Source organism: Macaca mulatta, chromosome 13, assembly GCF_049350105.2.
Source record: "Macaca mulatta isolate MMU2019108-1 chromosome 13, T2T-MMU8v2.0, whole genome shotgun sequence".
NCBI classification, from domain to species: Eukaryota; Metazoa; Chordata; class Mammalia; order Primates; family Cercopithecidae; genus Macaca; species Macaca mulatta.
The window spans coordinates 2,039,584-2,324,730 of NC_133418.1; positions in this window are offsets into that span (position 1 = coordinate 2,039,584).

Consider the following 285,147-nt stretch of genomic DNA (forward strand, 5'->3'; position numbering starts at 1 on the left):
GTCCACAAGGCTCGCGATGGGGCTCCCAGAAGCCAGGGGGGCGGGCCGGGGGTGGCGGCTGGGAGCCCGATCGCGGGGGGTGCCTGCACCCCCGGCGATGGGGCTCCGAGAAGCCAGGGGGGCGGGCCGGGGGTGGCGGCTGGGAGCCCGATCGCGGGGGGTGCCGGCACCCCCGGCGAGGGGGCTCCCAGAAGCCAGGGCGGCGGGCCGGGGGTGGCGGCTGGGAGCCCGATCGCGGGGGGTGCCGGCACCCCCGGCGAGCGGGCTCCCAGAAGCCAGGGCGGCGGGCCGGGGGTGGCGGCTGGGAGCCCGATCGCGGGGGGTGCCGGCACCCCCGGCGAGCGGGCTCCCAGAAGCCAGGGCGGCGGGCCGGGGGTGGCGGCTGGGAGCCCGATCGCGGGGTGTGCCGGCTCCCCCGGCGAGCGGGCTCCCAGAAGCCAGGGCGGCGGGCCGGGGGTGGCGGCTGGGAGCCCGATCGCGGGGGGTGCCGGCACCCCCGGCGAGCGGGCTCCCAGAAGCCAGGGCGGCGGGCCGGGGGTGGCGGCTGGGAGCCCGATCGGGGGGGTGCCGGCACCCCCGGCGAGCGGGCTCCCAGAAGCCAGGGCGGCGGGCCGGGGGTGGCGGCTGGGAGCCCGATCGCGGGGGGTGCGGGCACCCCCGGCGAGCGGGCTCCCAGAAGCCAGGGCGGCGGGCCGGGGGTGGCGGCTGGGAGCCCGATCGCGGGGGGTGCCGGCACCCCCGGCGAGCGGGCTCCCAGAAGCCAGGGCGGCGGGCCGGGGGTGGCGGCTGGGAGCCCGATCGCGGGGGGTGCCGGCACCCCCGGCGAGGGGGCTCCCAGAAGCCAGGGCGGCGGGCCGGGGGTGGCGGCTGGGAGCCCGATCGCGGGGGGTGCCGGCACCCCCGGCGAGGGGGCTCCCAGAAGCCAGGGGGGCGGGCCGGGGGTGGCGGCTGGGAGCCCGATCGGGGGGCGTGCCTGCACCCCCGGCGAGGGGGCTCCCAGAAGCCAGGGGGGCGGGCCGGGGGTGGCGGCTGGGAGCCCGATCGGGGGGCGTGCCTGACCCCCCGGCGATGGGGCTCCCAGATGCCAGGGGGGCCGGCCTGGGTTGGCGGCTGGGAGCCTGATCGCGGGGGGTGCCTGACCCCCTCGCGATGGGGCTCCCAGAAGTCGGGGGGCCGTCCGGGGGTGACTCCTGGCAACCTGATCTGGTTATTTGGAAGAGTATCACAAGTGGTTGTCCAGTGTCTGTGATACTGAGATTAATATCTGTCTCTCGGCCTTGGAATATTGAGCAGGATGAAACAGGGTGAATGTCCACCCTGTGCCACATTGCGAGTAATATCAGCCTGTCCCCTCCATGGATATTAAGAACAATATCCCAGACTGGGTGTACGCCTCCTGCTGTACAGAGTGCAATATCATCCTCTCCCTCCCAGGATAGTAATTACAATATCACTGGGCGGGAGCACACATCCTGTGAATTATTATCATCCTCTCCAACTCCGTATACTAGGAACTATATCTCAGAGAAACTGTCCCCTCAGTGCCATATTCGGACAAATAGCAAAGGCTTCTTCCGGGAATATTAGGAGCAATATTACCACGTAGCTATCCATCCATTGCTATAATTGGAGTCATGTGATACTCTACCCCCGTTCATATTAGGATCAGTGTCACGTGCTGAGTGTACACCTACTGCGATATTAAAACTAAAGTCCTGCTTTCCGACCCTGGTTATTAAGAACAGCATCACAAGGAGGTTTACACTTCCTGTGGAATGAGGAATAATAATATGATTATTAATCATCAATGATCGATTTTAATAATTATCAATGATACTAAAAATTCATAAGATACCATTATTAATTATGGATAATGATTTTCAATACATGATTATGCCTGCTTTCAATTAATTATTAATATTAATGCCATCAAATAATATTATTAGTTCCTAATACTAATCATTATTGTATTCCCAGCATCACTGGGTATTGATTTAAGTCACATTAATTGCTAATATCATAATATTATTATTAATAGTGATATTACTAATAATTATGAATACAAATGGTTAACCTTTTAAACCAGTATTCATTTTTACTCTCTTTATTGTGATCATTAATATCAATAATTATTATTAATATTAATATAATTATTAATATTAATGATTAATAGACTTGCTCCTGATGTAAACCCGGGAGAGGACGATGTTAATTTCTATATCACAACGGTGTACACCCCCCGTGACAGAGTTTCCAACTTCTGCTTGGGAGAGGAGGATATGACAATCAGTTTCACTGGAAGTAGAAACAACGGTGGGATACTGTTCTGAATATTCAGGGAGGAAGAGGCTGATGTGACTCCTAATAAAGAGGGGGTTACTCCCTCTGAGGGTGTGCACACTGGGGGTGTACAATCGTCTGAGAAGGGGTTGAAAATTTTCCGATGGGGAGACGATATTACTCAGAATATGAGAAAGAGGCTGGGGGTCCAGAAGGCTCCCAGAAGCCAGGGGGGCGGGCCGGGGGTGGCGGCTGGGAGCCCGATCGCGGGGGGTGCCTGCACCCCCGGCGAGGGGGCTCCCAGAAGCCAGGGGGGCGGGCCGGGGGTGGCGGCTGGGAGCCCGATCGCGGGGGGTGCCTGCACCCCCGGCGAGGGGGCTCCCGGAAGCCAGGGGGGCGGGCCGGGGGTGGCGGCTGGGAGCCCGATCGCGGGGGGTGCCTGCACCCCCGGCGAGGGGGCTCCCGGAAGCCAGGGGGGCGGGCCGGGGGTGGCGGCTGGGAGCCCGATCGCGGGGGGTGCCTGCACCCCCGGCGAGGGGGCTCCCGGAAGCCAGGGGGGCGGGCCGGGGGTGGCGGCTGGGAGCCCGATCGCGGGGGGTGCCTGCACCCCCGGCGAGGGGGCTCCCGGAAGCCAGGGGGGCGGGCCGGGGGTGGCGGCTGGGAGCCCGATCGCGGGGGGTGCCTGCACCCCCGGCGAGGGGGCTCCCGGAAGCCAGGGGGGCGGGCCGGGGGTGGCGGCTGGGAGCCCGATCGCGGGGGGTGCCTGCACCCCCGGCGAGGGGGCTCCCGGAAGCCAGGGGGGCGGGCCGGGGGTGGCGGCTGGGAGCCCGATCGCGGGGGGTGCCTGCACCCCCGGCGAGGGGGCTCCCGGAAGCCAGGGGGGCGGGCCGGGGGTGGCGGCTGGGAGCCCGATCGCGGGGGGTGCCTGCACCCCCGGCGAGGGGGCTCCCGGAAGCCAGGGGGGCGGGCCGGGGGTGGCGGCTGGGAGCCCGATCGCGGGGGGTGCCTGCACCCCCGGCGAGGGGGCTCCCGGAAGCCAGGGGGGCGGGCCGGGGGTGGCGGCTGGGAGCCCGATCGCGGGGGCGTGCCTGCACCCCCGGCGAGGGGGCTCCCGGAAGCCAGGGGGGCGGGCCGGGGGTGGCGGCTGGGAGCCCGATCGCGGGGGCGTGCCTGCACCCCCGGCGAGGGGGCTCCCGGAAGCCAGGGGGGCGGGCCGGGGGTGGCGGCTGGGAGCCCGATCGCGGGGGCGTGCCTGCACCCCCGGCGAGGGGGCTCCCGGAAGCCAGGGGGGCGGGCCGGGGGTGGCGGCTGGGAGCCCGATCGCGGGGGCGTGCCTGCACCCCCGGCGAGGGGGCTCCCGGAAGCCAGGGGGGCGGGCCGGGGGTGGCGGCTGGGAGCCCGATCGCGGGGGCGTGCCTGCACCCCCGGCGAGGGGGCTCCCGGAAGCCAGGGGGGCGGGCCGGGGGTGGCGGCTGGGAGCCCGATCGCGGGGGCGTGCCTGCACCCCCGGCGAGGGGGCTCCCGGAAGCCAGGGGGGCGGGCCGGGGGTGGCGGCTGGGAGCCCGATCGCGGGGGCGTGCCTGCACCCCCGGCGAGGGGGCTCCCGGAAGCCAGGGGGGCGGGCCGGGGGTGGCGGCTGGGAGCCCGATCGCGGGGGCGTGCCTGCACCCCCGGCGAGGGGGCTCCCGGAAGCCAGGGGGGCGGGCCGGGGGTGGCGGCTGGGAGCCCGATCGCGGGGGCGTGCCTGCACCCCCGGCGAGGGGGCTCCCGGAAGCCAGGGGGGCGGGCCGGGGGTGGCGGCTGGGAGCCCGATCGCGGGGGCGTGCCTGCACCCCCGGCGAGGGGGCTCCCGGAAGCCAGGGGGGCGGGCCGGGGGTGGCGGCTGGGAGCCCGATCGCGGGGGCGTGCCTGCACCCCCGGCGAGGGGGCTCCCGGAAGCCAGGGGGGCGGGCCGGGGGTGGCGGCTGGGAGCCCGATCGCGGGGGCGTGCCTGCACCCCCGGCGAGGGGGCTCCCGGAAGCCAGGGGGGCGGGCCGGGGGTGGCGGCTGGGAGCCCGATCGCGGGGGCGTGCCTGCACCCCCGGCGAGGGGGCTCCCGGAAGCCAGGGGGGCGGGCCGGGGGTGGCGGCTGGGAGCCCGATCGCGGGGGCGTGCCTGCACCCCCGGCGAGGGGGCTCCCGGAAGCCAGGGGGGCGGGCCGGGGGTGGCGGCTGGGAGCCCGATCGCGGGGGCGTGCCTGCACCCCCGGCGAGGGGGCTCCCGGAAGCCAGGGGGGCGGGCCGGGGTTGGCGGCTGGGAGCCCGATCGCGGGGGCGTGCCTGCACCCCCGGCGAGGGGGCTCCCGGAAGCCAGGGGGGCGGGCCGGGGGTGGCGGCTGGGAGCCCGATCGCGGGGGCGTGCCTGCACCCCCGGCGAGGGGGCTCCCGGAAGCCAGGGGGGCGGGCCGGGGGTGGCGGCTGGGAGCCCGATCGCGGGGGCGTGCCTGCACCCCCGGCGAGGGGGCTCCCGGAAGCCAGGGGGGCGGGCCGGGGGTGGCGGCTGGGAGCCCGATCGCGGGGGCGTGCCTGCACCCCCGGCGAGGGGGCTCCCGGAAGCCAGGGGGGCGGGCCGGGGGTGGCGGCTGGGAGCCCGATCGCGGGGGCGTGCCTGCACCCCCGGCGAGGGGGCTCCCGGAAGCCAGGGGGGCGGGCCGGGGGTGGCGGCTGGGAGCCCGATCGCGGGGGCGTGCCTGCACCCCCGGCGAGGGGGCTCCCGGAAGCCAGGGGGGCGGGCCGGGGGTGGCGGCTGGGAGCCCGATCGCGGGGGCGTGCCTGCACCCCCGGCGAGGGGGCTCCCGGAAGCCAGGGGGGCGGGCCGGGGGTGGCGGCTGGGAGCCCGATCGCGGGGGCGTGCCTGCACCCCCGGCGAGGGGGCTCCCGGAAGCCAGGGGGGCGGGCCGGGGGTGGCGGCTGGGAGCCCGATCGCGGGGGCGTGCCTGCACCCCCGGCGAGGGGGCTCCCGGAAGCCAGGGGGGCGGGCCGGGGGTGGCGGCTGGGAGCCCGATCGCGGGGGCGTGCCTGCACCCCCGGCGAGGGGGCTCCCGGAAGCCAGGGGGGCGGGCCGGGGGTGGCGGCTGGGAGCCCGATCGCGGGGGCGTGCCTGCACCCCCGGCGAGGGGGCTCCCGGAAGCCAGGGGGGCGGGCCGGGGGTGGCGGCTGGGAGCCCGATCGCGGGGGCGTGCCTGCACCCCCGGCGAGGGGGCTCCCGGAAGCCAGGGGGGCGGGCCGGGGGTGGCGGCTGGGAGCCCGATCGCGGGGGCGTGCCTGCACCCCCGGCGAGGGGGCTCCCGGAAGCCAGGGGGGCGGGCCGGGGGTGGCGGCTGGGAGCCCGATCGCGGGGGCGTGCCTGCACCCCCGGCGAGGGGGCTCCCGGAAGCCAGGGGGGCGGGCCGGGGGTGGCGGCTGGGAGCCCGATCGCGGGGGCGTGCCTGCACCCCCGGCGAGGGGGCTCCCGGAAGCCAGGGGGGCGGGCCGGGGGTGGCGGCTGGGAGCCCGATCGCGGGGGCGTGCCTGCACCCCCGGCGAGGGGGCTCCCGGAAGCCAGGGGGGCGGGCCGGGGGTGGCGGCTGGGAGCCCGATCGCGGGGGCGTGCCTGCACCCCCGGCGAGGGGGCTCCCGGAAGCCAGGGGGGCGGGCCGGGGGTGGCGGCTGGGAGCCCGATCGCGGGGGCGTGCCTGCACCCCCGGCGAGGGGGCTCCCGGAAGCCAGGGGGGCGGGCCGGGGGTGGCGGCTGGGAGCCCGATCGCGGGGGCGTGCCTGCACCCCCGGCGAGGGGGCTCCCGGAAGCCAGGGGGGCGGGCCGGGGGTGGCGGCTGGGAGCCCGATCGCGGGGGCGTGCCTGCACCCCCGGCGAGGGGGCTCCCGGAAGCCAGGGGGGCGGGCCGGGGGTGGCGGCTGGGAGCCCGATCGCGGGGGCGTGCCTGCACCCCCGGCGAGGGGGCTCCCGGAAGCCAGGGGGGCGGGCCGGGGGTGGCGGCTGGGAGCCCGATCGCGGGGGCGTGCCTGCACCCCCGGCGAGGGGGCTCCCGGAAGCCAGGGGGGCGGGCCGGGGGTGGCGGCTGGGAGCCCGATCGCGGGGGCGTGCCTGCACCCCCGGCGAGGGGGCTCCCGGAAGCCAGGGGGGCGGGCCGGGGGTGGCGGCTGGGAGCCCGATCGCGGGGGCGTGCCTGCACCCCCGGCGAGGGGGCTCCCGGAAGCCAGGGGGGCCGGCCTGGGTTGGCGGCTGGGAGCCCGATCGCGGGGGGTGCCTGACCCCCTCGCGATGGGGCTCCCAGAAGTCAGGGGGGCCGTCCGGGGGTGACTCCTGGCAACCTGATCTGGATATTTGGAAGAGTATCACAAGTGGTTGTCCAGTGTCTGTGATACTGAGATTAATATCTGTCTCTCGGCCTTGGAATATTGAGCAGGATGAAACAGGGTGAATGTCCACCCTGTGCCACATTGCGAGTAATATCAGCCTGTCCCCTCCATGGATATTAAGAACAATATCCCAGACTGGGTGTACGCCTCCTGCTGTACAGAGTGCAATATCATCCTCTCCCTCCCAGGATAGTAATTACAATATCACTGGGCGGGAGCACACAGCCTGTGAATTATTATCATCCTCTCCAACTCCGTATACTAGGAACTATATCTCAGAAAAACTGTCCCCACAGTGCCATATTCGGACAAATAGCAAAGGCTTCTTCCGGGAATATTAGGAGCAATATTACCACGTAGCTATCCATCCATTGCTATAATTGGAGTCATGTGATACTCTACCCCCGTTCATATTAGGATCAGTGTCACGTGCTGAGTGTACACCTACTGCGATATTAAAACTAAAGTCCTGCTTTCCGACCCTGGTTATTAAGAACAGCATCACAAGGAGGTTTACACTTCCTGTGGAATGAGGAATAATAATAGGATTATTAATCATCAATGATCGATTTTAATAATTATCAATGATACTAAAAATTCATAAGATACCATTATTAATTATGGATAATGATTTTCAATACATGATTATGCCTGCTTTCAATTAATTATTAATATTAATGCCATCAAATAATATTATTAGTTCCTAATACTAATCATTATTGTATTCCCAGCATCACTGGGTATTGATTTAAGTCACATTAATTGCTAATATCATAATATTATTATTAATAGTGATATTACTAATAATTATGAATACAAATGGTTAACCTTTTAAACCAGTATTCATTTTTACTCTCTTTATTGTGATCATTAATATCAATAATTATTATTAATATTAATATAATTATTAATATTAATGATTAATAGACTTGCTCCTGATGTAAACCCGGGAGAGGACGATGTTAATTTCTATATCACAACGGTGTACACCCCCCGTGACAGAGTTTCCAACTTCTGCTTGGGAGAGGAGGATATGACAATCAGTTTCACTGGAAGTAGAAACAACGGTGGGATACTGTTCTGTATATTCAGGGAGGAAGAGGCTGATGTGACTCCTAATAAAGAGGGGGTTACTCCCTCTGAGGGTGTGCACACTGGGGGTGTACAATCGTCTGAGAAGGGGTTGAAAATTTTCCGATGGGGAGACGATATTACTCAGAATATGAGAAAGAGGCTGGGGGTCCAGAAGGCTCCCAGAAGCCAGGGGGGCGGGCCGGGGGTGGCGGCTGGGAGCCCGATCGCGGGGGGTGCCTGCACCCCCGGCGAGGGGGCTCCCAGAAGCCAGGGGGGCGGGCCGGGGGTGGCGGCAGGGAGCCCGATCGCGGGGGGTGCCTGCACCCCCGGCGAGGGGGCTCCCAGAAGCCAGGGGGGCGGGCCGGGGGTGGCGGCTGGGAGCCCGATCGCGGGGGCGTGCCTGCACCCCCGGCGAGGGGGCTCCCAGAAGCCAGGGGGGCGGGCCGGGGGTGGCGGCTGGGAGCCCGATCGCGGGGGCGTGCCTGCACCCCCGGCGAGGGGGCTCCCAGAAGCCAGGGGGGCGGGCCGGGGGTGGCGGCTGGGAGCCCGATCGCGGGGGCGTGCCTGCACCCCCGGCGAGGGGGCTCCCAGAAGCCAGGGGGGCGGGCCGGGGGTGGCGGCTGGGAGCCCGATCGCGGGGGGTGCCTGCACCCCCGGCGAGGGGGCTCCCAGAAGCCAGGGGGGCGGGCCGGGGGTGGCGGCTGGGAGCCCGATCGCGGGGGGTGCCTGCACCCCCGGCGAGGGGGCTCCCAGAAGCCAGGGGGGCGGGCCGGGGGTGGCGGCTGGGAGCCCGATCGCGGGGGGTGCCTGCACCCCCGGCGAGGGGGCTCCCAGAAGCCAGGGGGGCGGGCCGGGGGTGGCGGCTGGGAGCCCGATCGCGGGGGGTGCCTGCACCCCCGGCGAGGGGGCTCCCAGAAGCCAGGGGGGCGGGCCGGGGGTGGCGGCTGGGAGCCCGATCGCGGGGGGTGCCTGCACCCCCGGCGAGGGGGCTCCCAGAAGCCAGGGGGGCGGGCCGGGGGTGGCGGCTGGGAGCCCGATCGCGGGGGGTGCCTGCACCCCCGGCGAGGGGGCTCCCAGAAGCCAGGGGGGCGGGCCGGGGGTGGCGGCTGGGAGCCCGATCGCGGGGGGTGCCTGCACCCCCGGCGAGGGGGCTCCCAGAAGCCAGGGGGGCGGGCCGGGGGTGGCGGCTGGGAGCCCGATCGCGGGGGGTGCCTGCACCCCCGGCGAGGGGGCTCCCAGAAGCCAGGGGGGCGGGCCGGGGGTGGCGGCTGGGAGCCCGATCGCGGGGGGTGCCTGCACCCCCGGCGAGGGGGCTCCCAGAAGCCAGGGGGGCGGGCCGGGGGTGGCGGCTGGGAGCCCGATCGCGGGGGGTGCCTGCACCCCCGGCGAGGGGGCTCCCAGAAGCCAGGGGGGCGGGCCGGGGGTGGCGGCTGGGAGCCCGATCGCGGGGGGTGCCTGCACCCCCGGCGAGGGGGCTCCCAGAAGCCAGGGGGGCGGGCCGGGGGTGGCGGCTGGGAGCCCGATCGCGGGGGGTGCCTGCACCCCCGGCGAGGGGGCTCCCAGAAGCCAGGGGGGCGGGCCGGGGGTGGCGGCTGGGAGCCCGATCGCGGGGGGTGCCTGCACCCCCGGCGAGGGGGCTCCCAGAAGCCAGGGGGGCGGGCCGGGGGTGGCGGCTGGGAGCCCGATCGCGGGGGGTGCCTGCACCCCCGGCGAGGGGGCTCCCAGAAGCCAGGGGGGCGGGCCGGGGGTGGCGGCTGGGAGCCCGATCGCGGGGGGTGCCTGCACCCCCGGCGAGGGGGCTCCCAGAAGCCAGGGGGGCGGGCCGGGGGTGGCGGCTGGGAGCCCGATCGCGGGGGGTGCCTGCACCCCCGGCGAGGGGGCTCCCAGAAGCCAGGGGGGCGGGCCGGGGGTGGCGGCTGGGAGCCCGATCGCGGGGGGTGCCTGCACCCCCGGCGAGGGGGCTCCCAGAAGCCAGGGGGGCGGGCCGGGGGTGGCGGCTGGGAGCCCGATCGCGGGGGGTGCCTGCACCCCCGGCGAGGGGGCTCCCAGAAGCCAGGGGGGCGGGCCGGGGGTGGCGGCTGGGAGCCCGATCGCGGGGGGTGCCTGCACCCCCGGCGAGGGGGCTCCCAGAAGCCAGGGGGGCGGGCCGGGGGTGGCGGCTGGGAGCCCGATCGCGGGGGGTGCCTGCACCCCCGGCGAGGGGGCTCCCAGAAGCCAGGGGGGCGGGCCGGGGGTGGCGGCTGGGAGCCCGATCGCGGGGGGTGCCTGCACCCCCGGCGAGGGGGCTCCCAGAAGCCAGGGGGGCGGGCCGGGGGTGGCGGCTGGGAGCCCGATCGCGGGGGGTGCCTGCACCCCCGGCGAGGGGGCTCCCAGAAGCCAGGGGGGCGGGCCGGGGGTGGCGGCTGGGAGCCCGATCGCGGGGGGTGCCTGCACCCCCGGCGAGGGGGCTCCCAGAAGCCAGGGGGGCGGGCCGGGGGTGGCGGCTGGGAGCCCGATCGCGGGGGGTGCCTGCACCCCCGGCGAGGGGGCTCCCAGAAGCCAGGGGGGCGGGCCGGGGGTGGCGGCTGGGAGCCCGATCGCGGGGGGTGCCTGCACCCCCGGCGAGGGGGCTCCCAGAAGCCAGGGGGGCGGGCCGGGGGTGGCGGCTGGGAGCCCGATCGCGGGGGGTGCCTGCACCCCCGGCGAGGGGGCTCCCAGAAGCCAGGGGGGCGGGCCGGGGGTGGCGGCTGGGAGCCCGATCGCGGGGGGTGCCTGCACCCCCGGCGAGGGGGCTCCCAGAAGCCAGGGGGGCGGGCCGGGGGTGGCGGCTGGGAGCCCGATCGCGGGGGGTGCCTGCACCCCCGGCGAGGGGGCTCCCAGAAGCCAGGGGGGCGGGCCGGGGGTGGCGGCTGGGAGCCCGATCGGGGGGCGTGCCTGACCCCCCGGCGAGGGGGCTCCCAGAAGCCAGGGGGGCGGGCCGGGGGTGGCGGCTGGGAGCCCGATCGCGGGGGGTGCCTGACCCCCCGGCGATGGGGCTCCCAGATGCCAGGGGGGCGGGCCGGGGGTGGCTGCTGGGAGCCCGATCGGGGGGCGTGCCTGACCCCCCGGCGATGGGGCTCCCAGAAGCCAGGGGGGCCGGCCTGGGTTGGCGGCTGGGAGCCCGATCGCGGGGGGTGCCTGACCCCCTCGCGATGGGGCTCCCAGAAGTCAGGGGGGCCGTCCGGGGGTGACTCCTGGCAACCTGATCTGGATATTTGGAAGAGTATCACAAGTGGTTGTCCAGTGTCTGTGATACTGAGATTAATATCTGTCTCTCGGCCTTGGAATATTGAGCAGGATGAAACAGGGTGAATGTCCACCCTGTGCCACATTGCGAGTAATATCAGCCTGTCCCCTCCATGGATATTAAGAACAATATCCCAGACTGGGTGTACGCCTCCTGCTGTACAGAGTGCAATATCATCCTCTCCCTCCCAGGATAGTAATTACAATATCACTGGGCGGGAGCACACATCCTGTGAATTATTATCATCCTCTCCAACTCCGTATACTAGGAACTATATCTCAGAGAAACTGTCCCCTCAGTGCCATATTCGGACAAATAGCAAAGGCTTCTTCCGGGAATATTAGGAGCAATATTACCACGTAGCTATCCATCCATTGCTATAATTGGAGTCATGTGATACTCTACCCCCGTTCATATTAGGATCAGTGTCACGTGCTGAGTGTACACCTGCTGCGATATTAAAACTAAAGTCCTGCTTTCCGACCCTGGTTATTAAGAACAGCATCACAAGGAGGTTTACACTTCCTGTGGAATGAGGAATAATAATATGATTATTAATCATCAATGATCGATTTTAATAATTATCAATGATACTAAAAATTCATAAGATACCATTATTAATTATGGATAATGATTTTCAATACATGATTATGCCTGCTTTCAATTAATTATTAATATTAATGCCATCAAATAATATTATTAGTTCCTAATACTAATCATTATTGTATTCCCAGCATCACTGGGTATTGATTTAAGTCACATTAATTGCTAATATCATAATATTATTATTAATAGTGATATTACTAATAATTATGAATACAAATGGTTAACCTTTTAAACCAGTATTCATTTTTACTCTCTTTATTGTGATCATTAATATCAATAATTATTATTAATATTAATATAATTATTAATATTAATGATTAATAGACTTGCTCCTGATGTAAACCCGGGAGAGGACGATGTTAATTTCTATATCACAACGGTGTACACCCCCCGTGACAGAGTTTCCAACTTCTGCTTGGGAGAGGAGGATATGACAATCAGTTTCACTGGAAGTAGAAACAACGGTGGGATACCGTTCTGAATATTCAGGGAGGAAGAGGCTGATGTGACTCCTAATAAAGAGGGGGTTACTCCCTCTGAGGGTGTGCACACTGGGGGTGTACAATCGTCTGAGAAGGGGTTGAAAATTTTCCGATGGGGAGACGATATTACTCAGAATATGAGAAAGAGGCTGGGGGTCCAGAAGGCTCCCAGAAGCCAGGGGGGCGGGCCGGGGGTGGCGGCTGGGAGCCCGATCGCGGGGGGTGCCTGCACCCCCGGCGAGGGGGCTCCCAGAAGCCAGGGGGGCGGGCCGGGGGTGGCGGCTGGGAGCCCGATCGCGGGGGGTGCCTGCACCCCCGGCGAGGGGGCTCCCAGAAGCCAGGGGGGCGGGCCGGGGGTGGCGGCTGGGAGCCCGATCGCGGGGGGTGCCTGCACCCCCGGCGAGGGGGCTCCCAGAAGCCAGGGGGGCGGGCCGGGGGTGGCGGCTGGGAGCCCGATCGCGGGGGGTGCCTGCACCCCCGGCGAGGGGGCTCCCAGAAGCCAGGGGGGCGGGCCGGGGGTGGCGGCTGGGAGCCCGATCGCGGGGGGTGCCTGCACCCCCGGCGAGGGGGCTCCCAGAAGCCAGGGGGGCGGGCCGGGGGTGGCGGCTGGGAGCCCGATCGCGGGGGGTGCCTGCACCCCCGGCGAGGGGGCTCCCAGAAGCCAGGGGGGCGGGCCGGGGGTGGCGGCTGGGAGCCCGATCGCGGGGGGTGCCTGCACCCCCGGCGAGGGGGCTCCCAGAAGCCAGGGGGGCGGGCCGGGGGTGGCGGCTGGGAGCCCGATCGCGGGGGGTGCCTGCACCCCCGGCGAGGGGGCTCCCAGAAGCCAGGGGGGCGGGCCGGGGGTGGCGGCTGGGAGCCCGATCGCGGGGGGTGCCTGCACCCCCGGCGAGGGGGCTCCCAGAAGCCAGGGGGGCGGGCCGGGGGTGGCGGCTGGGAGCCCGATCGCGGGGGGTGCCTGCACCCCCGGCGAGGGGGCTCCCAGAAGCCAGGGGGGCGGGCCGGGGGTGGCGGCTGGGAGCCCGATCGCGGGGGGTGCCTGCACCCCCGGCGAGGGGGCTCCCAGAAGCCAGGGGGGCGGGCCGGGGGTGGCGGCTGGGAGCCCGATCGCGGGGGGTGCCTGCACCCCCGGCGAGGGGGCTCCCAGAAGCCAGGGGGGCGGGCCGGGGGTGGCGGCTGGGAGCCCGATCGCGGGGGGTGCCTGCACCCCCGGCGAGGGGGCTCCCAGAAGCCAGGGGGGCGGGCCGGGGGTGGCGGCTGGGAGCCCGATCGCGGGGGGTGCCTGCACCCCCGGCGAGGGGGCTCCCAGAAGCCAGGGGGGCGGGCCGGGGGTGGCGGCTGGGAGCCCGATCGCGGGGGGTGCCTGCACCCCCGGCGAGGGGGCTCCCAGAAGCCAGGGGGGCGGGCCGGGGGTGGCGGCTGGGAGCCCGATCGCGGGGGGTGCCTGCACCCCCGGCGAGGGGGCTCCCAGAAGCCAGGGGGGCGGGCCGGGGGTGGCGGCTGGGAGCCCGATCGCGGGGGGTGCCTGCACCCCCGGCGAGGGGGCTCCCAGAAGCCAGGGGGGCGGGCCGGGGGTGGCGGCTGGGAGCCCGATCGCGGGGGGTGCCTGCACCCCCGGCGAGGGGGCTCCCAGAAGCCAGGGGGGCGGGCCGGGGGTGGCGGCTGGGAGCCCGATCGGGGGGCGTGCCTGACCCCCCGGCGAGGGGGCTCCCAGAAGCCAGGGGGGCGGGCCGGGGGTGGCGGCTGGGAGCCCGATCGCGGGGGGTGCCTGACCCCCCGGCGATGGGGCTCCCAGATGCCAGGGGGGCGGGCCGGGGGTGGCTGCTGGGAGCCCGATCGGGGGGCGTGCCTGACCCCCCGGCGATGGGGCTCCCAGAAGCCAGGGGGGCCGGCCTGGGTTGGCGGCTGGGAGCCCGATCGCGGGGGGTGCCTGACCCCCTCGCGATGGGGCTCCCAGAAGTCAGGGGGGCCGTCCGGGGGTGACTCCTGGCAACCTGATCTGGATATTTGGAAGAGTATCACAAGTGGTTGTCCAGTGTCTGTGATACTGAGATTAATATCTGTCTCTCGGCCTTGGAATATTGAGCAGGATGAAACAGGGTGAATGTCCACCCTGTGCCACATTGCGAGTAATATCAGCCTGTCCCCTCCATGGATATTAAGAACAATATCCCAGACTGGGTGTACGCCTCCTGCTGTACAGAGTGCAATATCATCCTCTCCCTCCCAGGATAGTAATTACAATATCACTGGGCGGGAGCACACATCCTGTGAATTATTATCATCCTCTCCAACTCCGTATACTAGGAACTATATCTCAGAGAAACTGTCCCCTCAGTGCCATATTCGGACAAATAGCAAAGGCTTCTTCCGGGAATATTAGGAGCAATATTACCACGTAGCTATCCATCCATTGCTATAATTGGAGTCATGTGATACTCTACCCCCGTTCATATTAGGATCAGTGTCACGTGCTGAGTGTACACCTGCTGCGATATTAAAACTAAAGTCCTGCTTTCCGACCCTGGTTATTAAGAACAGCATCACAAGGAGGTTTACACTTCCTGTGGAATGAGGAATAATAATATGATTATTAATCATCAATGATCGATTTTAATAATTATCAATGATACTAAAAATTCATAAGATACCATTATTAATTATGGATAATGATTTTCAATACATGATTATGCCTGCTTTCAATTAATTATTAATATTAATGCCATCAAATAATATTATTAGTTCCTAATACTAATCATTATTGTATTCCCAGCATCACTGGGTATTGATTTAAGTCACATTAATTGCTAATATCATAATATTATTATTAATAGTGATATTACTAATAATTATGAATACAAATGGTTAACCTTTTAAACCAGTATTCATTTTTACTCTCTTTATTGTGATCATTAATATCAATAATTATTATTAATATTAATATAATTATTAATATTAATGATTAATAGACTTGCTCCTGATGTAAACCCGGGAGAGGACGATGTTAATTTCTATATCACAACGGTGTACACCCCCCGTGACAGAGTTTCCAACTTCTGCTTGGGAGAGGAGGATATGACAATCAGTTTCACTGGAAGTAGAAACAACGGTGGGATACCGTTCTGAATATTCAGGGAGGAAGAGGCTGATGTGACTCCTAATAAAGAGGGGGTTACTCCCTCTGAGGGTGTGCACACTGGGGGTGTACAATCGTCTGAGAAGGGGTTGAAAATTTTCCGATGGGGAGACGATATTACTCAGAATATGAGAAAGAGGCTGGGGGTCCAGAAGGCTCCCAGAAGCCAGGGGGGCGGGCCGGGGGTGGCGGCTGGGAGCCCGATCGCGGGGGGTGCCTGCACCCCCGGCGAGGGGGCTCCCAGAAGCCAGGGGGGCGGGCCGGGGGTGGCGGCTGGGAGCCCGATCGCGGGGGGTGCCTGCACCCCCGGCGAGGGGGCTCCCAGAAGCCAGGGGGGCGGGCCGGGGGTGGCGGCTGGGAGCCCGATCGCGGGGGGTGCCTGCACCCCCGGCGAGGGGGCTCCCAGAAGCCAGGGGGGCGGGCCGGGGGTGGCGGCTGGGAGCCCGATCGCGGGGGGTGCCTGCACCCCCGGCGAGGGGGCTCCCAGAAGCCAGGGGGGCGGGCCGGGGGTGGCGGCTGGGAGCCCGATCGCGGGGGGTGCCTGCACCCCCGGCGAGGGGGCTCCCAGAAGCCAGGGGGGCGGGCCGGGGGTGGCGGCTGGGAGCCCGATCGCGGGGGGTGCCTACACCCCCGGCGAGGGGGCTCCCAGAAGCCAGGGGGGCGGGCCGGGGGTGGCGGCTGGGAGCCCGATCGCGGGGGGTGCCTGCACCCCCGGCGAGGGGGCTCCCAGAAGCCAGGGGGGCGGGCCGGGGGTGGCGGCTGGGAGCCCGATCGCGGGGGGTGCCTGCACCCCCGGCGAGGGGGCTCCCAGAAGCCAGGGGGGCGGGCCGGGGGTGGCGGCTGGGAGCCCGATCGCGGGGGGTGCCTGCACCCCCGGCGAGGGGGCTCCCAGAAGCCAGGGGGGCGGGCCGGGGCTGGCGGCTGGGAGCCCGATCGCGGGGGGTGCCTGCACCCCCGGCGAGGGGGCTCCCAGAAGCCAGGGGGGCGGGCCGGGGCTGGCGGCTGGGAGCCCGATCGCGGGGGGTGCCTGCACCCCCGGCGAGGGGGCTCCCAGAAGCCAGGGGGGCGGGCCGGGGGTGGCGGCTGGGAGCCCGATCGCGGGGGGTGCCTTCACCCCCGGCGAGGGGGCTCCCAGAAGCCAGGGGGGCGGGCCGGGGGTGGCGGCTGGGAGCCCGATCGCGGGGGGTGCCTGCACCCCCGGCGAGGGGGCTCCCAGAAGCCAGGGGGGCGGGCCGGGGGTGGCGGCTGGGATCCCGATCGGGGGGCGTGCCTGCACCCCCGGCGAGGGGGCTCCCAGAAGCCAGGGGGGCGGGCCGGGGGTGGCGGCTGGGAGCCCGATCGCGGGGGGTGCCTGCACCCCCGGCGAGGGGGCTCCCAGAAGCCAGGGGGGCGGGCCGGGGGTGGCGGCTGGGAGCCCGATCGCGGGGGGTGCCTGCACCCCCGGCGAGGGGGCTCCCAGAAGCCAGGGGGGCGGGCCGGGGGTGGCGGCTGGGAGCCCGATCGCGGGGGGTGCCTGCACCCCCGGCGAGGGGGCTCCCAGAAGCCAGGGGGGCGGGCCGGGGGTGGCGGCTGGGAGCCCGATCGGGGGGCGTGCCTGCACCCCCGGCGAGGGGGCTCCCAGAAGCCAGGGGGGCGGGCCGGGGGTGGCGGCTGGGAGCCCGATCGGGGGGCGTGCCTGACCCCCCGGCGAGGGGGCTCCCAGAAGCCAGGGGGGCGGGCCGGGGGTGGCGGCTGGGAGCCCGATCGCGGGGGGTGCCTGACCCCCCGGCGATGGGGCTCCCAGATGCCAGGGGGGCGGGCCGGGGGTGGCTGCTGGGAGCCCGATCGGGGGGCGTGCCTGACCCCCCGGCGATGGGGCTCCCAGAAGCCAGGGGGGCCGGCCTGGGTTGGCGGCTGGGAGCCCGATCGCGGGGGGTGCCTGACCCCCTCGCGATGGGGCTCCCAGAAGTCAGGGGGGCCGTCCGGGGGTGACTCCTGGCAACCTGATCTGGATATTTGGAAGAGTATCACAAGTGGTTGTCCAGTGTCTGTGATACTGAGATTAATATCTGTCTCTCGGCCTTGGAATATTGAGCAGGATGAAACAGGGTGAATGTCCACCCTGTGCCACATTGCGAGTAATATCAGCCTGTCCCCTCCATGGATATTAAGAACAATATCCCAGACTGGGTGTACGCCTCCTGCTGTACAGAGTGCAATATCATCCTCTCCCTCCCAGGATAGTAATTACAATATCACTGGGCGGGAGCACACATCCTGTGAATTATTATCATCCTCTCCAACTCCGTATACTAGGAACTATATCTCAGAGAAACTGTCCCCTCAGTGCCATATTCGGACAAATAGCAAAGGCTTCTTCCGGGAATATTAGGAGCAATATTACCACGTAGCTATCCATCCATTGCTATAATTGGAGTCATGTGATACTCTACCCCCGTTCATATTAGGATCAGTGTCACGTGCTGAGTGTACACCTGCTGCGATATTAAAACTAAAGTCCTGCTTTCCGACCCTGGTTATTAAGAACAGCATCACAAGGAGGTTTACACTTCCTGTGGAATGAGGAATAATAATATGATTATTAATCATCAATGATCGATTTTAATAATTATCAATGATACTAAAAATTCATAAGATACCATTATTAATTATGGATAATGATTTTCAATACATGATTATGCCTGCTTTCAATTAATTATTAATATTAATGCCATCAAATAATATTATTAGTTCCTAATACTAATCATTATTGTATTCCCAGCATCACTGCGTATTGATTTAAGTCACATTAATTGCTAATATCATAATATTATTATTAATAGTGATATTACTAATAATTATGAATACAAATGGTTAACCTTTTAAACCAGTATTCATTTTTACTCTCTTTATTGTGATCATTAATATCAATAATTATTATTAATATTAATATAATTATTAATATTAATGATTAATAGACTTGCTCCTGATGTAAACCCGGGAGAGGACGATGTTAATTTCTATATCACAACGGTGTACACCCCCCGTGACAGAGTTTCCAACTTCTGCCTGGGAGAGGAGGATATGACAATCAGTTTCACTGGAAGTAGAAACAACGGTGGGATACCGTTCTGAATATTCAGGGAGGAAGAGGCTGATGTGACTCCTAATAAAGAGGGGGTTACTCCCTCTGAGGGTGTGCACACTGGGGGTGTACAATCGTCTGAGAAGGGGTTGAAAATTTTCCGATGGGGAGACGATATTACTCAGAATATGAGAAAGAGGCTGGGGGTCCAGAAGGCTCCCAGAAGCCAGGGGGGCGGGCCGGGGGTGGCGGCTGGGAGCCCGATCGCGGGGGGTGCCTGCACCCCCGGCGAGGGGGCTCCCAGAAGCCAGGGGGGCGGGCCGGGGGTGGCGGCTGGGAGCCCGATCGCGGGGGGTGCCTGCACCCCCGGCGAGGGGGCTCCCAGAAGCCAGGGGGGCGGGCCGGGGGTGGCGGCTGGGAGCCCGATCGCGGGGGGTGCCTGCACCCCCGGCGAGGGGGCTCCCAGAAGCCAGGGGGGCGGGCCGGGGGTGGCGGCTGGGAGCCCGATCGCGGGGGGTGCCTGCACCCCCGGCGAGGGGGCTCCCAGAAGCCAGGGGGGCGGGCCGGGGGTGGCGGCTGGGAGCCCGATCGCGGGGGGTGCCTGCACCCCCGGCGAGGGGGCTCCCAGAAGCCAGGGGGGCGGGCCGGGGGTGGCGGCTGGGAGCCCGATCGGGGGGCGTGCCTGCACCCCCGGCGAGGGGGCTCCCAGAAGCCAGGGGGGCGGGCCGGGGGTGGCGGCTGGGAGCCCGATCGCGGGGGGTGCCTGCACCCCCGGCGAGGGGGCTCCCAGAAGCCAGGGGGGCGGGCCGGGGGTGGCGGCTGGGAGCCCGATCGCGGGGGGTGCCTTCACCCCCGGCGAGGGGGCTCCCAGAAGCCAGGGGGGCGGGCCGGGGGTGGCGGCTGGGAGCCCGATCGCGGGGGGTGCCTTCACCCCCGGCGAGGGGGCTCCCAGAAGCCAGGGGGGCGGGCCGGGGGTGGCGGCTGGGAGCCCGATCGCGGGGGGTGCCTGCACCCCCGGCGAGGGGGCTCCCAGAAGCCAGGGGGGCGGGCCGGGGCTGGCGGCTGGGAGCCCGATCGCGGGGGGTGCCTGCACCCCCGGCGAGGGGGCTCCCAGAAGCCAGGGGGGCGGGCCGGGGGTGGCGGCTGGGAGCCCGATCGCGGGGGGTGCCTTCACCCCCGGCGAGGGGGCTCCCAGAAGCCAGGGGGGCGGGCCGGGGGTGGCGGCTGGGAGCCCGATCGCGGGGGGTGCCTGCACCCCCGGCGAGGGGGCTCCCAGAAGCCAGGGGGGCGGGCCGGGGGTGGCGGCTGGGATCCCGATCGGGGGGCGTGCCTGCACCCCCGGCGAGGGGGCTCCCAGAAGCCAGGGGGGCGGGCCGGGGGTGGCGGCTGGGAGCCCGATCGCGGGGGGTGCCTGCACCCCCGGCGAGGGGGCTCCCAGAAGCCAGGGGGGCGGGCCGGGGGTGGCGGCTGGGAGCCCGATCGCGGGGGGTGCCTGCACCCCCGGCGAGGGGGCTCCCAGAAGCCAGGGGGGCGGGCCGGGGGTGGCGGCTGGGAGCCCGATCGCGGGGGGTGCCTGCACCCCCGGCGAGGGGGCTCCCAGAAGCCAGGGGGGCGGGCCGGGGGTGGCGGCTGGGAGCCCGATCGGGGGGCGTGCCTGCACCCCTGGCGAGGGGGCTCCCAGAAGCCAGGGGGGCGGGCCGGGGGTGGCGGCTGGGAGCCCGATCGGGGGGCGTGCCTGACCCCCCGGCGAGGGGGCTCCCAGAAGCCAGGGGGGCGGGCCGGGGGTGGCGGCTGGGAGCCCGATCGCGGGGGGTGCCTGACCCCCCGGCGATGGGGCTCCCAGATGCCAGGGGGGCGGGCCGGGGGTGGCGGCTGGGAGCCCGATCGGGGGGCGTGCCTGACCCCCCGGCGATGGGGCTCCCAGAAGCCAGGGGGGCCGGCCTGGGTTGGCGGCTGGGAGCCCGATCGCGGGGGGTGCCTGACCCCCTCGCGATGGGGCTCCCAGAAGTCAGGGGGGCCGTCCGGGGGTGACTCCTGGCAACCTGATCTGGATATTTGGAAGAGTATCACAAGTGGTTGTCCAGTGTCTGTGATACTGAGATTAATATCTGTCTCTCGGCCTTGGAATATTGAGCAGGATGAAACAGGGTGAATGTCCACCCTGTGCCACATTGCGAGTAATATCAGCCTGTCCCCTCCATGGATATTAAGAACAATATCCCAGACTGGGTGTACGCCTCCTGCTGTACAGAGTGCAATATCATCCTCTCCCTCCCAGGATAGTAATTACAATATCACTGGGCGGGAGCACACATCCTGTGAATTATTATCATCCTCTCCAACTCCGTATACTAGGAACTATATCTCAGAGAAACTGTCCCCTCAGTGCCATATTCGGACAAATAGCAAAGGCTTCTTCCGGGAATATTAGGAGCAATATTACCACGTAGCTATCCATCCATTGCTATAATTGGAGTCATGTGATACTCTACCCCCGTTCATATTAGGATCAGTGTCACGTGCTGAGTGTACACCTGCTGCGATATTAAAACTAAAGTCCTGCTTTCCGACCCTGGTTATTAAGAACAGCATCACAAGGAGGTTTACACTTCCTGTGGAATGAGGAATAATAATATGATTATTAATCATCAATGATCGATTTTAATAATTATCAATGATACTAAAAATTCATAAGATACCATTATTAATTATGGATAATGATTTTCAATACATGATTATGCCTGTTTTCAATTAATTATTAATATTAATGCCATCAAATAATATTATTAGTTCCTAATACTAATCATTATTGTATTTACAGCATCACTGGGTATTGATTTAAGTGACATTAATTGCTAATATCATAATATTATTATTAATAGTGATATTACTAATAATTATGAATACAAATGGTTAACCTTTTAAACCAGTATTCATTTTTACTCTCTTTATTGTGATCATTAATATCAATAATTATTATTAATATTAATATAATTATTAATATTAATGATTAATAGACTTGCTCCTGATGTAAACCCGGGAGAGGACGATGTTAATTTCTATATCACAACGGTGTACACCCCCCGTGACAGAGTTTCCAACTTCTGCTTGGGAGAGGAGGATATGACAATCAGTTTCACTGGAAGTAGAAACAACGGTGGGATACTGTTCTGAATATTCAGGGAGGAAGAGGCTGATGTGACTCCTAATAAAGAGGGGGTTACTCCCTCTGAGGGTGTGCACACTGGGGGTGTACAATCGTCTGAGAAGGGGTTGAAAATTTTCCGATGGGGAGACGATATTACTCAGAATATGAGAAAGAGGCTGGGGGTCCAGAAGGCTCCCAGAAGCCAGGGGGGCGGGCCGGGGGTGGCGGCTGGGAGCCCGATCGCGGGGGGTGCCTGCACCCCCGGCGAGGGGGCTCCCAGAAGCCAGGGGGGCGGGCCGGGGGTGGCGGCTGGGAGCCCGATCGGGGGGGTGCCTGCACCCCCGGCGAGGGGGCTCCCAGAAGCCAGGGGGGCGGGCCGGGGGTGGCGGCTGGGAGCCCGATCGGGGGGGTGCCTGCACCCCCGGCGAGGGGGCTCCCAGAAGCCAGGGGGGCGGGCCGGGGGTGGCGGCTGGGAGCCCGATCGCGGGGGGTGCCTGCACCCCCGGCGAGGGGGCTCCCAGAAGCCAGGGGGGCGGGCCGGGGGTGGCGGCTGGGAGCCCGATCGCGGGGGGTGCCTGCACCCCCGGCGAGGGGGCTCCCAGAAGCCAGGGGGGCGGGCCGGGGGTGGCGGCTGGGAGCCCGATCGCGGGGGGTGCCTGCACCCCCGGCGAGGGGGCTCCCAGAAGCCAGGGGGGCGGGCCGGGGGTGGCGGCTGGGAGCCCGATCGCGGGGGGTGCCTGCACCCCCGGCGAGGGGGCTCCCAGAAGCCAGGGGGGCGGGCCGGGGGTGGCGGCTGGGAGCCCGATCGCGGGGGGTGCCTGCACCCCCGGCGAGGGGGCTCCCAGAAGCCAGGGGGGCGGGCCGGGGGTGGCGGCTGGGAGCCCGATCGCGGGGGGTGCCTGCACCCCCGGCGAGGGGGCTCCCAGAAGCCAGGGGGGCGGGCCGGGGGTGGCGGCTGGGAGCCCGATCGCGGGGGGTGCCTGCACCCCCGGCGAGGGGGCTCCCAGAAGCCAGGGGGGCGGGCCGGGGGTGGCGGCTGGGAGCCCGATCGCGGGGGGTGCCTGCACCCCCGGCGAGGGGGCTCCCAGAAGCCAGGGGGGCGGGCCGGGGGTGGCGGCTGGGAGCCCGATCGCGGGGGGTGCCTGCACCCCCGGCGAGGGGGCTCCCAGAAGCCAGGGGGGCGGGCCGGGGGTGGCGGCTGGGAGCCCGATCGCGGGGGGTGCCTGCACCCCCGGCGAGGGGGCTCCCAGAAGCCAGGGGGGCGGGCCGGGGGTGGCGGCTGGGAGCCCGATCGCGGGGGGTGCCTGACCCCCCGGCGATGGGGCCCCCAGATGCCAGGGGGGCGGGCCGGGGGTGGCGGCTGGGAGCCCGATCGGGGGGCGTGCCTGACCCCCCGGCGATGGGGCTCCCAGAAGCCAGGGGGGCCGGCCTGGGTTGGCGGCTGGGAGCCCGATCGCGGGGGGTGCCTGACCCCCTCGCGATGGGGCTCCCAGAAGTCAGGGGGGCCGTCCGGGGGTGACTCCTGGCAACCTGATCTGGATATTTGGAAGAGTATCACAAGTGGTTGTCCAGTGTCTGTGATACTGAGATTAATATCTGTCTCTCGGCCTTGGAATATTGAGCAGGATGAAACAGGGTGAATGTCCACCCTGTGCCACATTGCGAGTAATATCAGCCTGTCCCCTCCATGGATATTAAGAACAATATCCCAGACTGGGTGTACGCCTCCTGCTGTACAGAGTGCAATATCATCCTCTCCCTCCCAGGATAGTAATTACAATATCACTGGGCGGGAGCACACATCCTGTGAATTATTATCATCCTCTCCAACTCCGTATACTAGGAACTATATCTCAGAGAAACTGTCCCCTCAGTGCCATATTCGGACAAATAGCAAAGGCTTCTTCCGGGAATATTAGGAGCAATATTACCACGTAGCTATCCATCCATTGCTATAATTGGAGTCATGTGATACTCTACCCCCGTTCATATTAGGATCAGTGTCACGTGCTGAGTGTACACCTACTGCGATATTAAAACTAAAGTCCTGCTTTCCGACCCTGGTTATTAAGAACAGCATCACAAGGAGGTTTACACTTCCTGTGGAATGAGGAATAATAATATGATTATTAATCATCAATGATCGATTTTAATAATTATCAATGATACTAAAAATTCATAAGATACCATTATTAATTATGGATAATGATTTTCAATACATGATTATGCCTGCTTTCAATTAATTATTAATATTAATGCCATCAAATAATATTATTAGTTCCTAATACTAATCATTATTGTATTCCCAGCATCACTGGGTATTGATTTAAGTCACATTAATTGCTAATATCATAATATTATTATTAATAGTGATATTACTAATAATTATGAATACAAATGGTTAACCTTTTAAACCAGTATTCATTTTTACTCTCTTTATTGTGATCATTAATATCAATAATTATTATTAATATTAATATAATTATTAATATTAATGATTAATAGACTTGCTCCTGATGTAAACCCGGGAGAGGACGATGTTAATTTCTATATCACAACGGTGTACACCCCCCGTGACAGAGTTTCCAACTTCTGCTTGGGAGAGGAGGATATGACAATCAGTTTCACTGGAAGTAGAAACAACGGTGGGATACTGTTCTGAATATTCAGGGAGGAAGAGGCTGATGTGACTCCTAATAAAGAGGGGGTTACTCCCTCTGAGGGTGTGCACACTGGGGGTGTACAATCGTCTGAGAAGGGGTTGAAAATTTTCCGATGGGGAGACGATATTACTCAGAATATGAGAAAGAGGCTGGGGGTCCAGAAGGCTCCCAGAAGCCAGGGGGGCGGGCCGGGGGTGGCGGCTGGGAGCCCGATCGCGGGGGGTGCCTGCACCCCCGGCGAGGGGGCTCCCAGAAGCCAGGGGGGCGGGCCGGGGGTGGCGGCTGGGAGCCCGATCGCGGGGGGTGCCTGCACCCCCGGCGAGGGGGCTCCCAGAAGCCAGGGGGGCGGGCCGGGGGTGGCGGCTGGGAGCCCGATCGCGGGGGGTGCCTGCACCCCCGGCGAGGGGGCTCCCAGAAGCCAGGGGGGCGGGCCGGGGGTGGCGGCTGGGAGCCCGATCGCGGGGGGTGCCTGCACCCCCGGCGAGGGGGCTCCCAGAAGCCAGGGGGGCGGGCCGGGGGTGGCGGCTGGGAGCCCGATCGCGGGGGGTGCCTGCACCCCCGGCGAGGGGGCTCCCAGAAGCCAGGGGGGCGGGCCGGGGGTGGCGGCTGGGAGCCCGATCGCGGGGGGTGCCTGCACCCCCGGCGAGGGGGCTCCCAGAAGCCAGGGGGGCGGGCCGGGGGTGGCGGCTGGGAGCCCGATCGCGGGGGGTGCCTGCACCCCCGGCGAGGGGGCTCCCAGAAGCCAGGGGGGCGGGCCGGGGGTGGCGGCTGGGAGCCCGATCGCGGGGGGTGCCTGCACCCCCGGCGAGGGGGCTCCCAGAAGCCAGGGGGGCGGGCCGGGGGTGGCGGCTGGGAGCCCGATCGCGGGGGGTGCCTGCACCCCCGGCGAGGGGGCTCCCAGAAGCCAGGGGGGCGGGCCGGGGGTGGCGGCTGGGAGCCCGATCGCGGGGGGTGCCTGCACCCCCGGCGAGGGGGCTCCCAGAAGCCAGGGGGGCGGGCCGGGGGTGGCGGCTGGGAGCCCGATCGCGGGGGGTGCCTGCACCCCCGGCGAGGGGGCTCCCAGAAGCCAGGGGGGCGGGCCGGGGGTGGCGGCTGGGAGCCCGATCGCGGGGGGTGCCTGACCCCCCGGCGATGGGGCCCCCAGATGCCAGGGGGGCGGGCCGGGGGTGGCGGCTGGGAGCCCGATCGGGGGGCGTGCCTGACCCCCCGGCGATGGGGCTCCCAGAAGCCAGGGGGGCCGGCCTGGGTTGGCGGCTGGGAGCCCGATCGCGGGGGGTGCCTGACCCCCTCGCGATGGGGCTCCCAGAAGTCAGGGGGGCCGTCCGGGGGTGACTCCTGGCAACCTGATCTGGATATTTGGAAGAGTATCACAAGTGGTTGTCCAGTGTCTGTGATACTGAGATTAATATCTGTCTCTCGGCCTTGGAATATTGAGCAGGATGAAACAGGGTGAATATCCACCCTGTGCCACATTGCGAGTAATATCAGCCTGTCCCCTCCATGGATATTAAGAACAATATCCCAGACTGGGTGTACGCCTCCTGCTGTACAGAGTGCAATATCATCCTCTCCCTCCCAGGATAGTAATTACAATATCACTGGGCGGGAGCACACATCCTGTGAATTATTATCATCCTCTCCAACTCCGTATACTAGGAACTATATCTCAGAGAAACTGTCCCCTCAGTGCCATATTCGGACAAATAGCAAAGGCTTCTTCCGGGAATATTAGGAGCAATATTACCACGTAGCTATCCATCCATTGCTATAATTGGAGTCATGTGATACTCTACCCCCGTTCATATTAGGATCAGTGTCACGTGCTGAGTGTACACCTACTGCGATATTAAAACTAAAGTCCTGCTTTCCGACCCTGGTTATTAAGAACAGCATCACAAGGAGGTTTACACTTCCTGTGGAATGAGGAATAATAATATGATTATTAATCATCAATGATCGATTTTAATAATTATCAATGATACTAAAAATTCATAAGATACCATTATTAATTATGGATAATGATTTTCAATACATGATTATGCCTGCTTTCAATTAATTATTAATATTAATGCCATCAAATAATATTATTAGTTCCTAATACTAATCATTATTGTATTCCCAGCATCACTGGGTATTGATTTAAGTGACATTAATTGCTAATATCATAATATTATTATTAATAGTGATATTACTAATAATTATGAATACAAATGGTTAACCTTTTAAACCAGTATTCATTTTTACTCTCTTTATTGTGATCATTAATATCAATAATTATTATTAATATTAATATAATTATTAATATTAATGATTAATAGACTTGCTCCTGATGTAAACCCGGGAGAGGACGATGTTAATTTCTATATCACAACGGTGTACACCCCCCGTGACAGAGTTTCCAACTTCTGCTTGGGAGAGGAGGATATGACAATCAGTTTCACTGGAAGTAGAAACAACGGTGGGATACTGTTCTGAATATTCAGGGAGGAAGAGGCTGATGTGACTCCTAATAAAGAGGGGGTTACTCCCTCTGAGGGTGTGCACACTGGGGGTGTACAATCGTCTGAGAAGGGGTTGAAAATTTTCCGATGGGGAGACGATATTACTCAGAATATGAGAAAGAGGCTGGGGGTCCAGAAGGCTCCCAGAAGCCAGGGGGGCGGGCCGGGGGTGGCGGCTGGGAGCCCGATCGCGGGGGGTGCCTGCACCCCCGGCGAGGGGGCTCCCAGAAGCCAGGGGGGCAGGCCGGGGGTGGCGGCTGGGAGCCCGATCGCGGGGGGTGCCTGCACCCCCGGCGAGGGGGCTCCCAGAAGCCAGGGGGGCGGGCCGGGGGTGGCGGCTGGGAGCCCGATCGCGGGGGGTGCCTGCACCCCCGGCGAGGGGGCTCCCAGAAGCCAGGGGGGCGGGCCGGGGGTGGCGGCTGGGAGCCCGATCGCGGGGGGTGCCTGCACCCCCGGCGAGGGGGCTCCCAGAAGCCAGGGGGGCGGGCCGGGGGTGGCGGCTGGGAGCCCGATCGCGGGGGGTGCCTGCACCCCCGGCGAGGGGGCTCCCAGAAGCCAGGGGGGCGGGCCGGGGGTGGCGGCTGGGAGCCCGATCGCGGGGGGTGCCTGCACCCCCGGCGAGGGGGCTCCCAGAAGCCAGGGGGGCGGGCCGGGGGTGGCGGCTGGGAGCCCGATCGCGGGGGGTGCCTGCACCCCCGGCGAGGGGGCTCCCAGAAGCCAGGGGGGCGGGCCGGGGGTGGCGGCTGGGAGCCCGATCGCGGGGGGTGCCTGCACCCCCGGCGAGGGGGCTCCCAGAAGCCAGGGGGGCGGGCCGGGGGTGGCGGCTGGGAGCCCGATCGCGGGGGGTGCCTGCACCCCCGGCGAGGGGGCTCCCAGAAGCCAGGGGGGCGGGCCGGGGGTGGCGGCTGGGAGCCCGATCGCGGGGGGTGCCTGCACCCCCGGCGAGGGGGCTCCCAGAAGCCAGGGGGGCGGGCCGGGGGTGGCGGCTGGGAGCCCGATCGCGGGGGGTGCCTGCACCCCCGGCGAGGGGGCTCCCAGAAGCCAGGGGGGCGGGCCGGGGGTGGCGGCTGGGAGCCCGATCGCGGGGGGTGCCTGCACCCCCGGCGAGGGGGCTCCCAGAAGCCAGGGGGGCGGGCCGGGGGTGGCGGCTGGGAGCCCGATCGCGGGGGGTGCCTGCACCCCCGGCGAGGGGGCTCCCAGAAGCCAGGGGGGCGGGCCGGGGGTGGCGGCTGGGAGCCCGATCGCGGGGGGTGCCTGCACCCCCGGCGAGGGGGCTCCCAGAAGCCAGGGGGGCGGGCCGGGGGTGGCGGCTGGGAGCCCGATCGCGGGGGGTGCCTGACCCCCCGGCGAGGGGGCTCCCAGATGCCAGGGGGGCGGGCCGGGGGTGGCGGCTGGGAGCCCGATCGGGGGGCGTGCCTGACCCCCCGGCGATGGGGCTCCCAGAAGCCAGGGGGGCCGGCCTGGGTTGGCGGCTGGGAGCCCGATCGCGGGGGGTGCCTGACCCCCTCGCGATGGGGCTCCCAGAAGTCAGGGGGGCCGTCCGGGGGTGACTCCTGGCAACCTGATCTGGATATTTGGAAGAGTATCACAAGTGGTTGTCCAGTGTCTGTGATACTGAGATTAATATCTGTCTCTCGGCCTTGGAATATTGAGCAGGATGAAACAGGGTGAATGTCCACCCTGTGCCACATTGCGAGTAATATCAGCCTGTCCCCTCCATGGATATTAAGAACAATATCCCAGACTGGGTGTACGCCTCCTGCTGTACAGAGTGCAATATCATCCTCTCCCTCCCAGGATAGTAATTACAATATCACTGGGCGGGAGCACACATCCTGTGAATTATTATCATCCTCTCCAACTCCGTATACTAGGAACTATATCTCAGAGAAACTGTCCCCTCAGTGCCATATTCGGACAAATAGCAAAGGCTTCTTCCGGGAATATTAGGAGCAATATTACCACGTAGCTATCCATCCATTGCTATAATTGGAGTCATGTGATACTCTACCCCCGTTCATATTAGGATCAGTGTCACGTGCTGAGTGTACACCTGCTGCGATATTAAAACTAAAGTCCTGCTTTCCGACCCTGGTTATTAAGAACAGCATCACAAGGAGGTTTACACTTCCTGTGGAATGAGGAATAATAATATGATTATTAATCATCAATGATCGATTTTAATAATTATCAATGATACTAAAAATTCATAAGATACCATTATTAATTATGGATAATGATTTTCAATACATGATTATGCCTGCTTTCAATTAATTATTAATATTAATGCCATCAAATAATATTATTAGTTCCTAATACTAATCATTATTGTATTCCCAGCATCACTGGGTATTGATTTAAGTCACATTAATTGCTAATATCATAATATTATTATTAATAGTGATATTACTAATAATTATGAATACAAATGGTTAACCTTTTAAACCAGTATTCATTTTTACTCTCTTTATTGTGATCATTAATATCAATAATTATTATTCATATTAATATAATTATTAATATTAATGATTAATAGACTTGCTCCTGATGTAAACCCGGGAGAGGACGATGTTAATTTCTATATCACAACGGTGTACACCCCCCGTGACAGAGTTTCCAACTTCTGCTTGGGAGAGGAGGATATGACAATCAGTTTCACTGGAAGTAGAAACAACGGTGGGATACTGTTCTGAATATTCAGGGAGGAAGAGGCTGATGTGACTCCTAATAAAGAGGGGGTTACTCCCTCTGAGGGTGTGCACACTGGGGGTGTACAATCGTCTGAGAAGGGGTTGAAAATTTTCCGATGGGGAGACAATATTACTCAGAATATGAGAAAGAGGCTGGGGGTCCAGAAGGCTCCCAGAAGCCAGGGGGGCGGGCCGGGGGTGGCGGCTGGGAGCCCGATCGCGGGGGGTGCCTGCACCCCCGGCGAGGGGGCTCCCAGAAGCCAGGGGGGCGGGCCGGGGGTGGCGGCTGGGAGCCCGATCGCGGGGGGTGCCTGCACCCCCGGCGAGGGGGCTCCCAGAAGCCAGGGGGGCGGGCCGGGGGTGGCGGCTGGGAGCCCGATCGCGGGGGGTGCCTGCACCCCCGGCGAGGGGGCTCCCAGAAGCCAGGGGGGCGGGCCGGGGGTGGCGGCTGGGAGCCCGATCGCGGGGGGTGCCTGCACCCCCGGCGAGGGGGCTCCCAGAAGCCAGGGGGGCGGGCCGGGGGTGGCGGCTGGGAGCCCGATCGCGGGGGGTGCCTGCACCCCCGGCGAGGGGGCTCCCAGAAGCCAGGGGGGCGGGCCGGGGGTGGCGGCTGGGAGCCCGATCGCGGGGGGTGCCTGCACCCCCGGCGAGGGGGCTCCCAGAAGCCAGGGGGGCGGGCCGGGGGTGGCGGCTGGGAGCCCGATCGCGGGGGGTGCCTGCACCCCCGGCGAGGGGGCTCCCAGAAGCCAGGGGGGCGGGCCGGGGGTGGCGGCTGGGAGCCCGATCGCGGGGGGTGCCTGCACCCCCGGCGAGGGGGCTCCCAGAAGCCAGGGGGGCGGGCCGGGGGTGGCGGCTGGGAGCCCGATCGCGGGGGGTGCCTGCACCCCCGGCGAGGGGGCTCCCAGAAGCCAGGGGGGCGGGCCGGGGGTGGCGGCTGGGAGCCCGATCGCGGGGGGTGCCTGCACCCCCGGCGAGGGGGCTCCCAGAAGCCAGGGGGGCGGGCCGGGGGTGGCGGCTGGGAGCCCGATCGCGGGGGGTGCCTGCACCCCCGGCGAGGGGGCTCCCAGAAGCCAGGGGGGCGGGCCGGCGGTGGCGGCTGGGAGCCCGATCGCGGGGGGTGCCTGCACCCCCGGCGAGGGGGCTCCCAGAAGCCAGGGGGGCGGGCCGGGGGTGGCGGCTGGGAGCCCGATCGCGGGGGGTGCCTGCACCCCCGGCGAGGGGGCTCCCAGAAGCCAGGGGGGCGGGCCGGGGGTGGCGGCTGGGAGCCCGATCGCGGGGGGTGCCTGCACCCCCGGCGAGGGGGCTCCCTGAAGCCAGGGGGGCGGGCCGGGGGTGGCGGCTGGGAGCCCGATCGCGGGGGGTGCCTGACCCCCCGGCGAGGGGGCTCCCAGAAGCCAGGGGGGCGGGCCGGGGGTGGCGGCTGGGAGCCCGATCGGGGGGCGTGCCTGACCCCCCGGCGATGGGGCTCCCAGAAGCCAGGGGGGCCGGCCTGGGTTGGCGGCTGGGAGCCCGATCGCGGGGGGTGCCTGACCCCCTCGCGATGGGGCTCCCAGAAGTCAGGGGGGCCGTCCGGGGGTGACTCCTGGCAACCTGATCTGGATATTTGGAAGAGTATCACAAGTGGTTGTCCAGTGTCTGTGATACTGAGATTAATATCTGTCTCTCGGCCTTGGAATATTGAGCAGGATGAAACAGGGTGAATGTCCACCCTGTGCCACATTGCGAGTAATATCAGCCTGTCCCCTCCATGGATATTAAGAACAATATCCCAGACTGGGTGTACGCCTCCTGCTGTACAGAGTGCAATATCATCCTCTCCCTCCCAGGATAGTAATTACAATATCACTGGGCGGGAGCACACATCCTGTGAATTATTATCATCCTCTCCAACTCCGTATACTAGGAACTATATCTCAGAGAAACTGTCCCCTCAGTGCCATATTCGGACAAATAGCAAAGGCTTCTTCCGGGAATATTAGGAGCAATATTACCACGTAGCTATCCATCCATTGCTATAATTGGAGTCATGTGATACTCTACCCCCGTTCATATTAGGATCAGTGTCACGTGCTGAGTGTACACCTACTGCGATATTAAAACTAAAGTCCTGCTTTCCGACCCTGGTTATTAAGAACAGCATCACAAGGAGGTTTACACTTCCTGTGGAATGAGGAATAATAATATGATTATTAATCATCAATGATCGATTTTAATAATTATCAATGATACTAAAAATTCATAAGATACCATTATTAATTATGGATAATGATTTTCAATACATGATTATGCCTGCTTTCAATTAATTATTAATATTAATGTCATCAAATAATATTATTAGTTCCTAATACTAATCATTATTGTATTCCCAGCATCACTGGGTATTGATTTAAGTCACATTAATTGCTAATATCATAATATTATTATTAATAGTGATATTACTAATAATTATGAATACAAATGGTTAACCTTTTAAACCAGTATTCATTTTTACTCTCTTTATTGTGATCATTAATATCAATAATTATTATTAATATTAATATAATTATTAATATTAATGATTAATAGACTTGCTCCTGATGTAAACCCGGGAGAGGACGATGTTAATTTCTATATCACAACGGTGTACACCCCCCGTGACAGAGTTTCCAACTTCTGCTTGGGAGAGGAGGATATGACAATCAGTTTCACTGGAAGTAGAAACAACGGTGGGATACTGTTCTGAATATTCAGGGAGGAAGAGGCTGATGTGACTCCTAATAAAGAGGGGGTTACTCCCTCTGAGGGTGTGCACACTGGGGGTGTACAATCGTCTGAGAAGGGGTTGAAAATTTTCCGATGGGGAGACGATATTACTCAGAATATGAGAAAGAGGCTGGGGGTCCAGAAGGCTCCCAGAAGCCAGGGGGGCGGGCCGGGGGTGGCGGCTGGGAGCCCGATCGCGGGGGGTGCCTGCACCCCCGGCGAGGGGGCTCCCAGAAGCCAGGGGGGCGGGCCGGGGGTGGCGGCTGGGAGCCCGATCGCGGGGGGTGCCTGCACCCCCGGCGAGGGGGCTCCCAGAAGCCAGGGGGGCGGGCCGGGGGTGGCGGCTGGGAGCCCGATCGCGGGGGGTGCCTGCACCCCCGGCGAGGGGGCTCCCAGAAGCCAGGGGGGCGGGCCGGGGGTGGCGGCTGGGAGCCCGATCGCGGGGGGTGCCTGCACCCCCGGCGAGGGGGCTCCCAGAAGCCAGGGGGGCGGGCCGGGGGTGGCGGCTGGGAGCCCGATCGCGGGGGGTGCCTGCACCCCCGGCGAGGGGGCTCCCAGAAGCCAGGGGGGCGGGCCGGGGGTGGCGGCTGGGAGCCCGATCGCGGGGGGTGCCTGCACCCCCGGCGAGGGGGCTCCCAGAAGCCAGGGGGGCGGGCCGGGGGTGGCGGCTGGGAGCCCGATCGCGGGGGGTGCCTGCACCCCCGGCGAGGGGGCTCCCAGAAGCCAGGGGGGCGGGCCGGGGGTGGCGGCTGGGAGCCCGATCGCGGGGGGTGCCTGCACCCCCGGCGAGGGGGCTCCCAGAAGCCAGGGGGGCGGGCCGGGGGTGGCGGCTGGGAGCCCGATCGCGGGGGGTGCCTGCACCCCCGGCGAGGGGGCTCCCAGAAGCCAGGGGGGCGGGCCGGGGGTGGCGGCTGGGAGCCCGATCGCGGGGGGTGCCTGCACCCCCGGCGAGGGGGCTCCCAGAAGCCAGGGGGGCGGGCCGGGGGTGGCGGCTGGGAGCCCGATCGCGGGGGGTGCCTGCACCCCCGGCGAGGGGGCTCCCAGAAGCCAGGGGGGCGGGCCGGGGGTGGCGGCTGGGAGCCCGATCGCGGGGGGTGCCTGCACCCCCGGCGAGGGGGCTCCCAGAAGCCAGGGGGGCGGGCCGGGGGTGGCGGCTGGGAGCCCGATCGCGGGGGGTGCCTGCACCCCTGGCGAGGGGGCTCCCAGAAGCCAGGGGGGCGGGCCGGGGGTGGCGGCTGGGAGCCCGATCGCGGGGGGTGCCTGACCCCCCGGCGAGGGGGCTCCCAGATGCCAGGGGGGCGGGCCGGGGGTGGCGGCTGGGAGCCCGATCGGGGGGCGTGCCTGACCCCCCGGCGATGGGGCTCCCAGAAGCCAGGGGGGCCGGCCTGGGTTGGCGGCTGGGAGCCCGATCGCGGGGGGTGCCTGACCCCCTCGCGATGGGGCTCCCAGAAGTCAGGGGGGCCGTCCGGGGGTGACTCCTGGCAACCTGATCTGGATATTTGGAAGAGTATCACAAGTGGTTGTCCAGTGTCTGTGATACTGAGATTAATATCTGTCTCTCGGCCTTGGAATATTGAGCAGGATGAAACAGGGTGAATGTCCACCCTGTGCCACATTGCGAGTAATATCAGCCTGTCCCCTCCATGGATATTAAGAACAATATCCCAGACTGGGTGTACGCCTCCTGCTGTACAGAGTGCAATATCATCCTCTCCCTCCCAGGATAGTAATTACAATATCACTGGGCGGGAGCACACATCCTGTGAATTATTATCATCCTCTCCAACTCCGTATACTAGGAACTATATCTCAGAGAAACTGTCCCCTCAGTGCCATATTCGGACAAATAGCAAAGGCTTCTTCCGGGAATATTAGGAGCAATATTACCACGTAGCTATCCATCCATTGCTATAATTGGAGTCATGTGATACTCTACCCCCGTTCATATTAGGATCAGTGTCACGTGCTGAGTGTACACCTACTGCGATATTAAAACTAAAGTCCTGCTTTCCGACCCTGGTTATTAAGAACAGCATCACAAGGAGGTTTACACTTCCTGTGGAATGAGGAATAATAATATGATTATTAATCATCAATGATCGATTTTAATAATTATCAATGATACTAAAAATTCATAAGATACCATTATTAATTATGGATAATGATTTTCAATACATGATTATGCCTGCTTTCAATTAATTATTAATATTAATGCCATCAAATAATATTATTAGTTCCTAATACTAATCATTATTGTATTCCCAGCATCACTGGGTATTGATTTAAGTCACATTAATTGCTAATATCATAATATTATTATTAATAGTGATATTACTAATAATTATGAATACAAATGGTTAACCTTTTAAACCAGTATTCATTTTTACTCTCTTTATTGTGATCATTAATATCAATAATTATTATTAATATTAATATAATTATTAATATTAATGATTAATAGACTTGCTCCTGATGTAAACCCGGGAGAGGACGATGTTAATTTCTATATCACAACGGTGTACACCCCCCGTGACAGAGTTTCCAACTTCTGCTTGGGAGAGGAGGATATGACAATCAGTTTCACTGGAAGTAGAAACAACGGTGGGATACTGTTCTGAATATTCAGGGAGGAAGAGGCTGATGTGACTCCTAATAAAGAGGGGGTTACTCCCTCTGAGGGTGTGCACACTGGGGGTGTACAATCGTCTGAGAAGGGGTTGAAAATTTTCCGATGGGGAGACGATATTACTCAGAATATGAGAAAGAGGCTGGGGGTCCAGAAGGCTCCCAGAAGCCAGGGGGGCGGGCCGGGGGTGGCGGCTGGGAGCCCGATCGCGGGGGGTGCCTGCACCCCCGGCGAGGGGGCTCCCAGAAGCCAGGGGGGCGGGCCGGGGGTGGCGGCTGGGAGCCCGATCGCGGGGGGTGCCTGCACCCCCGGCGAGGGGGCTCCCAGAAGCCAGGGGGGCGGGCCGGGGGTGGCGGCTGGGAGCCCGATCGCGGGGGGTGCCTGCACCCCCGGCGAGGGGGCTCCCAGAAGCCAGGGGGGCGGGCCGGGGGTGGCGGCTGGGAGCCCGATCGCGGGGGGTGCCTGCACCCCCGGCGAGGGGGCTCCCAGAAGCCAGGGGGGCGGGCCGGGGGTGGCGGCTGGGAGCCCGATCGCGGGGGGTGCCTGCACCCCCGGCGAGGGGGCTCCCAGAAGCCAGGGGGGCGGGCCGGGGGTGGCGGCTGGGAGCCCGATCGCGGGGGGTGCCTGCACCCCCGGCGAGGGGGCTCCCAGAAGCGAGGGGGGCGGGCCGGGGGTGGCGGCTGGGAGCCCGATCGCGGGGGGTGCCTGACCCCCCGGCGATGGGGCTCCCAGATGCCAGGGGGGCGGGCCGGGGGTGGCGGCTGGGAGCCCGATCGGGGGGCGTGCCTGACCCCCCGGCGATGGGGCTCCCAGAAGCCAGGGGGGCCGGCCTGGGTTGGCGGCTGGGAGCCCGATCGCGGGGGGTGCCTGACCCCCTCGCGATGGGGCTCCCAGAAGTCAGGGGGGCCGTCCGGGTGTGACTCCTGGCAACCTGATCTGGATATTTGGAAGAGTATCACAAGTGGTTGTCCAGTGTCTGTGATACTGAGATTAATATCTGTCTCTCGGCCTTGGAATATTGAGCAGGATGAAACAGGGTGAATGTCCACCCTGTGCCACATTGCGAGTAATATCAGCCTGTCCCCTCCATGGATATTAAGAACAATATCCCAGACTGGGTGTACGCCTCCTGCTGTACAGAGTGCAATATCATCCTCTCCCTCCCAGGATAGTAATTACAATATCACTGGGCGGGAGCACACATCCTGTGAATTATTATCATCCTCTCCAACTCCGTATACTAGGAACTATATCTCAGAGAAACTGTCCCCTCAGTGCCATATTCGGACAAATAGCAAAGGCTTCTTCCGGGAATATTAGGAGCAATATTACCACGTAGCTATCCATCCATTGCTATAATTGGAGTCATGTGATACTCTACCCCCGTTCATATTAGGATCAGTGTCACGTGCTGAGTGTACACCTACTGCGATATTAAAACTAAAGTCCTGCTTTCCGACCCTGGTTATTAAGAACAGCATCACAAGGAGGTTTACACTTCCTGTGGAATGAGGAATAATAATATGATTATTAATCATCAATGATCGATTTTAATAATTATCAATGATACTAAAAATTCATAAGATACCATTATTAATTATGGATAATGATTTTCAATACATGATTATGCCTGCTTTCAATTAATTATTAATATTAATGTCATGAAATAATATTATTAGTTCCTAATACTAATCATTATTGTATTCCCAGCATCACTGGGTATTGATTTAAGTCACATTAATTGCTAATATCATAATATTATTATTAATAGTGATATTACTAATAATTATGAATACAAATGGTTAACCTTTTAAACCAGTATTCATTTTTACTCTCTTTATTGTGATCATTAATATCAATAATTATTATTAATATTAATATAATTATTAATATTAATGATTAATAGACTTGCTCCTGATGTAAACCCGGGAGAGGACGATGTTAATTTCTATATCACAACGGTGTACACCCCCCGTGACAGAGTTTCCAACTTCTGCTTGGGAGAGGAGGATATGACAATCAGTTTCACTGGAAGTAGAAACAACGGTGGGATACTGTTCTGAATATTCAGGGAGGAAGAGGCTGATGTGACTCCTAATAAAGAGGGGGTTACTCCCTCTGAGGGTGTGCACACTGGGGGTGTACAATCGTCTGAGAAGGGGTTGAAAATTTTCCGATGGGGAGACGATATTACTCAGAATATGAGAAAGAGGCTGGGGGTCCAGAAGGCTCCCAGAAGCCAGGGGGGCGGGCCGGGGGTGGCGGCTGGGAGCCCGATCGCGGGGGGTGCCTGCACCCCCGGCGAGGGGGCTCCCAGAAGCCAGGGGGGCGGGCCGGGGGTGGCGGCTGGGAGCCCGATCGCGGGGGGTGCCTGCACCCCCGGCGAGGGGGCTCCCAGAAGCCAGGGGGGCGGGCCGGGGGTGGCGGCTGGGAGCCCGATCGCGGGGGGTGCCTGCACCCCCGGCGAGGGGGCTCCCAGAAGCCAGGGGGGCGGGCCGGGGGTGGCGGCTGGGAGCCCGATCGCGGGGGGTGCCTGCACCCCCGGCGAGGGGGCTCCCAGAAGCCAGGGGGGCGGGCCGGGGGTGGCGGCTGGGAGCCCGATCGCGGGGGGTGCCTGCACCCCCGGCGAGGGGGCTCCCAGAAGCCAGGGGGGCGGGCCGGGGGTGGCGGCTGGGAGCCCGATCGCGGGGGGTGCCTGCACCCCCGGCGAGGGGGCTCCCAGAAGCCAGGGGGGCGGGCCGGGGGTGGCGGCTGGGAGCCCGATCGCGGGGGGTGCCTGCACCCCCGGCGAGGGGGCTCCCAGAAGCCAGGGGGGCGGGCCGGGGGTGGCGGCTGGGAGCCCGATCGCGGGGGGTGCCTGCACCCCCGGCGAGGGGGCTCCCAGAAGCCAGGGGGGCGGGCCGGGGGTGGCGGCTGGGAGCCCGATCGCGGGGGGTGCCTGCACCCCCGGCGAGGGGGCTCCCAGAAGCCAGGGGGGCGGGCCGGGGGTGGCGGCTGGGAGCCCGATCGCGGGGGGTGCCTGCACCCCCGGCGAGGGGGCTCCCAGAAGCCAGGGGGGCGGGCCGGGGGTGGCGGCTGGGAGCCCGATCGCGGGGGGTGCCTGCACCCCCGGCGAGGGGGCTCCCAGAAGCCAGGGGGGCGGGCCGGGGGTGGCGGCTGGGAGCCCGATCGCGGGGGGTGCCTGCACCCCCGGCGAGGGGGCTCCCAGAAGCCAGGGGGGCGGGCCGGGGGTGGCGGCTGGGAGCCCGATCGCGGGGGGTGCCTGCACCCCCGGCGAGGGGGCTCCCAGAAGCCAGGGGGGCGGGCCGGGGGTGGCGGCTGGGAGCCCGATCGCGGGGGGTGCCTGCACCCCCGGCGAGGGGGCTCCCAGAAGCCAGGGGGGCGGGCCGGGGGTGGCGGCTGGGAGCCCGATCGCGGGGGGTGCCTGCACCCCCGGCGAGGGGGCTCCCAGAAGCCAGGGGGGCGGGCCGGGGGTGGCGGCTGGGAGCCCGATCGCGGGGGGTGCCTGACCCCCGGCGATGGGGCCCCCAGATGCCAGGGGGGCGGGCCGGGGGTGGCGGCTGGGAGCCCGATCGGGGGGCGTGCCTGACCCCCCGGCGATGGGGCTCCCAGAAGCCAGGGGGGCCGGCCTGGGTTGGCGGCTGGGAGCCCGATCGCGGGGGGTGCCTGACCCCCTCGCGATGGGGCTCCCAGAAGTCAGGGGGGCCGTCCGGGGGTGACTCCTGGCAACCTGATCTGGATATTTGGAAGAGTATCACAAGTGGTTGTCCAGTGTCTGTGATACTGAGATTAATATCTGTCTCTCGGCCTTGGAATATTGAGCAGGATGAAACAGGGTGAATGTCCACCCTGTGCCACATTGCGAGTAATATCAGCCTGTCCCCTCCATGGATATTAAGAACAATATCCCAGACTGGGTGTATGCCTCCTGCTGTACAGAGTGCAATATCATCCTCTCCCTCCCAGGATAGTAATTACAATATCACTGGGCGGGAGCACACATCCTGTGAATTATTATCATCCTCTCCAACTCCGTATACTAGGAACTATATCTCAGAGAAACTGTCCCCTCAGTGCCATATTCGGACAAATAGCAAAGGCTTCTTCCGGGAATATTAGGAGCAATATTACCACGTAGCTATCCATCCATTGCTATAATTGGAGTCATGTGATACTCTACCCCCGTTCATATTAGGATCAGTGTCACGTGCTGAGTGTACACCTACTGCGATATTAAAACTAAAGTCCTGCTTTCCGACCCTGGTTATTAAGAACAGCATCACAAGGAGGTTTACACTTCCTGTGGAATGAGGAATAATAATATGATTATTAATCATCAATGATCGATTTTAATAATTATCAATGATACTAAAAATTCATAAGATACCATTATTAATTATGGATAATGATTTTCAATACATGATTATGCCTGCTTTCAATTAATTATTAATATTAATGCCATCAAATAATATTATTAGTTCCTAATACTAATCATTATTGTATTCCCAGCATCACTGGGTATTGATTTAAGTCACATTAATTGCTAATATCATAATATTATTATTAATAGTGATATTACTAATAATTATGAATACAAATGGTTAACCTTTTAAACCAGTATTCATTTTTACTCTCTTTATTGTGATCATTAATATCAATAATTATTATTAATATTAATATAATTATTAATATTAATGATTAATAGACTTGCTCCTGATGTAAACCCGGGAGAGGACGATGTTAATTTCTATATCACAACGGTGTACACCCCCCGTGACAGAGTTTCCAACTTCTGCTTGGGAGAGGAGGATATGACAATCAGTTTCACTGGAAGTAGAAACAACGGTGGGATACTGTTCTGAATATTCAGGGAGGAAGAGGCTGATGTGACTCCTAATAAAGAGGGGGTTACTCCCTCTGAGGGTGTGCACACTGGGGGTGTACAATCGTCTGAGAAGGGGTTGAAAATTTTCCGATGGGGAGACGATATTACTCAGAATATGAGAAAGAGGCTGGGGGTCCAGAAGGCTCCCAGAAGCCAGGGGGGCGGGCCGGGGGTGGCGGCTGGGAGCCCGATCGCGGGGGGTGCCTGCACCCCCGGCGAGGGGGCTCCCAGAAGCCAGGGGGGCGGGCCGGGGGTGGCGGCTGGGAGCCCGATCGCGGGGGGTGCCTGCACCCCCGGCGAGGGGGCTCCCAGAAGCCAGGGGGGCGGGCCGGGGGTGGCGGCTGGGAGCCCGATCGCGGGGGGTGCCTGCACCCCCGGCGAGGGGGCTCCCAGAAGCCAGGGGGGCGGGCCGGGGGTGGCGGCTGGGAGCCCGATCGCGGGGGGTGCCTGCACCCCCGGCGAGGGGGCTCCCAGAAGCCAGGGGGGCGGGCCGGGGGTGGCGGCTGGGAGCCCGATCGCGGGGGGTGCCTGCACCCCCGGCGAGGGGGCTCCCAGAAGCCAGGGGGGCGGGCCGGGGGTGGCGGCTGGGAGCCCGATCGCGGGGGGTGCCTGCACCCCCGGCGAGGGGGCTCCCAGAAGCCAGGGGGGCGGGCCGGGGGTGGCGGCTGGGAGCCCGATCGCGGGGGGTGCCTGCACCCCCGGCGAGGGGGCTCCCAGAAGCCAGGGGGGCGGGCCGGGGGTGGCGGCTGGGAGCCCGATCGCGGGGGGTGCCTGCACCCCCGGCGAGGGGGCTCCCAGAAGCCAGGGGGGCGGGCCGGGGGTGGCGGCTGGGAGCCCGATCGCGGGGGGTGCCTGCACCCCCGGCGAGGGGGCTCCCAGAAGCCAGGGGGGCGGGCCGGGGGTGGCGGCTGGGAGCCCGATCGCGGGGGGTGCCTGCACCCCCGGCGAGGGGGCTCCCAGAAGCCAGGGGGGCGGGCCGGGGGTGGCGGCTGGGAGCCCGATCGCGGGGGGTGCCTGCACCCCCGGCGAGGGGGCTCCCAGAAGCCAGGGGGGCGGGCCGGGGGTGGCGGCTGGGAGCCCGATCGCGGGGGGTGCCTGACCCCCCGGCGATGGGGCTCCCAGATGCCAGGGGGGCGGGCCGGGGGTGGCGGCTGGGAGCCCGATCGGGGGGCGTGCCTGACCCCCCGGCGATGGGGCTCCCAGAAGCCAGGGGGGCCGGCCTGGGTTGGCGGCTGGGAGCCCGATCGCGGGGGGTGCCTGACCCCCTCGCGATGGGGCTCCCAGAAGTCAGGGGGGCCGTCCGGGGGTGACTCCTGGCAACCTGATCTGGATATTTGGAAGAGTATCACAAGTGGTTGTCCAGTGTCTGTGATACTGAGATTAATATCTGTCTCTCGGCCTTGGAATATTGAGCAGGATGAAACAGGGTGAATATCCACCCTGTGCCACATTGCGAGTAATATCAGCCTGTCCCCTCCATGGATATTAAGAACAATATCCCAGACTGGGTGTACGCCTCCTGCTGTACAGAGTGCAATATCATCCTCTCCCTCCCAGGATAGTAATTACAATATCACTGGGCGGGAGCACACATCCTGTGAATTATTATCATCCTCTCCAACTCCGTATACTAGGAACTATATCTCAGAGAAACTGTCCCCTCAGTGCCATATTCGGACAAATAGCAAAGGCTTCTTCCGGGAATATTAGGAGCAATATTACCACGTAGCTATCCATCCATTGCTATAATTGGAGTCATGTGATACTCTACCCCCGTTCATATTAGGATCAGTGTCACGTGCTGAGTGTACACCTACTGCGATATTAAAACTAAAGTCCTGCTTTCCGACCCTGGTTATTAAGAACAGCATCACAAGGAGGTTTACACTTCCTGTGGAATGAGGAATAATAATATGATTATTAATCATCAATGATCGATTTTAATAATTATCAATGATACTAAAAATTCATAAGATACCATTATTAATTATGGATAATGATTTTCAATACATGATTATGCCTGCTTTCAATTAATTATTAATATTAATGCCATCAAATAATATTATTAGTTCCTAATACTAATCATTATTGTATTCCCAGCATCACTGGGTATTGATTTAAGTCACATTAATTGCTAATATCATAATATTATTATTAATAGTGATATTACTAATAATTATGAATACAAATGGTTAACCTTTTAAACCAGTATTCATTTTTACTCTCTTTATTGTGATCATTAATATCAATAATTATTATTAATATTAATATAATTATTAATATTAATGATTAATAGACTTGCTCCTGATGTAAACCCGGGAGAGGACGATGTTAATTTCTATATCACAACGGTGTACACCCCCCGTGACAGAGTTTCCAACTTCTGCTTGGGAGAGGAGGATATGACAATCAGTTTCACTGGAAGTAGAAACAACGGTGGGATACTGTTCTGAATATTCAGGGAGGAAGAGGCTGATGTGACTCCTAATAAAGAGGGGGTTACTCCCTCTGAGGGTGTGCACACTGGGGGTGTACAATCGTCTGAGAAGGGGTTGAAAATTTTCCGATGGGGAGACGATATTACTCAGAATATGAGAAAGAGGCTGGGGGTCCAGAAGGCTCCCAGAAGCCAGGGGGGCGGGCCGGGGGTGGCGGCTGGGAGCCCGATCGCGGGGGGTGCCTGCACCCCCGGCGAGGGGGCTCCCAGAAGCCAGGGGGGCAGGCCGGGGGTGGCGGCTGGGAGCCCGATCGCGGGGGGTGCCTGCACCCCCGGCGAGGGGGCTCCCAGAAGCCAGGGGGGCGGGCCGGGGGTGGCGGCTGGGAGCCCGATCGCGGGGGGTGCCTGCACCCCCGGCGAGGGGGCTCCCAGAAGCCAGGGGGGCGGGCCGGGGGTGGCGGCTGGGAGCCCGATCGCGGGGGGTGCCTGCACCCCCGGCGAGGGGGCTCCCAGAAGCCAGGGGGGCGGGCCGGGGGTGGCGGCTGGGAGCCCGATCGCGGGGGGTGCCTGCACCCCCGGCGAGGGGGCTCCCAGAAGCCAGGGGGGCGGGCCGGGGGTGGCGGCTGGGAGCCCGATCGCGGGGGGTGCCTGCACCCCCGGCGAGGGGGCTCCCAGAAGCCAGGGGGGCGGGCCGGGGGTGGCGGCTGGGAGCCCGATCGCGGGGGGTGCCTGCACCCCCGGCGAGGGGGCTCCCAGAAGCCAGGGGGGCGGGCCGGGGGTGGCGGCTGGGAGCCCGATCGCGGGGGGTGCCTGCACCCCCGGCGAGGGGGCTCCCAGAAGCCAGGGGGGCGGGCCGGGGGTGGCGGCTGGGAGCCCGATCGCGGGGGGTGCCTGCACCCCCGGCGAGGGGGCTCCCAGAAGCCAGGGGGGCGGGCCGGGGGTGGCGGCTGGGAGCCCGATCGCGGGGGGTGCCTGCACCCCCGGCGAGGGGGCTCCCAGAAGCCAGGGGGGCGGGCCGGGGGTGGCGGCTGGGAGCCCGATCGCGGGGGGTGCCTGCACCCCCGGCGAGGGGGCTCCCAGAAGCCAGGGGGGCGGGCCGGGGGTGGCGGCTGGGAGCCCGATCGCGGGGGGTGCCTGCACCCCCGGCGAGGGGGCTCCCAGAAGCCAGGGGGGCGGGCCGGGGGTGGCGGCTGGGAGCCCGATCGCGGGGGGTGCCTGCACCCCCGGCGAGGGGGCTCCCAGAAGCCAGGGGGGCGGGCCGGGGGTGGCGGCTGGGAGCCCGATCGCGGGGGGTGCCTGCACCCCCGGCGAGGGGGCTCCCAGAAGCCAGGGGGGCGGGCCGGGGGTGGCGGCTGGGAGCCCGATCGCGGGGGGTGCCTGCACCCCCGGCGAGGGGGCTCCCAGAAGCCAGGGGGGCGGGCCGGGGGTGGCGGCTGGGAGCCCGATCGCGGGGGGTGCCTGACCCCCCGGCGAGGGCGCTCCCAGATGCCAGGGGGGCGGGCCGGGGGTGGCGGCTGGGAGCCCGATCGGGGGGCGTGCCTGACCCCCCGGCGATGGGGCTCCCAGAAGCCAGGGGGGCCGGCCTGGGTTGGCGGCTGGGAGCCCGATCGCGGGGGGTGCCTGACCCCCTCGCGATGGGGCTCCCAGAAGTCAGGGGGGCCGTCCGGGGGTGACTCCTGGCAACCTGATCTGGATATTTGGAAGAGTATCACAAGTGGTTGTCCAGTGTCTGTGATACTGAGATTAATATCTGTCTCTCGGCCTTGGAATATTGAGCAGGATGAAACAGGGTGAATGTCCACCCTGTGCCACATTGCGAGTAATATCAGCCTGTCCCCTCCATGGATATTAAGAACAATATCCCAGACTGGGTGTACGCCTCCTGCTGTACAGAGTGCAATATCATCCTCTCCCTCCCAGGATAGTAATTACAATATCACTGGGCGGGAGCACACATCCTGTGAATTATTATCATCCTCTCCAACTCCGTATACTAGGAACTATATCTCAGAGAAACTGTCCCCTCAGTGCCATATTCGGACAAATAGCAAAGGCTTCTTCCGGGAATATTAGGAGCAATATTACCACGTAGCTATCCATCCATTGCTATAATTGGAGTCATGTGATACTCTACCCCCGTTCATATTAGGATCAGTGTCACGTGCTGAGTGTACACCTACTGCGATATTAAAACTAAAGTCCTGCTTTCCGACCCTGGTTATTAAGAACAGCATCACAAGGAGGTTTACACTTCCTGTGGAATGAGGAATAATAATATGATTATTAATCATCAATGATCGATTTTAATAATTATCAATGATACTAAAAATTCATAAGATACCATTATTAATTATGGATAATGATTTTCAATACATGATTATGCCTGCTTTCAATTAATTATTAATATTAATGCCATCAAATAATATTATTAGTTCCTAATACTAATCATTATTGTATTCCCAGCATCACTGGGTATTGATTTAAGTCACATTAATTGCTAATATCATAATATTATTATTAATAGTGATATTACTAATAATTATGAATACAAATGGTTAACCTTTTAAACCAGTATTCATTTTTACTCTCTTTATTGTGATCATTAATATCAATAATTATTATTAATATTAATATAATTATTAATATTAATGATTAATAGACTTGCTCCTGATGTAAACCCGGGAGAGGACGATGTTAATTTCTATATCACAACGGTGTACACCCCCCGTGACAGAGTTTCCAACTTCTGCTTGGGAGAGGAGGATATGACAATCAGTTTCACTGGAAGTAGAAACAACGGTGGGATACTGTTCTGAATATTCAGGGAGGAAGAGGCTGATGTGACTCCTAATAAAGAGGGGGTTACTCCCTCTGAGGGTGTGCACACTGGGGGTGTACAATCGTCTGAGAAGGGGTTGAAAATTTTCCGATGGGGAGACGATATTACTCAGAATATGAGAAAGAGGCTGGGGGTCCAGAAGGCTCCCAGAAGCCAGGGGGGCGGGCCGGGGGTGGCGGCTGGGAGCCCGATCGCGGGGGGTGCCTGCACCCCCGGCGAGGGGGCTCCCAGAAGCCAGGGGGGCGGGCCGGGGGTGGCGGCTGGGAGCCCGATCGCGGGGGGTGCCTGCACCCCCGGCGAGGGGGCTCCCAGAAGCCAGGGGGGCGGGCCGGGGGTGGCGGCTGGGAGCCCGATCGCGGGGGGTGCCTGCACCCCCGGCGAGGGGGCTCCCAGAAGCCAGGGGGGCGGGCCGGGGGTGGCGGCTGGGAGCCCGATCGCGGGGGGTGCCTGCACCCCCGGCGAGGGGGCTCCCAGAAGCCAGGGGGGCGGGCCGGGGGTGGCGGCTGGGAGCCCGATCGCGGGGGGTGCCTGCACCCCCGGCGAGGGGGCTCCCAGAAGCCAGGGGGGCGGGCCGGGGGTGGCGGCTGGGAGCCCGATCGCGGGGGGTGCCTGCACCCCCGGCGAGGGGGCTCCCAGAAGCCAGGGGGGCGGGCCGGGGGTGGCGGCTGGGAGCCCGATCGCGGGGGGTGCCTGCACCCCCGGCGAGGGGGCTCCCAGAAGCCAGGGGGGCGGGCCGGGGGTGGCGGCTGGGAGCCCGATCGCGGGGGGTGCCTGCACCCCCGGCGAGGGGGCTCCCAGAAGCCAGGGGGGCGGGCCGGGGGTGGCGGCTGGGAGCCCGATCGCGGGGGGTGCCTGCACCCCCGGCGAGGGGGCTCCCAGAAGCCAGGGGGGCGGGCCGGGGGTGGCGGCTGGGAGCCCGATCGCGGGGGGTGCCTGCACCCCCGGCGAGGGGGCTCCCAGAAGCCAGGGGGGCGGGCCGGGGGTGGCGGCTGGGAGCCCGATCGCGGGGGGTGCCTGCACCCCCGGCGAGGGGGCTCCCAGAAGCCAGGGGGGCGGGCCGGCGGTGGCGGCTGGGAGCCCGATCGCGGGGGGTGCCTGCACCCCCGGCGAGGGGGCTCCCAGAAGCCAGGGGGGCGGGCCGGGGGTGGCGGCTGGGAGCCCGATCGCGGGGGGTGCCTGCACCCCCGGCGAGGGGGCTCCCAGAAGCCAGGGGGGCGGGCCGGGCGTGGCGGCTGGGAGCCCGATCGCGGGGGGTGCCTGCACCCCCGGCGAGGGGGCTCCCAGAAGCCAGGGGGGCGGGCCGGGGGTGGCGGCTGGGAGCCCGATCGCGGGGGGTGCCTGACCCCCCGGCGAGGGGGCTCCCAGAAGCCAGGGGGGCGGGCCGGGGGTGGCGGCTGGGAGCCCGATCGGGGGGCGTGCCTGACCCCCCGGCGATGGGGCTCCCAGAAGCCAGGGGGGCCGGCCTGGGTTGGCGGCTGGGAGCCCGATCGCGGGGGGTGCCTGACCCCCTCGCGATGGGGCTCCCAGAAGTCAGGGGGGCCGTCCGGGGGTGACTCCTGGCAACCTGATCTGGATATTTGGAAGAGTATCACAAGTGGTTGTCCAGTGTCTGTGATACTGAGATTAATATCTGTCTCTCGGCCTTGGAATATTGAGCAGGATGAAACAGGGTGAATGTCCACCCTGTGCCACATTGCGAGTAATATCAGCCTGTCCCCTCCATGGATATTAAGAACAATATCCCAGACTGGGTGTACGCCTCCTGCTGTACAGAGTGCAATATCATCCTCTCCCTCCCAGGATAGTAATTACAATATCACTGGGCGGGAGCACACATCCTGTGAATTATTATCATCCTCTCCAACTCCGTATACTAGGAACTATATCTCAGAGAAACTGTCCCCTCAGTGCCATATTCGGACAAATAGCAAAGGCTTCTTCCGGGAATATTAGGAGCAATATTACCACGTAGCTATCCATCCATTGCTATAATTGGAGTCATGTGATACTCTACCCCCGTTCATATTAGGATCAGTGTCACGTGCTGAGTGTACACCTACTGCGATATTAAAACTAAAGTCCTGCTTTCCGACCCTGGTTATTAAGAACAGCATCACAAGGAGGTTTACACTTCCTGTGGAATGAGGAATAATAATATGATTATTAATCATCAATGATCGATTTTAATAATTATCAATGATACTAAAAATTCATAAGATACCATTATTAATTATGGATAATGATTTTCAATACATGATTATGCCTGCTTTCAATTAATTATTAATATTAATGCCATCAAATAATATTATTAGTTCCTAATACTAATCATTATTGTATTCCCAGCATCACTGGGTATTGATTTAAGTCACATTAATTGCTAATATCATAATATTATTATTAATAGTGATATTACTAATAATTATGAATACAAATGGTTAACCTTTTAAACCAGTATTCATTTTTACTCTCTTTATTGTGATCATTAATATCAATAATTATTATTAATATTAATATAATTATTAATATTAATGATTAATAGACTTGCTCCTGATGTAAACCCGGGAGAGGACGATGTTAATTTCTATATCACAACGGTGTACACCCCCCGTGACAGAGTTTCCAACTTCTGCTTGGGAGAGGAGGATATGACAATCAGTTTCACTGGAAGTAGAAACAACGGTGGGATACTGTTCTGAATATTCAGGGAGGAAGAGGCTGATGTGACTCCTAATAAAGAGGGGGTTACTCCCTCTGAGGGTGTGCACACTGGGGGTGTACAATCGTCTGAGAAGGGGTTGAAAATTTTCCGATGGGGAGACGATATTACTCAGAATATGAGAAAGAGGCTGGGGGTCCAGAAGGCTCCCAGAAGCCAGGGGGGCGGGCCGGGGGTGGCGGCTGGGAGCCCGATCGCGGGGGGTGCCTGCACCCCCGGCGAGGGGGCTCCCAGAAGCCAGGGGGGCGGGCCGGGGGTGGCGGCTGGGAGCCCGATCGCGGGGGGTGCCTGCACCCCCGGCGAGGGGGCTCCCAGAAGCCAGGGGGGCGGGCCGGGGGTGGCGGCTGGGAGCCCGATCGCGGGGGGTGCCTGCACCCCCGGCGAGGGGGCTCCCAGAAGCCAGGGGGGCGGGCCGGGGGTGGCGGCTGGGAGCCCGATCGCGGGGGGTGCCTGCACCCCCGGCGAGGGGGCTCCCAGAAGCCAGGGGGGCGGGCCGGGGGTGGCGGCTGGGAGCCCGATCGCGGGGGGTGCCTGCACCCCCGGCGAGGGGGCTCCCAGAAGCCAGGGGGGCGGGCCGGGGGTGGCGGCTGGGAGCCCGATCGCGGGGGGTGCCTGCACCCCCGGCGAGGGGGCTCCCAGAAGCCAGGGGGGCGGGCCGGGGGTGGCGGCTGGGAGCCCGATCGCGGGGGGTGCCTGCACCCCCGGCGAGGGGGCTCCCAGAAGCCAGGGGGGCGGGCCGGGGGTGGCGGCTGGGAGCCCGATCGCGGGGGGTGCCTGCACCCCCGGCGAGGGGGCTCCCAGAAGCCAGGGGGGCGGGCCGGGGGTGGCGGCTGGGAGCCCGATCGCGGGGGGTGCCTGCACCCCCGGCGAGGGGGCTCCCAGAAGCCAGGGGGGCGGGCCGGGGGTGGCGGCTGGGAGCCCGATCGCGGGGGGTGCCTGCACCCCCGGCGAGGGGGCTCCCAGAAGCCAGGGGGGCGGGCCGGGGGTGGCGGCTGGGAGCCCGATCGCGGGGGGTGCCTGCACCCCCGGCGAGGGGGCTCCCAGAAGCCAGGGGGGCGGGCCGGGGGTGGCGGCTGGGAGCCCGATCGCGGGGGGTGCCTGCACCCCTGGCGAGGGGGCTCCCAGAAGCCAGGGGGGCGGGCCGGGGGTGGCGGCTGGGAGCCCGATCGCGGGGGGTGCCTGACCCCCCGGCGAGGGGGCTCCCAGATGCCAGGGGGGCGGGCCGGGGGTGGCGGCTGGGAGCCCGATCGGGGGGCGTACCTGACCCCCCGGCGATGGGGCTCCCAGAAGCCAGGGGGGCCGGCCTGGGTTGGCGGCTGGGAGCCCGATCGCGGGGGGTGCCTGACCCCCTCGCGATGGGGCTCCCAGAAGTCAGGGGGGCCGTCCGGGGGTGACTCCTGGCAACCTGATCTGGATATTTGGAAGAGTATCACAAGTGGTTGTCCAGTGTCTGTGATACTGAGATTAATATCTGTCTCTCGGCCTTGGAATATTGAGCAGGATGAAACAGGGTGAATGTCCACCCTGTGCCACATTGCGAGTAATATCAGCCTGTCCCCTCCATGGATATTAAGAACAATATCCCAGACTGGGTGTACGCCTCCTGCTGTACAGAGTGCAATATCATCCTCTCCCTCCCAGGATAGTAATTACAATATCACTGGGCGGGAGCACACATCCTGTGAATTATTATCATCCTCTCCAACTCCGTATACTAGGAACTATATCTCAGAGAAACTGTCCCCTCAGTGCCATATTCGGACAAATAGCAAAGGCTTCTTCCGGGAATATTAGGAGCAATATTACCACGTAGCTATCCATCCATTGCTATAATTGGAGTCATGTGATACTCTACCCCCGTTCATATTAGGATCAGTGTCACGTGCTGAGTGTACACCTACTGCGATATTAAAACTAAAGTCCTGCTTTCCGACCCTGGTTATTAAGAACAGCATCACAAGGAGGTTTACACTTCCTGTGGAATGAGGAATAATAATATGATTATTAATCATCAATGATCGATTTTAATAATTATCAATGATACTAAAAATTCATAAGATACCATTATTAATTATGGATAATGATTTTCAATACATGATTATGCCTGCTTTCAATTAATTATTAATATTAATGCCATCAAATAATATTATTAGTTCCTAATACTAATCATTATTGTATTCCCAGCATCACTGGGTATTGATTTAAGTCACATTAATTGCTAATATCATAATATTATTATTAATAGTGATATTACTAATAATTATGAATACAAATGGTTAACCTTTTAAACCAGTATTCATTTTTACTCTCTTTATTGTGATCATTAATATCAATAATTATTATTAATATTAATATAATTATTAATATTAATGATTAATAGACTTGCTCCTGATGTAAACCCGGGAGAGGACGATGTTAATTTCTATATCACAACGGTGTACACCCCCCGTGACAGAGTTTCCAACTTCTGCTTGGGAGAGGAGGATATGACAATCAGTTTCACTGGAAGTAGAAACAACGGTGGGATACTGTTCTGAATATTCAGGGAGGAAGAGGCTGATGTGACTCCTAATAAAGAGGGGGTTACTCCCTCTGAGGGTGTGCACACTGGGGGTGTACAATCGTCTGAGAAGGGGTTGAAAATTTTCCGATGGGGAGACGATATTACTCAGAATATGAGAAAGAGGCTGGGGGTCCAGAAGGCTCCCAGAAGCCAGGGGGGCGGGCCGGGGGTGGCGGCTGGGAGCCCGATCGCGGGGGGTGCCTGCACCCCCGGCGAGGGGGCTCCCAGAAGCCAGGGGGGCGGGCCGGGGGTGGCGGCTGGGAGCCCGATCGCGGGGGGTGCCTGCACCCCCGGCGAGGGGGCTCCCAGAAGCCAGGGGGGCGGGCCGGGGGTGGCGGCTGGGAGCCCGATCGCGGGGGGTGCCTGCACCCCCGGCGAGGGGGCTCCCAGAAGCCAGGGGGGCGGGCCGGGGGTGGCGGCTGGGAGCCCGATCGCGGGGGGTGCCTGCACCCCCGGCGAGGGGGCTCCCAGAAGCCAGGGGGGCGGGCCGGGGGTGGCGGCTGGGAGCCCGATCGCGGGGGGTGCCTGCACCCCCGGCGAGGGGGCTCCCAGAAGCCAGGGGGGCGGGCCGGGGGTGGCGGCTGGGAGCCCGATCGCGGGGGGTGCCTGCACCCCCGGCGAGGGGGCTCCCAGAAGCGAGGGGGGCGGGCCGGGGGTGGCGGCTGGGAGCCCGATCGCGGGGGGTGCCTGACCCCCCGGCGATGGGGCTCCCAGATGCCAGGGGGGCGGGCCGGGGGTGGCGGCTGGGAGCCCGATCGGGGGGCGTGCCTGACCCCCCGGCGATGGGGCTCCCAGAAGCCAGGGGGGCCGGCCTGGGTTGGCGGCTGGGAGCCCGATCGCGGGGGGTGCCTGACCCCCTCGCGATGGGGCTCCCAGAAGTCAGGGGGGCCGTCCGGGTGTGACTCCTGGCAACCTGATCTGGATATTTGGAAGAGTATCACAAGTGGTTGTCCAGTGTCTGTGATACTGAGATTAATATCTGTCTCTCGGCCTTGGAATATTGAGCAGGATGAAACAGGGTGAATGTCCACCCTGTGCCACATTGCGAGTAATATCAGCCTGTCCCCTCCATGGATATTAAGAACAATATCCCAGACTGGGTGTACGCCTCCTGCTGTACAGAGTGCAATATCATCCTCTCCCTCCCAGGATAGTAATTACAATATCACTGGGCGGGAGCACACATCCTGTGAATTATTATCATCCTCTCCAACTCCGTATACTAGGAACTATATCTCAGAGAAACTGTCCCCTCAGTGCCATATTCGGACAAATAGCAAAGGCTTCTTCCGGGAATATTAGGAGCAATATTACCACGTAGCTATCCATCCATTGCTATAATTGGAGTCATGTGATACTCTACCCCCGTTCATATTAGGATCAGTGTCACGTGCTGAGTGTACACCTACTGCGATATTAAAACTAAAGTCCTGCTTTCCGACCCTGGTTATTAAGAACAGCATCACAAGGAGGTTTACACTTCCTGTGGAATGAGGAATAATAATATGATTATTAATCATCAATGATCGATTTTAATAATTATCAATGATACTAAAAATTCATAAGATACCATTATTAATTATGGATAATGATTTTCAATACATGATTATGCCTGCTTTCAATTAATTATTAATATTAATGCCATCAAATAATATTATTAGTTCCTAATACTAATCATTATTGTATTCCCAGCATCACTGGGTATTGATTTAAGTCACATTAATTGCTAATATCATAATATTATTATTAATAGTGATATTACTAATAATTATGAATACAAATGGTTAACCTTTTAAACCAGTATTCATTTTTACTCTCTTTATTGTGATCATTAATATCAATAATTATTATTAATATTAATATAATTATTAATATTAATGATTAATAGACTTGCTCCTGATGTAAACCCGGGAGAGGACGATGTTAATTTCTATATCACAACGGTGTACACCCCCCGTGACAGAGTTTCCAACTTCTGCTTGGGAGAGGAGGATATGACAATCAGTTTCACTGGAAGTAGAAACAACGGTGGGATACTGTTCTGAATATTCAGGGAGGAAGAGGCTGATGTGACTCCTAATAAAGAGGGGGTTACTCCCTCTGAGGGTGTGCACACTGGGGGTGTACAATCGTCTGAGAAGGGGTTGAAAATTTTCCGATGGGGAGACGATATTACTCAGAATATGAGAAAGAGGCTGGGGGTCCAGAAGGCTCCCAGAAGCCAGGGGGGCGGGCCGGGGGTGGCGGCTGGGAGCCCGATCGCGGGGGGTGCCTGCACCCCCGGCGAGGGGGCTCCCAGAAGCCAGGGGGGCGGGCCGGGGGTGGCGGCTGGGAGCCCGATCGCGGGGGGTGCCTTCACCCCCGGCGAGGGGGCTCCCAGAAGCCAGGGGGGCGGGCCGGGGGTGGCGGCTGGGAGCCCGATCGCGGGGGGTGCCTGCACCCCCGGCGAGGGGGCTCCCAGAAGCCAGGGGGGCGGGCCGGGGGTGGCGGCTGGGATCCCGATCGGGGGGCGTGCCTGCACCCCCGGCGAGGGGGCTCCCAGAAGCCAGGGGGGCGGGCCGGGGGTGGCGGCTGCGAGCCCGATCGCGGGGGGTGCCTGCACCCCCGGCGAGGGGGCTCCCAGAAGCCAGGGGGGCGGGCCGGGGGTGGCGGCTGGGAGCCCGATCGCGGGGGGTGCCTGCACCCCCGGCGAGGGGGCTCCCAGAAGCCAGGGGGGCGGGCCGGGGGTGGCGGCTGGGAGCCCGATCGCGGGGGGTGCCTGCACCCCCGGCGAGGGGGCTCCCAGAAGCCAGGGGGGCGGGCCGGGGGTGGCGGCTGGGAGCCCGATCGCGGGGCGTGCCTGCACCCCCGGCGAGGGGGCTCCCAGAAGCCAGGGGGGCGGGCCGGGGGTGGCGGCTGGGAGCCCGATCGGGGGGCGTGCCTGACCCCCCGGCGAGGGGGCTCCCAGAAGCCAGGGGGGCGGGCCGGGGGTGGCGGCTGGGAGCCCGATCGCGGGGGGTGCCTGACCCCCCGGCGATGGGGCTCCCAGATGCCAGGGGGGCGGGCCGGGGGTGGCTGCTGGGAGCCCGATCGGGGGGCGTGCCTGACCCCCCGGCGATGGGGCTCCCAGAAGCCAGGGGGGCCGGCCTGGGTTGGCGGCTGGGAGCCCGATCGCGGGGGGTGCCTGACCCCCTCGCGATGGGGCTCCCAGAAGTCAGGGGGGCCGTCCGGGGGTGACTCCTGGCAACCTGATCTGGATATTTGGAAGAGTATCACAAGTGGTTGTCCAGTGTCTGTGATACTGAGATTAATATCTGTCTCTCGGCCTTGGAATATTGAGCAGGATGAAACAGGGTGAATGTCCACCCTGTGCCACATTGCGAGTAATATCAGCCTGTCCCCTCCATGGATATTAAGAACAATATCCCAGACTGGGTGTACGCCTCCTGCTGTACAGAGTGCAATATCATCCTCTCCCTCCCAGGATAGTAATTACAATATCACTGGGCGGGAGCACACATCCTGTGAATTATTATCATCCTCTCCAACTCCGTATACTAGGAACTATATCTCAGAGAAACTGTCCCCTCAGTGCCATATTCGGACAAATAGCAAAGGCTTCTTCCGGGAATATTAGGAGCAATATTACCACGTAGCTATCCATCCATTGCTATAATTGGAGTCATGTGATACTCTACCCCCGTTCATATTAGGATCAGTGTCACGTGCTGAGTGTACACCTGCTGCGATATTAAAACTAAAGTCCTGCTTTCCGACCCTGGTTATTAAGAACAGCATCACAAGGAGGTTTACACTTCCTGTGGAATGAGGAATAATAATATGATTATTAATCATCAATGATCGATTTTAATAATTATCAATGATACTAAAAATTCATAAGATACCATTATTAATTATGGATAATGATTTTCAATACATGATTATGCCTGCTTTCAATTAATTATTAATATTAATGCCATCAAATAATATTATTAGTTCCTAATACTAATCATTATTGTATTCCCAGCATCACTGGGTATTGATTTAAGTCACATTAATTGCTAATATCATAATATTATTATTAATAGTGATATTACTAATAATTATGAATACAAATGGTTAACCTTTTAAACCAGTATTCATTTTTACTCTCTTTATTGTGATCATTAATATCAATAATTATTATTAATATTAATATAATTATTAATATTAATGATTAATAGACTTGCTCCTGATGTAAACCCGGGAGAGGACGATGTTAATTTCTATATCACAACGGTGTACACCCCCCGTGACAGAGTTTCCAACTTCTGCTTGGGAGAGGAGGATATGACAATCAGTTTCACTGGAAGTAGAAACAACGGTGGGATACTGTTCTGAATATTCAGGGAGGAAGAGGCTGATGTGACTCCTAATAAAGAGGGGGTTACTCCCTCTGAGGGTGTGCACACTGGGGGTGTACAATCGTCTGAGAAGGGGTTGAAAATTTTCCGATGGGGAGACGATATTACTCAGAATATGAGAAAGAGGCTGGGGGTCCAGAAGGCTCCCAGAAGCCAGGGGGGCGGGCCGGGGGTGGCGGCTGGGAGCCCGATCGCGGGGGGTGCCTGCACCCCCGGCGAGGGGGCTCCCAGAAGCCAGGGGGGCGGGCCGGGGGTGGCGGCTGGGAGCCCGATCGCGGGGGGTGCCTGCACCCCCGGCGAGGGGGCTCCCAGAAGCCAGGGGGGCGGGCCGGGGGTGGCGGCTGGGAGCCCGATCGCGGGGGGTGCCTGCACCCCCGGCGAGGGGGCTCCCAGAAGCCAGGGGGGCGGGCCGGGGGTGGCGGCTGGGAGCCCGATCGGGGGGGTGCCTGCACCCCCGGCGAGGGGGCTCCCAGAAGCCAGGGGGGCGGGCCGGGGGTGGCGGCTGGGAGCCCGATCGCGGGGGGTGCCTGCACCCCCGGCGAGGGGGCTCCCAGAAGCCAGGGGGGCGGGCCGGGGGTGGCGGCTGGGAGCCCGATCGCGGGGGGTGCCTGCACCCCCGGCGAGGGGGCTCCCAGAAGCCAGGGGGGCGGGCCGGGGGTGGCGGCTGGGAGCCCGATCGCGGGGGGTGCCTGCACCCCCGGCGAGGGGGCTCCCAGAAGCCAGGGGGGCGGGCCGGGGGTGGCGGCTGGGAGCCCGATCGCGGGGGGTGCCTGCACCCCCGGCGAGGGGGCTCCCAGAAGCCAGGGGGGCGGGCCGGGGGTGGCGGCTGGGAGCCCGATCGCGGGGGGTGCCTGCACCCCCGGCGAGGGGGCTCCCAGAAGCCAGGGGGGCGGGCCGGGGGTGGCGGCTGGGAGCCCGATCGCGGGGGGTGCCTGCACCCCCGGCGAGGGGGCTCCCAGAAGCCAGGGGGGCGGGCCGGGGGTGGCGGCTGGGAGCCCGATCGCGGGGGGTGCCTGCACCCCCGGCGAGGGGGCTCCCAGAAGCCAGGGGGGCGGGCCGGGGGTGGCGGCTGGGAGCCCGATCGCGGGGGGTGCCTGCACCCCCGGCGAGGGGGCTCCCAGAAGCCAGGGGGGCGGGCCGGGGGTGGCGGCTGGGAGCCCGATCGCGGGGGGTGCCTGCACCCCCGGCGAGGGGGCTCCCAGAAGCCAGGGGGGCGGGCCGGGGGTGGCGGCTGGGAGCCCGATCGCGGGGGGTGCCTGCACCCCCGGCGAGGGGGCTCCCAGAAGCCAGGGGGGCGGGCCGGGGGTGGCGGCTGGGAGCCCGATCGCGGGGGGTGCCTGACCCCCCGGCGATGGGGCTCCCAGATGCCAGGGGGGCGGGCCGGGGGTGGCGGCTGGGAGCCCGATCGGGGGGCGTGCCTGACCCCCCGGCGATGGGGCTCCCAGAAGCCAGGGGGGCCGGCCTGGGTTGGCGGCTGGGAGCCCGATCGCGGGGGGTGCCTGACCCCCTCGCGATGGGGCTCCCAGAAGTCAGGGGGGCCGTCCGGGGGTGACTCCTGGCAACCTGATCTGGATATTTGGAAGAGTATCACAAGTGGTTGTCCAGTGTCTGTGATACTGAGATTAATATCTGTCTCTCGGCCTTGGAATATTGAGCAGGATGAAACAGGGTGAATGTCCACCCTGTGCCACATTGCGAGTAATATCAGCCTGTCCCCTCCATGGATATTAAGAACAATATCCCAGACTGGGTGTACGCCTCCTGCTGTACAGAGTGCAATATCATCCTCTCCCTCCCAGGATAGTAATTACAATATCACTGGGCGGGAGCACACATCCTGTGAATTATTATCATCCTCTCCAACTCCGTATACTAGGAACTATATCTCAGAGAAACTGTCCCCTCAGTGCCATATTCGGACAAATAGCAAAGGCTTCTTCCGGGAATATTAGGAGCAATATTACCACGTAGCTATCCATCCATTGCTATAATTGGAGTCATGTGATACTCTACCCCCGTTCATATTAGGATCAGTGTCACGTGCTGAGTGTACACCTACTGCGATATTAAAACTAAAGTCCTGCTTTCCGACCCTGGTTATTAAGAACAGCATCACAAGGAGGTTTACACTTCCTGTGGAATGAGGAATAATAATATGATTATTAATCATCAATGATCGATTTTAATAATTATCAATGATACTAAAAATTCATAAGATACCATTATTAATTATGGATAATGATTTTCAATACATGATTATGCCTGCTTTCAATTAATTATTAATATTAATGCCATCAAATAATATTATTAGTTCCTAATACTAATCATTATTGTATTCCCAGCATCACTGGGTATTGATTTAAGTGACATTAATTGCTAATATCATAATATTATTATTAATAGTGATATTACTAATAATTATGAATACAAATGGTTAACCTTTTAAACCAGTATTCATTTTTACTCTCTTTATTGTGATCATTAATATCAATAATTATTATTAATATTAATATAATTATTAATATTAATGATTAATAGACTTGCTCCTGATGTAAACCCGGGAGAGGACGATGTTAATTTCTATATCACAACGGTGTACACCCCCCGTGACAGAGTTTCCAACTTCTGCTTGGGAGAGGAGGATATGACAATCAGTTTCACTGGAAGTAGAAACAACGGTGGGATACTGTTCTGAATATTCAGGGAGGAAGAGGCTGATGTGACTCCTAATAAAGAGGGGGTTACTCCCTCTGAGGGTGTGCACACTGGGGGTGTACAATCGTCTGAGAAGGGGTTGAAAATTTTCCGATGGGGAGACGATATTACTCAGAATATGAGAAAGAGGCTGGGGGTCCAGAAGGCTCCCAGAAGCCAGGGGGGCGGGCCGGGGGTGGCGGCTGGGAGCCCGATCGCGGGGGGTGCCTGCACCCCCGGCGAGGGGGCTCCCAGAAGCCAGGGGGGCGGGCCGGGGGTGGCGGCTGGGAGCCCGATCGCGGGGGGTGCCTGCACCCCCGGCGAGGGGGCTCCCAGAAGCCAGGGGGGCGGGCCGGGGGTGGCGGCTGGGAGCCCGATCGCGGGGGGTGCCTGCACCCCCGGCGAGGGGGCTCCCAGAAGCCAGGGGGGCGGGCCGGGGGTGGCGGCTGGGAGCCCGATCGCGGGGGGTGCCTGCACCCCCGGCGAGGGGGCTCCCAGAAGCCAGGGGGGCGGGCCGGGGGTGGCGGCTGGGAGCCCGATCGCGGGGGGTGCCTGCACCCCCGGCGAGGGGGCTCCCAGAAGCCAGGGGGGCGGGCCGGGGGTGGCGGCTGGGAGCCCGATCGCGGGGGGTGCCTGCACCCCCGGCGAGGGGGCTCCCAGAAGCCAGGGGGGCGGGCCGGGGGTGGCGGCTGGGAGCCCGATCGCGGGGGGTGCCTGCACCCCCGGCGAGGGGGCTCCCAGAAGCCAGGGGGGCGGGCCGGGGGTGGCGGCTGGGAGCCCGATCGCGGGGGGTGCCTGCACCCCCGGCGAGGGGGCTCCCAGAAGCCAGGGGGGCGGGCCGGGGGTGGCGGCTGGGAGCCCGATCGCGGGGGGTGCCTGCACCCCCGGCGAGGGGGCTCCCAGAAGCCAGGGGGGCGGGCCGGGGGTGGCGGCTGGGAGCCCGATCGCGGGGGGTGCCTGCACCCCCGGCGAGGGGGCTCCCAGAAGCCAGGGGGGCGGGCCGGGGGTGGCGGCTGGGAGCCCGATCGCGGGGGGTGCCTGCACCCCCGGCGAGGGGGCTCCCAGAAGCCAGGGGGGCGGGCCGGGGGTGGCGGCTGGGAGCCCGATCGCGGGGGGTGCCTGACCCCCCGGCGATGGGGCTCCCAGATGCCAGGGGGGCGGGCCGGGGGTGGCGGCTGGGAGCCCGATCGGGGGGCGTGCCTGACCCCCCGGCGATGGGGCTCCCAGAAGCCAGGGGGGCCGGCCTGGGTTGGCGGCTGGGAGCCCGATCGCGGGGGGTGCCTGACCCTCTCGCGATGGGGCTCCCAGAAGTCAGGGGGGCCGTCCGGGGGTGACTCCTGGCAACCTGATCTGGATATTTGGAAGAGTATCACAAGTGGTTGTCCAGTGTCTGTGATACTGAGATTAATATCTGTCTCTCGGCCTTGGAATATTGAGCAGGATGAAACAGGGTGAATGTCCACCCTGTGCCACATTGCGAGTAATATCAGCCTGTCCCCTCCATGGATATTAAGAACAATATCCCAGACTGGGTGTACGCCTCCTGCTGTACAGAGTGCAATATCATCCTCTCCCTCCCAGGATAGTAATTACAATATCACTGGGCGGGAGCACACATCCTGTGAATTATTATCATCCTCTCCAACTCCGTATACTAGGAACTATATCTCAGAGAAACTGTCCCCTCAGTGCCATATTCGGACAAATAGCAAAGGCTTCTTCCGGGAATATTAGGAGCAATATTACCACGTAGCTATCCATCCATTGCTATAATTGGAGTCATGTGATACTCTACCCCCGTTCATATTAGGATCAGTGTCACGTGCTGAGTGTACACCTACTGCGATATTAAAACTAAAGTCCTGCTTTCCGACCCTGGTTATTAAGAACAGCATCACAAGGAGGTTTACACTTCCTGTGGAATGAGGAATAATAATATGATTATTAATCATCAATGATCGATTTTAATAATTATCAATGATACTAAAAATTCATAAGATACCATTATTAATTATGGATAATGATTTTCAATACATGATTATGCCTGCTTTCAATTAATTATTAATATTAATGCCATCAAATAATATTATTAGTTCCTAATACTAATCATTATTGTATTCCCAGCATCACTGGGTATTGATTTAAGTGACATTAATTGCTAATATCATAATATTATTATTAATAGTGATATTACTAATAATTATGAATACAAATGGTTAACCTTTTAAACCAGTATTCATTTTTACTCTCTTTATTGTGATCATTAATATCAATAATTATTATTAATATTAATATAATTATTAATATTAATGATTAATAGACTTGCTCCTGATGTAAACCCGGGAGAGGACGATGTTAATTTCTATATCACAACGGTGTACACCCCCCGTGACAGAGTTTCCAACTTCTGCTTGGGAGAGGAGGATATGACAATCAGTTTCACTGGAAGTAGAAACAACGGTGGGATACTGTTCTGAATATTCAGGGAGGAAGAGGCTGATGTGACTCCTAATAAAGAGGGGGTTACTCCCTCTGAGGGTGTGCACACTGGGGGTGTACAATCGTCTGAGAAGGGGTTGAAAATTTTCCGATGGGGAGACGATATTACTCAGAATATGAGAAAGAGGCTGGGGGTCCAGAAGGCTCCCAGAAGCCAGGGGGGCGGGCCGGGGGTGGCGGCTGGGAGCCCGATCGCGGGGGGTGCCTGCACCCCCGGCGAGGGGGCTCCCAGAAGCCAGGGGGGCGGGCCGGGGGTGGCGGCTGGGAGCCCGATCGCGGGGGGTGCCTGCACCCCCGGCGAGGGGGCTCCCAGAAGCCAGGGGGGCGGGCCGGGGGTGGCGGCTGGGAGCCCGATCGCGGGGGGTGCCTGCACCCCCGGCGAGGGGGCTCCCAGAAGCCAGGGGGGCGGGCCGGGGGTGGCGGCTGGGAGCCCGATCGCGGGGGGTGCCTGCACCCCCGGCGAGGGGGCTCCCAGAAGCCAGGGGGGCGGGCCGGGGGTGGCGGCTGGGAGCCCGATCGCGGGGGGTGCCTGCACCCCCGGCGAGGGGGCTCCCAGAAGCCAGGGGGGCGGGCCGGGGGTGGCGGCTGGGAGCCCGATCGCGGGGGGTGCCTGCACCCCCGGCGAGGGGGCTCCCAGAAGCCAGGGGGGCGGGCCGGGGGTGGCGGCTGGGAGCCCGATCGCGGGGGGTGCCTGCACCCCCGGCGAGGGGGCTCCCAGAAGCCAGGGGGGCGGGCCGGGGGTGGCGGCTGGGAGCCCGATCGCGGGGGGTGCCTGCACCCCCGGCGAGGGGGCTCCCAGAAGCCAGGGGGGCGGGCCGGGGGTGGCGGCTGGGAGCCCGATCGCGGGGGGTGCCTGCACCCCCGGCGAGGGGGCTCCCAGAAGCCAGGGGGGCGGGCCGGGGGTGGCGGCTGGGAGCCCGATCGCGGGGGGTGCCTGCACCCCCGGCGAGGGGGCTCCCAGAAGCCAGGGGGGCGGGCCGGGGGTGGCGGCTGGGAGCCCGATCGCGGGGGGTGCCTGCACCCCCGGCGAGGGGGCTCCCAGAAGCCAGGGGGGCGGGCCGGGGGTGGCGGCTGGGAGCCCGATCGCGGGGGGTGCCTGCACCCCCGGCGAGGGGGCTCCCAGAAGCCAGGGGGGCGGGCCGGGGGTGGCGGCTGGGAGCCCGATCGCGGGGGGTGCCTGCACCCCCGGCGAGGGGGCTCCCAGAAGCCAGGGGGGCGGGCCGGGGGTGGCGGCTGGGAGCCCGATCGCGGGGGGTGCCTGCACCCCCGGCGAGGGGGCTCCCAGAAGCCAGGGGGGCGGGCCGGGGGTGGCGGCTGGGAGCCCGATCGCGGGGGGTGCCTGACCCCCCGGCGATGGGGCTCCCAGATGCCAGGGGGGCGGGCCGGGGGTGGCGGCTGGGAGCCCGATCGGGGGGCGTGCCTGACCCCCCGGCGATGGGGCTCCCAGAAGCCAGGGGGGCCGGCCTGGGTTGGCGGCTGGGAGCCCGATCGCGGGGGGTGCCTGACCCCCTCGCGATGGGGCTCCCAGAAGTCAGGGGGGCCGTCCGGGGGTGACTCCTGGCAACCTGATCTGGATATTTGGAAGAGTATCACAAGTGGTTGTCCAGTGTCTGTGATACTGAGATTAATATCTGTCTCTCGGCCTTGGAATATTGAGCAGGATGAAACAGGGTGAATGTCCACCCTGTGCCACATTGCGAGTAATATCAGCCTGTCCCCTCCATGGATATTAAGAACAATATCCCAGACTGGGTGTACGCCTCCTGCTGTACAGAGTGCAATATCATCCTCTCCCTCCCAGGATAGTAATTACAATATCACTGGGCGGGAGCACACATCCTGTGAATTATTATCATCCTCTCCAACTCCGTATACTAGGAACTATATCTCAGAGAAACTGTCCCCTCAGTGCCATATTCGGACAAATAGCAAAGGCTTCTTCCGGGAATATTAGGAGCAATATTACCACGTAGCTATCCATCCATTGCTATAATTGGAGTCATGTGATACTCTACCCCCGTTCATATTAGGATCAGTGTCACGTGCTGAGTGTACACCTACTGCGATATTAAAACTAAAGTCCTGCTTTCCGACCCTGGTTATTAAGAACAGCATCACAAGGAGGTTTACACTTCCTGTGGAATGAGGAATAATAATATGATTATTAATCATCAATGATCGATTTTAATAATTATCAATGATACTAAAAATTCATAAGATACCATTATTAATTATGGATAATGATTTTCAATACATGATTATGCCTGCTTTCAATTAATTATTAATATTAATGCCATCAAATAATATTATTAGTTCCTAATACTAATCATTATTGTATTCCCAGCATCACTGGGTATTGATTTAAGTGACATTAATTGCTAATATCATAATATTATTATTAATAGTGATATTACTAATAATTATGAATACAAATGGTTAACCTTTTAAACCAGTATTCATTTTTACTCTCTTTATTGTGATCATTAATATCAATAATTATTATTAATATTAATATAATTATTAATATTAATGATTAATAGACTTGCTCCTGATGTAAACCCGGGAGAGGACGATGTTAATTTCTATATCACAACGGTGTACACCCCCCGTGACAGAGTTTCCAACTTCTGCTTGGGAGAGGAGGATATGACAATCAGTTTCACTGGAAGTAGAAACAACGGTGGGATACTGTTCTGAATATTCAGGGAGGAAGAGGCTGATGTGACTCCTAATAAAGAGGGGGTTACTCCCTCTGAGGGTGTGCACACTGGGGGTGTACAATCGTCTGAGAAGGGGTTGAAAATTTTCCGATGGGGAGACGATATTACTCAGAATATGAGAAAGAGGCTGGGGGTCCAGAAGGCTCCCAGAAGCCAGGGGGGCGGGCCGGGGGTGGCGGCTGGGAGCCCGATCGCGGGGGGTGCCTGCACCCCCGGCGAGGGGGCTCCCAGAAGCCAGGGGGGCGGGCCGGGGGTGGCGGCTGGGAGCCCGATCGCGGGGGGTGCCTGCACCCCCGGCGAGGGGGCTCCCAGAAGCCAGGGGGGCGGGCCGGGGGTGGCGGCTGGGAGCCCGATCGCGGGGGGTGCCTGCACCCCCGGCGAGGGGGCTCCCAGAAGCCAGGGGGGCGGGCCGGGGGTGGCGGCTGGGAGCCCGATCGCGGGGGGTGCCTGCACCCCCGGCGAGGGGGCTCCCAGAAGCCAGGGGGGCGGGCCGGGGGTGGCGGCTGGGAGCCCGATCGCGGGGGGTGCCTGCACCCCCGGCGAGGGGGCTCCCAGAAGCCAGGGGGGCGGGCCGGGGGTGGCGGCTGGGAGCCCGATCGCGGGGGGTGCCTGCACCCCCGGCGAGGGGGCTCCCAGAAGCCAGGGGGGCGGGCCGGGGGTGGCGGCTGGGAGCCCGATCGCGGGGGGTGCCTGCACCCCCGGCGAGGGGGCTCCCAGAAGCCAGGGGGGCGGGCCGGGGGTGGCGGCTGGGAGCCCGATCGCGGGGGGTGCCTGCACCCCCGGCGAGGGGGCTCCCAGAAGCCAGGGGGGCGGGCCGGGGGTGGCGGCTGGGAGCCCGATCGCGGGGGGTGCCTGCACCCCCGGCGAGGGGGCTCCCAGAAGCCAGGGGGGCGGGCCGGGGGTGGCGGCTGGGAGCCCGATCGCGGGGGGTGCCTGACCCCCCGGCGATGGGGCTCCCAGATGCCAGGGGGGCGGGCCGGGGGTGGCGGCTGGGAGCCCGATCGGGGGGCGTGCCTGACCCCCCGGCGATGGGGCTCCCAGAAGCCAGGGGGGCCGGCCTGGGTTGGCGGCTGGGAGCCCGATCGCGGGGGGTGCCTGACCCCCTCGCGATGGGGCTCCCAGAAGTCAGGGGGGCCGTCCGGGGGTGACTCCTGGCAACCTGATCTGGATATTTGGAAGAGTATCACAAGTGGTTGTCCAGTGTCTGTGATACTGAGATTAATATCTGTCTCTCGGCCTTGGAATATTGAGCAGGATGAAACAGGGTGAATGTCCACCCTGTGCCACATTGCGAGTAATATCAGCCTGTCCCCTCCATGGATATTAAGAACAATATCCCAGACTGGGTGTACGCCTCCTGCTGTACAGAGTGCAATATCATCCTCTCCCTCCCAGGATAGTAATTACAATATCACTGGGCGGGAGCACACATCCTGTGAATTATTATCATCCTCTCCAACTCCGTATACTAGGAACTATATCTCAGAGAAACTGTCCCCTCAGTGCCATATTCGGACAAATAGCAAAGGCTTCTTCCGGGAATATTAGGAGCAATATTACCACGTAGCTATCCATCCATTGCTATAATTGGAGTCATGTGATACTCTACCCCCGTTCATATTAGGATCAGTGTCACGTGCTGAGTGTACACCTACTGCGATATTAAAACTAAAGTCCTGCTTTCCGACCCTGGTTATTAAGAACAGCATCACAAGGAGGTTTACACTTCCTGTGGAATGAGGAATAATAATATGATTATTAATCATCAATGATCGATTTTAATAATTATCAATGATACTAAAAATTCATAAGATACCATTATTAATTATGGATAATGATTTTCAATACATGATTATGCCTGCTTTCAATTAATTATTAATATTAATGCCATCAAATAATATTATTAGTTCCTAATACTAATCATTATTGTATTCCCAGCATCACTGGGTATTGATTTAAGTGACATTAATTGCTAATATCATAATATTATTATTAATAGTGATATTACTAATAATTATGAATACAAATGGTTAACCTTTTAAACCAGTATTCATTTTTACTCTCTTTATTGTGATCATTAATATCAATAATTATTATTAATATTAATATAATTATTAATATTAATGATTAATAGACTTGCTCCTGATGTAAACCCGGGAGAGGACGATGTTAATTTCTATATCACAACGGTGTACACCCCCCGTGACAGAGTTTCCAACTTCTGCTTGGGAGAGGAGGATATGACAATCAGTTTCACTGGAAGTAGAAACAACGGTGGGATACTGTTCTGAATATTCAGGGAGGAAGAGGCTGATGTGACTCCTAATAAAGAGGGGGTTACTCCCTCTGAGGGTGTGCACACTGGGGGTGTACAATCGTCTGAGAAGGGGTTGAAAATTTTCCGATGGGGAGACGATATTACTCAGAATATGAGAAAGAGGCTGGGGGTCCAGAAGGCTCCCAGAAGCCAGGGGGGCGGGCCGGGGGTGGCGGCTGGGAGCCCGATCGCGGGGGGTGCCTGCACCCCCGGCGAGGGGGCTCCCAGAAGCCAGGGGGGCGGGCCGGGGGTGGCGGCTGGGAGCCCGATCGCGGGGGGTGCCTGCACCCCCGGCGAGGGGGCTCCCAGAAGCCAGGGGGGCGGGCCGGGGGTGGCGGCTGGGAGCCCGATCGCGGGGGGTGCCTGCACCCCCGGCGAGGGGGCTCCCAGAAGCCAGGGGGGCGGGCCGGGGGTGGCGGCTGGGAGCCCGATCGCGGGGGGTGCCTGCACCCCCGGCGAGGGGGCTCCCAGAAGCCAGGGGGGCGGGCCGGGGGTGGCGGCTGGGAGCCCGATCGCGGGGGGTGCCTGCACCCCCGGCGAGGGGGCTCCCAGAAGCCAGGGGGGCGGGCCGGGGGTGGCGGCTGGGAGCCCGATCGCGGGGGGTGCCTGCACCCCCGGCGAGGGGGCTCCCAGAAGCCAGGGGGGCGGGCCGGGGGTGGCGGCTGGGAGCCCGATCGCGGGGGGTGCCTGCACCCCCGGCGAGGGGGCTCCCAGAAGCCAGGGGGGCGGGCCGGGGGTGGCGGCTGGGAGCCCGATCGCGGGGGGTGCCTGCACCCCCGGCGAGGGGGCTCCCAGAAGCCAGGGGGGCGGGCCGGGGGTGGCGGCTGGGAGCCCGATCGCGGGGGGTGCCTGCACCCCCGGCGAGGGGGCTCCCAGAAGCCAGGGGGGCGGGCCGGGGGTGGCGGCTGGGAGCCCGATCGCGGGGGGTGCCTGCACCCCCGGCGAGGGGGCTCCCAGAAGCCAGGGGGGCGGGCCGGGGGTGGCGGCTGGGAGCCCGATCGCGGGGGGTGCCTGCACCCCCGGCGAGGGGGCTCCCAGAAGCCAGGGGGGCGGGCCGGGGGTGGCGGCTGGGAGCCCGATCGCGGGGGGTGCCTGCACCCCCGGCGAGGGGGCTCCCAGAAGCCAGGGGGGCGGGCCGGGGGTGGCGGCTGGGAGCCCGATCGCGGGGGGTGCCTGCACCCCCGGCGAGGGGGCTCCCAGAAGCCAGGGGGGCGGGCCGGGGGTGGCGGCTGGGAGCCCGATCGCGGGGGGTGCCTGCACCCCCGGCGAGGGGGCTCCCAGAAGCCAGGGGGGCGGGCCGGGGGTGGCGGCTGGGAGCCCGATCGCGGGGGGTGCCTGACCCCCCGGCGAGGGGGCTCCCAGATGCCAGGGGGGCGGGCCGGGGGTGGCGGCTGGGAGCCCGATCGGGGGGCGTGCCTGACCCCCCGGCGATGGGGCTCCCAGAAGCCAGGGGGGCCGGCCTGGGTTGGCGGCTGGGAGCCCGATCGCGGGGGGTGCCTGACCCCCTCGCGATGGGGCTCCCAGAAGTCAGGGGGGCCGTCCGGGGGTGACTCCTGGCAACCTGATCTGGATATTTGGAAGAGTATCACAAGTGGTTGTCCAGTGTCTGTGATACTGAGATTAATATCTGTCTCTCGGCCTTGGAATATTGAGCAGGATGAAACAGGGTGAATGTCCACCCTGTGCCACATTGCGAGTAATATCAGCCTGTCCCCTCCATGGATATTAAGAACAATATCCCAGACTGGGTGTACGCCTCCTGCTGTACAGAGTGCAATATCATCCTCTCCCTCCCAGGATAGTAATTACAATATCACTGGGCGGGAGCACACATCCTGTGAATTATTATCATCCTCTCCAACTCCGTATACTAGGAACTATATCTCAGAGAAACTGTCCCCTCAGTGCCATATTCGGACAAATAGCAAAGGCTTCTTCCGGGAATATTAGGAGCAATATTACCACGTAGCTATCCATCCATTGCTATAATTGGAGTCATGTGATACTCTACCCCCGTTCATATTAGGATCAGTGTCACGTGCTGAGTGTACACCTACTGCGATATTAAAACTAAAGTCCTGCTTTCCGACCCTGGTTATTAAGAACAGCATCACAAGGAGGTTTACACTTCCTGTGGAATGAGGAATAATAATATGATTATTAATCATCAATGATCGATTTTAATAATTATCAATGATACTAAAAATTCATAAGATACCATTATTAATTATGGATAATGATTTTCAATACATGATTATGCCTGCTTTCAATTAATTATTAATATTAATGCCATCAAATAATATTATTAGTTCCTAATACTAATCATTATTGTATTCCCAGCATCACTGGGTATTGATTTAAGTGACATTAATTGCTAATATCATAATATTATTATTAATAGTGATATTACTAATAATTATGAATACAAATGGTTAACCTTTTAAACCAGTATTCATTTTTACTCTCTTTATTGTGATCATTAATATCAATAATTATTATTAATATTAATATAATTATTAATATTAATGATTAATAGACTTGCTCCTGATGTAAACCCGGGAGAGGACGATGTTAATTTCTATATCACAACGGTGTACACCCCCCGTGACAGAGTTTCCAACTTCTGCTTGGGAGAGGAGGATATGACAATCAGTTTCACTGGAAGTAGAAACAACGGTGGGATACTGTTCTGAATATTCAGGGAGGAAGAGGCTGATGTGACTCCTAATAAAGAGGGGGTTACTCCCTCTGAGGGTGTGCACACTGGGGGTGTACAATCGTCTGAGAAGGGGTTGAAAATTTTCCGATGGGGAGACGATATTACTCAGAATATGAGAAAGAGGCTGGGGGTCCAGAAGGCTCCCAGAAGCCAGGGGGGCGGGCCGGGGGTGGCGGCTGGGAGCCCGATCGCGGGGGGTGCCTGCACCCCCGGCGAGGGGGCTCCCAGAAGCCAGGGGGGCGGGCCGGGGGTGGCGGCTGGGAGCCCGATCGCGGGGGGTGCCTGCACCCCCGGCGAGGGGGCTCCCAGAAGCCAGGGGGGCGGGCCGGGGGTGGCGGCTGGGAGCCCGATCGCGGGGGGTGCCTGCACCCCCGGCGAGGGGGCTCCCAGAAGCCAGGGGGGCGGGCCGGGGGTGGCGGCTGGGAGCCCGATCGCGGGGGGTGCCTGCACCCCCGGCGAGGGGGCTCCCAGAAGCCAGGGGGGCGGGCCGGGGGTGGCGGCTGGGAGCCCGATCGCGGGGGGTGCCTGCACCCCCGGCGAGGGGGCTCCCAGAAGCCAGGGGGGCGGGCCGGGGGTGGCGGCTGGGAGCCCGATCGCGGGGGGTGCCTGCACCCCCGGCGAGGGGGCTCCCAGAAGCCAGGGGGGCGGGCCGGGGGTGGCGGCTGGGAGCCCGATCGCGGGGGGTGCCTGCACCCCCGGCGAGGGGGCTCCCAGAAGCCAGGGGGGCGGGCCGGGGGTGGCGGCTGGGAGCCCGATCGCGGGGGGTGCCTGCACCCCCGGCGAGGGGGCTCCCAGAAGCCAGGGGGGCGGGCCGGGGGTGGCGGCTGGGAGCCCGATCGCGGGGGGTGCCTGCACCCCCGGCGAGGGGGCTCCCAGAAGCCAGGGGGGCGGGCCGGGGGTGGCGGCTGGGAGCCCGATCGCGGGGGGTGCCTGCACCCCCGGCGAGGGGGCTCCCAGAAGCCAGGGGGGCGGGCCGGGGGTGGCGGCTGGGAGCCCGATCGCGGGGGGTGCCTGCACCCCCGGCGAGGGGGCTCCCAGAAGCCAGGGGGGCGGGCCGGGGGTGGCGGCTGGGAGCCCGATCGCGGGGGGTGCCTGCACCCCCGGCGAGGGGGCTCCCAGAAGCCAGGGGGGCGGGCCGGGGGTGGCGGCTGGGAGCCCGATCGCGGGGGGTGCCTGCACCCCCGGCGAGGGGGCTCCCAGAAGCCAGGGGGGCGGGCCGGGGGTGGCGGCTGGGAGCCCGATCGCGGGGGGTGCCTGCACCCCCGGCGAGGGGGCTCCCAGAAGCCAGGGGGGCGGGCCGGGGGTGGCGGCTGGGAGCCCGATCGCGGGGGGTGCCTGCACCCCCGGCGAGGGGGCTCCCAGAAGCCAGGGGGGCGGGCCGGGGGTGGCGGCTGGGAGCCCGATCGCGGGGGGTGCCTGCACCCCCGGCGAGGGGGCTCCCAGAAGCCAGGGGGGCGGGCCGGGGGTGGCGGCTGGGAGCCCGATCGCGGGGGGTGCCTGACCCCTCGGCGATGGGGCTCCCAGATGCCAGGGGGGCGGGCCGGGGGTGGCGGCTGGGAGCCCGATCGGGGGGCGTGCCTGACCCCCCGGCGATGGGGCTCCCAGAAGCCAGGGGGGCCGGCCTGGGTTGGCGGCTGGGAGCCCGATCGCGGGGGGTGCCTGACCCCCTCGCGATGGGGCTCCCAGAAGTCAGGGGGGCCGTCCGGGGGTGACTCCTGGCAACCTGATCTGGATATTTGGAAGAGTATCACAAGTGGTTGTCCAGTGTCTGTGATACTGAGATTAATATCTGTCTCTCGGCCTTGGAATATTGAGCAGGATGAAACAGGGTGAATGTCCACCCTGTGCCACATTGCGAGTAATATCAGCCTGTCCCCTCCATGGATATTAAGAACAATATCCCAGACTGGGTGTACGCCTCCTGCTGTACAGAGTGCAATATCATCCTCTCCCTCCCAGGATAGTAATTACAATATCACTGGGCGGGAGCACACATCCTGTGAATTATTATCATCCTCTCCAACTCCGTATACTAGGAACTATATCTCAGAGAAACTGTCCCCTCAGTGCCATATTCGGACAAATAGCAAAGGCTTCTTCCGGGAATATTAGGAGCAATATTACCACGTAGCTATCCATCCATTGCTATAATTGGAGTCATGTGATACTCTACCCCCGTTCATATTAGGATCAGTGTCACGTGCTGAGTGTACACCTACTGCGATATTAAAACTAAAGTCCTGCTTTCCGACCCTGGTTATTAAGAACAGCATCACAAGGAGGTTTACACTTCCTGTGGAATGAGGAATAATAATATGATTATTAATCATCAATGATCGATTTTAATAATTATCAATGATACTAAAAATTCATAAGATACCATTATTAATTATGGATAATGATTTTCAATACATGATTATGCCTGCTTTCAATTAATTATTAATATTAATGCCATCAAATAATATTATTAGTTCCTAATACTAATCATTATTGTATTCCCAGCATCACTGGGTATTGATTTAAGTCACATTAATTGCTAATATCATAATATTATTATTAATAGTGATATTACTAATAATTATGAATACAAATGGTTAACCTTTTAAACCAGTATTCATTTTTACTCTCTTTATTGTGATCATTAATATCAATAATTATTATTAATATTAATATAATTATTAATATTAATGATTAATAGACTTGCTCCTGATGTAAACCCGGGAGAGGACGATGTTAATTTCTATATCACAACGGTGTACACCCCCCGTGACAGAGTTTCCAACTTCTGCTTGGGAGAGGAGGATATGACAATCAGTTTCACTGGAAGTAGAAACAACGGTGGGATACTGTTCTGAATATTCAGGGAGGAAGAGGCTGATGTGACTCCTAATAAAGAGGGGGTTACTCCCTCTGAGGGTGTGCACACTGGGGGTGTACAATCGTCTGAGAAGGGGTTGAAAATTTTCCGATGGGGAGACGATATTACTCAGAATATGAGAAAGAGGCTGGGGGTCCAGAAGGCTCCCAGAAGCCAGGGGGGCTGGCCGGGGGTGGCGGCTGGGAGCCCGATCGCGGGGGGTGCCTGCACCCCCGGCGAGGGGGCTCCCAGAAGCCAGGGGGGCGGGCCGGGGGTGGCGGCTGGGAGCCCGATCGCGGGGGGTGCCTGCACCCCCGGCGAGGGGGCTCCCAGAAGCCAGGGGGGCGGGCCGGGGGTGGCGGCTGGGAGCCCGATCGCGGGGGGTGCCTGCACCCCCGGCGAGGGGGCTCCCAGAAGCCAGGGGGGCGGGCCGGGGGTGGCGGCTGGGAGCCCGATCGCGGGGGGTGCCTGCACCCCCGGCGAGGGGGCTCCCAGAAGCCAGGGGGGCGGGCCGGGGGTGGCGGCTGGGAGCCCGATCGCGGGGGGTGCCTGCACCCCCGGCGAGGGGGCTCCCAGAAGCCAGGGGGGCGGGCCGGGGGTGGCGGCTGGGAGCCCGATCGCGGGGGGTGCCTGCACCCCCGGCGAGGGGGCTCCCAGAAGCCAGGGGGGCGGGCCGGGGGTGGCGGCTGGGAGCCCGATCGCGGGGGGTGCCTGCACCCCCGGCGAGGGGGCTCCCAGAAGCCAGGGGGGCGGGCCGGGGGTGGCGGCTGGGAGCCCGATCGCGGGGGGTGCCTGCACCCCCGGCGAGGGGGCTCCCAGAAGCCAGGGGGGCGGGCCGGGGGTGGCGGCTGGGAGCCCGATCGGGGGGCGTGCCTGCACCCCCGGCGAGGGGGCTCCCAGAAGCCAGGGGGGCGGGCCGGGGGTGGCGGCTGGGAGCCCGATCGCGGGGGGTGCCTGCACCCCCGGCGAGGGGGCTCCCAGATGCCAGGGGGGCGGGCCGGGGGTGGCGGCTGGGAGCCCGATCGGGGGGCGTGCCTGACCCCCCGGCGATGGGGCTCCCAGAAGCCAGGTGGGCCGTCCGGGGGTGACTCCTGGCAACCTGATCTATATATTTGTAACAGTATCACAAGTGGTTGTCCAGTGTCTGTGATACTGAGATTAATATCTGTCTCTCGGCCTTGGAATATTGAGCAGGATGAAACAGGGTGAATGTCCACCCTGTGCCACATTGCGAGTAATATCAGCCTGTCCCCTCCATGGATATTAAGAACAATATCCCAGACTGGGTGTACGCCTCCTGCTGTACAGAGTGCAATATCATCCTCTCCCTCCCAGGATAGTAATTACAATATCACTGGGCGGGAGCACACATCCTGTGAATTATTATCATCCTCTCCAACTCCGTATACTAGGAACTATATCTCAGAGAAACTGTCCCCTCAGTGCCATATTCGGACAAATAGCAAAGGCTTCTTCCGGGAATATTAGGAGCAATATTACCACGTAGCTATCCATCCATTGCTATAATTGGAGTCATGTGATACTCTACCCCCGTTCATATTAGGATCAGTGTCACGTGCTGAGTGTACACCTACTGCGATATTAAAACTAAAGTCCTGCTTTCCGACCCTGGTTATTAAGAACAGCATCACAAGGAGGTTTACACTTCCTGTGGAATGAGGAATAATAATATGATTATTAATCATCAATGATCGATTTTAATAATTATCAATGATACTAAAAATTCATAAGATACCATTATTAATTATGGATAATGATTTTCAATACATGATTATGCCTGCTTTCAATTAATTATTAATATTAATGCCATCAAATAATATTATTAGTTCCTAATACTAATCATTATTGTATTCCCAGCATCACTGGGTATTGATTTAAGTGACATTAATTGCTAATATCATAATATTATTATTAATAGTGATATTACTAATAATTATGAATACAAATGGTTAACCTTTTAAACCAGTATTCATTTTTACTCTCTTTATTGTGATCATTAATATCAATAATTATTATTAATATTAATATAATTATTAATATTAATGATTAATAGACTTGCTCCTGATGTAAACCCGGGAGAGGACGATGTTAATTTCTATATCACAACGGTGTACACCCCCCGTGACAGAGTTTCCAACTTCTGCTTGGGAGAGGAGGATATGACAATCAGTTTCACTGGAAGTAGAAACAACGGTGGGATACTGTTCTGAATATTCAGGGAGGAAGAGGCTGATGTGACTCCTAATAAAGAGGGGGTTACTCCCTCTGAGGGTGTGCACACTGGGGGTGTACAATCGTCTGAGAAGGGGTTGAAAATTTTCCGATGGGGAGACGATATTACTCAGAATATGAGAAAGAGGCTGGGGGTCCAGAAGGCTCCCAGAAGCCAGGGGGGCGGGCCGGGGGTGGCGGCTGGGAGCCCGATCGCGGGGGGTGCCTGCACCCCCGGCGAGGGGGCTCCCAGAAGCCAGGGGGGCGGGCCGGGGGTGGCGGCTGGGAGCCCGATCGCGGGGGGTGCCTGCACCCCCGGCGAGGGGGCTCCCAGAAGCCAGGGGGGCGGGCCGGGGGTGGCGGCTGGGAGCCCGATCGCGGGGGGTGCCTGCACCCCCGGCGAGGGGGCTCCCAGAAGCCAGGGGGGCGGGCCGGGGGTGGCGGCTGGGAGCCCGATCGCGGGGGGTGCCTGCACCCCCGGCGAGGGGGCTCCCAGAAGCCAGGGGGGCGGGCCGGGGGTGGCGGCTGGGAGCCCGATCGCGGGGGGTGCCTGCACCCCCGGCGAGGGGGCTCCCAGAAGCCAGGGGGGCGGGCCGGGGGTGGCGGCTGGGAGCCCGATCGCGGGGGGTGCCTGCACCCCCGGCGAGGGGGCTCCCAGAAGCCAGGGGGGCGGGCCGGGGGTGGCGGCTGGGAGCCCGATCGCGGGGGGTGCCTGCACCCCCGGCGAGGGGGCTCCCAGAAGCCAGGGGGGCGGGCCGGGGGTGGCGGCTGGGAGCCCGATCGCGGGGGGTGCCTGCACCCCCGGCGAGGGGGCTCCCAGAAGCCAGGGGGGCGGGCCGGGGGTGGCGGCTGGGAGCCCGATCGCGGGGGGTGCCTGCACCCCCGGCGAGGGGGCTCCCAGAAGCCAGGGGGGCGGGCCGGGGGTGGCGGCTGGGAGCCCGATCGCGGGGGGTGCCTGCACCCCCGGCGAGGGGGCTCCCAGAAGCCAGGGGGGCGGGCCGGGGGTGGCGGCTGGGAGCCCGATCGCGGGGGGTGCCTGCACCCCCGGCGAGGGGGCTCCCAGAAGCCAGGGGGGCGGGCCGGGGGTGGCGGCTGGGAGCCCGATCGCGGGGGGTGCCTGCACCCCCGGCGAGGGGGCTCCCAGAAGCCAGGGGGGCGGGCCGGGGGTGGCGGCAGGGAGCCCGATCGCGGGGGGTGCCTGCACCCCCGGCGAGGGGGCTCCCAGAAGCCAGGGGGGCGGGCCGGGGGTGGCGGCTGGGAGCCCGATCGCGGGGGGTGCCTGCACCCCCGGCGAGGGGGCTCCCAGAAGCCAGGGGGGCGGGCCGGGGGTGGCGGCTGGGAGCCCGATCGCGGGGGGTGCCTGCACCCCCGGCGAGGGGGCTCCCAGAAGCCAGGGGGGCGGGCCGGGGGTGGCGGCTGGGAGCCCGATCGCGGGGGGTGCCTGCACCCCCGGCGAGGGGGCTCCCAGAAGCCAGGGGGGCGGGCCGGGGGTGGCGGCTGGGAGCCCGATCGCGGGGGGTGCCTGCACCCCCGGCGAGGGGGCTCCCAGAAGCCAGGGGGGCGGGCCGGGGGTGGCGGCTGGGAGCCCGATCGCGGGGGGTGCCTGCACCCCCGGCGAGGGGGCTCCCAGAAGCCAGGGGGGCGGGCCGGGGGTGGCGGCTGGGAGCCCGATCGCGGGGGGTGCCTGCACCCCCGGCGAGGGGGCTCCCAGAAGCCAGGGGGGCGGGCCGGGGGTGGCGGCTGGGAGCCCGATCGGGGGGCCTGCCTGCACCCCCGGCGAGGGGGCTCCCAGAAGCCAGGGGGGCGGGCCGGGGTGGCGGCTGGGAGCCCGATCGGGGGGCGTGCCTGACCCCCCGGCGAGGGGGCTCCCAGAAGCCAGGGGGGCGGGCCGGGGGTGGCGGCTGGGAGCCCGATCGCGGGGGGTGCCTGACCCCCCGGCGAGGGGGCTCCCAGATGCCAGGGGGGCGGGCCGGGGGTGGCGGCTGGGAGCCCGATCGGGGGGCGTGCCTGACCCCCCGGCGATGGGGCTCCCAGAAGCCAGGGGGGCCGGCCTGGGTTGGCGGCTGGGAGCCCGATCGCGGGGGGTGCCTGACCCCCTCGCGATGGGGCTCCCAGAAGTCAGGGGGGCCGTCCGGGGGTGACTCCTGGCAACCTGATCTGGATATTTGGAAGAGTATCACAAGTGGTTGTCCAGTGTCTGTGATACTGAGATTAATATCTGTCTCTCGGCCTTGGAATATTGAGCAGGATGAAACAGGGTGAATGTCCACCCTGTGCCACATTGCGAGTAATATCAGCCTGTCCCCTCCATGGATATTAAGAACAATATCCCAGACTGGGTGTACGCCTCCTGCTGTACAGAGTGCAATATCATCCTCTCCCTCCCAGGATAGTAATTACAATATCACTGGGCGGGAGCACACATCCTGTGAATTATTATCATCCTCTCCAACTCCGTATACTAGGAACTATATCTCAGAGAAACTGTCCCCTCAGTGCCATATTCGGACAAATAGCAAAGGCTTCTTCCGGGAATATTAGGAGCAATATTACCACGTAGCTATCCATCCATTGCTATAATTGGAGTCATGTGATACTCTACCCCCGTTCATATTAGGATCAGTGTCACGTGCTGAGTGTACACCTACTGCGATATTAAAACTAAAGTCCTGCTTTCCGACCCTGGTTATTAAGAACAGCATCACAAGGAGGTTTACACTTCCTGTGGAATGAGGAATAATAATATGATTATTAATCATCAATGATCGATTTTAATAATTATCAATGATACTAAAAATTCATAAGATACCATTATTAATTATGGATAATGATTTTCAATACATGATTATGCCTGCTTTCAATTAATTATTAATATTAATGCCATCAAATAATATTATTAGTTCCTAATACTAATCATTATTGTATTCCCAGCATCACTGGGTATTGATTTAAGTGACATTAATTGCTAATATCATAATATTATTATTAATAGTGATATTACTAATAATTATGAATACAAATGGTTAACCTTTTAAACCAGTATTCATTTTTACTCTCTTTATTGTGATCATTAATATCAATAATTATTATTAATATTAATATAATTATTAATATTAATGATTAATAGACTTGCTCCTGATGTAAACCCGGGAGAGGACGATGTTAATTTCTATATCACAACGGTGTACACCCCCCGTGACAGAGTTTCCAACTTCTGCTTGGGAGAGGAGGATATGACAATCAGTTTCACTGGAAGTAGAAACAACGGTGGGATACTGTTCTGAATATTCAGGGAGGAAGAGGCTGATGTGACTCCTAATAAAGAGGGGGTTACTCCCTCTGAGGGTGTGCACACTGGGGGTGTACAATCGTCTGAGAAGGGGTTGAAAATTTTCCGATGGGGAGACGATATTACTCAGAATATGAGAAAGAGGCTGGGGGTCCAGAAGGCTCCCAGAAGCCAGGGGGGCGGGCCGGGGGTGGCGGCTGGGAGCCCGATCGCGGGGGGTGCCTGCACCCCCGGCGAGGGGGCTCCCAGAAGCCAGGGGGGCGGGCCGGGGGTGGCGGCTGGGAGCCCGATCGCGGGGGGTGCCTGCACCCCCGGCGAGGGGGCTCCCAGAAGCCAGGGGGGCGGGCCGGGGGTGGCGGCTGGGAGCCCGATCGCGGGGGGTGCCTGCACCCCCGGCGAGGGGGCTCCCAGAAGCCAGGGGGGCGGGCCGGGGGTGGCGGCTGGGAGCCCGATCGCGGGGGGTGCCTGCACCCCCGGCGAGGGGGCTCCCAGAAGCCAGGGGGGCGGGCCGGGGGTGGCGGCTGGGAGCCCGATCGCGGGGGGTGCCTGCACCCCCGGCGAGGGGGCTCCCAGAAGCCAGGGGGGCGGGCCGGGGGTGGCGGCTGGGAGCCCGATCGCGGGGGGTGCCTGCACCCCCGGCGAGGGGGCTCCCAGAAGCCAGGGGGGCGGGCCGGGGGTGGCGGCTGGGAGCCCGATCGCGGGGGGTGCCTGCACCCCCGGCGAGGGGGCTCCCAGAAGCCAGGGGGGCGGGCCGGGGGTGGCGGCTGGGAGCCCGATCGGGGGGCGTGCCTGACCCCCCGGCGATGGGGCTCCCAGAAGCCAGGGGGGCCGGCCTGGGTTGGCGGCTGGGAGCCCGATCGCGGGGGGTGCCTGACCCCCTCGCGATGGGGCTCCCAGAAGTCAGGGGGGCCGTCCGGGGGTGACTCCTGGCAACCTGATCTGGATATTTGGAAGAGTATCACAAGTGGTTGTCCAGTGTCTGTGATACTGAGATTAATATCTGTCTCTCGGCCTTGGAATATTGAGCAGGATGAAACAGGGTGAATGTCCACCCTGTGCCACATTGCGAGTAATATCAGCCTGTCCCCTCCATGGATATTAAGAACAATATCCCAGACTGGGTGTACGCCTCCTGCTGTACAGAGTGCAATATCATCCTCTCCCTCCCAGGATAGTAATTACAATATCACTGGGCGGGAGCACACATCCTGTGAATTATTATCATCCTCTCCAACTCCGTATACTAGGAACTATATCTCAGAGAAACTGTCCCCTCAGTGCCATATTCGGACAAATAGCAAAGGCTTCTTCCGGGAATATTAGGAGCAATATTACCACGTAGCTATCCATCCATTGCTATAATTGGAGTCATGTGATACTCTACCCCCGTTCATATTAGGATCAGTGTCACGTGCTGAGTGTACACCTACTGCGATATTAAAACTAAAGTCCTGCTTTCCGACCCTGGTTATTAAGAACAGCATCACAAGGAGGTTTACACTTCCTGTGGAATGAGGAATAATAATATGATTATTAATCATCAATGATCGATTTTAATAATTATCAATGATACTAAAAATTCATAAGATACCATTATTAATTATGGATAATGATTTTCAATACATGATTATGCCTGCTTTCAATTAATTATTAATATTAATGCCATCAAATAATATTATTAGTTCCTAATACTAATCATTATTGTATTCCCAGCATCACTGGGTATTGATTTAAGTCACATTAATTGCTAATATCATAATATTATTATTAATAGTGATATTACTAATAATTATGAATACAAATGGTTAACCTTTTAAACCAGTATTCATTTTTACTCTCTTTATTGTGATCATTAATATCAATAATTATTATTAATATTAATATAATTATTAATATTAATGATTAATAGACTTGCTCCTGATGTAAACCCGGGAGAGGACGATGTTAATTTCTATATCACAACGGTGTACACCCCCCGTGACAGAGTTTCCAACTTCTGCTTGGGAGAGGAGGATATGACAATCAGTTTCACTGGAAGTAGAAACAACGGTGGGATACTGTTCTGAATATTCAGGGAGGAAGAGGCTGATGTGACTCCTAATAAAGAGGGGGTTACTCCCTCTGAGGGTGTGCACACTGGGGGTGTACAATCGTCTGAGAAGGGGTTGAAAATTTTCCGATGGGGAGACGATATTACTCAGAATATGAGAAAGAGGCTGGGGGTCCAGAAGGCTCCCAGAAGCCAGGGGGGCGGGCCGGGGGTGGCGGCTGGGAGCCCGATCGCGGGGGGTGCCTGCACCCCCGGCGAGGGGGCTCCCAGAAGCCAGGGGGGCGGGCCGGGGGTGGCGGCTGGGAGCCCGATCGCGGGGGGTGCCTGCACCCCCGGCGAGGGGGCTCCCAGAAGCCAGGGGGGCGGGCCGGGGGTGGCGGCTGGGAGCCCGATCGCGGGGGGTGCCTGCACCCCCGGCGAGGGGGCTCCCAGAAGCCAGGGGGGCGGGCCGGGGGTGGCGGCTGGGAGCCCGATCGCGGGGGGTGCCTGCACCCCCGGCGAGGGGGCTCCCAGAAGCCAGGGGGGCGGGCCGGGGGTGGCGGCTGGGAGCCCGATCGCGGGGGGTGCCTGCACCCCCGGCGAGGGGGCTCCCAGAAGCCAGGGGGGCGGGCCGGGGGTGGCGGCTGGGAGCCCGATCGCGGGGGGTGCCTGCACCCCCGGCGAGGGGGCTCCCAGAAGCCAGGGGGGCGGGCCGGGGGTGGCGGCTGGGAGCCCGATCGCGGGGGGTGCCTGCACCCCCGGCGAGGGGGCTCCCAGAAGCCAGGGGGGCGGGCCGGGGGTGGCGGCTGGGAGCCCGATCGGGGGGCGTGCCTGACCCCCCGGCGATGGGGCTCCCAGAAGCCAGGGGGGCCGGCCTGGGTTGGCGGCTGGGAGCCCGATCGCGGGGGGTGCCTGACCCCCTCGCGATGGGGCTCCCAGAAGTCAGGGGGGCCGTCCGGGGGTGACTCCTGGCAACCTGATCTGGATATTTGGAAGAGTATCACAAGTGGTTGTCCAGTGTCTGTGATACTGAGATTAATATCTGTCTCTCGGCCTTGGAATATTGAGCAGGATGAAACAGGGTGAATGTCCACCCTGTGCCACATTGCGAGTAATATCAGCCTGTCCCCTCCATGGATATTAAGAACAATATCCCAGACTGGGTGTACGCCTCCTGCTGTACAGAGTGCAATATCATCCTCTCCCTCCCAGGATAGTAATTACAATATCACTGGGCGGGAGCACACATCCTGTGAATTATTATCATCCTCTCCAACTCCGTATACTAGGAACTATATCTCAGAGAAACTGTCCCCTCAGTGCCATATTCGGACAAATAGCAAAGGCTTCTTCCGGGAATATTAGGAGCAATATTACCACGTAGCTATCCATCCATTGCTATAATTGGAGTCATGTGATACTCTACCCCCGTTCATATTAGGATCAGTGTCACGTGCTGAGTGTACACCTACTGCGATATTAAAACTAAAGTCCTGCTTTCCGACCCTGGTTATTAAGAACAGCATCACAAGGAGGTTTACACTTCCTGTGGAATGAGGAATAATAATATGATTATTAATCATCAATGATCGATTTTAATAATTATCAATGATACTAAAAATTCATAAGATACCATTATTAATTATGGATAATGATTTTCAATACATGATTATGCCTGCTTTCAATTAATTATTAATATTAATGCCATCAAATAATATTATTAGTTCCTAATACTAATCATTATTGTATTCCCAGCATCACTGGGTATTGATTTAAGTCACATTAATTGCTAATATCATAATATTATTATTAATAGTGATATTACTAATAATTATGAATACAAATGGTTAACCTTTTAAACCAGTATTCATTTTTACTCTCTTTATTGTGATCATTAATATCAATAATTATTATTAATATTAATATAATTATTAATATTAATGATTAATAGACTTGCTCCTGATGTAAACCCGGGAGAGGACGATGTTAATTTCTATATCACAACGGTGTACACCCCCCGTGACAGAGTTTCCAACTTCTGCTTGGGAGAGGAGGATATGACAATCAGTTTCACTGGAAGTAGAAACAACGGTGGGATACTGTTCTGAATATTCAGGGAGGAAGAGGCTGATGTGACTCCTAATAAAGAGGGGGTTACTCCCTCTGAGGGTGTGCACACTGGGGGTGTACAATCGTCTGAGAAGGGGTTGAAAATTTTCCGATGGGGAGACGATATTACTCAGAATATGAGAAAGAGGCTGGGGGTCCAGAAGGCTCCCAGAAGCCAGGGGGGCGGGCCGGGGGTGGCGGCTGGGAGCCCGATCGCGGGGGGTGCCTGCACCCCCGGCGAGGGGGCTCCCAGAAGCCAGGGGGGCGGGCCGGGGGTGGCGGCTGGGAGCCCGATCGCGGGGGGTGCCTGCACCCCCGACGAGGGGGCTCCCAGAAGCCAGGGGGGCGGGCCGGGGGTGGCGGCTGGGAGCCCGATCGCGGGGGGTGCCTGCACCCCCGGCGAGGGGGCTCCCAGAAGCCAGGGGGGCGGGCCGGGGGTGGCGGCTGGGAGCCCGATCGCGGGGGGTGCCTGCACCCCCGGCGAGGGGGCTCCCAGAAGCCAGGGGGGCGGGCCGGGGGTGGCGGCTGGGAGCCCGATCGCGGGGGGTGCCTGCACCCCCGGCGAGGGGGCTCCCAGAAGCCAGGGGGGCGGGCCGGGGGTGGCGGCTGGGAGCCCGATCGCGGGGGGTGCCTGCACCCCCGGCGAGGGGGCTCCCAGAAGCCAGGGGGGCGGGCCGGGGGTGGCGGCTGGGAGCCCGATCGCGGGGGGTGCCTGCACCCCCGGCGAGGGGGCTCCCAGAAGCCAGGGGGGCGGGCCGGGGGTGGCGGCTGGGAGCCCGATCGCGGGGGGTGCCTGCACCCCCGGCGAGGGGGCTCCCAGAAGCCAGGGGGGCGGGCCGGGGGTGGCGGCTGGGAGCCCGATCGCGGGGGCTGCCTGCACCCCCGGCGAGGGGGCTCCCAGAAGCCAGGGGGGCGGGCCGGGGGTGGCGGCTGGGAGCCCGATCGCGGGGGGTGCCTGCACCCCCGGCGAGGGGGCTCCCAGAAGCCAGGGGGGCGGGCCGGGGGTGGCGGCTGGGAGCCCGATCGCGGGGGGTGCCTGCACCCCCGGCGAGGGGGCTCCCAGAAGCCAGGGGGGCGGGCCGGGGGTGGCGGCTGGGAGCCCGATCGCGGGGGGTGCCTGCACCCCCGGCGAGGGGGCTCCCAGAAGCCAGGGGGGCGGGCCGGGGGTGGCGGCTGGGAGCCCGATCGCGGGGGGTGCCTGCACCCCCGGCGAGGGGGCTCCCAGAAGCCAGGGGGGCGGGCCGGGGGTGGAGGCTGGGAGCCCGATCGGGGGGCGTGCCTGCACCCCCGGCGAGGGGGCTCCCAGAAGCCAGGGGGGCGGGCCGGGGGTGGCGGCTGGGAGCCCGATCGGGGGGCGTGCCTGACCCCCCGGCGAGGGGGCTCCCAGAAGCCAGGGGGGCGGGCCGGGGGTGGCGGCTGGGAGCCCGATCGCGGGGGGTGCCTGACCCCCCGGCGAGGGGGCTCCCAGATGCCAGGGGGGCGGGCCGGGGGTGGCGGCTGGGAGCCCGATCGGGGGGCGTGCCTGACCCCCCGGCGATGGGGCTCCCAGAAGCCAGGGGGGCCGGCCTGGGTTGGCGGCTGGGAGCCCGATCGCGGGGGGTGCCTGACCCCCTCGCGATGGGGCTCCCAGAAGTCAGGGGGGCCGTCCGGGGGTGACTCCTGGCAACCTGATCTGGATATTTGGAAGAGTATCACAAGTGGTTGTCCAGTGTCTGTGATACTGAGATTAATATCTGTCTCTCGGCCTTGGAATATTGAGCAGGATGAAACAGGGTGAATGTCCACCCTGTGCCACATTGCGAGTAATATCAGCCTGTCCCCTCCATGGATATTAAGAACAATATCCCAGACTGGGTGTACGCCTCCTGCTGTACAGAGTGCAATATCATCCTCTCCCTCCCAGGATAGTAATTACAATATCACTGGGCGGGAGCACACATCCTGTGAATTATTATCATCCTCTCCAACTCCGTATACTAGGAACTATATCTCAGAGAAACTGTCCCCTCAGTGCCATATTCGGACAAATAGCAAAGGCTTCTTCCGGGAATATTAGGAGCAATATTACCACGTAGCTATCCATCCATTGCTATAATTGGAGTCATGTGATACTCTACCCCCGTTCATATTAGGATCAGTGTCACGTGCTGAGTGTACACCTACTGCGATATTAAAACTAAAGTCCTGCTTTCCGACCCTGGTTATTAAGAACAGCATCACAAGGAGGTTTACACTTCCTGTGGAATGAGGAATAATAATATGATTATTAATCATCAATGATCGATTTTAATAATTATCAATGATACTAAAAATTCATAAGATACCATTATTAATTATGGATAATGATTTTCAATACATGATTATGCCTGCTTTCAATTAATTATTAATATTAATGCCATCAAATAATATTATTAGTTCCTAATACTAATCATTATTGTATTCCCAGCATCACTGGGTATTGATTTAAGTGACATTAATTGCTAATATCATAATATTATTATTAATAGTGATATTACTAATAATTATGAATACAAATGGTTAACCTTTTAAACCAGTATTCATTTTTACTCTCTTTATTGTGATCATTAATATCAATAATTATTATTAATATTAATATAATTATTAATATTAATGATTAATAGACTTGCTCCTGATGTAAACCCGGGAGAGGACGATGTTAATTTCTATATCACAACGGTGTACACCCCCCGTGACAGAGTTTCCAACTTCTGCTTGGGAGAGGAGGATATGACAATCAGTTTCACTGGAAGTAGAAACAACGGTGGGATACTGTTCTGAATATTCAGGGAGGAAGAGGCTGATGTGACTCCTAATAAAGAGGGGGTTACTCCCTCTGAGGGTGTGCACACTGGGGGTGTACAATCGTCTGAGAAGGGGTTGAAAATTTTCCGATGGGGAGACGATATTACTCAGAATATGAGAAAGAGGCTGGGGGTCCAGAAGGCTCCCAGAAGCCAGGGGGGCGGGCCGGCGGTGGCGGCTGGGAGCCCGATCGCGGGGGGTGCCTGCACCCCCGGCGAGGGGGCTCCCAGAAGCCAGGGGGGCGGGCCGGCGGTGGCGGCTGGGAGCCCGATCGCGGGGGGTGCCTGCACCCCCGGCGAGGGGGCTCCCAGAAGCCAGGGGGGCGGGCCGGCGGTGGCGGCTGGGAGCCCGATCGCGGGGGGTGCCTGCACCCCCGGCGAGGGGGCTCCCAGAAGCCAGGGGGGCGGGCCGGCGGTGGCGGCTGGGAGCCCGATCGCGGGGGGTGCCTGCACCCCCGGCGAGGGGGCTCCCAGAAGCCAGGGGGGCGGGCCGGCGGTGGCGGCTGGGAGCCCGATCGCGGGGGGTGCCTGCACCCCCGGCGAGGGGGCTCCCAGAAGCCAGGGGGGCGGGCCGGCGGTGGCGGCTGGGAGCCCGATCGCGGGGGGTGCCTGCACCCCCGGCGAGGGGGCTCCCAGAAGCCAGGGGGGCGGGCCGGCGGTGGCGGCTGGGAGCCCGATCGCGGGGGGTGCCTGCACCCCCGGCGAGGGGGCTCCCAGAAGCCAGGGGGGCGGGCCGGCGGTGGCGGCTGGGAGCCCGATCGCGGGGGGTGCCTGCACCCCCGGCGAGGGGGCTCCCAGAAGCCAGGGGGGCGGGCCGGCGGTGGCGGCTGGGAGCCCGATCGCGGGGGGTGCCTGCACCCCCGGCGAGGGGGCTCCCAGAAGCCAGGGGGGCGGGCCGGCGGTGGCGGCTGGGAGCCCGATCGCGGGGGGTGCCTGCACCCCCGGCGAGGGGGCTCCCAGAAGCCAGGGGGGCGGGCCGGCGGTGGCGGCTGGGAGCCCGATCGCGGGGGGTGCCTGCACCCCCGGCGAGGGGGCTCCCAGAAGCCAGGGGGGCGGGCCGGCGGTGGCGGCTGGGAGCCCGATCGCGGGGGGTGCCTGCACCCCCGGCGAGGGGGCTCCCAGAAGCCAGGGGGGCGGGCCGGCGGTGGCGGCTGGGAGCCCGATCGCGGGGGGTGCCTGCACCCCCGGCGAGGGGGCTCCCAGAAGCCAGGGGGGCGGGCCGGCGGTGGCGGCTGGGAGCCCGATCGCGGGGGGTGCCTGCACCCCCGGCGAGGGGGCTCCCAGAAGCCAGGGGGGCGGGCCGGCGGTGGCGGCTGGGAGCCCGATCGCGGGGGGTGCCTGCACCCCCGGCGAGGGGGCTCCCAGAAGCCAGGGGGGCGGGCCGGCGGTGGCGGCTGGGAGCCCGATCGCGGGGGGTGCCTGCACCCCCGGCGAGGGGGCTCCCAGAAGCCAGGGGGGCGGGCCGGCGGTGGCGGCTGGGAGCCCGATCGCGGGGGGTGCCTGCACCCCCGGCGAGGGGGCTCCCAGAAGCCAGGGGGGCGGGCCGGCGGTGGCGGCTGGGAGCCCGATCGCGGGGGGTGCCTGCACCCCCGGCGAGGGGGCTCCCAGAAGCCAGGGGGGCGGGCCGGCGGTGGCGGCTGGGAGCCCGATCGCGGGGGGTGCCTGCACCCCCGGCGAGGGGGCTCCCAGAAGCCAGGGGGGCGGGCCGGCGGTGGCGGCTGGGAGCCCGATCGCGGGGGCTGCCTGCACCCCCGGCGAGGGGGCTCCCAGAAGCCAGGGGGGCGGGCCGGCGGTGGCGGCTGGGAGCCCGATCGCGGGGGGTGCCTGCACCCCCGGCGAGGGGGCTCCCAGAAGCCAGGGGGGCGGGCCGGCGGTGGCGGCTGGGAGCCCGATCGCGGGGGGTGCCTGACCCCCCGGCGAGGGGGCTCCCAGATGCCAGGGGGGCGGGCCGGGGGTGGCGTCTGGGAGCCCGATCGGGGGGCGTGCCTGACCCCCCGGCGATGGGGCTCCCAGAAGCCAGGGGGGCCGGCCTGGGTTGGCGGCTGGGAGCCCGATCGCGGGGGGTGCCTGACCCCCTCGCGATGGGGCTCCCAGAAGTCAGGGGGGCCGTCCGGGGGTGACTCCTGGCAACCTGATCTGGATATTTGGAAGAGTATCACAAGTGGTTGTCCAGTGTCTGTGATACTGAGATTAATATCTGTCTCTCGGCCTTGGAATATTGAGCAGGATGAAACAGGGTGAATGTCCACCCTGTGCCACATTGCGAGTAATATCAGCCTGTCCCCTCCATGGATATTAAGAACAATATCCCAGACTGGGTGTACGCCTCCTGCTGTACAGAGTGCAATATCATCCTCTCCCTCCCAGGATAGTAATTACAATATCACTGGGCGGGAGCACACATCCTGTGAATTATTATCATCCTCTCCAACTCCGTATACTAGGAACTATATCTCAGAGAAACTGTCCCCTCAGTGCCATATTCGGACAAATAGCAAAGGCTTCTTCCGGGAATATTAGGAGCAATATTACCACGTAGCTATCCATCCATTGCTATAATTGGAGTCATGTGATACTCTACCCCCGTTCATATTAGGATCAGTGTCACGTGCTGAGTGTACACCTACTGCGATATTAAAACTAAAGTCCTGCTTTCCGACCCTGGTTATTAAGAACAGCATCACAAGGAGGTTTACACTTCCTGTGGAATGAGGAATAATAATATGATTATTAATCATCAATGATCGATTTTAATAATTATCAATGATACTAAAAATTCATAAGATACCATTATTAATTATGGATAATGATTTTCAATACATGATTATGCCTGCTTTCAATTAATTATTAATATTAATGCCATCAAATAATATTATTAGTTCCTAATACTAATCATTATTGTATTCCCAGCATCACTGGGTATTGATTTAAGTGACATTAATTGCTAATATCATAATATTATTATTAATAGTGATATTACTAATAATTATGAATACAAATGGTTAACCTTTTAAACCAGTATTCATTTTTACTCTCTTTATTGTGATCATTAATATCAATAATTATTATTAATATTAATATAATTATTAATATTAATGATTAATAGACTTGCTCCTGATGTAAACCCGGGAGAGGACGATGTTAATTTCTATATCACAACGGTGTACACCCCCCGTGACAGAGTTTCCAACTTCTGCTTGGGAGAGGAGGATATGACAATCAGTTTCACTGGAAGTAGAAACAACGGTGGGATACTGTTCTGAATATTCAGGGAGGAAGAGGCTGATGTGACTCCTAATAAAGAGGGGGTTACTCCCTCTGAGGGTGTGCACACTGGGGGTGTACAATCGTCTGAGAAGGGGTTGAAAATTTTCCGATGGGGAGACGATATTACTCAGAATATGAGAAAGAGGCTGGGGGTCCAGAAGGCTCCCAGAAGCCAGGGGGGCGGGCCGGGGGTGGCGGCTGGGAGCCCGATCGCGGGGGGTGCCTGCACCCCCGGCGAGGGGGCTCCCAGAAGCCAGGGGGGCGGGCCGGGGGTGGCGGCTGGGAGCCCGATCGCGGGGGGTGCCTGCACCCCCGGCGAGGGGGCTCCCAGAAGCCAGGGGGGCGGGCCGGGGGTGGCGGCTGGGAGCCCGATCGCGGGGGGTGCCTGCACCCCCGGCGAGGGGGCTCCCAGAAGCCAGGGGGGCGGGCCGGGGGTGGCGGCTGGGAGCCCGATCGCGGGGGGTGCCTGCACCCCCGGCGAGGGGGCTCCCAGAAGCCAGGGGGGCGGGCCGGGGGTGGCGGCTGGGAGCCCGATCGCGGGGGGTGCCTGCACCCCCGGCGAGGGGGCTCCCAGAAGCCAGGGGGGCGGGCCGGGGGTGGCGGCTGGGAGCCCGATCGCGGGGGGTGCCTGCACCCCCGGCGAGGGGGCTCCCAGAAGCCAGGGGGGCGGGCCGGGGGTGGCGGCTGGGAGCCCGATCGCGGGGGGTGCCTGCACCCCCGGCGAGGGGGCTCCCAGAAGCCAGGGGGGCGGGCCGGGGGTGGCGGCTGGGAGCCCGATCGCGGGGGGTGCCTGCACCCCCGGCGAGGGGGCTCCCAGAAGCCAGGGGGGCGGGCCGGGGGTGGCGGCTGGGAGCCCGATCGCGGGGGGTGCCTGCACCCCCGGCGAGGGGGCTCCCAGAAGCCAGGGGGGCGGGCCGGGGGTGGCGGCTGGGAGCCCGATCGCGGGGGGTGCCTGCACCCCCGGCGAGGGGGCTCCCAGAAGCCAGGGGGGCGGGCCGGGGGTGGCGGCTGGGAGCCCGATCGCGGGGGGTGCCTGCACCCCCGGCGAGGGGGCTCCCAGAAGCCAGGGGGGCGGGCCGGGGGTGGCGGCTGGGAGCCCGATCGCGGGGGGTGCCTGCACCCCCGGCGAGGGGGCTCCCAGAAGCCAGGGGGGCGGGCCGGGGGTGGCGGCTGGGAGCCCGATCGCGGGGGGTGCCTGCACCCCCGGCGAGGGGGCTCCCAGAAGCCAGGGGGGCGGGCCGGGGGTGGCGGCTGGGAGCCCGATCGCGGGGGGTGCCTGCACCCCCGGCGAGGGGGCTCCCAGAAGCCAGGGGGGCGGGCCGGGGGTGGCGGCTGGGAGCCCGATCGCGGGGGGTGCCTGCACCCCCGGCGAGGGGGCTCCCAGAAGCCAGGGGGGCGGGCCGGGGGTGGCGGCTGGGAGCCCGATCGCGGGGGGTGCCTGCACCCCCGGCGAGGGGGCTCCCAGAAGCCAGGGGGGCGGGCCGGGGGTGGCGGCTGGGAGCCCGATCGCGGGGGGTGCCTGCACCCCCGGCGAGGGGGCTCCCAGAAGCCAGGGGGGCGGGCCGGGGGTGGCGGCTGGGAGCCCGATCGCGGGGGGTGCCTGCACCCCCGGCGAGGGGGCTCCCAGAAGCCAGGGGGGCGGGCCGGGGGTGGCGGCTGGGAGCCCGATCGCGGGGGGTGCCTGCACCCCCGGCGAGGGGGCTCCCAGAAGCCAGGGGGGCGGGCCGGGGGTGGCGGCTGGGAGCCCGATCGCGGGGGGTGCCTGCACCCCCGGCGAGGGGGCTCCCAGAAGCCAGGGGGGCGGGCCGGGGGTGGCGGCTGGGAGCCCGATCGCGGGGGGTGCCTGCACCCCCGGCGAGGGGGCTCCCAGAAGCCAGGGGGGCGGGCCGGGGGTGGCGGCTGGGAGCCCGATCGCGGGGGGTGCCTGCACCCCCGGCGAGGGGGCTCCCAGAAGCCAGGGGGGCGGGCCGGGGGTGGCGGCTGGGAGCCCGATCGCGGGGGGTGCCTGCACCCCCGGCGAGGGGGCTCCCAGAAGCCAGGGGGGCGGGCCGGGGGTGGCGGCTGGGAGCCCGATCGCGGGGGGTGCCTGCACCCCCGGCGAGGGGGCTCCCAGAAGCCAGGGGGGCGGGCCGGGGGTGGCGGCTGGGAGCCCGATCGCGGGGGGTGCCTGCACCCCCGGCGAGGGGGCTCCCAGAAGCCAGGGGGGCGGGCCGGGGGTGGCGGCTGGGAGCCCGATCGCGGGGGGTGCCTGCACCCCCGGCGAGGGGGCTCCCAGAAGCCAGGGGGGCGGGCCGGGGGTGGCGGCTGGGAGCCCGATCGCGGGGGGTGCCTGCACCCCCGGCGAGGGGGCTCCCAGAAGCCAGGGGGGCGGGCCGGGGGTGGCGGCTGGGAGCCCGATCGCGGGGGGTGCCTGCACCCCCGGCGAGGGGGCTCCCAGAAGCCAGGGGGGCGGGCCGGGGGTGGCGGCTGGGAGCCCGATCGCGGGGGGTGCCTGCACCCCCGGCGAGGGGGCTCCCAGAAGCCAGGGGGGCGGGCCGGGGGTGGCGGCTGGGAGCCCGATCGCGGGGGGTGCCTGCACCCCCGGCGAGGGGGCTCCCAGAAGCCAGGGGGGCGGGCCGGGGGTGGCGGCTGGGAGCCCGATCGCGGGGGGTGCCTGCACCCCCGGCGAGGGGGCTCCCAGAAGCCAGGGGGGCGGGCCGGGGGTGGCGGCTGGGAGCCCGATCGCGGGGGGTGCCTGCACCCCCGGCGAGGGGGCTCCCAGAAGCCAGGGGGGCGGGCCGGGGGTGGCGGCTGGGAGCCCGATCGCGGGGGGTGCCTGCACCCCCGGCGAGGGGGCTCCCAGAAGCCAGGGGGGCGGGCCGGGGGTGGCGGCTGGGAGCCCGATCGCGGGGGGTGCCTGCACCCCCGGCGAGGGGGCTCCCAGAAGCCAGGGGGGCGGGCCGGGGGTGGCGGCTGGGAGCCCGATCGCGGGGGGTGCCTGCACCCCCGGCGAGGGGGCTCCCAGAAGCCAGGGGGGCGGGCCGGGGGTGGCGGCTGGGAGCCCGATCGCGGGGGGTGCCTGCACCCCCGGCGAGGGGGCTCCCAGAAGCCAGGGGGGCGGGCCGGGGGTGGCGGCTGGGAGCCCGATCGCGGGGGGTGCCTGCACCCCCGGCGAGGGGGCTCCCAGAAGCCAGGGGGGCGGGCCGGGGGTGGCGGCTGGGAGCCCGATCGCGGGGGGTGCCTGCACCCCCGGCGAGGGGGCTCCCAGAAGCCAGGGGGGCGGGCCGGGGGTGGCGGCTGGGAGCCCGATCGCGGGGGGTGCCTGCACCCCCGGCGAGGGGGCTCCCAGAAGCCAGGGGGGCGGGCCGGGGGTGGCGGCTGGGAGCCCGATCGCGGGGGGTGCCTGCACCCCCGGCGAGGGGGCTCCCAGAAGCCAGGGGGGCGGGCCGGGGGTGGCGGCTGGGAGCCCGATCGCGGGGGGTGCCTGCACCCCCGGCGAGGGGGCTCCCAGAAGCCAGGGGGGCGGGCCGGGGGTGGCGGCTGGGAGCCCGATCGCGGGGGGTGCCTGCACCCCCGGCGAGGGGGCTCCCAGAAGCCAGGGGGGCGGGCCGGGGGTGGCGGCTGGGAGCCCGATCGCGGGGGGTGCCTGCACCCCCGGCGAGGGGGCTCCCAGAAGCCAGGGGGGCGGGCCGGGGGTGGCGGCTGGGAGCCCGATCGCGGGGGGTGCCTGCACCCCCGGCGAGGGGGCTCCCAGAAGCCAGGGGGGCGGGCCGGGGGTGGCGGCTGGGAGCCCGATCGCGGGGGGTGCCTGCACCCCCGGCGAGGGGGCTCCCAGAAGCCAGGGGGGCGGGCCGGGGGTGGCGGCTGGGAGCCCGATCGCGGGGGGTGCCTGCACCCCCGGCGAGGGGGCTCCCAGAAGCCAGGGGGGCGGGCCGGGGGTGGAGGCTGGGAGCCCGATCGGGGGGCGTGCCTGCACCCCCGGCGAGGGGGCTCCCAGAAGCCAGGGGGGCGGGCCGGGGGTGGCGGCTGGGAGCCCGATCGGGGGGCGTGCCTGACCCCCCGGCGAGGGGGCTCCCAGAAGCCAGGGGGGCGGGCCGGGGGTGGCGGCTGGGAGCCCGATCGCGGGGGGTGCCTGACCCCCCGGCGAGGGGGCTCCCAGATGCCAGGGGGGCGGGCCGGGGGTGGCGGCTGGGAGCCCGATCGGGGGGCGTGCCTGACCCCCCGGCGATGGGGCTCCCAGAAGCCAGGGGGGCCGGCCTGGGTTGGCGGCTGGGAGCCCGATCGCGGGGGGTGCCTGACCCCCTCGCGATGGGGCTCCCAGAAGTCAGGGGGGCCGTCCGGGGGTGACTCCTGGCAACCTGATCTGGATATTTGGAAGAGTATCACAAGTGGTTGTCCAGTGTCTGTGATACTGAGATTAATATCTGTCTCTCGGCCTTGGAATATTGAGCAGGATGAAACAGGGTGAATGTCCACCCTGTGCCACATTGCGAGTAATATCAGCCTGTCCCCTCCATGGATATTAAGAACAATATCCCAGACTGGGTGTACGCCTCCTGCTGTACAGAGTGCAATATCATCCTCTCCCTCCCAGGATAGTAATTACAATATCACTGGGCGGGAGCACACATCCTGTGAATTATGATCATCCTCTCCAACTCCGTATACTAGGAACTATATCTCAGAGAAACTGTCCCCTCAGTGCCATATTCGGACAAATAGCAAAGGCTTCTTCCGGGAATATTAGGAGCAATATTACCACGTAGCTATCCATCCATTGCTATAATTGGAGTCATGTGATACTCTACCCCCGTTCATATTAGGATCAGTGTCACGTGCTGAGTGTACACCTACTGCGATATTAAAACTAAAGTCCTGCTTTCCGACCCTGGTTATTAAGAACAGCATCACAAGGAGGTTTACACTTCCTGTGGAATGAGGAATAATAATATGATTATTAATCATCAATGATCGATTTTAATAATTATCAATGATACTAAAAATTCATAAGATACCATTATTAATTATGGATAATGATTTTCAATACATGATTATGCCTGCTTTCAATTAATTATTAATATTAATGCCATCAAATAATATTATTAGTTCCTAATACTAATCATTATTGTATTCCCAGCATCACTGGGTATTGATTTAAGTCACATTAATTGCTAATATCATAATATTATTATTAATAGTGATATTACTAATAATTATGAATACAAATGGTTAACCTTTTAAACCAGTATTCATTTTTACTCTCTTTATTGTGATCATTAATATCAATAATTATTATTAATATTAATATAATTATTAATATTAATGATTAATAGACTTGCTCCTGATGTAAACCCGGGAGAGGACGATGTTAATTTCTATATCACAACGGTGTACACCCCCCGTGACAGAGTTTCCAACTTCTGCTTGGGAGAGGAGGATATGACAATCAGTTTCACTGGAAGTAGAAACAACGGTGGGATACTGTTCTGAATATTCAGGGAGGAAGAGGCTGATGTGACTCCTAATAAAGAGGGGGTTACTCCCTCTGAGGGTGTGCACACTGGGGGTGTACAATCGTCTGAGAAGGGGTTGAAAATTTTCCGATGGGGAGACGATATTACTCAGAATATGAGAAAGAGGCTGGGGGTCCAGAAGGCTCCCAGAAGCCAGGGGGGCGGGCCGGCGGTGGCGGCTGGGAGCCCGATCGCGGGGGGTGCCTGCACCCCCGGCGAGGGGGCTCCCAGAAGCCAGGGGGGCGGGCCGGGGGTGGCGGCTGGGAGCCCGATCGCGGGGGGTGCCTGCACCCCCGGCGAGGGGGCTCCCAGAAGCCAGGGGGGCGGGCCGGCGGTGGCGGCTGGGAGCCCGATCGCGGGGGGTGCCTGCACCCCCGGCGAGGGGGCTCCCAGAAGCCAGGGGGGCGGGCCGGCGGTGGCGGCTGGGAGCCCGATCGCGGGGGGTGCCTGCACCCCCGGCGAGGGGGCTCCCAGAAGCCAGGGGGGCGGGCCGGCGGTGGCGGCTGGGAGCCCGATCGCGGGGGGTGCCTGCACCCCCGGCGAGGGGGCTCCCAGAAGCCAGGGGGGCGGGCCGGCGGTGGCGGCTGGGAGCCCGATCGCGGGGGGTGCCTGCACCCCCGGCGAGGGGGCTCCCAGAAGCCAGGGGGGCGGGCCGGCGGTGGCGGCTGGGAGCCCGATCGCGGGGGGTGCCTGCACCCCCGGCGAGGGGGCTCCCAGAAGCCAGGGGGGCGGGCCGGCGGTGGCGGCTGGGAGCCCGATCGCGCGGGGTGCCTGCACCCCCGGCGAGGGGGCTCCCAGAAGCCAGGGGGGCGGGCCGGCGGTGGCGGCTGGGAGCCCGATCGCGGGGGGTGCCTGCACCCCCGGCGAGGGGGCTCCCAGAAGCCAGGGGGGCGGGCCGGCGGTGGCGGCTGGGAGCCCGATCGCGGGGGGTGCCTGCACCCCCGGCGAGGGGGCTCCCAGAAGCCAGGGGGGCGGGCCGGCGGTGGCGGCTGGGAGCCCGATCGCGGGGGGTGCCTGCACCCCCGGCGAGGGGGCTCCCAGAAGCCAGGGGGGCGGGCCGGCGGTGGCGGCTGGGAGCCCGATCGCGGGGGGTGCCTGCACCCCCGGCGAGGGGGCTCCCAGAAGCCAGGGGGGCGGGCCGGCGGTGGCGGCTGGGAGCCCGATCGCGGGGGGTGCCTGCACCCCCGGCGAGGGGGCTCCCAGAAGCCAGGGGGGCGGGCCGGGGGTGGCGGCTGGGAGCCCGATCGCGGGGGGTGCCTGCACCCCCGGCGAGGGGGCTCCCAGAAGCCAGGGGGGCGGGCCGGGGGTGGCGGCTGGGAGCCCGATCGCGGGGGGTGCCTGCACCCCCGGCGAGGGGGCTCCCAGAAGCCAGGGGGGCGGGCCGGGGGTGGCGGCTGGGAGCCCGATCGCGGGGGGTGCCTGCACCCCCGGCGAGGGGGCTCCCAGAAGCCAGGGGGGCGGGCCGGGGGTGGCGGCAGGGAGCCCGATCGCGGGGGGTGCCTGCACCCCCGGCGAGGGGGCTCCCAGAAGCCAGGGGGGCGGGCCGGGGGTGGCGGCTGGGAGCCCGATCGCGGGGGGTGCCTGCACCCCCGGCGAGGGGGCTCCCAGAAGCCAGGGGGGCGGGCCGGGGGTGGCGGCTGGGAGCCCGATCGCGGGGGGTGCCTGCACCCCCGGCGAGGGGGCTCCCAGAAGCCAGGGGGGCGGGCCGGGGGTGGCGGCTGGGAGCCCGATCGCGGGGGGTGCCTGCACCCCCGGCGAGGGGGCTCCCAGAAGCCAGGGGGGCGGGCCGGGGGTGGCGGCTGGGAGCCCGATCGCGGGGGGTGCCTGCACCCCCGGCGAGGGGGCTCCCAGAAGCCAGGGGGGCGGGCCGGGGGTGGCGGCTGGGAGCCCGATCGCGGGGGGTGCCTGCACCCCCGGCGAGGGGGCTCCCAGAAGCCAGGGGGGCCGGCCGGGGGTGGCGGCTGGGAGCCCGATCGCGGGGGGTGCCTGCACCCCCGGCGAGGGGGCTCCCAGAAGCCAGGGGGGCGGGCCGGGGGTGGCGGCTGGGAGCCCGATCGGGGGGCCTGCCTGCACCCCCGGCGAGGGGGCTCCCAGAAGCCAGGGGGGCGGGCCGGGGTGGCGGCTGGGAGCCCGATCGGGGGGCGTGCCTGACCCCCCGGCGAGGGGGCTCCCAGAAGCCAGGGGGGCGGGCCGGGGGTGGCGGCTGGGAGCCCGATCGCGGGGGGTGCCTGACCCCCCGGCGAGGGGGCTCCCAGATGCCAGGGGGGCGGGCCGGGGGTGGCGGCTGGGAGCCCGATCGGGGGGCGTGCCTGACCCCCCGGCGATGGGGCTCCCAGAAGCCAGGGGGGCCGGCCTGGGTTGGCGGCTGGGAGCCCGATCGCGGGGGGTGCCTGACCCCCTCGCGATGGGGCTCCCAGAAGTCAGGGGGGCCGTCCGGGGGTGACTCCTGGCAACCTGATCTGGATATTTGGAAGAGTATCACAAGTGGTTGTCCAGTGTCTGTGATACTGAGATTAATATCTGTCTCTCGGCCTTGGAATATTGAGCAGGATGAAACAGGGTGAATGTCCACCCTGTGCCACATTGCGAGTAATATCAGCCTGTCCCCTCCATGGATATTAAGAACAATATCCCAGACTGGGTGTACGCCTCCTGCTGTACAGAGTGCAATATCATCCTCTCCCTCCCAGGATAGTAATTACAATATCACTGGGCGGGAGCACACAGCCTGTGAATTATTATCATCCTCTCCAACTCCGTATACTAGGAACTATATCTCAGAGAAACTGTCCCCTCAGTGCCATATTCGGACAAATAGCAAAGGCTTCTTCCTGGAATATTAGGAGCAATATTACCACGTAGCTATCCATCCATTGCTATAATTGGAGTCATGTGATACTCTACCCCCGTTCATATTAGGATCAGTGTCACGTGCTGAGTGTACACCTACTGCGATATTAAAACTAAAGTCCTGCTTTCCGACCCTGGTTATTAAGAACAGCATCACAAGGAGGTTTACACTTCCTGTGGAATGAGGAATAATAATATGATTATTAATCATCAATGATCGATTTTAATAATTATCAATGATACTAAAAATTCATAAGATACCATTATTAATTATGGATAATGATTTTCAATACATGATTATGCCTGCTTTCAATTAATTATTAATATTAATGCCATCAAATAATATTATTAGTTCCTAATACTAATCATTATTGTATTCCCAGCATCACTGGGTATTGATTTAAGTCACATTAATTGCTAATATCATAATATTATTATTAATAGTGATATTACTAATAATTATGAATACAAATGGTTAACCTTTTAAACCAGTATTCATTTTTACTCTCTTTATTGTGATCATTAATATCAATAATTATTATTAATATTAATATAATTATTAATATTAATGATTAATAGACTTGCTCCTGATGTAAACCCGGGAGAGGACGATGTTAATTTCTATATCACAACGGTGTACACCCCCCGTGACAGAGTTTCCAACTTCTGCTTGGGAGAGGAGGATATGACAATCAGTTTCACTGGAAGTAGAAACAACGGTGGGATACTGTTCTGAATATTCAGGGAGGAAGAGGCTGATGTGACTCCTAATAAAGAGGGGGTTACTCCCTCTGAGGGTGTGCACACTGGGGGTGTACAATCGTCTGAGAAGGGGTTGAAAATTTTCCGATGGGGAGACGATATTACTCAGAATATGAGAAAGAGGCTGGGGGTCCAGAAGGCTCCCAGAAGCCAGGGGGGCGGGCCGGGGGTGGCGGCTGGGAGCCCGATCGCGGGGGGTGCCTGCACCCCCGGCGAGGGGGCTCCCAGAAGCCAGGGGGGCGGGCCGGGGGTGGCGGCTGGGAGCCCGATCGCGGGGGGTGCCTGCACCCCCGGCGAGGGGGCTCCCAGAAGCCAGGGGGGCGGGCCGGGGGTGGCGGCTGGGAGCCCGATCGCGGGGGGTGCCTGCACCCCCGGCGAGGGGGCTCCCAGAAGCCAGGGGGGCGGGCCGGGGGTGGCGGCTGGGAGCCCGATCGCGGGGGGTGCCTGCACCCCCGGCGAGGGGGCTCCCAGAAGCCAGGGGGGCGGGCCGGGGGTGGCGGCTGGGAGCCCGATCGCGGGGGGTGCCTGCACCCCCGGCGAGGGGGCTCCCAGAAGCCAGGGGGGCGGGCCGGGGGTGGCGGCTGGGAGCCCGATCGCGGGGGGTGCCTGCACCCCCGGCGAGGGGGCTCCCAGAAGCCAGGGGGGCGGGCCGGGGGTGGCGGCTGGGAGCCCGATCGCGGGGGGTGCCTGCACCGCCGGCGAGGGGGCTCCCAGAAGCCAGGGGGGCGGGCCGGGGGTGGCGGCTGGGAGCCCGATCGCGGGGGGTGCCTGCACCCCCGGCGAGGGGGCTCCCAGAAGCCAGGGGGGCGGGCCGGGGGTGGCGGCTGGGAGCCCGATCGCGGGGGGTGCCTGCACCCCCGGCGAGGGGGCTCCCAGAAGCCAGGGGGGCGGGCCGGGGGTGGCGGCTGGGAGCCCGATCGCGGGGGGTGCCTGCACCCCCGGCGAGGGGGCTCCCAGAAGCCAGGGGGGCGGGCCGGGGGTGGCGGCTGGGAGCCCGATCGCGGGGGGTGCCTGCACCCCCGGCGAGGGGGCTCCCAGAAGCCAGGGGGGCGGGCCGGGGGTGGCGGCTGGGAGCCCGATCGCGGGGGGTGCCTGCACGCCCGGCGAGGGGGCTCCCAGAAGCCAGGGGGGCGGGCCGGGGGTGGCGGCTGGGAGCCCGATCGCGGGGGGTGCCTGCACCCCCGGCGAGGGGGCTCCCAGAAGCCAGGGGGGCGGGCCGGGGGTGGCGGCTGGGAGCCCGATCGCGGGGGGTGCCTGCACCCCCGGCGAGGGGGCTCCCAGAAGCCAGGGGGGCGGGCCGGGGGTGGCGGCTGGGAGCCCGATCGCGGGGGGTGCCTGCACCCCCGGCGAGGGGGCTCCCAGAAGCCAGGGGGGCGGGCCGGGGGTGGCGGCTGGGAGCCCGATCGCGGGGGGTGCCTGCACCCCCGGCGAGGGGGCTCCCAGAAGCCAGGGGGGCGGGCCGGGGGTGGCGGCTGGGAGCCCGATCGCGGGGGGTGCCTGCACCCCCGGCGAGGGGGCTCCCAGAAGCCAGGGGGGCGGGCCGGGGGTGGCGGCTGGGAGCCCGATCGCGGGGGGTGCCTGCACCCCCGGCGAGGGGGCTCCCAGAAGCCAGGGGGGCGGGCCGGGGGTGGCGGCTGGGAGCCCGATCGCGGGGGGTGCCTGCACCCCCGGCGAGGGGGCTCCCAGAAGCCAGGGGGGCGGGCCGGGGGTGGCGGCTGGGAGCCCGATCGCGGGGGGTGCCTGCACCCCCGGCGAGGGGGCTCCCAGAAGCCAGGGGGGCGGGCCGGGGGTGGAGGCTGGGAGCCCGATCGGGGGGCGTGCCTGCACCCCCGGCGAGGGGGCTCCCAGAAGCCAGGGGGGCGGGCCGGGGGTGGCGGCTGGGAGCCCGATCGGGGGGCGTGCCTGACCCCCCGGCGAGGGGGCTCCCAGAAGCCAGGGGGGCGGGCCGGGGGTGGCGGCTGGGAGCCCGATCGCGGGGGGTGCCTGACCCCCCGGCGAGGGGGCTCCCAGATGCCAGGGGGGCGGGCCGGGGGTGGCGGCTGGGAGCCCGATCGGGGGGCGTGCCTGACCCCCCGGCGATGGGGCTCCCAGAAGCCAGGGGGGCCGGCCTGGGTTGGCGGCTGGGAGCCCGATCGCGGGGGGTGCCTGACCCCCTCGCGATGGGGCTCCCAGAAGTCAGGGGGGCCGTCCGGGGGTGACTCCTGGCAACCTGATCTGGATATTTGGAAGAGTATCACAAGTGGTTGTCCAGTGTCTGTGATACTGAGATTAATATCTGTCTCTCGGCCTTGGAATATTGAGCAGGATGAAACAGGGTGAATGTCCACCCTGTGCCACATTGCGAGTAATATCAGCCTGTCCCCTCCATGGATATTAAGAACAATATCCCAGACTGGGTGTACGCCTCCTGCTGTACAGAGTGCAATATCATCCTCTCCCTCCCAGGATAGTAATTACAATATCACTGGGCGGGAGCACACATCCTGTGAATTATTATCATCCTCTCCAACTCCGTATACTAGGAACTATATCTCAGAGAAACTGTCCCCTCAGTGCCATATTCGGACAAATAGCAAAGGCTTCTTCCGGGAATATTAGGAGCAATATTACCACGTAGCTATCCATCCATTGCTATAATTGGAGTCATGTGATACTCTACCCCCGTTCATATTAGGATCAGTGTCACGTGCTGAGTGTACACCTACTGCGATATTAAAACTAAAGTCCTGCTTTCCGACCCTGGTTATTAAGAACAGCATCACAAGGAGGTTTACACTTCCTGTGGAATGAGGAATAATAATATGATTATTAATCATCAATGATCGATTTTAATAATTATCAATGATACTAAAAATTCATAAGATACCATTATTAATTATGGATAATGATTTTCAATACATGATTATGCCTGCTTTCAATTAATTATTAATATTAATGCCATCAAATAATATTATTAGTTCCTAATACTAATCATTATTGTATTCCCAGCATCACTGGGTATTGATTTAAGTGACATTAATTGCTAATATCATAATATTATTATTAATAGTGATATTACTAATAATTATGAATACAAATGGTTAACCTTTTAAACCAGTATTCATTTTTACTCTCTTTATTGTGATCATTAATATCAATAATTATTATTAATATTAATATAATTATTAATATTAATGATTAATAGACTTGCTCCTGATGTAAACCCGGGAGAGGACGATGTTAATTTCTATATCACAACGGTGTACACCCCCCGTGACAGAGTTTCCAACTTCTGCTTGGGAGAGGAGGATATGACAATCAGTTTCACTGGAAGTAGAAACAACGGTGGGATACTGTTCTGAATATTCAGGGAGGAAGAGGCTGATGTGACTCCTAATAAAGAGGGGGTTACTCCCTCTGAGGGTGTGCACACTGGGGGTGTACAATCGTCTGAGAAGGGGTTGAAAATTTTCCGATGGGGAGACGATATTACTCAGAATATGAGAAAGAGGCTGGGGGTCCAGAAGGCTCCCAGAAGCCAGGGGGGCGGGCCGGCGGTGGCGGCTGGGAGCCCGATCGCGGGGGGTGCCTGCACCCCCGGCGAGGGGGCTCCCAGAAGCCAGGGGGGCGGGCCGGCGGTGGCGGCTGGGAGCCCGATCGCGGGGGGTGCCTGCACCCCCGGCGAGGGGGCTCCCAGAAGCCAGGGGGGCGGGCCGGCGGTGGCGGCTGGGAGCCCGATCGCGGGGGGTGCCTGCACCCCCGGCGAGGGGGCTCCCAGAAGCCAGGGGGGCGGGCCGGCGGTGGCGGCTGGGAGCCCCATCGCGGGGGGTGCCTGCACCCCCGGCGAGGGGGCTCCCAGAAGCCAGGGGGGCGGGCCGGGGGTGGCGGCTGGGAGCCCCATCGCGGGGGGTGCCTGCACCCCCGGCGAGGGGGCTCCCAGAAGCCAGGGGGGCGGGCCGGGGGTGGCGGCTGGGAGCCCCATCGCGGGGGGTGCCTGCACCCCCGGCGAGGGGGCTCCCAGAAGCCAGGCGGGCGGGCCGGGGGTGGCGGCTGGGAGCCCCATCGCGGGGGGTGCCTGCACCCCCGGCGAGGGGGCTCCCAGAAGCCAGGCGGGCGGGCCGGGGGTGGCGGCTGGGAGCCCCATCGCGGGGGGTGCCTGCACCCCCGGCGAGGGGGCTCCCAGAAGCCAGGCGGGCGGGCCGGGGGTGGCGGCTGGGAGCCCCATCGCGGGGGGTGCCTGCACCCCCGGCGAGGGGGCTCCCAGAAGCCAGGCGGGCGGGCCGGGGGTGGCGGCTGGGAGCCCCATCGCGGGGGGTGCCTGCACCCCCGGCGAGGGGGCTCCCAGAAGCCAGGCGGGCGGGCCGGGGGTGGCGGCTGGGAGCCCGATCGCGGGGGGTGCCTGCACCCCCGGCGAGGGGGCTCCCAGAAGCCAGGCGGGCGGGCCGGGGGTGGCGGCTGGGAGCCCGATCGCGGGGGGTGCCTGCACCCCCGGCGAGGGGGCTCCCAGAAGCCAGGCGGGCGGGCCGGGGGTGGCGGCTGGGAGCCCGATCGCGGGGGGTGCCTGCACCCCCGGCGAGGGGGCTCCCAGAAGCCAGGCGGGCGGGCCGGGGGTGGCGGCTGGGAGCCCGATCGCGGGGGGTGCCTGCACCCCCGGCGAGGGGGCTCCCAGAAGCCAGGCGGGCGGGCCGGGGGTGGCGGCTGGGAGCCCGATCGCGGGGGGTGCCTGCACCCCCGGCGAGGGGGCTCCCAGAAGCCAGGCGGGCGGGCCGGGGGTGGCGGCTGGGAGCCCGATCGCGGGGGGTGCCTGCACCCCCGGCGAGGGGGCTCCCAGAAGCCAGGCGGGCGGGCCGGGGGTGGCGGCTGGGAGCCCGATCGCGGGGGGTGCCTGCACCCCCGGCGAGGGGGCTCCCAGAAGCCAGGCGGGCGGGCCGGGGGTGGCGGCTGGGAGCCCGATCGCGGGGGGTGCCTGCACCCCCGGCGAGGGGGCTCCCAGAAGCCAGGCGGGCGGGCCGGGGGTGGCGGCTGGGAGCCCGATCGCGGGGGGTGCCTGCACCCCCGGCGAGGGGGCTCCCAGAAGCCAGGCGGGCGGGCCGGGGGTGGCGGCTGGGAGCCCGATCGCGGGGGGTGCCTGCACCCCCGGCGAGGGGGCTCCCAGAAGCCAGGCGGGCGGGCCGGGGGTGGCGGCTGGGAGCCCGATCGCGGGGGGTGCCTGCACCCCCGGCGAGGGGGCTCCCAGAAGCCAGGCGGGCGGGCCGGGGGTGGCGGCTGGGAGCCCGATCGCGGGGGGTGCCTGCACCCCCGGCGAGGGGGCTCCCAGAAGCCAGGCGGGCGGGCCGGGGGTGGCGGCTGGGAGCCCGATCGCGGGGGGTGCCTGCACCCCCGGCGAGGGGGCTCCCAGAAGCCAGGCGGGCGGGCCGGGGGTGGCGGCTGGGAGCCCGATCGCGGGGGGTGCCTGCACCCCCGGCGAGGGGGCTCCCAGAAGCCAGGCGGGCGGGCCGGGGGTGGCGGCTGGGAGCCCGATCGCGGGGGGTGCCTGCACCCCCGGCGAGGGGGCTCCCAGAAGCCAGGCGGGCGGGCCGGGGGTGGCGGCTGGGAGCCCGATCGCGGGGGGTGCCTGCACCCCCGGCGAGGGGGCTCCCAGAAGCCAGGCGGGCGGGCCGGGGGTGGCGGCTGGGAGCCCGATCGCGGGGGGTGCCTGCACCCCCGGCGAGGGGGCTCCCAGAAGCCAGGCGGGCGGGCCGGGGGTGGCGGCTGGGAGCCCGATCGCGGGGGGTGCCTGCACCCCCGGCGAGGGGGCTCCCAGAAGCCAGGCGGGCGGGCCGGGGGTGGCGGCTGGGAGCCCGATCGCGGGGGGTGCCTGCACCCCCGGCGAGGGGGCTCCCAGAAGCCAGGCGGGCGGGCCGGGGGTGGCGGCTGGGAGCCCGATCGCGGGGGGTGCCTGCACCCCCGGCGAGGGGGCTCCCAGAAGCCAGGCGGGCGGGCCGGGGGTGGCGGCTGGGAGCCCGATCGCGGGGGGTGCCTGCACCCCCGGCGAGGGGGCTCCCAGAAGCCAGGCGGGCGGGCCGGGGGTGGCGGCTGGGAGCCCGATCGCGGGGGGTGCCTGCACCCCCGGCGAGGGGGCTCCCAGAAGCCAGGCGGGCGGGCCGGGGGTGGCGGCTGGGAGCCCGATCGCGGGGGGTGCCTGCACCCCCGGCGAGGGGGCTCCCAGAAGCCAGGCGGGCGGGCCGGGGGTGGCGGCTGGGAGCCCGATCGCGGGGGGTGCCTGCACCCCCGGCGAGGGGGCTCCCAGAAGCCAGGCGGGCGGGCCGGGGGTGGCGGCTGGGAGCCCGATCGCGGGGGGTGCCTGCACCCCCGGCGAGGGGGCTCCCAGAAGCCAGGCGGGCGGGCCGGGGGTGGCGGCTGGGAGCCCGATCGCGGGGGGTGCCTGCACCCCCGGCGAGGGGGCTCCCAGAAGCCAGGCGGGCGGGCCGGGGGTGGCGGCTGGGAGCCCGATCGCGGGGGGTGCCTGCACCCCCGGCGAGGGGGCTCCCAGAAGCCAGGCGGGCGGGCCGGGGGTGGCGGCTGGGAGCCCGATCGCGGGGGGTGCCTGCACCCCCGGCGAGGGGGCTCCCAGAAGCCAGGCGGGCGGGCCGGGGGTGGCGGCTGGGAGCCCGATCGCGGGGGGTGCCTGCACCCCCGGCGAGGGGGCTCCCAGAAGCCAGGCGGGCGGGCCGGGGGTGGCGGCTGGGAGCCCGATCGCGGGGGGTGCCTGCACCCCCGGCGAGGGGGCTCCCAGAAGCCAGGCGGGCGGGCCGGGGGTGGCGGCTGGGAGCCCGATCGCGGGGGGTGCCTGCACCCCCGGCGAGGGGGCTCCCAGAAGCCAGGCGGGCGGGCCGGGGGTGGCGGCTGGGAGCCCGATCGCGGGGGGTGCCTGCACCCCCGGCGAGGGGGCTCCCAGAAGCCAGGCGGGCGGGCCGGGGGTGGCGGCTGGGAGCCCGATCGCGGGGGGTGCCTGCACCCCCGGCGAGGGGGCTCCCAGAAGCCAGGCGGGCGGGCCGGGGGTGGCGGCTGGGAGCCCGATCGCGGGGGGTGCCTGCACCCCCGGCGAGGGGGCTCCCAGAAGCCAGGCGGGCGGGCCGGGGGTGGCGGCTGGGAGCCCGATCGCGGGGGGTGCCTGCACCCCCGGCGAGGGGGCTCCCAGAAGCCAGGCGGGCGGGCCGGGGGTGGCGGCTGGGAGCCCGATCGCGGGGGGTGCCTGCACCCCCGGCGAGGGGGCTCCCAGAAGCCAGGCGGGCGGGCCGGGGGTGGCGGCTGGGAGCCCGATCGCGGGGGGTGCCTGCACCCCCGGCGAGGGGGCTCCCAGAAGCCAGGCGGGCGGGCCGGGGGTGGCGGCTGGGAGCCCGATCGCGGGGGGTGCCTGCACCCCCGGCGAGGGGGCTCCCAGAAGCCAGGCGGGCGGGCCGGGGGTGGCGGCTGGGAGCCCGATCGCGGGGGGTGCCTGCACCCCCGGCGAGGGGGCTCCCAGAAGCCAGGCGGGCGGGCCGGGGGTGGCGGCTGGGAGCCCGATCGCGGGGGGTGCCTGCACCCCCGGCGAGGGGGCTCCCAGAAGCCAGGCGGGCGGGCCGGGGGTGGCGGCTGGGAGCCCGATCGCGGGGGGTGCCTGCACCCCCGGCGAGGGGGCTCCCAGAAGCCAGGCGGGCGGGCCGGGGGTGGCGGCTGGGAGCCCGATCGCGGGGGGTGCCTGCACCCCCGGCGAGGGGGCTCCCAGAAGCCAGGCGGGCGGGCCGGGGGTGGCGGCTGGGAGCCCGATCGCGGGGGGTGCCTGCACCCCCGGCGAGGGGGCTCCCAGAAGCCAGGCGGGCGGGCCGGGGGTGGCGGCTGGGAGCCCGATCGCGGGGGGTGCCTGCACCCCCGGCGAGGGGGCTCCCAGAAGCCAGGCGGGCGGGCCGGGGGTGGCGGCTGGGAGCCCGATCGCGGGGGGTGCCTGCACCCCCGGCGAGGGGGCTCCCAGAAGCCAGGCGGGCGGGCCGGGGGTGGCGGCTGGGAGCCCGATCGCGGGGGGTGCCTGCACCCCCGGCGAGGGGGCTCCCAGAAGCCAGGCGGGCGGGCCGGGGGTGGCGGCTGGGAGCCCGATCGCGGGGGGTGCCTGCACCCCCGGCGAGGGGGCTCCCAGAAGCCAGGCGGGCGGGCCGGGGGTGGCGGCTGGGAGCCCGATCGCGGGGGGTGCCTGCACCCCCGGCGAGGGGGCTCCCAGAAGCCAGGCGGGCGGGCCGGGGGTGGCGGCTGGGAGCCCGATCGCGGGGGGTGCCTGCACCCCCGGCGAGGGGGCTCCCAGAAGCCAGGCGGGCGGGCCGGGGGTGGCGGCTGGGAGCCCGATCGCGGGGGGTGCCTGCACCCCCGGCGAGGGGGCTCCCAGAAGCCAGGCGGGCGGGCCGGGGGTGGCGGCTGGGAGCCCGATCGCGGGGGGTGCCTGCACCCCCGGCGAGGGGGCTCCCAGAAGCCAGGCGGGCGGGCCGGGGGTGGCGGCTGGGAGCCCGATCGCGGGGGGTGCCTGCACCCCCGGCGAGGGGGCTCCCAGAAGCCAGGCGGGCGGGCCGGGGGTGGCGGCTGGGAGCCCGATCGCGGGGGGTGCCTGCACCCCCGGCGAGGGGGCTCCCAGAAGCCAGGCGGGCGGGCCGGGGGTGGCGGCTGGGAGCCCGATCGCGGGGGGTGCCTGCACCCCCGGCGAGGGGGCTCCCAGAAGCCAGGCGGGCGGGCCGGGGGTGGCGGCTGGGAGCCCGATCGCGGGGGGTGCCTGCACCCCCGGCGAGGGGGCTCCCAGAAGCCAGGCGGGCGGGCCGGGGGTGGCGGCTGGGAGCCCGATCGCGGGGGGTGCCTGCACCCCCGGCGAGGGGGCTCCCAGAAGCCAGGCGGGCGGGCCGGGGGTGGCGGCTGGGAGCCCGATCGCGGGGGGTGCCTGCACCCCCGGCGAGGGGGCTCCCAGAAGCCAGGCGGGCGGGCCGGGGGTGGCGGCTGGGAGCCCGATCGCGGGGGGTGCCTGCACCCCCGGCGAGGGGGCTCCCAGAAGCCAGGCGGGCGGGCCGGGGGTGGCGGCTGGGAGCCCGATCGCGGGGGGTGCCTGCACCCCCGGCGAGGGGGCTCCCAGAAGCCAGGCGGGCGGGCCGGGGGTGGCGGCTGGGAGCCCGATCGCGGGGGGTGCCTGCACCCCCGGCGAGGGGGCTCCCAGAAGCCAGGCGGGCGGGCCGGGGGTGGCGGCTGGGAGCCCGATCGCGGGGGGTGCCTGCACCCCCGGCGAGGGGGCTCCCAGAAGCCAGGCGGGCGGGCCGGGGGTGGCGGCTGGGAGCCCGATCGCGGGGGGTGCCTGCACCCCCGGCGAGGGGGCTCCCAGAAGCCAGGCGGGCGGGCCGGGGGTGGCGGCTGGGAGCCCGATCGCGGGGGGTGCCTGCACCCCCGGCGAGGGGGCTCCCAGAAGCCAGGCGGGCGGGCCGGGGGTGGCGGCTGGGAGCCCGATCGCGGGGGGTGCCTGCACCCCCGGCGAGGGGGCTCCCAGAAGCCAGGCGGGCGGGCCGGGGGTGGCGGCTGGGAGCCCGATCGCGGGGGGTGCCTGCACCCCCGGCGAGGGGGCTCCCAGAAGCCAGGCGGGCGGGCCGGGGGTGGCGGCTGGGAGCCCGATCGCGGGGGGTGCCTGCACCCCCGGCGAGGGGGCTCCCAGAAGCCAGGCGGGCGGGCCGGGGGTGGCGGCTGGGAGCCCGATCGCGGGGGGTGCCTGCACCCCCGGCGAGGGGGCTCCCAGAAGCCAGGCGGGCGGGCCGGGGGTGGCGGCTGGGAGCCCGATCGCGGGGGGTGCCTGCACCCCCGGCGAGGGGGCTCCCAGAAGCCAGGCGGGCGGGCCGGGGGTGGCGGCTGGGAGCCCGATCGCGGGGGGTGCCTGCACCCCCGGCGAGGGGGCTCCCAGAAGCCAGGCGGGCGGGCCGGGGGTGGCGGCTGGGAGCCCGATCGCGGGGGGTGCCTGCACCCCCGGCGAGGGGGCTCCCAGAAGCCAGGCGGGCGGGCCGGGGGTGGCGGCTGGGAGCCCGATCGCGGGGGGTGCCTGCACCCCCGGCGAGGGGGCTCCCAGAAGCCAGGCGGGCGGGCCGGGGGTGGCGGCTGGGAGCCCGATCGCGGGGGGTGCCTGCACCCCCGGCGAGGGGGCTCCCAGAAGCCAGGCGGGCGGGCCGGGGGTGGCGGCTGGGAGCCCGATCGCGGGGGGTGCCTGCACCCCCGGCGAGGGGGCTCCCAGAAGCCAGGCGGGCGGGCCGGGGGTGGCGGCTGGGAGCCCGATCGCGGGGGGTGCCTGCACCCCCGGCGAGGGGGCTCCCAGAAGCCAGGCGGGCGGGCCGGGGGTGGCGGCTGGGAGCCCGATCGCGGGGGGTGCCTGCACCCCCGGCGAGGGGGCTCCCAGAAGCCAGGCGGGCGGGCCGGGGGTGGCGGCTGGGAGCCCGATCGCGGGGGGTGCCTGCACCCCCGGCGAGGGGGCTCCCAGAAGCCAGGCGGGCGGGCCGGGGGTGGCGGCTGGGAGCCCGATCGCGGGGGGTGCCTGCACCCCCGGCGAGGGGGCTCCCAGAAGCCAGGCGGGCGGGCCGGGGGTGGCGGCTGGGAGCCCGATCGCGGGGGGTGCCTGCACCCCCGGCGAGGGGGCTCCCAGAAGCCAGGCGGGCGGGCCGGGGGTGGCGGCTGGGAGCCCGATCGCGGGGGGTGCCTGCACCCCCGGCGAGGGGGCTCCCAGAAGCCAGGCGGGCGGGCCGGGGGTGGCGGCTGGGAGCCCGATCGCGGGGGGTGCCTGCACCCCCGGCGAGGGGGCTCCCAGAAGCCAGGCGGGCGGGCCGGGGGTGGCGGCTGGGAGCCCGATCGCGGGGGGTGCCTGCACCCCCGGCGAGGGGGCTCCCAGAAGCCAGGCGGGCGGGCCGGGGGTGGCGGCTGGGAGCCCGATCGCGGGGGGTGCCTGCACCCCCGGCGAGGGGGCTCCCAGAAGCCAGGCGGGCGGGCCGGGGGTGGCGGCTGGGAGCCCGATCGCGGGGGGTGCCTGCACCCCCGGCGAGGGGGCTCCCAGAAGCCAGGCGGGCGGGCCGGGGGTGGCGGCTGGGAGCCCGATCGCGGGGGGTGCCTGCACCCCCGGCGAGGGGGCTCCCAGAAGCCAGGCGGGCGGGCCGGGGGTGGCGGCTGGGAGCCCGATCGCGGGGGGTGCCTGCACCCCCGGCGAGGGGGCTCCCAGAAGCCAGGCGGGCGGGCCGGGGGTGGCGGCTGGGAGCCCGATCGCGGGGGGTGCCTGCACCCCCGGCGAGGGGGCTCCCAGAAGCCAGGCGGGCGGGCCGGGGGTGGCGGCTGGGAGCCCGATCGCGGGGGGTGCCTGCACCCCCGGCGAGGGGGCTCCCAGAAGCCAGGCGGGCGGGCCGGGGGTGGCGGCTGGGAGCCCGATCGCGGGGGGTGCCTGCACCCCCGGCGAGGGGGCTCCCAGAAGCCAGGCGGGCGGGCCGGGGGTGGCGGCTGGGAGCCCGATCGCGGGGGGTGCCTGCACCCCCGGCGAGGGGGCTCCCAGAAGCCAGGCGGGCGGGCCGGGGGTGGCGGCTGGGAGCCCGATCGCGGGGGGTGCCTGCACCCCCGGCGAGGGGGCTCCCAGAAGCCAGGCGGGCGGGCCGGGGGTGGCGGCTGGGAGCCCGATCGCGGGGGGTGCCTGCACCCCCGGCGAGGGGGCTCCCAGAAGCCAGGCGGGCGGGCCGGGGGTGGCGGCTGGGAGCCCGATCGCGGGGGGTGCCTGCACCCCCGGCGAGGGGGCTCCCAGAAGCCAGGCGGGCGGGCCGGGGGTGGCGGCTGGGAGCCCGATCGCGGGGGGTGCCTGCACCCCCGGCGAGGGGGCTCCCAGAAGCCAGGCGGGCGGGCCGGGGGTGGCGGCTGGGAGCCCGATCGCGGGGGGTGCCTGCACCCCCGGCGAGGGGGCTCCCAGAAGCCAGGCGGGCGGGCCGGGGGTGGCGGCTGGGAGCCCGATCGCGGGGGGTGCCTGCACCCCCGGCGAGGGGGCTCCCAGAAGCCAGGCGGGCGGGCCGGGGGTGGCGGCTGGGAGCCCGATCGCGGGGGGTGCCTGCACCCCCGGCGAGGGGGCTCCCAGAAGCCAGGCGGGCGGGCCGGGGGTGGCGGCTGGGAGCCCGATCGCGGGGGGTGCCTGCACCCCCGGCGAGGGGGCTCCCAGAAGCCAGGCGGGCGGGCCGGGGGTGGCGGCTGGGAGCCCGATCGCGGGGGGTGCCTGCACCCCCGGCGAGGGGGCTCCCAGAAGCCAGGCGGGCGGGCCGGGGGTGGCGGCTGGGAGCCCGATCGCGGGGGGTGCCTGCACCCCCGGCGAGGGGGCTCCCAGAAGCCAGGCGGGCGGGCCGGGGGTGGCGGCTGGGAGCCCGATCGCGGGGGGTGCCTGCACCCCCGGCGAGGGGGCTCCCAGAAGCCAGGCGGGCGGGCCGGGGGTGGCGGCTGGGAGCCCGATCGCGGGGGGTGCCTGCACCCCCGGCGAGGGGGCTCCCAGAAGCCAGGCGGGCGGGCCGGGGGTGGCGGCTGGGAGCCCGATCGCGGGGGGTGCCTGCACCCCCGGCGAGGGGGCTCCCAGAAGCCAGGCGGGCGGGCCGGGGGTGGCGGCTGGGAGCCCGATCGCGGGGGGTGCCTGCACCCCCGGCGAGGGGGCTCCCAGAAGCCAGGCGGGCGGGCCGGGGGTGGCGGCTGGGAGCCCGATCGCGGGGGGTGCCTGCACCCCCGGCGAGGGGGCTCCCAGAAGCCAGGCGGGCGGGCCGGGGGTGGCGGCTGGGAGCCCGATCGCGGGGGGTGCCTGCACCCCCGGCGAGGGGGCTCCCAGAAGCCAGGCGGGCGGGCCGGGGGTGGCGGCTGGGAGCCCGATCGCGGGGGGTGCCTGCACCCCCGGCGAGGGGGCTCCCAGAAGCCAGGCGGGCGGGCCGGGGGTGGCGGCTGGGAGCCCGATCGCGGGGGGTGCCTGCACCCCCGGCGAGGGGGCTCCCAGAAGCCAGGCGGGCGGGCCGGGGGTGGCGGCTGGGAGCCCGATCGCGGGGGGTGCCTGCACCCCCGGCGAGGGGGCTCCCAGAAGCCAGGCGGGCGGGCCGGGGGTGGCGGCTGGGAGCCCGATCGCGGGGGGTGCCTGCACCCCCGGCGAGGGGGCTCCCAGAAGCCAGGCGGGCGGGCCGGGGGTGGCGGCTGGGAGCCCGATCGCGGGGGGTGCCTGCACCCCCGGCGAGGGGGCTCCCAGAAGCCAGGCGGGCGGGCCGGGGGTGGCGGCTGGGAGCCCGATCGCGGGGGGTGCCTGCACCCCCGGCGAGGGGGCTCCCAGAAGCCAGGCGGGCGGGCCGGGGGTGGCGGCTGGGAGCCCGATCGCGGGGGGTGCCTGCACCCCCGGCGAGGGGGCTCCCAGAAGCCAGGCGGGCGGGCCGGGGGTGGCGGCTGGGAGCCCGATCGCGGGGGGTGCCTGCACCCCCGGCGAGGGGGCTCCCAGAAGCCAGGCGGGCGGGCCGGGGGTGGCGGCTGGGAGCCCGATCGCGGGGGGTGCCTGCACCCCCGGCGAGGGGGCTCCCAGAAGCCAGGCGGGCGGGCCGGGGGTGGCGGCTGGGAGCCCGATCGCGGGGGGTGCCTGCACCCCCGGCGAGGGGGCTCCCAGAAGCCAGGCGGGCGGGCCGGGGGTGGCGGCTGGGAGCCCGATCGCGGGGGGTGCCTGCACCCCCGGCGAGGGGGCTCCCAGAAGCCAGGCGGGCGGGCCGGGGGTGGCGGCTGGGAGCCCGATCGCGGGGGGTGCCTGCACCCCCGGCGAGGGGGCTCCCAGAAGCCAGGCGGGCGGGCCGGGGGTGGCGGCTGGGAGCCCGATCGCGGGGGGTGCCTGCACCCCCGGCGAGGGGGCTCCCAGAAGCCAGGCGGGCGGGCCGGGGGTGGCGGCTGGGAGCCCGATCGCGGGGGGTGCCTGCACCCCCGGCGAGGGGGCTCCCAGAAGCCAGGCGGGCGGGCCGGGGGTGGCGGCTGGGAGCCCGATCGCGGGGGGTGCCTGCACCCCCGGCGAGGGGGCTCCCAGAAGCCAGGCGGGCGGGCCGGGGGTGGCGGCTGGGAGCCCGATCGCGGGGGGTGCCTGCACCCCCGGCGAGGGGGCTCCCAGAAGCCAGGCGGGCGGGCCGGGGGTGGCGGCTGGGAGCCCGATCGCGGGGGGTGCCTGCACCCCCGGCGAGGGGGCTCCCAGAAGCCAGGCGGGCGGGCCGGGGGTGGCGGCTGGGAGCCCGATCGCGGGGGGTGCCTGCACCCCCGGCGAGGGGGCTCCCAGAAGCCAGGCGGGCGGGCCGGGGGTGGCGGCTGGGAGCCCGATCGCGGGGGGTGCCTGCACCCCCGGCGAGGGGGCTCCCAGAAGCCAGGCGGGCGGGCCGGGGGTGGCGGCTGGGAGCCCGATCGCGGGGGGTGCCTGCACCCCCGGCGAGGGGGCTCCCAGAAGCCAGGCGGGCGGGCCGGGGGTGGCGGCTGGGAGCCCGATCGCGGGGGGTGCCTGCACCCCCGGCGAGGGGGCTCCCAGAAGCCAGGCGGGCGGGCCGGGGGTGGCGGCTGGGAGCCCGATCGCGGGGGGTGCCTGCACCCCCGGCGAGGGGGCTCCCAGAAGCCAGGCGGGCGGGCCGGGGGTGGCGGCTGGGAGCCCGATCGCGGGGGGTGCCTGCACCCCCGGCGAGGGGGCTCCCAGAAGCCAGGCGGGCGGGCCGGGGGTGGCGGCTGGGAGCCCGATCGCGGGGGGTGCCTGCACCCCCGGCGAGGGGGCTCCCAGAAGCCAGGCGGGCGGGCCGGGGGTGGCGGCTGGGAGCCCGATCGCGGGGGGTGCCTGCACCCCCGGCGAGGGGGCTCCCAGAAGCCAGGCGGGCGGGCCGGGGGTGGCGGCTGGGAGCCCGATCGCGGGGGGTGCCTGCACCCCCGGCGAGGGGGCTCCCAGAAGCCAGGCGGGCGGGCCGGGGGTGGCGGCTGGGAGCCCGATCGCGGGGGGTGCCTGCACCCCCGGCGAGGGGGCTCCCAGAAGCCAGGCGGGCGGGCCGGGGGTGGCGGCTGGGAGCCCGATCGCGGGGGGTGCCTGCACCCCCGGCGAGGGGGCTCCCAGAAGCCAGGCGGGCGGGCCGGGGGTGGCGGCTGGGAGCCCGATCGCGGGGGGTGCCTGCACCCCCGGCGAGGGGGCTCCCAGAAGCCAGGCGGGCGGGCCGGGGGTGGCGGCTGGGAGCCCGATCGCGGGGGGTGCCTGCACCCCCGGCGAGGGGGCTCCCAGAAGCCAGGCGGGCGGGCCGGGGGTGGCGGCTGGGAGCCCGATCGCGGGGGGTGCCTGCACCCCCGGCGAGGGGGCTCCCAGAAGCCAGGCGGGCGGGCCGGGGGTGGCGGCTGGGAGCCCGATCGCGGGGGGTGCCTGCACCCCCGGCGAGGGGGCTCCCAGAAGCCAGGCGGGCGGGCCGGGGGTGGCGGCTGGGAGCCCGATCGCGGGGGGTGCCTGCACCCCCGGCGAGGGGGCTCCCAGAAGCCAGGCGGGCGGGCCGGGGGTGGCGGCTGGGAGCCCGATCGCGGGGGGTGCCTGCACCCCCGGCGAGGGGGCTCCCAGAAGCCAGGCGGGCGGGCCGGGGGTGGCGGCTGGGAGCCCGATCGCGGGGGGTGCCTGCACCCCCGGCGAGGGGGCTCCCAGAAGCCAGGCGGGCGGGCCGGGGGTGGCGGCTGGGAGCCCGATCGCGGGGGGTGCCTGCACCCCCGGCGAGGGGGCTCCCAGAAGCCAGGCGGGCGGGCCGGGGGTGGCGGCTGGGAGCCCGATCGCGGGGGGTGCCTGCACCCCCGGCGAGGGGGCTCCCAGAAGCCAGGCGGGCGGGCCGGGGGTGGCGGCTGGGAGCCCGATCGCGGGGGGTGCCTGCACCCCCGGCGAGGGGGCTCCCAGAAGCCAGGCGGGCGGGCCGGGGGTGGCGGCTGGGAGCCCGATCGCGGGGGGTGCCTGCACCCCCGGCGAGGGGGCTCCCAGAAGCCAGGCGGGCGGGCCGGGGGTGGCGGCTGGGAGCCCGATCGCGGGGGGTGCCTGCACCCCCGGCGAGGGGGCTCCCAGAAGCCAGGCGGGCGGGCCGGGGGTGGCGGCTGGGAGCCCGATCGCGGGGGGTGCCTGCACCCCCGGCGAGGGGGCTCCCAGAAGCCAGGCGGGCGGGCCGGGGGTGGCGGCTGGGAGCCCGATCGCGGGGGGTGCCTGCACCCCCGGCGAGGGGGCTCCCAGAAGCCAGGCGGGCGGGCCGGGGGTGGCGGCTGGGAGCCCGATCGCGGGGGGTGCCTGCACCCCCGGCGAGGGGGCTCCCAGAAGCCAGGCGGGCGGGCCGGGGGTGGCGGCTGGGAGCCCGATCGCGGGGGGTGCCTGCACCCCCGGCGAGGGGGCTCCCAGAAGCCAGGCGGGCGGGCCGGGGGTGGCGGCTGGGAGCCCGATCGCGGGGGGTGCCTGCACCCCCGGCGAGGGGGCTCCCAGAAGCCAGGGGGGCGGGCCGGGGGTGGCGGCTGGGAGCCCGATCGCGGGGGGTGCCTGCACCCCCGGCGAGGGGGCTCCCAGAAGCCAGGGGGGCGGGCCGGGGGTGGCGGCTGGGAGCCCGATCGCGGGGGGTGCCTGCACCCCCGGCGAGGGGGCTCCCAGAAGCCAGGCGGGCGGGCCGGGGGTGGCGGCTGGGAGCCCGATCGCGGGGGGTGCCTGCACCCCCGGCGAGGGGGCTCCCAGAAGCCAGGCGGGCGGGCCGGGGGTGGCGGCTGGGAGCCCGATCGCGGGGGGTGCCTGCACCCCCGGCGAGGGGGCTCCCAGAAGCCAGGCGGGCGGGCCGGGGGTGGCGGCTGGGAGCCCGATCGCGGGGGGTGCCTGCACCCCCGGCGAGGGGGCTCCCAGAAGCCAGGCGGGCGGGCCGGGGGTGGCGGCTGGGAGCCCGATCGCGGGGGGTGCCTGCACCCCCGGCGAGGGGGCTCCCAGAAGCCAGGCGGGCGGGCCGGGGGTGGCGGCTGGGAGCCCGATCGCGGGGGGTGCCTGCACCCCCGGCGAGGGGGCTCCCAGAAGCCAGGCGGGCGGGCCGGGGGTGGCGGCTGGGAGCCCGATCGCGGGGGGTGCCTGCACCCCCGGCGAGGGGGCTCCCAGAAGCCAGGCGGGCGGGCCGGGGGTGGCGGCTGGGAGCCCGATCGCGGGGGGTGCCTGCACCCCCGGCGAGGGGGCTCCCAGAAGCCAGGCGGGCGGGCCGGGGGTGGCGGCTGGGAGCCCGATCGCGGGGGGTGCCTGCACCCCCGGCGAGGGGGCTCCCAGAAGCCAGGGGGGCGGGCCGGGGGTGGCGGCTGGGAGCCCGATCGCGGGGGGTGCCTGCACCCCCGGCGAGGGGGCTCCCAGAAGCCAGGGGGGCGGGCCGGGGGTGGCGGCTGGGAGCCCGATCGCGGGGGGTGCCTGCACCCCCGGCGAGGGGGCTCCCAGAAGCCAGGGGGGCGGGCCGGGGGTGGCGGCTGGGAGCCCGATCGCGGGGGGTGCCTGCACCCCCGGCGAGGGGGCTCCCAGAAGCCAGGGGGGCGGGCCGGGGGTGGCGGCTGGGAGCCCGATCGCGGGGGGTGCCTGCACCCCCGGCGAGGGGGCTCCCAGAAGCCAGGCGGGCGGGCCGGGGGTGGCGGCTGGGAGCCCGATCGCGGGGGGTGCCTGCACCCCCGGCGAGGGGGCTCCCAGAAGCCAGGCGGGCGGGCCGGGGGTGGCGGCTGGGAGCCCGATCGCGGGGGGTGCCTGCACCCCCGGCGAGGGGGCTCCCAGAAGCCAGGGGGGCGGGCCGGGGGTGGCGGCTGGGAGCCCGATCGCGGGGGGTGCCTGCACCCCCGGCGAGGGGGCTCCCAGAAGCCAGGGGGGCGGGCCGGGGGTGGCGGCTGGGAGCCCGATCGCGGGGGGTGCCTGCACCCCCGGCGAGGGGGCTCCCAGAAGCCAGGGGGGCGGGCCGGGGGTGGCGGCTGGGAGCCCGATCGCGGGGGGTGCCTGCACCCCCGGCGAGGGGGCTCCCAGAAGCCAGGGGGGCGGGCCGGGGGTGGCGGCTGGGAGCCCGATCGCGGGGGGTGCCTGCACCCCCGGCGAGGGGGCTCCCAGAAGCCAGGGGGGCGGGCCGGGGGTGGCGGCTGGGAGCCCGATCGCGGGGGGTGCCTGCACCCCCGGCGAGGGGGCTCCCAGAAGCCAGGGGGGCGGGCCGGGGGTGGCGGCTGGGAGCCCGATCGCGGGGGGTGCCTGCACCCCCGGCGAGGGGGCTCCCAGAAGCCAGGGGGGCGGGCCGGGGGTGGCGGCTGGGAGCCCGATCGCGGGGGGTGCCTGCACCCCCGGCGAGGGGGCTCCCAGAAGCCAGGGGGGCGGGCCGGGGGTGGCGGCTGGGAGCCCGATCGCGGGGGGTGCCTGCACCCCCGGCGAGGGGGCTCCCAGAAGCCAGGGGGGCGGGCCGGGGGTGGCGGCTGGGAGCCCGATCGCGGGGGGTGCCTGCACCCCCGGCGAGGGGGCTCCCAGAAGCCAGGGGGGCGGGCCGGGGGTGGCGGCTGGGAGCCCGATCGCGGGGGGTGCCTGCACCCCCGGCGAGGGGGCTCCCAGAAGCCAGGGGGGCGGGCCGGGGGTGGCGGCTGGGAGCCCGATCGCGGGGGGTGCCTGCACCCCCGGCGAGGGGGCTCCCAGAAGCCAGGGGGGCGGGCCGGGGGTGGCGGCTGGGAGCCCGATCGCGGGGGGTGCCTGCACCCCCGGCGAGGGGGCTCCCAGAAGCCAGGGGGGCGGGCCGGGGGTGGCGGCTGGGAGCCCGATCGCGGGGGGTGCCTGCACCCCCGGCGAGGGGGCTCCCAGAAGCCAGGGGGGCGGGCCGGGGGTGGCGGCTGGGAGCCCGATCGCGGGGGGTGCCTGCACCCCCGGCGAGGGGGCTCCCAGAAGCCAGGGGGGCGGGCCGGGGGTGGCGGCTGGGAGCCCGATCGCGGGGGGTGCCTGCACCCCCGGCGAGGGGGCTCCCAGAAGCCAGGGGGGCGGGCCGGGGGTGGCGGCTGGGAGCCCGATCGCGGGGGGTGCCTGCACCCCCGGCGAGGGGGCTCCCAGAAGCCAGGGGGGCGGGCCGGGGGTGGCGGCTGGGAGCCCGATCGCGGGGGGTGCCTGCACCCCCGGCGAGGGGGCTCCCAGAAGCCAGGGGGGCGGGCCGGGGGTGGCGGCTGGGAGCCCGATCGCGGGGGGTGCCTGCACCCCCGGCGAGGGGGCTCCCAGAAGCCAGGGGGGCGGGCCGGGGGTGGCGGCTGGGAGCCCGATCGCGGGGGGTGCCTGCACCCCCGGCGAGGGGGCTCCCAGAAGCCAGGGGGGCGGGCCGGGGGTGGCGGCTGGGAGCCCGATCGCGGGGGGTGCCTGCACCCCCGGCGAGGGGGCTCCCAGAAGCCAGGGGGGCGGGCCGGGGGTGGCGGCTGGGAGCCCGATCGCGGGGGGTGCCTGCACCCCCGGCGAGGGGGCTCCCAGAAGCCAGGGGGGCGGGCCGGGGGTGGCGGCTGGGAGCCCGATCGCGGGGGGTGCCTGCACCCCCGGCGAGGGGGCTCCCAGAAGCCAGGGGGGCGGGCCGGGGGTGGCGGCTGGGAGCCCGATCGCGGGGGGTGCCTGCACCCCCGGCGAGGGGGCTCCCAGAAGCCAGGGGGGCGGGCCGGGGGTGGCGGCTGGGAGCCCGATCGCGGGGGGTGCCTGCACCCCCGGCGAGGGGGCTCCCAGAAGCCAGGGGGGCGGGCCGGGGGTGGCGGCTGGGAGCCCGATCGCGGGGGGTGCCTGCACCCCCGGCGAGGGGGCTCCCAGAAGCCAGGGGGGCGGGCCGGGGGTGGCGGCTGGGAGCCCGATCGCGGGGGGTGCCTGCACCCCCGGCGAGGGGGCTCCCAGAAGCCAGGGGGGCGGGCCGGGGGTGGCGGCTGGGAGCCCGATCGCGGGGGGTGCCTGCACCCCCGGCGAGGGGGCTCCCAGAAGCCAGGGGGGCGGGCCGGGGGTGGCGGCTGGGAGCCCGATCGCGGGGGGTGCCTGCACCCCCGGCGAGGGGGCTCCCAGAAGCCAGGGGGGCGGGCCGGGGGTGGCGGCTGGGAGCCCGATCGCGGGGGGTGCCTGCACCCCCGGCGAGGGGGCTCCCAGAAGCCAGGGGGGCGGGCCGGGGGTGGCGGCTGGGAGCCCGATCGCGGGGGGTGCCTGCACCCCCGGCGAGGGGGCTCCCAGAAGCCAGGGGGGCGGGCCGGGGGTGGCGGCTGGGAGCCCGATCGCGGGGGGTGCCTGCACCCCCGGCGAGGGGGCTCCCAGAAGCCAGGGGGGCGGGCCGGGGGTGGCGGCTGGGAGCCCGATCGCGGGGGGTGCCTGCACCCCCGGCGAGGGGGCTCCCAGAAGCCAGGGGGGCGGGCCGGGGGTGGCGGCTGGGAGCCCGATCGCGGGGGGTGCCTGCACCCCCGGCGAGGGGGCTCCCAGAAGCCAGGGGGGCGGGCCGGGGGTGGCGGCTGGGAGCCCGATCGCGGGGGGTGCCTGCACCCCCGGCGAGGGGGCTCCCAGAAGCCAGGGGGGCGGGCCGGGGGTGGCGGCTGGGAGCCCGATCGCGGGGGGTGCCTGCACCCCCGGCGAGGGGGCTCCCAGAAGCCAGGGGGGCGGGCCGGGGGTGGCGGCTGGGAGCCCGATCGCGGGGGGTGCCTGCACCCCCGGCGAGGGGGCTCCCAGAAGCCAGGGGGGCGGGCCGGGGGTGGCGGCTGGGAGCCCGATCGCGGGGGGTGCCTGCACCCCCGGCGAGGGGGCTCCCAGAAGCCAGGGGGGCGGGCCGGGGGTGGCGGCTGGGAGCCCGATCGCGGGGGGTGCCTGCACCCCCGGCGAGGGGGCTCCCAGAAGCCAGGGGGGCGGGCCGGGGGTGGCGGCTGGGAGCCCGATCGCGGGGGGTGCCTGCACCCCCGGCGAGGGGGCTCCCAGAAGCCAGGGGGGCGGGCCGGGGGTGGCGGCTGGGAGCCCGATCGCGGGGGGTGCCTGCACCCCCGGCGAGGGGGCTCCCAGAAGCCAGGGGGGCGGGCCGGGGGTGGCGGCTGGGAGCCCGATCGCGGGGGGTGCCTGCACCCCCGGCGAGGGGGCTCCCAGAAGCCAGGGGGGCGGGCCGGGGGTGGCGGCTGGGAGCCCGATCGCGGGGGGTGCCTGCACCCCCGGCGAGGGGGCTCCCAGAAGCCAGGGGGGCGGGCCGGGGGTGGCGGCTGGGAGCCCGATCGCGGGGGGTGCCTGCACCCCCGGCGAGGGGGCTCCCAGAAGCCAGGGGGGCGGGCCGGGGGTGGCGGCTGGGAGCCCGATCGCGGGGGGTGCCTGCACCCCCGGCGAGGGGGCTCCCAGAAGCCAGGGGGGCGGGCCGGGGGTGGCGGCTGGGAGCCCGATCGCGGGGGGTGCCTGCACCCCCGGCGAGGGGGCTCCCAGAAGCCAGGGGGGCGGGCCGGGGGTGGCGGCTGGGAGCCCGATCGCGGGGGGTGCCTGCACCCCCGGCGAGGGGGCTCCCAGAAGCCAGGGGGGCGGGCCGGGGGTGGCGGCTGGGAGCCCGATCGCGGGGGGTGCCTGCACCCCCGGCGAGGGGGCTCCCAGAAGCCAGGGGGGCGGGCCGGGGGTGGCGGCTGGGAGCCCGATCGCGGGGGGTGCCTGCACCCCCGGCGAGGGGGCTCCCAGAAGCCAGGGGGGCGGGCCGGGGGTGGCGGCTGGGAGCCCGATCGCGGGGGGTGCCTGCACCCCCGGCGAGGGGGCTCCCAGAAGCCAGGGGGGCGGGCCGGGGGTGGCGGCTGGGAGCCCGATCGCGGGGGGTGCCTGCACCCCCGGCGAGGGGGCTCCCAGAAGCCAGGGGGGCGGGCCGGGGGTGGCGGCTGGGAGCCCGATCGCGGGGGGTGCCTGCACCCCCGGCGAGGGGGCTCCCAGAAGCCAGGGGGGCGGGCCGGGGGTGGCGGCTGGGAGCCCGATCGCGGGGGGTGCCTGCACCCCCGGCGAGGGGGCTCCCAGAAGCCAGGGGGGCGGGCCGGGGGTGGCGGCTGGGAGCCCGATCGCGGGGGGTGCCTGCACCCCCGGCGAGGGGGCTCCCAGAAGCCAGGGGGGCGGGCCGGGGGTGGCGGCTGGGAGCCCGATCGCGGGGGGTGCCTGCACCCCCGGCGAGGGGGCTCCCAGAAGCCAGGGGGGCGGGCCGGGGGTGGCGGCTGGGAGCCCGATCGCGGGGGGTGCCTGCACCCCCGGCGAGGGGGCTCCCAGAAGCCAGGGGGGCGGGCCGGGGGTGGCGGCTGGGAGCCCGATCGCGGGGGGTGCCTGCACCCCCGGCGAGGGGGCTCCCAGAAGCCAGGGGGGCGGGCCGGGGGTGGCGGCTGGGAGCCCGATCGCGGGGGGTGCCTGCACCCCCGGCGAGGGGGCTCCCAGAAGCCAGGGGGGCGGGCCGGGGGTGGCGGCTGGGAGCCCGATCGCGGGGGGTGCCTGCACCCCCGGCGAGGGGGCTCCCAGAAGCCAGGGGGGCGGGCCGGGGGTGGCGGCTGGGAGCCCGATCGCGGGGGGTGCCTGCACCCCCGGCGAGGGGGCTCCCAGAAGCCAGGGGGGCGGGCCGGGGGTGGCGGCTGGGAGCCCGATCGCGGGGGGTGCCTGCACCCCCGGCGAGGGGGCTCCCAGAAGCCAGGGGGGCGGGCCGGGGGTGGCGGCTGGGAGCCCGATCGCGGGGGGTGCCTGCACCCCCGGCGAGGGGGCTCCCAGAAGCCAGGGGGGCGGGCCGGGGGTGGCGGCTGGGAGCCCGATCGCGGGGGGTGCCTGCACCCCCGGCGAGGGGGCTCCCAGAAGCCAGGGGGGCGGGCCGGGGGTGGCGGCTGGGAGCCCGATCGCGGGGGGTGCCTGCACCCCCGGCGAGGGGGCTCCCAGAAGCCAGGGGGGCGGGCCGGGGGTGGCGGCTGGGAGCCCGATCGCGGGGGGTGCCTGCACCCCCGGCGAGGGGGCTCCCAGAAGCCAGGGGGGCGGGCCGGGGGTGGCGGCTGGGAGCCCGATCGCGGGGGGTGCCTGCACCCCCGGCGAGGGGGCTCCCAGAAGCCAGGGGGGCGGGCCGGGGGTGGCGGCTGGGAGCCCGATCGCGGGGGGTGCCTGCACCCCCGGCGAGGGGGCTCCCAGAAGCCAGGGGGGCGGGCCGGGGGTGGCGGCTGGGAGCCCGATCGCGGGGGGTGCCTGCACCCCCGGCGAGGGGGCTCCCAGAAGCCAGGGGGGCGGGCCGGGGGTGGCGGCTGGGAGCCCGATCGCGGGGGGTGCCTGCACCCCCGGCGAGGGGGCTCCCAGAAGCCAGGGGGGCGGGCCGGGGGTGGCGGCTGGGAGCCCGATCGCGGGGGGTGCCTGCACCCCCGGCGAGGGGGCTCCCAGAAGCCAGGGGGGCGGGCCGGGGGTGGCGGCTGGGAGCCCGATCGCGGGGGGTGCCTGCACCCCCGGCGAGGGGGCTCCCAGAAGCCAGGGGGGCGGGCCGGGGGTGGCGGCTGGGAGCCCGATCGCGGGGGGTGCCTGCACCCCCGGCGAGGGGGCTCCCAGAAGCCAGGGGGGCGGGCCGGGGGTGGCGGCTGGGAGCCCGATCGCGGGGGGTGCCTGCACCCCCGGCGAGGGGGCTCCCAGAAGCCAGGGGGGCGGGCCGGGGGTGGCGGCTGGGAGCCCGATCGCGGGGGGTGCCTGCACCCCCGGCGAGGGGGCTCCCAGAAGCCAGGGGGGCGGGCCGGGGGTGGCGGCTGGGAGCCCGATCGCGGGGGGTGCCTGCACCCCCGGCGAGGGGGCTCCCAGAAGCCAGGGGGGCGGGCCGGGGGTGGCGGCTGGGAGCCCGATCGCGGGGGGTGCCTGCACCCCCGGCGAGGGGGCTCCCAGAAGCCAGGGGGGCGGGCCGGGGGTGGCGGCTGGGAGCCCGATCGGGGGGCGTGCCTGCACCCCCGGCGAGGGGGCTCCCAGAAGCCAGGGGGGCGGGCCGGGGGTGGCGGCTGGGAGCCCGATCGGGGGGCGTGCCTGCACCCCCGGCGAGGGGGCTCCCAGAAGCCAGGGGGGCGGGCCGGGGGTGGCGGCTGGGAGCCCGATCGGGGGGCGTGCCTGCACCCCCGGCGAGGGGGCTCCCAGAAGCCAGGGGGGCGGGCCGGGGGTGGCGGCTGGGAGCCCGATCGGGGGGCGTGCCTGCACCCCCGGCGAGGGGGCTCCCAGAAGCCAGGGGGGCGGGCCGGGGGTGGCGGCTGGGAGCCCGATCGGGGGGCGTGCCTGCACCCCCGGCGAGGGGGCTCCCAGAAGCCAGGGGGGCGGGCCGGGGGTGGCGGCTGGGAGCCCGATCGCGGGGGGTGCCTGCACCCCCGGCGAGGGGGCTCCCAGAAGCCAGGGGGGCGGGCCGGGGGTGGCGGCTGGGAGCCCGATCGCGGGGGGTGCCTGCACCCCCGGCGAGGGGGCTCCCAGAAGCCAGGGGGGCGGGCCGGGGGTGGCGGCTGGGAGCCCGATCGGGGGGCGTGCCTGCACCCCCGGCGAGGGGGCTCCCAGAAGCCAGGGGGGCGGGCCGGGGGTGGCGGCTGGGAGCCCGATCGGGGGGCGTGCCTGCACCCCCGGCGAGGGGGCTCCCAGAAGCCAGGGGGGCGGGCCGGGGGTGGCGGCTGGGAGCCCGATCGGGGGGCGTGCCTGCACCCCCGGCGAGGGGGCTCCCAGAAGCCAGGGGGGCGGGCCGGGGGTGGCGGCTGGGAGCCCGATCGCGGGGGGTGCCTGCACCCCCGGCGAGGGGGCTCCCAGAAGCCAGGGGGGCGGGCCGGGGGTGGCGGCTGGGAGCCCGATCGCGGGGGGTGCCTGCACCCCCGGCGAGGGGGCTCCCAGAAGCCAGGGGGGCGGGCCGGGGGTGGCGGCTGGGAGCCCGATCGCGGGGGGTGCCTGCACCCCCGGCGAGGGGGCTCCCAGAAGCCAGGGGGGCGGGCCGGGGGTGGCGGCTGGGAGCCCGATCGGGGGGCGTGCCTGACCCCCCGGCGAGGGGGCTCCCAGAAGCCAGGGGGGCGGGCCGGGGGTGGCGGCTGGGAGCCCGATCGGGGGGCGTGCCTGACCCCCCGGCGAGGGGGCTCCCAGAAGCCAGGGGGGCGGGCCGGGGGTGGCGGCTGGGAGCCCGATCGCGGGGGGTGCCTGACCCCCCGGCGAGGGGGCTCCCAGAAGCCAGGGGGGCGGGCCGGGGGTGGCGGCTGGGAGCCCGATCGGGGGGCGTGCCTGACCCCCCGGCGAGGGGGCTCCCAGAAGCCAGGGGGGCGGGCCGGGGGTGGCAGCTGGGAGCCCGATCGCGGGGGGTGCCTGATCCCCTCGCGATGGGGCTCCCAGAAGTCAGGGGGGCCGTCCGGGGGTGACTCCTGGCAACCTGATCTGGATATTTGGAAGAGTATCACAAGTGGTTGTCCAGTGTCTGTGATACTGAGATTAATATCTGTCTCTCGGCCTTGGAATATTGAGCAGGATGAAACAGGGTGAATGTCCACCCTGTGCCACATTGCGAGTAATATCAGCCTGTCCCCTCCATGGATATTAAGAACAATATCCCAGACTGGGTGTACGCCTCCTGCTGTACAGAGTGCAATATCATCCTCTCCCTCCCAGGATAGTAATTACAATATCACTGGGCGGGAGCACACAGCCTGTGAATTATTATCATCCTCTCCAACTCCGTATACTAGGAACTATATCTCAGAGAAACTGTCCCCTCAGTGCCATATTCGGACAAATAGCAAAGGCTTCTTCCGGGAATATTAGGAGCAATATTACCACGTAGCTATCCATCCATTGCTATAATTGGAGTCATGTGATACTCTACCCCCGTTCATATTAGGATCAGTGTCACGTGCTGAGTGTACACCTACTGCGATATTAAAACTAAAGTCCTGCTTTCCGACCCTGGTTATTAAGAACAGCATCACAAGGAGGTTTACACTTCCTGTGGAATGAGGAATAATAATATGATTATTAATCATCAATGATCGATTTTAATAATTATCAATGATACTAAAAATTCATAAGATACCATTATTAATTATGGATAATGATTTTCAATACATGATTATGCCTGCTTTCAATTAATTATTAATATTAATGCCATCAAATAATATTATTAGTTCCTAATACTAATCATTATTGTATTCCCAGCATCACTGGGTATTGATTTAAGTCACATTAATTGCTAATATCATAATATTATTATTAATAGTGATATTACTAATAATTATGAATACAAATGGTTAACCTTTTAAACCAGTATTCATTTTTACTCTCTTTATTGTGATCATTAATATCAATAATTATTATTAATATTAATATAATTATTAATATTAATGATTAATAGACTTGCTCCTGATGTAAACCCGGGAGAGGACGATGTTAATTTCTATATCACAACGGTGTACACCCCCCGTGACAGAGTTTCCAACTTCTGCTTGGGAGAGGAGGATATGACAATCAGTTTCACTGGAAGTAGAAACAACGGTGGGATACTGTTCTGAATATTCAGGGAGGAAGAGGCTGATGTGACTCCTAATAAAGAGGGGGTTACTCCCTCTGAGGGTGTGCACACTGGGGGTGTACAATCGTCTGAGAAGGGGTTGAAAATTTTCCGATGGGGAGACGATATTACTCAGAATATGAGAAAGAGGCTGGGGGTCCAGAAGGCTCCCAGAAGCCATGGGGGCGGGCCGGGGGTGGCGGCTGGGAGCCCGATCGCGGGGGGTGCCTGCACCCCCGGCGAGGGGGCTCCCAGAAGCCAGGGGGGCGGGCCGGGGGTGGCGGCCGGGAGCCCGATCGCGGGGGGTGCCTGCACCCCCGGCGAGGGGGCTCCCAGAAGCCAGGGGGGCGGGCCGGGGGTGGCGGCCGGGAGCCCGATCGCGGGGGGTGCCTGCACCCCCGGCGAGGGGGCTCCCAGAAGCCAGGGGGGCGGGCCGGGGGTGGCGGCCGGGAGCCCGATCGCGGGGGGTGCCTGCACCCCCGGCGAGGGGGCTCCCAGAAGCCAGGGGGGCGGGCCGGGGGTGGCGGCTGGGAGCCCGATCGCGGGGGGTGCCTGCACCCCCGGCGAGGGGGCTCCCAGAAGCCAGGGGGGCGGGCCGGGGGTGGCGGCTGGGAGCCCGATCGCGGGGGGTGCCTGCACCCCCGGCGAGGGGGCTCCCAGAAGCCAGGGGGGCGGGCCGGGGGTGGCGGCTGGGAGCCCGATCGCGGGGGGTGCCTGCACCCCCGGCGAGGGGGCTCCCAGAAGCCAGGGGGGCGGGCCGGGGGTGGCGGCTGGGAGCCCGATCGCGGGGGGTGCCTGCACCCCCGGCGAGGGGGCTCCCAGAAGCCAGGGGGGCGGGCCGGGGGTGGCGGCTGGGAGCCCGATCGCGGGGGGTGCCTGCACCCCCGGCGAGGGGGCTCCCAGAAGCCAGGGGGGCGGGCCGGGGGTGGCGGCTGGGAGCCCGATCGCGGGGGGTGCCTGCACCCCCGGCGAGGGGGCTCCCAGAAGCCAGGGGGGCGGGCCGGGGGTGGCGGCTGGGAGCCCGATCGGGGGGCGTGCCTGCACCCCCGGCGAGGGGGCTCCCAGAAGCCAGGGGGTCGGGCCGGGGGTGGCGGCTGGGAGCCCGATCGGGGGGCGTGCCTGCACCCCCGGCGAGGGGGCTCCCAGAAGCCAGGGGGGCGGGCCGGGGGTGGCGGCTGGGAGCCCGATCGGGGGGCGTGCCTGCACCCCCGGCGAGGGGGCTCCCAGAAGCCAGGGGGGCGGGCCGGGGGTGGCGGCTGGGAGCCCGATCGGGGGGCGTGCCTGCACCCCCGGCGAGGGGGCTCCCAGAAGCCAGGGGGGCGGGCCGGGGGTGGCGGCTGGGAGCCCGATCGCGGGGGGTGCCTGCACCCCCGGCGAGGGGGCTCCCAGAAGCCAGGGGGGCGGGCCGGGGGTGGCGGCTGGGAGCCCGATCGCGGGGGGTGCCTGCACCCCCGGCGAGGGGGCTCCCAGAAGCCAGGGGGGCGGGCCGGGGGTGGCGGCTGGGAGCCCGATCGCGGGGGGTGCCTGCACCCCCGGCGAGGGGGCTCCCAGAAGCCAGGGGGGCGGGCCGGGGGTGGCGGCTGGGAGCCCGATCGGGGGGCGTGCCTGCACCCCCGGCGAGGGGGCTCCCAGAAGCCAGGGGGGCGGGCCGGGGGTGGCGGCTGGGAGCCCGATCGGGGGGCGTGCCTGCACCCCCGGCGAGGGGGCTCCCAGAAGCCAGGGGGGCGGGCCGGGGGTGGCGGCTGGGAGCCCGATCGGGGGGCGTGCCTGCACCCCCGGCGAGGGGGCTCCCAGAAGCCAGGGGGGCGGGCCGGGGGTGGCGGCTGGGAGCCCGATCGCGGGGGGTGCCTGCACCCCCGGCGAGGGGGCTCCCAGAAGCCAGGGGGGCGGGCCGGGGGTGGCGGCTGGGAGCCCGATCGCGGGGGGTGCCTGCACCCCCGGCGAGGGGGCTCCCAGAAGCCAGGGGGGCGGGCCGGGGGTGGCGGCTGGGAGCCCGATCGCGGGGGGTGCCTGCACCCCCGGCGAGGGGGCTCCCAGAAGCCAGGGGGGCGGGCCGGGGGTGGCGGCTGGGAGCCCGATCGCGGGGGGTGCCTGCACCCCCGGCGAGGGGGCTCCCAGAAGCCAGGGGGGCGGGCCGGGGGTGGCGGCTGGGAGCCCGATCGGGGGGCGTGCCTGACCCCCCGGCGAGGGGGCTCCCAGAAGCCAGGGGGGCGGGCCGGGGGTGGCGGCTGGGAGCCCGATCGGGGGGCGTGCCTGACCCCCCGGCGAGGGGGCTCCCAGAAGCCAGGGGGGCGGGCCGGGGGTGGCGGCTGGGAGCCCGATCGCGGGGGGTGCCTGACCCCCCGGCGAGGGGGCTCCCAGAAGCCAGGGGGGCGGGCCGGGGGTGGCGGCTGGGAGCCCGATCGGGGGGCGTGCCTGACCCCCCGGCGAGGGGGCTCCCAGAAGCCAGGGGGGCGGGCCGGGGGTGGCAGCTGGGAGCCCGATCGCGGGGGGTGCCTGATCCCCTCGCGATGGGGCTCCCAGAAGTCAGGGGGGCCGTCCGGGGGTGACTCCTGGCAACCTGATCTGGATATTTGGAAGAGTATCACAAGTGGTTGTCCAGTGTCTGTGATACTGAGATTAATATCTGTCTCTCGGCCTTGGAATATTGAGCAGGATGAAACAGGGTGAATGTCCACCCTGTGCCACATTGCGAGTAATATCAGCCTGTCCCCTCCATGGATATTAAGAACAATATCCCAGACTGGGTGTACGCCTCCTGCTGTACAGAGTGCAATATCATCCTCTCCCTCCCAGGATAGTAATTACAATATCACTGGGCGGGAGCACACAGCCTGTGAATTATTATCATCCTCTCCAACTCCGTATACTAGGAACTATATCTCAGAGAAACTGTCCCCTCAGTGCCATATTCGGACAAATAGCAAAGGCTTCTTCCGGGAATATTAGGAGCAATATTACCACGTAGCTATCCATCCATTGCTATAATTGGAGTCATGTGATACTCTACCCCCGTTCATATTAGGATCAGTGTCACGTGCTGAGTGTACACCTACTGCGATATTAAAACTAAAGTCCTGCTTTCCGACCCTGGTTATTAAGAACAGCATCACAAGGAGGTTTACACTTCCTGTGGAATGAGGAATAATAATATGATTATTAATCATCAATGATCGATTTTAATAATTATCAATGATACTAAAAATTCATAAGATACCATTATTAATTATGGATAATGATTTTCAATACATGATTATGCCTGCTTTCAATTAATTATTAATATTAATGCCATCAAATAATATTATTAGTTCCTAATACTAATCATTATTGTATTCCCAGCATCACTGGGTATTGATTTAAGTCACATTAATTGCTAATATCATAATATTATTATTAATAGTGATATTACTAATAATTATGAATACAAATGGTTAACCTTTTAAACCAGTATTCATTTTTACTCTCTTTATTGTGATCATTAATATCAATAATTATTATTAATATTAATATAATTATTAATATTAATGATTAATAGACTTGCTCCTGATGTAAACCCGGGAGAGGACGATGTTAATTTCTATATCACAACGGTGTACACCCCCCGTGACAGAGTTTCCAACTTCTGCTTGGGAGAGGAGGATATGACAATCAGTTTCACTGGAAGTAGAAACAACGGTGGGATACTGTTCTGAATATTCAGGGAGGAAGAGGCTGATGTGACTCCTAATAAAGAGGGGGTTACTCCCTCTGAGGGTGTGCACACTGGGGGTGTACAATCGTCTGAGAAGGGGTTGAAAATTTTCCGATGGGGAGACGATATTACTCAGAATATGAGAAAGAGGCTGGGGGTCCAGAAGGCTCCCAGAAGCCAGGGGGGCGGGCCGGGGGTGGCGGCCGGGAGCCCGATCGCGGGGGGTGCCTGCACCCCCGGCGAGGGGGCTCCCAGAAGCCAGGGGGGCGGGCCGGGGGTGGCGGCCGGGAGCCCGATCGCGGGGGGTGCCTGCACCCCCGGCGAGGGGGCTCCCAGAAGCCAGGGGGGCGGGCCGGGGGTGGCGGCCGGGAGCCCGATCGCGGGGGGTGCCTGCACCCCCGGCGAGGGGGCTCCCAGAAGCCAGGGGGGCGGGCCGGGGGGGGCGGCCGGGAGCCCGATCGCGGGGGGTGCCTGCACCCCCGGCGAGGGGGCTCCCAGAAGCCAGGGGGGCGGGCCGGGGGGGGCGGCCGGGAGCCCGATCGCGGGGGGTGCCTGCACCCCCGGCGAGGGGGCTCCCAGAAGCCAGGGGGGCGGGCCGGGGGGGGCGGCCGGGAGCCCGATCGCGGGGGGTGCCTGCACCCCCGGCGAGGGGGCTCCCAGAAGCCAGGGGGGCGGGCCGGGGGGGGCGGCCGGGAGCCCGATCGCGGGGGGTGCCTGCACCCCCGGCGAGGGGGCTCCCAGAAGCCAGGGGGGCGGGCCGGGGGGGGCGGCCGGGAGCCCGATCGCGGGGGGTGCCTGCACCCCCGGCGAGGGGGCTCCCAGAAGCCAGGGGGGCGGGCCGGGGGGGGCGGCCGGGAGCCCGATCGCGGGGGGTGCCTGCACCCCCGGCGAGGGGGCTCCCAGAAGCCAGGGGGGCGGGCCGGGGGGGGCGGCCGGGAGCCCGATCGCGGGGGGTGCCTGCACCCCCGGCGAGGGGGCTCCCAGAAGCCAGGGGGGCGGGCCGGGGGGGGCGGCCGGGAGCCCGATCGCGGGGGGTGCCTGCACCCCCGGCGAGGGGGCTCCCAGAAGCCAGGGGGGCGGGCCGGGGGGGGCGGCCGGGAGCCCGATCGCGGGGGGTGCCTGCACCCCCGGCGAGGGGGCTCCCAGAAGCCAGGGGGGCGGGCCGGGGGTGGCGGCCGGGAGCCCGATCGCGGGGGGTGCCTGCACCCCCGGCGAGGGGGCTCCCAGAAGCCAGGGGGGCGGGCCGGGGGTGGCGGCCGGGAGCCCGATCGCGGGGGGTGCCTGCACCCCCGGCGAGGGGGCTCCCAGAAGCCAGGGGGGCGGGCCGGGGGTGGCGGCCGGGAGCCCGATCGCGGGGGGTGCCTGCACCCCCGGCGAGGGGGCTCCCAGAAGCCAGGGGGGCGGGCCGGGGGTGGCGGCCGGGAGCCCGATCGCGGGGGGTGCCTGCACCCCCGGCGAGGGGGCTCCCAGAAGCCAGGGGGGCGGGCCGGGGGTGGCGGCCGGGAGCCCGATCGCGGGGGGTGCCTGCACCCCCGGCGAGGGGGCTCCCAGAAGCCAGGGGGGCGGGCCGGGGGTGGCGGCCGGGAGCCCGATCGCGGGGGGTGCCTGCACCCCCGGCGAGGGGGCTCCCAGAAGCCAGGGGGGCGGGCCGGGGGTGGCGGCCGGGAGCCCGATCGCGGGGGGTGCCTGCACCCCCGGCGAGGGGGCTCCCAGAAGCCAGGGGGGCGGGCCGGGGGTGGCGGCCGGGAGCCCGATCGCGGGGGGTGCCTGCACCCCCGGCGAGGGGGCTCCCAGAAGCCAGGGGGGCGGGCCGGGGGTGGCGGCCGGGAGCCCGATCGCGGGGGGTGCCTGCACCCCCGGCGAGGGGGCTCCCAGAAGCCAGGGGGGCGGGCCGGGGGTGGCGGCCGGGAGCCCGATCGCGGGGGGTGCCTGCACCCCCGGCGAGGGGGCTCCCAGAAGCCAGGGGGGCGGGCCGGGGGTGGCGGCCGGGAGCCCGATCGCGGGGGGTGCCTGCACCCCCGGCGAGGGGGCTCCCAGAAGCCAGGGGGGCGGGCCGGGGGTGGCGGCCGGGAGCCCGATCGCGGGGGGTGCCTGCACCCCCGGCGAGGGGGCTCCCAGAAGCCAGGGGGGCGGGCCGGGGGTGGCGGCCGGGAGCCCGATCGCGGGGGGTGCCTGCACCCCCGGCGAGGGGGCTCCCAGAAGCCAGGGGGGCGGGCCGGGGGTGGCGGCCGGGAGCCCGATCGCGGGGGGTGCCTGCACCCCCGGCGAGGGGGCTCCCAGAAGCCAGGGGGGCGGGCCGGGGGTGGCGGCCGGGAGCCCGATCGCGGGGGGTGCCTGCACCCCCGGCGAGGGGGCTCCCAGAAGCCAGGGGGGCGGGCCGGGGGTGGCGGCCGGGAGCCCGATCGCGGGGGGTGCCTGCACCCCCGGCGAGGGGGCTCCCAGAAGCCAGGGGGGCGGGCCGGGGGTGGCGGCCGGGAGCCCGATCGCGGGGGGTGCCTGCACCCCCGGCGAGGGGGCTCCCAGAAGCCAGGGGGGCGGGCCGGGGGTGGCGGCCGGGAGCCCGATCGCGGGGGGTGCCTGCACCCCCGGCGAGGGGGCTCCCAGAAGCCAGGGGGGCGGGCCGGGGGTGGCGGCCGGGAGCCCGATCGCGGGGGGTGCCTGCACCCCCGGCGAGGGGGCTCCCAGAAGCCAGGGGGGCGGGCCGGGGGTGGCGGCCGGGAGCCCGATCGCGGGGGGTGCCTGCACCCCCGGCGAGGGGGCTCCCAGAAGCCAGGGGGGCGGGCCGGGGGTGGCGGCCGGGAGCCCGATCGCGGGGGGTGCCTGCACCCCCGGCGAGGGGGCTCCCAGAAGCCAGGGGGGCGGGCCGGGGGTGGCGGCCGGGAGCCCGATCGCGGGGGGTGCCTGCACCCCCGGCGAGGGGGCTCCCAGAAGCCAGGGGGGCGGGCCGGGGGTGGCGGCCGGGAGCCCGATCGCGGGGGGTGCCTGCACCCCCGGCGAGGGGGCTCCCAGAAGCCAGGGGGGCGGGCCGGGGGTGGCGGCCGGGAGCCCGATCGCGGGGGGTGCCTGCACCCCCGGCGAGGGGGCTCCCAGAAGCCAGGGGGGCGGGCCGGGGGTGGCGGCCGGGAGCCCGATCGCGGGGGGTGCCTGCACCCCCGGCGAGGGGGCTCCCAGAAGCCAGGGGGGCGGGCCGGGGGTGGCGGCCGGGAGCCCGATCGCGGGGGGTGCCTGCACCCCCGGCGAGGGGGCTCCCAGAAGCCAGGGGGGCGGGCCGGGGGTGGCGGCCGGCAGCCCGATCGCGGGGGGTGCCTGCACCCCCGGCGAGGGGGCTCCCAGAAGCCAGGGGGGCCGGCCGGGGGTGGCGGCCGGGAGCCCGATCGCGGGGGGTGCCTGCACCCCCGGCGAGGGGGCTCCCAGAAGCCAGGGGGGCCGGCCGGGGGTGGCGGCCGGGAGCCCGATCGCGGGGGGTGCCTGCACCCCCGGCGAGGGGGCTCCCAGAAGCCAGGGGGGCGGGCCGGGGGTGGCGGCCGGGAGCCCGATCGCGGGGGGTGCCTGCACCCCCGGCGAGGGGGCTCCCAGAAGCCAGGGGGGCGGGCCGGGGGTGGCGGCCGGGAGCCCGATCGCGGGGGGTGCCTGCACCCCCGGCGAGGGGGCTCCCAGAAGCCAGGGGGGCGGGCCGGGGGTGGCGGCCGGGAGCCCGATCGCGGGGGGTGCCTGCACCCCCGGCGAGGGGGCTCCCAGAAGCCAGGGGGGCGGGCCGGGGGTGGCGGCCGGGAGCCCGATCGCGGGGGGTGCCTGCACCCCCGGCGAGGGGGCTCCCAGAAGCCAGGGGGGCGGGCCGGGGGTGGCGGCCGGGAGCCCGATCGCGGGGGGTGCCTGCACCCCCGGCGAGGGGGCTCCCAGAAGCCAGGGGGGCGGGCCGGGGGTGGCGGCCGGGAGCCCGATCGCGGGGGGTGCCTGCACCCCCGGCGAGGGGGCTCCCAGAAGCCAGGGGGGCGGGCCGGGGGGGGCGGCCGGGAGCCCGATCGCGGGGGGTGCCTGCACCCCCGGCGAGGGGGCTCCCAGAAGCCAGGGGGGCGGGCCGGGGGGGGCGGCCGGGAGCCCGATCGCGGGGGGTGCCTGCACCCCCGGCGAGGGGGCTCCCAGAAGCCAGGGGGGCGGGCCGGGGGGGGCGGCCGGGAGCCCGATCGCGGGGGGTGCCTGCACCCCCGGCGAGGGGGCTCCCAGAAGCCAGGGGGGCGGGCCGGGGGTGGCGGCTGGGAGCCCGATCGGGGGGCGTGCCTGCACCCCCGGCGAGGGGGCTCCCAGAAGCCAGGGGGGCGGGCCGGGGGTGGCGGCTGGGAGCCCGATCGGGGGGCGTGCCTGCACCCCCGGCGAGGGGGCTCCCAGAAGCCAGGGGGGCGGGCCGGGGGTGGCGGCTGGGAGCCCGATCGGGGGGCGTGCCTGCACCCCCGGCGAGGGGGCTCCCAGAAGCCAGGGGGGCGGGCCGGGGGTGGCGGCTGGGAGCCCGATCGCGGGGGGTGCCTGCACCCCCGGCGAGGGGGCTCCCAGAAGCCAGGGGGGCGGGCCGGGGGTGGCGGCTGGGAGCCCGATCGCGGGGGGTGCCTGCACCCCCGGCGAGGGGGCTCCCAGAAGCCAGGGGGGCGGGCCGGGGGTGGCGGCTGGGAGCCCGATCGCGGGGGGTGCCTGCACCCCCGGCGAGGGGGCTCCCAGAAGCCAGGGGGGCGGGCCGGGGGTGGCGGCTGGGAGCCCGATCGCGGGGGGTGCCTGCACCCCCGGCGAGGGGGCTCCCAGAAGCCAGGGGGGCGGGCCGGGGGTGGCGGCTGGGAGCCCGATCGGGGGGCGTGCCTGACCCCCCGGCGAGGGGGCTCCCAGAAGCCAGGGGGGCGGGCCGGGGGTGGCGGCTGGGAGCCCGATCGCGGGGGGTGCCTGCACCCCCGGCGAGGGGGCTCCCAGAAGCCAGGGGGGCGGGCCGGGGGTGGCGGCTGGGAGCCCGATCGCGGGGGGTGCCTGCACCCCCGGCGAGGGGGCTCCCAGAAGCCAGGGGGGCGGGCCGGGGGTGGCGGCTGGGAGCCCGATCGCGGGGGGTGCCTGCACCCCCGGCGAGGGGGCTCCCAGAAGCCAGGGGGGCGGGCCGGGGGTGGCGGCTGGGAGCCCGATCGCGGGGGGTGCCTGCACCCCCGGCGAGGGGGCTCCCAGAAGCCAGGGGGGCGGGCCGGGGGTGGCGGCTGGGAGCCCGATCGCGGGGGGTGCCTGCACCCCCGGCGAGGGGGCTCCCAGAAGCCAGGGGGGCGGGCCGGGGGTGGCGGCTGGGAGCCCGATCGCGGGGGGTGCCTGCACCCCCGGCGAGGGGGCTCCCAGAAGCCAGGGGGGCGGGCCGGGGGTGGCGGCTGGGAGCCCGATCGCGGGGGGTGCCTGCACCCCCGGCGAGGGGGCTCCCAGAAGCCAGGGGGGCGGGCCGGGGGTGGCGGCTGGGAGCCCGATCGCGGGGGGTGCCTGCACCCCCGGCGAGGGGGCTCCCAGAAGCCAGGGGGGCGGGCCGGGGGTGGCGGCTGGGAGCCCGATCGCGGGGGGTGCCTGCACCCCCGGCGAGGGGGCTCCCAGAAGCCAGGGGGGCGGGCCGGGGGTGGCGGCTGGGAGCCCGATCGGGGGGCGTGCCTGCACCCCCGGCGAGGGGGCTCCCAGAAGCCAGGGGGGCGGGCCGGGGGTGGCGGCTGGGAGCCCGATCGGGGGGCGTGCCTGCACCCCCGGCGAGGGGGCTCCCAGAAGCCAGGGGGGCGGGCCGGGGGTGGCGGCTGGGAGCCCGATCGGGGGGCGTGCCTGCACCCCCGGCGAGGGGGCTCCCAGAAGCCAGGGGGGCGGGCCGGGGGTGGCGGCTGGGAGCCCGATCGGGGGGCGTGCCTGCACCCCCGGCGAGGGGGCTCCCAGAAGCCAGGGGGGCGGGCCGGGGGTGGCGGCTGGGAGCCCGATCGCGGGGGGTGCCTGCACCCCCGGCGAGGGGGCTCCCAGAAGCCAGGGGGGCGGGCCGGGGGTGGCGGCTGGGAGCCCGATCGCGGGGGGTGCCTGCACCCCCGGCGAGGGGGCTCCCAGAAGCCAGGGGGGCGGGCCGGGGGTGGCGGCTGGGAGCCCGATCGCGGGGGGTGCCTGCACCCCCGGCGAGGGGGCTCCCAGAAGCCAGGGGGGCGGGCCGGGGGTGGCGGCTGGGAGCCCGATCGGGGGGCGTGCCTGCACCCCCGGCGAGGGGGCTCCCAGAAGCCAGGGGGGCGGGCCGGGGGTGGCGGCTGGGAGCCCGATCGGGGGGCGTGCCTGCACCCCCGGCGAGGGGGCTCCCAGAAGCCAGGGGGGCGGGCCGGGGGTGGCGGCTGGGAGCCCGATCGGGGGGCGTGCCTGCACCCCCGGCGAGGGGGCTCCCAGAAGCCAGGGGGGCGGGCCGGGGGTGGCGGCTGGGAGCCCGATCGCGGGGGGTGCCTGCACCCCCGGCGAGGGGGCTCCCAGAAGCCAGGGGGGCGGGCCGGGGGTGGCGGCTGGGAGCCCGATCGCGGGGGGTGCCTGCACCCCCGGCGAGGGGGCTCCCAGAAGCCAGGGGGGCGGGCCGGGGGTGGCGGCTGGGAGCCCGATCGCGGGGGGTGCCTGCACCCCCGGCGAGGGGGCTCCCAGAAGCCAGGGGGGCGGGCCGGGGGTGGCGGCTGGGAGCCCGATCGCGGGGGGTGCCTGCACCCCCGGCGAGGGGGCTCCCAGAAGCCAGGGGGGCGGGCCGGGGGTGGCGGCTGGGAGCCCGATCGGGGGGCGTGCCTGACCCCCCGGCGAGGGGGCTCCCAGAAGCCAGGGGGGCGGGCCGGGGGTGGCGGCTGGGAGCCCGATCGGGGGGCGTGCCTGACCCCCCGGCGAGGGGGCTCCCAGAAGCCAGGGGGGCGGGCCGGGGGTGGCGGCTGGGAGCCCGATCGCGGGGGGTGCCTGACCCCCCGGCGAGGGGGCTCCCAGAAGCCAGGGGGGCGGGCCGGGGGTGGCGGCTGGGAGCCCGATCGGGGGGCGTGCCTGACCCCCCGGCGAGGGGGCTCCCAGAAGCCAGGGGGGCGGGCCGGGGGTGGCAGCTGGGAGCCCGATCGCGGGGGGTGCCTGATCCCCTCGCGATGGGGCTCCCAGAAGTCAGGGGGGCCGTCCGGGGGTGACTCCTGGCAACCTGATCTGGATATTTGGAAGAGTATCACAAGTGGTTGTCCAGTGTCTGTGATACTGAGATTAATATCTGTCTCTCGGCCTTGGAATATTGAGCAGGATGAAACAGGGTGAATGTCCACCCTGTGCCACATTGCGAGTAATATCAGCCTGTCCCCTCCATGGATATTAAGAACAATATCCCAGACTGGGTGTACGCCTCCTGCTGTACAGAGTGCAATATCATCCTCTCCCTCCCAGGATAGTAATTACAATATCACTGGGCGGGAGCACACAGCCTGTGAATTATTATCATCCTCTCCAACTCCGTATACTAGGAACTATATCTCAGAGAAACTGTCCCCTCAGTGCCATATTCGGACAAATAGCAAAGGCTTCTTCCGGGAATATTAGGAGCAATATTACCACGTAGCTATCCATCCATTGCTATAATTGGAGTCATGTGATACTCTACCCCCGTTCATATTAGGATCAGTGTCACGTGCTGAGTGTACACCTACTGCGATATTAAAACTAAAGTCCTGCTTTCCGACCCTGGTTATTAAGAACAGCATCACAAGGAGGTTTACACTTCCTGTGGAATGAGGAATAATAATATGATTATTAATCATCAATGATCGATTTTAATAATTATCAATGATACTAAAAATTCATAAGATACCATTATTAATTATGGATAATGATTTTCAATACATGATTATGCCTGCTTTCAATTAATTATTAATATTAATGCCATCAAATAATATTATTAGTTCCTAATACTAATCATTATTGTATTCCCAGCATCACTGGGTATTGATTTAAGTCACATTAATTGCTAATATCATAATATTATTATTAATAGTGATATTACTAATAATTATGAATACAAATGGTTAACCTTTTAAACCAGTATTCATTTTTACTCTCTTTATTGTGATCATTAATATCAATAATTATTATTAATATTAATATAATTATTAATATTAATGATTAATAGACTTGCTCCTGATGTAAACCCGGGAGAGGACGATGTTAATTTCTATATCACAACGGTGTACACCCCCCGTGACAGAGTTTCCAACTTCTGCTTGGGAGAGGAGGATATGACAATCAGTTTCACTGGAAGTAGAAACAACGGTGGGATACTGTTCTGAATATTCAGGGAGGAAGAGGCTGATGTGACTCCTAATAAAGAGGGGGTTACTCCCTCTGAGGGTGTGCACACTGGGGGTGTACAATCGTCTGAGAAGGGGTTGAAAATTTTCCGATGGGGAGACGATATTACTCAGAATATGAGAAAGAGGCTGGGGGTCCAGAAGGCTCCCAGAAGCCAGGGGGGCGGGCCGGGGGTGGCGGCCGGGAGCCCGATCGCGGGGGGTGCCTGCACCCCCGGCGAGGGGGCTCCCAGAAGCCAGGGGGGCGGGCCGGGGGTGGCGGCCGGGAGCCCGATCGCGGGGGGTGCCTGCACCCCCGGCGAGGGGGCTCCCAGAAGCCAGGGGGGCGGGCCGGGGGGGGCGGCCGGGAGCCCGATCGCGGGGGGTGCCTGCACCCCCGGCGAGGGGGCTCCCAGAAGCCAGGGGGGCGGGCCGGGGGGGGCGGCCGGGAGCCCGATCGCGGGGGGTGCCTGCACCCCCGGCGAGGGGGCTCCCAGAAGCCAGGGGGGCGGGCCGGGGGGGGCGGCCGGGAGCCCGATCGCGGGGGGTGCCTGCACCCCCGGCGAGGGGGCTCCCAGAAGCCAGGGGGGCGGGCCGGGGGGGGCGGCCGGGAGCCCGATCGCGGGGGGTGCCTGCATCCCCGGCGAGGGGGCTCCCAGAAGCCAGGGGGGCGGGCCGGGGGGGGCGGCCGGGAGCCCGATCGCGGGGGGTGCCTGCACCCCCGGCGAGGGGGCTCCCAGAAGCCAGGGGGGCGGGCCGGGGGGGGCGGCCGGGAGCCCGATCGCGGGGGGTGCCTGCACCCCCGGCGAGGGGGCTCCCAGAAGCCAGGGGGGCGGGCCGGGGGTGGCGGCCGGGAGCCCGATCGCGGGGGGTGCCTGCACCCCCGGCGAGGGGGCTCCCAGAAGCCAGGGGGGCGGGCCGGGGGTGGCGGCCGGGAGCCCGATCGCGGGGGGTGCCTGCACCCCCGGCGAGGGGGCTCCCAGAAGCCAGGGGGGCGGGCCGGGGGTGGCGGCCGGGAGCCCGATCGCGGGGGGTGCCTGCACCCCCGGCGAGGGGGCTCCCAGAAGCCAGGGGGGCGGGCCGGGGGTGGCGGCCGGGAGCCCGATCGCGGGGGGTGCCTGCACCCCCGGCGAGGGGGCTCCCAGAAGCCAGGGGGGCGGGCCGGGGGTGGCGGCCGGGAGCCCGATCGCGGGGGGTGCCTGCACCCCCGGCGAGGGGGCTCCCAGAAGCCAGGGGGGCGGGCCGGGGGTGGCGGCCGGGAGCCCGATCGCGGGGGGTGCCTGCACCCCCGGCGAGGGGGCTCCCAGAAGCCAGGGGGGCGGGCCGGGGGTGGCGGCCGGGAGCCCGATCGCGGGGGGTGCCTGCACCCCCGGCGAGGGGGCTCCCAGAAGCCAGGGGGGCGGGCCGGGGGTGGCGGCCGGGAGCCCGATCGCGGGGGGTGCCTGCACCCCCGGCGAGGGGGCTCCCAGAAGCCAGGGGGGCGGGCCGGGGGTGGCGGCCGGGAGCCCGATCGCGGGGGGTGCCTGCACCCCCGGCGAGGGGGCTCCCAGAAGCCAGGGGGGCGGGCCGGGGGTGGCGGCCGGGAGCCCGATCGCGGGGGGTGCCTGCACCCCCGGCGAGGGGGCTCCCAGAAGCCAGGGGGGCGGGCCGGGGGTGGCGGCCGGGAGCCCGATCGCGGGGGGTGCCTGCACCCCCGGCGAGGGGGCTCCCAGAAGCCAGGGGGGCGGGCCGGGGGTGGCGGCCGGGAGCCCGATCGCGGGGGGTGCCTGCACCCCCGGCGAGGGGGCTCCCAGAAGCCAGGGGGGCGGGCCGGGGGTGGCGGCCGGGAGCCCGATCGCGGGGGGTGCCTGCACCCCCGGCGAGGGGGCTCCCAGAAGCCAGGGGGGCGGGCCGGGGGTGGCGGCCGGGAGCCCGATCGCGGGGGGTGCCTGCACCCCCGGCGAGGGGGCTCCCAGAAGCCAGGGGGGCCGGCCGGGGGTGGCGGCCGGGAGCCCGATCGCGGGGGGTGCCTGCACCCCCGGCGAGGGGGCTCCCAGAAGCCAGGGGGGCCGGCCGGGGGTGGCGGCCGGGAGCCCGATCGCGGGGGGTGCCTGCACCCCCGGCGAGGGGGCTCCCAGAAGCCAGGGGGGCGGGCCGGGGGTGGCGGCCGGGAGCCCGATCGCGGGGGGTGCCTGCACCCCCGGCGAGGGGGCTCCCAGAAGCCAGGGGGGCGGGCCGGGGGTGGCGGCCGGGAGCCCGATCGCGGGGGGTGCCTGCACCCCCGGCGAGGGGGCTCCCAGAAGCCAGGGGGGCGGGCCGGGGGTGGCGGCCGGGAGCCCGATCGCGGGGGGTGCCTGCACCCCCGGCGAGGGGGCTCCCAGAAGCCAGGGGGGCGGGCCGGGGGTGGCGGCCGGGAGCCCGATCGCGGGGGGTGCCTGCACCCCCGGCGAGGGGGCTCCCAGAAGCCAGGGGGGCGGGCCGGGGGTGGCGGCCGGGAGCCCGATCGCGGGGGGTGCCTGCACCCCCGGCGAGGGGGCTCCCAGAAGCCAGGGGGGCGGGCCGGGGGTGGCGGCCGGGAGCCCGATCGCGGGGGGTGCCTGCACCCCCGGCGAGGGGGCTCCCAGAAGCCAGGGGGGCGGGCCGGGGGTGGCGGCCGGGAGCCCGATCGCGGGGGGTGCCTGCACCCCCGGCGAGGGGGCTCCCAGAAGCCAGGGGGGCGGGCCGGGCGTGGCGGCTGGGAGCCCGATCGCGGGGGGTGCCTGCACCCCCGGCGAGGTGGCTCCCAGAAGCCAGGGGGGCGGGCCGGGGGTGGCGGCTGGGAGCCTGATCGGGGGGCGTGCCTGACCCCCCGGCGAGGGGGCTCCCAGAAGCCAGGGGGGCGGGCCGGGGGTGGCGGCTGGGAGCCCGATCGGGGGGCGTGCCTGACCCCCCGGCGAGGGGGCTCCCAGAAGCCAGGGGGGCGGGCCGGGGGTGGCGGCTGGGAGCCCGATCGCGGGGGGTGCCTGACCCCCCGGCGAGGGGGCTCCCAGAAGCCAGGGGGGCGGGCCGGGGGTGGCGGCTGGGAGCCCGATCGGGGGGCGTGCCTGACCCCCCGGCGAGGGGGCTCCCAGAAGCCAGGGGGGCGGGCCGGGGGTGGCGGCTGGGAGCCCGATCGCGGGGGGTGCCTGACCCCCCGGCGAGGGGGCTCCCAGATGCCAGGGGGGCGGGCCGGGTGTGGCGGCTGGGAGCCCGATCGGGGGGCGTGCCTGACCCCCCGGCGAGGGGGCTCCCAGAAGCCAGGGGGGCCGGCCTGGGTTGGCGGCTGGGAGCCCGATCGCGGGGGGTGCCTGATCCCCTCGCGATGGGGCTCCCAGAAGTCAGGGGGGCCGTCCGGGGGTGACTCCTGGCAACCTGATCTGGATATTTGGAAGAGTATCACAAGTGGTTGTCCAGTGTCTGTGATACTGAGATTAATATCTGTCTCTCGGCCTTGGAATATTGAGCAGGATGAAACAGGGTGAATGTCCACCCTGTGCCACATTGCGAGTAATATCAGCCTGTCCCCTCCATGGATATTAAGAACAATATCCCAGACTGGGTGTACGCCTCCTGCTGTACAGAGTGCAATATCATCCTCTCCCTCCCAGGATAGTAATTACAATATCACTGGGCGGGAGCACACAGCCTGTGAATTATTATCATCCTCTCCAACTCCGTATACTAGGAACTATATCTCAGAGAAACTGTCCCCTCAGTGCCATATTCGGACAAATAGCAAAGGCTTCTTCCGGGAATATTAGGAGCAATATTACCACGTAGCTATCCATCCATTGCTATAATTGGAGTCATGTGATACTCTACCCCCGTTCATATTAGGATCAGTGTCACGTGCTGAGTGTACACCTACTGCGATATTAAAACTAAAGTCCTGCTTTCCGACCCTGGTTATTAAGAACAGCATCACAAGGAGGTTTACACTTCCTGTGGAATGAGGAATAATAATATGATTATTAATCATCAATGATCGATTTTAATAATTATCAATGATACTAAAAATTCATAAGATACCATTATTAATTATGGATAATGATTTTCAATACATGATTATGCCTGCTTTCAATTAATTATTAATATTAATGCCATCAAATAATATTATTAGTTCCTAATACTAATCATTATTGTATTCCCAGCATCACTGGGTATTGATTTAAGTCACATTAATTGCTAATATCATAATATTATTATTAATAGTGATATTACTAATAATTATGAATACAAATGGTTAACCTTTTAAACCAGTATTCATTTTTACTCTCTTTATTGTGATCATTAATATCAATAATTATTATTAATATTAATATAATTATTAATATTAATGATTAATAGACTTGCTCCTGATGTAAACCCGGGAGAGGACGATGTTAATTTCTATATCACAACGGTGTACACCCCCCGTGACAGAGTTTCCAACTTCTGCTTGGGAGAGGAGGATATGACAATCAGTTTCACTGGAAGTAGAAACAACGGTGGGATACTGTTCTGAATATTCAGGGAGGAAGAGGCTGATGTGACTCCTAATAAAGAGGGGGTTACTCCCTCTGAGGGTGTGCACACTGGGGGTGTACAATGGTCTGAGAAGGGGTTGAAAATTTTCCGATGGGGAGACGATATTACTCAGAATATGAGAAAGAGGCTGGGGGTCCAGAAGGCTCCCAGAAGCCAGGGGGGCGGGCCGGGGGTGGCGGCTGGGAGCCCGATCGCGGGGGGTGCCTGCACCCCCGGCGAGGGGGCTCCCAGAAGCCAGGGGGGCGGGCCGGGGGTGGCGGCTGGGAGCCCGATCGCGGGGGGTGCCTGCACCCCCGGCGAGGGGGCTCCCAGAAGCCAGGGGGGCGGGCCGGGGGTGGCGGCTGGGAGCCCGATCGCGGGGGGTGCCTGCACCCCCGGCGAGGGGGCTCCCAGAAGCCAGGGGGGCGGGCCGGGGGTGGCGGCTGGGAGCCCGATCGCGGGGGGTGCCTGCACCCCCGGCGAGGGGGCTCCCAGAAGCCAGGGGGGCGGGCCGGGGGTGGCGGCTGGGAGCCCGATCGCGGGGGGTGCCTGCACCCCCGGCGAGGGGGCTCCCAGAAGCCAGGGGGGCGGGCCGGGGGTGGCGGCTGGGAGCCCGATCGCGGGGGGTGCCTGCACCCCCGGCGAGGGGGCTCCCAGAAGCCAGGGGGGCGGGCCGGGGGTGGCGGCTGGGAGCCCGATCGCGGGGGGTGCCTGCACCCCCGGCGAGGGGGCTCCCAGAAGCCAGGGGGGCGGGCCGGGGGTGGCGGCTGGGAGCCCGATCGCGGGGGGTGCCTGCACCCCCGGCGAGGGGGCTCCCAGAAGCCAGGGGGGCGGGCCGGGGGTGGCGGCTGGGAGCCCGATCGCGGGGGGTGCCTGACCCCCTCGCGATGGGGCTCCCAGAAGTCAGGGGGGCCATCCGGGGGTGACTCCTGGCAACCTGATCTGGATATTTGGAAGAGTATCACAAGTGGTTGTCCAGTGTCTGTGATACTGAGATTAATATCTGTCTCTCGGCCTTGGAATATTGAGCAGGATGAAACAGGGTGAATGTCCACCCTGTGCCACATTGCGAGTAATATCAGCCTGTCCCCTCCATGGATATTAAGAACAATATCCCAGACTGGGTGTACGCCTCCTGCTGTACAGAGTGCAATATCATCCTCTCCCTCCCAGGATAGTAATTACAATATCACTGGGCGGGAGCACACATCCTGTGAATTATTATCATCCTCTCCAACTCCGTATACTAGGAACTATATCTCGGAGAAACTGTCCCCTCAGTGCCATATTCGGACAAATAGCAAAGGCTTCTTCCGGGAATATTAGGAGCAATATTACCACGTAGCTATCCATCCATTGCTATAATTGGAGTCATGTGATACTCTACCCCCGTTCATATTAGGATCAGTGTCACGTGCTGAGTGTACACCTACTGCGATATTAAAACTAAAGTCCTGCTTTCCGACCCTGGTTATTAAGAACAGCATCACAAGGAGGTTTACACTTCCTGTGGAATGAGGAATAATAATATGATTATTAATCATCAATGATCGATTTTAATAATTATCAATGATACTAAAAATTCATAAGATACCATTATTAATTATGGATAATGATTTTCAATACATGATTATGCCTGCTTTCAATTAATTATTAATATTAATGCCATCAAATAATATTATTAGTTCCTAATACTAATCATTATTGTATTCCCAGCATCACTGGGTATTGATTTAAGTCACATTAATTGCTAATATCATAATATTATTATTAATAGTGATATTACTAATAATTATGAATACAAATGGTTAACCTTTTAAACCAGTATTCATTTTTACTCTCTTTATTGTGATCATTAATATCAATAATTATTATTAATATTAATATAATTATTAATATTAATGATTAATAGACTTGCTCCTGATGTAAACCCGGGAGAGGACGATGTTAATTTCTATATCACAACGGTGTACACCCCCCGTGACAGAGTTTCCAACTTCTGCTTGGGAGAGGAGGATATGACAATCAGTTTCACTGGAAGTAGAAACAACGGTGGGATACTGTTCTGAATATTCAGGGAGGAAGAGGCTGATGTGACTCCTAATAAAGAGGGGGTTACTCCCTCTGAGGGTGTGCACACTGGGGGTGTACAATCGTCTGAGAAGGGGTTGAAAATTTTCCGATGGGGAGACGATATTACTCAGAATATGAGAAAGAGGCTGGGGGTCCAGAAGGCTCCCAGAAGCCATGGGGGCGGGCCGGGGGTGGCGGCTGGGAGCCCGATCGCGGGGGGTGCCTGCACCCCCGGCGAGGAGGCTCCCAGAAGCCAGGGGGGCGGGCCGGGGGTGGCGGCTGGGAGCCCGATCGCGGGGGGTGCCTGCACCCCCGGCGAGGGGGCTCCCAGAAGCCAGGGGGGCGGGCCGGGGGTGGCGGCTGGGAGCCCGATCGCGGGGGGTGCCTGCACCCCCGGCGAGGGGGCTCCCAGAAGCCAGGGGTGCGGGCCGGGGGTGGCGGCTGGGAGCCCGATCGCGGGGGGTGCCTGCACCCCCGGCGAGGGGGCTCCCAGAAGCCAGGGGGGCGGGCCGGGGGTGGCGGCTGGGAGCCCGATCGCGGGGGGTGCCTGCACCCCCGGCGAGGGGGCTCCCAGAAGCCAGGGGGGCGGGCCGGGGGTGGCGGCTGGGAGCCCGATCGCGGGGGGTGCCTGCACCCCCGGCGAGGGGGCTCCCAGAAGCCAGGGGGGCGGGCCGGGGGTGGCGGCTGGGAGCCCGATCGCGGGGGGTGCCTGCACCCCCGGCGAGGCGGCTCCCAGAAGCCAGGGGGGCGGGCCGGGGGTGGCGGCTGGGAGCCCGATCGCGGGGGGTGCCTGCACCCCCGGCGAGGGGGCTCCCAGAAGCCAGGGGGGCGGGCCGGGGGTGGCGGCTGGGAGCCCGATCGCGGGGGGTGCCTGCACCCCCGGCGAGGGGGCTCCCAGAAGCCAGGGGGGCGGGCCGGGGGTGGCGGCTGGGAGCCCGATCGCGGGGGGTGCCTGCACCCCCGGCGAGGGGGCTCCCAGAAGCCAGGGGGCCGGGCCGGGGGTGGCGGCTGGGAGCCCGATCGCGGGGGGTGCCTGCACCCCCGGCGAGGGGGCTCCCAGAAGCCAGGGGGGCGGGCCGGTGGTGGCGGCTGGGAGCCCGATCGCGGGGGGTGCCTGCACCCCCGGCGAGGGGGCTCCCAGAAGCCAGGGGGGCGGGCCGGGGGTGGCGGCTGGGAGCCCGATCGCGGGGGATGCCTGCACCCCCGGCGAGGGGGCTCCCAGAAGCCAGGGGGGCGGGCCGGGGGTGGCGGCTGGGATCCCGATCGGGGGGCGTGCCTGCACCCCCGGCGAGGGGGCTCCCAGAAGCCAGGGGGGCGGGCCGGGGGTTGCGGCTGGGAGCCCGATCGCGGGGGGTGCCTGCACCCCCGGCGAGGGGGCTCCCAGAAGCCAGGGGGGCGGGCCGGGGGTGGCGGCTGGGAGCCCGATCGCGGGGGGTGCCTGCACCCCCGGCGAGGGGGCTCCCAGAAGCCAGGGGGGCGGGCCGGGGGTGGCGGCTGGGAGCCCGATCGCGGGGGGTGCCTGCACCCCCGGCGAGGGGGCTCCCAGAAGCCAGGGGGGCGGGCCGGGGGTGGCGGCTGGGAGCCCGATCGGGGGGCGTGCCTGCACCCCCGGCGAGGGGGCTCCCAGAAGCCAGGGGGGCGGGCCGGGGGTGGCGGCTGGGAGCCCGATCGGGGGGCGTGCCTGACCCCCCGGCGAGGGGGCTCCCAGAAGCCAGGGGGGCGGGCCGGGGGTGGCGGCTGGGAGCCCGATCGCGGGGGGTGCCTGACCCCCCGGCGATGGGGCTCCCAGATGCCAGGGGGGCGGGCCGGGTGTGGCGGCTGGGAGCCCGATCGGGGGGCGTGCCTGACCCCCGGCGATGGGGCTCCCAGAAGCCAGGGGGGCCGGCCTGGGTTGGCGGCTGGGAGCCCGATCGCGGGGGGTGCCTGACCCCCTCGCGATGGGGCTCCCAGAAGTCAGGGGGGCCGTCCGGGGGTGACTCCTGGCAACCTGATCTGGATATTTGGAAGAGTATCACAAGTGGTTGTCCAGTGTCTGTGATACTGAGATTAATATCTGTCTCTCGGCCTTGGAATATTGAGCAGGATGAAACAGGGTGAATGTCCACCCTGTGCCACATTGCGAGTAATATCAGCCTGTCCCCTCCATGGATATTAAGAACAATATCCCAGACTGGGTGTACGCCTCCTGCTGTACAGAGTGCAATATCATCCTCTCCCTCCCAGGATAGTAATTACAATATCACTGGGCGGGAGCACACATCCTGTGAATTATTATCATCCTCTCCAACTCCGTATACTAGGAACTATATCTCAGAGAAACTGTCCCCTCAGTGCCATATTCGGACAAATAGCAAAGGCTTCTTCCGGGAATATTAGGAGCAATATTACCACGTAGCTATCCATCCATTGCTATAATTGGAGTCATGTGATACTCTACCCCCGTTCATATTAGGATCAGTGTCACGTGCTGAGTGTACACCTACTGCGATATTAAAACTAAAGTCCTGCTTTCCGACCCTGGTTATTAAGAACAGCATCACAAGGAGGTTTACACTTCCTGTGGAATGAGGAATAATAATATGATTATTAATCATCAATGATCGATTTTAATAATTATCAATGATACTAAAAATTCATAAGATACCATTATTAATTATGGATAATGATTTTCAATACATGATTATGCCTGCTTTCAATTAATTATTAATATTAATGCCATCAAATAATATTATTAGTTCCTAATACTAATCATTATTGTATTCCCAGCATCACTGGGTATTGATTTAAGTCACATTAATTGCTAATATCATAATATTATTATTAATAGTGATATTACTAATAATTATGAATACAAATGGTTAACCTTTTAAACCAGTATTCATTTTTACTCTCTTTATTGTGATCATTAATATCAATAATTATTATTAATATTAATATAATTATTAATATTAATGATTAATAGACTTGCTCCTGATGTAAACCCGGGAGAGGACGATGTTAATTTCTATATCACAACGGTGTACACCCCCCGTGACAGAGTTTCCAACTTCTGCTTGGGAGAGGAGGATATGACAATCAGTTTCACTGGAAGTAGAAACAACGGTGGGATACTGTTCTGAATATTCAGGGAGGAAGAGGCTGATGTGACTCCTAATAAAGAGGGGGTTACTCCCTCTGAGGGTGTGCACACTGGGGGTGTACAATGGTCTGAGAAGGGGTTGAAAATTTTCCGATGGGGAGACGATATTACTCAGAATATGAGAAAGAGGCTGGGGGTCCAGAAGGCTCCCAGAAGCCAGGGGGGCGGGCCGGGGGTGGCGGCTGGGAGCCCGATCGCGGGGGGTGCCTGCACCCCCGGCGAGGGGGCTCCCAGAAGCCATGGGGGCGGGCCGGGGGTGGCGGCTGCGAGCCCGATCGCGGGGGGTGCCTGCACCCCCGGCGAGGGGGCTCCCAGAAGCCAGGGGGGCGGGCCAGGGGTGGCGGCTGGGAGCCCGATCGGGGGGCGTGCCTGACCCCCCGGCGAGGGGGCTCCCAGAAGCCAGGGGGGCGGGCCGGGGGTGGCGGCTGGGAGCCCGATCGCGGGGGGTGCCTGACCCCCCGGCGATGGGGCTCCCAGATGCCAGGGGGGCGGGCCGGGTGTGACTCCTGGCAACCTGATCTGGATATTTGGAAGAGTATCACAAGTGGTTGTCCAGTGTCTGTGATACTGCGATTAATATCTGTCTCTCGGCCTTGGAATATTGAGCAGGATGAAACAGGGTGAATGTCCACCCTGTGCCACATTGCGAGTAATATCAGCCTGTCCCCTCCATGGATATTAAGAACAATATCCCAGACTGGGTGTACGCCTCCTGCTGTACAGAGTGCAATATCATCCTCTCCCTCCCAGGATAGTAATTACAATATCACTGGGCGGGAGCACACATCCTGTGAATTATTGTCATCCTCTCCAACTCCGTATACTAGGAACTATATCTCAGAGAAACTGTCCCCTCAGTGCCATATTCGGACAAATAGCAAAGGCTTCTTCCGGGAATATTAGGAGCAATATTACCACGTAGCTATCCATCCATTGCTATAATTGGAGTCATGTGATACTCTACCCCCGTTCATATTAGGATCAGTGTCACGTGCTGAGTGTACACCTACTGCGATATTAAAACTAAAGTCCTGCTTTCCGACCCTGGTTATTAAGAACAGCATCACAAGGAGGTTTACACTTCCTGTGGAATGAGGAATAATAATATGATTATTAATCATCAATGATCGATTTTAATAATTATCAATGATACTAAAAATTCATAAGATACCATTATTAATTATGGATAATGATTTTCAATACATGATTATGCCTGCTTTCAATTAATTATTAATATTAATGCCATCAAATAATATTATTAGTTCCTAATACTAATCATTATTGTATTCCCAGCATCACTGGGTATTGATTTAAGTCACATTAATTGCTAATATCATAATATTATTATTAATAGTGATATTACTAATAATTATGAATACAAATGGTTAACCTTTTAAACCAGTATTCATTTTTACTCTCTTTATTGTGATCATTAATATCAATAATTATTATTAATATTAATATAATTATTAATATTAATGATTAATAGACTTGCTCCTGATGTAAACCCGGGAGAGGACGATGTTAATTTCTATATCACAACGGTGTACACCCCCCGTGACAGAGTTTCCAACTTCTGCTTGGGAGAGGAGGATATGACAATCAGTTTCACTGGAAGTAGAAACAACGGTGGGATACTGTTCTGAATATTCAGGGAGGAAGAGGCTGATGTGACTCCTAATAAAGAGGGGGTTACTCCCTCTGAGGGTGTGCACACTGGGGGTGTACAATCGTCTGAGAAGGGGTTGAAAATTTTCCGATGGGGAGACGATATTACTCAGAATATGAGAAAGAGGCTGGGGGTCCAGAAGGCTCCCAGAAGCCAGGGGGGCGGGCCGGGGGTGGCGGCTGGGAGCCCGATCGCGGGGGGTGCCTGCACCCCGGGCGATGGGGCTCCCAGAAGCCAGGGGGGCGGGCCGGGGGTGGCGGCTGGGAGCCCGATCGCGGGGGGTGCCTGACCCCCCGGCGATGGGGCTCCCAGATGCCAGGGGGGCGGGCCGGGGGTGGCGGCTGGGAGCCCGATCGCGGTGGGTGCCTGACCCCCCCGCGATGGGGCTCCCAGAAGTCAGGGGGGCCGTCCGGGGGTGACTCCTGGCAACCTGATCTGGATATTTGGAAGAGTATCACAAGTGGTTGTCCAGTGTCTGTGATACTGAGATTAATATCTGTCTCTCGGCCTTGGAATATTGAGCAGGATGAAACAGGGTGAATGTCCACCCTGTGCCACATTGCGAGTAATATCAGCCTGTCCCCTCCATGGATATTAAGAACAATATCCCAGACTGGGTGTACGCCTCCTGCTGTACAGAGTGCAATATCATCCTCTCCCTCCCAGGATAGTAATTACAATATCACTGGGCGGGAGCACACATCCTGTGAATTATTATCATCCTCTCCAACTCCGTATACTAGGAACTATATCTCAGAGAAACTGTCCCCTCAGTGCCATATTCGGACAAATAGCAAAGGCTTCTTCCGGGAATATTAGGAGCAATATTACCACGTAGCTATCCATCCATTGCTATAATTGGAGTCATGTGATACTCTACCCCCGTTCATATTAGGATCAGTGTCACGTGCTGAGTGTACACCTACTGCGATATTAAAACTAAAGTCCTGCTTTCCGACCCTGGTTATTAAGAACAGCATCACAAGGAGGTTTACACTTCCTGTGGAATGAGGAATAATAATATGATTATTAATCATCAATGATCGATTTTAATAATTATCAATGATACTAAAAATTCATAAGATACCATTATTAATTATGGATAATGATTTTCAATACATGATTATGCCTGCTTTCAATTAATTATTAATATTAATGCCATCAAATAATATTATTAGTTCCTAATACTAATCATTATTGTATTCCCAGCATCACTGGGTATTGATTTAAGTCACATTAATTGCTAATATCATAATATTATTATTAATAGTGATATTACTAATAATTATGAATACAAATGGTTAACCTTTTAAACCAGTATTCATTTTTACTCTCTTTATTGTGATCATTAATATCAATAATTATTATTAATATTAATATAATTATTAATATTAATGATTAATAGACTTGCTCCTGATGTAAACCCGGGAGAGGACGATGTTAATTTCTATATCACAACGGTGTACACCCCCCGTGACAGAGTTTCCAACTTCTGCTTGGGAGAGGAGGATATGACAATCAGTTTCACTGGAAGTAGAAACAACGGTGGGATACTGTTCTGAATATTCAGGGAGGAAGAGGCTGATGTGACTCCTAATAAAGAGGGGGTTACTCCCTCTGAGGGTGTGCACACTGGGGGTGTACAATGGTCTGAGAAGGGGTTGAAAATTTTCCGATGGGGAGACGATATTACTCAGAATATGAGAAAGAGGCTGGGGGTCCAGAAGGCTCCCAGAAGCCAGGGGGGCGGGCCGGGGGTGGCGGCTGGGAGCCCGATCGCGGGGGGTGCCTGCACCCCCGGCGAGGGGGCTCCCAGAAGCCAGGGGGGCGGGCCGGGGGTGGCGGCTGGGAGCCCGATCGCGGGGGGTGCCTGCACCCCCGGCGAGGGGGCTCCCAGAAGCCAGGGGGGCGGGCCGGGGGTGGCGGCTGGGAGCCCGATCGCGGGGGGTGCCTGCACCCCCGGCGAGGGGGCTCCCAGAAGCCAGGGGGGCGGGCCGGGGGTGGCGGCTGGGAGCCCGATCGCGGGGGGTGCCTGCACCCCCGGCGAGGGGGCTCCCAGAAGCCAGGGGGGCGGGCCGGGGGTGGCGGCTGGGAGCCCGATCGCGGGGGGTGCCTGCACCCCCGGCGAGGGGGCTCCCAGAAGCCAGGGGGGCGGGCCGGGGGTGGCGGCTGGGAGCCCGATCGCGGGGGGTGCCTGCACCCCCGGCGAGGGGGCTCCCAGAAGCCAGGGGGGCGGGCCGGGGGTGGCGGCTGGGAGCCCGATCGCGGGGGGTGCCTGCACCCCCGGCGAGGGGGCTCCCAGAAGCCAGGGGGGCGGGCCGGGGGTGGCGGCTGGGAGCCCGTTCGCGGGGTCTGCCTGCACCCCCAGCGATGGGGCTCCCAGAAGCCGGGGGGGCGGGTCGGGGGCGGCGGCTGGGAGCCCGTTCGCGGGGGATGCCTGCACCCCCGGCGATGGGGCTCCCGGAAACCGGGGGGGCGGGCCGGGGTGGCGGCTGGGAGCCCGATCGCGGGGGGTGCCTGACCCCCCCGCGATGGGGCTCCCAGAAGTCAGGGGGGCCGTCCGGGGGTTGCTCCTGGCAACCTGATCTGGATATTTGGAAGAGTATCACAAGTGGTTGTCCAGTGTCTGTGATACTGAGATTAATATCTGTCTCTCGGCCTTGGAATATTGAGCAGGATGAAACAGGGTGAATGTCCACCCTGTGCCACATTGCGAGTAATATCAGCCTGTCCCCTCCATGGATATTAAGAACAATATCCCAGACTGGGTGTACGCCTCCTGCTGTACAGAGTGCAATATCATCCTCTCCCTCCCAGGATAGTAATTACAATATCACTGGGCGGGAGCACACATCCTGTGAATTATTATCATCCTCTCCAACTCCGTATACTAGGAACTATATCTCAGAGAAACTGTCCCCTCAGTGCCATATTCGGACTAATAGCAAAGGCTTCTTCCGGGAATATTAGGAGCAATATTACCGCGTAGCTATCCATCCATTGCTATAATTGGAGTCATGTGATCCTCTACCCCCGTTCATATTAGGATCAGTGTCACGTGCTGAGTGTACACCTACTGCGATATTAAAACTAAAGTCCTGCTTTCCGACCCTGGTTATTAAGAACAGCATCACAAGTAGGTTTACACTTCCTGTGGAATGAGGAATAATAATATGATTATTAATCATCAATGATCGATTTTAATAATTATCAATGATACTAAAAATTCATAAGATACCATTATTAATTATGGATAATGATTTTCAATACATGATTGTGCCTGCTTTCAATTAATTATTAATATTAATGTCATCAAATAATATTATTAGTTCCTAATACTAATCATTATTGTATTCCCAGCATCACTGGGTATTGATTTAAGTCACATTAATTGCTAATATCATAATATTATTATTAATAGTGATATTACTAATAATTATGATTACAAATGGTTAACCTTTTAAACCAGTATTCATTTTTACTCTCTTTATTGTGATCATTAATATCAATAATTATTATTAATATTAATATAATTATTAATATTAATGATTAATAGACTTGCTCCTGATGTAAACCCGGGAGAGGACGATGTTAATTTCTATATCACAACGGTGTACACCCCCCGTGACAGAGTTTCCAACTTCTGCTTGGGAGAGGAGGATATGACAATCAGTTTCACTGGAAGTAGAAACAACGGTGGGATACTGTTCTGAATATTCAGGGAGGAAGAGGCTGATGTGACTCCTAATACAGAGGGGGTTACTCCCTCTGAGGGTGTGCACACTGGGGGTGTACAATCGTCTGAGAAGGAGTTGAAAATTTTCCGATGGTGAGATGATATTACTCAGAATATGAGAAAGAGGCTGGGGGTCCACAAGGCTCCCAGAAGCCAGGGGGGCGGGCCGGGGGTGGTGGCTGAGAGCCCGATAGCGGGGGGTGCCTGCTATTAATCCCAATATGGCACAGAGGGTACAGCTCTTCTGAGATATTGTTCCTAGTATACAGAAGGGGAGAGGATGATAATGATTCACAGGTTGTGTGCTCCTGCCCGGTGATATTGTTATTACTGTCCTGGAAGGGAAAGGATGATATTGCACTCTGTACAGCTGGAGGCATACACCCAGTCTGGGATGTGGTTCCTAATGTCCATGGAGGGGACAGGCTGATATTACTCGCAATGTGGCACAGGGTGGACATCCACCCTGTTTCATCCTTCTCAATATTCCAACACCGAGAGACTGATATTACTCTCAGTATCACAGACACTGTACAACCCCTTGTGATACTCTTCCAAATATCCAGATGAGGTTCCCCGCTCCCACCCCGTCCGGCCCCCCCTGGCTTCTGGGAGTCCCATCGCCAGGGGTGCAGGCACCCCCCGCGATCGGGCTCCCAGCCGCCACCCCCGGCTCGCCGCCGTGGCTTCTGGGAGCCCCATCGCTGGGGTTGCATTCATGCCCCCCGATCGGGCTCCCCGCCGCCACTTCCGGCCCGCCCCCCTTACTTCTGGGAGCGCTATCACCGGCGGGTGAGGCACCCCCCGCGTTCTAGCCCTTGGCAGCCACCCCTGGCCCGCCCCCCTGGCTTCTGGGAGCCAGAATGAGATTAGTAAAAGGGACCATGGAAAGCTGACTTGCTCCTGAACCGTGGGAGGGTGGTGTGAGATGGTTCCTTTGATGAAGCAGAAAGCAGCCCTCACCAGACACTAAGTCTGCCACTCCATTGACCTTGGACTCTCAGCCTCCAGACTGTGAGAAATTAGTATCCGTTGTTCATAAATCACTCAGTCTAGGTCAGGCACAGTGGCTCACGCCTGTAATCACAGCACTTTGGAAGGCTAAGCCAAGTGGATCAAGAGGTCAAAAAATCGAGACCATCCTGGCCAACATGATGAAACCAAATCTCTACTAAAAATACAAAAAAAAAAAAAGAAAATGCCAGGTATGGTGGTGGGCACCTGTAGTCCCAGCTACTCAGGAGGCTGAGGCAGGAAAATCACTTGAACTCGGGAGGTGGAGCTTGCAGTGAACCAAGATCGCACCACTGCTCTCCAGCCTGAGCAACAGAGCAAGGCTCCATTTCAAAATAAATAAATAAATAAATAAATAAATAATAAATAATTAAAATAAGCGTCCCAGTCTATGGCACTTTGTCATAGCAGCCTGAATGAACTAAGACAGCTCAGTATGAATCAAACAGAAGGCCAGGTCACAGGAACCTAAAGGAAGTCCTCCTAGAAGCAGAATGACATCAGGGAAGAAGGAACAATGGCAGGAGGGGCAAAATAGGACCTCAGGGCTGTTCTAGGACACCCACGTCCCACGCTGTGAGGCTACCTGTGGAGCTTGGCATCCTGCCAACCCAGATCAGTGGCACAGGTGCCTACCGGGAGCTGTGCAGCAGACCCCCTCTTTCTCAAGGAGCCTTCTCGGGACCAGTCTTCCGGACTGGCAGTGGACAAGAGCTTTACAAATGTCCTCACAATTGCATCCATGGGCAAGAAATTCCACTTCTAGAATCATTCTTAAAGAAGAAGAAAAATGTTTAAATAAATAAATAAAACAATAAAATTAGACTCATTCTTGGAATGTTGCCAGGATATAGCTTACAAGATAGGAAAACAAGCTCAAATTATAGGAGTGTATTTAATTAAAGAAAAAAAGAAAGAAAAGAATAGATCAGTCAGAAGATGGTCATATTCTAGAAGAGCTGCAGGAATAAGGGAATTAAAAACAATATGCTCCAAAACCCTTTAGAGAAGGTATGCTTGGGCTCCAGACATTTGGCCTGGTTTTTTGGACAAAAGTGGTGAATTGGTCCTCTCTCCCTCTCTCTCTCCCTCTCTCTCTTTCTCCCTCTCTATGTCCTTCCCTCCATCCCTCTATCCATCCCTTTCTCTCTCTCTCCCTCTCTCTGTCTCTCCCTCCCTCCCTTTCTCCCTCTCTATCTCCCCCTTTCTCACTCTCTCTCTCTCTCCCACTCTCCCCTGCCCCCTTTCTCCCTGCCTGCTTCTCTGTCTCCTCCCTGCATCCCATACACATCATGGTAGAAAGGCCCCTTAGGATCATCCCACATCCTCTGTGGCCATCCACACCTGCCAACCTGCCCTCTGATCTGTATACTGTCCTGGTTTATTCTGCCCACCTGAAAAAGCTCGGCCATGCAGGTAGAAGATGCTGCTGTTCTATTTCCATGATGCCAAATGCCTAGAAATTAAGGGGAAAACGCATTCACCAAAAAAATGGGATTTTATGTTGAATCTTAGCATTTACTTCTGTTATCCTCCTTTTTTTTCTTTTGTTTAGGTCTGTGTCCTGGGAAGCTCTGGGATGAACATGACTCCTGAGCACAGACGCCGCCCTCACAGAGGTTCGTGTATGCTCGGCTTCATCCTCGGAACTTTACACTCACACTTGACTCGCCCACTTTACGTGTCTTTTTTTTTTTTTTTTTTTTTTTTTGGCCTGACTTTTAGAAAACCAATCTGAGAATAAAGTTTAAAAAGAGAGTTTCTGAACCCTTAACTGAGGTCAAAATCTTGGAGTGAAAGCCAAAGATGCAGTGTCCAAGGAGTCAGGGGAATGGGGGCATCTTCGAACCCAGAATCAGTCAGCAGTGGGGAGAAAACAAGGGCTTCTATGTGCGGCTCCCTGATGAGCACTCGGAAAGCAAATGCGTTTCAGTCCAGAAGAAGGTCAAGTGAGGAAATGAGCTAAATGGGGCTTATTCCTTGCTCAGCCCTGAGACTAGGCTGGAGGCCCCAGGCAGGAGAGGGAGGGCCAGGCCCCATAAGCCTCTCCCCACGGAAAATGATGATGGGCCAGGAAGCTGCAGAGTGAGTCGACCTTCTTGCCCTCTCTGCAGAGGCCTGGCCCTTGTGAGTGAACCCCCTCACTCCCTCTTATTATTTAGTCTTGCTACTGTTGACATATTAAAGTTGGTGATCATTTGGAACATGAGTGCTAAACTGAATTTTGTTAATTCTAATAATTTATCAGAGCATTTTTATATTTCTAGGAAACAGAATTATACATTATCCTCAGAATTATTTTATCTTTCTTGTTAATAATAACAGTCCTTCAGTCGCCCTGCCTTCCCACTGGGTGTGAGTGCATCTCTGCTAATGTGGGGCATGAGAATGGATGCCAGAGGCAGAGCAAGCAGCTCAGAGGCCATAGCAGCTATTTATTTTTTTGTTTATTTATTTATTTATTTTGAGATGGAGTCTCACTCTGTTGCCCAGGCTGGAGTGCAATGGCGCGATCTCAGCTCACTGCAACCACCACTTCCTGGGTTCAAGTGATTCTCCCGCCTCAGCTTCCAGAGTAGCTGGGATTACAGGCACCCACCACCATGCCGGGCTAATTTTTGGTACTCTTAGTAGAGACGGAGTTTCACCATGTTGGCAAGGTTGGTCTTGAACCCCTGGCCTCGGGTGATTCACCCACCTTGGCCTCCTAAAGTGCTAAGATTACAGGCATGAGCCACCATGCCCGGCCCATTGTGGCATCTTAATCACAGAGTGAAGAAGGCCTGGACCCAGCGTGAAGATGATGAAAAGGGGGAAGAGCAGCTCTCTCACCTATAGTGCTGCCAGGCGCTTCCAACTTTCAACATAAGGGACACTAAATAGCTTTCCCAACGAAAACAACTGAGATGTTGGGTAAAACCTACAAAAATGCATCTTTGTAAGTGCATTACTGGGCTGGCATTGAAGGATGGAATCCACAGCAGTCGATAAGGAATTGGCGGGAACCAAAGTGGAATTTATTTTTCTGTTTAGACAGTTGCACAGAGGATGGGGCATCAGAAACAAAACCGGATGTCTCTCCAAAATGAGGTCAGAAATCTGACATCTTAGACTTAAAATAAAAGCCCACCTCAGAGCAGGAGCAGCAAGGAGAGCAGCTGTCCCTGCATTGGTGCTGGGTGGAGGGAAAACCACTGACCCTGAGAACCGATGAGAAACAGTCCTCCAGGAGTTCATGCTGGAAGACCTCGAGAGCATGGGTCAAATCGACGTGGCACCAGGCGGCTGCTAACTTCACCTCTACCCCATGTGAGTGAACATCTTTGCTGAAACAATGCAACCCTGTCCTCAAAATATCTCCCCACTTAAAATTCCAAGAAAGATAAGTCCCCGTGCAAAAAGTTACAAAACATAAGTAAACAAAGTACTGTGGATACATCCAATAATTCAAGAAACAAATTGAGCAGAGCCACAAAAATCCAAAATGTGGAAAAGATCAACTGCTGGCAAAGTATCCACTGCTGTTGCTCCCGTTAAGAGACTGTATTTCATAAAAAGCTAGACACGCCCCTCTGTGGCCTCACACTTGCCTTCTCAGGCATGTCTGCCCCAGAAATGCCTTTGCACTGCCTTCTCCAAGAGACACATACGGGGCAAGAATATTTAGGCAGTGATTGTAGACATAGAAAACACTTGAAAGCCACCCAAATACATCTCTATCAAGGAAAAAAGCTGGCATAGTCACATTGTGGAATATGATACAGCTGTGAAAATGAACTGCCGTTAGAAGCATCAGCAATGAAAAATTACAGTGAACAAAGGAAATTACTGAAAAATACACTGCTATTCCACATACAGTTCACAAACTATAACATATGACATGGCTGAATAATATACAGAGAAATGATATAACTTATGAAAAGCAAGACAAACATTAACACATTAGTCCTATGTCTGGGTGAAGAAGGGAGACCCAGGTGATGAAAGAAGGGCGCATTGTAGCCTTTCAAGACACTCGATGCTAATGCATGATGACAACAGCGCAATTATTAATCTATCAGATTATGCATTCAGTTTTGTTTGTTTGTTTGCTTTTGAGGCGGAGTTTTGCTCATGTAGCCCAGGCTAGAGTGTAATGGCACGATCTCGGCTCGCTGCAACTTCTATCTCCTGGGTTCAAACAACTCTCCCACCTCAGACTCCCGAGTAGCTGGGATCACAGGTGCCTGCCATGATGCTCAGCTAACTTTTTGTATTTTTTTAGTAGAGACGGGTTTCACCACATTGGCCAGGCTGGTCTTAAACACCTGACCTCAAATGATCCACCCGCCTCAGCCTCCGAAAGTGCTGGGCTTACAGACATGAGCCACCGTGCCCAGCCAAATTTTATAGACTCTTAGGTGTCATATATTTCATAATTAAACATAAAAAACTAAATGTTTACTGTAGTTTGTAAATGAAAGAGCAATAAAAATTGTTGCAAACTTTTAAACATCAAACCTGTTGTATAGCTCATAGTGACCCTCCTATTAAGCTGTGGTAAGCTCCAATTGGTATTTCATTGTTATTTTCTAAAAACTAGGTGAACAGATGAAAAACAGAATTCAGTTTTAAAACAAGATATTAAGATAATGTTACTGGTTGAAAGTGTCCAGGTTGTTGGTGCCTTGAACCAAGAATTGGACGCAATGCAAAAATGGAGCAAGGAAAGAATGAAGCAGCAAAGCAGACATTTACGGAAAATGAAAGCACGCTCCACAGGGTGAGAGCGCCTGAGCACAGGGGGCCCGTTACTGAAGTTTCTAGGGCTTAAATCCCCTCTCGAGGTTTCCATTGGTTACTTGGTGTGTACCCTACGTAAATGAAGAGGATGAAGTAAAATTACAAAGTCATGTACTCGGTGTAAGCCCTGTGTAAATGGAGAGGATATTTCTTGTCATACCGCAAGAGTTTCCATTTGATTTCGTTCTCGGAAGTCAAGGTGAATCGGCCTTATGTTCCTGCCTCCAGACCCTTTTCTCCTGCCTCCGTGGAATGGATGGCAGGACATGGAAAATGGTTTTGTCCAAATGACATGTCCCAGGGCACTGGCAGCTGAGGACAAGAGGGAACCAGTTGGTGTCACTGAGGAACGCTCACCCGTGTCTCCACACCGCACAGAACAAAGTGAGTGTCCTTGTCCTGAACCCTCTGAAGTGAGTATCTCGCCTCAGGGCTTTCATGAAACCCTTTTTAGGAGAGGCTCCTTCTCTCTCCTTCTGCAGCCACAAGGCAGCAGGGATAGCCCCTCTCTCGCTGAAGTTCTTCTTAAAAAAACAAAGAGAATAAAATACTAGAATTAATGTAATGAATAATAAAATAATGAAAATGAAAGTATGTTTCACAGAAGCAGCTCTGGAATTTCATGTATTGGTGGCATTAAAAGCAGAAAATGGGCCTATAGGCCTGGCGGGGTGGCTCATGCCTGTAATCCCAGCACTTTGGGAGTCTGAGGCAGGTGGATCACGAGGTCAGGAGATCGAGACCATCCTGGCTAACACAGTGAAACACCGTCTCTACTAAAAATACAAAAAATTAGCCATACATGGTGATGGGGCCCTGTAGTCCCAGCTACTCGGGAGGCTGAGGCAGGAGAATGGCGTGAACCCGGGAGGCCGAGCTTGTAGTGAGCCGATATCGCTTCACTGCACTCCAGCCTGGGCAACAGAACAAGACTCTGTCTAAAAAAAAAAAAAAAAAAAAAAAGAAAAAAGGAAATGGGCCTATAGAGCTCCATTTAATGGCAAAAAATTAAGGAAAGAATAAAAAGACTCTGCTAATAATGGTGACGTGAGCTGCTCATATTGTCATTTTCTCTGGGACCTAATATTGGGGAGGAGGTGGGACCACCTGCCACCAGGCTCCAGGTGATTTTCGGGCTGTTCCCCCAAATCACTGCAGCCTCTTCCCTGCTGGTCCCTTGATCCTGCTGCTGTGCCGGGCGTCCTGAGTGGCAGGAGGCACCTCGGCAGCTTCCAGTGGGATAGGCCTGTGGCATTCTGAGCCTGAATGCCGTGATCACTAGGAAGTAAGGAGACACAAGCAGGAAGGGTTCAGGGATGGAGCGGCCGCTTCTCAGGGATCAGTCTCGGGCCCGAGCTGAGAAGAATCCCCTTTCAGGACGATGGCTCCAGGCTGAGGTCAACGCTGTTTCTGTGCGTTATGATGACTGACCTGCATCCACAGGGAAGCGTATCCGGGCTCCTTTTTCCCAGGCAATGTTGGGAATACCTTGAAATGGGCACTGGTGGATTTCAATTCCAGCCTTCCAGAAGCCACTCCAAATGGAAATGGAGCTAACGGATGCAGGTGGAGTAAGTAAACAACTTTAGGTCCCAAACAACAATTTTCACATACAATATAGTGTACAGGGAAAAATAAAGCCTTGGGACCCCAACTCACAGCCAAAACGGAAAAAAATCATTAAGTTGGAAGCTGAATCATGCAAGAAACTGCCTTTCCTTTTGTTCCTAAGCAGTTAGTTACAGATAGCTACATCTCCACAGGAAGCTGGTCTATGTTCACCTTATCTTATATAAAGGCTTATGTAGAGGACTGATTTACCGCATGTGAGATGAAGACGTAACTGATCCTTCCCCATCTGCTCTCTTTCTCTTGCAACCTGAGGAAGACCACAGGTTCCCTCTCTCCCCTCCTGCCCACCATTTTCCTCCAGCCCACCCTTCCCCTCCAGCCCGCCCTTCCCTCCTGCCCACTCTTTTCCTCCAGCCCAGCCTTCCTCTCCAGCCCAGCCTTCTCCTCCAGCCCGCCTGGAAGAGGAAGAGGTCTGCAGCTTACATCAGAATCTCGAAGTTGACACCCAAAAAAGGTAAAAGATCCTGCGGGATGCTGGCATATACAACTAATGAGATAACGCTCTGGGTGTACATCCTAGCATACAGGAAGAGCATTCTTGTTCATGGCGGTGGTTTCAAATATTTCAGTGAGTTTTCCCTTGAATGCCTCAGTTGGGAGCCACTTCAGTTCAGCGCAGGAAGCAAGGGAGCTTCAAGGACTGGTAGTTATGAATTCAAGCTTATACACAGTGACAGATCACAGGTCTGTGGAAGATACTGGTCAATCAATATACAGAGGTAGCATTCCATAACTGAAGCATAGGGCATATCTGACTTCATCTGACAAGGCTAAAATCATGATTGTTTTTCTAACTGGGAAATTTATGTAACTTATTTGCCAATAAACAACCATCTCTCTCTCCCCATTTTCTGACATAACGCTAGTCGTTAGAGAAATGTTCCGATGATGTTCATGAAAGAACAAACCAATGTCTTCCGCTTTAATACCACCTATTTCACACATATGACTCTTGCTGCTTCCATGTGACACTAAAAATATCGGGAGTGCCAGGAAGTCTCTTTAATCATCGTTCTCCAACGTGCTCAGGAGATGAAGTCATTCTGTGAAGTGGACTTCAGTTGACACCACTGAGAAAATGTCCTAGAGAAAGTAAAACTTGTAGTGGCCTCATACTTTACAGAAATAATCCAACTTCTTTCTTTCATTTCTTTCCGGTTTTTGGACATTAATTGTAATTGGTTCAGGGCGACCTGTTTCTGCATCAAAGTCTTGGGAAGCTTCCATCTGTTTTTATATTATATTATATTATATTATATTATTTAGAAATAGAGTCTCACTGTGTCACTCAGGCCAAAGTGTAGTGGTATGATCACGGCTCACTGCAGTCTCAACCTCCCAGGCTCGAGCCAATCCTCAGGCCTCCACCACCTGAGTAGCTGGGACTGCAGGTGTGCCACCATGTCCTGCTAACGTTTTATTTTTATTTTTTTATTTTTTGTAGAGACAGGATCTCGTTATGTGGCCAAAGCGGGTCTCAAACTCCTGGTCTCAAGCAATCCTTGTGTCAGCCTCCTAAAGTGCTGAGATTATAGACATGAGCCATGGCACGCAGCTGATTTATTAGTTTATTTTCTCAGAACTCTATGCAACCTGATTCTTAATACATAAGGAAAGAGAAGCCAGTCAAAAGTGGAAGTAGTTGCACACAATGAAAGTGTCATTTGGCACTTAGACAAGAGAGGCGGATTATAAAAATGAAAGATCTACATGTCGCAATTGGCTGTGGGCTTGGACTCCAGCACTTTTTATTTTTATTTTTTTAGGAGATAGTGTCTCACTCTCTTACTCAAGCTGGAGTGCAGTGATATAATCATAGCTCACTGTTATCTCAAACTCCTGAGTTCAAGTGATCCTCCTGCCTCGACCTCCCAAGTACCTGGGACTACAGATGTGCCATCGCTCCAGGTAATTTTTTTTTTTTTTGAATTTTTGTAGAGACGAGGTCTCCCTGTGTTGCCCAGGCTAGTCTCAAACATGTGACCTCAAGCAATCGTTCCCCCTTGGCCTCTAAAGCACTGGGGTTATAGGTGTGAGTCACTGTACCCGGCCAAGAAACCAACCCCACCTGTTTTCTATATAAAGTTTAGCATCTAGATACGAGGCAAAATAAGTTTTCAAGATCAAGGAGTCTGAAGGGAAGCTGCTGGGAGGGGAATGGGCTCAAGGCAGCGTTTTCTGGTCTACAGTTTTGCTTATTCTTGGACTTTCCAAAGTCCTGAAAGAAGCAGAAGGAAAGTGAGAAGAGAGGAAGAGGCAGGAGGAAAGGAGGAGGGCTGCACCTCTGCGGTTGCAGATTAGCCCAAGCCGGCTCAGTGGCTGGGAAGGAAGGGAGGAAACCCCCAAGGCCGAAGGTGGAGTCAGAGTCCTGGGTCCAGCAGAGACTGGACAGGAGGAGGGTGCCGGGAGCCAAAGACCTTCCTGCTAGCACTGCAACCTCTTAAACTGCTTAGGCTTTTATCTAAATTTGATATGTCCGCATTTTGTAGACCTCCAAACCAAGTCACTCAGGGTAACCCAGACAGGAAGGGGAGGATGATAGGAGAAGGTGCCCCACCTGATGATGCCCTTCTGGCTTTTATCCATTCCTGGGAATGACTCTTTCTCCAACTCGGGGGATACCCCTATGGGAGAATACAGTGGCGTGGACCAGCAGTGGAGAATTCCAAGTCCAAAAAACGATTGGCATTTTCAAGGAAAGTAAGAAATCATCCTGCATATATGAAATATTGGGAAAAAGGTTGTTACTAATAATTCTCAAGCGACCACTCTGGTGAGACTAGGTTTCTCTGGGGATGTGTGGAGCAGGGTGTGTGTACCGTGTGAGCACATCCCACCCTTCAGACTCCTTCAGCTCCTGTCTACTGTAGCAGTCAGAGGGCAACTCCTGTCCTCATCTCCTCTGAGTGACCCACTCACTCATTCACTCACTCATTCATTCACTCGTTAACTCATTCACTCACTCACTCATTCACTCATTCACTCCTTCACTCGCTCACTCACTCATTCACTCACCCTTTTACTCACTTGCTCATTCATTTACTCATTCACTCACTCATTCACTGACCCATTCACTCACTCACTCACTCATTCACTCACCCATTCATTCACTCATTCATTCCCTCATTCACTCACTCAGTCATTCCCTAACTCACCCTTTCACTCACTCACCCATTCACTCATTCACTCACTCATTCACTCACTTATTCACTCACTCACTCATTTCCTCATTCATTCACTCAATCATTCACTCACTCAAATCATTCACTCATTCACTCACTCATTCACCTCTTCACTCACTCATTCACTCATCCTTTACTCACACACTCACTCATTTATTGACTCATTCACTCACTCACTTGTTCATTCACTCACTCAATTCTTCACTCCCTCATTCACTTGTTCGCTCACTGACTCATTCACTCACTCTTTCCCTCACCCATTCACTCACTCACCCACTCATCTGTTCACTCACTCATTCACCCACTCACCCATTCACTAAGTCACTCATTCATTCACTCACTCACTCATTCATTCACTCACTCACTCACTCATCACTCATTTATTCCCTCGGTCACTCACTCATTCACTCACTTATTCACTTGCTTATTCACTCACTCATTCACTAAGACGCTCATTCATTCACTTACTCACTTATTCACTCACCCATTCACTCACTCACTCATTCACTCATTGACTCCCTTGGCAATTCATTCACTCACTCACGGTCACTCATTCAGTCATTTACCCACTCACTCACTCATTTCTCCTTCCCTCATCCACTCACTCACTCATTCACTGACTGACACTCACTCACCCATTCACTCATTTACTCACTCATTTACTCCTTCACTCACTCACTCACTCACTCACTCACTCCCTCCCTCCTTCATTCATTCATTCAGCAGCACCCATGACAGGTTCACTCTGTCCTGGGCTCTGCTGTTGCCCTGGGACTGCAGCAGGGAATAGTCAAAGATCTCTGAATCCACGGCATTCAGAGTTCAGCCAGGGGACCTTTCGAGAAGCCCAGCAGATAGGTGAAATGCCCCATGTGTGACACTGACGAGGATGTTTTAAGAGCAGCAGGGAGGGAACAGGAGTGTGCGTGGAGCCCAAAATTTCTAAGAGGGTGATCTGGGGAGGCCTCACCGTGCAGGAGACCTTGCAGGACAGACCTGTGGAAAGTGGGCAGAGTCGGTAGGGAGAGGAGGGCCTGGGTTGAGGAAAGAGCAGGCTAGGCCTGAGGTTGTCGGGTGCCTGCATGGGCCTCTGGGCAGCACCAGGATCTGAAAGGACCAGAGGACAGGCCAGTGTGGCTTGTGTGGGGTCTGTGACTCCGAGTCAGCAGAGAAGATGCCTGAATTACATCCTGATAGGTGCACCCTGACTTTGAGGCTGAGGACACCCGAGACATGGAGGTGGGGTGGAGGTTGGGGCAGAGCAGGGGATGAGGAGGGAGCCTGTTCCGGTCCAGGTCAAAGGTGGTGGCCTGGCCCTAGTGGCTCCAGATGCAATGAAGAGCCAATGGGGACTTTCCTGAGGGACTTAGATGCCAGGGTGGAAGAGCACTGCAAGGCTTCAGCCTGAGCCCCTGGGAGGATGGAGTCACCAGGAGCTGAGGTAAGGAAGACTGAGCGATGGGGGGTTGTGTGGGGGGTGCAGAGGCCTGAGCTCAGTTTGGCCCCTGCAGATTTGAGATGCCCACTCCATGCACAGGCCGAGACAGCAGAGAAGGGGAAGAGACTGCAGCTCAGGTAGCCCTGGGATGTGCAGCCCCACATGCTGGGGCACTGGGTCATGGTGTCCTCATGGCTGGGAGCTGCTTCCCTCCTGGGATGCCAGAACTCCTTTAGGGCACATCGGCAACTCCTGCGCTCACCACTGAGGGGAAGTGGGAAGGGCAGCTGTCCCTATGCATGTTCTCCTTCACCTTGTCCTAGGCAGGTCCCAGGCAGCACCACCCTCCCAAGTGGCTCCCCTTGGCCGCTGTCTCTAGTGTTCACAGCCAGACCCTAGAAGAGGGCTGGACTCAGCGGCTCACTTCTGATGAATAGAACCAGGCAAAAGAGATGGTGGTCTCTCCTGAGATTGGATTGGGAGGAGCTGAGGTTCTGTCCACTGGAACTCTCCCCCTGGCTCTTGGTAGGTGCTAGTTCTGGCAAAGCCAGTCACCCGCCCAGGGCAGAGGGCAACCTGAAGCTGATGCCACAGAGAGACTGGGGCCTTCAGTCCAACAGCCTGCAAGCAACAGAATCCTGCCAGCAACACAGAAGTGAACATGGAAGCAGCTCCTCCCCTGATGAGCCTGAGCCTTCAGAAGACACAGCAGCCCTAGGCAGACACCTGCTGCAGCCCTGGAGAGCCCCTGGGGCAGAGGGCCCAGTGAAGCCTGCCTGAACTCCTGGCCCAAGGAGTAATCATTCCTGGGGTATAAGTGTGTGCTGGTGTGGGCCTTTGGAGTAATCTGTCAAGGGACAATAAAGAACAAGCACACACCTCAGGTCCTACTGGGTGGAAGCTGTACGGTCAGCACGGCATGTAATATCTTCCTCTTGAATTAGAAGATTCATTGCTAAGGCCAAAGTTAAAAAAAAAAATTAAAAACCTCTAGTTGTAGCAACATTGAAATACATGACTTTCAAAAAAAAAAAAAAAAAAGCCATAGCTATTCTTTTCCATCTTTGCTACAGGTATATATTAATATATGTTAATTCCCTGACTGACTGAGCAAGGGGCCAAACTCATAAGAACAGATGTGTGAGGACCGTCAGTGACCACCCTGACCCCAGCCCTTATACACAGACAAACTTTTGAACATAATCCGTAACCTTGGGGGTCTTGACACTCTAAATTTTATTGTTTTTCATTAGCTATTTCTATTCCCTAAACAATACCTGTTCATCGCAGAGAAAAATGGCATTGCCTATACTAAGCAAAAGAAAGGAAATAAAATGCTCAGAAACATTTACAGATGTATGCAGACTCACACACACACACACACACACACACGCACGCACTCACACACAGGCTCGCACTGCGTCTAGGCCTGCCTTTTCACTTATTTGTATGTCCTGAACATATTTCCATGTCAGTAGACACATATCTTTGTAGCGGTAACAGCAACTAAATATTATTGCAGCGCATATTTTTACCATCATTTATTTAACTCACCATGTTTGAACTGTTAGGTTGTATCTATCATTTTCTGTATTACAGACAATTTGATGACAAATGACCAATCCCCTGATGTTCAATATAAAAATATCAATTGTATAAGGAGATAACGGGTATTTGGCTAAAATAAAATTCAGTGTGGCCCACCTTCTCCACATGTAACATGCTCTAAAAAGGCATGAATAATTAAATTAGCCCTTCTATTCTCCAGCACAGATCCTGAGCCCAGCTGTGGGTGCAGGTGCTTAGAGCCTCGGTCTCCTCTTCTGCCCGCCAGAAGGCAAAGGCCACTCAACTGCCACCTTAAGACAGCCAGGATTCGCCTCTCCCTTTTAATTAATAGAATAATGCTCAGGTTCACTGCATGAGAGCAGCGCTCTCTGACTTTGCATTCATCAGGATAACCTAGGTGGTTTGTTTAAAACTACACATTTCCTGGCTGAGCTCCCAGAAACTGGACTTCAGTGGTTTAATGGGGGTGTGCATAGGACAGGTGATTCTGAGGACCACGAGGGGTTAGGAATTTCGCCGTTAATTCTGGCCAAGGGAGAGATTAGACTATCCAGCATTGTCTGCAGCATATATTTTTTTTCCTCTTTTGCAATGAATATTTGATGCTCAGCGGGATGAGCCCCAGGATGAGGCACACATCCAAGAAAAATCCATGCCTCTCCATCTTTTCCCCAGGATTGCCCTTTGGTGAGACTCTCCTTTGCGATTGCTTCACTTTCCCGGGTTCATAGAACAAACCTCTTCTTAGTCTCTTTTGTTGTTTCCTATCTGTTCAACAAACACCCACTGCGCAGGACCATCCTCCGGAAAGCCCTCGAGTGGGGCCGTTTGGGAGCCCTTCTTCGTGGGGTGAGCACTGAAGGAACCGGGATCCCATAAGCCCGTGCTTTTGTAGGGGCTGCTCCCTGTCCCATCGCAGGTAACTGGCACCAGGCTGTTAAGCTGTGGATGGGCAACTGGCACAGCGCTTTGGATGTGCGTATTTCAGCACGTGGAGTTGGCCGGTGAAGTCAGCCGAGGTCGGCACAGCGTACAGCAGCGCGCCTGTCCATAGGGAGGAAGGGTCGTCCCGCCTCCCCGCCAGGTCAGTCCCGTTGCGCCTCCTCCTATCCCACTCTGACTTTCGCGCGCCCATGCGTCTCTGAGTGTAGCGCCCCGATACTCTCCCCCACCCCAAGGATTCTTCTCCCTACGGGACGAGCTGGGGGCCCGGGAGCGCCACAGACCCCGTGGACCCGGGAAATCGCAGCTTCGTCATAGCTAAGCTCGCCGCGCTCAGCTTTTCCCACCACCTGGAGGATCCACTCTCCGTGCGTCCTTCCCGACCTCAGGCTGCAGAGAAAACGTGGGGGCGGGGATCGAGGAAGCCGCGCGCAGAGGCTCCTAGCGCAGCCCCAGGAGGAATCCTGCCGCCACCAAGAAGCTGTGCGCGCGGCCGGGCTCGGCGCTGACAACAGCCGGATCTACCGGGCCTGCCGCGAGCCTCCGCGTCCAGGTGGGGTCTCCGCGCCCCAATTCCACCCCGCCCCGCCATCGGCGCTCCCCGCAAGTGCGGGGTTTCCACCGGCCCCGGCGTTCGCGCCCACTCACGGTCTCCCTTGCCCCCCCCCTCCCGCCCCGGGAGATGCTCCCGGCGTTCTATTCCGCCCTGCCTTGACCCGCCCAGCGAACGATGTGACCCCGCCCCCTTGCGGTCTCCCCTCCCCCGGTCGCTGCCCCTGCCCCCACCTGTGGCGCTCCGGGCATCTCTAAAGGCCCCAACCAGAGTCCTCCAACCCACCCGCAAGGGTAGCGCACCGGCAACGCGGCCCCACCCCCAGGGACTCCGCCCACTTGTGGTGTTACCCCCGCCTCCGCGACCTCACCCACCGCTAGCGCGGCAGCCACCTACGACGACCCCCGCGTAGTAGGTCCTCCCGCCCACACCCGGCCCCGGCCAGCCCCTGCCCCTTTCTCTGCCCCTTTCCCTGCCCCTGCCCCTGCCCCTAGCCGCGCCCCACCCCCGCAGCCCCTCCTGTGCGCTTGGGCCCCGCCCGTCAAGGCCCTTTGACGCTAGGGCCGGGCGGGGGCGCGGGCGGGGCAGCGTTTCCGAGTCGGGCGCACGCGGGCAGGGTCTCCATTGTCTGCTGCGCACCCGGACTAGCGGCTGCCCTCGGCCTCCTCGCCTTGGACGCGGAAGACTCCCGGGCCCCCAAGGGCTCCTTGCGGAAGTTCCTGGAGCACTTCTCCGGGGCCGGCAAGGCCATCGGCGTGGTGACCAGCGGGGGACATGCTCAAGGTGCGCGCACCCCTCCGGGCGGCGAGGGAGGGACGGACGGAGAAGGGGAGAAGAGGGAGAAGGGGAGAACAGGGCGAAGGGGATGGGGGAACCGGGCAGAAGAGGGGGAAGCGATGGGAGGACCCGGGGAAAGGTGGGGAAGCGATGGGAAGAACTGGGGAGAAGAGCGGGGAAGCGATGGGAAGAACTGGGGAGAAGCCCGTGCCCGGGAGCGGCAGGGGTACCTGCGGGGCGGCGGGAGCCGGCAAGGCAGCCCCGGGGTCCATGCCGGGTGGGGCGGAGGAGGAAGGAACATGGCGATAGGAACCTCCATTCGGAAAATAGTGAGCTTTCCACCCTCTCCGGTTTATGTTTTAAATTGAGCCTGGTAGAGGGGGTCGCCTGGAGCACCTTCCGGGGTCGTTCTGCCTCTGAGCTGTAGGATGGGGCCGGGCTTCCCCTCCGAATCCTGGGTACAGCGCGATCACTTCTTAAGTTGCCCCCGCCCCCCAACTCCGCCCCACGCCACCCCCCAGCTTGTGGAGGAAGAAACGGCCGGATCTCGGCGGGCCTCCTGTCGCCTCGGGCCCCCCGCGGCGTGGGCGGGGTCCCGGCTGCTGCAATGCGGGAAAAGGCAGGGGTGCTGTGGGTTCCCGCCTAGCGTCTCCGAGGCAGTCCGGCAGCCCCTCGCGTTTCCGTTGGAAGATTTTAAAAAAGGGTTTCCTGCGCTCGCATGTGCTGTCGCCTTCCGGCTCGTGACAAAACCGAAAACTAAAATGGGTCCCAGGCCCTCCCCGCCAGCCTCCGCGGAAGGGAAGGAGCAGGAATCGGGGACTCTGGGACGTCAGTGGCGCTGCAGCGCGGGCTCTGGGCTTCCCCTGTCCTGTAATGTGGAAAGGGCTCTCCAGGAGGGGCCGAGCCTGGGCCCACGACGCAGGCGCTCCGGGAGGACATTTAACATTGAAGAGCGAGAGGTGGTGGAGACTGCGCTCCCCAGGCCCCGGGTGCACGTAGGGGCACCGGTGCCCGGGTTCAGGAGGGTGAGGCCTTCTTGGCCAGGTAGCCTTGTTAAATCTATCTGAAAATCACAGATAACTAAGTATCAAGTCGTCACAGATCATTTTAGTATCCTGAATGAGATGGCTACGGAAAACATGAAAACGTCGTTACTGGTTACGTGCATGATGCATCCAAAACATTGTTACCTGCACAGTGGCAGCACTGATATTTGTGGGCTTTTGAACGTGTGGACTGGAGTGTTAAGAGCCCTTCAGAGTTATGACAGTAGTTTGATTTGAATGTTCTTTTCTTGGCGAATAAATGCTGTACATTGAATTTACCCAGGAAACTAGGAAGGTGAACCCACACGAAGGACACAGGCCTGTGGGCTGCTCCAGGCGCCCTTAGGGCGTTGCAGGGCCTGAGCCATGCGCTTCCTGCTCAGCCTCCTGAGAGCCGTGACGGCGTCTCTGTTCTGCCTCACACTGGACCCGCTAGTTTCATATTCTTGTTATGGTTCCGAGGCTACAAGCGGTTGGATTCTGTGAGACACTCTCTGTCTTCCTCCTCCGGCTGCTTTCAAATGGGTCGTCTTTTTTTAGAACTGATTTTTTAAGCAGTGATTGATGGGGTGAGTTGTAGTGCTGTCCTGAACTGCAGAGGGAGCGCATTGAGGAACCTGGGTTTTGATGCTGTGCACATCAGCAGAGTCACCAGCCCAGGGCCCTGTCAGTCCCATTATTAAGCTCATTTCTTGCTCTTGTCATCGTTACTCAGACGCCTTAAAAAAAAAAGCAAACTCCTGCTTACCGTCACTGGCTGAGTTTGGCAAATGGGTGTTTACCCTGGAAAGAGGGGCATTTTGTCCTCTGGAACGTCTAAGGCGCCCTTTGGTGAGGTGGTCTGTTTCTGACCACTCTATCCCGTGGGCGTCCTTCCTACTTCCACCTTCCCTTTCCGAACGCCTCCGCCTCCAGGGCTTTAACTTTCCTTCTGTGTGTGTGCCACACAGAGGTTATGACTGTTGTGCCAGTGCCCTGTTTTTTCTCTTTCTTTCTTTCTTTCTTTCTTTCTTTCTTTCTTTCTTTTCTTTTCTTTTCTTTTTTCTTTCTTTCTTTCTTTCTTTCTCTCTCTTTCTTTCTCTCTCTCTCTCTTTCTTTTCTTTCTTTCTTTCTTTCTTTCTTTCTTTCTTTCTTCCTTTCTTTCTTTCTTTCTTTCTTTTCTTTTCTTTTTTCTTTCTTTCTTTCTTTCTCTCTCTTTCTTTCTCTCTCTCTCTTTCTTTTCTTTTCTTTCTTTCTTTCTTTCTTTCTTTCTTTCTTTCTTTCTTTCTTTCTTTCTTTCTTTCTTTCTTTCTTTCTTTCTTTCTTTCCTTTCTTTCTTCTTTCTTTCTGCTGAGGGCCCAAAACTTGCTGCATCTCAAAAGAAGCATTTGCATCCATTTGTTCGCGATGAGCATAAACTGCTCTTTAAGGGAGACTAATTGGTAAACCCGGCTGCTGTGGGTAGAAAGACAGAGGTGGCCGCGGAAGCAGGGCTCTGCCTCTTGGAAGCCTGCACAACCGTCCTGCTTTCTTTCTTCAATATCCGCGGGGGGGGGGTGGGGTGGGGTGGTTAATTTTAATAAGCCCTGGAAACCAACAAAGCAGGAAAGTGCTAAGACATTGAGGTGTGAGATTTAAAATGACAACCAGCAGCCTCTCATTCTTCCTTCACTGAGGAAGGAAGGAACCAGTTGCCTCTTCGTTTTGGGGCTGCAGGGTATGTTTGGCAGCGACACTGGCCCTTTGTGCTGTGTGACTCATGAATTGAGATAGTTCTTTACTACGTGTTTTGTGCAGTAGGTATGAAAATGGGGAAAGAGGGAGCACTGTCCGGGGTGGAGAGGCGTGGAGAGACGCTGTGATACATAGCGAGTCCTTTTCTTCTGGGCTCCTGGTTTTCAATCTTTTTCTTCTTTTTTTCCTAACAGCTTGAAAGATGATTTCTGTGTCTTAATTAAAAGATTGAAGACTGTGGGTCAGACCCAAACTAATTCCATCGGCATCAGAGAAAAGGATTCTTTACATATTTATCTATAGGCACAATTAATTTTTTTATTTTTTGCTGAATTATCTGGTTAGTCAAATCATACATTAGAGAAGTAATATTAAAAATTAAAAAATAAAAAATGTATCTGTAAACATATCCCCCTTCCATTCCAGTCTTTGTCTCTGTGTAATTTTAGAACCTTGGGCCATGATGTACATAGAGTTTATATTCTTTTAATATCTTGCTACTTCATTGTTTTCATGTTTAATCTTTGGGTTGATGTATCACAGGTTACTTGACCGTTTCTTACAGGTGTTTGTTTTAGTTTTTTTTTTTCCCTTAACGCTAATGTAAATTTGAGTGTTTGGATGGTAGTTTTAGCAGAATTTAAGGCAGAGTCTCAGTTAGGGTGATGGATCGATTTATAGTCCCTAATTTGAGGAGGGAGGTGGCAATATGCCCTTTCTTCTAAAATTGATATGTTAAATCACAATGGACATTTACATGATTTTGAGCACTTGGGACTCCCCTGGGGTTCACTGGTATTGCAAGGTCAGGGCTGGGGATCTTCTGCTGGAGAGGCCCCCAGCGTGCCCAGCGCAGGGTCCTGAGTGTGTTGCTGCAGGACAAGCTCTGGGCTTTGCCCTGCAGTGGCCGTCGCTCTGGGAAGAGCTGGCTGCTCCAGGAATGAGGCCTATGCTCTGAAGCTCACAGTCAGCAGACCAGCAAAGGTCAGCGCAGATGACCTTATATGAATCATTCATTTAACAAGCATTCATGGAATACACATTCCATGCAGTTGGAACTTAGAGTGGAAGGCCATCAGTTCACTGTTGTCTCAGCAGAACTTTGTCCCTGGGTCCCTGTTGAACTTAGAGTGGAAGGCCATCTGCTCACTATTGTCTGAGCAGAGCTTGGTCCCTGGGTCCCTGTTGAACTTAGAGTGGAAGGCCATCAACTCACTGTTGTCTGAGCAGAGCTTGGTCCCTGGGTCCCTATTGAACTTAGAGTGGAAGGCCATCAGCTCACTGTTGTCTGAGCAGAGCTTGGTCTCTGGCTCCCTGTTGTAGCCTCCGCTCCTAGGAGGTGCACGGTGAGTGTTGGGGGACCCTCTCCAGGCACAATTGCTGAACAAGGACCCCTCCCAAGGGTGTCAGCCCTAGGCCCTGAGCTCTGAAGAGGAGGAAGGCATTCCTGGGGCCATCTCCCCTTCTGGATACTGAGCTCTGCACAGAGAGTAACTCTTCCACATTCACTGCAGTGAAGTTCATACTTTAGAGACTGGGGCCTGCATTCCCCAGAATTTCCATGGCCACAGGTGGTGGCTGCACCATGCGACTGGTGTCTATGTTCCCTGGAATTTCCGTGGCCATAGATGGTGGCTGTACCATGTGACTGGGGTCTGCATTCCCTGGAATTTCCGTGACTGCAGGTGGTGGCTGCACCATGCGACTGGAGTCTGTGTTCCCCAGGATTTCTGTGACCATAGGTGGTAGCTGCACCATGCGACTGGAGTCTGTGTTCCCCAGGATTTCTGTGACTACAGGTGGTAGCTGTACCATGTGACTGAGGGTCTGCGTTCCCCTGAATTTCCGTGGCCATAGGTGGTGGCTGTACCATGGGAATGAGGGTCTCTGTTCTCTGGAATTTCCATGGCCATAGGTAGTGGCTGTACCATGCGACTGGGGTCTGCGTTCTCCAGAATTTCTGTGGCTGCAGGCTGTGGCTGCACCATGCGACTGGGGTATGCATTCCTCGGAATTTCCGTGGCCATATATGGTGGCTGTACCATGTGACTGAGGGTCTGCATTCCTTGGAATTTCCATGGCCATAGATAGTGGCTGTACCATGTGTCTGAGGGTCTGCGTTCTCTGGAATTTCTGTGGCTGCAGATAGTGGCTGTACCATGTGACTGAGGGTCTGCATTCCTGGAATTTCTGTGGTCGCACATGGTGGCTGTACCATACAACTGGGGTCTACATTCCCTGGAATTTCCTTGGCCACAGGCGGTAGCTGCACCATGCATCAGGTCCTCTGTCTCAGGAGTTGGTGCCATTGTCTCTGTTACTCCCTCGCCTGACACACAGAGGCAGTTCCTGACTTTATCACTCCCAGGAAACACACAGGCATCTGTTTTGGATCCTTGTTTTATTTCCCCATCACCTTTCTCATCAAAGGGAAATTCACATCCCTCTAAAGCTGAAAATGGTGTGGGGCCCCCTGGTGGTCTTTCCAAGGCATTATCAGCAGGTAAATTAGATCATGTGGGCCAGTGTAACTGAAATGAAAACAGAAAGGTAAGTCGTGTCACTAAGCTTTGGTGGGAGATTCAGGGTCTTTGTTAGTGGCAGAATCATCCAAAGTAAGTTGTTTGTTCACTGCAGATCTAGATGGTTGGCTGTGTCAGGATTAAACTTAGCCAGTGTCGACAGAGTGTCGCTTAATCCCTCACGGAAGCGTGTCAAGTACATTGAAGAATAGCTGCCAAGTCTGCTATTGTCGGGAGAGAGGCAGGTACGTCTCTCGCTTAGCCCAGTGCTGCAGGAGGCCAGGCTCACGTCAGGCTGTGCGTGTGAGTGGGTTGGATTTTTAGCACTCTGGGACGGTAAAGCACAAACATCTATTTTTAACTTGTGGGTGACCTTCTTCTGTGCTGCTTGAGTCTCTGTGGGCCTTTCTGTTTCCTTCCTGAGGAGTCTGTGCCAGGGTCCCAAGCGTTCTCTGGGCTGCACCTCCGCGCCTGCCCAGTGAGGAGCCTCCTCCTGGTGGCTGTGGGACTGGGCTGGGCCCACACTGTCAGCATCGTCTGGGGTAAGCAAGCCCGTCCTTCCACACCTCAGTGTCCCCAGCTGTTGAACAGGGCTAATCAACTGACCGTCAGGATTAATGGGGATCAGATGCGCTCATCTCATAGCCCTGCTTGGTAAATAGCCACTTCCACTCTGTCCTCCAATGTGCTACTCTAGACTTTTGCTTTACCTCCATTTAGCCAGGTGATTCGAGGTGACAGTGACTATCAAGAGGGATGTACAGAGGAAACCAGTGGAAGAGAGCTCGAGGAGCAGACATGGGCGCAGGGAGCACAGTGCGGGGAGCACGGCTGCAGGGAGCATAGGCATGGGGAGCACAGATAGGTGTAGGGAGCATGGGCGTGGAGAGGACGGGTGCGGGGAGAACGGGTGTGGGGAGCACGGGCGTGTGAAGCATGGGTGCGGGGAGCACGGGTGCTGGGAGCACAGGGCATGGAGAGCATGTGTGTACTTGCTCTGCTCTGACAGAGGCTGCCGAGCATGTACTCTGTGCTCAGATGGGTCAGAGCCTCAGTACCTCTTTTAAAAAAAAAAAAAAAATCTTTTTTTAAAGATAGGACTTCTGTCTTCCTGGTGGCCCCTTTTAGTCGATACTCTTTTAAGCCTGCTTTTCCAGAGAAAAGCTAGGAAGGATGGCCTATATAGGTTCCAGTCTGGGCATATCTGGAAGAATGGGTCTTTTTTAGGTTTGAGTCTGGCGTACCTGGGGACATCTTTGAACCTCCACTCAGAGTCCCAGAACCACGTGTAGAGGCTCCCCAAATGTCTGCTGGGACTTTCCCCTCTGCTCGCGGATGATGAAGAGCAGAACCTCACCCTGCCACGACCTCTGGGGTCCTCCTTCCTGGAGGGCAGTGCCTTGGTGACCAGCGTGTGTAGGAGTCTGAGCTGGCACCTTCGGGCTATGCTGTGCAGCGGGGGCTCATGCCATGGGGCATTCTTGTGTTCTGCACCGGGACTGGTGACGTTGGGCATCCTCGTGCAGTGTGGACCACATGAGGTGCACATGAGCCAGACAGCTCCCGGAATTCGGAGCCTGGCTCTGTCTCAGGCCACCCACCTGTCTGTGGCATTTCTGAGGGATTGTGGGGACCGTATGAGTCTGTGTCCCCACCCTCACTGGCTGGACACCTGTGCCAGGCTGGAGCTTTATGTTTCACCATCCCCTGTTCCGAGTTGTGTGAATATTTATTTTCATTACCTACTCTCATGAGCTTTCCTTTTTAAAAAAAAAAAAAATCGGAGACAGACTTTGAAGTCCCCTGGCCCCACCGTTCGTGGACCTAATGGTATTGCAGAAATTATGACTTCAATTATGTATAATAACTGGGGCTACTTTAAAAGTCATGTAAAGGAACAAGGTGGAGTAGCCATTTCAAGCTGTACATCATGCTGGATTCTTAAGTGAACATTATCAGGGTTTCAACACGTTTTCTCTTTTTATTTACTTTGGAGAATATAATGGATGCTCAGAAGCTGTTGGGATTTAGTAAGAGGAAGTTATCCTTAAGAAGCTATTTAAGCAAGGGGACAGTTGGAGTAAACGTAAATTATGAACACACACCTATTCCAAACCAGAGAAATAAAAGCATCAACTTTACTGGGGTTGAAACTTGGGTGCTAGTGTGTCTTTCCTGCCCACAGTGACTGTGGCAGTGCTGTGGGCAGGAAATTCTGGAAAGAAGACTCGGTGCCAGTGGTAATTTTTGTGACGATTCATTTGCTTTCAGCTCAAGTGACTATAGTCTTACTTGCAAATGGCTAGGTCTCCACCAATGGACCACAACACTGACAAAGGACACATGAGAAATGACCCTTGGGTTTTTAACAATTATTATTTTTAATGGACACATTATAGTACATATCCATGGGATACAGTATGATATTTCAATACATGTTTTTCGTGTGTAATTAGCAACTCAGGGTAATTAGCATGTCCATCATCTCAAACATTTGTCATTTCTTAATGCTGGGAATATTTAAAATCCTCTCTTCTAGCTGCTTGAAAATATACAATAAATTGTAAACTATAGTCACCCTACAAGGCTATAGCACACTAACCCTTATTTTTACTATCTAGATGTAATTTTGTATCCATTAGACAACCTCTCCCTTTCTGCCTTCCCGCCGCCCTTTCCTGTCTCTAGAAGCCACTGTTCTACCTTCCGAGGGTAGAATATCGTTTTCCTCATAGAGATCTTTAACCTTCTGGGTTAGATTTCTTCTGAGGTATTTTTATTTTTATTTTATATTTTTGTAGTTAAATGGGATTGCTTTCTTGATTTCTTTTTTCACTGGCTCATTGTTGGTCTATAGAAATGCTACTGATATTTATATGTTGATTTTGTATTCTGTAACTTTACTGAATTTGTTTATCAGTTCAAAGAGATTTTTGCTGGAGTCTTTTTTTTTTTTTAATATATAAGAGCACATTGTCTGAAAACAGATAATTAGAGTGCCTCCTTTCCACTTTGGGTGCCCTTGATTTCTTTCTCTTGCCTGACTGCTCTTGACTAGGACGTTCAGTGCTGTGTTGAATAGGAGTGGCACAAGTGGGCGTCCTTGTCTTTTACAGATCTCAGAGAAAAAGCTCTTAGTGTTTCCCCATTCCCCATTATGTTAGCTGTGGGTTTGTCACATATGGCCTTTATTGTGTTGAGGTATGTTTCCTTCAGTGCCTCGTTTGTTGAGACTTTCTATCATGAAGCAGCGTTGAATTTTATCAAATGCTTTTTCTGTATCTATCGAAATGATATTATGGTTTTTGTCCTTAATTCTGTTGATGTGATGTAGCATGATTATTGATTTGTGTTTGATGAGCAATCCTTGCATCGTGGGATAAATCCCACTTGATCATGGTGTATAATCTTTTTGATTTGCTGTTGGATTCAGTTTGTTAGTATTTTGTTGAGGATTTTTGCATCTGTGTTCATCAGGAATATTGACCTATAGTTTTCTCTTTTTATTGTGTCCTTGCCTTATTTTGGTATCAGGGTAATGCTGGTCTTGAAGAATGAACTTGGCAGAATTCCCTCCTCTTCAATACTTTTGGGATAGTTTGAGAAGAATTGAAATAAAAATGTGTAGAGTTCAGCTGCGAAGTCACCTAGTTCTGGGGTTTTCTTTGTTGGGAGACTTTTTATTATTACTTAGTCATACGTGTTACTCATTATTGGTCTCTTCAGGATTTCCGTTTCTTCTTGGTTCCATCTTGGTAGGTTGTACGTGTCCGGGAATTTATCCATTTCTTCTAGATTTTCCAATCTGTTGACATACAATTGTTCAAAATAGTCTGTAATGATCCCTTGTATTTCTGTAGTATCAACTATCATTCTCCTTTTCTGTTTCTAATTTTATTTCTTTGGGATTTCTTTTTGTTTGCTTAGTGTAGCTAATGGTTTGTCTATTTTATTTATCTTTTCAAAAAACCAATATTTTTTTCTTCATTTTTATATTTGTTAGTTTCAAGTTTATTTAGTTCCTCTTTGATCTTTGTTATTTCTTTTCTTCTACCACTTTTGGATTTGATTTGTTCTTGCTCTTCTAGCTCATTGCAGTTCGTTGTTAGGTTGTTTATTTTAAATCTGTTTTTTAAATGTAGGAGTTCATTGTTATAAACTTTCCTCTTAATACTGCTTTTGCTGTATACCATAAACTTTGATATGTTGTGTTTCTGTTTTCATTTATTTCAAGAAATTTTTAAATTTCCTTCTTCATTTCTTCATTGACCCATTGGCTATTCAAGGGCATATTGTGTAATTTCTATGTATTTATACAGTTTTGAAAGTTCTCCTTGTTGTTGATTTTTTTTTAATTAAACTTTTTGTTCTAGAGTACATGTGCACAATGTGCAGGTTTATTACATGTGTATTCACGTGCCAAGTTGGTATGCTGCACCCATTAACTCATCATTTACATTAGGTATATCTCCTAATGCTATCCCTCCCTCCTCCCGCCTCCCCCCTCCCCACAACAGGCTCCAGTGTGTGATGTTTCCTTTCCTGTGTCCAAGTGATCTCACTGTTCATTTCCCACCTATGAGTGAGAACATGCGGTGTTTAGTTTTCTGTCCTTGCAATAGTTTGCTGAGAATGATGGTTTCCAGCTCCATCCATGTCCCTACAAAGGACATGAACTCATCCTTTTTTATGGCTGCATAGTATACCATGGTGTATATGTGCCACATTTTCTTAATCCAGTCTGTCATTGATGGACATTTGGATTAGTTCCAAGTCTTTGCTGTTGTGAATAGTGCCGCAATAAACATACATGTACATGTGTCTTTATAGCAGCATGATTTATAATCCTTTGGGTATGTACCCAGTATTGGGATGGCTGAGTCAAATGGTATTTCTAGTACTAGATCCTTGAGGAATGACCACACTGTTTTCCACGATGGTTGAACTAGTGTACAGTCCCACCAACAGTGTAAAAGTGTTCCTATTTCTCCACATCCTCTCCAGCACTTGTTGTTTCCTGACTTTTTAATGATCGCCATTCTAACTGGTGTGAGATGGTATCTCATTGTGGTTTTGATTTGCATTTCTCTGATGGCGAGTGATTATTGTAGCAGGACTAGCCGCAGACAAAACATGATGGGAGGCTACATGCATCAGCTAACAGAACAAAACGTTTTACAGTGCTTTCTCAGACAATGTCTGGAATTTACAGATAACACTAGTAGTTTGGGTCAGGGGTTAATATTATTATTATTATTTTAACCACCAGGGCCAGGTGGTGGTGCCAAGGTCGTCTAGCTATTTATCTTACTTCTGTTTCCTTCCAACTTTTTGTTTTCTCCCCCTTCTCCTGTCTTATAAACTAGGGAAAAGGGGAGACGGGAAAAGTTGGGAAAGACAACAGGAGAAGTGGTGGTCTCATTCTATATTATGAGCATTTTTTCATGTCTCTATTGGCTGCATAAATGTCTTCTTTTGAGAAGTGTCTGTTCCTTGTTGTTGATTTATAGCTTTATTCTGTTAGAGTCTGAGAGTATCCTAGATGTTATTTCAATTTTAGAAAAAATGTATTGAGAATTCTTTTGTAGCCTAACATGTGGTGGATTCTAGAGAATGTTCCATGTGCTGAGGAGAAGAATGTGCATTATGTATCTGTTGGATGAAATGTTCTGTAAATGTCTGATAGGTCCATTTGGTCTACACTGGACTTTAAATTTGATGTTTTGTTGTTATTTTTTGTCTAGATGACCTCCAGTGCTGACAGTGGGATTTTGAAGCTCCTACTATTGTTGTGTTGGTGTCTCCCTGTCTCTCTCTGTCTCTCTCTCTCTCCATATATATATATATATATATATAGATAGATATATATATATACGCACACGTATATATATGTGTGTGTGTGTGTGTATATTTATGTATATATAAATTTATTTGAGACAGAGTTTTGCTGTTGTTGCCTAGGCTGGAGTGCAGAGGTGCAATCTCAACTCATTGCAACCTCCACCTCCTGAGTTCAAGTGATTCTCCTGGCTCAGCCTCCCAAGTAGCTGGGATTACAGGCATGTGCCACCATGCTGGGCTAATTTTTTGTATTAGTAGAGAGAAGGTTTCACCATGTTGGCCAGACTGGTATTAAACTCCTGACCTCAGGTGATCCACCTGCCTCCACATCCCTCCCAAAATGCTGGGATTGTAGGCATGAGGCACTGCGCCAGACCTCTCTTTCTATTTAGATCTACTAATATTTGCTTTATATATCTGAGTGCTTTGTTGTTGGGTGCACATATACTCGTAATTGTTATATCCTTTTGCTATTTTGATCTCTTTATTATATAATTACCTTTTTGTCTCCTTTTTACAGTTTTTGACTTAAATTGTGATTGATCTGAAATAAATATGGCTACTCTTGCTCACTTTTGATTTCCATTAATGTGGAATGTGTTTTTCCATCCCTTCACATTTAGTCTATGTGTGTCTTTGCGGCTGAACTGAGTTTTTTGTAGGCAGCATATAGTCAGTTTTTCTTGTTTTAAATTCATTCAGCCCATCTGTATCTTTTAATTGGGAATCTTGGGATTATTTTGCTATTGATATCACAGTCCAGACATTAAGATTTTCTCACTTAAGTTGCTTTACACAAATTAATATGAAGAGGAAGTAGAGTTTTTCTTTTGTCCTTTTGAAGAGAGTGATGGATTATTATTTTCACTTCATGCAAGTGAGGGACTCACCATGCCTGTTGGGATTTTAGAATTTCTTTCCTGTTATTAGGAACAGCAATGATCTGTAATGGGTTCCTGGAATCATCCAGTGATGGTCTGAATATCTTAAAACTTTCCTTTCATGTCTCATTTTCTATTTCTCCCCTAGTAGCCATGCACCTGGGGCAGGACCTGGCCTTACATTTCTTTGGTTTCTTGATGATTTTTCAGGTTTAGTGTTTGACACAGTTAGGAGTCTGGATAAAATCAGTCCTTCTGGGAAGTGTGTAAGTCAAACAAGGACTTTCTGGTGACGTTATACAGGTTTCCCATGCCCCATGAGTACAGGAATAGCTCCCTGGGGAAGGAGAATGGGCACATGATGGCAGGGAGCCATTCTGGGATGGTCCCATCGTTCTGCAGGAATTGTCATGCGGGAAGAAGAAGCACGTGGTGACTGAGCTGGTAGTGATTCTGCTGATAGTTTTGATCGTTATGATTTGCTCCTGAAAGGTGATGTGGGATGAACTGCAATATTTAGAATGCTGACATTCCTTGAAACAAAGATATAGAAAAAGGTTTATAATTGCATGATGCCTTGTAGTTTTCAGCTGCTCTCATGTGGATCCTTTTTCGTGCTTCTGAAATGCTTTCCCAGGAGAGAGTGTTGTTCTTTGTATATAGATGAGGAGCCTGGGTTTCAAATGGTTAGGAATTCAGTGCATGCATTGGAATCTTTAGTTTCCTGGAACATTTTCTATTCAAGTATAGACCACATGGCCTCTAAAGGCTGGCTCATTCTTAACACCGCGATTGGTTATCCAGCCTCACGTCTGGGGTGGGTGGCAGGAACTCCACAGCCATCCTGGGTGCTCTGGGGTGGGGTGGCTGAGCTGTGGCAGCTCCTCCCAGCTGAGCAGGAAGGCTGGGGAAAGCTCATTCCATTCCCCTTGGTTCTAACCAGGTAGAGGCTTACACTGCACGTTTCCTTAGCTGGGAACCTTTAGAACTTTACATTTAAATCTAATCTGTGATCCAGGGGGTAGACACATGGGTATTCACTGTACAATTCCTACATTTTTTGTATATTTAAAATTTTTTTTTATATGTGTCATGGACGACAAAAGAAATGAGACCCCTTTGAGTTAGCTTTTCTGTATAGCATCTTCTAGAATCAGGAGGCTGGACAGGGTTTAGTTTCATCAGAAATCTGAATCTTTCTGGTCAAGAGACGGCACTATTAAGTTCTTGGTTGTGTGGTTTCTGAGAAAGAAATATTCTAAATGAGTTCCAGGAATCACCTCTGTGGGATTTCCACAGGAAAAATGACCACTCTTGAAGCTTCACTGTCACTAACAAGAATAATGGTGACGGTTTCTAAGCTGTCTCCAGCCAATCTTTAGTTCTTTTATGCAGAGTGCTTTTATTCCAAGTGAGGTGCCCTTCTGTTTAATAGTGACCTGCAGTTATTACAGGGATTGCAGCTGCATTTGATGGACGTGAACCTGCTCATCTCTGGCTCCCCAGCTTCGCCTCTGGGGTGCGTGGCAGGCGCTCCACAGCCATCCTGAGTGCTCTGGGGTGGGAAGTCTCTAGGGGGAGTGGACAGTGCATGGCCAGGACGTTCCTGTCCGACGTTCCACACTGGTGTGTGGGCGTCTCTGCCCTGTTTCCTCTGTCCGTGCATGTGTGGCGTTTCCTCCGTTCGTGCATCTGTGGCCTGTTTTCTCCGTGTGTGCCTCTGTGGCACGTTTCCTCCATCCATGCGTCTGTGGTGTTTCTTCCATCCGTGCGTCAGTGGCATTTCTTTCGTCCCTGCGTCTGTGGCACTTTTCCTCCCTTCATGCGTCTGTGGCGCTTTTCTTCCCTCCGTGCGTCTGTGGTGTTTCCTCTGTCCGTGCATCTGTGGTGTTTTCTCTGTCTGTGGATCTGTGGCGTTTCCTCTGTGAGTCTGTGGCCTGTTTTCTCCGTCCACGCTGAAGGCCGTCACTTCTCTCTAGTCACCACTTACTGATCGCTCCCTGTTGGGGTCCGTGCCGGGGGTGGTGGAGAATGAAAGAACACACAAAAGACAAAGACACACAGAGAACATGGCGGCCGCGCTCAGAGCCTCCGCCTCACTTTATTTATACTCCATAAACCCCACGTCAGCAGAAAGAATGCAATGCAAAACAAACTTTCTTTTCCCAGATGTAACCTTCTACTCAGTTCTTTGTTTCTATGCTCTTTCTTATCTGCCCGCCTTCTTGGCGCCTACGGGAGTTCATTAAAAGTTCAATTGGAGATACTGTCCTTGAGCCCTATCTATTCTCAGCATACTGTTTTCAAAGGCCCCTGCATTTCCCCCCCTTTTTTTTTTGTTTTGCCTCAATCCTAAAAAGGTAGCCCATATTTGTTCTTGTGTTTTCTTTTGTTTTTGGAGGCGATGGAGGGAGCATCGAATCACCAAAAGAAGTAGACCCAATCCAAGTGCCCAAAGCAATATACTTCCAGAGATTGTAGAAGTCCATATCTTCATCTGGGTCCATGGGTTAAAGCAAGGCGCTGACCCAGCTCCTGAAGGGTTACAGTTCCGGACAACACATGTAATTGTTGTCGAAATGCTTCGGAAATGTTCTGAGTGAGCTCCTGGATGTCCAAACTAATATTTTTATGGCCTACTAATAATTTTCGGATTACAGTCCAATTTTGAGAGATGTTAAAAGGCACAGGCGTTACACAAAATTGAGTGGAGTTCCAATCACATTGTAATGTCATCCGAGTACTGAGTACAGTGAGCTGATCTCCAAGCCATGTCAATGCTTGCTCCATGTTGTCCAATCTTTCAGCAAGTTGAGAATCAATGTTTCGTTGTTGAAGCCATAACCGGTGAGATTGTTCGTGCCATTGCTGCATAAATTCAGCATTTTGTATGCTTTGACGAAGAGCGAATCCTGCTATGGCTGCAGTGGAGACGATGGCGACAAGGCTCATCACCGAGGCAATTATAAGTCCAAGGGCACGGAGGGTTCACTGGAGAGAAGTCCAAATATAAGTCTCAAGAGGTGATGCCCCCCCATGGTCGCATAAGGTTAACAGGTAGCCAAATTTCCTTACGAGCCCTGAGGATATAAATATCCTCAGTAAAATTGTGCCACCAGGAATGATTGAGGCAAGACAAAAATGTACACATATCTGTACAATTAACAGTCCCCGTAAGATTATCCCATGTCAAATTTCCTGCTAATAATAGGTGGGGCTTACGGACACAAGCAATAATATATCAGGAGGTATTCCGATATAACTGAATATGAAAGGAGTTATTCGGGTTAGAAAGATAAAGGGGCATATTCCCCACAAAAGTGCTAATGGCATCGCCTGCAACTAACAACTTCCAAAAATAACTCTGTACTTCAGGCCTCCTTCACGCCATACCAAGGTTTCATTACTGTTAGCAGCAATACTTTTATTTACCCAGTGTCATTTCAAAGGTATGTGACTAAATTTTGTTTGAAAATCACCGTGCACACTTCAATCAGTTATTTGCATCCCGTTGTATTCTAATAAAATCCGGGGTTTAGTTCCCCGACATTATTGTCACTCCAGCACCTCAATATTAGGAGAAACCTCTAGAATAGGACCAAAAAGTAAAGAACTAGGAATAGTTTCATTACTATATACAGTATGATTATATTAAAAACTTCTAGCTACAATAATAACAGTATTAGCAGCCACATGACTATAACGAACAGCCCAAGCTTCATGCGATTTTCGGAGACAATGAGGACTATTTCCCATACATATTGGAAGTCCTTCCACTCCAAATTGGTATGTGCTGATTATAATTGCTGTTTCCCGTTCTATGTTGTCCTTGTCCATATGGGGGATGGCATCCAAGTAATGTTATTGGTGAAAACCTTAATTTCCGCCTCCTCTCAGGCGACTCCCTGATACAAGGGTGGAAAGGGAATATAAGTCCAACATTCATACAAAGCCTCACTAAGAGAAATAAGTCTCCCGCCGAGGCACATCTAACAAAGGAAGAAATGCATGCTGAATCCAGTTTTCTTTTCAACAGGGTTTCAATCATCTTGTAGGAAACCACTCAGGTCCACTCCCTGTAAGGACAAGAGCATAGCCCCGTCCCTGTTTTAGAACTTGCCCTTGAACATGCTTACCTTCTTCATTAGGATACCAAACCTTTAAACTGTCAGCAGGGACTATCACCGAGGGAGTTGAGGAAAGATGGGTTACGACAGCAGAGTCTTGCAATTGTCTCCATTGATTCAAAAAAATTAAGGTAAAAAGAACCTTCAAAATCTGGTTTCAAAATCTGGTTTCTGGGGGGCTCATTTCCCCCTTTTTGTTTTGTTTTAATAGTTAAGTTTTTAAAGTTAAATTTGTGCGCTCAATGATGGCTTGACCTTGACTGTTGCCCGGGATACCGGTGATATGTTGAATATTGTATTGCTGTAAGAAAACTTGTAATTTACGAGAGACATAGGCAGGGGCGTTATTAGTTTTAAGTATGAGGAATGCCCATGATGGCGAAATAAGCTAAGAGATGAGTAATAACAGAAATGAGAAAAGGTATCAATGGTATGATGAACATACTTTAATCGTCTAAAAGAAGGGACACCTCGTGGATTAACCCCAGGACGGAAGGATGGAATGCTCAAAGGAGCACAGGAAGGACAAGCTCGAATAAGAGAACGAGCTTGTTTATGAGTTAAATGAAACCATCGTTGAAGGCCAGAACTATTAGTGTGATGTAGAGTATATTTTTGTTCTGCAGCATGTAGGTGGCCGATTAAAAGCAAATCAATCTGAGTATTACCATGAACTAATGGTCCAGAAAGTTGAGAATGAGAACGAAGATGAGTGATGAATAAAGGAGCTCGACGTTGGCTCAAAGTAAAGGATAACAAAGAAAAGAATTTCTGAAGAGAAGAAGTAGTACAAAGAGGTAAAGTGGCCTGAGAAATATAAGAAGTAACATAAACGGCGTATTGAGAATCACTAACAATGTTACAACCAGTAGTAGGGAAATCAAGTAAGACCATGAGAATAGCAAACAATTCTCCCTATTGCACCGAGGGATAAGGATAAACTGTAACTCAAGATTGATGAAGCTTCTTGCCAAGAATCAGAAGTTGCAAGAAGATAAGTGATCTGACTATGAGTGAATTGAGAGATAATTAAGGAAGGATCTCCTCCCCAAAGTTGTCGACAGTGATGCCGTCCTTTGATGATCAGTTCAGCTAAACGATCGATATAAGTAGCCAAGCGTTTGGATATTTTATTGGACAAAAAGATCCATTTTAGTGGTCGACTAGTTTGATGAATCATTCCTGTGGGAGAAGGTAAAGTATGAAATAAACAAAAGGAAGGGCCTTTTGAAGTTGCTCTTCAACAGGCTGGAGTTCCTGTAAAGCCAAAGGAGTTAAATGCCGTGAGTTGTCCAAGTGACTGTCTCCTTCTAGAATAGAAAAAAGATGTTATAACTGATATGTTGGTATTCCTAAAACAGGACGCATCCAATTAATGTCTCCTAGAAGCTTTTGAAAATCATTTAATGTTTTTAAATGATCACGTCGAATTTGAATTTTTTGGGGTCGAATATTTTGTGCCCCCAAGGTATAACCTAAATATTGATAAGAAAATCCAGTTAAATTTTTTCTGTGGCAATATTAAGTGAGTAGAAAGAAAGCTGAGTTTGTAATGATACAAAAGCATCTTGCTGCTTTTCTCTGGTTTTAACTTTGTGGGATAAGGGCAGGATTAGGAAGACCAGGCTGTAAACTTTCCCTAGGTTTAATGTAAACATTTATAATTTTAAGACAAGACAAAGACAGGAATTCCATGCAGAAATACGTGGCTTTATATTCCTCTCGGCCATTTGTTTTTTGACTTACTCTTTTAGAGTCCTAAGTATTTCTTTAAATAATAGTCACTGTTTCACCTAAATAGGAGTGGTGGCTATGAGTTTAAAGGATTGTAGCCCATTTTGAACATCTTATTTTTGGCAGCTGAGGAAATATGAGGAATGTTTAAAAAAGCAGCAAATTGTTGTGAAAGATCTTGTTCCCAAAAATTAATATTGATAGGAACAATATAAAAATTAAAAAAAACACTTGACCTTGTTGACCTTTAGGACCGACACAGGTTAAAGGTTCTACGTCTTGATAAATCACAGAAGCAGCACCCAAGCCAGTGAGTATAATTGAAACTTGTCTTTTTTCCCATTGTATAGGCCACTAATTTAAACAAATAATAGACATATTCACCCCCGTATCAATTAACTCTTTTAAAACTATCCCATTAATGTGCAATGAACATAAGGGCTTTTGATTAGAAACTAAAGTTTCCCAAAAAACAGTTTTTTCTGTGCTACGAAACCCTCTCTATTGAGAATACGTTCCCCTGCCTCTAGGCGTATAAATTGTGAAACTTGTACCAAAATAAACATTTTATTAGTAATATCGTGTCCTTTTGGCAAAGGGCCACACACTCTAATAGCTAATTTATATACTCCTCTATTAGGAGACAAAGTATAAGGCTGAGTAATAGCTAAGTCAGCAGCGGCGCTCTGCTTAGTTGCCGCATAAAGCTGAGAAACTGGGGTAAGGTGTGGGATCCTTAAGGAGGACTTGAATTTATTCCTTAATGTTGTAGGCCATTGCTCACTGAATATTGTAGTAGACTTCTATTGTAATTGTTGGGGCCCCAAGCCTGTGGGCCCCGGCTCCCGTTTCCCAGGAGAGGAGACAGTAAATTTCCACTTTTATCAGTTTTGGAACGACATTTATTTGTCCAATGTCGACCTTTACCACAATATTTGTACACCTCTGAAGGCAGCTTTCTGCCTTGAGGGATAAAAGTGTTCAATTTTTATGACATTCTTTTTTTTGAAATGTCTAGGTTTACCACACTGCAAACAAACACCTTGTCTGTTATTTCCTTTTAAGGCTTTAGACAAAGCTCCAGCAAATAATTGAGCATCATAAATAGCCCCTCCAACACTAACACAAGTTTTAATATATTTATCTAAATTGGCCCCATTGGCCTTTAACGATTTTAACAATTTTTAACAGTCAGCATAAGCATTTTTAAAAGACAATGTTTATAACACAATTTTTGAAGCAAGGCCAGCACCCACAATTTTGAAGACAGCATCCTGAAGACGGGCTACGAAATCTGAATATAGTTCATTTGTGCCCTGTAAAATCTTCACAGAGGAAAGGGAACATTTTCCTGTTATCTCTACCTTATTTCAGGCCCTTAAAAACAAAGTCTTGATTTGAGTAAAGGCAACATCATCTAAACCAGCCTGAGCATTAAGAGTAGCATATTGGTCCGTGCCTGTGAGTTGTTCCTCAGTGGGTCCAGGGGGATCACACATAACATTTTTTCTAGCCTATACATGTGCCTTGTTCATTTACCAGCTGTGCAATTGTAACCACTGAGAACGATCAAGAAAAGCCTTCCCCAAAGTCTTCCAGTCTATAGGAATTATCAAATTTTCTGATGAAAAATATCAAGAAGACCAAGGATAAAAGGAGATTGAGGTCCATAGTTAGAAATGGCAGCTTTCATTTCTTTTTAAAAATTTAATTTGTAAGGCATTAAATTGGACATTATTGCCACCATTTGAAAACTGAGCATTAGGAGCAAAAGAAGCACAAATAATTGGAAACAGATCCAGCTCCTTAAAATTTTTTTTTAAATTAAAAGTATATATAATATATAATAATAGTCATATCCCCAAATATAAAGAATCTCAACATATTAATAAGAAAAGGCAAATAACCCAACCAAAAGTAGCAGAACAAAGAAATGACAATAAACCTATATGTCTAACATCATTACTCACTAGGAAATATGTATATTAATACCAAATTGAGAATCATTACATACACAATACAATGGTTAAAATTTAAAAACACAGAAAATATCAAGAGGTAGTTAATGTATTAAGCAGCTCGAATATTCAACTTCTGTTTGGAGTGTAAATTGGTGGAACCTATGCACCCCTATAACATAACAATTTCCTAGCTGGGGTTATTAATACTATATTAATATTAATAGTTAATATTAATGTGTTTATTTATTGACTATTGAAATACTCATAATATTTTAACAAACAATAAGATATACATATACACTGGTTTTAACATATTAAACAGGTGTTTAGTATAAATTTAAAGTATGTCTGATGTGAACAGGGCTTCAACTTTGCCAAACAAAGGTAAAGATAAGGAAGCTGGGGGGTTGGAGGCACTGGAAAATCCTCTTTTAACAGGGCAGAAGGAAAAGAAACAGGGAAAGCTCGCAAAGGTGAATTAGAAGAATATATCTGTAATATTTGTTGAAGCATTTCCATAATACACTGCATGTCAGAATTTCCCTTAGAAGAAGGAAGAGCTGGCTTTTTCTCTTCTCCCCCTTTTGCTATCCCCCCCATCCTCTGTTATCCTGGCACAAATGGGCTCCATTTCAGATTTATTTTATTTTTATTTTTTCCAAATCCTCAGATATCTTTCCTCCTGTGGCTACATTACCACACTCTGAATCAGTCTCAAGTAACTCTAATGTCTGAGTGATAGAGTCACACAAGGTCCACAATTTTAGAGGCATAATATCCCCTAACTGGAGAGCTCTAAGCAGAGTTTTTACTACCTGTAACCATTCTCTGCGATTCAGCTGCACTTTAGTCTGATACTGAAACCAGTAACAATGTTGTTCAACATGGGCAAACAATCACTTCAAAGTCTTTTTCTTTCACTTTTACTCCTATAGACAGCAACAGTCCTTGAAACAGCCGTAAATATTCTGAGGCCAGAGAGATGGAATTCCCCATAATGAAAGCTTAAGAAGGTTCCCCTTAACAATATCCGGGCCTTACCCGCCCCTAGGGGGTTCCCCTTCTTGTTCTCCCCTACTCACCCGTGCTGACCCTGCTCGCTGCGCCACTTGTTGGGGTCCGTGCCGGGGGTGGTGGAGAATGAAAGAACACACAAAAGACAAAGACACACAGAGAACATGGCGGCCGCGCTCAGAGCCTCCGCCTCACTTTATTTATACTCCATAAACCCCACGTCAGCAGAAAGAATGCAATGCAAAACAAACTTTCTTTTCCCAGATGTAACCTTCTACTCAGTTCTTTGTTTCTATGCTCTTCCTTATCTGCCCGCCTTCTTGGCGCCTACGGGAGTTCATTAAAAGTTCAATTGGAGATACTGTCCTTGAGCCCTATCTATTCTCAGCATACTGTTTTCAAAGGCCCCTGCAGCTCCCTGTGTGCTGAGCCTGTGTCAGGCGTGTGGCGTGTGTCCCCTGTGTGGCAGGGGTTTGCGTGACACACAGGGACACACGCTTGGGGAGCTGCAGTGATGGGGTCATAGCCACGCAGCTCAGCCCTCGGTCTGAGGGTCTTGGTGCCCACCCAGCTCTTCCCGAAGCAGCCTCAGGGCAGATCCCAGCTCTGCTTTCTCTCCTCGAGATACCTCATGAAGTAAACTAAGCAAATCGAAAGTAGGAAACAGTTGTGAAATGAGGCCTGGTTTCAGGTGTGTGTGGTCATTTCTCTTTACATGTTTACTTCACATACCCCAAATGATATACTTTCCAGCTGGTATAACAATTAATTACCAGCCATTACTGGTACAAAATTCCAGGAAGGATATTTGAGGAGGGCATAGTCTCAAAAACGTGCTTAATTTTCACAGTTGTGATTTGCATGATAAAGCTGTCAGGACTGTGACCTTCTTTTGTTATCTTATTTTTATTTTTAGACCCTTGGGAGGAAGTTATTTAGTGATTACTTATAATTGTGAAAATAATGTAATGATTACAGAATCTCATTAGAATAAATATTATATTTTCTGTTCCTTATGTCAATGAAATCATCTTAATCCAGGCCGATGTTGGCAGGAATTGTCACGTTTAAAATGGGTAAGATATTTATGTGATGTGACGACCTCCCGTATTGTCTCTGGAACATATCAGAACTTTCATCTCAATTCTCACTTGTTGACACCCTACCCTGTTTTGTAATTATTCGTTTGCATCAGAATTTTGAATCCACGTACCTGAGATGATACTTACGTATGCATGTACGCATGCATGTGTGTGCATGTGTGTATGCGTGTGTATGTGCGTGTCCACGTGTCCATGTGCACGTGTATATGCATGTATGTGTGTGCATGTGTACGTGTGTATATGTATGTGTGTATATGAGTGTACGTGTATGTGCATATGCGTGTGTATGCATGTATGTGCGTGTGTGTGCATGCATGTGCGCTCATGCACACACGTGTACATGTGCATGCACGTGTGCACGTGCATACACGTGTATGTGTGTATGTGTATGCACATATGTACACACGTGTGTACATGTATAGGTACGTGTATGCATGTGTATGCATCTGTGTGCACACAGATATACCTTTTCCTTTCATACAGGCTGTTTTGAGTATTGCTGTTAGGCAGTGACAATTTTCTGTTTCCTCAGTCAGAAAATGGGTAGCTCATCATTAATAAAGATGAGCATTCAACATCAGGAATAACTAAATACAAATGAAATTGTCATATTAAATAAATAAATTCCAAAACAAAGGCAATGTTCTGTACTATGTGTTCACATTGAACTTTCTTATAAAAATTGGTGTGAATGTTTCCCACTTATTGGAAATCACATGACTAGTTTAAGCCAAAACGTGGAATATTAATTAATTCTATTTTCAGATCACTTTTGCATATTTATGATTGATCTGTTCTGCTGTTCTGGAAGCTCTGAAAACCACTCTGTCTTACTCTAGCTGATGCCACGGTTGTGAGAATTCAGGGAAACAAGGTGTTTGCCAGTTTAAGTATTTTAGATCTCAAACTGCCTCTTTTCTGCATCATAAACCAGTCTTAAAGAAAGACATAGTGTGACTTGTAGTGGATTATGTCAGTTTTATTTTCTGTGGCTGAATCATCACTCTACGTTGTGAATTAATGTTATTTTTCAGATCGTCTTCATAACACAGGGAGGTTCTCCAGTGTTGAGTGCAGGTTCAGTGAAAGTACTAACACTGTTACTACGGACTTAAACAGACTTGTTTTCTGAGGTGATAACCTTGGAGTCAGGCATTCAGTGTCCGCCCATCTCTTGGTTCCGAGTTCTCGGTCCCCTCCCGCTCTCCTCCCCCTGTACCCTTACTACTGTCTTACCTTCTTTTTGACTCCTAGGCCCTCGGAAGATGGTGTGTTGGGGGCAGGTGCCTGCTGTGAAACTTTGATAACTTTGGGAGAGAACTTTTTCTTTGGAGCAAGACCCCTCTCAATAAACTTTCAGTAGCCTGAGTATCATCTGTTGTGTGAACTATTTGTGGAAAATGTTCAGCATTTTTCCTTGGATTTTGACTGATCTTTCTCCACCTGCCAGTTTCTTCTCAGTTTGCCATGTCTGTACCCTCACCAACCCGTTCCAGCCCTGGTTACGTGTAAAGTATTTGAAGCAGAGCTCTGCAGATGAGAGAGTGTGTGTCACCCCCCGAGTTCCCTTCCTGGCCTCTGAGTGTCGGTTGTGTTTTGTTCCGAGGGACGACTCTGAGGCTCCTGGCCCCTGTTTTGGAGCACCACACCGCAAAGTGGGTGTAAAATGAAAAATGGGTTTATGCTGTATTATAATTCATAGAGTAGATGATAAAAATGCTTGAATCTGAACAGCAACTGAAAATGAGGACATGGTACCAGTTTGGATGTTGGACGACTTTCTTGAAAAAAGCTTTCATCAAATTTAGAAACTGTGCATGTGCTGTTTTCTATTTCATACTTAGAATCTGTATAGTGTGTGTTGTATGAATGTGTTGTATGAGTGTGTTGTGTTGTATGTGAGTTGCATGGGTTGTATGTGTGTTGTATGTGCATATTGTGTTGAGTTGCACTTATTGTACGTTTGAGTGTTGTGTGTTGTATGAGTGTGTTGTGCGTGTATTTGTGAGTTGCATGCTTTGTATGTTGTATGAGTGTTGTGTGTTGTATGTGTGTATGTGTATGTCGTATGTGAGTTGCATGTATTGTGTGTGATGTATGAGTGTTGTGTGTTGTATCAGTGTGTTGTACATGTGTTTATGTGTTGCATGTGTTGTGTGTTGTATGAGTGTTGTGTGTTGTGAGTGAATTGTACATGTATTTGTGTTGAGTTGCGTGTGTTGTGTGTATGTTGTATGTGTTATATGTTGTATGAGTGTGTTGTACGTGCATGCTGTGTTGTGCGTGAGTTGCATGTGTTGTATGTGTTGTATGAGTGTATTGTATGTGTATGTTGTGTTGTGAGTTGCATGTATTGTGTGTACATTGTATGAGTGTTGTGTTGTACGAGTGTGTTGTACGTGCATGTTGTGTTGAACGTGAGTTGCATGTGTTGTACGTGAGCTATATGAGTGTGTTGTATGTGTATGTTGTGAGTTGCATGTATTGTATGTATGTTGTATGAGTGTTGTGTGTGCATGTTGTGTTGTGAGTTACGTGTGTTGTGTGTTGTATGAGTGTTGTGTGTTGTATGAGTGTGTTGCATGTGCATGTTGTATGTGAGTTGTGTGTTGTGTGTGCTGTATGAGTGCATTGTTCATGCGTGTTGTGTTGTATGTAACTTACGTGTGCTGTATGTGTGTATGAGTGTGTTGTACGCACATGTTGTGTTGTGAGTTGCATGTATTGGTTATGTGTCGTATGAGTGTGTTATAAATGCACATTGTGTTGTGAGTTGCATGTATTGGGTATGTGTTGTATAGGTTGTGTGTGTTTGTGTGCAGTGTGTGTTGTCAGTGTTGTATAAGCACATTGTACATGCGTGTTGTGTTGTGTTGCATGTGAGTTGCATGTTGTCAGTGTGTGCCATGTGAGAGGCGGGGCATCCACATGACTGCTCCTCAGTGAGTCCTGCCTTGCAGCCCCTTCGAGCTTGTATCTTCCCGAGCAGCCTAGAAGCAGCAGCCTGTTTGCCTCTGCCCCTCCCCAGGAGACCTCAGCCAGGTCCTGTGCTCAGCCCCCCGCTGGGCAGTCTGCCTCTCTTGTCTCTCTCTCTTCTCTCTCGTCGTCCTCCTGTGCCTCCTCCTTCTCGGGACCTGCATCCTTCCTCTGTGCTTCCTGGCAAGCCACGCTTGGGACGTTGGAGTTCAGGCTGTCCTCCAAACCGTTTGCTCCTCTCTGAAGAGCGCCCCCCTTGACTGGCCGTGAGCAGCTGGAGTGGATTGCAGGGAAGGGAGGTGGGTGTTCCTGTAGAGACGCCAGGGTCTTACCTGGGGAGAAGGGAGCCTGCACTGGGCAGGCCGCCCTCCTGAGGAAGGGGATGGGGTGGGAGGAGGCTCTCGTGGACAAGGGGCCCACCTCCTGCCCTCCTTCCCTCTATCCCAGTCTGTTGTGAGGGAGGGCGGGACCCTAGGTGATTTCTATGCAGATCTTCAATTATCCACGCTGTGAAACAAATACTTCTGTTTTTAAGATCAGAGGAAATCTCCTTTGTTTGTCTGCCTTTTATTTTATTTTACGTTATGTTTTTTTGAGAAGGAGTTGCCCAGGCTAGAGTGCGGTGGTGTGATCTTGGCTCACTGCAACCTCCACCTCCCAGGTTCAAGCAATTCTCCTGCTTCAGCCTCCTAGGTAGCTGGGATTACAGGTGCCCGCCACCACATCCGGGTAATTTTTGCATTTTTAGTAGAGATGGGGTTTCACCATGTTGACCAGGCTGGTCTCGAACTCGTGACCTCAAGTGATCCACCCGCCTTGGCCTTCCAAGGGGTTGGGATTACAGGCGTGAGCCACCGTGCCCGGTCTGTCTGCCTCTTAGTTAGAACCTGTGCATTTTATGTTTTACATTTCACTTTTCTGGGTCAGAACAGTAGTGTTTCTTTTTCGTAGTGTTGCTATGAATGTCCTTTACGATTAGGAGACTGGGTTGGCTGCCCACTGGAGAGTGGTATCACTGGGTCAAGGTCACCATCTGCCCCAGCAGCGTCCAGAGTGTTTAGAGTCTTTCCTGGACGTAGACACCCTTTTGTCTGACGATCAGATAAAACCAGTCACTGCATTCAGTTAATCAAAGAGGTCAGAGCTGGGAACCGTTAGTGCACATCCACCTCTCCCGAGGGTGTTCACGCCTCTTCCACGCGGGGCTAGGCTGCTGCTGAGCATGGTTCTGCTGGCTGTGGCTGTGGCCTCTTTCCTCAACCACAGCCATCGCAGGCCTGCCACAGTTTTTATTCTTCTAGAAGAGAATAGGCAACACAAGAGAAGCAAGGTATGTTAGATATGAAACCGTTAAAATTATTTCCTCAAACATTGTATATATTTTTTGCTCACACCTAATTTGATAGCAATTTTAAAAAGATTAAAATGAAAAAAAAAATTCCCCTATATTAAGTCTTTGAAAGGCATCCAACTTAGTTTTCATACAATTATTGACTCTTTGGAGTCATACTTTATTGGTTTCAGTAATGTGTAAGAAATGCACCAGCATAAACAGATTTAGGAGCAAACAGCAGCTTCGTAATTATAGTTCAGCTCGTGGGGCCCAGCTGTGGGGGTGCAGCCTGTGCCTGCCTGTGCACCAATAGGGCTGGTCACCTTGAGCATCTGGGAGTGTCTGGGTAAGTGAGGTCTGGGCAAGGCAGCATCCACACACCTGCGTAGTTCTCACTTTGTCCACGTTATCCGACAATGCCACAAAATTATCAAGTAAGTGTTCTCCAAGCGCATATTCAGTTAGTGTTTGGAAAGTGCATAGGTACCTCATACAGCACCTTTAAGAGGAGCTAGGAGCCCAGGAATGAGAGCGGGTGTGAGACCTGTACTCTCTTTGCATAGATAAAATATGCATGTGCATATCTGAGGCCAGAAAGTTAGATTGGGGCCAGAATGTGGAAGTCCTTACCTGTGGGATACTAGGGAACCACTGAGGGTTTCGGAGAGAATCGTGTCTCTGATGTGCGGCATGCCGTGGAGCCGGGGGGTGACAGGGCAGGCTCATGCAGGGCACTCGCCGTGGCCGGAGGAGGAGAGAAGGCAGCCAGTGAGCTGAGCAATTCGGTGCCTGGGTCAGGAGGGGAAGAGGGAGTACAGGAAGGCGGATGAAGCTGCGAGTCTGCACCCCGAGGTCGCCGTTGCGCTTTGCCGGAAATCAGGAGAAGCAAGTGTGGACCTGACTCAGAGATACTTAGAGACACCACTGCAAGCTGCAAGTTTGGAAATACAGGAGGAGGCTTGGGGGAAATCTGGAGCAGGGAGCATTTGGGAGCCTCTTAGGTAGAAGTGCACGTCAAGTAGCCAGAGTGTGAGGCGTGCATGTCTGGAGAGAGGAGGCCAAAGGAAAGCCCACATTTGGAAATGGAGGAAGGGTTGGAAGACCCAGAGAAGGCCCTGCTTAGAGTCCAGAGAAGAGCTGGATGGCGCAGTTCACGAAAGCCCAGAGCCGAGAGTTTCCAGGAGAAAGTCCCAAGTGTTGCTGAAAACCAGGGGGCAGGACTCCAGTTGGAGCCTGTGAGGGGAGCCTGGCGGCCCTGATCCCTGAGAGCAGCCAGAGCCTGGGTGTCATGGTGGAAGTGGGTAGGAAGTGAGTGCAGGAAGCAGGTGGAGATGGTCCTTCAAGGCCTGGTGCTTCACACAGGTAGCCAGCTGTGGACCGAGACACAACTGGAGAGGGGCCTGAACCCAGAGCATCTCCAGGTGGAGGAGGGAGCCAGGAAGGGCAAAGGTATCCGGAAGAAAGGTGGCAGGCATGGAGCCAGGTCCCCAGGGAGGCTGCAGTCTTCTTTCCCTGTTCATGGACTGGTTGTTGGTTATTTTGAGTTCTCAAAGTCGTCCACTCGGTGCGGTCCAGAGAAAGTTCCCAGGGTCTCAAGCCGGAGCAGGCCTTGTGCTTTTCCGAACACTGTGCGTGTTGACTCAGGGTTACCGTCAATGGCTAATTCTAGCGTGTCTTTTGTTGAAGTCTGCAGAAGAGCCTCAACCAGCACCAGCTTTTGAAGAACTTAGAAAACTTGTGTTCTTCTGATTCTGGGATTTTTGCCTGAAATGCCTCGTATATTTTTGGCTAGGTGTTGTTAGCACTTGTGTTACAGCATTTGGAGTTCTGTAGTTTTGTGATGTGCTAGCTGTGAGGATGTTTAAAATTAGATTCCTAGAAATCAGGTTATAGGAGCTCTCGGCCATGCTTCATGGGTTATGTTTTGACCCCTCATAGTGGACCCCGTTGCAGTGGCTATTCTTAGTATTTGTGGAACACCTGACTGGTGATGCTAGGAGAATGTGATTTGTTTTCTTTGTAAGTCTAAAGTCTAATGACCTTGTAGAGTCTTTATACCCATCTCTTATAAATCAGCTTTAATATACTTGAAAATGTCCTCATTGTGCCCTTGAAAAGCAGGCTCACATTTTAAAAGTCATCCTTTTAAAATCCTTTTCTGCAGCCTGTGCCCTTTGTCTGTTTTGTTACCTTCACTGCAACATCATGAAACAGGGACAAGGGCTAGAATCTGTTTCATACACAGAACTTGAAACAGGGACAAGGACTAGAATCTCTGTTTCATACACAGAGCTGAACTGTGCTGAGCGACCTGCTATGCTGACGTCTGTTTCTGTCATGAGAGGGAACCCAGGCCTCTTGACTTTTCCTTTTGTACATTTTCAAAAAGAATATTTTTTCCTCTCTTGGGTCCATTCCATTGTGGGATTCTCTCCTAAGGCTGTTTCTTTGCGTTCCATTTTGACAAGTATGATTTAGTTTCCGAGATGATGAAAGGGCAGTGAAAAGGCCTGGGAATGAGAAAGCAGGAAGAGAAGGAATTATCTCATGATTTCAGTCAGAAGGAAATCACTCAGACAGAAACGCTATTCCAAGTGGGTCAGATCCCAGGAAGTGGGATTGAATAAGTGACATGGTATCGCACAACTCTGTTTTACATTCTTGCTGTTGCCAGGGGTAACGAAAAGAACGAGTATATTCATTCCGAGGTCAAATATATATCTTTGCTGACTCTGACTATAATTAGCAGAATTCGTTCAGTTCAAGTTTGAGAATACCTTTACAGAAGAGGGTCTTCGTGCCCATGTGCCTATTTCTATTTATATGTTCACACGTATTGGAGTATAAATGTGTGTGTGCTGTGTGTGAGACCTCATTATTTGAAACAAGAAATGTGCAGTAGAGCTTGTTAATTACGGGAAGGTACATTTGGGGGATAAACCACTTTGTTTAGAATTGAATAATGGGGTCTTTGAGGGATGTATATAAGTATGTGTGTTTGCATTTATGTGTATGAAAGTGTATATTGCATGTATATGTGTTGTGCATGTATGTGTGCCTTTGCGTGTAATGTACATGTGCATGCATGTGTATATGTGTGCATGTGTATTTGTGTTGCATGTATGTGTGTGCATGTGTTACATGTTTAGGCACGACTGCACATATGTGCAAGTAGGCATGAATGGATGCTCATGTGTATATAGTTATACATGTATATTTGTGCATGTTACGTCTACGCATTTACATATGTATGTGTGTCAGAATGTGTACGTATATGCATGTGTGTTTGAGTGTTGTGTGTATGCTTGTGCGTGTGTGTTTGAGTGTTGTATGTTTGTGCGTGTGTGTTTGAGTGTTGTGTGTATGTGTATGCATGTGTTATGTGGTGGTATTATGTGATTATGTGAATGTGTGTGCATGTGTGAATGTATGTATTGCATGTAGGTGTGCGTGTCCATGTGTATGTGTGTGTGTGATATGTGTCTGTGCATGCATGCATGTGCACATTTGATTTGTGAATCCTCTCTGGGAGGGGCATGTTCCTGGAGACAGTGCATGGGATCCTCCGCTGTCCTCTCAGGGAGAGAGACATTATGAAAGTTCGAGCTAGCGGGTCAATGGTATTTGCCAGGAGGTCTGGCTTATGATTGGTATTTCTAGTTGCAGACATGCAGGTTGAGCTTTGCTGGACTCAGAGGAGGGTCATTGACTCTGCCCACTGAATGATACCAGCGTCTCTGCTGCTTCCTTTTTGTGCCGGCTTCCCAGAGCTGAGACAGCTGCTCTCAGACGCATTGTACTTTTCTCTCCATAAAAATCTGCAGCATTTGTTAGCAGTCCAATAGCAGACCGAGTGGCAGGTCCAAGGGCAGGTCCAGCGTCAGGTCCAGCATCAGGTCCAGCGGTAGGTCCAGCATCAGGTCCAGGAAGAGGTCCAGCGGCAGGTCCAGTGTCAGGTCCAGCGGCAGGTTCAGCCAACTTTCCACATGGCCCATGTGAAAATGTACCCTCTCCCTTCCATTTTTTAAAGCAGTAGTTATTAGTAGAGCCTACTGCCATTTCTCCTTGAGCTCCTCACAGTGGATGGTAAGCATTTGCTTTATTAAAGCAAAGTTCCGTGCTCTTTGTGCTAAGTCTCCTCTGCCTTTCTGTGAGAGGCTAGAATTGGGATTGACCCTCAGCTGTGCCAGAGCCTTGGTACCTGTCTCAGTTCTGGAATCTACTCTGTGCTTGTTGCCTTCCATCCACCGACAGCCGTCTGTCTTCCTGTCACTCCTTCAACACGGAGTCCAGCAGAGTGCACACAAGTGAGCCTGTGTGAATGCTGGTTTTGTAGGATCTTATCGGGACCTTAGTCATCTTTTCACTAGGAAACCAGACACTGCAAAGGACTTAAAGAAAAGCCCAAAGAAGCCGTATCAGTAGAATCATAGAGACAGAATCCTACAACCATAGGAAATGGCATTGATTATCATGAAATGTGCATTTATGTGAGGCATAGTAAAACATCACATTTCTTACTGGGTAAGAGCTTGGAAAAGAGATTATGAAAGTATAACTGACTCTACTCTTGTATCGTAGAACATGGTAAAATGATGCAAGGTATTGTATAGAATGGAACAAACAGAATAGAATTATATAGAGTAGCGCAGAATAGAACAAATAGCATAATGTTATATAGGGTAGCATAGAATAGAAGAAATAGTGTAACATTATGTAGTATAGTATACAATAGGAAAAATCGTATTACATGGTCTAGAATAGAACAAGTGGGATAGTATTGTAGAGTATTCAGTTGAACTAATGACGTAGTATTGCATAGCATAATACAATCTAGATTAGAACACACAGCATAGTATTAATATTACGTAGTGTGGTGTGGAATAGTAGAGTCGCATGGCACAGAACAGAGAGGATAGTGTTCTGTAGCACTGATGCAGGAGTTTTGCTCTTTAGCTCAGCTGGGTCCAGGTTCTTGTCTCATGACCAGGAAGAAACAGGCACGGGGACATCGAAGAGTGAGTGCAGTGGAACTCGTTAAGCTAAAAGTTAAGCTCTCAGCGAAAAGAGGGGTCCTGAGAGCAGATTGTTGGTCGCCCCCTTCCCAGTTGACTACAAGGGCTTTTATATAGAAGCTGATGGGGCTGGGCTCGCTGTCTAAGGAGCAAATATTCACCCCATTCCCTCGTGTGCATGGGGACCCTTAGTCTGCTGTGAGCATGTTTAGGCGAGCCCCCCGTGCAAGTCCCCCTATCTGCACAAAACATGGACTGGAGGCTCTCTGGGACCCTTCCCTTACTGTCTGCCTAAAGCAAGCTGGCTAACTCCTTTCTGTATAGAAGAAAATAGAATAGAATAGAATAGAACAGATAGTACAGTATTTTATAGTATGGAATGAAGCTGTAGTATTCTATTATAGAGAATGGAATAGTATAGAATAGAACAAACAGATCATACTAGTGTAGTATAGAATAGTAGCCTCATGCAGCACGGAGCAGTGTTGTGCTCCCTATGTACAGAGTGTAACCACCAGGAGAGCGTTCTTCAGTGGGGCGTCACTGGCCCTTCATATTTCTTTGGTTCTGCGGAAATGAGGAGAGGGAGTTAAGAGAGGGGGAGGAGGTTGGCTTTCTTACTTTTAAGGCGCTCATTACTTCTTGGGGATCATTTGATGGTCCCCTTTGGTAGTATTCTGTGAAGCAGTCTCTGTACTCTGTGTAGGGTGAAATGTGGGGCAGTCTGTGGACTCTGTGTAGGGTGAAATGTGGAGCAGTCTGTGGACTCTGTGTAGGGTGAAACATGAAGCAGTTGAGAAAGGATGAAGTCAGAAGTAGCTCAGCAGAGATGCACCAACTCTTACCTGGGAGACTGTGGAGCAGTCTGTGGACTCTGTGTAGGGTGAAATGAGGTGTTTTATGTAAATAGTTGTCTCATGCCTGGCACATGGCAGAGCCTCCGTGGATCTTGCCGTCATGAACCCTCTGATAACTTCTCTACAGTGCCCTCCACACTATAAATACCACCCATTGTGGGAAGTCCGGGCCTTTTCAAAGGCTGGGTTTCGTTTTAACAAAATTGGAATGCCCTGCATATTTGGAATGGCCAGATCATCCTGCACTTTTGACTTCACCTGTCCAGCTAGGTACACCTCCCTGCGTGCTGCCAAGGTTTACGGTGGAATTCCCTGACGCCACTACCCTCACTGCCTGCACCTGAATCTGCTGTGGGGTCATTTCCTTATTGGACTTGTCTGGGGACCTCCTGAGGGGTGGATGGGTGAGGACTGGGTTATCTGGGGAAGGTGTTCATGGCATTCCTGTTTGCAGTCTGTGTCTCTGTTGGAAGAGATGCTTTTAGCACATCCGTTAATCCAGACGTGATTAGCAAGGAGTGTCTCTCCCAGGTAAGAGTTGGTGCATCTCTGCTGAGCTACTTCTGACTTCATCCTTTTTTAAGTCTGTTACAAAGAGAACTTTGGTTTCTCAAGGTTTAAGAATTAATGTCAAAGAGCAATTTAGTGTTCTTTTTGAGTCACCAGCCTTGCTGTGGATGATCCATGAGTCCTTGGTGGTTAGGGCCACAGCACAATCGGTGGGCCGTCTGTTCCCCACCCTGGTGGATACTTTCTCACCCAAAGAAATGTATTCTGTTAACATGTCTCAATTAGAATATTTTAGTAGGAGACAGAGTTATGGCTCTTGTTTTAATTTGTAATAGATGATTACTGTAGCAGGGTCAAGGTTGAGACTTGCAGTGTAGCTCATGGAAAACATTGATTAGAAACACCCAAAATATATCACCAGCTTTGTTGCTGCAGCTCCAAGGGACTAGGAATGCATATATATTTTTTCTTTTGTTATTATTTATTATTTTTATTTTTGAGACAGAGTCTTGCTCTGTCACCCAGGCTGGATTGCAGTGGCATAATTTCAGTTCACTGTAACCTCTGCTTCCAGGGTTCAAGAGAATCTTGTGTCTCAGCCTCCCAAGTAGCTGGGATTACATGTGCCTGCCACCATGCCCAGCTAATTTTTGTATTTTTAGTAGAGACAGGGGTCTCACCGTGTTGGCCAGGCTGGTCTTGAACTCCTGACCTCAAGTGATCTGCCAACCTTGGCCTCCCAAAGTGCTTACATTACACACATGAGCCACTGTGCCTGGCCACCATGATCATTTTAAATGTGGCACTGAATATCTGCCTTTTTTTTTTTTTTTTTTTTTTAAGAAGTGCAAATGTTACCTCTCACACCTCTATTCTGTTGCTGGCCTGGGCTGGCCAGCAGGGTTCCCAGGCTCGAGGCCATGTCTGAAGTGTTGTTGGACAGTGTGGATCTGTGACCCCTTGGTCTTTGGGGACGTGGGGCACCCCGAGACACCCACAGTCTTTCGAGGGCTTACGGCTCTGTGTGTGGCTGCTATGAGGCAGCTTTCGGTGGGGAGGAAGGAGAGCAGAGCCCATCTGTCCTGGTGCGGAAAATGCCCAAGAAACTAAAGAAATGGTACAAAAAAACATTATCTGCCCTGGTGCCATTTCTGTTAAAAAAAAGAAAAAATTCACTCTGAATGTGGCTCTGTGCTTGAGGAGGATAGAAAATACCTGGAAAGGCGCAGAAAGTGTTCTTATGGGGTCAGCGCTGGGAAGTGGGATGGGAGGCTTGGGAGTGTGTGCAAAGGAGGACGTGGCGTACTTTATTCTTGTTTATTTGGTAGAGCAAGTGATGAAAGTGAAGCTTGAGTGATCAGAGCAGCTCGGCCTGGCCATGGGTAGATCCCAGCATGTCCCGCCTCCCGCCTCCAGCTGCAGCTGTTTCTCAGTCACAGATGAGACAGGTGGCCTGAGGCTGTGGGCCGAGGAGGGGCAGCTCGGTGTCCTGAGCACCTGACTGTCCAGGCTGCTCTTGGGCCAGCCTGAGGGAAGGGGCGGAGGAGAGCTGGGAGGGTGCACAGTGCGTCCTCCTCCCCCGCCCTGGGACTGAGGTAAGCCCAGGCTGCTGTCAGGATGGAGGAAGATGCCCTCAGGACGGAGGAAGAGGCCGATGGAGTTTGGTCAGCAGCCAGTGTTGTCTTTCCCACAGGGCTTACGCAGTGCGCCAACTCGCAGGAAAACACTCTGCTTTAGTTTTTAAATTTTGCTCATTCTCTTTATCGAGCTGGTCATGATAAGATTTGGATATTGTTGGTAGGAATCAGTGTCAATTGCATACAGTTGACTCTTGTCCAACACAAGCTTGAGCTTTGCGGGTCAACTTATAGGTGGATTTTTTCAACCAAACTCAGGGAGAAAATACAGTGTTCTGCCACGTGAAACGCATGTTGGCGGGCTGATTCTTTGTACACGCAGAAAATACAGCGTTCCTGCCATGTGAAACGCGTGTCGGAGGGCCGACTCTTTGTACACGCAGGTTCGGCAGGTCCACCTGTGGGGCTTGAATGTGCCTGGATTTGGTGTCCATGGGGTCCTGGAACCGACTCCCTGAGTCCAGCGAGGCTGGCCCCGGGATCGACTCCTTGAGGACAGCGAGGCTGGCCCCGGGACCGGCTCCCTGAGGACAGCGAGGCTGTTTCTAGTAGCAGGTGGTTTATTTTGTGTTTTCCCCCTGGCTCCACACCCCGTTCTCAGAGACACGGCTGTCACAGGGGGACCAGCTGGGGCAGGGGAAGAATGGAGGGCACCTGGTAGAAGTGGCCGTGGACTCTCTTAGGAACGATAACCGTGACACCTACCGTAGACGAAGATGTTGTTGGTCTGCACTCTTCTCGTGTTGGTCTGGGGCATACAGTGGCCGTGGGCTGGTGTGGTCCACAGCCCCGGGCTCCGTGGTCCCTGACCCTGAAATCCCATCCGGTCCTGTGTCACCTTGGGCCAGCTGTCTCCTGAGGGGAAGGGAACAGGGAACAGCCCTCCCCGCATGGCCTCCCCAGCACCACCCACCCCCAGGACCTCCAGTGTTGACCCTGCTGGGGGCTCCTCTCTCCTGGGGGGACCTTGTCCCAACAAGAGGACTCCATGGGCTGCAGGAGGTGTCGAGCTATTTTCTCTCCTGGAACTGGGTTGCTGGCAGCTCCCAGATGCAGGAGGAAAGGCTCAGAAGTGCCTTCATAATAAGGAGTTGTTGACGTGAACTTTGGACAGCAAACACTGCTTACATTTCCTTTTCCATTTTGATGCGTTAATGGTGTGCGGCAACACCGTGACACACGGGGATGCAGGTGATGGGTGACCCCCCCGCAAGGGGGCCATGCACCTGTTTGATAAGAAGGCATGCTTCTCTTACTGCAAATAAAAACTTTTAATGGTTTTCTGCCAGAAAGACCCTGTCTTTATGTAGGATACATAGCGGATCATTTGGCAAGGGATTGGGGATTTGGGGTTAAACTAAAAACAAATTAATTTCATTTTGTAGCACTCTGAACGCATTTGAGTTAATTATTCATTGAGAATTTGAATAGCACACACTGTTCTGACTTCCATTTTCCCCCTAATGAACGGCATTTGCTGTAACATGACAAAACCCTTAGTCTTAGAATTACTGGGTAATGTGGAAAAAGTCAAAGTTGGTTCTCTGTTGTTTTGCTTTAAGGAAATTATATTACTTTGCAGCCACTTAGTTTTCTCCTTTCCAGTAAGAAAAATTGCTTTCTTATTACCTGAAAATTCGTGAAGGTCAAGGGGACACAGGCTGCAGTGCATTAAAAGCCACCATCAAATGTGGACGTGGACCGAGTTTTCCCCTGTTCTCTCCCACCATCAAATGTGGACGTGGACTCAGTTTCCCCCTGGTCTCGCCCATCATCAAATGTGGACGTTGACCCAGTTTCCCCGTGTTCTCGCCCATCATCAAACGTGGATGTGGACCCTGTTTCCCCCGTTCTCTCCCACCATCAAATGTGGACGTGGACCCAGCTTCCCCCTGTTCTTGCTAACCATCAAATGTGGACTTGGACACACTTTCCCTCTGTTCTTGCCCACCATCAAATGTGGGCACGGATTCAGTTTCCCTCTGTTCTTGCCCACCATCAAATATAGATGTGGACCTAGTTACCTTCTGTTCTCACCCACCATCAAATGTGGGTGTGGGCCCAATTTCCTTCTGTTCTTGCCCACCATCAAATGTGGACATGGACTCAGTTTCCCTCTGTTCGTGCCTACCTTGCCACCATGGCTCATTTCACAATCACTCAGGAAAGGAAGAAACATTATTTTTAATAGGCATAAAGGCAGTTGTTTTTAACCTAAGGAACAGGACATAATTCCAGCAATGGAAATGACCAGCCGAGTGGGTCTGTGTGAGGTTTGGAAGAAAAAAAGTATTTTAAGTTCCCCTCTCTGTGTGTGCCCACCTCCCCCAGTTGAGAGTCACAGATTTAATTACTTTAATTTTGAGCTTAAAATAATTTGACAACCTAACAAAAACTACTACAGTCCTATAAAATTCTACTGTGTGTTTGGTTTTTCAGTTGCTTTTCTGAATATGGTAAATGAATGCATTATGAGTTGTTATTTTAGTAATTGCTGTAAAAATTAATGTATGTTATAACCAAGTGTTATAAAGTTAATTTAGCACCAAAGGAAAGCTAAAGCTGCATTGATTTCCCAGTGTAGTTGTGCATAACAACGGCTCCATGAGGCAGGCGCTGTGACCCTGCAGTCTGGTGGGAGCAGGTGCCACCTGGCTGGTGCGTTCGCTGCCCGTCCCCTCTTGCTGCCAGGCAGCTTTGCAGTTTCCAGGCTATGCGGGAGTTGAGGCCGGTGGTCAGTAAGAGACGGTGGGGAGTTGGGTGGTGCAGGTTGACGTGGGGTGGAAGGAGGCGTGGAGAGCCTGGGGAAGCCTGGACAGCAGCTCCGGTACCTGCACAGGGGAGCAGGGTGCAGCGGCACGGGACAGTGAGTAGCTCCCGGAAACAGCCCTTGGGGTTTCTATAGACGAGTCTGTCTTCAGCTCTGCACCCCTTTCCTGCTGAGTCCGGGTGGAGAGTGGAGGCGTCGAGCGCTTGTTTCTCCAGGTGAGGGCCCATCGGACACAGCCAGTGTTTCCTGGAGTCCCCTCACCTGGGAACGTGCCCCTGCTCTTTTCAGAACAAAACAAATCTTAGTTAAACTTGACACATCACCTTTCCAGAAGGTGTTTAAGTCTGTATGCCTGTTAAGTCACCTAACTTTAAAGAGTAATGATACAATATGCTTCTTTTTAGGGGAGAAAACCTAGCTGATTTAAAAGATAAAATCAGAGGTTGGGGTCGCAGCATTTTGGAGGAGACTTGGTTTATGTCCTAGTGGGCAGCAGTGTTTCCTCAACTATGGTGTTTGCTCTATTATTACATTACAGAGGTGACACTTCAAACATAAGGAAATGGAAGTCAAAACAGCCCCCCCCCCATTCAGAGATAAACGTTATCAACATATTCATGCACTTCCTTCTGCTGTTTTTGCTCTTCACTTTTTATTTTAAGGCCACGTTCGTAGGATGGATATATAATTGTTTATGGTGACTTTAAAAGCACCTTTCTTGCTAAAAGGAGTATTTTTTCAGTCTGGAAAATTTAGACAACATGTTTTGTTTAAAACTTAATTATAATACCACCGTGAAGTCATCAATGTTTTTATACATTTTCTTGGTCTCTTTATGGACTTAATAGATACAATTTAACAAATTGGAAATAACGTAATTTTATGCATAAAATGTTTCTTGGCATTAGAGATGGAGCAGAGAGGAGGCACAGGGCTTCCCGCTGGCTGAGGTCCTCCCAGGGTGTGACCAGCAGCCTCCCAAGTTTAGGGTCTGCACGGAGTAAGATTTCTAAATTGCCTTACACCACAACCCCTGCAGCCACGCATCCCTTTGATAAGGGGGTGTACTCTGATAGATTTTTCAAGACAAGAGTTTGCTGGATCTGAGGCTGTTTCAGCTGCTTCTGGAGACGGCAGCTCTGGGACGTTTGTGCCAGCTCTCCCTCAAGACCCCACGGATGCCACATCCTCATCTTTTGGAACCCAGTGTTGTAGAGGAGAAGTCTGAAGCCAGTTTGATTTTTGCTTCTTGGTAGGAAACTGATGTTTTCAGGCTTTTCCCCTTTATTTCCATAATGAAGATGATGTCCCACCTCATCCAGAGGTGTGTTTGTTACCTTGTCGGGAATGTCCAGCCCTTATGTGCCCCTTCAGGTCCTCGGTCCCTTTCTCAACTTCCTCGCAATCCTCCCCATCTCATCCATCTTCACTGTATGTAATTCTGTTATTTTTTTCATTTTTGTGCTCACTTTCCCATGCGACTTTTGTTCTTGTTTCACAGATGCCCGTGCCAAACTTTATGTCTGGGGCTCGAGGGTCGTGTTTTATTCTGTCTGCCTCTGCATGTACTTTTGAGAAGTGGGGTTGGAGGTTGCCCCCCAGGTGCTGTTTCAGCTGGACCTGCCCAGACTCTGTGAATTGGGGGCGTCGGGCAAAGCCCATGTGGCTCTATGGTGGGCCGTGTTGCTGAACTGTACATCTGAGGTTTGGGGGCCGTGTTTCATTCTGTCTGCCTCTGCATGTACTTTTGAGAAGTGAGGGTGGGGGTTGCCCCCTGGGTGTTTCAGCTGCACCTGCCCAGACTCCCTCAAGTGGGAACGTCGGGCAGAACCCGTGTGGCTCCACGGTGGGCTCTAGTGCTGACAGAGCAAGAAGCCGCACTCCCAGGACGTGCTTGCAGCTGTGGGCAGGACTGGGATTGTGACAGGATCATTTCCTTCTCTAAAATACATCTCAACTGTTATCCAGAGGGTTGGCTGCAGGCTTTCAACAGCTTCACTCTTCTTAGTGACCAGGAGACAATTCACTAAACAGAGTTGCCGTCAGGGTTTAATTAGGAATTTCTGCGAGTGGCTGGCGGTACAGCTCCCTCTGCAAGCCTCCTGCAGCCTCCCTGTCCCCACTCTTGGGCCCAGCCACCTGCATTGGTCTGTGGAGGCTGCACATTCTCTGTTCTCCTAAGGGGCTCCTGGACTTCGGGACAGCCTTGGTAAGTTGATGTGTAACTCCCAGTCTCTTCTCTCTTTAAGTAAGTACGTTCAGGAACCCTGATCTTCTAAATTGTTTCATCTTTGTAAAACAGCCACAGTTTCCTAAGCCACCTTGTGTCTGAATGTGAATCACTTGTTATTTTTCACTGCAGAATGAACAGAACTGGAATCATAAGATTTAGAAGGTGATGAAAAGACAGAGGTTAGCGTATTCCATTTTCTCACCTTTTCCTTACACTTTTTCCTTAAATGCACCCCTCGTATGTCTGTGAAGTTCTTCCCAATTCTGTAAAGTCACTCCATCCTCAAGTGGAACATTTGTGAACAGTAACAAGTATTGATGTGTACACCTCTGCAACCCCGCTGGAATTAATGCTTTTTATTTATGAATGGATGGTCATCAGATGGCCAGAGGGATTCCCTGTGAATTGCGGGGGTCCTCATGCCTGCTTGTGAGTGACATGCACATGGCGAGGGCTAGGGAATCTGAGTCTCTGTGATTCGAGTAGTGACATCGTTTACGCAAGGCAGGTGGATGACTCTTTGAGCTTGGCATGCTCCTGGGTGGCACAGCACAGCTGACATGGAGTGGGGCAAGGGCTTGTTCCACGAGTTTCTGTGTTGTTGTTGTTGTTGTTGTTGTTGTTGTTGTTGTTATTTTTTTTGAGATGGAGTCTCTCTCTGTCACTCAGGCTGGAGTGCAGTGGCGCGATCCAGGCTCACTGAAAGCTCCACCTCCCGTGTTCACACCATTCTCCTGCCTCAGCCTCCCGAGTAGCTGGGACTACAGGTGCCCACACCACACCCTGCTAAATTTTTTGTATTTTTAGTAGAGACGAGGTTTCACAGTGTTAACCAGGATGGTCTCGATCTCCTGACATTGTGATCCACCCGCCTTGGCCTCCTGAAGTGCTGGGATTGCAGGCGTGAGCCACCGTGCCTGGCCTGTTTTTGTTTTTTTGAGATGGAGTCTTGCTCTGTCATCCAGATTGAAGTGCAGTGTCATGATCTAGGCTCACTGCAACCTCCACTCACTGCAACCTCTGCCTTTCAGTTCGAACAATTCTCTTGCCTCAGCCCCCCTAGTAGCTGGGATTACAGGCATGTGCCACCATGCCTGGCTGATTTTTGTATTTTTAGTAGAGACAGGATTTTGCCATGTTGGTCGGCTGGTCTTAAACTGTTGGCCCCATGTGATCCACCCGCCTTGGCCTCCCAAAGTGCTGAGATTACAGGCATGGGCCACTGCACCCGGCCCTGTGTTTGACTCTTAAATCTTCTTTTTCTTTTTAATATTTCTGTTTCTGGACGGCCACTCAGTGGATATGGAGGAAGAGTTCACAGATGTCCGTATTACATTTCTTACTTAAATTAGCCTCCCTTGAACACTGCTATAGGGTACAGATGCATGAAGGGCTGAAAGGGTGGTTGCGTCCCAGTAAGTGTGAGCGTGGAGCTGGTCTGTGAGACCCCGGTGCCAGTGAAGGCACCCGTGTGAGATGGCCTGGGATGGGGGTGTTCAGAGCCCTGACCGTGGCACACACCCTTCAGCTTTGATGTTTCAGGCCATTGCTCTGGTCATCAGTGAGCAGAAGGTCTAACAGCAGTGATATTTATCACTAGCTGTGTTGGCCAGTGTGTTAGGAGGGTGAACCTGTTTGACTTAAGCTGTTTGACGGGTTTGCATTTAAATAGAAAACTGGTGACCTGGTGCCTGGACGCTTGCTCTGTGACTTGCCCTACGTGGCTTCTCCCTCTGGTATGCGTTAGATGAGATGGGCGTGTTTAGGGTGGTGTGGCCCTAGACTAGAAATGCAAACCCTGCCTCACCCCAGATCTGCCCCACCCCAGTGTGACTTTTGGAGGTGGAGGCCCAGCATCCTTCACCTGCCCTCCAGGGTGATGCTGAGGATGCTGAGGTTTCAGAGCGCTGCTTTGTTGGCACTCCAGCAAGTCCTGCTTAAAGAGGCCAGGATCTGAAATGGCAGGTTACCAAATTGTATAGCAGAAAAATAGAAACGTTTCCTTAGAATGGGCGTAGGAAGAAAAATGATTTCCTTCACCATATCTGGAAAAGATTTCAAATTAGCAGGCACTATTTGGAATTATTAGTGGTCTCCTGTATTTCTTATCTTTTTTTTGTTTTTTGGTTTTTCTTTATTTTGATACAGGGTCTCACCCTGATGCCCAGGCTGGAGTGCAGTGGTGCAATCTTGGCTCCCTGCAACCTCTGCCTCCTGGACTCAGGTGATCGTCTCACCTCAGCCCCCTGAGTATCTGGGACTACAGGCACGATACCATACCTGGCTATTTTTTTTTTTTTTTGTAGAGACGAGTCTTGCTATGTTGCCCAGGGTGGTCTCAAATTCAAGCATTTGTCCTGCCTCAGTCTCCCAAAATGCTTCTGTACCCCTGACCCAACAAGGAAGGACAAGAGGCGTGAGCCACACTCCTGGCCTCCTGTCTTTCCTTGTTGGAGCAGGGATGTAGAAGCACTTGCCGCAGCTGACTTGAGTATATCTCGTTTTGCTTTGTTTTCGTCACGGGTAACCTGGCAGTGCTGTGCACCAGTGCTGCTGGCCAGCTGTTTTTTCGATGGACTGGCAGAAAATCAAACTGAGACCCGGGTTCCTTTCTCCCCGGGTACTGACCAGGTGGGAGAGGAAGGACGTTATCTGAGTATCAACTTCATGAGAGCTGGTGGGGAAACGTCAACTTTAAGGTGCCTGGGATCTAAGGCATGGAACCCAGAGTGCAGCGGAACATAGGGGATGTAGCCTTGGGAGCAGAGACGTGCGGGCCAGTGCCCTGGTTCCTGGCAGGTTCTGAGTGCAAGAAAAGGTTAGTGACCCAGCCGAAGTCACGGAGCAACCTGCCAAGACCTGCCTGGATGTGTGGCTGGCATCTGTGCTGGCCCCAAAACTGCCCATTTGGGGATTCCTTGCAGTTTCAGACCCATCTAGGGGTCCGGAGAGGGTCCCAACCATGACCTCAAAGAACGAGGTGTTGCCTTGAGATCCTCCAAGGTGAGGGTAGGAATTTTTTTTTTTTTTCAATTAGCAATAATTTGTTGTGAATGATCTTGGACCTATTTTCCACTTCTTTGTATAGGAAGAGAGACAGAATAAAAAGTCTCAATGTGCCAGATGCCATGTAATGAAGTCGTGGGGTTAACATTGTTGATTATTATGTAACATCACGTTAAGTGGAACATATTCACACGTGTCCACAGCATGTGCGTGTGCCCAGTCCGATGAGCACGTTGGGTTGGGGTCGCTGCTGGTTCATGCAGCCCCTCTGGGTGGTGCTTTCTCTGTGACTTCCCAACACCTTTGCTGCTGCCTCTGTTGGAGTTCAGCCTTGACCAGCCTTGCTGCCACCAGGTTCTCGGGGCCTGTGCACCCTCTTCCCCGCGCGCACCCTCTACCCCACGTGCACCTTCTTCCTGGGGCACACCCTCGTCTCCGCGAGCACCCTCGTCCTCCGTCCTGTCCACCCGGGGTCTGCTGTGTGTTTCTACTCAGCCCATGCCTGCCTCTTGCTGTGAGCTCAGTTTATTGAGGTGCGGTGAGAAACCAACAGAGGGGAGCAGTGTCCCAGCTTGTCAGGGCAGGAGGGAGCCTTGGGCATCTCTTCCCCAACTCTGGCGACCCACCCTTCGCGATATAGTGCTGGGGAGAGAGGTGAGTTCTAAAGGTAAGACGGCCGTGATTTCCTGAGTCTTAATTACCTAACACTGGGTCATCTGCCATGTCGCCTCATCGAAGGGCACCTCTAGAGACAAAGCAAAGCCTCTGGTGGCCGTGGGCGGGGTGGCCATGCCTGTCTGTGGGTTCTGTAGAACCTACCCAAAGCCCCTCCAGCCGTGGGGATGTTCAGGCACTTGCCGCCTGTAGGAAGTGTGCGTTAGCCACGTGGTAGGTGCGGACGCCTGGAGGGATAGGCACAGGCCCACAGGCGTGGTGAGTGTGGGAGATTTAGCCACGTGGGGACGTGTGGCGGGATAGGCACAGGACCACAGGCGTGGCGGGTGTGAGAGAAAGTGCACAGAGTGCCCAGCAGATGGCGTGTGGTCAGCGGAAGCCGTGAACACAGGCCGGGCTCGGGAGACACATTTGGAAATACACTTTAAGCAACATCAATGGATAATGCTGCGATTTGGTTTCCTCCCGTGGTCCAAAACATGTTCTAGAGATGCCGCTGCTTTGTGTGTACCTGAGACAAGGGTCTCAATGTATTAGGGCCTTGATGTAATCTGTAAGACAGGTACAAAATGCCTATTTCAACGAGGCACTGAACAAGAAAGCGTGCTCTATTCAGTGCAATGAGAATGCTTCATTGTCATAAGCAAAGTAAAATGCCTCCAAGGCGAGCTTGCCATGTGTTTAATGACCTTGGACACGAGCCTCCTAAACCTGCCAGAAAGTGCTTCCAGCGTGGCTTCATGCAGTGGTTTCATGCAGTGGCTTCAGTGGAGAATGTGCATATGTGGCTGATACTGAGAGCTGCGCAGCACCCTCCTGACCTGACGCATGCCCATGTGTGGACCGTGAGCCGGGCAGCACCCTCCCGACCTGACGCATCCCCACGTGTGGGCCATGAGCCGGGCATCCTGACCTGACAGGTCCGCATGTGTGGACCATGAGCCGGGCAGCACCCTCTTGACCTGACGGGTCTCCTTGTGCCCATTGTGGGACCTCCGTCAGTCAAACAAGTGACACATGTCAAACTGAATGCAGGGAGGAGGGTCCAGGATTGCACGCAGGCTCCATGTCTCATCCTTCTGAGGCCTTCTGGGAAGCCAGGAGGGCAGTGGGGTCTTTTGCGTGTTTCCTCCTGGTGGCTATGAATTTGTACCAATGGCTTTTTGCAAAAGGGCCCGGAGGCGGAATCAGACCCTGTCTTAGAAAGGATGACGTCTTCACGGGCACCTCTTTCCGCCACTCTAGTGCTCCTGTGATTTTTCAATATGTACACCCTGCAGACTTCAGCCTGTTGGTGTCTTGGGGGAATAGATACCAGGATTGTTCCAATGTGTGCAAACCTGAAACAGGAATTTCTCTGCATTAAGTTGGTCACCAAAATGGGAGGTAAGGGGAGAGGGGAAGGAACTTCTTGGCCTCATCAGCCCTTTTCTTGAAACTCACAGTCAAACTTTGTCAAATTCTAGATGATGGTGCTTTAGTCGATGCATTTATGTATGTTATGTCTCGTTTTCTGAGTATGGTGCTTCGAGAATTTAAATATTAAGGTGAAATTGCCATGCACGGTTGAATTGGCACCATAATTTGACTCTCTGTAAAGCCTTTTGGTTTTCTGTTAGAGTGACTTACCATTTTTTGAGTTAACTGAAACAAACTCTGCTGTCAGCACGAAGGAACCACTGTCTAGTTAGGACATCCAATTAAATAGAATTCTCCTAAATAGAGCGTGCTCTTTTCATAAATTTTAAAAATTCATCTATTCATCAAACACATATTGAGTACTTATCACCCTGGTTGCTAGTCACTGTTCATATCTATTTTTAAGGAATTACTTCCACCTAGCTCTGAAATAACATTGTATTTAGAATTTAGCCCAGAGGTGATTAAGCATGAACTTTTCTCAGCAGTCTTGTTTTCATTTTTACTTGATAACATGTTCTCAGACTCGGTGCCCAGCTGACGTTACTGTGCATTGCCCCAGGCACACACCTGGCCGGCGCTGTGTCTCTGGGGCTTTAGAGCAGGAAGGAAGGGCTGCCAGGTGTCTGGCCCTTCCATGTTTCCCTGGGGGAAGGATTAGGCCTTGGGCAGGAGTCTTGGCTTGTCTTACTGGATTAGCTGGTGTCATTCAGTCAGCTCTGCCTTGGTGTTAAGCTCTGGACTGACTCTGACCTCTGAATGGCAGAGGAGAGGATGGCGTTTTAGAATCAGTCATGCAGACCGGGGCACCCAGCAGGTCTCGGATAAAAAGTGGTGGCAATTGATCACTTCCCTTTTTGGGAGAACTGTGTGGATTGACTCAGACCTCTTTCTTTTGATTTTATCTTGAGACTTTGCAGAAGCAAAAATGCCTTAAAAAAAAATTAAATGATGGGCTTTTGTAATGTTTGTGTCTCCCCAAGATTCACAAGTTGGAATCCTCACCCGCGAGGAGATAGTGCTAGGAGGGGGAGCTTTGGGCGGTGAGGAGGTCTTGAGGGTCTCATAAATGGGATTTGTGCCCTCAAAAAAGGGACTACAGAGAGCTCCCTCGCTCCTTCCATGGTGTGCAGACCCAGTGAGAAGCGCCGTCTATGAACCAGGAAGCCCTCACCAGGCAAACCTGTCAGGCCTTGACTATGGACTTCCCAGCCTGAGACTGAGACTGAGAGCTGTGAGAAATGAACTTGTGTCATTTGCCAGCCCCTGCCCAGCCTGTGGTGTGTTGTTAGAGCAGCCTGGGTGAACGAAGGCAGGTCGTGAATTTTCTGTCATGCTTTCTGGCTTCAGATACTTGCTAGGGAGATGTCACCATCTTACCCAGGTGGAAGTGTCTGGAATCAGACGTTCCGTTATGATTTGACCTTGTTCTTGCCCCACGCCTGTGCCGTTCACACCTCCTGGTGTCTCGGCTGCCCGCGGCCCCTCCAGACGTTTCTGATTCGGGGTGTGGTGCTGGTCGCGGCCGTGTCGTCAGTGACCAGGAGTAGGAGCTCGCGCCCCTCGTGAAGCAGCAGCCTCACCCGGAAGCTGCCGAGAAGCATTTGACAGAAGGTGATCGCGCCTCGAGACTGAAACTTCCTGTTTACAGGGAATGGAGGTGCATAGTAGGGAATTTCATGATGGCCCTAGAAACAGATGCCTCTGGGGTAGGGGATATTCTGCAGGACAATGCAATGATCTTCTCGAAAAGTGAAGATCACAGATAAAAGGGGTGCGAGGCTGTCCCTGACTAAGACGGGGAAGGAGAGTCACTCAGCACAGTGTGTGGCCCGGATAGAAAAGACGTTTTCGGAACGATTGTGCTACCTGAACATAACCTGGACAACGATGCTCTGAAATCATTCTTGTCTGCCGATGATGGTACTGCGGCTGCAGAGGGGCCTTTATTCCTAGGGAACGTGTGCCTGAGGACTCGGTGAGGCAGCAGGAGCCTCTCACCTTCAAGTGGCTCCAGAGAAGAAACAAATCTGTCTCTCTGTCTGATCTACAGAGAGAGTGAGAAAGCAAATCTAATGAAATGTTAGCAGTTGTTGGAGCTCCACGTGGAGAAAACTTGACCACTCGTTGTACTGTTCTTCCACTTTTTAAATATGTTTGAACATTTTCATAATGAAAATGTGGGAAAGTAAAAATAAATCTGGAAATTAGAACGGAAGTGAGCCCAGCCGAGAGCTCTTGGGTTCAGCCGGGAAGAGCCAACGGTCCGTTGGTGTTCTCTCGACTCGTCGTGGGGATTTCCTCCTCCTGGGTTCACCACCTAGTTTTCCTTGTGATAGTTATTTTACACATAGCTATGAGCATAGGTGATACTGAAAACACACGTTTAGTGTGGTTTGTCATTAAGAATTTGGAGAACTGGCTAAATAAACCACTTGTACAGAGTTGAGATGAGCACCACCTGCCTCAGCGTCTGTGGTAACAGCTTCATTTGGGTGCAGAGCTTGGCAGAGGTTTGAGTGACTCTGTCTCGATGGTCCTCTGTCAGAGGACAAGGTTAGGCATCACCACCGAGGGCCCTGTTGAGCCTCTGGGCTGGAAGTAGCCTCCCCCTGGCTGGTGAGGCAGCCTCTGAGGGCCTTTCCTGACAAAGCCCTTCACTGAGCTGCAGTTTGGCCATCTCTGCCCTCACCTCCCCGACTGCAGGGCCTCGAGGTCTCACCACCTCCAGCCTGAGCACCCAGTGCCCAGGGGCAATTTCCCACCTTCACTGGGGGCTCAGGATTCTGGCTCCCGGGGCAGTGCCCGCAGCTGGGCCCCTCCTCCTGGGCTGGGGGTAAGGCTGGCCACGGCCTCCTGCTATGTCCCACTGGCCACTTCACCGCAGCTGCAGCCCTCACTGGGTGGCCCCTCCTGCTTCTGTTGGATGAGGAGATGCAGGCCTTCACCGAGGCTTCCTGGCCTCGCCCCTGCTGGCCCCAAGGCTGTGCCGCTTCCCCCTTCCCAGCCCCTGGTCTCTGTACAGTGTCTGTCCAGGATGTCTGTCCATCTGTCCTTGACATTCTGTCCAGAAGCAGCCACTGTCATCTTAGTTTGTGAGGGGCGAGCAGAGCCCAGGTGCGGTCGATGTGGAGATGCTCATGCACTTCAGTGTGCAGGGAAGTGAGTTCCTTCATATCTACAGCCTCTGCACAGCCAGCTGGGAGCTCACCCCATTCACAGGTGGATGTGCCTTGTTTTTTGGCCCAATCACCTGCATTAACTCAGAAGAATCACAGTTCCCTGCTTTTCTGTCTTTCGTGACCGTCCACCTCCCTCCTCTGCCTGGGGCTGAATGGTGGGGTCTGTCGTGGGTTCGTGGGACCCTCTGTTCTTGTGCGGCCACCAGGAACTGTTATCCGGGCTGATTCCACAGGAGGAGTTTGGGGTGAGCTCCTGAGCGAGAGTTGGGAAGACTGACGTCGGTGTAAACCTTGCTTGTTCATGGTTATTCCTCTCAGTCTTCTTAAATTGTGAAAAATTGGGGACCATTTTGAAATATGGATTTAGGTATGGATTGGTGAGGAGAGAACGTTGATCTAATTGGGTTTACGTTGTGTGTGATAATTTTACACTATCCTTGGGAAAAACTGAAGATGTTGACAGGGTCATGAGAATCGTTTCTTTCTTTCTTTCTTTCTTTTCTTTCTTTTTTTTTTTTTTTTTTTGAGATGGAGTCTCACTCTTGTTGCCCAGGCTGGAGTGCAATGGTGCAATCTCGGCTCACTGCAAACTCTGCCTCCTGGGTTCAAACAATTCTCCTGCCTCAGTCCCCCAGTAGCTGAGATTATAGGCGCTCACCACCACGTCCAGCTAATTTTTTGTATTTTTGGCAGAGATGGGGTTTTGCTCTTAAAGGCATTGTTCATTAAGTATTAATTGGTGGCCTGCCGTTGAACTAATGTTAGTGTAGTGCTGACATCATCAGCCATGGCAGAAACTTACTTGGCATCCCTGGAAAAGAGGGCAGGGAAGCATAGTGCCCTGATACCACCTCATTCTCCAGTGCTACTTCCAACTCTGAGCTGATGGTCATTATGAGTGGATCTGCCCTGGACAATTAGTTTAGTGCAGCTGCCTTGGACAGTCAGGTTAAAAGTAACAAACCGCCACAAAACTCAGCTAATAAAATGTGAGGAGAGACATGGGGCACCAGGAAAGGGTGAGGCCTGTCTCCCTGTGTGCCATCTGTGTGGAGCCTCAGTACCTAGGGGACAGCGTTTACACAGAGCCCCAGGTTTTTATTAGCATTTCCCTGAATAAAATGTCACTTGTGAGCTGCGGACTGGGAGGCTTTTTCTGATTATTAGGTTTCGTAATGTGGGATCATCAGTAGGCAAGGTGGGCCTGAGGGCCATAGGATCTGGAGACTGTCCAGGGCTGCTTTCTGGGGATGACAGGCTTGTCCCTTCAGCAGTCAAGACACCAAAGAGAGTCTTTCTGAGAATAAAAGAGAGAAGCTTTTAAGGGAAAAAGCAGTTTCTCTCTCTGTTTGGGAGTTGAGTGCATTTTTCTACATTTACTCGGAGATGTTCCTTGGTTCCCACCATGTGCCATCGCCCCCCTATGGGGTAGGGTCACCCCACCGCGTACCTAACCCAGGAAAACTCCTCTGCAGTTATTTCAGAGGCTGTGTGCATTTCTCTTGCCTCAACGGGTAGAGTGAGTTTTTCTTCCTACTGTTTTTAGTCAGTTTTCTTAATCTAGCCTGTTACTGGGATAAGTTCCAGAGACGAGCAGTTTTAAAAACAATCTTTGTACGTTGCGTAGAGAGCAGTCCACCTGTAACCAGTGTGTTCCTGGAGGTACCGCAGTGGCCTTGGTTACGCGAGGGCCCCGTGGCTCAGGATGGGCCGAGGAAGGAGTGCGTGAGCAGTGGGCACTGGCCGGAGGCAGGGGAGGCGTGGCCACCTGTGGCTCGAACTCCCCCCATCCACTCTACCGCACCGCTGGGACGTGAACATTCTCGCCCTGGACGTTTTGTCTGAATGTTCGGTGCCCAGGCTCTTGGGTACACAGGCGGCCCCGGGTTTTATTTCAAAAGGGTGTCATGAACAGTGAAGTAACCCACGTGCCTAAGCTTTGATTGACATGAAGGAATGTAGAGGCTGCTGAAATCCTGGTCATTTTAGAACAAAGTATTTTATTAACAGTTTTCTAAAAGAAAGAAATCATTAAAAAATTGATCCCTGTTGAGGTAGAAGGATCTCGTCCTCATGCTCCTCAGTTCCTTCCAGAATCAGCTTCCAGTTCAGCTGCAGAACAGGTTCTGGTGGTGGCTGGAGCAGCCCAGGCACGTGCCGTCGGGTCTAAGTTCACACTGGTGCCCGTGTGGTCTCCAGTTACGGTGCGGGCCGTGGGGTCTGAGTTCACACCATTGCCCATGTGGTCTCCAGTTACGGTGCTGGCCATGGAGTCTGAGTTCACACTGGTGCCTGCGTGGTCTTCAGTTACAGTGCTGGCCATTTGTGCCTTTCTGGGAAGTTAGAAGGAGGATCATTTCATCACGTCTCTGTCCTCCCACACCTGATCTATGCTGGGCCACCGTGAATTCTTCCTTTTAACTGTTTCTCTCATCACGGGCAACACTGGTGTTCTGTGGTCAATGTTTGCCATTTCTGAAAACGGATTCTGTGTTTTTTTATATAATCACCTGGTCTCTTTTACGAATTTCGCTTTTCTTTAAGAAAATCATCGTGCTTTTATCTCTTCAATCTCAACTCTGTTCCCTGACACAGGCTCTTACCAGCTCGAAAATTAAAAGTAATCTTTGATTATACTTAATACTTTCTAAAGTTTTCAAAAGTTTATCAGCATGTGGGTTACTGAACATTGACTGTTTATTTAATGGAAAATTAGATTCTAAGTAGAGTATTAGAGTGAAAATGATCTTTTGATTTTATTAAAATATTCAGGTAAAAATATGAAAATGCCTTCGCCAAACTTCATGCCTGTGTAGCGTGAAAACATTAAGCTGCTCTCTGCTCCCGGGAATGCATGAGTAGAGTATGTGTTTGAAAGCGTCATTCCAGTCTTAAGTTTTAGGTATTCTTAAAGGGGTTGGCTGGAGAAGTGACATTTAGCATTGAGTGAACGTTTGACAAAGATTTGTCTCGATATAAAAATAGTTAAAAACAATCTTTAGTGTTTCCTGTCAGGGTTCACCCATTAAAGAATGGTCTTGTAAAAAACTCATCGAGAGTGTCGGCGCCCAGAGGTGCTACCTTGCCCACAGTTGTGTCATCTGCTGTCACCAGGCGACACGCCCAGCGTTTAGCTGCACGTCAGATGTGGCCACGGGGCCACAGGACATCCCTGCGGACGGATGTTCTTATGCAGATTAATGAGGATGGAGACCGCTGCAGAACTGTAAGCCCCCCAGGGGCTGACGGAAGCCTGGGAATACCCGAGACACCAGAGTCGCTGCTGCCCTGGGTGGAAGGAAACCTGCCCTGGAAGATGGGAAATGCAATAAGGAGAAAGTACCAGGGTACATGATGCTGTGAAAACGGAGATGTTTTAATTAAATTAACAATTAAAATCATTTTAATTATGTGAATTATTTGAATTCATGTTAGTTCTTTTTAGGAAATTAATACTTAAAGCAAGTTTGTTTTCTGAATTGTTTGATTTAATTGAGTCAGCACAAGAGTTAGCATTGATATCTGACCCTCTTCCAGGGTTGGGGCAGAGGAGATGGGGGCAGAGGAGACAGGCCTCCCACCCGCTTTCCCCTGGAGCTCAGCCAGAATTTCCCATTGAGGAGCCCTCAGCTCCCTGAGAGCCAGGAGCTCTTGCGGAGAAGCCGCTGTCGGCATGCCACCCGCTTTGATGGCCCTGCTCTGCCATCCCTGCGCTCCAAGGGCCGGACCCTGCCGCTGCCTGTGCCAGACGGGTCTCAGGGAGGTGCCAGCCAGGGGTTATGCATGGCGGGGCCTGGGCATCGCTGTCCAGATTCCGTGGCTGCCGGTTTCATTCTCTCGCTGTTTGTCCCCCTAGCAAGACTCATGAGGTTCCTTGAGGACAAGACCCCCTCCTGCCACCTGGTCTGTTTCCTGAACGTTCTCTGCACGAGTACAGCCCCGGGATGCAGCCCTCGGGAATCAGGGTGTCGGCCATAGTAGGGCGGGTCGCTCTGCTGGGCACCATGATGGATGTTAACCGCTGTGCTTCACTTCGGGGACGTGTTTAAGTACAAAAGTAATTTTAAAATTTCACCATTATTTCAAGACAGCTAAGAGCCTATTAGCACAGAATCCCTGGTCTGAATGAAATCAAACGGTTCTTATTAATTATTCATGATGCCACGAATATGTAGCCTTATTTTTTATAATTGCCAGTCTGTATAATTAACCTTTCATTTGGTTAAAGTACTTAACACTAAGTAGAGCTGTACTTTCAACTGTTTATAAAGCATATGGAAGAATGTTTAAATGTTTAATTAGAACCACTTTTTTTAGTTTCATAGAGAATTTTTTTTCTTGTCAACGAGGGTCTTTAATTATTTAAACCAAAAGAGAAAAACAGACCAGAAAAGAAAAACATCTAGTAAAGCTCGGAACTGTGAAGGTGGCATCATTCCGTTAGTCTCGGATTTTGCTTCCTGGGTTTGTGACGTGGTCAGAGTCCTTGTCTTTGATTTCCTAACACAAGTTGTTAAAGTTGGAAGTGAGTGTGAAATTGAGTTAGTCTAGCTTTATTCTTTCACGGATGAGAAGTGAATTATCTTCAGCAAGGTGGGTGCAGGCGTGGTCCCCGGGGGTCACTGTGGTGAACAGGCCGCCCTTGTGGGGAGCCAAGTTCGTCATCACTGGGACAGAGCCCAGGACACTTCCCCAGCTGGCCAGCCTCTTCCTAGAACCTCACACATTGCAAAGGATGGAGTCCAGATCTATACCGTGAAGAAACGAGGGTGGTTACAGAAAGCACCACGATCTCAGCTGAGTGGCTCTGAGCACCCCAACGTTGGGGCACCTCAGCATCCTGTGTGGCTCAGGCTGTGCCCAGCAGGGAGGCCGGCCCGATCGAGCTGCGGTCTCCACCCTGAGAGTGAGGGCTCCTTCCCCCAGCGCGAGTTAAAGCATCATGTGTCCACCTGTGCAGTGGCTGGTCCCAGTGGCCCTGGAGGGCTGAAACCCTGGGTCCCGCCACTGGTCCGGGGCATCCGTTTCCCCTTCCTGCAGTTCCTGTGTCTGTGTGTCCAGGGGGCTCCGATCCCTGTCTTAGGACCATGGCTGAGGGGTCAAGTTCACCCGCTTTGGAGCTGGCCCGGATCTTGGTTCTGTGGATCCTCGCTGTGTGGCTCTGGAGCAGTTCTGTCCTCAGGAGATGGATCCTCACAGCCGCCTCTTGGGGCCATGAGGAGAATTAATAGGACGACCCCCGGGTAGCTGCTCAAAGCCCTGTGCGGGGCCAGCCCTGTGTCTCCACCAGTTCCTTTGCTCTGTGCTCCCCCCCACTGTCACATCGCCAGCCTTTATTTCCTTTTCCTTAGACCCAGACAGCGAATGCTCCGCTGGTCTTGGCAGCCCCTTCTCTAGTCTATCCTCAAATCACTTCCTGACGGACAGCCATGACTAGCCATCGGCGTGACCAAAACCCCACAAAATAGAACCCAACTTTCCTATTAAGCTGTACAGAGCTGTCCCAGCCCCACTTCCCACAGGCTGGCCTCATTCACCATGGGATCCGTGGTTCTCACCTGGGGCTGGGGGTGCCCCTGGCATCTGGTGGGGAGTGTCAGGGATGTCCCTCCAGGCCCAGTACAGTCCCCCAGCCAGTGGCCGGCAGACAGCAGCACCCAACCTGATGTCCCTGTGGCTTCTGGTTCCCCGAGGCTGGCTGTGCTTTGCTGCCTCTACATGCTCTCAGACGTGTGCCCTCTCTCCACCTTCACTGGTTAGCAGTGTTCCATCCATTAGAGCTCAAAGCACTGCCTCCCGGCAATGCAGCCCCTTCTCCTGGCCTGCCGTCTGCCTGTGCCCCACGGTCTGTACCGTGTCCTCACGGACCGATCAGAGCGAGGCTCCCAGGGATGGAAAGGTTCCTGCTTGTGTCTGCTTGTGTCTCTGTCCCGCCTTCTCTGGACCCGGCACCGTGGCCTTTGCCGACAGAGGTCTTGGGTTGATTGTCAGCGAAGCAGACAATCTATATGGCTCTAAATGGCTGTGAACATGCTTGATTGGGTTATTTTAAAAATAGTTGTATATGTAAACATTTGAGTGTGACACAGGTGGATTTTTGGGCTAATGGTCTTGTTCTTCAGGGAGTAACCACAGGCCCATCTACAAGGACCATTTTCAGCTGATTTATGGAACGCTGTTCTACCTGGTTAATTTTCAACGTTATCTCAGCCTGAGAGGTAGGTCAGCATGTGACGAAGTTCACTGGTTTGAATCCTAATCTGCTCCTTAGGAGCTGCACCTTCCATGCCTTCGTTTCTTCCTTGGTTAGGTAGGGAAGGTATGAGCTACCTCAGAGTTGTGAGTGAGGCCTGCATCGAGTGACCGCATTAAAGTGACAAGGACTGCACCCGGAGTGTTGATATTTAAAGACCTTTAAGGCCGGGCGCGGTGGCTCAAGCCTGTAATCCCAGCACTTTGGGAGGCCGAGGCGGGCGGATCACAAGGTCAGGAGATCGAGACCACAGTGAAACCCCGTCTCTACTAAAAATACAAAAAAATTAGCCGGGCGCGGTGGCGGGCGCCTGTAGTCCCAGCTACTCAGGAGGCTGAGGCAGGAGAATGGCGGGAACCCGGGAGGCGGAGCTTGCAGTGAGCCGAGATCGCGCCACTGCACTCCAGCCTGGGCAACAGCGTGAGACTCCGTCTCAAAAAAAAAAAAAATAAATAAATAAAGACCTTTAAACATCGCGATGCTGCATTTTCGTACCCAGGTAAAACAGCAAAGTTCTTTCAGATGCAGACACAGACCCTCGGTGAGGTGGGGGGCTGATGGCAGGAGGTGGACCACCGACCCTGTAACGAGGGCGTGGTCTGTTCGAGGCTGAACGAAGTGCACATCATTGCATGTACCACGGAAGTCCCTCTCGTGAAGTCCTGGAAGGGTCCATGTGGCTGAGCCGTGTGGTCTGTCCATGACGTCTGGCAGGAGCAGAGCTTTCGGGTGCAGCCTTGCTCTTGTGCGCACAGCCCTCAACGATCTCAAAAGTCTGAGGCTTAAAGCAGGCTTGGGGTTTCCTTACACCTCCTGGACATCTAATTTGCCTGGCAAACATGTTTTTCTTGGGTGTAAAGGTGAAGGAGTGGGTGATTCTGGTGAAAGTGTACTAATTACTGCACTTCTGGGTCAGTGGCGCTTGGTTGAAGACACTATCTGCCCTGGATGGACATCTCTGGGATGGTGAGAACCGGTGGCTGGATGTCGCGGGGTTGCCAAGAAGATGCCAATTTTTTCCTTTTTCCTGAGTAACAACACCCTACTTTGTTTAGGGAAGCAGCACACCCAGCTGAAAATCCAATTCTCTTGTACGGCGGAGCGGCTGGTGACACAGGTCCAGATGCTGGGATGCTGATGGGGGGTCCTGGAGTGGGAGGTGTCAGGAGGCTTTCCTGACCCACAGCAGCCCTGGGCCCTTGTCCGGCCTTCTTGCCCGGGGCATGACACCTGGAGGGAAAGCAGCTTCGGGGGCCCGAGGGCCAGAAGGCAGAGTCCTGGCGTGTGAGGCAGGCCTGGGCCAGGCTCCTCGGAGGATGTCACAGACCTGCTGCCCATGCAGGGACCACCCACCTCTGAGCCCCACGCAGATTTTCCTCCATAGCGGAGTGAAATCCTGGTACAGCCAGTGAGGCAGTCAGAGGCACCTTTTGTGGAAGGAGGACAAAGCTGGAGAGAAAGAGGTTTTCCTAAAGGCACAAGGCGCTGATTCTGCGTTAGGGATAATTCCTAGGAGTGTGGTTGCTGGTGGGTGGAAAACTAGCCAGAGAATAAGTGGGAGTGGCACTTGCTGGTATTTAACTGATTCGTTCACGAATGGTCCGAACAGTTCCAGTGAAAAGAACATTTCGGACACAGAAGTTTTCATCCTGCCTGACAATGAGCATGACCGTGGGCTGTTCCATCCTTCCTGGGCGACAGTGAGAGGGTCTCAGGCCCTTCCGGCCCTGTGCTGTGCCCCATCCCAGGGTGTGTGCCCCATCCCGAATAGGCTGGAATGCCTCTGGGTGCAGCTGAGCCTCTTGAAAAGGGAAGAGACATGTGATGTGCTCTGGCTGAACAGGAAAACGAGGGAGGACAGGGAGAGGGGCCTGGAGGTGAGTAGGATGGTGAGCAACACTGGGGACAGAGGAAGTAGGGTAACACCAGGTACAGGGGGACGGAGGGTAAGGCCGGGGACAGGGGCATGGAGGGTAACGCCGGGGACAGGGGATGGAGGGTAACACCACTTCTCCAGGTGCCTTTGGGGGATGCTGCCGCCTCTCGCACCCCAGAGTGAAGTCAACAGGATTCTGTCCCGAGGAGCCCCAGAGCCTGGCAGCTGGGATTGTCGCAGTATGAACCACTGTTCACTAGCTCTGCACCCTGGGACAGGCTCCCTGGTGTTTCCACCCTGTTTTCCCATCTGGACAGTGGGACCCTGAGTGTCCCCGTCCCAGCTGCGCCCAGAGCCCTGGACTCCAGCGTGTCGTCGGCACTCATTAGCGTTTCTTTTGTTGTGGTCCGTGGACGAAGTGGCTCTCTCTTTGTGTGTTCACAGCCCTCCTGCTCACTTTACCTTCTGGGAACACTTTTTACATAGCTTCGTATGTGGGGAGGACTCGAGTGATTAATGGAATGTTTCATCAGGTGCAGTTCTTCTGTTTCCCAGTTTTGACACAACATTTGGTGAAATTTCCAGGGACTCCTGTGGTCAGCCTCACGGTTTCACTCTGTCACTTTCTAATGCAGTAGTCTTTGGGAGTCTTTTCAATTAAGCGCCATCATTTAAAAATAAGTTTTATAATATGCAGTTTCAGGTTAATTCTTTACCTTTGTGTCTCAGGCAGTACTACCTACCTGTGAGTAGTCACAAAGGTTCACGCAGTTTTCTCTAGCTGTCCCTAGCTCGTAGCTCAGCAGGTCCCTTCAGATGAGTCAGCCAGCTGTGTACCTGCATGTTCAGGATACTTGTCAGGGGCCTTCCTCAGAGCAAGACCGACGCTCACCTCATCCTTGGGACTTTGGAGCCCGCCCTGGAGAGACTCCAGCCACGTCCAAAGGGGCCGTCCGGGTCCCACAGGCTGGTGGGAGTGACTTCTGAGCCACTCCAGACCACACTTTGTGTTCCTACACCCCACAAAGCCACTTAAAGTGCCATGTTCTGGTGCTGTGTGCCTCACCAGTGTGCCACACAAGCCTGCACGGGGATCTGAGCGGGCGCTGCCTTCCTCAGGCTATGCTGGAGTTTTGGGGCAACTGGAGCACTCGTGGCTGTCATTCTCGCCACTGTCTGGGCTTCCCTAGAGGGTCTCACCTGCAGCGTGAGGACCACATCGGCAGCCACTGAGGAGCCGCCAGGTGCAGCGTTGGTCCCACTCAGTCCTTCTCGACTTTGGTGAGAGAGTAGACAGCAAAACTTCAGCTGGGAGCCCCAGGCCTTCTCTGCTTGGGGCCCTGGGACTGACATAGCACAGATCCTGCCATCCACGTGCTGGGGGCCCCGCCGTGCGGCTCCCTCCTCTGGTCAGGGGCTGCACCCTTGGGCTGTGCAGCTCCTGGTTCTCACACTCAGGGGCCCAGGGAGGCTGGTGGATGAAGAGAGAAGGAGAAGGGTGGCAGTTTGAGCCCAATTGTGTTGGCTTCATCTTCCGCCTCTTGTCCCTAAGTACATTGGCAAAGTTTTCCAGGTGAAAACTCAGAAGGGATTTTTAATGACTGGAATCTGTGAATTCCATGGAAGCCAAGTCTGTCCACCTCTTTCACCCACCTCATTTCTCCCCGTTGGGGCTGATTTTGGCAGCGTTCATAGGGGCAGGGACGGAAGGGGTGGGGGCCAGCCGTCGGCCCTGTGTCCCTCCCTTCCTCCCCTCAGCGCCACAGCATTTCGGTGTCATCCCCTTCCGTGCACGCGTCCTCATGAAAACCAAGTGCGGCTGGAGGGAGATGCCTGCGCCCACTCCCGTGACCTTCCCGGCCGGCCTGGCTGCAGCGGCCCCTCGGCAGGCATCTTTCTGGTGCTGCCTCCGTGCCCCTCCCATCACCTGATGCTCGTGTTCCTGAATCTTCACGCGTGTGCTCTGTGCAGCCACCTCACGGGCTCCCTGGGAAGGAAGACAGTGTCTCACGCCGGTCAGAATGCTCTTCTCTGTCCACTGAATAGTCCAACACAGAATCATTCCTCTGTGATTATTTGTGCTTTGTTATGTAGAACTGGAATAAAGAAAAAGTGAATTTAGACATTACAGCCATCAGGTTGAAGCTTAGTAATTGCATTAGGGAATTAAATGGAAGCATTTGAGCTTCTCGAGTTCTAATTCCACATCTTCGTATCCCCATCACCCCCCATACCCAGTGTCTAACAGAGCTCTTGGTCTAGGAGTTTCTTGATAAATGCTTACTGAATTGAACTGGACTGAGCTTAACATTCCCACCCAGAGTTAGAAGCCAGTCCCTGAATAAATTGCATTTAGAATATGAGTTTGATGTTACTGTGGTAAGGGGTATCCTACACGTCATAATTCCTAGTCAATATCGGGTATTTAGTCAAATAGACTCAAGTATAAAGAAGCATAGGCCCATCTGGCAAAAGGGCAAGGCACGCTGCTTTAGGTCCAGGTCCCCAATATCAACTATGAAAATAAAACGTCAACTCCAATGACAGCCCTGTCCTCAGCTGGTCACTGTTTATGCTAACAATTATAAACAGCTTGAACTTGCTGTCCTGAGAGGCAACACACCCTCCATTCTCTCTGCAGTGTAGCTGCCTTGGTGGATGGAACATGCCCCTCCTCCCTCCCTCTCCCTATCCCTCCCTCCCCCCTCCTCTCTCCCTCCCTCTCCCCTCCTCTCTCCCTCCTTCCCCTCTCCTTCTTCCTATCTTCTCTCACCTTTCTCCCCCCACCTTCTCTCCTGGACAAGGGGCAGAAGAGAGGAGATCTCCGGAATCTTCTGCTTCATCCAAGCAGCTTGGGGGCAGCATCAACAGCTGCAATTTGGCTGCCCCAGCAGGTGCCTCAGGGCAGCCTTTCTAATGGGAATCCTGGAATCATGTCTTTCCTTAATGTGTCCTAAAGGCTGGAGGACATGAAGTGAAACAATGCTCCATGCTCAGTCCTGTGATTTTGTGTAATTATTGGACTTACTTTGAAATTAAAGTAAATGATACCCAAGGTAGAGCATGAAAAAAAAGAAAAAACAGGCTATGGTGTTTGAAAAACAAACAAAACCATTTGGTTTGTTGGTTTGTTCTTAGACCTTCACAGGCTCCTAGGTCACACGTTTCAGTTTCTTAGCAAGTGGCATTCTCTGCAGAAGCTGTGTCAGTCTCTGTTTGATGATGTCAGCCACAGCAGAAAGAAGCACTCCGTAGGCCCCGTGCTCAGCACCTTGGCGTGAGCTCCTGCCATCTTCTGTTCATGCTCATCACAGCTCTGTGCAGTGGGCATCCTCCTGATCCCTGTGGGAGGATGGAGGATGGAGGCGGAAGGGTGAGTGATGGCAGGATCACATGAGGGGTCTCTCCCGAGGTAGGGAGGGGAACTGGCCCAGGACCTTAGTGCCCATCGCATCCTTCTTCCTCCTCCTCTGCCTCTCTGTGACTGTTTGACTCAGGCTGCAGGGACAGACATGAGTATGTGCAGAGCCTGTGTGCACCCCTGGGAATGTGTGCTCATATTGGCAGGGAGGGATGTGAGTGTGTACAGAGCGTGTGTGCACACCTTGGCGGTATATGCCGGCGTTGGCAGGGACAGATGTCAGCGCGTATGGAATGTGTGTGCACACCTTGGGGATGTGTGCTGGCATTGGCAGGGACAGATGTGTACAGAGCGTGTGTGCACACCTCGGGGTGTATGCTGTCATTGGCATGGACAGACGTGAGCGTGTACAGAGCGTGTGTGCACACCTGGGGGTGTGTGCTGGTGTTGATAGGGACAGATGTGTACAGAGCGTGTGTGCACACCTGGGGGTGTGTGCTTATGATGTTTTGTAACCGGCAAATACGTGGCCTGTTGCATCGGGCGGCCCTGCGCCCATGCTGAGCCCGTCAGTGGCCCTCGGGTTGGGGTCTCCATCTGCCCAGACAGCACTCGAGTGGCTTGAGGTTTCAGATTCTTCCTCTACAGATACTTGGGCTTCCTCAGGACCAAACATCAGAACCAGCCAACTGCAAACTACAAGAACGTTCAAATGCATCTTCAGTAGGAAAAACAAAAGCAATTGGAAAAATTTTCCAACGTGACCCCGTGGTTAAGCCGTTAGATACTCCAGCCAACAGATTGAGTCACTTTAAAATTCACACCAATTAAAATGGTTGTGAGAGTTGCAAAGCTTTACCGCTAAACCTTGAAATAATTGAAGCATTCTGCTCCACTTGCTTACAAACTAGAGTTGGGGATACCTTTCAGTCCAAAGTAGCAACCTTCTAAATCCAGCTTAGATGCGAGGCTCCCACTGACACAGGAAGAGACAGTGGCCCTTGATTATTCTCCTGTGTTCAGATACTGTGTCATTTCTTTCTTTCTTTTTTTTTTTTTTTGTATCCTGATCATCACTTCTGCTTTTCCAATTCAAACTAAAGGAAGGGAGTTTAGTTCTGTTTTGGAGAAGCTGTGGTTAGTAGTTTCTTTTCATGGTTTGCTTAATCTCTTAAGTCTGGTGCTTACATTACCCAAATAGACTTTTCTTTAGTACGACAGTGCCATAACCCAGGGCTTCTCCCTCCATATCTGCTCCCCAGGGGGCTCCCTAGGAATGGGCGCTGGAGATCCAGCCCCCCTCCATGTGCCATTTTCTTTGAGTCCAAGGTAGCTTTGGCTCAGAAAAGAAAAGAGGCCTCCGGGTTAGGTGCCTCTGACTGCTAGCTTGTGAAATGTTTAATGATAAGGCGACTTCCAAACTAATTTACACATTGATAGTTGTAGCTTGAAGTATCACCGCAGTCATAAGAACAAGAAACACTCCCATAAAGTAGATAAGCAGAAGAAAGCCATAGAAGTTTAATAAAGCGCAAATAAAATGGTGTTGTAAGAATGTACAGTGGGAAATGCTCTCAGTCCAGCCAGATCCAGCTGTGGCGTCAGTCCAGCTGTGGTGTCCTCCTGTAAAAACATTCAGCCACATGTGGCCCTGATCGCAATCACTACTCTGAATTGTGATCCAGAATGTTCTTGGGGGCCGATGCTGGGACTGTTCCAGCAGTTCAATCTGATTGGGCGTCACGGTGGTGATGTGCTTAGCGCGGCCAGCTGGGCTGAGTGGTGGCCACCCGTGCACTCGCCACGTGCAGCCGTTATTCTGGTGATGGGGTTGCATGCGCCCCGGCTTGTCCACCTGGGCTATTAAAGTACTGGGAACCCAACCGCGGGCGGTGCCTCCCGATATGGGAGCTGTCTTTTTTATCCAGGGCCCTGTGGCGCTGCAGAACCCTGCTGCCAGTCTGAGCTCACAAGGAGGTACCGGAGGGCTCTGCTGGGGCATGGAGGTCCCTGAGCAGGTGGTCACTTATTGCTTGTGGAGTGGTCCATGGCCTGTGAGTTTATTCTCGGGGTTTGTGTGGGCGAGGTTAAGCAGTTCACAGCTGGGCACTTACCCCTTACACAGGTGACACTAGTTAAAGTGGAATCTATATTAGCTCACACGGGAGTGTGTGAGGAGCTGGGAGGGTGGGGAGGCTTGGCCTTAGCACTAGATTCCCGGGCTCCTGACATTTCTGCGTCTTCCAGTTGAGGGGCCGTCAGAGCCGCTGTGGGTCCTGAAGACAGTGGGTGCCATATGTACCAGGGGATGCAGAAGCCTCTAGAGGCTGCGGGAGGCAAGGAGACGGTGGCTTCCCCAGAGCCAGCCCTGCCACCACTTCGACGTTAGATGGTGGGACCTGTTTTGGACTCCAGCTTCCAGAAATGTGAGAAAATAAGTCAGAGTTTAGGGCGCTAAATTTGGGGTGATTTAGTGGAGAAATAGAAAACTAGCCCACAAATGTGCACGCATTGAAATGTGCTCTGTCCAGGTGTTCACAGTGGTGTGAGGGAGATGGCATCATGGTTCTGGGAACTGTGCAGTTTTACTGAAGGAAGGGGGCTCGCCACGCCTTTCCTCATATAACTGAAGGTATGTATGCCTGCCACACTGCCCAGGAGACAGGGACTAGAATTCTGACTTTATTTCTTATGGGAACCAAGCCACAGTCAGAACACGGTGAGGGCCGAGACGAGCTTCCTACAGCCTGAACTGGGAAGAGGAATCGCAAGTAGTTTGTCTTTTTCTACACAGACCTGTCCTTTTCAGGTTTTGTTAAGTTTTGGAAAAAGGGAGAAGCCAGGCACACCTCGGCGAGGGACAGTGTTTCTGGAGGTGGTGCGGCTTCAGCCTGAACGTGGCCGTGTGGTTGGGAGGCTCAGAAACTGCCCTCCAAGGGCACTCATCTATTCCTTATTGCAGTAATACCTCGTTTACAGAAATCCACAGAAATTACAGTGCGGGAGGCTTCTGGTCTGGATGGGTTTGTGTGGACCGAGGTCACGGGGTGTTGTCCCAAGTGCTAATCCTGATCTGGCAGAGGCTCTGTTCCCAAATAATTATTCCACAGTTTCAGAGCCTATATCTGAGTGATAGTCTTTTAACTTTGTTGCATAAAAGGAAACAAAGTATGTCTTGGGGGTCTAAAAATCCATGTGGTAATCATGGCTGTAAACTCATACCTGGGGCTTTGGGATGGAGTGAAAACCACCGTCACCTGGCGTGGACGCTGCGTGGTATTTTTAGCATGGTGGCCTGCTCGTGCCTTGAACTCTATCTGCAGTGTGAGCAACAGCTGTGCATTTGAGAAATGTGGACAGGTCAGCTTGCTCCTCCAGGGGCCTGCAGGCATCCGGGTGAGGGGCCTGGGATGAGGCCACATCAGTGGGAAGGAGCTTGGTTGTGTCAGCAGATATGTCTGCCTCTACAGGCCCGCAAGCCAGCCAGAACCCAGTTTTCCTTAGGTCATCTAATGCCAGAAAAAACCTGTTTCTTAGAGATTCTCATAATTTATATTAATGAACCATTTGACCGTACCTAAAATGTTATAAATGCATGAGGCTTTACAACTTGGCAGATGTGTAACTCACATGTCGTTGTACCAAACTGTTGAAGATATTTGTTTCACTTGAAGGTTGTTAGCATTTTATGTGCAAAGCAAATGCCAGTAGCATTTTGAAGGAGTATTTTGGAATTTTAAACACAGTGGGATAGTGCTGGGTCTCTGGGATACTGGTGAGGTGGACGTGACCTCAAGCTCTTGTAGCTTGCAAGCAGGATTGCTAAATTGTCACAACTGCGGTGCTGGAAAGTCAAAGTGGATTTCTGTAAATGAGGTATTAGTGCAATAAGGAACAGGTGAGTGCCCGTGGAGGGCAGTTTCTGAGCCTCCCAGACACCCCAGGAGGAAGCGGGGGACGGGGGCAGTTACCCACCAGAACCTGGACGGTGAAGCTGGGTTTGCTGGTGGCCCTGCTTGGCAGGTCATTACATGCAATAAGAAACAGGTGAGTGCCCTTGAGAGCGGTTTCTCGGCCCCCTTCAGAACCGCAAGTGGAAGACGCTCCAAGGTTGGGGGGTGGGGGTTCGGTTAATCCACAGGAGCCTGGATGGTGGAGCTGGGTTTGCTGGTGGTCCTGCGTGGCAGGTCATTACATGCAATAAGGAACAGGTGACTGCCCTTGAGGGCGGTTTCTCGGCCTGCTTCGGAACTGCAAGTGGAAGACGCCCCAAAGTGAGGGGGGGCTGGTGGTCGGTTATCCAGTGGGGCCGGATTTGCTGGTGGCCGCTGCGTGGCAGGTCACGGCGTGGAGCGATGGGAGGGGAGTGGAGTGGAGTGGGAATAGAGGATGCACCCTCCACAGCTACTGCTGGGAGTTGGCTCTGGTAGCAGAAGGGGCATAGATAGAGGGATTCCCATCAGGGGCAACACGACTGGGGTCCCACGTGTGGTGGATGCCGAGGTGTGGCTATATGTAATCTCAGTCTGCACAGCCGTCCTGGTGAGTGGGTTCAGTTACCTTCCCATCTCACATTTGAGAAATCTCGGGGGCTCACATCACAGCTAGGTGGGTTGGAACTAATGTCTCAGGCAGGACGTTGGCCCCAGAGCCCAGATCTTACCCGCCCCCGCTCTTTTCAGTCCACCAAGCTTGTAGAGAGGGTTGTGTGGTGGTGGGTGGCGGCTGAGAAACCAACACAGTAGAAGGCGGGGAGGAACTAAACCAGGCAGGAGACACAGGCAGTGCTTGGGAGGTCTGCACGGGGTGTGGGTGTGGGAGACACCTCTGGGCCAGTGAACCCCGTTCTGTGCTCCTGGCTTGCCCAACCTTGGCCCTCAGCCACATGCTGCGTGCTTTAGGTGAAATCTCAGTCGCTCGTGTGGTGCGGGCATCTTTTCTCCCTGGCTTTGCCTCTCTTTAAATCACGGAGTCTCAGTGGGGATGGCGGGGCGGATGGTGGTCCATGGAATTTGCCCTCCACCTCCTCATCCTTGTCCTGTCCTGTCTGGCCTGTTACCTGAATCTGTGTCTCTTCAGAGCCTGCAAATGAGTGGAGGCCACGACAGCCTCTCGCTGACCGACCTCTCAAACTTTTATTCATCAGAATAGTGTTAAATGCCGATTCCTAGGCACCCCCATTGGACTCTACGCCTGCCTAGCATGGGTACTTTGGGGGAAGGTACAGAGGATTGCTGGGCTGTTCCAGGGGGGAATTTGCATTGTTGAATGTCTATTGTGTTCCTTCCAGCACTCTACTTTCCACGCACACCTGGCATTAAACCTGGAAGACCTCTGGGTGCTGTGCTGGTGAGGAAGCCCCGGCTGGACGAGGGGCTGCTGGGGCTCGGACTTGATTCCCGGGCTGGGGGCTGGGGGCTGGGGGCTGCGGGCTTATTCTCTTCAGTGGGTCTGCTGATGAGATGCCCTGAGAAGTCCTGCTGTGCACTCAGGGGAAGGTGCAGAGACAGGCTCAGAAAAGACAGAACATGGATTTAAAAATTCCTACTGGAAAATCTTTTATGAGCAAAGTAATTTGCATCTAACTGAAGACAATCATTGCTTGAATAATTGGTTTGTTTACAAAGTTGGTCCTATGAACAGATTAAAGTTTTCATTCATGCCTTATCTATAATGTGAATAGGAGCTATTACCGCAACTTAAATTAGCTTTAAATTTCGTATCAGATTGCAGTCCAGATTACAAACGGCTGCTTGATAATCTAATTGATAAAACGGAGGAATTTAGTGCTTGGAACCCAGAGTGAAGGGATCGGAATTGCTTTGGTTTCTCAAAAGGGTGTTGACTGAGTGGTGACCTGGGGTGAAGAGAAGTGGCTAGAGTCATTACACTCGAGGAGATGATCTGCCCCCGCCTTTCTCAGCTGTCTTCTGGACAAAACAAAGGGTGATAAATGGAGAAAATTCAGCACTGAGTTCGTCTATGCCCTGAGCTTCTCATACAGTCATTAATGGGCTGTATCTGTGAAGCCTCCATACAGGCACAAAGGAATTAGGCTAGAGTAAGGCGGCCGGCGACCTCTGGCGTCTGGACCGCGTGTCACTTCCTAAAGCCCTTTTGGGTGAAATGACAGTGGCAATGTCGTTGTTCGGAGGAGTGTAATCTCACGTATGAGATGCAGATTTTAAATGATGCAGATTTTAAACACCAAAGTCAGGAAGCTTGGTGGGAGTGGCTGTCTTCCAAGTGGTTTTCTGTGCTGCCATGGATGAGGCGTGGATGTGTCATCTGTTGGTGAGATCCACTGGTGAAGGGGCTAAGCAAACCATGGAGGTCGGGGGTGTGAAGCTGCATCTCTTCTGGCATCCCAAGGAAATACATCTTGTAAAACTTGTGAATTTGACCCTGACCCTAACCCCAACCCTGAGTGTTGAAGTCTGGTGCAGTGTCTTGAGCCCTCTTCTGCATTGAGGGTGAGTGACTGTAAATGACCGATTCCTCAGTGGTGAAAGTTCAAATGTAGCTTCCCTGAGGAAGCCAGACCTCGGTCACCCGTATCTCCATTGTAAACACTGCGGCCCCTACGCGGGTGGCTGCAAGTTTCCAGGCCTTCCTTGGAGAAGCAGCCGTGAGGTGCTTGATGATTTGATAACATCAGCCACCTTCTGTCTTCTGTCTAATCACGGTACAAATGATTCTCCTACAAGGAAATGGATCTGGTTTCTTCCTGATCGTTGGAAGAAGCAGCCTGCCTAGGGACTCCACCGTCCTCTGCACTTTCACAACGAAGCCTGTGTCTGTCTCCAAGGAGTGTCACGTGTGTCGTGGGACTCGCTTCCTTAATTCTTCCTGCTTTTGAGGGCTCCGGTAGCTCTGCCTGTTTCACCCGGGATGAGCAGCAGGTGGTCTCTGGCTACTGTGGGACTAGGGCTTGGGGGTGCATCATCACATCCGGTGGCCTGTCCAGGTGGGCATCATTGTCTTTTGCCTGTTGCCTGAGGCAGCTGTGATGCCATGGGGGTCATGCTTGTCAGGGCCAACCCAGTTCTTCCCGTGTACACCTCTCCTGCTGGAGTGCCTTTCCTTATGATGACTTGTTGAATTAACGTGGAGAATGCAGAGAGGCTCTGGGCCTCTCTCTCTCCCATTCTTACTCCCTGGAGCTGTGAAGCCCGACAAGGGAGCCCATAGCCAGAGGCTCCTTTAAATTTAATTAGAATAAAGATTTGATTACATAGCTAAACACATTTGAAAAGAACTTCACAGATTAAATTCCAGATTCAACCCTTCAGGCCCAGTGGCCACGTTTTGGGGCTCAGCAGCTGTAGGTGGCTGTTGTCTTTCTGTGTTGGCTGAGCAGATTGGGGCGTTTCCAGTTCAGCAGGCAACTCTCTTGCATGGCTCTGCCTGTGGTGAGGGCACCTAGGCTGGAGAGCCTCGTGGGGATCCCTTAGGCCTCCGGCTGCAGCTAGGCTGCACGGTTCCTGTGCCCCGGGTCCTCTGCAGGCCCAGATGGATCCCACCACAGAGCCAGCACTGCTAGACTTGGGTACTGTGTGCAGACAGCAGAGGGTCACGTCCGGGCCTTGCAGGGGCTGGGGTGACTGGCCTCCTTGGCCAGGCTTCTGTTTCCGAGTCTTCAGGGGAAATGCATCCACCATCCACCATCCACACCGTGCACCAGAGGAAAACTGCAGGCTTCTCTGTGGATGGTGAATTGAGATCATGCAGAGTGACTAGGTTTGGGCTCCTGACCAGCGTGGAACCTGATACCTTTAGGTGGAACCTGACATGCCTCCATGTGTACATGGCAAAGAGAATGCAGCATTGTCAGCTTGAATCCAGATGTGCTCCCGTTTTGAGGTGGAACGTTCTGGGAGTATTGGCCATTGGTGATTGTGCTGCCGTGGAGGACTTTGAATGCACGCACTGGTTTGGGATAACCCTGGTTTCCTGGTCCTGTATGTGGGCATCCCTGAATATCCCGGACTGGAGGAAGGCAGGGCAGATGGGAGGGTGACAAGAGGTGTCAGGTGTTTCCAGCTTTGGGGACTGATGCCATCAGATGGCCGAGATCAGGATGGTGGTGGCCAGGGACCAAAGCAGGGGTGCGTGGAAATGCCATGTTCCTCGGAGCATGGGGAGGACCTCTTGAACTCTATTCCTGGGCAACAGTTCTTCCATTCTCAGGAATCTGTGCCATTGTAATTGAGTAGCAAATTCTGTAATTGCTCTAATTACTTACTGTTAAGTCCCCATGCCAATTACCATAAATTAGCAACAGTGATAACAGTTTGCCTGGTCAAACCTTACCAAGAAAAACCAGTGGACCTAGTTTTAGTTGCCTCCAGTTCCCTCCAAATCAGATTCCTTAGCAGCTTGTGTCCCCACACTTGCTGCAGTTCCTCCTGGGCCTGGCAGGCACATTCCAGACATTCACATCTCAGCTCAGATGCAGGCATGCACATTATTTATAGAAAATGGCACTGCGCTGTGATCGGCTTGAGCTGACGTTCTCTAGGTGGGAGGTGGAGGTTCAAAAGTTCTAATGGGATGAAATTAGAAATATGAATTTTAAAAATTCACGTGTTATGAACTCTGTTCAGTGATTTTCTCTGAAATGAGAGACTATTTGCAGATGAGGCAGTCAGCCTGCAGCTCTCCTTAAATCTGTCCTAGACCTCGATGCCGTCCTTCGGCCTCTTCCTGGGTGTGGGGTGCTCTGCTTGAAGCAAAACCAAAGGAAAGAACGTGGTCTGCATCACTACTGCAGCCAGCTCAACGCGCACACCCACTAGGAGGGGCGTTTGCTCACTTAACATTTTAAATGCATTTAACATTCAACCAGCAAGTCAGCCAGTGCTTTCTGTAAGCAAGCTGCCTGGCTCATGGGAACCTGACACTTGACTTTTTGGAAGAGAGTACTTGCTTCTGTGGAGTCTCAATATTTGTCTCATTTCTTGAGACTCTGCTGAAAGTGATGAACGTGACTAATTAGGACTTTTTTTTTTTTTTTTTTTTTTTTTTTTTTTTTTTTTGTAAATTGGGCCACAGAGCTCTCTAGGCAGAGTCAGGGGAGTAAACGGCTGTGAAAGATGCCGCCTGATGTGAGCCACGGCCAGGCACTTTGGAACCTGGGATCCCATCTCCAGCCTTTCAAAGGACACAGACGAATATAAAATGCAGATGGGAGAGTTCATAATTTGGGCATCTCTGTTCTTTTGAAATCAAAGTGCAAAGAAAAAGTTTTGCCCATACTTGTTTTTCTCCTGAGGTTTTAAGATTTTCTTAACTGCTTTTCTCTTCCCCCAATCCTTGAGGAAGTTCTATCTTCATATCTTCTTAAAAGATATGGTTAAATTCAACACTGAAATATAAAAACATGCTTTCATATTTTTCTTTAAACTGAGGTATCTGACATTGGTGAAGAACTAACTGGGAGTATTGGTTTATTTTTATTTTTTTGAGACAGTCTTGCTGTGTTGCCCAGGCTGGAATGCAGTGGCACGATCTTGGCTCACTGCAGCCTCACCTCTTGGTTCACGCCATTCTCCTGCCTTAGCCTCCTGAGTAGCTGGGATTATAAGTGCCTGCCACCATGGCTGGTTCATTTTTGTATTAGTAGAGACGGGGTTTCAACATGTTGGCCAGGCTGGTCTTGAACTCCTGACCTCAGGTGATTCGCTCACCTTGGCCTCCCAAAGTGCTGGGATTACAGGCACGAGCCACCACACTCGGCCTGGGATATTCTTGATTATAATTGTAACATATCCCTTTAATAAAAACAAAACAGAACAACAACAACAAAACAGCTGTCTGAAAAGTCTCGAAATTAAAGAGCTCACTTGGACAGGGATTTGGACACCAGTTGAATGGCCCAGCACACCATAGTTACATGGGCCACTCGGCCTGTTAGGTCCTTAGGGTATTTGAAGTCATATGGATATTTGCATTTCTGCCTCTGGATATCGTGTTAGTATTCGGCTAGTGTTTGAGGGCCAGGCTCAGATCCGGGAAAACAAGAGCCCCTGCCCTCACGGCACTTCTCTTCCATGTGTGTGTGTCAGGAAAATAGAAAGCATAAGATATTTTTTTCAATGAGCTGGGAAGATGGAAAAACAAGCTTAAGATGTTGACTTGTTCAGAAGAAGGGAAGTGCAAGGAACACTCAGCTTTGTTGCTGCTGAAGGAGGCCCCTGGTGGAGGCTGTTTCAGAGGTGGGGTTTCTCTGAGAAAGGTGGTAAGAGGCAAATAGGATGCCCCATCTGGTTTGCCAGAGGTGGGGAAAGTTAGTATCCCCAAAACAGCTTCAGCATTCTGGCAAAGCTTTGGAAAACCAGCTACGGTGTAGGACCTTGTTGGCCGCTGGGTAGAAGGAAAACATTGCTGGTCCTGAGGACTGTACTGTTGTTCCACTGCTATAAAGAACTATCTGAGGCTGGGTAATAAGGAAAAAAAATGTTTAATCGGCATACAGTTCTGTGGGTTGTACAGGCTTCTACATCTGGGGAAACTTACAATCAGAGTGGAAGGTGAAGGGGAGGCCGGCATGTCTTCACATGGCTGGAAGGGGAGAGAGTGAAGGGGAAGGTGCCATGCACTTCCAAACAACCAGATCTCAGGAGAACGATCATGAGGACAGCACTTGGGGGATTGTGCTAAACCATTAGAAACCACCCCCATAAGTCAATCACCTCCCACCAGGGCTCACCTCCAACATAGGGTTAGAGTTCAGCATGAGATTTGGGTGGGGACACACAGCCACACCATGTCAGGCTTCCCATTCTTCTCCTGCACGTGCTTCGCAAATGGTTCTGTCATTGGTTTTTGTTTCTGTTGATACATGATATACGTACATATTTTCAGAGTGCATGTGATACCTTGATTCACCCCTATATTGATGAAATCTGTGTACTTGGGATGTCTTTCACTTTAAATAGTTTCTTTTCCTTGTGCTGGTTATGTTAAGTTATTCTCTCCTAGCTGTTTTGAAATACACAGTAGATGACCCACTGCCATCCCCCTGCTGATTTATCAATAGTAGGTCTCGTGTTCCCATTAGGCTGTGTGTTTGTGCACATTACCAGCCTCTGCCCATCCTGCTTATGAGTGGGCTCTGCTGGGCCCTGTTGACCACCTACTTTTGGCCTCCATGAGATCTGCTCTCAGCTCCTGCTTATGAGTGAGAACATGCGCTGTTTCCTTGCTTGACTCGTTTGCTTAACGTAATGTCCTCCAACTCCATCCATGCTGCCGCGGATGACAGGGCTCTCCGCTGTGTGGTGGAGTATTGCTCCTGTGTGTGTTCGGGCCACGTTCCCTTCATCCCCTGTTGACGGGCACTCAGGTGATTCCAGACCTTGGCTACTGTGGATGGAAGCTGAGAGCAGTCACTGGCTTTATACTCGGGGGACGTGAGCCACTTTGATGTTCTCAAGCAGCCTATCCCCAAAGCCCTCCGTAGAATGCCGCATTCGTTTGTACTCATGGCTTCTTCCACTAGGATGAACAGCTGGGAAGGGGCTTTGAGTGAATGCTTGGGTTTCTGTCTTTAATTGGTACCCAGCTACACTGGCCAAGTAGGGGTCCCAGTGGCCCTGGACACTACCTCACATAAGGTCCAAAGATGCAGTTAGGTTCTTTTTTTAACTTAAAAAAAAATGCTTTTGACCTGGGTAAGCTATGGCATTATCAGTTAGAGTTTTTCATATTGGAAAGGTGTATATTTTATTTTCTAAGAAGGAAAGAAATCCTGTTAAATACTCTAACCACAGATTAAATCATGTCAAGGAAAGAGGTACTATTTTGGGGGAAAATTACCCCTTCATGTCAAAGATCAAGGAGATGACTTACATTGTTTAATTGAGTTAATTATGAAATCTTAAGTGGTTTTAAGAAGATGAGCTGTGGATCCTACAAGACATGAGACTGATACTGATTTAATGTTAGTCAGCCCTGACAGAATGTGGCTAATATTTAAAGCTTGCTCCAGTATTGCTTGATAGATTGTAAGTTAATGTAAAGATCTGTTTGATGCTTTTATTTTACAAAATATTATTGAGAAAAAGTTTGACAGCCAAGGAACGGCCTTCAACCAATTTCTTCCTAATTTCTATCACCAGAAAATTTTGTCCTGTTAATTCCAGAATTTACTTTTGGAAAGTTCCCGTAAGGAGAGCAGAGGTATTGGTGGTTGAATGGTGACTTGAATTTAGGTGAAGATCGTTAAATATTTCATAGTCATGTTTGTCTTGGTGGTTTTAGCAATTTTATATTAAACTTAGAACTGTGAGTCAAACCAAATCTGTTCTTTTGCTTTTGTGATACTCCTTTGTATGACTATACTGGTAAAGAATGATAAAATGTGTATTGGGTATTTTTTCTGTGTAGATATTAGGATTTTTAGGGGAACAAATTAATCATTCTTCTAATATACACTGTGCTGTGTGTTGGGTCCTTTGTATATTAGTTGAATCACTCTAATGAGGACCACTTGAAAGTCTGTTTCTATAGCAGATCTTTTATATGTTGACTTGTGTTATGCAAAATCCTTCATCCTCTAAGAAGACTAAGCAATGGGTTGGAGGAAAGATTTAATCACCCATTAGGTCTATTCCGAATGCCCAGAATTGAATGCAAGTACTAATTATGTTTTTGAAGTGGTGTGTGTGTGTATGGGTGTGTGTAGTGGACTCCTTTTTAGGTCATGGGAGGGAGGTAAAGCGAAGATGAGATTTGCTGATGAACATTTGTGCACATGCTAGTGGAGAAGTCATATGACTTGACTGCACCTGCGTACTCTGATTTTGCTTTCGTTAGTGTCCGTAGCCACAAGCCTCAACTGCCTCTGGGACCCACCCTGAGGGGCTGTGGTGAGGGTTATTATAGAGTCGTGCGTCTTAGTGAAGGGCACAAACGGCCTTGTGGGCCTACTTTGGCTTTGTTTGAACGTCTAGATTGTTAAACTAAGTTTAACATTTTGAGGATTATAAATTGTGATTCTTGTCTAAGAAGAGGTTTCTGTTGTCTCTGAAGACAGGAGCCCCAATACAGAGGGTCCCTGGCTCCCAATTGTTACATATCTGATTTTTTTTTTCAACCTTGTGATGGTGTGAACTAGTCACACTCAGTGCATTGTTTGGCCCAAGATGGGCTGCCTCTGGATGAACCCGTTGTAAGTTGAAACTATGATGTCAAATGCACTTTCTATTTAGGATATTTTCAGCTTACGCTGGGTTTATTGGAACAGTTTCATCCCATGGTAAGTCAGGGAGCATATGTGCTCATAAAAGTGGAGACGATCTCATAGATACCGTGAGATATAATGTCTCTGATGTTATAGAGATACGATGAAAACAATCAAGTGGGACTTGGAAGCCTTGGAGGGACTCACATGGGCGGCTCCTGGAATGCAATCTTGAGCGCCACTGGCTTCTGGATGTGACATCTGTACCTTCGGCTTAGCCCAGTGTGTTATCGGCTGCTCTCGAGGGCAGAGAGGTCCAGCGTTCCTGTGTTTAGGTATTTGAGCTGCCTTAAGAGGCTAGGTCAATTCTCACTGGTGTCTTCAGGGCTTTAGGCCTTCTGAACAAGCAGGAGGAAGCACGACTTTGTAGAGCTTTGGAAATCTCAACGGACTTCAGGGCCATCCCCTTTGGCAGGAGAGAGCCACACTGGAGGCGAGCAGGGTGCCGTGCGGGCCTCTGCTGGGCCCAGGCATGTACGGACGTTGTGAGGGCCACAGGACACAGATCGGTCTTGGTTCACAACTGGCGTCGATGGCCACGCAGCATTTCTGCCAGGTACATGAGTGCGGGGACTTGGGTTTTGGGGTGTGCGTCCTGGTTGCCTAGTTGCTTGGAAGACCCCCATTCAGACCCCAGCCTGAGTCACCGTGACAGGCCTCCTGCTTCACACGCCACACGGAAGCCGTGGCGTCGGTCACTGACGTCCACCGGGTGTCAGATGTGCGTATGTATCTTCCTTGGTCTCGGGATGTGTCTTGTTTTGAGGTTATAGTAAACGTTCTTTACAAGGGGTTTTGGATTTTTTATGTTTGCAAGGAGGCAGCAGGGAGTGCTTGAGCAATGAGATCCCCTTTCCAACCAATACAATTTCAGATCCCAGCAGGTAATTAAGGCAGCGGAGCTGTGGGATCACCTTTGCAACCAATGAGAATTCAGATCCCAGGAGGTAATGACGGCAGCGGGGCGGGTGGCAGAACCCTGAACTGTGGCTGTTTCTGGTGTCTTGCCCCGCGGACAGAGCGTGCTGGGGCCTCCGTGGTCCTCTGTGGGGTGAGTGGAGCGCATGAGCTGGGTGCTGCTGGGCCCTGGCTGGCTCCCCAGCCCGGGGTTTATGCAGGACTCGTTAGACAACTTGGAACCCAGAAAGCAGCACGAGGAGAACGGGATTGTGCCTTTCTGGATCCTTGGTGCTTCCCAGTCTCAGACACTGAGTAGGCTCTGAGGGGTCTCGCCGGGAAGACTTGCACAGTCGGCCCCCAGGATGGAGTGGGGCTGCAGCGGGTCTTGCAGGAGCTGGAAGTGGGGGTGAGTGTCTCGCAAGCGGGACCTTTCAAGTGGGCCCAGCAGGATGCATCTGTGGAAATGGTGCCACCTAACGCAGGGCTGCGGCCAGCAGGACCTGAAAGGCTACAGCGGGCTGTGTTTCTGCTCTCTCTCGAGTCTCTGCACGATTTTCCTTGGTTTTTGTCTGTTTGGAGGACGCTTCCCCCTTTCTTGCGCTTACCTAGCCCTCTGAGCTTCTTTGTTGAGTATGACAGCCCTGAGAAGGCATTTTTATCGCATAATTGTGTTATCCTGGTGGCTGGATAAATGACCTGCAAATGTGGGTGACTCAGTAGCTCTGAGGGTGTTCAATATCCAAGACAGAGGTGGGAAGGAAATGTTCAGGCAGGCATCAGAGGATCTGTTCTCTGCTTTACACTGGGGCCCTGGTTTGCTGACAGTCTTCACACTCGATCCAAAATGGGGGCTAATGAAGTCTCACGGATTCGGCTTCAGCTGAGAGCTGCCTCCAGCACAGTCTTGTGTGAGTAACAGTTTCTATGTTTGGTGCGAAGGGCGGGCGTCAGTCAGTTGATCTTATTTGTGGTGGTGCTTATGGTGGGTTTTCCGTAAGGAATGTAGACTTTATTAGCTTTGGCAAGGGAATCCTGAGTGATAAATTGGAAGAATGTCTCAGGAAATTCTGGAACCTGCAGTGAATCTGGAATCTGTATGAAATTGAGATTTGGATTCTCACGATTTCCTAATGCTACCCCGAAACCCAGTAGTTGAGACAGTCGTAGAGCTTCAGTTGTGCTGCCCCGGTTCCCCATTTTAAAAGGAACACGTTGCTTTCCTCTAGAATGTTCTGAGCTCTGAGTGCTGCCGGCAGAGTGACCAGCTCTCTGCATCAGAGGGGAAGCCAGGGCTGCGTTCACGGCGTCGCGGCAGCCGGGAGCTGACCCTGGACTTCAGGCACGTGTGATGCTGACCATTTTCTGTAAACTCCAAGGGTGTAGTGGTCTCCTTGGCCGTTTACAGTCTTCTGAAGCTTTTGATGTGTCTGCACTTTGTAGATTTTTCAGAAGTAGACAGCCTTTTCCCACACCCTTGGGCTGAGTTTCGTCAGAGGCTGGTGTGTGGGAAGCACCACACCCACATTCTGACAGGGAAGACTCTGGTGCCCAACTGAGGTCAGAGTGGAAATTTGTTCTTCCTTCCCTCCAGTCTGGTCCAGCTGCTCCCTGCTTGGCCAGAAGAAAATCATGCTTATTCAAGTCGTAGGCAAACCCCCGAAGTCAAACATTTGTCTTTTTTCTTTTTTCTTTTTTTTTTTTTTTTTTTTTTTGAGACGGAGTCTCTCTCTGTCACCCAGGCTGGAGTGCAGTGGCCGGATCTCAGCTCACTGCAAGCTCCGCCTCCCGGGTTTACGCCATTCTCCGGCCTCAGCCTCCCGAGTAGCTGGGACTACAGGCGCCCGCCGCCTCGCCCGGCTAGTTTTTTGTATTTCTTAATAGAGACGGGGTTTCACCGTGTTAGCCAGGATGGTCTCGATCTCCTGACCTCGTGATCCGCCCGTCTCGGCCTCCCAAAGTGCTGGGATTACAGGCTTGAGCCACCGCGCCCGGCCTTGTCTTTTTTCTTTAATATGCCCATTTAGTTTATATGGAATGATAGCTAGAAAAATGCCTTTTAGGGGAAAATTAATTTCCTTAATTACAGAGAACTTTTTGGATAAAAATCAGGAGGCTATTTTGTAATAAGATCTAGTTAAATACTACAGTGGAAAGCTCCTTATATTTGATCTTACACTTGGGCCCTGTGTGCGTGTCCGCATGCTCGTGCTCATGACGCCAGGCGCAGATGTGAACTACGGGCACAGTACATACTTTCTGGTTGCTTCTTTGAACGTCTTATTGCTTGACCTCTCCGACTCAAATGTTGAGTTATGTTGATTCTGTTCAGAATGTTTATCCCTCCGTCTAGGGTCCAGTCGTCTTTCAGGGAGGAACCGTCTTCCTCATCTCTGTCTCCTACAGTATTGTATATTTAATAGTCAAATATTTATAGGTTACATGGGTGACTGATCTGTTCATTAGGAGGAAAACAATGCCAATTTTCACATCATTAGAATGGACTTGTTAAATGATTGTTAGTATAATGAAGTTTCCATGGCAAAAGAGGCTTTGCAGATGTGAGTGTAACGGACAGTGAGATGGGAGAGGACCCTGGGTTGTCCAGGTGGGTCCAGTGTCTTCACATGTGCCTTTTGAGAAGGCAGTACGAGGGTCTGCCTCAGAGGAGGAGACCTGAGGACGAGATAGAGGCCAGAGGGCTGTGGGGGTGAGGGCGAGTGTGGGGCAGGGGCAGGGTCCGGAGGGGTGCAGGGCTGAGGCCGGGGCAGTGGTAGGAGGGGTGTGGGGCTGTGAGTCAAGCTGCATGGTGGCTTCTATGAATTGGGAGACTCCAGGCAGGAATACAAGCTACTGACCCCTTGACTTCAGCCCTGGGACTCCTGACTTCCAGGGCTGAGAGGAGGTTTGCATTTGTGGTAATTTGTTGCAGCAGCAATAGGAAGCTAATGCATTGTATCTGTTCTTCACCTCCAAACCTTTGAAAAGTGACCCTGTTGTATCGGCCTTTTGTGTGCCCTAAATTCTAATGAGATGGTTTGTAGGAAATAATGGACACAAACGATGGCAGAACACAAAGTTGGACAGAAGCAGTGTCTTCTGTGGTTCTGTAGTTTGGGTCTGGGAAGTTAGATTTCGGTCAGAGTGTGTGGTCTTGTTCAGCGTATACCTGGAGTACTTGTTCAGAGCTCCTGGGGGAGTGGTCTTTAACACTGTTAGGATTAAAACTCCAAGCACATCAGGGCCAGAGTTCCTGAGTCAGTGTTAGGCGACCTTTGAATAAGAGTTGGCATGTAGAGTCTGCCCACTTTACTAGTATGAAGCAGCAAAATCTTTTTTTTTTTTTATTTTTTGAGATGGAGTCTCGTTCTGTCACCCAGACTGGAGTGCAGTGGCGAGGCCTCGGCTCACTGCAACCTCCGCCGCCTGTGCTCAAGTGAGTCTCCTGCTTCAGCCTCCAAATTGCATGATTTATTTTCCTGTTTTATATACTTAGTATGTGAAAACTCTGCAAACTTTATTAATACAAATGACATGCCAGAACTTAGGAGAATCTGGTATTTTCCCATGCAAATTAGTAGTGATGTGGAATTCCTGGGCTGATTTGGTTTTATAAGACATGGGGCAGATTCTTTGCCTTATTTCTGTGGAACTAACAATTGTTAATCACCCAGCACTCTTACCTCCCCCAACAGCTCAGGTGAGGGGGGTGTTACCCCCACTGTCGTGATGAGAGGCAGGAGACTGAGGCTTAGATGAGCAGGTGACACATTACTGTCCAGCCCCACCCACCCTGTAGTTTCCTGCCATGGCTCAGCTGTCTTCCTGCAAGAAAGGACAGACACCCTGGTGCTGGGTAGAATTCCTTGTGAACCCCTTTCCATCCTCCAGGGAGTTCTTGCTTTACAGTGGTGGCTCATGGGGAGTCCTCTGGCCCACTGAGAAAGTGACTCATGTTGTGACATTACTGTCTCTGTCCGGCTGCTGTCGATTGGGTGATTTGTAAAGAGACATTTATTGCTCACAGCTCTGGAAGCTGGAAAGTCCAAGGTCAAGGCAGTCCAAGGTCAAGGCACCTGCACATCTGGTGCCCCAGGGCCTGTGGCTCACAGACGGCAGCATCTCAACAGGTGTTGCGTGGCAGCGGTCGTCTCGTCAGAACTCACGTGGTGGAGGAGCAGGAGGGCTCCTCTAGGCCTCCCAACAAGGACACCAACCCCAGTCCTGAGAGCAGGACTTCCCAAAGGCCCCACCTCTTAATGTATCCCTTCGGAGATGGTTTCAGCATGAGGTTTTGGGGACATTCAGGCCAGAGCCATTGCTCTGCTGTGGTGTTAGGGCTGCATGGCATCATTACTGCAGCAGAGCCACAGCTTCTTATCTGCATTTGCTGCAGGAGGAAGACGCAGGTGCCTGTGCAACTTGGGGTTCGGTGCAAGAAGTGGAGACTCTGGGAATCTTAGCAGGAGGAACTTAAGGGCTTTGAGAACTGACACTTTAGGACTGTAGTTTTCTTCAGACTGTAAAAACCTTGGTGTGTGACAATACTGAACATTGCCTGAGCCCTGTGATCCTGTAAAACAGTGATTGTTAAGACATTCCCCCTCCCCACAACTGCGCCCCCACTTTTACTGCAAGAAGCCCCTTCCCATGTGGCTTAGGCTGACTGGCGGATGACCGTTTACCGAGGACAAGACCAGATACAGGCCTTCAAACCCCCCTTCTCTGCCTTATAAGTGATTAGCTAAACTGCCTGTTCCCACTGATCAATCACTTCCCACCTTGAAATGGTTCTTCGTGGTGCAGTTGCGACTAGGGGGGTGGACTTGTCTTTGACTGTCGCCTTCCACAGAGGACAGTTAGGGTGGGCAGGAAAGAATTCTCTGCTACAGGTCTGCATTCCTGGCTGTTTCCAGAAGTGGGAATTCTGGTGCCGTGGAGTCTGCGAATGGATTTCTAGTGTCCCAGCTTCAGGTGGAGTTGAAATTGAGTGAGGCAACCCACCACACCCATCTGGAGCCAGGAACTAGAGCCATTTTTAAAGTGGCAGTTTCTCCATAAGATTACCCAAAAAATGCGCTCAGCACGTTTCTTTCTTTCTCATATGCATTTGGCCATCTAAAATGGGAATGGTGGTTTTTTGGAGCATGGATGTAGTTTTAAATTTTGAGTATTGTAAACCTCAATGTAGCTTCTTAAAATGTTTGCCTGATTATCTGGAGATTTACTAAACCTTTGGAGTGGTAATAATGAGTTGATCTATATGACTTTGCTTTCTATGATGCAATGAAAGTACTCTAATTAAAACCTCTGCAGTTGGGTCAGCAGGCGATTGGCCAAAACAAATTCTGCTTTTTGGGTTTCTTTAACCAAACAAGGGAGTAGAGTGTAGGCTGAAGTGGCAAATTCATTTCAGAGCACGCCAGAGCCCTCAATGATTCAGCAGCCTTCTCAGGTGAACGTGTAACGTGCCGTGAGTCTTGGCAAGCCTGGCTACTGAAGTGTGCACGTGACACCACAGAGCCACACCTAGGAAGATGTGGTTTCTGTAACAAGCTTTGGAAAACCAAAGTTCAACTAAATTATCCAACTTTGTTACAGAAAAAGCTTAGACCAGATGGCCAAAGACCTGATTGTTTCATGGTTGAGACATGGTTATAAAATCGCCCTTACTTGGTGCCAATCAGTGTTGGTCCACAGTGATACTCCTCCAACCTCACTGAAGAGTTTGGAGACTGATATGAGACTGTGAAAATCTCCTTAAGGTGAAAAGGGCTCTGGGGCACCCGGGAATATCCGCACACCCGTGGCCATTCCCCTATAAGGTGGAGAGGACGGCTGGGTCACGCGGGAGCATCAGCACACCCGTGGCCATCCTCTTTAAGACGGAAAGGGCTGCTGGGGTGCCCCGCAATATCTGCACACCCGCGGCCATTGTGGCTGTCCCCCTTTCTGCTCAGTCACCTCTGTGTTCCCGCATTCAGGCTTTGGGACACTCATGAACAGCTCATCCCCTGGGCTGGTGAGGAAGGAGTGGGAGGTTGTTCTGAGGCTCTGTCACTGTCTGCCCTGTCATGAGCTGGGCAAGGCAGTGGCAGTGACCCTGGAGGAGTCTGGTCAGTGAGGGCTCCGGCAGGAAGTGCTGAGGCTTGAGGTGACTCTGCCAGTCGTAACCAAATGTCTTCCCTCTTATTTCCATGATTCCTTCTAGTTCTGCACCTTGCACTGCAGAGTCTCTGTGTATCTATAAATACACATGAGTTACGATACAGGTGTCTCTTTCCCCTCTGTCTGCGGCTGGGCCCAGGGAGTGAAGTGCAAGACCCCCTTACTGCTGGATGCCCACCAGCACGAGGCACTGCCTGCCCTGCTGACGAATGCCTACAGCGAGTCCTGGAAGCCGCCTCCTGAGCACCTGGCCTGTTGACGGTGTATACGGGAGACAACGGAGCTCCCCTTGCCCCACCCTGAGCAGAGACTGGGGAGGCGGCGGCAGCACTGCCCCCATGGTGCATCCTTGGTGCATGGAGGAAAGTCTGTTCATGCTTAAAACACAGCCCATCCTCTCAAAAGCAGGATGACAACCCCATTTACTTCTGGAATCTTAAAAACGGGCCCGTCTCTTTGAGAGAAGAACATGGCATGTATGTGTGTACCTCCTTTGTTTTTTTTTTTTTTGAGACAGTTTCCCTCTGTCACCCAGGCTGGAGTGCGGTGGTGAGATCTCAGCTCACTGCAAGCTCTGGCTCCCGGGTTCATGCAATTCTCCACCCTCAGCCTCCCAAGTAGCTGGGACTACAGGCACCCGCCACCACGCCTGGCTAATTGTTTGTATTTTTAGTAGAGACGGGGTTTCACCGTGTTAGCCAGGATGGTCTCGGTTTCCTGACCTCGTGATCTGCCAACCTCGGCCTCCCAAAGTGCTGGGATTATAGGTGTGAGCCACCACGCCGGGCCGTATGTGTGTACCTCTTTACAAGTCTTGCCTGACCTTCGCATTTAAAAATTACTGAAAAACTTAAGGATGTAACTGACAAGAACTTTATAGGTTTCTCCAAGTAAAAATTTGGAAAAGTTAAGTGAACCCATGATGTGTTTTATTTCTATGAGTCCCACACTTGGATTTTTAAATGTGGGCAAAACATCTGTATGTTCTTCAGCCTGATTTCCGTGGAATCGTGAATGAAACGTGCTGAAGTTGCCGTGCGGATTTTGTTATGTGGCGGTGACAAGTGGGGCTGGTCATTAAACAACTGGAGGAACCCTGTCCTTTCTGTGCTCCTGTTGGACACTAGGCACGTGCTTGGGTGTTTTCTGTGTGTGTGGACAAGATGACGACAGAATTTCCAGATTCACACGGTGGTATCTTCTCCCTTTTCTGTTAAAACGTGTCTTCTGCTGCTTCTACATAGACCAAGTGTTTCTTTCTCTCGCCTGTCTACATAAACGCTGTTTAACAAAAACCGTATTGTAGACATGTGAAGCTGAATTCCACATGATCAAGCAGATAGAGATGACTGAGTATACTGTTTTGTGGAAGGAAGGTTTAAAATGATTTTTAGCTTTTTCCCTGAAATAGGGAATACTTTTAACTTTTTCCCTGAGATAGGGAATAATGAAATGGGAAAATAATTAAATTTTCCCATGTAATTGTTAGATTATATTTAATTATTAGATTATTCATGTATTGCAAGGGAAAAAGGAACTAGATCACCCCATGTACCCAAATGAAAATTTAAAGGGTATGGGCGAGTTCATTTGAACTCCTTTAATTTGTTTTTGTTTGTTTGTTTTTGACAGTCTCACTCTGTTTCTCAGGCTGGGTGCAGTAGTGCAATGACAGCTCACTGCAACCCCAACGTTCCAGGCTCAAGTGATTCTCCTGCGTCAGCCTCCCCAACTGCTGGGATTTACAGGCGTTAACCACCACACACAGCTTATCACCTCTTGGAGACTAGCTTTGAGTTTGGGCATTCACTGAACTATATTTTAGTTAATTCTCAAAGTTTGTCACTGTTTATCTTTAATTTGCTAAAAATCTACATGTATTGTAAAATGCGTTACATTTCCTTAGCATTCACGGATTCCCTGTTAGTGGGGCAGAGACACAGAAGGGCAGAAGGCGTTCGGACATCATCAGGGTTGCAGTTGAGTCCTTGCCCCGAACACACTGGAGCTCTGGGCTCTGTGGTCCCACGGGGGTCCTCTGTCCACTGAGGGGGACGGGTTACCTGGAAGGTCCCTCCAGCCTCTGCAATTTTGCCCTTTTCAGGTTAACATCTCATCATTGTCCTGGACAGCACTGCCTTTCGTTCACTGATCCACGAGTGAACAGCTGGTCAGTGGCCAGTGCTGCTTCCTTCAGCTGGGAGGTGGTGATGTGATAACACTTCCGTGGAATTTGGTTCTTGGTGTATTAAGGGTTCAGTTGTATGTTTATTTTTAATCTGCACCTCTGAATTGGTCTTTTGATTGCAAAGAGATTGCTTACTGGATTTGTTTCTGAATATTTGGTGGATAACAGGAGAACCTTGCTTATCTGTGTGTTCATTTAGTGTGTTTTTGCCAGGCATTTATATGGTTGTGTTAGCCCTCAGCCCACTTTCTGTGTGTGGTGGAGTCATTGAAATCATTTATGTGAAGTCTCTCCTCTTTTAAGGCCAGAGGACGTGGGGTGGTGTCTCCCTAAACTAGGGGGAAATGGCATTGTTCTGCCCTCCTCCCTGGGAATGCTGGTGTTTCCAGGTCTCTGAACTTGGCTCCCACACTGGGAGAGTAGCTGTGGCTTCTGGAGCCCGTTTTGTGCGGGACTGACTCCTTCACTTGCTTTATTCCCCACTGTCTTTGCTGCTTGATGACGCAGGGATGAGGGAGTTGGGCCCAGGGGCCTTGCCTGTGCCTGAAGGGCCCGATGCAGAAAACTCCTCATGGGAAGGATGTTCCTTGAGGGCAGCTTTTGGAGTGTTTTCCTACTTTTAACTGAGAAGCAGCTATTCACATGGTTCTATTCTGCTGGTGTGTTTCAAAATAACTGGTGTAGAGTTGTGAAGATGTCCGAGACACCCATGATCCACTCCGGGCCAGTGCAGGACATTGAGCTCAGAATCCTTCAGACCATTCAGATGCCAAAGATTCTTGCTTGGTTATTCTCAAACTTATGAGAATCTAAAACGCGAGCCACGGTATGGATTTTCTCTTGAGCCCCCATGACTTTGCCTTGTATTTTGGGCATGAATGACTTCATCAAGGGGAAAGAATTTGAGGAAGGAGCCTCTGAGGCTAGGAGGGGGTGGGAAGGGGCGGGGGGAAGAGGAGGGAAAAGGAGCTATAGAGGGAGGAGCCAGGCTGGGGCTGGGGCGTCTCCCCATGATGCTCCCACACGCCTGGCGCGAGGCCCCAGAGACTGACTGATTTTCCCACAGACAATGTGTATGATTGCATGTCTGTTTTGTGGGCTGGCCATTTGGATTGAGGGAATGTCTGTGTTGTGATTCCTTATTGATTCGAAGGTTGGAAAGGTTTGTGCTCAATACAGGGGTCTCTTGGTGCGATGGGAAAATGTGATCGCAGCCGCCTTCGGGGTGGGGAGAGCCCTCGAGGCCCTCAGTGGTGGCCGGCGTCAGCCTTCGCTTCCCTGGGTGAGCTGCCCTCAGGGTGGGAAGGGAGGTCCTCGGTGGTGGCCGCTGTTGGCCTTCGCCTCCCTGGGTGAGGGCTGCTCCATCCCCTTGCCTGGCACCTTCCTCGTTGGAGGCCGTGATCCATCAACTTTGTCCACGCGTGTCCTGCAGACTAATGCTGACTGGAGGTTCAGGAGTGGTCAGAAGAGGCCAGAGGAGGCCCTCGTGATGCGAAGCTAAACGTTTAATGATGGCGCTGTTGAGTGCATGAGCCGCATCAGCCCAAGAGTCTGGGTAAGAGGGAACCCCGCGGGGTGGAGGGAAGACTGGACAGATGGGTGCTTTCCTCGGCCCCTGGGAGCACGGCCAGGTCCACGCTCAGACCTCCTGGTTTCTCCCATATTTCCATCAATAGCAAGGGAAGGACTCGGGGCAGAAGTAGTTCAAGGGCCTCTAAAGACTTATGTAATTGTTAATAGGCCTACTTTTATGCTTTCTTATGTATTAAGAGCAAATCATGATACAAACTCATTTCTGTTTGAAGAAATCTTTACTGCTCTCATTTTTGTGGCAAGCAACATTGATTCTTTGCTTAGTGAGCGTTAGTGCCCTCCTGCCCAGTGCTGCTGCCTGGCGTGTCCTCGCACACACCTCTGTCCATTGGTCTCCGTTCACCTTTCCGCCTAGAATTGTAGGAGGGGCGCTGGGATCTTAGGGCTAGAAAGAAATTCTGAAGACCACTTTTAGGGGCGGCTTTTAGTCAGGGCTTCCAGAGAGACAGCCAGCCGGGTGTGCGTGTGTCTCCAGGGCGAGGCTTGCTGCAGGGGCTACAGAGTCCAAGAAGCCCCAGGACCCACAGGCTGCAAGCTAGAGTCCTGGGAGGGTGTGGCTTGAAGACTTGAGAAGCGGAGGGTGCGGATCCCACCGTGGTCTGAGGAGCTGAGACCCAGAAGCACGGGCTGCAGAAGACAGATGTCACTGGCCCATCAGCCAGACAGGTGGAGTGAACCCAGTTTTCCCCGCCTTGCTGTTTTACTCGGGCCCTGGGTGGATAGGGTGGTGCCCCCCACGCCGGCGAGGATGGGTCTCCACTCAGTCCAGAGGCAAACATGCATCTCACACAGAAATAATGCAGAACCAGCCATCTGGGCACCCCGGGCACGCTCAGGTTGATGCACAAAACCAACGCCGCGCGTGGCCCTGACATCTGTGTGTTCGCATCACTCCACACACATTGCTCAGTCATCGCCTCGGTGAGTTTGTAAGCTCGTTGTGTGGTTCTGGGGCTTTTCGTCCTTGGTGATGACAGGCTCCCCACTGCCCCAGCTCAAGTATGGAAGGTGATGGCACCAACGGCTCCTTGTTTCTCAGACACTTGAGTGGGTGCTCTGTGCAGCCAGTTTCACCTGCAGCAGCATCTGTTCCCTATGCCGATTCCATTCGGAGTATGTGCCTCCCTTCTGTTGAGGGTGCAGCCTTCTTTCAGGGAAGAACTGTGTCCTGTTCGCCTATATCGCCTGTGGTGTATCTCATGGCTGAATAAGTAGCTATAGGATACCTCGGTGGCTGAATGATAGGTTCATTGGAAGGAAAACTTTATATATTTTTTTCTTTTTGGGATGGAGTTTCACACTCAACGCCCAGGCTGACGTGCAATGGCACGATCTTGGCTCATTGCAAACTCTCCCTCCCGGGTTCAAGTGATTCTCCTCCCTCAGCCTCCCAAGTAACTGGGGCTACAGGCTTCCGCCACCATGCCTGGCTAATTTTCGTATTTTCGTTAGAGAAGGGGTTTCACCATGTTGGCCAGGCTGGTCTTAAACTCTTGACCTCAGGTGATGCGCCCACCTCGGCCACCCAAAGTGCTGGGATTACGGCCATGAGCCTCTGCACCCAGGAACTTAATACCGTTTTTTTTTTTTCCTTTAAATCGTAATGGGCTTGTTAAATGCTTACTTTTTTTTTTTTTAATTTATTATTATTATACTTTAAGTTCTAGGGTACATGTGCATAACGTGCAGGTTTGTTACATATGTATACTTGTGCCTTGTTGGTGTGCTGCACCCATCAACTCGTCAGCACCCATCAACTCGCCATTTACATCGGGTATAACTCCCAATGCAATCCCTCCCCCCTCCCCCCTCCCCATGATAGGCCCCGGTGTGTGATGTTCCCCTTCCCGAGTCCAAGTGATCTCATTGTTCAGTTCCCACCTATGAGTGAGAACATGTGGTGTTTGGTTTTCTCTTCTTGTGATAGTTTGCTAAGAAGGATGGTTTCCAGCTGCATCCATGTCCCTACAAAGGACACAAACTCATCCTTTTTGATGGCTGCATAGTATTCCATGGTGTATATGTGCCACATTTTCTTAATCCAGTCTGTCACTGATGGACATTTGGGTTGATTCCAAGTCTTTGCTCTTGTGAATAGTGCCGCAATAAACATACGTGTGCATGTGTCTTTATAGCAGCATAATTTATAATCCTTTGGGTATATACCCAGTAATGGGATGGCTGGGTCATATGGTACATCTAGTTCTAGATCCTTGAGGAATCGCCATACTGTTTTCCATAATGGTTGAACTGGTTTACAATCCCACCAACAGTATAAAAGTGTTCCTATTTCTCCACATCCTCTCCAGCACCTGTTGTTTCCTGACTTTTTAATGATCGCCATTCTAACTGGTGTGAGATGGTATCTCATTGTGGTTTTGATTTGCATTTCTCTGATGGCCAGTGATGATGAGCATTTTTTCATGTGTCTGTTGGCTGTATGAATGTCTTCTTTTGAGAAATGTCTGTTCATATCCTTTGCCCACTTTTTGATGGGGTTGTTTGTTTTTTTCTTGTAAATTTGTTTGAGTTCTTTGTAGGTTCTGGATATTAGCCCTTTGTCAGATGAGTAGATTGCAAAAATTTTCTCCCATTCTGTAGGTTGCCTGTTCACTCTGATGGTAGTTTCTTTTGCTGTGCAGAAGCTCTTGAGTTTAATGAGATCCCATTTGTCAATTTTGGCTTTTGCTGCCGTTGCTTTTGGTGTTTTAGACATGAAATCTTTGCCCATGCCTATGTCCTGAATGGTACTACCTAGGTTTTCCTCTAGGATTTTTATGGTACTAGGTCTAACATTTAAGTCTCTAATCCATCTTGAATTAATTTTCGTATGAAAAAACTGCTTTAAAGTTCATATGGAACCAAAAAAGAGCCCGCATCTCCAAGACAATCCTAAGTCAAAAGAACAAAGCTGGAGGCATCACGCTACCTGACTTCAAACTATACTACAAGGCTACAGTAACCAAAACAGCATGGTACTGGTACCAAAACAGAGATATAGACCAATGGAACAGAACAGAGTCCTCAGAAATAATACCACACATCTACAGCCATCTGATCTTTGACAAACCTGAGAGAAACAAGAAATGGGGAAAGGATTCCCTATTTAATAAATGGTGCTGGGAAAATTGGCTAGCCATAAGTAGAAAGCTGAAACTGGATCCTTTCCTTACTCCTTATACGAAAATTAAATGCTTACGTTAATGTTTATTTTTAAAAATGTTATCTGTGACCTTTCAGCTTTTCATAGCACTTCTCGTGTGAATATTTTAAAAAGGCCCTTTAGTCGTGGGGGAGAAGGAGGTTATCCCTTTCAGCAGAGGGAGATGGAAGAACAGGCCCTGGTGGGTCTGAGCACAGGCAGTCACCCCAGCCTTGGTGCTTGCTTAGGTCTGTTCTCCGTTCACCGTAGCCGCATCCACTCTCATTGTCAGCTTAAAAATAAGCTTTTTCGTCTTTCTAATCGGAACAGTTAGTTTGTTAACCGTCACATTAAGGTATCGAGAATGATGGCTTTCAGGCCTCAGATATGACACAAGTAATAAATGCAGCTGACCCTGAACAACATGGGTTTTGAGCTTCGAAGGATCACTTATGTTAATTTTTTTTCCAACCAAACCCTTACTGAAAAAACCTGGCTTTGTGGAGGGCCGACGTTTCCTACATGTGCTTCCATAGGGTGGCCGTGGGGTCCTGTGGATACGTAGATTTGGGTAAACTCGGGGCGTGTTCTGGAATCCATGTCCCTGTGTATACAGAGGGACAACTGCAGCTTTTTAGAAGTTTGTGTCCTGCCTTGTCCTAAAAAGGTTCCAAGGTGGATGCAAAATTATTTCATTCCTTTGGTTTTCTTGGTGGGATATTGATGTTTATTCTTCAGTGTCTAATATCCTGAGTGAACAGAGTTACCGCTTCAGGAACAAAGCCAGTCTGGAAACACATATTGAGATATCCACCTTTTCTTCATGGTTTCACAAAAGGCCATGATCATATTTTATTCAGTTGAACTGTAGGAAACTGCCAATATTTGCTGTTTTTGGCCTACAAAATGGCAAGTTCGTACGATATTAAAAACAAAGGCTTCCTGGATGGGGAAAATAGGAATCGGTAAGAACCTGAAGTTCTCTGTCATGGCCTCTGAGTCACAGGTAAATAAACCTGCGTGAGGGGGAGTTGACTGTACAGTATTTTCCTTCTGTTTTGATACTGTCAGAAAACGGTCAGTTCCAATGTGTTGGGTCCCTTTGCCTCAGCTTTGCTGCAGAAGGGACTTGCCATTATACCTCTTGTTCCCAGTGCCCAGGAGGCTGATGCCACATAGAAGACCTGCAGGTCGGTGGATGTGAAACAGGCATCGGACACGCTGTGCACCTTGGGACGCATCTGAGAAGTGTGTGCTTGCAGCAGATCTGAGGTGAGGGCGTGTTCCATCTCCTCTCCCTTCTCTGGCTTTGCAGGCCTTTGAAGTTGGTCCTGGAAAGTGAAATTAGTTAATGCTGATTTAAGCTCCAGGTCAAAGCCTGGGGGCCGAAGAGACCCGCCCTTCACGAGGGGTGTGAAGCATTGGGCCCTCCCATCAGGAGGCAGCAGGGACTCGAGAAAGCCCCACATGCCCTCCAGTTCCCTTATGTTGAAATTTTTTGTACTCGGCCATGCCGGGTCATTTTGGGAGGTGAGTAGGGGATTCACATGGGGGTGTGCAGTATTCTTAGGTGTCAGGTGCGAGAGTTGAATTTGCAGAAGCTGTGCAGATAGGAAAGGGCCTGGCAGGGAGTGCTGTTTACACGGAGCCGATTTAACGCGAGGTCTGTGCTCTACCTGGGTCCGTGTCTGACTGCTGTCTCCCAGTCTGCAACAGGACGTTGACGTGACTTGGCGCCATCGTCCCACTCTGTGTAGATGTCTGAGGATCTGTGCGCAGCTGCTCTGTGAGAATGCGTTGTGATAATGAACTGAGAAACAGTGAACAAACCCTGAATTGGTTAGCACTGGTTCCACGGCCACTTCTGCTGTGGTTGGAGTCATTCATAATAAAGTGTGCTGGACTGCTATGCAGAGCTCTGAATTTCAGAGGCCCTTTAACTTGGCAGCTAACCAGTCGCTTCCTTCAGAAGACATTTGAGTCCCCTTTACCTACCAGGGTGACCCTGGGAGTTTGAAGATGAGTGAGACAAGCCCTCTGTGTCTTGTGGATTTTACTGTCCAGAGGGGAGACAGATGTGGATGGTGAAGGAGGCCCTATCAGAGGTCAGTGCACGTCAGTTTTGTTTCTTCAGCACTTGCTGTGTTCAGGCGGTGCCCCGGGCCATGTGCAGAGCATCTGGGGACCCTGCCCATGGCATCCCAGGCACAGCTAGCATCTGCGCCATCTTCATACTTGGCCTGAGTTTTGGGGAAGTACCGAGGATGGCTTCTGCCTTTGCTGGAGAGAGTTGGAAGTCAGGGCAGCCCTCCACAAGGAGATGATCGCCAGCTGATTCCTCAAGAAAGAGAGGTGGTCCCCACATGGGTAGAGCAGGGCAGCATGTACAGACCTGGGTGTGGGTCTGGGGCATGTGCATCTGAGTGGGTTCTGCTGGGAGACAGCAGGGGTGAGGTGTGAAGGCAGTTGGAATTTACAGGATAAATTATCACTAAGGCGATGCCTGGAAAACATAAAATGGGGACTCTCTGGGGGTAAACGTGGACTTAGGGTGACCCTGGGCGTGGGTGTTTTCAGGCTCTGAAGGCAGAGATTTAGGAAATTGGGGCAGAGCTGAGCCCCAGACGAGGATGAAGACCACCCTTGGGATGTTGAATGAGACAGGGGTGGAAACCCAGTGAATGTCATGGGGGGTCAGTCCAGCAGGCAGGCAGCAGAGGAGACCGGTGTCCTCAAAGGCCCCTTGGGCCTACCTCTCAAAGTGCTGGGATGACAGGCATGAGCCACTGCTCCCTGCTGATACTTTTAAAATTTCTAAGCTACTCTCTCTCATACCCACTCCCGTATTTTTTTAAAAAAACCAGGTTTATGGCTATATTTTTTCCAAGGGAACCAAACAGTTACCTGTTTGAAGTACAAATAACACCGTGTTTAAAAACCGAAAATGCCACTTTGCATAGAAGTTTCCAAATACCCAGTTGGTTTGAGCCTTGCATTGCAGTGTCACTACCTGCTCTTAAATTTCTACCCGATGTATAGATAGCGAGACAGGGACGGCTCGTACATCTTCAGGTTTCAGTTCTACTACCTTGGGCTATATTTTCATTTATTTTGGCACAACTGTGGGTGTGGCAAGCAATGCCAGGGTATTTATTTTGAAGCGTTTCCAATAACAGTTGGGAAGATTTTCACATTTTTAGAATTTTCATAGTAATAGTTATAATTGACAAAGAATTTAAAATTGTGTAGTCATTATTTTGCTTTTTTCTAGATGTGCCCCGAAACAGGGTTGCTAACTATCATTCTACATCACAGGATTAATAACAGTACCCTTTTGGAGCAGATGCCTGTAATCAAGGAATTCTGCCTAGTCAGTTCACTTTAAGCGTGTTTAAAAGGTTGTCTTTATCCTAGTTGGCACCTGTGGCTATAGTTTGTTTTCACTGCTGAAGAATATTCCACGATGGAAGCCGTAATTCATCTGTTTTTCATATCGGTGGACATTTGGATTATTTTGGGAGGGTGTGTATGTCTATTCAGCCTTCATTTTTTCAGGATTTTTTGTAGAAGATAATGTAACAGTGTAACATCCTCTGCTAGGGAGCCAACACGAACCCTGATTACAGCCACACAGACTCTCACACAGACTCTCAGGCCTTGTTACCAACACACAGAACCATTTTCTTAAGTTGAAACACAGTAGCAGAACCTGAAGCCATGTGAACGGTTCCTCCGATCTTACACTTGGAATTCACTTTTTATTACTATGTCTGCTAATTAGGAAGCATATCAATTATACAGAAATCTGAGAATGTAAAATTATACGTTTATAACAGAAAAAACCTTATTTAATAGCCCAGAACACATGGCTATGTTTTTCCCTCATGCCCCACCACTGTTTTCTTTGCTTGAAATGGGAAATGACACTTGAATGCGGTTTTCTAGCGACTGTTAGCCTGGCATAGTTCTTCAGAGACAGAGGATGTAAAGCACATGGAGAATTTCTGTTTGTGGAATGTGATTTCCCGGTCGCCTCATTCAGGCTGTCGCCGCCTTCCCCTCTGGCCGCCTGCATCGTGGGACGTCTGAGAAGGTCCCTGTTTCATCCTCTGGAAATTCTGAAAAGGAAGGAGAGGAGGGTGTGCAGGGTGTGGTGCATTTGTGTTGGTCTTCCAGCTTTTATTTGGAGTCTCCGCTACCTTGGTTCCTGCCTTTATGTCCCTAGCTCGTGGCTTCATCCTTGTGTCTAACTCACAGGCAGACAGATGGAAAGGGAAGTTGTATTCAGCCAACAGCTTGATCTTATTCTCAAGGCTTAAATCGACTGGGTATTTGGAGACTTCTGTGCAAATGGGCATTTTTGGTTTTTAAACACCGTGTCTTATTTGTACTTGAAATGGGGTAACTGGTTCTCTTGGAAAAAATATAGGCATAAAGCTGGTTCTTAAAAAAAAAAAAAAAAAAAAAAGGGAGTGGGTGTGAGAGAGCGGCTTAGAAATTACACCAGTAATGGTCGCGAGTGGTGGCTTATGCCTGTAATTCCAGCACTTTGAGAGAAGGAGGCAGGTGGATCCCCTGAGGTTAGGAGTTCGAGACCAGACTGGTGAACATGGTGAAACCCCGTCTGTACTGAAAAGATGAAAATTAGCCGGGCATGGTGGCAGGCACCTGTAATCCCAGCTACTTGGGAGGCTGAGGCAGGAGAATCACTTGTACCCGGGAGGCAGAGGTTGCAGGGAGCCAAGATCGCACCACTGCACTCCACCCTGGGCGACAGAGCAGAAACACCATCTCAAAATAGAAAAAAACCAAAAAACTAAACAAAACAAAAACCCGGTAATGAAAACCTGATTGCATCATCTGTGATGGAGATGGCGGATTATTTCATTTTTAGTGACAGGATGAATTGGATATGTTTGCAGTATTGATTTGACAAGGGAAATGGTGAGAACCAAATGTGCCGCCCAGCTTGGGCCTCGCCGTTGGCAGAAGACCGTGGCGGGCAACAGACTGGAGACTCGGAGACCGAGGGGAGAATTCTCATGCCTTGACGCTGGTGCAGTGTGTGCTTCTGGACTCCTGCTGGAGGGAGCTGCCCCTTTGCCTTGCAGGCTTTGGTGCAGTGGAGACCTTAGGACCTGCCCCTCCTGGCACACCTGTGGGTGTGGCGAGCAGTGCCAGGGCTGAAGCACAGGTGCTGAGCCCGGAACGTGGGACGGGAGAGGCTGCACACGCCGGCAGGAGTCTTCTCCAGCAGCCGGGGGTTTCCGCAAGGGGGCGGGGCGTTGGTTTTCCTCCTTGAATTTGGGTGGAGAGGGTGTCCTGGGGTGCTGTCTGCACTTGTGTTGCTCTGAGGTCAAGTTGTGGCCCCGAGTCCCTGTCCCTCTGCAAAGTGAGGGTTTGCCCATTTTCAGGTCAGATTTCCCTTGGGTCCGGGTCTCTAGGAGTGGGGCGCATTCCAAGGGGGCGTGAGCACGGTGGACGCCCGTGGGCCTCTTCCTCTCCCCTCAGCTCCTGGGCTGTGTGTGAAGAGCTGCCCAGCGGAATCACCCTCCTGCCTGGTGTTTCATTCACCAGAAATCGTTCTCACTGTGGACTCTTGAGTCAAATGTAATCCAGGAATGGAACGTGCTGTTGCTGGATGCCACACACAGCATCAGGAGCTTAGTTGGGGATTATATGATCTCACCCCACACCTTAAAAGTAAAGACTGTAGTTGTCAGGCGTCTGAGCCCAAGCCAAGCCATCGCGTCCCCTGTGACTTGCACGTATATACGCCCAGATGGCCTGAAGTAACTGAAGAATCACAAAAGTGCAAATGCCCTGCCTGGACTTAACTGATAACATTCTACCAGAAATAAGTGAAAATGGCCAGTCCTTGCCTTAAGCGATGATTTTTGTGTGTGTGTGTGAAATTCTTTTTCCAGGCTCATCCTGGCTCAAAAAGCTCCCCCACTGAGCACCTTGTGACCCCCACTCCTGCCCGCCAGAGAACAACCCCCATTTGACTGTAATATTCCTTTACCTAACCAAATCCTATAAAACGGCCCCACACTTAGCTCCCTTCGCTGACTCTTTGGACTCAGCCCGCCTGCACCCAGGTTAAATAAACAGCCATGTTGCGCTCACAAACCCTGTTTGGTGGTCTCTTCACATGGATGTGCATGACAATAGTTAAGGGGATATTGAAGTCTTTGGCAGCTCCAAGAGCCTTTTCAGTTTGTGTCGGGCCATTGTAGGCAGAAGGAAATACTTGCTTAGAGACTCTTACAGAAATGTTCGGTGCAGTGCCATTAACTCATGGAATAAATGTGTAACTTTCCATGGCAGACCTCTGGAAAGAGATGCTCTTTGAGTGCACCCTGGCCTGCTCGCTACAAGAATCGGCCGTGTCACCCCGCTTTCCGTGGGCCTGCAGGTGTGCGTGGTCCATTGCCCTGCACTGTGGCCATGGAAGGGAAGATGATCTGGAATGCTGGCGACAGTTATCGGTGCGTGTTGATGTGTGCTGCTTTCTACAGGGGAGAACATTTCTGTTTAATAAACATCTCATCTCGATGATGACTGCAAGATATTTGAGTCTCATTCAATAGTGTTTCTGGGTTCCTTCTGTTTTTATCTGCTTTCTAGCACTAGGCAAGTGAAGACATGGAAAGTAAAAACCCATCGAACTTGTAGAGACATGGTGTTGTGGAGGAGCAGACTGTAGCCTCTGGCTCTGTTTAAAGATTGTAGTAAACCTCTTACCTGGCACGGTCAGGGTGTAAATTATCTTGTTTAATCGGAATGTGTATGAGTCAAAGCTGGCGCCTGCATTGTGGATGAAATACCAGATTTTAAGGGAACATGTCAATGTGCTGTAAGATACCAACAAAGTTCCTCACTGAGGTTCTGCGCGGGTTCGGAGCAGCTGGGCCTTAGGTCACCAGGGTCGTCTCTGGGAGCAGATGCTCAGTGTGGGCATTAGTCACTTAGCCTTTCCAGAGCCGAGGAGCAGCTCTCTGTGGTGGTTTTTGGAACCTGTATTTTGAGTCAGTTTGTCCCACTTGACTCGAAGTTGCCGCGCGATTTCAGACCTTTGCCTCCACCGTGCGCTCGTTTTCTTGTCCCCTGATAACTGCCTCGGTTGCCCCGGCCTGACATTTGAGCCTCGTCGTTCATGGACACAGGTTCCGTGGTGGGGCAAAGGCCGCGACTCCGGCTTGCACAGTTCTGTGACTCTCACCATGGCTTATCACATCACTCCCGGGATCTCCCGTTTAGAGGAAGAGTGTCCCTTTCCTGCAGGCCCTGTGTGGTGTGGAAACCACCCCTACCTACCTTTCTCCTGTTTGAACTGTACCGTGAAGCTATTTCTGTTCTAGTCAACCGTCAGAATTTAAGGAACAGTGATTTATGTAACTTATCACACGCTTCTGAGCAATTCTTTATGAATTTCATTCTGTTGTGAAATTATTGCAGTTTTCATGGCTATGCTGGTCTCATGTTGTGGCCCTTGAAATGAATTCCCTTCCACATTGTGTGTTAAGGTTGTGCCTGGGAGCTGTTGAGGCCTCACCTCTGCTTAGGGCAGTGGCTTTGCTCTCCTGACAACAGGAAGAATCTTATTTAGAGCACTTCTAATGTAGTTTTTGCTTCCAGACAGAGTTACTTTTTTTCACAGAGACAGCCACTAAAGTCATAAATTATGCTGAGGATGCACACACACGGGTCAGCTGACAGAGTGGAGTCTAGAACAGATCCAAAGATGCAAAAGCAGTTCAGTGGAATTTGAGTCTTTTCAACAAATGGTGCTGGAATTATGGGACAGCCATATGCAAAAGAGTGAAAACAGGGAGAAATTTCTGTATGAAAATTAAGGTGGATCATAGCCCTGAATGTAAAATACCAAACTACAAAACCTGCAGAACAAAGGGAAATTGTGGAGACCTAGGGTGAGAGCTCTTAGCCATACCATGATCCATAATCAAGGAAGAAAACAAGTAGGTAAGACTCATCAAAATTAAACTTCTAATATAAAAGACACCCCTAGGGAATTGAAGAGACACATTTTCGATAGATGGGGAGAAGATGTCTACGAATCATGCAGCCGGCAAAGGACTCGTATCCAGAATGCACAGGACTCCCACGGCTCATGACAGAGAACAAACCACCTGACTTAAAAGCGGAAGAGACCTGAACAGATGCTTCGCTGAGAAGGACGGGAGGATGGCCCGAAAGCATCTGAAATGACCTTCAGCGTGACTGGTTGCACCCAGATGTGCACCGAAGCCGCAGTGAATTTGTTCACACCCCTGCTGGAGCGCCTGACTAAGGTCTTCCGACAGCCCCAGGTGCTGGTGAGGACCGGCAGTCGGGACTCCTGTGCGATGCTGGGGTTCAGCACGGTGCAGACAGCTTGGCGGTTTCTTACAAAACTGAACTCACACAAACGTGGGTCCCAGTGACCCCAATCCTGGGTATTTACCCTAGAGAAACAGAATGTGATGTTTAAGAAAAACTGTGCCCAGATGTTAATAGCGCTGTCTATAGTTGTCCAAAACAGGTTACAATGTGCCACAGCCATATGTGGAATAATAAATAGCCAGCAGCCCCGAGGCCTGGCTGTTGATCACAGGACACCCTGGGTGCACCTCCAAGCACGATGCCCAGGAAATTGTGATTTTGCGAGTGTTTTGCCACAACGCTCGCAAAAGATAGACCCGAGTCATGGGAGGACACGGAGAGGGTGGTTGCTGAGAATGGGAGGGTATGCTTATGAGGCCCCGTGAGTGGGTTTGGGGCTGTTGGACTGTTCTGCTTGTGTGATGATGATTATGGGAATATTTGTGCCGAAATTCACAGAACTGAACACTGTCCACTTTACAGTAATTTTTAAAAAGTGGTAATATGCTCATTTTCGGTACTGTTTTTAATGGAAGATGGAGTTTGCAGATGATTTGTCAGGGCAAGCCTGTCTCAAGAGTTTGTAGACGATTCGTTAGGGGCCTATCTCAGGGCCCTTGGGTTGGGTTGGGTTGGGTTGGGTTGGGTTGGGTTGAGTTGAGTTGGAAAAGCCTTCTCTGTTGTGGGCAGTAGTACGGGGCGTGGAAAGGATATTGCCAAGGAAACATGTAGAATCCTTTGAGGAAACGTGTATTTCTAACTTGCCATAAGATAGAATTGGAAATTGTAATGGTTTTGTTTTCTAGAGTCTTGGTAGAATAGGGAAGACAGTGTAATAAAAGCTAATTTTGAAATGAAGAATTTTAAAGATTTTCAACAGCAATTGCTCTAGGAAGTCACCCTGGAAATGTTTTTAAAGATGTTCAATAGCAATAGCTCTTGGAAGAGTCACCCTGGAGTTGCTTCTTGAGCATTGGTTTCCTGGCTGTATCTTCCAACTTTCATTTTTAAGTTTTGCTGTGAGTTGGGGATGTGTGGGAATAGCCATCCCAGCCCTGCAGGGGGGTGCATGTGCCCCGAGGCCTGAGGCACTGTTTCAACCTAGCTTGCAACATGGGGACTCTTGTCAGTGGCTGGAGTAAGAGTACCAGCCTGGCAGGCTGGGGGGAGCCCCAGGGTGGTCTGGGCACTGTCCTCCCTGCCTGCAGGATGGCAGCTGGAGGAGCTCGAAGGCTGCCTGCCTCGTGGCTGTCAGCGCAGCAGCCCCTCCTGGCCCTGGAGCAATCTTTGGGTCCATGAGTCTCTGCACCAGGACTTGCCTCCTGGGACCTCCGCCACTGTCCTGAGGGCCCTGGTGCCACTTTCCCGGTGGGACCCAAGCCTCAGGCAGCTGCGACCCCAGATTCGGTTGCTTTCCCTGCCGTCTCATTGCAGCACGAGTGCTCATCTCACTCAATGTAGAACCTCAGGTTCCTTCAAGATCCCCAGAGATGGAATCTCCCAATTTAACAAGATAGTTGGTGACAAGATTTGAGCGGCACTGATTTAACTCAGCTTCCAGAGTTTAAGTTCCCAAGACACAGTCCTGCTCCTTCCCTGGCCTCATCCTGTGTGGCTGGTGTGGATGCGGGGTTTCCGGAGGGTGGGGCTGTGGCAGGTCAGCAGCCAGGGGGATGGCTCATTATTGATCGCTCAATGCCTTGAGGATAACTAGGATTAATGACCTTTATAGGGCTGTAGGTTTGGAGTATATATATATGTGTGTGTATATATATACATATTTAAACGAGGTGGACACGGTTATCACTGCATTTTTCTGACATGAAACTTGGAGAGCAGAGGGTTTAGGAAACTCCTGAAGCCGCACTGTCAGCGGGACTCGGGCGGTCTGGCCTTAGACCCTGCACTGTTTGCCCCTCACCACGCTGTCAGCAGATCCGGGTGGTCTGGCCTTAGAACTCACGCTGGTCGCCCCTCCCTGCCACGTTGTGGGGTTTTTCCTGCTTCTGGGCAGCATTTGATAGCTTGTGAAACAAGACCAAGACTTACTATGAGTGGATTTGCCATTATCTGAGATCCAGAACGTTTCCTGGACCTGGCGTTGCCGATGTCACGTAAGGGAAGGTAAAAACATTTTCATTGTGGTCACTGGGGCTCCGGAAATGGTATTTTTCCCAGTGAAAGTTTACTCATAAAAATCTATTAACTCAATACTATGTGAACAGGAAGAAATGTGTTGGGCTCTAGTTAAATGTCTCAGAGCCACAGAAGTAAATGAGGGCACCTTCCGAGCACAGCCTCCCGGAAGAGACCAAGGACGTTTGTCTGGAGGGTTTGCCATGAAGCAGGACTTGGGCAGGGCTGGTCTGCCTAGGGAGGCCTCTGCCATGATGTAGGTTAGTTGAAGTAGTTGACGGGTGGTGGCTTGAGGTCGGTGGTCCCCGAGGAAGCCCCTAGCAAGGCCGGTTTCCGTGGGATGGAAAACTGCCGTTCAGTGGCTGTAATCTTGGCTTCACGGGTCTGACATACAATCCTGCCCTCGGATACTTGGATCCCAGCCAGGGCAGATGGCCCTGAAAGGACATTCGGACTGTGATGGCTGCACCCATTCTCAGCATCTGTAGGGTCTCCTATGTATGTCTGTGTTTCCATTTTCTTTTAGCACAATTTCTCCCAGTGAAGTCGTGAGAAATAGAAGGAAAGGTGGAATGAAGATGTGATTGAGGAAAGTGTGGTGTGGTCTTCGACCTTATTTTGCCTTGGTTGGTGCTCAAGAACTCCACCTGACCTCAGAGCTGAGCGTTTCTGCCAGGAAGTCCTGCCTTTTATCCTACCTCGAGGCCTGTTGAGACACTCCAAGAAGCTTCGTTAACAAATTGCCTTTTCCTTTTACAGCAGTTGGATATATTTGCAGCAAAACAAAGGAATAACCCCCCAATATGGTGATGAAATGCATTTAAGTATAGATAGCATTCAGTCTTGAAGGGCCTGAGATTTTAATCATCTTTGGGTCATGTAACAAGTGGTGTTGGTGATTAAAATCTCCTGACAGCTTTGTTCTGCCACGTTCCTCAGTTTTGAATGATGATCTTCCTGGTGTTGTACCTTGGGAGGGGCGTTTGTGTCAGTAGAGAGCAGAGTGGTGGTTCCCAGAGGCTGCGAAAGGACAGAGGTGAGGCCCCTGAAGGACACTGGTCTTCCTGGTTTAGGGGTTTGGGGCTCAGCCACCTTCCTGTGTCCGTGTAAATTATACCCAGGATCATTTTCACTCGCCCCACTTTAGTTGAGTATTGGAGCTTCAGGATATGTGTGCCCACGTCACCTGGGCCGTGATCCTGGAGTTGGGTGAGACTGATTCCCGGGTTTATAGAATTACTCTGGGATTATTGAAAACAGAAGCACTTAAGGCATTCATAATGCTATTTCCTGAACGTAATTTATGTTCAGTTCTTCAGAAACATTTATCTGAGGAAGCATCTATAATTTTTGTTTTCTGCCACTCAGTGCTAGAAAGAATTGTGCAACACTCAAGTGAGTGGCATTATTCCTCTCCCTCCACCATGCAAGCAAGATTAAAGGTACCTCTGGCTCCCCTCAGTCTTCTCATCTGCAGGGTGCCTGGCGTGGCAGTGTGCTGCCTTCCGTCTTCTTTTTGGGGAGAATTAGTTGTGTTTGTGTGTGCTGCTCAGCTCAGCCTCGTGCAGTTGTGTGGGTGAGGAGCTTGGATGCTAGGTGACCCTCCCAGGCCTGCCTCCCACCTCCCTAGGCCTTGTTCTAAACTGACAGATAAACAGTGTGTTTTGGAAGAGGACAGCAGCAGGGCAGGAGAGAGTTTGTTCAGACTTTCTCCTTGCACTGACGTTTGAGCCTTCATCCAGCCTGGGCACTTTTACAGAGCTGCGTTTGTGTGTTGCAAACCATTCCCTCCCAGTAACCGTGCTTTCAGAGGTTTGGAAATGTGACTTAACTCATCTTCAATTTAAAGCATACTATCAAATTTTAGTGTTGAAACTGATGTATTTTATGGCCTTTATTTGATTTCTCTTGATTTCTTTTCCCATATGAGACAGGGCATCTTAAGGGAGACAGCCTGGTGTTGGCCGCCTTTCCTAAGGATGGAAGTGAATTCTGAAAGCCCTTTATGTAGGCAGCGAAGGCCTCTTTTATTTTGGCCTAGTCAGGTATATAATTCTTTTTCTCTTTGGTTTTTTTGAGACAGGCAAAAAAACCTTTTTGTTGCCCAGGCAGTGGTGTGAGCACAGCTTACTACAGCCTCAACCTCCCAGGCTCAAGTGATCTTCCTGCCTCAGTCTCCTGAGTAGCCAGGACCCACAGGCACATGTTCCATGTGTCCCCATGCCTGACTTAGTTTTGTATTTTTTGTAGAGATGGAGTTTTGCAATGTTGCCCAGGCTGGACTTGAACTCCTGGACTTAAGCAGTCCAGCTGTCTCAGCCACCCAAAGTACTGAGATCACAGGCATGAGCCACCGTGCCTGGCCAAGTGTGTTTCTAATTTCAAAATTAAGAGGACACCCATCCAGTTAATTACATCTCTATTGGAACATGCTGCTTATAGTGCATTAGGAAAAATCATCCAGAACTTGGAAAAGGAGCTGGACAGACACAGCCCTTCGAGGTTGTCCGATGAACCCCTGGGGTCTTTAACTATCTGGAGGGATGTACCATGTCAGACTCACTGTTGTCGACCGGCTGAAGCCCAGGTTTCATGAGGTTATGTGTCAGCTTGTAGTACTTTCTCTGGCAGAGATGCGAGTGACTTCTGCTCAGTGACAGGCTCATCTCAGGGACTTCATGGCCTGAGGGACGGCAGCCTGTTTGAGCTGATCGAGCAATCTCGCACTACCCTTATTTTCTGAAACGCCTATGAGTGACTTCTCACACGGTCTTTGAAGCGGCTTCATGCCCGCGCTCCTTGGTAATGATCGAATGCTTTTTTTGACCCCTCATCCCTTTCTTTGGGGTGTTCCAGTCTCAGTTCTCATGATGTGTTCTGCTTCTGCAGGAATTTCTGAAGCTGCTGACTGTAGAAAGCACTGAGGAGGCTGTGCTCCCACCCCTGTGAGCCTTCCAGGCATCATCCTCTCCCCTTGGTGAGGCAGCGTCCATGACACACCGAGGAGGCTGTGCTCCTGTCCCCCGTGAGCTTTCCAGGCATCCTCGTCTCCCCTCCAGGAGGACAGGAGGAACCTTTCAAACCCTTCTTAAACTTGTTTTCATGTCTTTGTTTTAACAGTTTTCTTTGCATCGTCTCCCTTATCCAGAAGTGAGGGTGAACGCTGAGTTATTCACGGGAGTCAAGAAACCACACGCAGCCCAAAGTGACGTTTGTTTCCCTGAAATGATTTGTGTGTGTTCACCTTAAAATGCAACTCAGTAAAACAGGTGTGTTTTGAGGAATGACTTTAAATTACGTAGGTAAAAATGTGACAGTTAAATTTCATCATCTGTGTGGGTGTCCACAACCCCCTTCTGTGATTGCGTGTGAGTTTGTGACTTGTGGTTATTTTTGAAGAAAGAAAATCTGTTGTTGAGGACTTCAGATGGTGTGCTGGGATTGTGTAGGGTGGACATCGGGGGCTTCAGTGTGTGGCTTCCTTGAAGAGGTTCAAATTAAGGCTGAGAGTCCCTACTCCAAAATGCTCCAAAACCTGAAACATTCTGAGCTTCCTCATGACACTCGAAGGAAATGCTCTTTAGAGCACTTTGGATTTCAGGCTGGGGATGGTCAACTGGAAAGTGAAATATTGCAAGACCCTTCTGGCCCCAGGAGCTTGGATAAGGACATGGAGGGGGCCTGTGCCAGGTATCCCTGGAGTGCAAGGCAGCCTGGGCTCTCTGAACTGGTTTTTTGTAGGAGCCACAGAAGGGAAAAGAGGGTCAAAGTGGCCACGCCTGGCTCCTGAGAAGGCTGGACCAGAAGGAGGTGGATGCGCGGAGGACAGCAGTTGAGTCCCCAGCGTCCGGGACTCCTGTCCCTGGTGGAGTTGAGAGCCTCCTCTAGTTGTGGCCTCTCCGCTGTCAGCAGCCACTGAGGCCTGAAGGGAGAGGGGGCTGAGGAGAGGAGGAAGGATAGGCCTGCTTCTGGAGAGGGCCAGCATCGGCCTGTGCTAGCCTCGTTTGTTACTCCTGCGTCCAGTGTGCACGGCCGTGCCTCGTGGTGTAGCGGTTCCCGGGATGCACAGCGCTCTTGTCTGCAGTAACGTCTTTGTCTCCGACCCTTGGAGGCAAGTTACCTTTTTCTCCAGTGAAAAGAGGTAGAAAATCTTACAGAAATGCATTTGCTCTAATGTCTGTTTTCCGATAAGACATGGTCGCTTAGGCTAAATCTTTGTGAGGTCAAGACAGGAGGATCACTTGAGGCCAAGGGGTTGAAGACCAGCCTGGACATCATAGCAAGACCCCATCTGTATAACAGAAGTTAGCTGAGTGTGGTGGTGCGTGCCTGTGGTCCCTGGTACTCTGGAGGCTGAGGTGGGAAGATCACTTAAGGCTACAGTGAGCTGCTATTGCTCCACTGTACTCCAATCTTGGCGACAGAGCCAAGACCCTGTCTCAGAAAGAAAAGTTAAAAAAAATCCAGAAATGTCATTTTCTTTTAAAATCATCCCAAAAGAAAAATCGTTTTTTTCTAAGAATGTAAAGGGTAACTGATACGATTCTTTCCTTGCATTGTTTCTCCTTTTCGAATATTTACAGTAGTCCGTCCACATCGTCTCTCATCTCATTACAAAGCAGCAGGTGTCTTTGAGGTTAGTGGTGTCTCTCTGTGTCGCACCTTGGAGAACAGCCAGCATGAAACCTCTTACCACGATCGTGCACATCGTTTGTAGTCCCAATTAAAATCCTCTCCAGAGACGCCTGTGCTGCTTATTATAGCAGAACTTTGGTTGTGCTGAAATGTGCATTCAGCTAATGGTTTTAAGTTCATATCTGAGATGATGCTGTATAATTCCTGAAGCATATGGGATCAGTAATGATTGAAGATAATTCTGGCTGGTGTCATTTGGAGGATATTTTTCACTTCAAGTTAAAACTTCCTTCGCGATAGTCATTTTGGGATTCATTTAACTATGTGCTTTATTTCATAGCTCAAATTTTCATTAGTCATTTCATAGCATAGGATTTTGAAAGCAGATTTGGCAAAACCTTTCTAACAAAATGTTTGCTTATGATGTCCCAAGGAACAGCACTCAGAATTGCTGGTAACTGTGGTACATTTTAAGGCTGATGATAGAAGTCACTTGAATGGTAAGGGCTGCTTTGTGAGGCAGATGGGGTTTGAATCCCGACCCTCCTGATATGCAAGCCCTGACCGTGGCCTTCTCTCCTCTCCCCTGGGAGATGGGAAGGTGCCAGCATCTACCTCACAGGCCGTCCTGAGAACCTGGGACTAAGGGCTTGTGTTCCTCTTGCAGGTGGCACAGACGTGGGGGCTTGACGATACACACACTGCAGGCTGCCAGTGTCAGGGTAATCCAGTTTTAGTCATAAAGGTGGGATTTGCTTTGCTCCCCTGCAGACCAGGTGCGGTGCTGCTGTTGTAGCAGGTGTGTGGATCCTCTTGGGTGGTCCTCAGGTGGACAAGGAGTCACCGATTCGGATTCCCAGTGTTAGATGTGAGGGGACCATGGACCTCATGTGTTCAGAGGGGAGGAGTAAAAAGCTTCCCTTGTATTTCCAGAACTGTCTATCCCAGGAATGCCAAACCACTGGCTTTCACCTGACGCTGTCGTAGGTGACACTGTCTGGAAATGAGGACTCATGTTCCGCATACTTGAGCCAGTACCCGTCTCCCTCCAGGGCCGTGGCCCAGCCCTCCTCATTTCGCTGGGTTGCCAGCCTGGGGATCTGTAAGCCCAGTGACGTCTCCGGTCTCGGCCCCCGCTCCCCCTGGGGACAGGAGGTGGCTTCAGGAGGCTGGTGATGAATGCCTGAATGAAGCCGACTTGTGACTGCAGTTCTGTCTAAGGGCCTCCCCGCGTGTTAGATGTCAGTAAATGACACCTGTGTGTGGATCTCATGTGATGAGAGAAACAGTGGGGGAAACCAAAGCTTGTGGAGTCTACAGGTTCTGAACTTGGAGGTGTGTGCACCTGTGTACTTGGTGAGGGGTGTGACGTCCGGAATGAGTGTGCACGTGTGTCACGTTTGTGCGTGTGTGGTTGAGTGTATTTAGCAGGTGTGGGTGGAGTGAGCATGTTCATGTGTGTCGTATGTATTTGAGGGTGTGTGTGGAGTGTGTACACGCATCATATTTGGTGAGTGTATTTGAGGGTGTGTATGGAGTACATACATGCGTTTGCGTGTATACTATTGGGTGAAGCGGTGGCATGTGTGGAGTAAGCATGCACACGTGTATGCTGTGTGTGGGGTTTCTAAGTGGTCCTCCCCTGAGCCTGCTCCTGGGCCCTGCTGTCCTGGCAGCTTTACAGTTTGGTGCGTGTTTGATTCCGGAAGATTCTGGAACCAAATTCTGAAGCTGTGATCACAAACTTGCAGCCCTGGAGGACGCTGGCCCGTGGAGCCGGCACGAGGGTCTCTGTGCTGGCCTCTCCCTGGGCTCTGTCCACAGAAGAGCATGTCCGATGATTGAGCTGTGCGGGTCTGTGGCTCCCCAGCCTCGAGTCAGCCCTCGGTTCTGTCCCACCTCTGTTTTTCTTGCTGAGGGGCTCCGGGAAGTGGTGCCTGGGATGGCGTTTTCACCCTGGGGTTGCTTCGCCAGCTGCCCAGGTGCTGGCTGCCTGAGACCTGCTGCCGTCCTGGGTGGACGGGGCTGTCGCGGGGACATCCCTGAGCACCCGCGGGAAGGCAGGTTTAGGAAGTGCCAGAGGTGAGTGGCTTCCTCTCACACTTGATTTTCTGGAAAGTTCTGGGTCTCATATTTTTCCCTAAGGGAAGTTAGAAACTGAGTTTCTCTTGAGGGGAACGTCTTCGCAGCGTCTGTTGTTTGAATGTTCTCCAAGTGTGGAATACTCGGGGCCGTATGTGTTTGGGAACATCCGTGTCCTGAGCGAATTCAGTAGGGAATGGAGAGAGGCCTCCTATCAGCTTGGCCTCTGTTTCCAGCTTGTTGAGGGTTGGCAGCTGCTGGTATCCCAGGGAGAGTTAAACACCGGGCGGTGTGGGATGGGAACGTTTGCTCTGACAAGGTCAGTGGGAAAGCATCTAAACAAACGTTGCTGTTCTCCGGGCTCCTCGGGGTCGAGCTTGTTTTGTGGGGTTGAGGGAAAGCTACCTTTCTTCCTCTTCCTCACCATTTGAAAGGTGTCCAGGACACGTTCCTCTGGAGAGGTGATGCGCGTGAGTGGGGGTCAGGTCATAAGCTCCGAGGTTATTTGGGACCTGTCAACTGATTTCCTGAACACACAGGTTCCTGATTAGCTAAAACATTTCAACACGACGTGATAGCTGGTGGTTGTTTAAAGACTATCACAATTTTCCAGTTACTCTTTAAATGCCTGTTGAATAAGGGAAGATTCACATATTTTTCTTTTCCTGTCTGCATACTTGATATTTTGTTTTTAGTTTTTTATGTGGGTGTGCAGCTAACAGGAATTAGAAGCAGTCTCAGCCCTGGGGAGACTTCAGGACCGCCTCAGTCAGTGCTGAAGGGAGGCAGGGATTTTGGGGGCCTACCTCCTCCATAGGACGGACACCAAGGGCCAGAGGTCAGCAATCTCAGTGAGGTCACAAAGACGGGCACACCCAGCACCCTGGCCCATGTGCCTCTCCTTCACCTTTGTCTCTGCTCAAAGCTGCTCTCCTGGGTCATCACGGGTGATCTTTAGGCACGTGCTTGGTTCTTTCAGAAGTGGCATCTGGCTGTGGTCAGTGTGGGCCCTCAGGACTTCCATGTTTTTGGCTCACATCAATATTGGGCAGTGGTGTATGTTTGTTTTGGAGGGGTAGATCCGGTGGATTTTGGCTTTGCCAACTCATTTAATACCTGTTCTCCTAGGCGCGGGGACCCTCTCGTAAGCCGCATGTTCTCCTGGGTTCTGGGACCCTATCTTAAGCTGTGTGTTCTCCTAGGCGCTGGGACACTCTCATAACCTGTGTGTTCTCCTAGGCGCTGGGACCCTATCGTAAACTGCATGTGAGGGATCTCGGAGGTGCTCCTTATGAGGATCCGATGCCTGACCTGAGGTGGAACAGTTGCAATTTAAAACCACCCCCCAGAAAAATTGTCTTCCATGAAACCCATCCCTGGTGCCAAAAAGGCTAGGCGACAGCTGGCCTAACAGGTGCTAAGATGTCAGTAGATTTTTGGACTTGGGCCTCAGTTGAAGAGGGTTAGATTTTGAAAGGTGGGCTTTGAAGGGCTTCTAAAGGGCAGGTTTTCATCTCCAGTGGGGCCTGGCCAGAACTGGCTAGAACTGACCCAGAAGCTGACAACTAGTCAGGCTGGCTCACTGCCTGTGTCCTGTGTGTGCAGCCTTGCTGTTTATTCAATTGTCTGGTGGCGTGGATTCCATCCACAGCCTCAGAGTAGTGGAAGCCATTACTTCAAGGCTGACCTTATTTAACTTTATCAAAAAGACATGAAAATCATTTAGTATAAATCTTCCAGATACCTGTATCCTTTCTTTTCCCAGAGGCTTTTTAAGTATTGCAACTTAAAAATCTTCAAAAATAACTTAAAAGGAAAACCTCTAAGTACATTTTTGGTGAGCACCCTTGACAGCTTTAATATGTGAAGTAAATTCCCTTGACTTTTGTATTCCTAGAAACTCGTTCATGTTTGCAGAAGACTTTGTATTTTGTCAACAGTGGCCACTGTTCAGTGACCATCATACCTGCCGTGTCTCATTTAGAAAGTTGGATGTGGATGTATTCACTTTTCAGACACACAAACACATGGGCTGTTTGTTTTTGGTTTTGATTTTTTTGGGTTTTTTCCCCCCCAGCTGAATTCAAGAAAGGGAAACAAGCAGAGTAAGTCCCCGAAAGTGTCTAAGTGGCTGGGTGGGGGATCCTACTATGGTGTTGGATTGTGTTCTGCCAGACATCGCTCCTCGAAAAGCTGACCCTGAAAGGGCTGGCATTGCCCTCACCCTGGGACATTCGTCTGTCTCACCAGAAAATGAAGAATCTGCCAGAGTACTGTGAGTCAAATTCAGTCAGAACTCGATTAACTAAGAGGCTTTGTCTCAAAGGCCAAAACATGAGGACACATCTTTAATTTTTAAGGAGCGCTTTATCGTGAGTCAGTTCTGACGTGTACTGCATTAGGAAACCTCTGAACTTCCACAGTCAGGCCCAGAACTCTGAGGGAAAGTGGTTGTGCCCTTCCCACTGATTTTTGTCACTAGCTTTATTCATTTCCTTAAAACCCTTTTTGTATGAGTTCTATTATAGTTTGAAAAAAAATTCACTTAGGTAGAACTGGAAGCGTTTCTGCAGTATTAATACTCATGACCCGTTCTGGGTCTCGGTATATGTGTACTCTATAAATGTACATGTGTGTATGTGGTGTACGCATACTACGTGTATTTCCACTGTGCATGTATTTACAATGTATAGGTATGTACACTACATTTGTGTCCTACACACGTGCATGCTGTAGGCATGCATGTACATGTGTATGTGTATCTATGGTCACTATGGTTATATGCGCACTTGGACACCTATCTGTTCTGCATGTGTACATACATGCATGTATTTAATGCCATATACATGCCTGTGTACGTACATCATGTGGGTATGTGCACATTATTTCTGCAGAGTATATATACATATGTGCACACAAGCATGCATGTACACTATGCACACTGAATAAACTTCTGGATATGTACACACTAATACATATACATGCTGCATATGTATGTACACTGTTGCATATGTGTATACGCTTTATAGGTTAGTGTACTGATGTACGTTGTATACATGTGCATATGTGTACACTGCGCATGTGTATGCATGCTGTAGTGCACCTACGTACATTGGATAAGAGTGTATACTATTGGACGGGCGCGGTGGCTCACGCCTGTAATCCCAGCACTTTGGGAGGCCGAGAGGGGTGGATCACGAGGTCAGGAGATCGAGACCATCCTGGCTAACACGGTGAAACCCCGTCTCTACTAAAAAAATACAAAAAACTAGCCGGGCGAGGTGGCGGGCGCCTGTAGTCCCAGCTACTCGGGAGGCTGAGGCAGGAGAATGGCGTGAACCCGGGAGGCGGAGCTTGCAGTGAGCTGAGATCCGGCCACCGCACTCCAGCCTGGGTGACTGAGCGAGACTCCGTCTCAAAAAAAAAAAAAAAAAAAAAAAGAGTGTATGCTATACGCACGTGTATACATATAGCAAATAGCATACCTATGTACATACGGATGTGCATGTGTATGCCATATGCATGTACATACAGGTTATAGTATACCTGTGTACGCTGTATGCATACAGATGGGTGTACGTGCTATGCATGCGCATACGTGTTAGCATACCTATGTACATTTGCTATATGGATGTGTGTATGCTCTATGCTTTTACACACGTAGTGAACTTGTTTGTACACTATATTTGGATGTGTGTACACTCTATGCATGGATACCACATGGATCTGGATGTGTGTGCACTCTACGCAGGTAGTGCACTTATGTACACTCCACGTATTCGGATGTGTGTACGCTCTATGCAGGTACACGTGTTACAGTGTACCATATACGTACACTATGTGGATGTAAATGTGTGTGTGCTCTATGGCACCAGGAATAGGGCTCCCGCAGGGATCCAAGAACACACCATCTCGCTGGCACCAGAGAGTGTAGGATGAAAACAGTTGTTTGTTGCAATCTAGTTGAAATTTGGCAGGTTGCTATATCCTTTGCAACGATTTAGGAATAGTCACTTCATTGATGTGTGTGTTCCTGAAATCATAAACAGCTCTGTGAGGTGTGTCTCATCCCAAGACGAGAAAGGGAACCGAAACAACAATGACTCGGTCACTTAAGTGAGGTAGAACTAACACAGCAGCTGTCTAGCTTTCTGTATTATAACTTTGTCAGCAGCTCAATGAGAAATCGGCACTCATCAGGAAATGTGTCCACTTTCTACTGTACTTTACTCGTGGCGTATTTACTGCCTCGTGTTATTCCTCACGATGTAGCAAAATCCCTCCTAGAGTTGTGAATATAAACAGTTCATGACAAATGTAGTATCTTCTTTGTTAACATTGAAAATGATATGTAAGTTCATCTTCAGATACTGTTTGGAAGGATGAGAAAGAAGATGTTTAGGACAAAAGAAGAGAGAGCTTTCAAGTAAACAGGGAAAATAAGGACTTTGTGCAAAATATTTCCAAATTTGAAATTTGAGAATACTAAATCTCACATCTAAGATCGTAGGTAGTTTTTTTTGGGGGGGGGGGGTTTAAAATTAGTACTTGGTTTTCCATGCCTTTGGGAATTTCACTCCTGATGGAGGATTACAAGAATAACCTGATTTTTCAGAACAGAAGGATAGTCTGTCTCAAAGGTAAATTCCAGGTTCTACCATAGAGAAATAGAAATTGCTGTCAACTTTCTGTAAGGTTCTTCAGTTCTTTCCTCTTCTGTGGTTAAAAAACCATCTCTGGGTTTAGTCTCAGCGAAGTTCCTCTTATGAGTTTGCCTTACGTTTCGCACAGCTGTTGAGAGTCTTCATCATTCGTAGTTAACTCGTCAAAAGTAAACTTTGTACTAGTTAGATCTGAGCACCTTGAAGGCAGGGCTTTGTTTTATATTTTTAATAAGCAGCAGGGTGATGGCAGGGCTGGGGCCCTTCATCCCATCATGCGTTCCTCTGAGCTTTCGGAGTTCTCACTGCGTGCCGAGGGTGGTGTTGGCTGTGTAGCGTTTAAATAGGAATATGAGGCTCTGTGACTTGGGACGCTCTTACCACCTTCATAGAGAGCTTGGTGACAGCTTAGCATGACAGCTTACACACCTGTTGTGTATACTTTATTACGGCCCCACAGAAAGGGTATTGATTTAAACGTGACTAATTTCTCGTATTTATTTTTGCCTTTATTCCTAGTTACAGTCCCGATACTTTTTCTTCCTTTAAAATCTTGCTAATCGCTGGTGAATTAGTGATAAACTATATTTATGTAAATCTAGCGATTTAATTGGAGGTCATTATTCTTGTACCATGTGTCAGTGCTGTGTCAGGAAGTCTCAGTTTTACGTTGTCAAAGGATTAACTAGAGCAGGATGCAGTCTTACTGGAACTTGCTCATTTATGAAATATAGGCACTTTATTTTTTGTTATACTCGAGGTGTGCTCAAATGTAAACATTTTGAGCCGTGTTAGAAGGATATACAAGATTGTAATGAAGAAATCAACAACTTGATCAAGTACCAGCGAATGAACTTTATGTTTGAAGTATATGGAACATGGACCTTGGCAATCAGTTTTCATCTTGACCTTTTATTTTTTTACTAGAATCTTGGTCTGTCACCCAGGCTGGAAGTGTGGAGCACAGTAGTATGATGTCCGTTCACTGCAACCTCTATTTCCCAGGTTCAAGTGATTCTTATGCCTCAGCCTCCCTAGTAGCTGGGGTTACAGGGTGTGTGCCACCATGTCTGGATAATTTATTTTTAGTAGAGATGGGGTTTTGTCATGTTGACCAAGCTGGTCTGCAACTCCTGACCTCAAGTGATCCACCCACCTCAGCTTCCCAAAGTGATAGGATTACAGGTCTGAGCCACCATCCCTGGCCTGATCTTCTGTTCTAATATTGGTTATTCAGTCTCAATGATAGCGCCTGGTTGTATTAACTTGTTGTAGAAAGCACAATTGCAATGAATTTGGTTGTGTATGTACGTGCTGACTTAGCGTTCATGGCAGCACTGTGAGGTGGGCATTGTTCCTGAAGGAAGGATGGATGGGCAAGTCGGGGCTTAGATACGGGACTTGTGGGCAGTCACTGTTGTCCCATGGCTGAGATCAGGCCTGTCTGTCGCCTGTACCCTGAACTTTTTTTTTTTTTTTTTGAGACGGAGTCTCGCTGTGTCGCCCAGGCTGGAGTGCAGTGGCCGGATCTCAGCTCACTGCAAGCTCCGCCTCCCGGGTTTACGCCATTCTCCTGCCTCAGCCTCCCGAGTAGCTGGGACTACAGGCGCCCGCCAACTCACCCGGCTAGTTTTTTGTATTTTTTTAGTAGAGACGGGGTTTCACCTGTGTTAGCCAGGATGGTCTCGATCTCCTGACCTCGTGATCCACCCGTCTCGGCCTCCCAAAGTGCTGGGATTACAGGCTTGAGCCACCGCGCCCGGCTCCCTGAACTCTTAACACACGAATGAGCAACGGTCAAGAGTCGGTGCTCGAGTGTGATGTGGCCTGTGGTGTGTGCCTCTCAGCCTTTCTTTGGCTCGGGGTAGCAGGGCAACAGCTCCATCCCTCATGCGGCCGCCTGGGAGTCCCAGGAGAACCCACTGATACCGTTTATAAATGCCGGGCATCGAACGTTCTCCTTGGTACCAGCACATCTGGAATCGGACAGTGCAGTTAGATTCTCGGCCAGCAAACCTGTACAAGAGTGTGTGAAGTCTGCGTTTGCTTCTCCCGGACAAAGGTGAAATCCCGGTCACTACTGGATGACAACAGGTGTGGCCTCAGGAGCAGCACGGAGACAGGCACCCGGGTGCAGGAAGAGCACCTGCAAGAGGGGTTGGGGAACGTGACAGACGCACGTGCGAGTTTAGCTGTTACCGTGGCAGGTGGGGGGTGGGTGAGACCAGATTTTCTCATTGTTGCCCCTTTCTGAAAAGGGCCCTGAATTGACTTCTCTGTGGCTCCTCGCGCCTCCTTGTCAGGTTGGAGGAGACTGCTCCCCTGGCTCAGGCCCTGCTTGCGGCGAGACGGAAGCTGCTGTTGCTTGCCCTGCCCTCCCTGTGACGTCGTCTGTGCTGTTGTCCGGGAACAGTTCTGCCGAGCAAGCTTGCACTCTGCTCCCTTCTGCTCTTGGATTTCATGTCTGGAAGGCTTGTGTTCTTTCCTGATTTTTGATAATGCTGAGCTATGTTTTCGCAAGGATCACACGTGCCCATACAGGGAGAAGCTCCTTTGCAACTTTAGCATCTTGACGCTCTCAAGCAGAGCTTGCTATCGAAGTTGACAGCCTCCTGTGTTTTTGTTTTGGCAGAAACTGAATTTCAGTCCTAGGACAGCTTCAGCACACTTGATCCTAGCTCTTCTCTCTCACTGCTCCCCTTGTGTGTGACAGAAATCATATGCCCTGAAGTTTACCAGTCCCTTCATTTGAAAATCAGTTAATGTATGCGATCCTCATGAGAATTTTACTTTTTATTAAAGCAATCGCAAAGACTGGGTTTTGTGAAACCAGTGTTTTATGTGTATATTACTTGCACTCACAATGAGCTTTGTCTTCTGAATATTTCATGTTTCAGATTAGCCCTGGAATCATGCCCTGGAGTAGTTCTACTTTTCCGCTTTTATTTTTGGCTAAGGTAAAGTTGAGAACATTGTGATATTAGGTGTAGTGAGCCCTTTTAGTTTCTTCTATGTCTGTTTTCCTTTAAGCCAGAACCAGCAGACGGATACCAGTTTGTGAGCACCTGGCATCTCCCAGGCCTTTCCTGGGTCTTCCCTCAGCTGTCTCGTGGACAGAGCAGTCACTCGTGGAACGTGAACCTGAGAATTTGTGCGTGGAATTAAGTAAATATCATAGCTCTCTTCTGGGACGAACGGAATCACATTAAGCCCAGTAAATTGTAACAGCAGGTTTTGCACATGCAAAGCATTGAACACCAGGACAGGTAACCAGGCTGCGACGCTTCTGGTCCTGCACAAGACCTCCGGTATCACAGCACATTTAACAAATTGGCTGCATTGAGTGCTTGAAAACGTTGTGTATGTACCATGTCGGTGATTTTCGAGGGCCTGGAAAAACACCTCTGTGGTTATAGCAATCTTGATCGTTGGGAGCTTAAGGTTAGTACTGGGGCAGACTGTGTTTTAAAGAATCAAGGTCTCTCGAGTATGTTTCGGTTTTCCCATGAAGAAGAAAGATGTTAGCTGTTCTTTCCTGGACTGTGGCTATCAGAGTGCCCCACCATGGTCACTCACACGTTTACTTCATTTTCATTTAAGCGGGCTGGGCTTGGGCCAGAGTACTTCGGTTGTCAAATGTCATATGAGGCTGAGGAACTGTCTTCTGCTTCATCGTTGGCACATGGAAATACTGTTTTTCAAAGCATACTCTACTCTCTCATTTGTGTTTATATAAAATAATGGAATGGTTATTTTAACTGCAGTTTCCTATGCTTGCTTATTTAATTGCGGAAAGATAATGGTTTTATTTTGCTAAAATCTGTGCTAGGAATTGTGCAAAATCTTTGTGAAATGCCCATTTTACTAGCTTAAGTTATAGATCTTTCTATAGAAAAGAAAAAGCCTATTGCTACAAGGAGCATTGTCTTTACCGATGCAAAAAGCTTTAGGCTTATTGGCCGTGTAGTCAGTAAAATGCATTAGAATGTGGCGAACATTGAGAAAAGCATTGAAGTTTTAAAATCTGCTATGCAGTTTTCTTCAACTCCCTTGCAAGATACTTAATTTGAATAAAAGATAGAATAAAGTGTTCCCATTGAGGAAAGGGGCAAGAGGACTGTTGAGAATGTGTTCTGAACCTGAGCAGTCCTGCCACGCTCATCTGTGATGTGGTGGTGTCCATGGTATCACTTTTACAGAACTTTAAGAATGCTGCTTCTGTGAATAAAATACATTTATTCTTAGCATTTCAGTTTTGAGTTTTGAGAAGTGTAAAAAGTGTTAATGGTTTCTTTCCCTTACAGAATTTGCTTGTTCTTTTTTTTTTTTTTTAATGCCTACAAGACTGTGAAGCACATTAGTCACTTAAAAAGAAAAGAAAACGAAAAAGGGCCGGGCGTGATGGCTCACGTCTGTAATCCCAGCCCTTTGGGAGGCCGAGGCGGGTGGATTGCTTGAGCCTGGGAGCTTGAGACCCAGGGAACCGGCCTGGGCAACCTGGTGAAATCCCGTGTCTACTGAAAACACACAAATTAGTTGGGCGTGATGACTGCACACCTGTAGTCCTGGCTACTCCAGAGGCTGAAGAGAGTCGCTTGAGCCTGGGAGGTGGACCTTGCAGTGAGTGGAGATCACGCCCTTACTGTCAAGCCTTGTTGACAGAGTTTGGACCCTGGCCGATAAACAGCAACGTTCATAACGTATGGGTGAACTGCCCGGCTGCTCTGTCTAGAGTAGAATAAATCCAATTACGTTTTTGTCTTTTATTAGCATTGAAATTTTCTTAATCATCCCTTTGTTTTCATTACATTGTAGCAATATATTGCTGCTTAGAGTCTGGAACAAGTAGGCTTCTCTGGATCAGGTTCTTACTGGATTGCTAAAACTTAGAATGATTTTTCCCCTCTTTGGATGTGACTTATAGAACTTTGCCTTTTGGGGTGATGTGTTGCATTTGATAGCGGACACAGGAACGCCCAAAGAATTCACTTACGGGGCTAAAATGTACGTACTTTGTAGTGTTTCCCTCCTAGAATGAAAACGGTACCTCTCATTTGTGGGTCGATGATGCTATTTGCTGAAAACATTTTAAATTTTATTTATTTTAATTTTTTGAGACAGAGTCTTGCTCTGTCGCCCAGGCTGGAGTGCAGTGGCACGATCTCGGCTCACTGCAAACTCCACCTCCCAGCTTCACGCCATTCTCCTGCCTCAGCCTCCCGAGTACGTGGGACTACAGGTGCCCGCTACCATGCCTGGCTAATTTTTTTATTTTTGGTAGAGAAGGGGGTTTCACCGTGTTAGCCAGAATGGTCTCGATCTCCTGACCTTGTGATCCACCTGCCTCGTCCTCCCAAAGTGCTGGGATTGCAAGCGTGAGCCGCCGCACCCGGCCGAAAACATGTTTCTTTACTGCCTCAGTCCTCAGTTGGGTAGTCTGTTCTTTGTAAGACATTCAGGGAGCGGGGACATCTTGAGTCTTGAAAGGCGCTCTCTGTGAGATGGGAATCTTCCGGCTGCTTATTTAGGGAATCCTGCCGGCTGTCATTTACTGGAGAGCGCAGTTTCCTGGCTGCCCTGGTCTTTGAGGGGAGGGAGACTGAGAGGTCATTTTCCCACCTGGACCAATGTGTTTATTAAACCTGGCTTGTGTATCATTTGGATCTTTTTATGAAGGAAAAGCCACATCTGTGACTTTAAGATGAGTGGAAGTCATGTTAAAATATATATATATATATTTATATATGAAATATATATATATATATACATATATATATATATTCTGGCTACTATGGAGAAGTTTTGTCCTTGTGACCTGTGAATACAGTCACAGGAGAGCAGAATGTTCACGGTGTGGGTGCTTACAGTGTACATGCAGAGTCACATTCTTCACTAGTATAACGTTAAAAAGTGACAAATAAGAGAAAAATATTTTGCTCATTACAACGTCGGTAAGAAGCTGGCAGCACTCTTGTTTTTGGAGGGGTGTGAAGGGAATATTGAGAAAGTGTCATCAACATTAGACTCGCCCACTCTGCAAATCCTGTGCCAGCTGGAGTGAGGACCCCGTGATGGAAAGATGCACCCCTCTTCCCGGAAGGACTTGAATCTTTGTAGCGCTCAGGACGCATGGTTCATCTCTATATAAAGGCAGAGTGTGAAACGCCGTGGAGGCTGAGAGAAGCGATGTACAGGTTAGCAAGTATGAGTGAGATGTTTGGGGCTTGTTAGCACCTGGCGTGTGTGCAGCAAGCTTTGCTATCTGCACATGTGTGATTCTTAGAACACTGGCGTCTGGAACCGTGGGGGGGCTGTCGAGGGCCCCAGCTCCCGGCGGGCTGAGGAGTTCCCTGTTACCACCAGGATAACCGTGATTTTGAAGGCTGTCACTCAATCCCAAGTCCTGGAAGGGGCTCCTTTCAGAGAGGAAAACACCCCTAGAGCCTCGGGCAGAATTCAGTGATGTTTCTTATAATGTTGCTTAGATTTCGCAAACATGAAACCAAGAACATATTTCAGAATGCTTATGGTTCTTTTGTAACCATGGAAACAAAGTAATTTGCAGTCGATGGACAGTTTGCGGAAGCTGAACTGCCTACATCGTGAGCACGGCGCTCTGCCTACCGCCCTGGGCCTTGCTCCGGTTTGCTGGGGAGGCTTTGCAGGGCCTCTTGGCTGGGATACCTCTGTCATGTCCCATGTTGCTACCCCTGGTCACAGCCATACTGCTGGGCACCTGCGACGTGAGGTCACTGAGTGGACACGGAGCCGCGGGGCAGCAGTTGGTCAGGAGGTGGCATCCACATGGTCCGAAACAGGTTTCTGTTCATTAAGAATGATCATTGCAATAAAAACAGAGTGAAAGAAAACTCTACTGACCTGAGAATGCGTCCGCTGAGTTGCATAGGGAAGTGCAGTGAGGAAGGTGAGGGCTGAAAGGAAATGAGGGAGGGAGAGGAAAGGAGAGAAGGGAAGCGAAAGGGGGAGGGCGGATGGGAGTGAAGAGGGAGATGGAGGAGGAAGAAGAGAGAGGGCGGTGGGCAGGAGCCTGGGAAATGTGTCCCAGAGCCGGTTCCTGACCGTCGTGGGTGCGTCAGAGCTGATCTTCCAGGAGAGGTGGCCTGGGAGGATTGACCCTTAGGAAGTGAGGGCCAGGGGGAGCTGATTTTTTGGCCCTCAGCGGGGCTGTTGTTGACCTGAGATACAGTCGATAGTTTTCCTGAAGAGATCGTCTGCACAGCCACCGTTTGCTGCCAGGTTGGAGAGAGAAGTGCTCCTCCCCATGGATTCTTTCTAGTTTGTGGATTTTTCCCAGTTTACCTGAGCAGCCTGTCAGTGGAAATGTCGGGGATTACTAACATGTCTCCATCCTACAGAGCAGTCGACCAGCTTCTGATCCTGTAGTTGTTGGGGGCACCATTCCGGTCCTGTCAGTGCCGGCCCAGCGTGGAAGCCGCAGCCCGAGGCGCTGGGAAACCTGCGGGGCTCTCACTGCCAGGGTTCTGATGGGAATCGAGCGCTGGAAGAAAGATGTCCTTAGGGCAGAGCCTGGCGAGGAGGGGGTGCTGCTGTTGCAGCAGTACATGGAATTTCAAATGACAAATGAAACAAGCTTTTAATTATGACCAGAGCCCTATGCTCTGCGTTTCTTCAAATGGAAATGTTGTGCTGAAATGAAATTGCTGTTAATCGGTTGCCTCATGCAAGACGCAAGACGGAGGGCTGGGAGCAAAGTAGAACGTGGACTTATCTACAAAGCTTCCTCCTCTCAGACTATCATCAGTTGGATGGTGCTACACAGGAATATGTGAGAATTCGTGTGAGAAAGGTGATGGGTGCAGACCTGTGTGACCGGCAGGTGTGTGGGGAGGTTTGAGAGAAGCTTTTGGCTGAAGTGATGTCAGATGCAGGTGCTGAAGTGTGATGTCTGTCTGGATGGAAGAGCACACACGCCTCTGGGCTGCGGGAAACAGATAAAGGAGGAGGTGGACAGACGTGAGTCGTGTCTTAGGAATGGTAGCAATTCAGGCAGACCCAGGATCAGGCTCCCACGGGGGAGGAGTGGATATCAGGACCCAGGGAGCGTGGGGCGGGGGTCATGCCCAGGCCTCTGCGGGTCTTGCTCTTGTGTCAGCAGGGCCCTGTGCTTGCCCTCCTTAAAACTTTCCTGATCCATAAAACGGGCACGACAAAATCCACCTTGTGACACTGAAGCTTAAATGAGATGATGTACATGGTGTCTTCCTTCCCTTCCTGACACATCCTAGACTCACAGCTATGGTAGCAGCGACAGACTGGATGGAATGCTGGAGCCGCTTTGCGCCTGGTGAAGCCACATGGATTTGTGCAGTGCTGGCGACTGTCTCTGAAAGCCTTTGGTCATGGCAGTGGCAGCCTGGAGTGGCTCTTGGCATACTTGAGTCTGTGGAGTGCAAGGTTGACTGGAGCTCCGAGGCCATTGATACTATCCAGGGGTGAGCTGATGAGGCCCTAAAACATGGGGGGAAGGCCGAGAGGACTTGGCTGCCAGAAGCATTGTAGATTTCTGGCTTCGAGAACTTGCTGACTTATGGACATAGGAAGGTAAACCCAGATGGCTCCAAAATTGTAAGTCCAGAAGAAAGGTGGGAGGGTACAATTGCTGACTAGGTCATGGTTGCCCTGTCCCTTTGTTTCTGGCCATCGTTTCTCCTCCCTCCCCCTGCCTTTGTGGGCTGGAGGGCCTGAGCCTGCACAGCGGTCTATTTCATGATGACAATGGCCGATTATTACCCTGCAGTAAGAAGTCTCTCCATTTTATTTGGCAGCAGTAGTTAAATAAATTTAAGGAGTGATGGTGTAGTAGTATTTGTTTTGTTTGTGCTTTTTTTTTTTTTTTTTTTTTTTAGTATCATTTAACTGAATGTTATTTCCAATTTCACTGATCACTTTGAGAGGCCAAAACATGCTTTGATTTGTTATTTTGTGTTTGAGCTAGTTTATTGCCTCACAGGAATGCCAAGTATTCTGTTGTCACACATCATTAAGTATCTCAAATTGTGTTACTATAATACTTAGCTGAATTACCTCCCTGATTTTGGCTTTTAAAAATCTAAAATCTGTGTGAAACACAGGATGGTGCATCTCCATTGAGGGTTGTTGAGAAGTGTGACTTTTGCTGGCATGCTTGAGAATCAGTGACATTATTTTATAGAAACACTTTGTAACTGACAGCAAAGCTAGAAGCTCCTGTAAAGGGCAGAGTAGGCAACGTGTTATGCTTTGAGGGCCACAGAAGTCTCTGCATATATTTCTTTTGTGAAAACTTCAACGTGTAAAAATCCCTGTCCAAGGCTCGGTCGGGGATCATGGTTTGCAGACCCTTAACAGCAGCTTAGCTGAAAGCTGGACTCCCATGCGGTGAACAGGAGCCTACCTCATTGCTTCAGCCAGGAAGATGCTGCCCTGATGCTGGAATTTACTTCAAACAAACTTGAAAGCTCTGGCACCACTGCTCATTTCCATACTGTTGCAGGCTATCTAAAATACGGAGGATGCCGTGGCGTTTTGATTTTGTTACTCCTCTTGAACGGCTCTGAGATGGCTCATCATGAGTTAGACATTTGCAGAAATGATCAAGCAGAGCTGCAGTCATCTTGCAGATAAAGTGAAGTTTTTTCTGAAAACTCATTACAGGCTTAAATTTCTGATCCCATTCCATCCACTGATCTTGTATGATTGGTTTCTTTTTGTACCCATTTGGGTCTATGAAGCGTCTCCCCACCGTGGTAGAAATTTAGTTCTGATTTTGTGCATGAGTCGGTATCCTCACTCCTCATCTGCGAGGAGAAAGTGCTGCAGGTCCTGTGTGGTTTCCATCCCCTCCCTGCACGCGGATGGATTGGGAGGTATTTGTGGTGTGTGAACTTGCTACCCCCAGAGCCTTCTGCCTCATTCCCTGGACCGCTTTCCTCCCTCCTCCCTCCTGACTCACTCCCCTGGACCACACTTCTCCCTCCTGGTTCACTCCTTGGGCCGAACTCCACCCTCCTCCCTCCTGGTTCACTGCCCTGGGCCCCCACGCCTCCCTCCTTGTTCACTCCCCTGAGCCCCCACGCCTCCCTCATAGTTCACTCCCCAGGGCCCCCACTCCTCCCTACTCTCCTGGGCCACATTCCTCCCTCCTGGTTCACTCCCCTGGGTCCCCAATCCTCCCTCTTGGGGGCTTGGTAGTTTCTGATGTGCTTGTGCCAGCACGATAAGGCTGAGTGGCAGCTCCAGGGCTGCGGCTGCTCACGCAGCTGTGGCATGAGTGCAGAGAACTGCGGGGATGCAGCTGCCCTTGCTGTGATGCTTCGAGTGTCATAGTCGATATGGGAAACTGGGTGGGATGTGGATGTCCCAGGAAGGGACAGGAGCCTCCCCTCAGCCTCTGTCAAACAGTTCTCAGCCAGGCGTGGTGGCTCACGCCTGTAATCCCAGCACTTTGGGAGACCGGGGCGGGCAGATCACCTGAGGTCAGGAGTTGGAGACCAGCTTGGCCAATGTGGTAATTTTTGACGCATTAAGGATTAAGGAAAATGACTCACACTAGTTTGCCTTGCTTTTTAATTGATAATTGGTGTACCCCAGTAGTCTGAACTTGTTAAGCAACCATTCTTACCGAAAGGCTAATCTTTAAAAGTCTCTTCCTCTGGACACGTCTTTGGCTGCTGTAATCAAATGCAATGTAATCAGCACTGGTTAATGGCTTTCCTTGCTTGGCTAACAAATGCTCCTCAAAAACTTTGATTTCTTGTTATTTTCATTTAAAATTATGTTTTAAGCCTTCTAAATTTTCTAGCTTTCCTGCGAGTTGGGAATAACTGTGATGGGTGCTTAGTTTGGGATATTGACGTACACTCTATGCCCAGCTACTATGCCATTGTGTGAACACTGATTTCTCACTTTCTCATGAAGACTGATTTCACCTAGTTTGGTAAATTCTATTAATTTTAAGGAAGGGGGTGGAATGCAACTGCTGTTAGGAGGCTTTTCTAAGGATCGAGGAAATGTTGCCATGATTATTACCATTACAGAAGGAACATAAAAATGCGTGCTGCCTTCAGTCATGATGAATATGTAAGTCCGCATCTGTGACTGCAGAAAACGGCAGCCCCAAATCCTAAAATCGTGTGGATGCACCAAGCCCATCTGCAGGGCACTGTGGAGCAGCCTGCATTAGCCGAAGTTGGCCCACAAGCCCTGAGGGATGGTGTCTGAGTTATGATAAGGCTCTGACTTGGGATTAAACAGGCCTCCAAATAGTGTGATATTCTAAACAAAGACATGATACTGCCCAGGGAGCCCAGTGGGCACCTGTAGGCAGTGTAGGTGAGAAAAGGTTCCAAAGAAGATTCCTGCAGCTCAGCTAGGAGGATTCTGTAAGGCAGTAGACACATCAATGTTCACATGGGAGTGTTGAGCTATATTCATTCCTTTTAAGCAGCCAGGCTTGTGTGTGTTTTTAGGGGCACTCACATGGCGCCCTTTCCACCCTCACTGCTGGTTGTGCCTGTTTGATGTTGCGGACTTCTGTGTTAAGTGTGTCCACTCTCCAAATGTATCTCTGTCTCTAGAATATTTTAGAGTAAACCGTTTATTGTTTAAACGCTTGTTTTTAGTGAGGAAGAAATCTTTAAAATGGGCCATACAGACCCTGCTATAAATGTTGAACAATGGCACGTGTAATGTTTAACACGTAGTGTTTAAAGTAGAAGACAGTTTAATTTAGAAATCCTGTTGGAATGCCAACTTAAATTACGACCATCTGTACACATATGGAAAAGAATGAGAGTGAAGGTACAGAATTGGAATTTTGTCTATTTTGTAGAGATTCTGTAATGTATCAGGTACAAGTCTCACTTCATGATTTAAATGCATGAAGCTGAAATTAGAAAACTTGACAAAAACATGCCTTTGAATAGTGAGCCTTTATCCTCCTTGAAATGGTGATTCATTCACTAAAACGTCCACCTGCAACTTTGTCAAATACATTTGTTGCATTAGTCCTCAAGTGAGCTCAGTTTTCCAGACAGGCAGATTATTACTGTTTAAAGTTTGTCCTGATGATGTTGGTGAACAGGGAAAATCCTTTGACGTGGATCCTCTGTGTGTGTTACACATCAGACGCGGCCTGCCCAACCCTCTGCCTGTAACTGGGAACCTTGACTGTCAGGATCATTGTAGAGAACCTTGAGGAAAGCAAAACAAGCCTCTGGAGTAGCAAAAGATGTAGCTGGTTTCATGCAATAAAACTTACACATTTTTCTTTAAAATGCTTCCTTCGGAACGTCAGCTTGCTGACTATCTTAGAATCG